Source organism: Hyperolius riggenbachi, chromosome 9 (assembly GCF_040937935.1).
Source record: "Hyperolius riggenbachi isolate aHypRig1 chromosome 9, aHypRig1.pri, whole genome shotgun sequence".
In the NCBI taxonomy this organism is placed as follows: Eukaryota; Metazoa; Chordata; class Amphibia; order Anura; family Hyperoliidae; genus Hyperolius; species Hyperolius riggenbachi.
In genome coordinates this window covers 274,591,747-274,880,104 of record NC_090654.1, presented here as the reverse complement: position 1 = coordinate 274,880,104, position 288,358 = coordinate 274,591,747, and the positions used below count along the sequence as shown (strand labels likewise).

At 47.4% G+C, this 288,358-nt stretch overlaps 2 protein-coding genes across 3 annotated transcripts; both read right to left on the bottom strand.

Moving 5' to 3' along the window:
• Positions 1–13,392: 13,392 nt before the first annotated feature.
• GOLGA5 (golgin A5) lies at positions 13,393–51,433 on the bottom strand. Of its 2 annotated transcripts, none has more exons than XM_068252266.1 (13): positions 51,341–51,433; positions 41,839–42,416; positions 34,073–34,294; positions 31,828–32,047; positions 30,687–30,810; positions 27,740–27,943; positions 27,450–27,620; positions 26,639–26,767; positions 25,822–25,920; positions 19,058–19,283; positions 16,188–16,293; positions 15,903–15,966; positions 13,393–14,830 (listed from the first exon to the last, which is right to left on the bottom strand). In XM_068252266.1, exons 2-13 carry the CDS (start codon positions 42,365–42,367, stop codon positions 14,750–14,752), a joined length of 2,175 nt encoding a protein of 724 aa, XP_068108367.1. In that variant the 5' UTR covers positions 42,368–42,416; positions 51,341–51,433; the 3' UTR covers positions 13,393–14,749. The 2 variants fall into 2 exon arrangements, with proteins under 2 accessions (XP_068108367.1, XP_068108368.1); XM_068252267.1 differs by having other exon boundaries at positions 41,839–42,413; positions 51,341–51,422.
• Positions 51,434–80,779: 29,346 nt separating this feature from the next.
• On the bottom strand, positions 80,780–250,110 carry LOC137533623 (interferon-induced very large GTPase 1-like). Its single transcript, XM_068254966.1, has 2 exons — positions 248,485–250,110; positions 80,780–86,824 (listed from the first exon to the last, which is right to left on the bottom strand). Exons 1-2 carry the CDS (start codon positions 250,108–250,110, stop codon positions 81,239–81,241), a joined length of 7,212 nt encoding a protein of 2,403 aa, XP_068111067.1. The 3' UTR covers positions 80,780–81,238.
• Between the last annotated feature and the right edge of the window lie 38,248 nt (positions 250,111–288,358).

The following is a 288,358-nucleotide window of genomic DNA, read 5'->3' as shown; positions in this document are numbered from 1 at the left end:
ATGAACACAGTGACTGAGTGTCCTAGACTCCTAGTACAGTAAGAGTAAGTAGTAACAGTAAGTAGAACTAACTAATTACAATAATCAATCAGCGATCAGAAGGAAATGGAGTGTGGGTGGTGTGTGTACACTCAGACAGTGAGTGACCGCACGCAGGAGCTAGTAGCCTATGAACACACAGTGACTGAGTGTCCTAGACTCCTAGTACAGTAAGAGTAAGTAGTAACAGTAAGTAGAACTAACTAATAATCAATCAGCGATCAGAAGGAAATGGAGTGTGGGTGGTGTGTGTACACTCAGACAGTGAGTGCCCGCACGCAGGAGCTAGTAGCCTATGAACACAGTGACTGAGTGTCCTAGACTCCTAGTACAGTAAGAGTAAGTAGTAACAGTAAGTAGAACTAACTAATTACAATAATCAATCAGCGATCAGAAGGAAATGGAGTGTGGGTGGTGTGTGTACACTCAGACAGTGAGTGACCGCACGCAGGAGCTAGTAGCCTATGGACACACAGTGACTGAGTGTCCTAGACTCCTAGTACAGTAAGAGTAAGTAGTAACAGTAAGTAGAACTAACTAATAATCAATCAGCGATCAGAAGGAAATGGAGTGTGGGTGGTGTGTGTACACTCAGACAGTGAGTGCCCGCACGCAGGAGCTAGTAGCCTATGAACACAGTGACTGAGTGTCCTAGACTCCTAGTACAGTAAGAGTAAGTAGTAACAGTAAGTAGAACTAACTAATTACAATAATCAATCAGCGATCAGAAGGAAATGGAGTGTGGGTGGTGTGTGTACACTCAGACAGTGAGTGACCGCACGCAGGAGCTAGTAGCCTATGAACACACAGTGACTGAGTGTCCTAGACTCCTAGTACAGTAAGAGTAAGTAGTAACAGTAAGTAGAACTAACTAATTACAATAATCAATCAGCGATCAGAAGGAAATGGAGTGTGGGTGGTGTGTGTACACTCAGACAGTGAGTGCCCGCACGCAGGAGCTAGTAGCCTATGAACACAGTGACTGAGTGTCCTAGACTCCTAGTACAGTAAGAGTAAGTAGTAACAGTAAGTAGAACTAACTAATTACAATAATCAATCAGCGATCAGAAGGAAATGGAGTGTGGGTGGTGTGTGTACACTCAGACAGTGAGTGACCGCACGCAGGAGCTAGTAGCCTATGAACACACAGTGACTGAGTGTCCTAGACTCCTAGTACAGTAAGAGTAAGTAGTAACAGTAAGTAGAACTAACTAATTACAATAATCAATCAGCGATCAGAAGGAAATGGAGTGTGGGTGGTGTGTGTACACTCAGACAGTGAGTGCCCGCACGCAGGAGCTAGTAGCCTATGAACACAGTGACTGAGTGTCCTAGACTCCTAGTACAGTAAGAGTAAGTAGTAACAGTAAGTAGAACTAACTAATTACAATAATCAATCAGCGATCAGAAGGAAATGGAGTGTGGGTGGTGTGTGTACACTCAGACAGTGAGTGACCGCACGCAGGAGCTAGTAGCCTATGAACACACAGTGACTGAGTGTCCTAGACTCCTAGTACAGTAAGAGTAAGTAGTAACAGTAAGTAGAACTAACTAATTACAATAATCAATCAGCGATCAGAAGGAAATGGAGTGTGGGTGGTGTGTGTACACTCAGACAGTGAGTGACCGCACGCAGGAGCTAGTAGCCTATGAACACAGTGACTGAGTGTCCTAGACTCCTAGTACAGTAAGAGTAAGTAGTAACAGTAAGTAGAACTAACTAATTACAATAATCAATCAGCGATCAGAAGGAAATGGAGTGTGGGTGGTGTGTGTACACTCAGACAGTGAGTGCACGCACGCAGGAGCTAGTAGCCTATGAACACAGTGACTGAGTGTCCTAGACTCCTAGTACAGTAAGAGTAAGTAGTAACAGTAAGTAGAACTAACTAATTACAATAATCAATCAGCGATCAGAAGGAAATGGAGTGTGGGTGGTGTGTGTACACTCAGACAGTGAGTGACCGCACGCAGGAGCTAGTAGCCTATGAACACAGTGACTGTCTGACTGAGTGTCCTAGACTCCTAGTACAGTAAGAGTAAGTAGTAACAGTAAGTACAACTAACTAACAATAATCTATCAGTAATCAGAAGGAAATAGAGTGTGTACACACAGACAGTGAGTGAGTGCACACACGCAGGAGCTAGCTAGTAGCCTATAAACAGTGACAGTCAGTGAGTGTCCTACTCCTAGTACAGTATAACTACAATACTATTAGTAAAGGACAGCAGAAATACTGGTATAGATGAGAGAAATAAACAGAGGACAGCTGCCCACAGAGGCAAGGCCCCCCTGAGGCCTAAACCTGTAAGCTTGCAGCAGCTGCCTGTCTCTAATGTAACACACAAGCTACTAACTAAAATACAATGTCTATCTAACTAACAACAATATAGGTGTATATGGCAGGTGTAGGTGAGCAAAAACGCTAGGTAAATGATCACAATAGAGCACTTGCTAAGCCAAAGCACAAAGGAGCAACTCTCTCTCTGTACAAGTCTCAGGCAAGCATGGAGAAACGGAACATGGCGGCCGCTATTTATAGGGTAGGGGCTGGCCAGGGTCCCCCTCTGTGATTGGCTGCCGTCAGAGGGCCTGGGAGCCCTCTGATTGGCTCTAAGGACATCAATCTGGGCTATGACGCTATTCGAGCTCGGTACCGAGCTCGAATAGCGCCGTTTGCTCGAATAGCTCGAATAGTGAATGGGCTATTCGAGTGTACTCGGATAGCCCATTCGAATAGCTACAGCTATTCGGAGCTCGAATACCGAGCTCGGATAGCTGAGAAAGAGCTCGAATATTCGAGCTACTCGAATATTCGAGCTCTGCTGAGCACCACTGTACAATACTGACATAATTTCTTAGATGAAGGAGCAGATGAGGATATGCGATTATTGCAGATAGCACATCGTCTTTCTTTGGAGGATGATGAGTGTTTACTCAGAGTGGACTGAGATGATTTATCCTTTTCCTTATCTTTGTCAGCTTTTGGAAGTTTAGGCTGAAATATATAGATAAGAAAAAAACTATCAGTCCCCTCAGTGTAACTTAAACAGCATATTCCGCAGAAACACAAACAATGTCTCACCAGAGAGGGTTCAGAGCCAGTCCCTGCAGATTGCAGTGAGGAAAGGCCTGCGGCGTCCTCCATGATCCACCAAACAGCATTGAGTCATGGACAAACAACAGATCTTTTTTAAATCTTACCCTCCTCCTCCTTAATTGCCAACAGCTGCCTCTGTGTCCAGCAGCCAATCGCCGTAATGATCACCGCTGCGGGCCTGCAATCAGGCCTGATCATGTGACCAGTCATGTGGGACGCCTGCACATGACGTCATCGCGCTTCCGCCGGAACTTCCGGTTAGCGCTCTGCCGTCCATAAAACTTCCGCACTCCAAGGAGAAGCCTCCACCACGCTGGGCGCATAGCACACTGAGTCCCCTGCTCAGCCCGTCATTGCCTGCCCCACACGCTGCACCTGCCACCTGACATGGGAGCACAGAGACCCCTCCATCCGCTCCTGTCCGGGACAGGAAAAACAACTGAGGATCATTGTAAGTGGCTTGTATTTATACATGTACTGCTGTCCATTATGCAAATTTGTTTGTTTAATAGCTTCCTGTCCAGAATTGGGAGGGGAGACAAGTCTCAGAGGAGGGGTGCTGTCCCAGGGACGCTCTGGGAAACAATTTTAAACACATCATAGATCAGAAAATCTACTGATGATCTATCTGCTGCTAATCTAACGAGTGTATGGTATGCTTTAGACACGGTCTGTGCTTGCTTGCTGAAGCTTGAAAAATAAAAGAGGACTCCCAGTTATTAAATGAATTAGGATCCAGTACTATAGTATACTTTATGTGCTTGAGGGTCCTTTTACACTTAGTTGCTCTCAGTTAAAACGGAAAGAAAACTGATTTTCAAAGTAATGCCCATGTTTTCCTATGGCACCTTTCACACTTAACGCGTTTTAACTGAAATCTTTGTTACAATGCACTGCAGTGGAAAAAACGCGTACCAACGCACACCAACTGATTAATTGTAAAAGGGCCCTGTGTATGACCATTTCTGATATAGTAATCTGCTTTGCCTAGTTATGTGGAGTGAACTATAAAAGGAATTCCACTGAACTACTAACAAGAATAATGTTTTCACAGATTCGCATTACCTGAAATCAGCTCTCATCAAGGGAACCTTTGCCTGCTACTTAGCACCCCCTAGTGGTTAAAAAAAACGCTATTATGCAGCAGAAAGCTGTCTCTAATGCTGTGAATACACTGTACGTTTCTGGCTCGATTACGGCGCGTCCCCACACAGATTGATTCCCGCTCATCCCCGTGGGTGGCTTCTTATCTTCCGCTTCGTTTATTCTATTGTCCTGCCCGCCGGTATCGAGCGCGGAATCGATCCGGCAGGGTATCGGACACGTTGGAAATTATCAATCGAGCCATCAGCGGCTCGATTGATTAAAAAAAACGTACCGTGTATGCCAAGCATTACAGCGGGATTGTCACCATAAAAAAAATCACATTTCAACAGCTACTGGTCTGAGTGTATTAAGTGGTAAAGATGCTAATCCTGCTTTCAAAACTTTTTTTGCTGTTATCACATACTTACAGGGGTTTCAAACTCACGGCCCTCGATACAATATTTTGTGGCCCTCGGCTCCCAAGTAATCCGCCGCATCCCCGTCGCTAAACGAGGGCTACAGAGCCCCCAAATCGCCCGGGGGGCAATCCGCCGGCATTTCCTGGAAGGGGCAGAGCTTTCAGCTTCAGCTCTGCCCCTCCTGACGTCAATCGCCACACGAATCGCCGCCTCTCCCCGCCCCTCTCTGTGAAGGAAGAGTGAGAGGGGCGGGCAGAGGCGGCGATGCGCCGTGATTGTGAAATTCCTTATGCGGAATTACTGGTTCAATGCATACATTTTTACGCATTGAACCAGTACCGCGTAAAAATGTATGTGTTAATGTTCCTGCACTAGCGGGAATGCGTAAAAATGTACGCAATGCGTCCCGACAACCTCCGAGGTCAGCAAGCTGCCAACGGGGGACTGGAGCAGCAGTGAGTGACTACGAGGGCACAGGATGGCTGCATGGGGCTGGGAGAAGCCCCAGGTAAGTGAAACTCATTTTTTTATTTTGCTTGGACATTCCATTTAAGGGAAGAAATGACATCAGTATTTAGCCTCAAACTGTGGGCAAGACATGGTTCCCACCAGGAACAGAATTCTCGTCATTTACTATATAAAATTCACTGAAATCAAAACGTGGACAGTACAATACATGTTATGCAAGTAGATCAAGTATTTATCTTACATATGCGTTTTTTTTTCTCCTGGCATAGTATGGCTAATCCTGCTTTAAGGCTCATACACACGTCCAACAAAACTGCCCGATTGTCGTCCAACCTTAGTCCGTCTTAGACTGTTGGACAACAATCAGGCATGTGGACATGTAAAAACGACTCGACGAGCAACTGATAAGAGGCGTTGCGTACCGATCCAACTGTCGGATCTACGTTGGCCTACGGTCGTCTGATATAGTGCAGATGGTCCGTGTGTACAAGACGTTCGAACGACTGTTCAATGACATACTTATTTTTAATGTGTAGTCTGTCGTTAAGCTATCGTGCGCAGTATGTAAATCAGTTGGTCCAATCCGGACGTGTGGACATACAGGTCGTGCGGTACGTCAGGTCGTGTGCATGTTGTGCACAAGTTGGACATGTGTACTTAGCGTTACCTGCAATATGCCAGATACAGGTGTTTTTTGTTTACACAGAAAATCTGCTCTACTCAGACTTCGCTCCAGAACTTCTGAGAAAATGTGAAAAAGAATTCGCAACCGAAGGCAGAGAAATCCGATTGATGTTTTATTCATATTTCAAAAGATTGCACTAGTCATCTGACAGCCCCGGAGTTATATGTTATACAGATTAAAGAAAAAAAATAACTATTTACACTTAAAATCTTACAAGTGCAAAGAAATCTGGAAAAAAGAACTACAGAAACATATTAATAATTATTTATTTCATTTACATAGAGTGTCTCTGATAAAATACAGTATATGCATCAAACACCCTCAGCTTCTGATTCGTTCTGAATCCATTTCGTGATTTTTTTTATAGCAGATATTCCAAAGCAGGATAATAGCAGCAGGGAAATGGCTTAAAGGACAACTAAAGAGAGAGGGATATGGAGGCTGCCATAGTTTTTCCCTTTTAAGCAATACTAGTTGCCTGTCCTGCTGATTCCCTGCCTCTAATACTTTGACCTGAACGGGCATGCAGTAGATCAGGCGTTTGTGACATTATTGTCAGATCTGACAAGATTAGCTGCATGCTTGTTTCAGGTGTGTGATTCTGCCACTACTGCAGTAAAATAGATCAACAGGGCTGCCAGGCAACTGGTATTGTTTAAAAGGGAATAAACATGGCAGCCTCCATGTTCTCACTGCAGTTGTCCTTTACACTGTGAAACTACTGGGAGACGTTCTGCTCTGAGGACTCACTGTCGGCCAGGAAGAGGGACAGGAAGACTGAAGTCCTGGCAAGTGGGAAAATGTTCCATAACAGGTCTCCAATTTATCACAACATGAACCAGCAATGTACCTATTCTGCTTGTTTACTGATCTGGTCACATGACCAGAGCTCCCCTGCCTATCACTAGAATAGTGCCATCTAGTCAGAGGGACTCTGTGTGCAGCCAACAGGCAGGCCCTGCATCTGCTCCAGGCTGCTGCACATTGTCAGTCATAACATTGTCCTCCAGGTGGAGATGCTGAGCTCTGCCCTCATGAGCAATGACAGCCAATAAGGTGCTAATAATTCTGGTTTGCAGGCAGATTTAATGCAAATAGTATGCAGCCTGGGCCAATCAAATGTACCATATTTCCTGCCATTTTTGATTGTCCCACATCCAAGCTGCAGAAATTTGAAGCAAAGCATTTGAATGAAAAATTTAAATAGTCAAAATAAAACATACACGTCATACTTACCTCCTGTGTACCCTGCTCCTCAATCTCTTTCTCATCTACCGCGTTCTGTTTGTCCACTGTGATCAGTTGAATTCTCAAACCTCCATTTTAAAAATGGCCTTTACCCCATAGCAGCTTCCTGGTCAGCACTGTAATATTGCCCATGCGAGTCAAAGGGAAACATGGACATTACCTTGCACCTCAGTTGTCCTTTCAGTTATATAACAATTGCTGTCAGTTAAATGTCAGTTGCTGTCTGTTATTTCAGTTCTGACATTTGGCCTCAATTCACTAAGATCATGCAGGAGATAAGGCAAGGAAAAAAAAAAAACTTAACACCACACATCGATCTTGCCTTATTAAGGTGTAGAGATATGTTTTCACAGTGGGAGAGTTATCTTATCATTTCAGTCCTTAAGTTACCTCCTCTGCAGTTAATTAACAGCCTGTCTTTAACTTTAGAATTATGTCCATATTTTAAGGATTGAAACCTTAAAGGAATACTATCGATGTATGCATTTATTTTTAAATGCTGTATGTTGTAGCACACATTAGGGCAAGTACTAGGAGCAATTTGATTCCTCACACAGCTGTTCCTCTCAGCTGTAAAATCCTCCGTCAGTTTTGGCGTCAGTGTTGGATACAAAATGTATCTAATACTGACGGCTCCCAGAGGGCTAGACCATGTCTCTGCAAAGGGGAGATGCTATCAACTCCTCAGTTTATAGTTTAATTATCACCTTGCTGAAAGAATCTTGTTGATATGGTGGTAAGGGGTTAAAGATTCTAGCAATGTGTGTTTATTATCTTTGCTTCTCTTTACTGATAAAGATACTAATAATGCTAATTGTAGACAGTGGTCTGCCCCTCTCAGCAGCTTGTAAAGTGGATGCAGCCTGGAGTGAATCTCCTCAAGCAGGCAGCCAGTCTGAGTGTAAACACAGATTCCTAGTATAGCTAGTTATATTCCAGCTCATTTAGTTACCTGTTACCACCTCAGATCAGCCTATTTCTCCTCATGTCTGCTGCATGCTGTGAGTGACACAGTAAAATCTATTTGTGAGCTGTGTGACAGAGTAACCAAGCAGCTCAGGGTGACCCAAACTACTATGAGCTGTGTGAGAAATGAATTTTTAAGCAGGGATAGTGAGAGAGAGACCTGGGTGAATAAATAAAGTGCCCCTAGCACCAGTGGTAATGTGTACACTAATATAGAGTATTATAAAAAAAAAAGTCGTTTCAATCGATAGTACTCCTTTAACTTTAGAGATCTCACCTTAACTAAAAGACAGAAGAGTTAACTTTAGGTTTGCCTGAGGTAAAATGATTCCTGAATACTACATGCCTCATCACCATGGTGATAACTCTAGAAACGTTATTAAAGACAGGAGATAAGCTTAGTGAATTGAGGCCAAAATCTTAAGTTGCTTGCGAGTCAGAATTATTAGCTCCTCATTGGCCTTTAGTCTCCACATGCTCAGCTCCCATCATGCTTTGCAAAACTCACGCCTGACACCAGTATAGTAAATTCAGGAGCTGCTCAGTACTGGTGTCAGGCGTGTGTAGGTCAGACAGCAGGAGAGGCACATTTCATATCTACCTGTGCTGCTGACTGGACTAACCCTCGCAGCAAAGCTACAACTAGCATTTGGATTCTGAGGCTTTAAACTGTGAACCAGGTCTTAAAGGGAGCCTGTATTGTATTAACCTCCTTGCCGGTTATCCCGAGCTCAGCTCGGGGTAACCTGCGCAGGAGGATTTCTCAGGCCCCGCTGGGTCGATTTGCATAATTTTTTTTTTTGTTACAAGCAGCTAGCACTTTGCTAGCTGCTTGTAACTTCCGATCGCCGCCGCTCGCCGCCTCAGCCCCTGCAGACCCCTGCGCAGCCTGGCCAATCAGGGCCAGGCAGCGCTGAGGGGTGGATCAGGATTCCCTATGACGTCCCAACGCCGATGACATCATCCCGCCCCGTCTCCATGGCGACCGGGGAAGCCCAGCAGGAAATCCCGTTCTGGACGGGATTTCCTGCTTACTCCGATCGCTGGAAGCGATCGGAGTAGCTGAAGAGCTGCCGCTGCTCAGCGGCTATCATGTAGCGAGCCCTGGGCTCGCTACATGATTTAAAATTAAAAAAAAAAAAATAAAAAAAAAACCATTAAAAAAAAGTGCTGCACTGCCTCTTTGCTGGGGGAATTAGACTGGCAAGGAGGTTAAAAAAAATAGAAAAAAAAATGCATATTAGTCAGTAACATGCTTATACTGTATTTTTCCCTCCACAAGATGCACTTTTACCCCCTAAAAGTGGGAAGAAGAGGTCTACGCGTCTTATGGAGCGAATAATACATTACAGTAGGGCAATGCCAGGTCCACAACTGTCTGACCAATGCGCAGCTTCCAGTCTCTGCCCTCACCATCGCTGGCGCCCCCTCTCTGCGGCCTGGCTGCGTGTGCTCACTAGAGATTATCAATGAGATGAAAAAATTTCCGCGTTTATGCAGATTTATGTACATTTTTATGCAAATATATGTAGCTTGAAAATGGACCAATCAAGTCCAACACAGGTTTAAAATTGATTGGTCCATTTTCTTTTTTTGCTGCTCGTTTGACTTTATTCAGTTGCTCCGCAGTGATGGCCCTGTAGCATGATCATCAAGTAAAATACAGGAGTATGTGATTCTTACCTCCTTAAGTGAACCTCCAGACTAAAAATCTACTCAGCAGCACTGAAAAGGCTTGATGTTTCTTTAACAGTTTCACAGCATCAGAACTTTGTTTCTCTTATACAAGCCTCAATTTTAGCTGCACAGAAGAAAACTGCACAGCATCAGGGGAAAAATGCCCGGGCAAAGCATGATGGGATTTCTGAGGTGGTTGTTCTCCTTCTGCCGTTTTGGTGCAATTTTTTTTTTTTTAAATTTTGCATTTGAGATTTGAAGCCTAGCGCGTGCAGCTGGGAGGGGTGATCAGGACACAGGACAGTTGGAACTGTGTCTCATGCTCCCTGTCACCTCCTTTCAACCAAAAAGATGGCTGCCCCCATTAAATCACAAACATTTGCCTGTTCTTTTAAAACAGTGTGGGTAAGAGATATTACCTATCATAATTAACATAACTAATGTAACTTAATGACAGTATGTTTGTTTAGGCTGAAGTTCCCCTTTAAGGATAAAACACAAAGGTAAATAAATGTTTTATTCATGCAGCAAAGACAACATGTTTCGGGGTGCTGGCCCGCTTCCTCAGGTCAATACAACAGTGCCCTCCCCCGGGATGGGTAACTACCTCCCTGCAGAATCCCATATCTCCTTGCAGAGACGTAGCTACTACGTCCCTCCCCGCTGCGCGCTCCCGCGATCGTTACTGCTGCCGATCATTAGCCGGAAGATCAATGAATGGGAACACAGTTTCCATTCATTGATCTAAGCCCCAGTGTGACTGACTGCCGCCATCCATGAGACAGCACCGCCATTCACAAAATCCAATCTTTACACGTCCGTGCACAACTTCCTGATTGCGCAGTAATACTATGCATAGAGACGTTATGTGCGAGGACATCTTGTGGCCAAATAGTAAAACTACATCTAATTTTTTTTTTTGTGGAAAAAAAAAAAAAAAAAAAAATCACAATAAAAAAAAAAAATGAAAAAACAAAAAAACAAAACACATAGTTACCCTCTGAGACTGAACGTTTTTTAATATGTATGTCAAGAGGGTATATTACTGTTACTTTATAAATTATGGGCTTGTAATTAGTGATGGACGCAAAACTGAAAAAAATGCACCTTTATGTCCAAATAAAATATTGGCACCATACATTGTAGTAGGGAAAAAAATGTAAACGTTGCAATAAGCGGGACAAATAGGCAAATAAAATGTCTGGCTTTTAATTATGGTAGCATTTATTTTAAAACTAAAATGGCCCAAAACTAATAAATGATTTTTTCCCCCCAATTTTTTTCTTATTTTTCCTGTTAAAACATATTTAAAATAAAATAGTTCCTAGCGAAAAGTACCCCCAAAGAAAGCCTAATTGGTGCTGAAAAAAAAAAAGTAGATTGTTTTGTTGTGATAAGTAGTAATAAAGTTATAGGCGAATAAATGGAAAGAGAGCTGACAGGTGAAAATTGCTCTGTTTTTTTAAGGGGAAAAAAACCTTGGAAGTGAAGTGGTTAAAGCAGTAAATCACAGGCGTGATTAGAGAGGAGCTCACGAACGCGATTTACTGCTTTAAAGGCACTGTTGTATTGACCTGAGGAAGCAGGCATAAAACCTTTATTTACCTTTGTGGTTTGTCCTTAAGGAGGTAAGAATCACATACTCCTATATATTACTTGATGATCAGATACTTGGGGCGCCTCCAACAGTATATATAGATTAGCTTTACCCCTCTAGGGGGTCATATATTGAGAACACTAGGTTCCCAATTAAACCATGGCGTGCAACCGACCATAGCCTGCCAAGTGGACCTGGAATACCGAGTGGGGGCGGTTACTTTCCTGCAAGTCTGAATGGTGGTTGCAGTATAGTGCAACCCATCCTTGTGAGTAGAATACTTCCATATTAACATATCTGCACCACTGCACCACTGGACTCCTGGTCTCTCCCATCCAGATCCGGGGGGGTGATTACAACCACTAAGAATCAACAGCAGTCCTTTACCTAAAGCCTGAGGCCTTGCCATCTTAAGCTGCAGCACTGATGATCCAGTAAGGAGGAGGCCTCGGGCATTAGCTTACACTTAGGTCCTCGCTCTCAGGAAAGTTTGGTCCATTTTCAAACTGCATATATTTGCATTAAAAAAAATACATAAATCTACATATACTGAAAAATATTTGCATCTCATTGATCATCCCTAGTGCACATAGAGATCAGTGAGGATGAAGCTTGAAGGACACAGCCAGGAAGGCGAGCGCCGGCAGGATAGGCAAGTGCGCTCCACTGTCACTACTTTGTAGGGGCCCAGGGGATGACCGTTAGCTTAGGAGGGAGACACCCCCCCAAAGACGCACCAGGCTTATGGTCAGGTGCATATCTTGAAATGAAACAGAGTGGTGGTAAATGGATCATACTCAAAGTGGGAAACTGTTAGCAGTGAGGTCCCACAAGGGTCAGTACTAGGCCCAATCCCTTTCAATTCATTAATGAATGGGTAAGTAGATGGAAATCAGCGTTATATTGAGAGGCATTCACAGCTATGACTGCAAAAAGTAGGAAGATGATAGTTTGGTCCAGTCAGGGAGAGGATTTGTGAGGTTACACTTGGACACAAGTCTTTTTTGCAACCTAAATAACTATGCATCTAAGCCATCTTACTGACCATCCCTATCCATGACTATGTACAACTCTGTAGGGAGTGATCTCAATTATGTTTGCAGAGGCCGATGACAGTGACTGGATGATCTTTCTACTGGCAGACCAGCTGTTTCTGCACACAGTACACCGTGAAGGAAAATCTGCAGTGACATGGAAACCATCAACGGTTGTTGGGTCTCCAAACGGTGTCCCCTTGACGGTATCCGTAAATTCTGCAGTCTCCATTAAAGTGGACCTGAACTCAGAACTTCCTCTCTGGTCTAAAAGATAAGCAACATGTCTGCTTCCATGAAAGCAGGAAGTAGAAACGGTGCAGATTTATTGCAGGATTTGTATCAGCCATAACAAAGAAATGTTTTTCTTTAAAGGTTTTTATGCTGTGGCTTATCTTTTAGAGCAGAGAGGAAGTTCGGAGTTCAGGTCCCCTTTAAAGTCCTGTGATGATGACATACACTTCCTGCCAGGGTACTGGGGTCCTCTGGAGAATAGACTGTCTCATTACTGCATCCTGACCTTGCTATGGGTGGGGAGGTGCAGTTATAGCTATCACTTCCCCTTTCCTGTTACCAACATGAGGTGGGTAACAGGAAGGGAAGACACTCGCTCCTCAAACACAGACGACCTCAGAATGCAGTGTGGGGGGACTGTGGGACCTATTAAAGTGAACCAGAGACGAAGCACCCTCATGTATTTTACCATATATATCAGTGGGAACATTAGAGAAAATGCCTACCCTGCTCTCTGTTTCATTATTTACTGCTCAGCCTGCTTCTTACCAGCCCTGATAAAATCCCAGACTGAGCATTCAGTCTGGCTTTGCTCAGGAATTTTTTATAGCTGAGTCTGTCTTCTGTGCTGTCTTTTCAAGCCCAAGCCTGCTCCCTTGTGGCTCTGCTCAGGAATCATTATAGCTGAGCCATTATAGCAAAGCCAGACTGAATGCTCAGTGGGGGATTTTATCTGGGCTGATGAGAAGCAATCTGAACAGTAAATAATGAAACAGAAAGCAGGGAGGTGTTTTCTCTAATGTTCCCACTGATCTATATGGTAAAATACATGAGGATGCTTCGTCTCTGGTTCACTTTAAGACCCCCCTCCACTGGTTCTGAAGGAGAATCGTGGCCCAAGCTGACAGGTGTGCCATTGGGAGAGCCAGTTCGGATGCAGGTGGATGGGTCATTGCCCAATCAGACGCAAAGCAGAGGACCCCCAGGTAAGAATGAGAGGTTTGGGCAGGGCTGCCCTGGGAAACTGTTAGGAAGTGGAGCAGAAGAGATAAGAAAAACACTAAGTAGGGCAAATCTATTTGAAACGCTGCTGGTAGTATAAATTCATGTAATTTGTCACTATGTGGTCTTCCCAGAATCCTCTGCAAACCACAAACCGGACTCACGGTTGAAGAATGTGAATCAATCAGGCTGTACCGAATTGCACAATTCTGTCCTCTAAACGTAACATGTTTCAGGCACTGGGAGCTGGAGGGAAAGAGGTTTGAGTGAGCGTCTAGAAGGGTTGATGGTCACGTATAGTCCAATGAGCAGACAGGAATTGGAGAGATGAGGCAACAAGCTGCAGTGAGTAGATAAGCGTGTCACCCTCTGGCTGTGCAGTGCAGCAGAGGTGTGCAAATCACAAAAGCTTCTTTTTGTTTTGGCAGGTAACAGTTTTCATTCATGTTATTAAATCGTAGATTTAGGCTATCATTCATGAACAGGCTGTCGGTAAGGGGAACCCGTGCGGGAGAATACCGCCGTCGGTAGTTGTGCCTTCTGGGTGGTCATTCATAAACTTTGTGCCTGGGGCGGTAGCAGTGCGGAGGTTTTCTGGAGAATGGTGTCGGCAGGCGGGCGGTAGGCATGCGGAAACAGAAAAGCTGGCCGAGTCCCTCCATGCGGTGTTCTCTCTGCTGCTGTGTGGGAGGTCCGTCCCATTCACTTACAAGGACTCCGCAAGCTTCCCGCTACAGCCAGGGGATCGGTAATCCCCTTCCGCATACCGCTATGCGGAAATGTTTATGAATGAGCATTTTGCAACTTTTTCTGGATACCTGCGTATCCACACTGCACAAGGCGGTACGTTGTCACTCTGCACGGGAATGTCAGCTCCGCATACGGAAAGAGGCTTTATGAATACACAACTTGCTCGGTGGTCGGTAAAGTCAGCGGTATTACGCATTTCCGCATGCGGGAATGCTTTATGAATGATAGCCTTAGTCGTTTGGCTTTTTGCTGTACATGGTTTGCATATTGTGAGTAATGCATTGTTCTGCCCTTTCTATAATGGTTTCTACAGAAAAGATCTATAGATTGGTAGAGGAGGAGCCTATGGAAGGTGATCCGTTACCAGAGACGGGATCTCTCCTGCTACAGTATAAAGATCGGCACAGTCAGTGATCTGCAGCAATCCACGTCCGGAACCAGAGCTACTTCCCCGGAGAGTAGTCGTGGTGCATCTCGGGTGTGTATGTCAGAAGGACGATCATCACCCAGAGGTGGAGGAGCGCCTGCAAGACAAAATGCAATTTAATAAAACACAACTACCATATTTTTCATAACATGAAGTGAAAATAACATCATGAATAAGATTGGTTATTTATTACAATGTTTCCAAGGTGAACAATTTTTAAAAAAAATGTTTTACAAGGCAAGCAAGTCTCAGCAAAAAATTGGCAGCACTCCTAATCAGGCTTCAACTGAAATTAAACCAACAGAGGTGTGCAGCGCTCCTCATGGACTTTAATACACACCTTGAATACAAATCAGATGCAAACTGTGCACTAATCCTTTATCTAAATAAATTGAATGCAAATTGATACACATGAATGCAGCTAGCCATAAGTAGACTAAGCCCAGAAACCCACAAGGAGCGATTTTCTGAGCGGTTTGCGATTTTAAAACTCTTGCTAATGTAATGCTATGGGTGTGATCCCACTTGAGCGATTTGATTTGATAAAAATCCCCCATAGCATTGCATTAGCAATACCTTTTTCAAATCGTGATTAGAAATCGCTCCTAGTGGGTTTCTGGCATAAATGTACATACACACGTCGGATTTGTGCAAACGACCGGTCATTCAGACGTCAAATCGGGCGTGTGTACAGTCTGTCATTCAGCTGTTAAGACCGGACTTGAGCGATCCGCCAAGCGGATCGCTCAAGTCCGCTCTTATCAGCTGAACGACAGACTACACACGCCCGATTTGACGTCCGAACGACCGGTCGTTTGCACAAAGCCGACGTGTGTATGTACATTTAGGGGTCGGGGGTGTAAGTCTGTGATCCTGAAGTGGTTAAAGCTTCGAACACATGTCAAAAAGTCCTCAGTCAAGTCTGCTGAGATTGTAGCATGTGTATAGTGCCCCCCACCCCACCAAAGCGATTAGCCTGGCGTATCGATCAGAGGCCAAAGGCATTACTCTTCTACCCCCCCTGCCCACTACGCACAACATATTGCAAGCGTCTGTACAGCCTCAGTCCCGCAATGTCGCCCAAGGGATCGAGTCCCGCAGGGTGATAGCCCTCAAAAAGAGTCTACAAGGCTTTAGTCTACGCACAAAATATAGCAACATCTACTTACCATATAAATAATGATAAACAATCGAGCAATGGGATATCTTCTGAGGAATATACCTAATCGGATACTGAAAGAGAAGGGAAAATGCAGTTATTAAAGTTCAGCATTTTATTGAGCAGATCTCTATGAAAAGCAACTAACCAGTTACAAGAGCAGGGAGAACGGATTGAGGAAAATCATGTGTAAAGTTGGATATTGTTGTTACTAGAGCGGCAAGGAACAGAAGCAGGATTCCTCTATAATAGACAGTGTCTATCTGAGGAGAATATGGAAGAGTGAGATCAGTACCTGAACTGGTCTATGGTGGTGGCAGCTTTCCGGACCCTCCCGTACATCCCAGCCACATTTGGGTCGGAGTCACTGAACAGCACCGGAACGTTCCTCATCCGGGCACCTGAGAAGCGGAAGAATATCAATTATTAGCTCACTGACCATCCCTTGCCTTGGCTGAAAGAAATCTAGTTTGCGGTTAGTGGAGCTCAGCAGTCAGGCCCGCGCACGAGAGGTTAGTGGAGCTCAGCAGTCAGGCCCGCGCACGAGAGGTTAGTGGAGCTCAGCAGTCAGGCCCGCGCACGAGAGGTTAGTGGAGCTCAGCAGTCAGGCCCGCGCACGAGAGGTTAGTGGAGCTCAGCAGTCAGGCCCGCGCACGAGAGGTTAGTGGAGCTCAGCAGTCAGGCCCGCGCACGAGAGGTTAGTGGAGCTCAGCAGTCAGGCCCGCGCACGAGAGGTTAGTGGAGCTCAGCAGTCAGGCCCGCGCAGGAGAGGTTAGTGGAGCTCAGCAGTCAGGCCCGCGCAGGAGAGGTTAGTGGAGCTCGGCAGTCAGGCCCACGCAGGAGAGGTTAGTGGAGCTCGGCAGTCAGGCCCACGCAGGAGAGGTTAGTGGAGCTCGGCAGTCAGGACCACGCAGGAGAGGTCAGTGGACCTCGGCAGTCAGGCCCACGCAAGTGAGGTCAATGGACCTCGGCAGTCAGGCCCACGCAAGTGAGGTCAATGGACCTCGGCAGTCAGGCCCACGCAAGTGAGGTCAATGGACCTCGGCAGTCAGGCCCACGCAAGTGAGGTCAATGGACCTCGGCAGTCAGGCCCACGCAAGTGAGGTCAATGGACCTCGGCAGTCAGGCCCACGCAAGTGAGGTCAATGGACCTCGGCAGTCAGGCCCACGCAAGTGAGGTCAATGGACCTCGGCAGTCAGGCCCACGCAAGTGAGGTCAATGGACCTCGGCAGTCAGGCCCACGCAAGTGAGGTCAATGGACCTCGGCAGTCAGGCCCACGCAAGTGAGGTCAATGGACCTCGGCAGTCAGGCCCACGCAAGTGAGGTCAATGGACCTCGGCAGTCAGGCCCACGCAAGTGAGGTCAATGGACCTCGGCAGTCAGGCCCACGCAAGTGAGGTCAATGGACCTCGGCAGTCAGGCCCACGCAAGTGAGGTCAATGGACCTCGGCAGTCAGGCCCACGCAAGTGAGGTCAATGGACCTCGGCAGTCAGGCCCACGCAAGTGAGGTCAATGGACCTCGGCAGTCAGGCCCACGCAAGTGAGGTCAATGGACCTCGGCAGTCAGGCCCACGCAAGTGAGGTCAATGGACCTCGGCAGTCAGGCCCACGCAAGTGAGGTCAATGGACCTCGGCAGTCAGGCCCACGCAAGTGAGGTCAATGGACCTCGGCAGTCAGGCCCACGCAAGTGAGGTCAATGGACCTCGGCAGTCAGGCCCACGCAAGTGAGGTCAATGGACCTCGGCAGTCAGGCCCACGCAAGTGAGGTCAATGGACCTCGGCAGTCAGGCCCACGCAAGTGAGGTCAATGGACCTCAGCAGTCAGGCCCACGCAAGTGAGGTCAATGGACCTCAGCAGTCAGGCCCACGCAAGTGAGGTCAATGGACCTCAGCAGTCAGGCCCACGCAAGTGAGGTCAATGGACCTCAGCAGTCAGGCCCACGCAAGTGAGGTCAATGGACCTCAGCAGTCAGGCCCACGCAAGTGAGGTCAATGGACCTCAGCAGTCAGGCCCACGCAAGTGAGGTCAATGGACCTCAGCAGTCAGGCCCACGCAAGTGAGGTCAATGGACCTCAGCAGTCAGGCCCACGCAAGTGAGGTCAATGGACCTCAGCAGTCAGGCCCACGCAAGTGAGGTCAATGGACCTCAGCAGTCAGGCCCACGCAAGTGAGGTCAATGGACCTCAGCAGTCAGGCCCACGCAAGTGAGGTCAATGGACCTCAGCAGTCAGGCCCACGCAAGTGAGGTCAATGGACCTCAGCAGTCAGGCCCACGCAAGTGAGGTCAATGGACCTCAGCAGTCAGGCCCACGCAAGTGAGGTCAATGGACCTCAGCAGTCAGGCCCACGCAAGTGAGGTCAATGGACCTCAGCAGTCAGGCCCACGCAAGTGAGGTCAATGGACCTCAGCAGTCAGGCCCACGCAAGTGAGGTCAATGGACCTCAGCAGTCAGGCCCACGCAAGTGAGGTCAATGGACCTCAGCAGTCAGGCCCACGCAAGTGAGGTCAATGGACCTCAGCAGTCAGGCCCACGCAAGTGAGGTCAATGGACCTCAGCAGTCAGGCCCACGCAAGTGAGGTCAATGGACCTCAGCAGTCAGGCCCACGCAAGTGAGGTCAATGGACCTCAGCAGTCAGGCCTGCACAGGAGAGGATAGACTACTTCAACAGTCAGACCCACGCAGTAGAGGGTAGGTTACCTCAGCAATCAGGCCTGCACAGGAAAGAATTGAGGACGTCAGCAGTCAGGCCTGCGCAGGAGATGGTAGGGAATCTCAGCAGTCTCGCTCAAGAGAGGAGAGCTCAGTGGACCTCAGCAGTCAGGACTGCACAAGAAAGGTTAGTGGACCTCAGCGGTCAGGCCCACGCACAAGTCAGTGTACCTCAGCAGGCAAGAACGCGTAGAAGAGGTTAGTGGACCTCAGCAGTCAGGCCCTTGCAGGAGAGGAGAGCTCAGCAGTCAGGACTGCGCAAGAAAGGTTAGTGGATCTCAGCGGTCAGGCCCACGCACAAGTCAGTGTACCTCAGCAGGCAAGAACGCGTAGAAGAGGTTAGTGGACCTCAGCAGTCAGATCTGCGCAGGAGAGGTCAGGAGACCTCAGCAGTCAGGCCTGCAGCAGGAGAGGTCAGCGGGTTGGAGGAAGCCAGTCATACACCTACCATCTCCGTTGTCCATGGCGGACATATTGATGGCAGACCCGCCCCCTGTGCTTCCCTGCACGCTCTTCAGCTGTGTCTCCAGCCTCTCCAGCTGATAGACCAGCGAGTTCTTCTCAGTGCTCAGGCTCTCCAGCATGGTCTGCTTCTGGATGAGGGTCTCAGTCAGCTGGTGCAGCCGGTCCTCCAGCTCTGTCTGGCTGCTGCTGCTCAGGGCTTTGTTGGTGATCTGAGAAAGAAATCCAGACAAATAAATCACACAAACCGCACTGGATGCAGCAGCCTCCAATCCTCGGGAAGCCTCAAACAAGCAATACAACATAGAACGTCTTTGCATGTAATCCTTGCTGCGGGAATGTAATTCAAATCAGACAGACTGAAGTCTGCAATAAAGTACCCCTGAACCTGTCCTCAGAGCTCCCGCACCACCCAGAAGTTTGTTTGAGTGGCACAGAGCTATACTAAACTGCTCAGGAGCGAGTACTGAACTGCCCCTGCGCTGTGACAGAAAGTGCTCATGAATGATTGTGTGCGCCTGCACAGTTCTGAGTTCCGTGCTAGTGCTACCGCTATGCAGTGATCTGCAAACTTGGCTCTCCAGCTGTTAAGGAACTACAAGTCCCACAATGCATTTTCCTATATGAATCAGGACTGTGGCTGTCAGACTCCTGCAACAAATTGCGCAAAAGGTGGATCAGCGCAACACCAGGCCGCCTCCGAATGGCCTCCAATCAGAGATGCGCTGAGCCCCCCCAGAAACTACAAACGCACCTTGATCCCAAACAGAAGCTCTGCATATACACCAAAAGCATGGCTGTTAAGTGGGAGCAGCTGACCAAAAACGAATTAAATTAGTACATAGCAAGGTTAGGATTTAGTTAGTATTAGGCCCCTCCCATGGAGGATCGACTTCTTCGCAGTGGGAGGGACGAGTACTTAATAGGTTGCATGCAAGCTGTTACAGGAAACTAACATCCTCCTCCAGTGGTAGACAGGTCATGTGTATGCTCGGTGTGTATTATATCCCACAAGTGGGGCTTGCACTCTTTTGCAGGTAGGCACTTGCCTGTTTTTAAGTAGCGCTGTTCATTTCCTTGCTATAGACTCCTGCAACAAGCACTGTAATCACAGCGTAGGCGATTTGGGCGCACACTGAGTAACTTTGGCACCATCAGAAGAGGGAGCAGAAGTTACATTTTAAAAACACGGCCTCCAGCAATAGCTGGGAGCTGGATTATATATTTCCCCCCTATCCATGTGGACCTAGAGGGGAATAGTAATTAACGCCGCCAGGACTTGTGCAGCAGCAAGATAAGCCATATATATCGGCTGTATACAGCGGCCAAGTCTCCCAGCAGCGATTACATGTGTACGCCTCCTGCAATGCCTTGTAGGACTTGTAGTTCCTTAACAGCTGGAGAGCGAAGTTTGCAGATCACTGCACTAGGTGGACCTGACTGGTTTTCATATACACTGGAGGATTCCAAAGGAAATGGGGTCCCCGAGGACAACTAGCAGCACCAGGACACGTCCCTGGGGGTACTTTAAAGGACAACTGAAGTGAGAGGTATATGGAGGCCGCCATGTTTATTTCCTCTTAAGCAATACCAGTTGCCTGGCTGTCCTGCTGATCCTCTGCCTCTAATACTTTTAGCCATAGCCCCTGAACAAGCATGCAGCATTTCAGGTGTGTTACATTATTGTCAGATCTGACAAGAGTAGCTGCATGCTTGTTTCTGGTGTTACTCAGACACTACTGCAGCTAAATAGACCAGCAGGGCTGCCAGGCAACTGGTATTGTTTGAACACCTGAGGAAGGATGTAAATCCGAAACTGGGTGTACTTGTACTGAATACAAGCAAAGTGATTGCAGCCAATAGTGTGCCGTCTCTTCATTTGTTTGGATGTATCCTAAGCCGTTAGAGTAATCTGGCTAAGACTAGGCACCGGCAACTCACACAGGTCTCATACACCTGTTCACCTGCTATCCAGGCATCCACTGTTTGAACTGGTATTAACAGAAAATAAATATGGCAGCCTCCATGTACCTCATGCTTTAGGTTCCCTTTAAAGAGACTCTGTAACAAAATGTTCATCCTTATTTCTTCTATTCTATAAGTTCCTATGCCTGTTCTAATGTGGTCTGTGTTACTGCAGCCTTTCCTAATTGCACAGTGGCTGTGTTATCTATGTTATATGATCTAATCTTCTCTCCTCTGTCGGGTCTGTCGGCTGAGGCTGGAATGTGTGGAATGTGCAGGGCTGCTTGTCATTGGCAGAAGCTATACACACCCACTCCACACTCTGTGTGAGAGTCACAGTCTGAGCCTATCACAAGCTGGTTAGTTTGTTTGTAAACACTGCCTAAAACTCTCAATTACAAGCCAGGATTGCAGCAGGGAGTGGCAGAAACAGCTCAGAGGGTCCCAGGAGAACATAATGAAGAGAGTGGTATGCTTTCTATTGTAAGAATTTTAGAGTACAGATTCTCTTTAAAGTGTACTTGAGACCTGAAATAGTGCAGCATTTATACTCACCTGGTGCTTCCTCCAGCCCCATGTGGGTTGTGGGTTCACTCGCTTTCTTCCCAGACTGCTCCGTTGTCCAGTGCTCAGCTCCTGCACATTGGCCAGTTGTGCTGCACTGAGCATGTGCGGCACGTCTGCATGTGCGCACCGGTCGTACACCCATGGAGGGAGCTCTCTGTGCCTGCGCAATAGTACTGTGCAGACCCACAATGATCCCAGCAACCGAAGCGCAAAAGGGGGTATGTGCGCGGCTAAATCGCACATGCTCAGTGAAGCACGACTACCGTATGTACTGGAGCTGAGCACTGGACAACTGAGCAGCCTGGGACAACAGGGAGGGAGCTCTCTGTGCCTGCGCAGTAGTACTGTGCAGACCCACAATGCTCCCAGCAACGGAAGCACGAAAGGGGGCACGTGCACGGCCGAACTGTACATGCTCAGTGAAGCACGACTGGCCAATGTACTGGAGCTGAGCACTGGACAACGGAACAGCCTGGGACGACAGCGAGGGAGTCCGCAACCTACATGGAGCTGGAGAAAACCCCAGGTAAGTATAAATGCTGCACTCAGGTTTCCTTTAACATTAATCGAGGTACTGTGAGGAACTGAATGCTCAGGATTCATGGTCACTTCATGTTTATGCGTCATCTTTGCAGGGTGCACCAAAGTCTCCTTTATACAAATAAGGAAGAGAGAAAAAACTGCTTCTGTGTTGCCGTTAATGCTTTGAAATGGCAGGCTAAGGTGCACAGCAAGTTAAAAACTAGAGATGGACAATGAGGTGCTAATAACTCCCTCTTGCATGCAGATTTCATGCCAATGTATGCAGCTTGGAAATGGAAAAATCAAAAGTGAAAGAAAGTGAACCTCCCCACATGAGTCAGTGTGGGAGGCTCACATACCCCACAGGTGTGCTCGGGTTCTCACTAATCCCCCACCTCCCTAATATGTGAATTGTAGGGAGGGGTGTAGCTATCTCACACACATGTAAGGCTGAGCAGTGAAAGATGCAGGTCAGTGTAACCACTGGGTAAAGAATAACTGCCCCAATTGGACACAACAAGGCCCTGTACAAAGTCTACTGCTCATTTAGGAAAAGATAGTGTACAGTGCAACAATCCACATATACGCTCCCATGTATACACTGGCAACCACATGGGGCGCATTTATGCAAATTCCAGATGGAGCCAGCGATGGACACGTACAGGTAAAGTATACTGCACCGGGCACATTTTACATTAGGGGGGACAGCGCCGGCGGTCGGCGAGGCGGTGGATATGACATCACAAGACCGATTCGAGAGATTTCATTCTGAAATTGATCGGGAATTGGCCTGTGGTGTATGGGCAGGGCTGTGGAGTCGGAGTCGTGGAGTCGGGCAATTTTGGGTGCCTGGAGTCGGAGTCGGGAAAAAATGCACTGACTCCGACTCCTAATGAATTTGTAACTGTAATCAAAATAGAAAATATGATAAAATGTTCTATTTCTCAGATAATAGTCATTAAAAATAATGTATATATACAATATATATATATATATATATATATATATATATATATATATATATATATATATATATATATATTTATTAATAGCTGTGCTTAGTCCACAAAAATGAAATAAACCAATCAAAATTAGTTACTTGTGCTGCTTCAATAAAGCAGTCACCGTATTTTTAAGGTACATATCAGATTGTGACTGTATATATGATGTGTACACAGGAATCTCTTATATATACTAAATAACATCTATGCTGTAAGAATAAAGCCTGATGTGTAGCTGTGTCACTAATAGATATGGTCAATGAGATGGAAATAATTCTGCATTGATGCTGATTTATGCAAATGTATGCACTCCCTTTGCTGATGAAATCAAATCATTTGATATGTTGTTAAAATTTGGTTTGGTGACTACAAATTAAAGGGTACCTGAGACGGATGAAAAGTAAAGTTTTATACATACCTGGGGCTTCCTCCAGCCCCCTTCAGGCTAATCAGTCCCTCGCTGTCCTCCACCACCCGGATCTTCTGCTATGAGTCCTGGTAATTCAGCCAGTCAGCGCTGTCCGGCCGCATGCCGCTCCCACAGCCAGGAACATTCTGCACCTGCGCAATAGTGCTGCACAGGTGTAGTATGCTCCTGGCGGCGGAGTGTGTGCATGCGCACTACGCCCGACTGGCTCAAGTACCTGGACTCATAGCAGAAGATCCAGGTGGTGGAGGAGGACAACGAGGGACTGATTATCCTGAAGGCGGCTGGAGGAATCCCCAGGTATGTATAAAACTTTAATTTCATCTGTCTCAGGTTTACTTTGTTACACAGTAGTACTATACTCTACATATGCACTCCCCACAGAGCTGCAGGGAATCCACTGAGAATGCTGTGCACATTGAACACAGAGGTGTTGTCTGTTTACAATCTCCTCATTCCCCTGCAGAGTACCTGCACATCATTCTTACATGTACCCACACTTACACTGCCTAGGGCCTGATAGATGTTCTTTGTTCCGGTTTGTACCTTTTACAAGTACTCTTACCAAGGACTAGTTTTAGTCTAAAGGGAATAAATATAGTAGTCTACATATCCTTCTCACTTCAGTTGTCTTGTAAAATTCCTAAGCGTTGGCAGTTATGAGACGAATTTCATGTTACATACTTTTAATAAAAAAAATTGTAATATGCAAATTAGAGGAGTCGGAGTCGAGGAGTCGGAGGAATCCTAAACTGAGGAGTCGGAGGATTTTTGGACCGACTCCACAGCCCTGTGTATGGGCAGGCAACAGGTAGGAGTAGGAGGACAGATCCAATTGTTTATCTCATCACGGGTTAACTTTAAGACAGACATCTTATCTGCATGCTTGTTCAGGGGCTATGGCTTAAAGTATTAAAGGCATACGATCAGCAGGACTGCTGGGCAATGTTCATATCCCTCTCACTTCAGTTGTCCTTCAATGTGAAGAATGTATTTTTTGAACAAAAGGGAAGCTCGGCTCACTTTACTCACAGCTCCACTAACATCTGCCCCAATCTCTAGAATGGCTGAAAAACAAATGTGCAGATTTCCCTAGAGGAAATCCTCGATTACGTAGTTTATTACCACACACTCAGTTTTTAGCACACAAGTTTACTTTGGAGTAGGTTTCTGCCTGAGCAGCATTGTCACAGTTGTGAAGAATAAAAGCATGTACAGTATATCTACATTAGTATTAAAGGGAATCATGCGTAATTCCCTACGTCACATGCGCAGAATGCTCCCGGCGCCGGAAGCGTGGCCAGGGTGTGCGTGGCTCAGGGCCCCATGTGCACAGTAGCCGCTGACAGCCCAGCTTTGTGGGGGTCGCCACTGCTGCCCGAAGGGAACCAGGAGGACGTTGTGGGCACAGCAGGAATCCAGAGGGCTGGAAGAAGCCCCAGGTAAGTTAAAATCTTTTTTTTTCATTTGACTTGAAGTGTAACTGTCGAGCATAAAATCAAAAATCAATTCTTTAATTTTATCTGGTAAACAAGTAATAAGGATGCTAATCAGGCAATCCAAAAGTTAAAATCACTATTACTTTTCTTTTTGATAAATTATCAATCCCCAGTTTACCTGACTCCTATTTGGTACACACAACATTTGGTACACAAAAAGGAAGTTGCAGGGCATGCTGGGTTGTCCTTTTTTGCTTCTCTACTTCCCCTCAGACTTAACTAATGCAGCCTGATTGGCTGAAGCCTCTTTCCCTCCTGTTTTCCTCTCCCACACCTCTGTTCCACTGATTGGCCAATATTTCTCATGCTGAGACAGTGCACTTTCTATAGTGAAGGGCGGGCAATGCATACACAATCAGACAGATGAGAGTAAGGGAGGAAATTAAATCAGGATTGGCTTCAAAATAGACACAGTTAAAATGGAGAATCCCAAGAAGGATTTTCTCTTTTTTTACTACAGAAAAATCACTAAAAGTGCAATACATATGTTACGCAAGTAGAATGAGAGAGTGTGTTTTCCTTTAATGCTTCAGGGGGTCACAGCCTCACCTAAGCCACATACTGGCCCACCAAAATCCCACAAAGCCACACCTCAGAATCAGCTGCTGAACTTATCAGGCTTTCATTAGCCTCTATTACTGCAGGCAATATGTATATTCCCCCACATGGTGGCGCTGAGCCTCGCCCAGTACTGCTCAGCAGGAAGAAGTGACCCAAGCCCAACTTTGGAAAACATGGAAGTGGAGTTTTCCTTTAAGAGTGCAGGTACCTGATTCCTGAGTTTCTGGATCTCGTCCTCTCGGTCTCGGATCCGCCCTTGCAAGGTATTTTTGGTTCTGTGGAAATCCTCCTGTGTGTACTGGAGTTCCTGGATAAAAGAAAAAAAATGGGAAAACTCAGAGGGTGGGGAATACGGAGCTCCTCCTGCAGTGAAATGAGTGAAGACATCGAGAGGCGGGGCATATACAGCTCCTCATGCAGTGAAATGAGTGAAGACAGCGAGAGGCGGGGGCATATACAGCTCCTCCTGCAGTGAAATGAGTGAAGACAGCGAGAGGCGGGGCATATACAGCTCCTCCTGCAGTGAAATGAGTGAAGACAGTGAGAGGCGGGGGCATATACAGCTCCTCCTGCAGTGAAATGAGTGAAGACAGCAAGAGGCGGGGCATACGCAGCTCCTCCTGCAGTGAAATGAGTGAAGACAGCGAGAGGCGGGGCATATGCAGCTTCTTCTGCAGTGAAATGAGTGAAGACCACAAGAGGCGGGGCATATGAAGCTCCCCCTGCAGTGAAATGAATGAAGATAGCAAGAGGCGGGGCATATGCAGCTCCCCCTGCAGTGAAATGAGCGAAGACAGCGAGAGGCGGGGAATACGCAGCTCCTCCTGCAGTGAAATGAGTGAAGACAGCAAGAGGATTTGACTATCAAGTTTAAACTCAAAACTGCATTTTCAATCGTCCATGGCTGACGGGGAAAGAGAGGGGCAGGGCTGGGACTTGGGGGCATGTCTTGTGGGTTTTTTATCTTACTTTGGAGCTTGGTGGTCACCACACAGCTCTGTGCCCTGAGAGTTGCAGGGCGTTACCTGTTTCTGGCGCTCTAGTTCAGCGTCCAGCTCCTGCTTGGATCTTCTCTGCTCCGCAATCTGTTCCTGCAGGTCATTCATCTGCTCTCTGCTCGTTTCCGCTTCACTCACCTGCTGAGCCTCCACATCCTGGAAAGGGAAAACCGGAAAAATGTGTCTGATGGTAGAGAGCGGATAATCTGCAACGTCAATGGTCTCCACTGTAGCATCACTGGTCTCTAGTGATCAGATAGGCTGCATTATCAGTGATGTCACTGGTCTGTAGTGAATGGATAGGCTGCCTTCTCAGTGGTGTCACTGGTCTCTAGTGAATGGATAGGCTGCATTCTCAGTGATGTCACTGGTCTCTAGTGAATGGATAGGCTGCATTCTCAGTGATGTCACTGGTCTCTAGTGAATGGATAGGCTGCCTTCTCAGTGATGTCACTGGTCTCTAGTGAATGGATAGGCTGCCTTCTCAGTGGTGTCACTGGTCTCTAGTGAATGGATAGGCTGCATTATCAGTGATGTCACTGGTCTGTAGTGAATGGATAGGCTGCATTATCAGTGATGTCACTGGTCTGTAGTGAATGGATAGGCTGCATTCTCAGTGATGTCACTGGTCTCTAGTGAATGGATAGACTGCTTTCTCAGTGATGTCACTGGTCTCTAGTGAATGGATAGGCTGCATTCTCAGTGATGTCACTGGTCTCTAGTGAATAAATAAGCTGTATTCTCAGTGGTGTCACTGGTGACCAGTGACTGGTCTCCAGTGAATGTTTTAAAGTGAAGGTCTCATTCTGTTATAGAAGCAGAGGAGATATTCCTGTACCTGTAGCTCAGCCTTCAGCTGCTGCATCTGTGCCAGCAGTCTCTGGGTCTCTTCCCTCTGCATGTCTCGCTCATGTCGCATCTCCTCCAGCTCCATACTGCTGGCCATGTGACCATCCAGCCCCTCCATGCCAGACCCCTCCTTCAGGCTGCTAATCAGCTTCTCTTTGGACTGCAAAACAAAATTGATAGGAAAAGTGCCAACTGCACGTAAAACAACATACAGTAGACTTTTCTCGCTACACTATGCTTCCACCAGCAGAGGGCGATGCACTGCACTGTGTCTCTAACCTGCAGTATTCGAGTGGCCTTCTGCTTGTAATCCATCATTTCCTGCTTCACAGACTCGGTTGTCGACTTGGCAAGCTTCAGCTGATGCTGCAGGTCATCGCTCCGCCTCTTCTCCTCCATGTGCTTCCTCTCTGCAGCGACCACAGACTCTGCCAGGTTCTGACGCTCCGCCTCCAGCTTGCTGAGCCGCGTGGCAAACTCATTCTGCAAATAAGCCCAGCAGAATGCACACACGCATTTTAGCTTTTGTCTTTTTTAAGTTGCTGTAAAATACTTAAAAGATGCCTTTTTAAGGGGGGGGGGGGGGGGGGGCATGGTTGCTTTGTTCATTTTCCTCATATTTTAGAGTGAAAAATTATAAAACTGACTGGCTGAGCATCTGATCTTTTGATAACTTTCATCACTGTATGGGCATCTTTAGTTATAAGTACACTATCACTTTAAAGAGAAACTCCGACCAAGAATTGAACTTTATCCCAATCAGTAGCTGATACCCACTTTTACATGAGAAAAATAATGATTTTCACAAACAGACCATCAGGGGGCGCTGTATGACTGATTTTGTGCTGAAACCCCTCCCACAAGAGGCTCTGGTACCGTACAGTACTCTGGGCAAACTGCCACAATGTAACAATGTTCACAGACAGGAAATAGCTGCTTACAGCTGTCTGTTAAAGCCAGACCAGCTAGAAACAGCTACATAATCTGCCCACAGTAACAATGTCACCATGTAATACATGTCAGAATGTGAATCTGGGAGAGGAAAGATTTTACAATGAGCAAACACTGACTAAATCATGTATACATAATTATTGTAAAAATGAAGCACTTTTTTTATTACATTATTTTCACTGGAGTTCCTCTTTAAGGAACATATATTCTCACATTCATGTACTCATTTCTCCTGTGGGAATGGATTTGAATGCTTCCACCTGCTCATCTAAGGCCTCGTTCACACCACACGTGCTGCCCTTTTGCCGCTCCCATCATATGCGCTGCGCAGCAGTACGATGCACTATACTGCTGCATGCATTTTTTCAGGAATCGCAGCGCTGACCCATTCACAGTAGTTCACTGTAGTGAATGGGATCAGCAGCACAGCGCATACGGCATGCGATGGTACGACTTGTGTTCCGATCGCACAGCCATCTGTGCTAAATGATGTGAATGAGCCCTAACAGTATACTGGTCTCTTCAGCAGAGTTATAGGCTGGCTTGCAGATAGACGGGCAGAGGCGTGGCTTTCAGGGCAAGTCTTAGCTGACTTTAAAATTATGCGTTTTCCGGCCTCTAAAGAAAACCTGTAATTAAAATAAAAACACTAGTCACGTCCCTGCAGTTTGGGGGGTCTGCGGGCGATCCTGCGGGCAAATGCCTGCAATCGTGCTGTTGCCGCTAGCAGAGGGGATTGGCTGCAGGGGACAAAAGTCCCCTGTGCCAATCCGTACATGTCCGCCGAGAATAAACACTGTTTTTGTTCAAAAACAGTGTTTATTCTGTAAATCTGTAGTGTAAATTCCGCAGGTTTCCGTACGCCCGATCGTTAAGTTGAACCTCCCCGCCGCCACTGTGATCGGAGGCTTCCTTATGTCACTTCCCTAGTTACAATGTAACAGCACATTGTATCCTATTTAGCAAACATTGTACGCTAATAGGATTTTTGCTCAGCAGGGACATCTTGTGGCCAAATAGTAAAATACACCTACTGACATTGGGGAATAAAAATAAATTATTATCTATGTCAAGAGGGCATACAATTAATAAATAATGGGCTAAAAATTAGTGATGGGTGTAAAACTGAAAAAAATTCACCTTTTTCCAAATAAAATATTGTCACCATACATTACACTAGGGGCATAATTTTAACGTTGCAATAACGGGACAAATGGCCAAATAAAATGTGTGGATTTTAAATTATGGTAGCATGATTTTAAAACTGTAATGGCTGAAAAATGATTTTCTTTTCCATTTTTTTCTTATTCCCATTATAATGCATTTAGAATAAAATAATTCTTAGCATAATGTACCACCTAAAGAAAGCCTAATTGGTGGCGGAAAAAACAAGGTATAGATCATTTTGTTGTGATAAGTAATGATAAAGTTATTGGTGAATGAAAGGGAGAAGCACTGACAGGTGAAAATTCCTCTAGTCCATAAGGTGAAAAATACCCGCGGGCTGAAATGGTTAAAGAATACTTGTTGTTTACAACAGTGATGTCATTTCCTGTCTACCTAAAGAACCTGGCAAGAAGAGGAGGCAGACAGGAGGCAGAGCAACTGATGGTAAGTGACACAATGCGATTGTGAATAGGTCAGAGCACACATCTGTTTGTTTGTTTTCTCTCCATGTGCAGTCGATTGTGAATAGGGAAGGTCAATGAGATGATAATTCTGAGTTGATCCAAAATTGATCTATTTTCAAACTGAATATTTGCACATAATTAGCATACAATGTGAATCAGCTTGGAATTCATAGCATCTCATTAACCATGCGTAGCCCAAACATGTCTGAGATGTTGGTGCCGATAGGTCTATGAGATGTTGGTGCCGATAGGTCTATGAGATGTTGGTGCCGATAGGTCTATGAGATGTTGGTGCCGATAGGTCTATGAGATGTTGGTGCCGATAGGTCTATGAGATGTTGGTGCCGATAGGTCTATGAGATGTTGGTGCCGATAGGTCTATGAGATGTTGGTGCCGATAGGTCTATGAGATGTTGGTGCCGATAGGTCTATGAGATGTTGGTGCCGATAGGTCTATGAGATGTTGGTGCCGATAGGTCTATGAGATGTTGGTGCCGATAGGTCTATGAGATGTTGGTGCCGATAGGTCTATGAGATGTTGGTGCCGATAGGTCTATGAGATGTTGGTGCCGATAGGTCTATGAGATGTTGAAGATCTCTGATGAGAAGAGAAGGTGGTATAAAATAGTAAGAAGGATCCACACCTGCATCTGTTTATAACCGTCTTGTTCCCGTTTCAGAGAAGCCTCAGTTTCTCTCAGCCTCTCCTGCACAGTATGTAAGGCCTGGCTGTGGAGGCTGCTTCCTTCACTGTGATCCTGGAGAATCCTGAGAACAAAAACACACCATGAGGAGCTGCTATCACTGGAACACCAATGACAACGCAACACAGGACGAGGAGCACCAAAACACCAACCCCGGCACAGGCTGCCAAAACACCATAAGGAGCTACCATCACTAGAACACCAACCCTGCCACAGGCTGCCAACACACCATAAGGAGCTACTATCCCTGGAACACCAACCCCGACACAGGCTGCCAACACACCATAAGGAGCTACTATCACTGGAACACCAACCCCGACACGGGCTGACAACACACCATGAGGAGCTACTATCCCTGGAACACCAACCCCGACACAGGCTGCCAACACACCATAAGGAGCTACTATCACTGGAACACCAACCCCGGCACAGGCTGCAAATACACCATAAGAAACTACTATCCCTGTAACACCAATGACAACACAACACAGCGCGATGAGCACCGGAACACTAACCCTGACATAGGCTTACAACAATCCATGAGAAGCTACTATCACCGGAACACCAACGCCGACACAGGCTGCCAACATACCATGAGGAGCTACTATCACCCCAGACTATGCCCCCACCTGGGCCACGACCTTTGACCCACATTAAGCATTTCCGTTGCATGTGCACTACGGGCCCTTTTCTCCTCACACATGCGCAGTACAAAGCAGCCAGACCTGCGCCTACACATCCTCCCCGGGCACTGGGAGGTGTGACCTCGCATTCACTGCCGCGAGAGCTGTGAGCATGCACTACACTCAAGAGGCAGCCAGGAGCGCGGCTGCAGCATCCACCTGGTTCATACTATGCATGGGGTTGGGGCTCCACTAGAATGACACGCTGACACTTGGGGGTCCAGGAACAATAACAGCCTGGCACTTGGGGGCTCCAGTACAATTACATGCTGACACAAGGGGGGGGGCTCCAGTACAATGACACGCTGACACAAGAGGGGGTGGGGGGCTCCAGTACAATGACACGCTGACACAAGGGGGGGGCTCCAATACAATGACATAAGGGGGCTACAACGCACCTGGATTTCTCATTCTGTAGCTTCTCCAGAGCCTCAGTGCGGGTGCTCAGTAATTGGTCAGCTTCCTGTAACCGAACCTTCAGCACGGCCAGCTGGGAGTCCTTGGCAGCCATGGCCTCGGTCAGATCATCCACACGGGATCGCAGCTCTCTCACCGTCCTGTCAGTCTTGGAATTGTCTCCATTCCACTTCTCTATCCGCAGCCGTGCTTCATTCAGCTCTGTAATAAGGAGAGGTCACCAAGTCAATGCTGTAAACGAGTCCCACCATACAGTTATCAGCCTTTGTTAAAGTTTATCCCAGCGAATGAGCAGCACTGCAGGTATGGTAGAAGCAGCCTCACAATCTCAGTCCCAGGTATGAATTCTACCAGAGGCAGCATCTACAAGGAATCTGCACACCAGATCTGTGTTCACATCTAGCAATGTATAGGGCAGATTGACCAAGAGACAGATCTCACTCTGATCAAGTCTGATCAGAGAGAGATCTATTGGCTCCCCATACACAGCAGGCTGATCCCCAATAGATTTCAACATGGGAACTGGCCTTGTGACGTTGCATCTGCTTACTCTGAGGCTGTTCCCCCAAAAGTTAATGAGGAGGACCCCCCCCCCATTGCCCGTGCATTAAAATCTTACCTGTCCTGCCGCTGAATGTCCAGTTGCTTCTTCCGCATTCTTGTTCCACATGGCTGCAGGCTATAGCACATGCGCCTGTGTGGCATCCTTTGGTAAATATCTGTTTTTTGTTTTATTAACGCTTCAGATGTACTTTAAAACCGCTTCCAGTACACTAAGTGTAAACACTGTGCCATCTCTGTCCCCTGTAACTCTTCTGTGCCTTCAGATTCCCCCCTGTGCCACCTCTGCCTTCACTTTGTCTCTATGTACCACCTCTGCCGCCCTTCTGTCCTAGTGATGCTTGTATCGCAAAGCTCGGAGCTCGCTAAATAGTATAGTACAGTGTATCGCAGCAAAATGTTATTGGAGCAAGTTTAAAGTGAACCTCCAGACTAAAAATCTACTCAGCAGAACTGAAAAGGCTTGGTGTTTCTTTAACAGTTTCACAGCATCAGAACTTTGTTTCTCTTATACAAGCCTCATTTTTAGCTGCACAGAAGAAAATTGCCCGGGCATTTTCCCCTGATGCTGTGCAAAGCATGATGGGGATTTCTGATGTTGTTGCTCTCATTTTGCTGTTTTGGTGCAATTTTTTATTTTATTTTGAATTTGAGATTTGAAGCCTAGCGCACACTGCTGGGAGGGGTGATCAGGACACAGGACAGTTGGAACTGTGTCTCATGCTCCCTGTCACCTCCTTTTAATCAAAAAGATGGCTGCCCCATGAAATCACAAACATTTGTCTGCTCTTTTAAAACAGGGTGGGTAAGAGATTATATTATCTATTTTAACTTTGTACCCCATGCACTTCATGGGGCTGCAGGAAGCCCCAGGTAATTATAAATGCAGCATATGCATTTAACCCAGGAAAGCACTGCAAAGCACCCATTTCTGTTATACGCTGAGCCAAGTGGTGTGTAGTGTAACCTTGTGGAATGTCTGTCACACGAAGTGCATTCCAGTGTCAAGAGTACATTGCAAATGTGTGTGTGTACGGGTCATCCTGCACCACTTGTCACATGACTGCAGAACACCGGTAGTTGTTTGTTCAGCAGCATTAACATGAACCCCCTCATCTCTAATCCCTCTGACCTATAGGTGAGGAGTATGATGCTACTACAACAAACAAATTAAAAACCTTGGCAAGGATTGATGGCCATGTGCAGTACAACTTATGTATGTAGAACATGATAGAGGTCGGCATCTACTGCGCCTGCTCGAGCGTCTCTCGTAGTCGCGCTGTCATCTGGATTGTACTGCGCAGGTGCAGTAGTTCTGCGCCTGTGCAGTACAGTCCAGATGACATCCACAAGAGCCGCTTACGCAGACTCTGTAGATGCCGACCTGGCGAGGTCTGCATCTGCACCAGAGGGGACCTCCGGGCCACCAACTGGGACCGGAGCTGCGGTGAGGGCACAGGACAGCTGGCAGTGGCTGCAGGAAGCCCCGGGTAAGTCGCTTTTTTTTTTTTAAGTCCTCGGACATTCCCTTTAAGTTGAGTGAATGGCCACAAAGGCATGTGTATTGCAGATAATGCAGAGAGGCTGGCAGTATCCACCCCCCCCCCCCCACTCCCCCCCATCAGGACCCTACGAGCCACACGTGACTCCGTATCACACCGTTACCTTCCTGCGTCTCCTTGGACCTCTGAATGAGAGTGGCCATCTCCTGGTTCAGAGACTGGACCTCGTTCCTCAGCAGCTGGTTCTCCAGGCGCAGGTTGGACAGTTCCTGAGATTTCTGGTCTCCATTACTATGGCTGGACGTGGAGGACGTGTTCGAGGCTCTCCCATCATGGATGTCATCCTCCAGGGTAATGTCTGCTGGCTGAGGATCTGTCGGGTTACCTGTAAGATTCCATAACGTTATCCCAGCAATGGATACAACACAGCGAAAAGACAGCAAAGTCCCAGCATTGCAATGGTGGCCCAGTATAAAGTCTGCTTAAATGACAGTCACAGCCAAATCCTGCACACTTCCTGACATCGCCACTGACTGCATAAACCACTTAAGGACCAGGGCTTAAACTCCCCCTTGTGACCAGGCCATTTTTACCAATTAGGCCACTGCAGCTTTAAAGGACAACTGAAGCAAGAGGGATATGGAGGCAGCCATATTTGTTTCCATTTAAGAAATTCCAGTTGCCTGGCAGCCCTGCTGATCCTCTGCCTCTAATACTTTTAGTCATAGCCCCTGAACAAGCAAACATATGAGGCGTTTCTGACATTAATGTCCAATCTGAGAAAATGAGCTGCATGCTTGTTACTGGTGTTACTCAGACATACTGCAGCCAAATAGACCAGCAGGGCTGCCAGGCAACCAGTAATGTTTAAAAGGAAATAAATATGGCAGCCTCCAGATTCTTCTCACTTCAGTTGTCCTTTAACCTCCTTGCCGGTAACCTGCGCAGAAGGATTTCTCAGGCCCCGCTGGGCCGATTTTCAAAACATTTTTTCCATACACGCAGCTAGCACTTTGCTAGCTGCATGTGGTACGCGATCGCTACCCGCCGCGCTGAGAGGCCCCCCCCCCCAGAGACCTCTGCGCAGCCTGGCCAATTAAGGCCAGGCAGCGCTGAGGGGTGGATCGGGATTCCCTCTGACGTCCATGAAGTCGGTGACGTCATCCCGCCCAGTCGCCATGACGACCGGGGAAGCCCAGCAGGAAATCCCGTTCTGAACGGGATTTCCTGCTTACTCTGATCGCCGGAGGCGATCGGAGTGGGTGGGGGGGATGCCGCTGCTTAGCAGCTATCATGTAGCGAGCCCTGGGCTCGCTACAGGATTTAAAAAAATAAATAAATAAAGTGCTGCGCTGCCCCCTTGCCACGGGAATTGGACCGGCAAGGGGGTTAAGGCCTCGCTGCAAAACCGCACAACTCCGTGAACAAGCGATCCCCCCCCTCTCCCCCTTTTCTTCCCACCAACAGAGCTTTCTGTTGGTGCGCTATGATCGCTCCCAGGATGTTTATTTATTTATTTTTTTTATAAAAATGCCTATTTTTTTTCGCCCACCCTCCCTCCCCCGGCCAGCCAGTCAGTGAGATCGGCTGTCATAGACTTCAGCCTAAGACAGCGGATCGCTGTCTTGCCGCCCAGGGAGACACTGCTGTCCCCAGTACAGCGCTGCTGTAGATCGCAGCGCTGTACAGACTAAACAGACGGCGGTCTAACGGTCTCCTAGCGGCGATCCCCACTGGGGGACTGATGGTGGAGCGGAGCTCCGTCATTTAAGCGGATGCGCGCGCGCACACACACACAAAATCTCCTGCAAAACACGCTGATTGGCGTTAGGCGCTCCTGGGGCTGCTGCCGGTCACGCCCCTCAGCGTGACGCGGTTGGCAAGTTGTTAAAGGACACCTGAACTGAGTGAAATATGGAGACAGACATTTATTTCCTTTTAAAGAGAATTTGTACTCTAACATTGTTACAGCAAAAAGCATACCATTCTATTCATTATGCTCTCCTGGGCCCCTCTGTGCTGTTTCTGCCACTCTCTGCTGCAATCCTGGCTTGTAATTAACAGTTTTAGGCAGTGTTTACAAATAAACTAACCAGCTTCTGATAGGCTCACATAAGCAGTGTGTGTGAGTCATACAGAGCCTGAAGGGGGCCTGGAGGGGGTGTGTATAGCTTCACCCAATCACAAGCAGCCCTGCACATTCCACACATTCCAGTTTTAGCCCGACTGTCCTGACAGAAGGAAACAGATTAGATCATATAACAGAGATAACACAGCCACTGTGCAATTAGGAAAAGCTGCAGTAAGCCAGAGCACATTAGAACAGGCAAAGGAACTTATAGGATAGAAGAACTAAGGCTGAAAAGTTTGTTACAGTGTCTCTTTAAACAATACCAGTTGCCTGGCTGTCCTGCTGATCTCTTTGGCTGCACTAGTGGCTGAATCACACACCTGAAACAAGCATGCAGCTAATCCAGTGTGACTTCAGTCAGAGCACCTGATCTTCATGCTTGTTCAGGGTCTACAGCTAAAAGGAGAGGATTAGAAGGGCAGCCAGGCAATGAGCATTGTTTAAAGTGAGATTGTCAGACAGAAAATCAAATTCCATTACCCACTGCTCTGCATTTATTATGCAGTCTACAGCCTGACCCTGCATTGCGAGCATTCCAATGTAATTATACAGGTTTCTGCTGTACGGAATCTTCTCTCAGCCAGCCTGGCTCTATTCTGGTACATTGCCGAGGAGAGGGAAGCTTGTTATCTCCCCTCCCACATTCCTGCTTCTCACTGATTGGCTAAGGGCAGTTCAGTGTGACACAAGGCTGAGAAGGGACAAGCTGCTGAAATCTGATCTATGCAGTGCTCACATGTGTTTCCAAAGCAAGCTAGATATGACAGTGCAGAAATTACATCAGGATTGGCTTCAGTAAGGGCAGCAAAGATGGAAAATGTCTGAAACAGTTTTTACTGGGATAGTATGGCTGTCTCTGCTGCTTTAAACCAAAATAAATATGTCAGTCTACATATTGCTCTCAATTCAGGTGTGCTTTGATGCAGTATTCCGGTCTTCCCCCATGAATACCTCTGTGAAGACAGATGGTAATACTCACCATACAGTGGTTTGCAAAAGTATTCGGCCCCCTTGAAGTTTTCCACATTTTGTCATATTACTGCCACAAACATGAATCAATTTTATTGGAATTCCAAGTGAAAGACCAACACAAAGTGGTGTACCGTGAGAAGTGGAACAAAAAACATACGATTCCAAACAAAAAAAAAAAAAAAAAAAAAAAATAACTGCAAAGTGGGGTGTGCGTAATTATTCGGCCCCCTGAGTCAATACTTTGTAGAACCACCTTTTGCTGCAATTACAGCTGCCAGTCTTTTAGGGTATGTCTCTACCAGCTTTGCACATCTAGAGACTGAAATCCTTGCCCATTCTTCTTTGCAAAACAGCTCCAGCTCAGTCAGATTAGATGGACAGCGTTTGTGAACAGCAGTTTTCAGATCTTGCCACAGATTCTCGATTGGATTTAGATCTGGACTTTGACTGGGCCATTCTAACACATGGATATGTTTTGTTTTAAACCATTCCATTGTGGCCCTGGCTTTATGTTTAGGGTCGTTGTCCTGCTGGAAGGTGAACCTCCCCCCCAGACTCCAAGAGGTTTTCTTCCAAGATTGTCCTGTATTTGGCTCCATCCATCTTCCCATCAACTCTGCCCAGCTTCCATGTCCCTGCTGAAGAGAAGCACCCCCAGAGCATGATGCTGCCACCACCATATTTGACAGCGGGGATGGTGTTTTCAGAGTGATGTGCAGTGTTAGTTTTCCGCCACACATTTTGCATTTTGGCCAAAAAGTTCCATTTTGGTCTCAACAGACCAGAGCACCTTCTTCCACATGGTTGATGTGTCCCCCACATGGCTTGTGGCAAACTGAAAACGGGACTTCTTATGCTTTCTGTTAACAATGGCTTTCTTCTTGCCACTCTTCCATAAAGGCCAACTTTGTGCAGTGCATGACTAATAGTTGTCCTATCGACAGATTCCCCCATCTGAGTTGTAGATCTCTGCAGCTCGTCCTGAGTCACCATGGGCCTCTTGACTGCATTTCTGATCAGCGCTCTCCTTGTTCGGCCTGTGAGTTTAGGTGGATGGCCTTGTCTTGGTAGGTGTACAGTTGTGCCATACTCCTTCCATTTCTGAATGATCGCTTGAACAGTGCTCTGTGGGATGTTCAAGGCTTTGGAAATCTTTTTTGTAGCCTAAGCCTGCTTTAAATTTCTCAATAACTTTATCCCTGACCTGTATGGTGTGTTCTTTGGACTTCACGGTGTTGTTGCTCCCAATATTCTCTTAGACAACCTCTGAGGCCCTCACAGAGCAGCTGTATTTGTACTGACATTAGATTACACACAGGTGCACTCTATTTAGTCATTAGCACTCATCAGGCAATGTCTATGGGCAACTGACTGCACTCACACCAAAGGGGGCTGAATAATTACGCACACCCCACTTTGCAGTTATCTATTTGTAAAAAATGTTTGGAATCATGTATGATTTTCGTTCCACTTCTCACCTGTACACCACTTTGTATTGGTCTTTCATGTGGAATTCCAATAAAATTGATTCATGTTTGTGGCAGTAATATGACAAAATGTGGAAAACTTCAAGGGGGCCGAATACTTTTGCAAACCACTGTATGAAGGCTGACTCCAGTCCTCCTTACTGCTTTTCTTGTTTAGCCAGTTCTCTTATCACCTTGCAGTGAGGATGCCACATTGCCCATATCTAGGATAGCAATCACTCCCAACCCTTTTTTGTAAGTATTTATATAGCGCCAACATCAATAAGTCGGAAAACCACTGCGCCTGCGCGGCCGTGCACTCGCTCCCGCTGACGTCACCAGGAGTGTATTGCGCAGGCCTAGTACGGTCTGCACAGTATACTCCTGGGGACATCAGCGGGAGCGAGGGCTCCGCGCAGGCGGAGTAGTTTTCCGACTTTAAAGTCGCAAATTCTGGAAGCGAACTGGAGGCGAAAACCGGAGCATCGGTGAGCGCCTGCGTAGACAAAAGAGGTTTGCAGGGGACCATTAGAAGCATCGGATAAGTTCAACTCTTTTTCCTTCTACCCACTACAGTACTCCTTTAATTTCTATGGCTGGAGATACACTGATGACCTGTCCAGACAGGCAGCGGGGCGAGCAGTGCACAGTGCCATTATTGACATTTCAGGATCGAGACAATGGGAAATAACCAGCTCTATTTTACATATGTTAACTCTTATCTTTACTACACACAACAGTACCTCAAGCAGACTTAAAGAGAACCAGAGACGAAGCACCCGCATGTATTTTACCTTATAAATCAGTGGGAACATGACAGTAAACATCTACTCAGCTCTTTGTTTCATTGTTCTCTGTTTAATCTGACTGTTATCACCTCTGATAAGAAACCCAGACTGAGCATTCAGTCTGGCTTTGCTACGGAATGATTATAGATGAGTCTGTCCTCTCGGGTGTCTTTTCAAGCCCAAGCCTGACCCCTTGTGGCTCTGCTATAATGACTCAGCTATAATTATTCCCTGCAAAGCCAGACTGAATGCTCAGTTGGGGATTCTTATCACAGCTGCTAACAGGCACTTTTAGCAGGGAGGATGAAACGGAGAGCGGGGTAGGTGTTTTCTCTAATGCTGGGGATACACGGTACATTTCTGTACCGTGTATCGACCAGCTGATCCGGCTAGCTGATAATATTCAGCTGGCCCGATCATGCCGCTCGACCCCCGCCCGCTCAATTCCCGCCGGCGGACAATGGCAGGGAATCGAGCGTTTATAAGGAAGCGCCGGCGGGGACGAGCAGCAATCGATCCGCGCACACGAGCGGAGACGCGCCGGCATCGAGCCGCTGGCTCGATCCGGCGCATAAAACGAACCGTGTATGCACGGCATAATGTTCCCACTGATATATATGGTAAAATACATGAGGGTGCTTCGTCTCTGGTTCACTTTAAAGAGACTAACAAAAAACCATCCCCTGGGGGGTACTCACCTCGGGAGGGGGAAGGCTCAGGGTCCCAATGAGGGTTCCCCCTCCCCAGTAGCTGCAGGCAGTCCAGCGCTGGCTCCCCCGAAGCGACCCGGAATCCTCCCCCGAAAAGGCTGACAAGCGCTGATTTATTTACCTTCCCTGGCTCCAGCGGAGGCGCTGCTGCAGCTTTCCTGACGGAGATAGGCGAAAATAGCCAATCTCCGTCGAGTCCGCTCTACTACGCAGGCGCAGGAGACTTGCGCCTGCGCAGTAGAGCGGACCTTTAACGATCGGCTGTTTCCGCCTTTCTCCAAGCGGAGAGCGGATACTGCGCCTGCGCTGGGGAGGTAAATATTTACATCCCCGCTGTTCGGAGGGCTGCAGCGAGACCGCCGTGGGACACAGGACGACGGGGGAAGCCTCAATAGGAGCTGGAGGCTTCCCTGTACCGAGGAGAGTACCCCTCCAGGGGAGGTTTTCTTCATTACAGGTTTTCTTTAAGGTGGTCATACACTAAAGGCCCATACACATGCCTGACTTATGCTGGGTCATTTAGACAGCTCGATAGATAATTTCCGCTCGATTTTTGATAGCAGTGAATGGAAAAAGATAATAAAAACGACTGGAAGATAAGAGGATCGACTGCAGAATCAAGCGGCGAAACTATCAAACGGGAGAATCGAGTGGCAAAAACGAGCCGTGTATGCCCAGCATAAAAGGACAGATCCCAGAGAAATTTAAATAAATAAATCTACTCATCCGGGGCTTCCTCCAGCCCCTGGCAGCTGATACGTCCCACGCCACAGCTCTGGTGTCCAATCCGTTCCCAACATCGCCAGGTCGGCATCTTCTGCGCCTGTGCAAGCGTGCGGTTGCTCTCCAGGGGCCAGGAGCGTTCTGCGCAGGTGCAGCAGTTTTAGGCCTGAGCAGAACTCTCCAGGCCAAGTAAGCACAATCGCAAGCGCTCGCGCAGGTGCAGAAAGCACCGCCCTGCTGAGGTCGGCACCTGCAACGGAGGGGATTCCAGGACAGCAGAGCTGCGGCGAGGGGCATATCAGCTGCCAGGGGCTGGAGGAATCTTGTTTATTTTTCCTCTGACCTGTCCTTTAAGTCGGTTGAGCCAATACTAGGGATGCAGATCGTAGATCATGGTAAAATAAGTAACCCCCTGTGAATAAGCCAGAATGCATCTTTTGGAGCAAAAATTAACCACTTTACCCCCAGCCGTACGGATTTCTCCGTCCCTTTTTCCATCCTTTTATCAGCAGGGAAGGAGAAATCCGTACTTCCCGTGCTCCCGCTCGCATGCACGCCACCGCCCGCTCGGAGATCAATGAACGGGAAAATCCATTCCTGTTCGTTGATCTTAGCCCCGCAATGATCTGCTGCTTCTACGAGAAGCAGCACAATCATTGTGAGAAAAAAAAAAAAAAATCATCTTTCCCAGCCTCATTGCACTTCCTGCAAGCGTCCTTCCGGACGCTTGCAGGTCGCATAAACAAAATGTTACTGTGGCCATCTTGTGGCCAAATAGTAAAACTACACCCTAAAGCATTTTTCACATACAAATACATTACTTTTACACAAAAAATTAACTCATTAATGATTTTTTTTTTTGTAATTAACATAAAATAGGGACTGAACTTTTAAAATATTTAGGTCAGGAGGTTTTCTTTTTTTTTTGGGGGGGGGGGGGGGGGGGGTGGTTGACCAGGCAGGCAGAGTCTCTCGGCCAATTACAAATAGATTTCACGCTGAAATCTGTCTGGAATCGGCCTGCGTTGTATGGGCAGCCAAAACATCAGTCGATCAGAGAAAGATCTGTCTCGTGGATCACTAGATGTATGGGCACCTTAAATTTCCCTCCTGTAGTAGCATGAAATCCTCTCCCTTACCTTGCACTGTGTCAGGTGTGCTCTCTGTAATCTTCACACTTTGTAAGCTGCTGGCTCCAGGCGGACTGATAGCTTGCCTAGTAGTCTCCTTTTTGGGGTCTAGAACTCCATTGTGCACCTTGTCTGAGCTATTGAGAAAGTTGAACAACTGTTCATCATCAGGTTCAGACTTCTTCCGTCGTACAAATTGGCTGGTGGTCCGGTGGGCTGAGGTGCTGGAGGTGTTCTGAGATGTCTCTGTATGTGTTGTCCTGCTGCTGCTCTTTACATTAGCTGTGCCAGCGAGCAGCGTGGCCTTCTGGTTCTTGATGTTGTCGGCAGCGGAGGAGATGAAGGCGGACTTTGCATAGGTCTGAGGGACCTCGTTCTGTTTCTCATTCTGCTTCTCCGGAAAAGGGATGCTATAGTCAGGAGCGCTGTTCAGGATGTCCTCTCCCTCTTTATTCTTGCTCAGCGCCGTCGCCGCTCCCTGATCCACTAGGTTTAGCAGGTCTTCGGCCCTACCAGCCAGATCCGCAAACCAAGACATGGCGGGGGATTTTTATCAGTCACCAGTCACCGCTGCTCGACATGACCTGCTAAAAAATAAAACTTCAATTTGCTGAAGCAATGCACTATGGACTTGACATAACTCTAAACTAACCTTTCCTCTACTTGTGTCTCTGGCTATGGTACAGCGTCCTCTCACCTGCTATGTGTGCTGATTGTTTGAGATGGTTTGTGTTAGTTGGGAGTTGTCCTTATCTTACTGGAACCATTCTTTTGTCTGTTGATTGACTTTGATAATAAAACAATACCCCTTGGATGTGTCTATAAAATGACTACAACACACACACACACACACACACACACACACACTAAGCTCTTCATCTCATTGGAGGATGCCCACCAAGATAGGAGTGTCCAGGAAAAGGTGCCTATACGCGCAGAACGCCCAAGTGACAGATCTCTCTCTGATCGGAGAGAGATCTGTCGCCTGCCTATACACTGCAGGCCAGTTCCCGATCGATTCCAGCATTAAATCTCCCAGGAATCGGCCTTGTGACAACCCTCCCAATGTAAGATGTACACCCACTGATGCAGTATACTGTACTTGTCCATCACTGGCTCCACCCACATACACGCGCCCCATGTGGTTGCCAGAATGTGGCGCATGTGTTGCATCACACACGTGCCCACGTTACGCCAGACACCACATGGGGTGCGTGTATGTGGACTGTGGACAAAGCCAGAGGCCAGCAGTGGACACACACAGGTAAAGTATAAAGCACCGGCGGGGGCACGTTTTACATTAGGGTGGACAGCACAATGGTTCTGTTGATTTCGTTGCTCATCCTGATATCACACGCCGTTACCACCACGCACCAGATGAAGCATGTCGGCCATACGTCTTGCAGCATGTCCAATCAAAACTTGTCGATGAGGTATGCTCTTGGCAGCACAGATTTTAATCCGATCAGATTATAATAATCGAATCAGATCATTGATCGGCCAAGTTGCCCGATGTATGGCCACCGCCGCTCTGGAATCCTCTGGTCCCCCGCTGTCACTTAGTTTCGTTTTTGACGACTCACCAGTCGCCGGCCGCCATGCGTATTATTGGACGCATTCACCAATGCAATTAGCGCTATTGCGGACCGCAACGCGTACAAAAAGCCCAAAATTACTTACGGTAATTTCTTTTCCAGAAGTCGGAAGGACAGCAACCCTGAGATATGTCTCCCTCCACATTCACTGGACAGGAACTAGATTAAACAATTTGCATAATTAGATAGGCAGGGCATACACACACATTATAATATATATATATATATATATATATATATATATATATATATATATATATATATATATATATATATATATATATATATATATATATATATATATATATATAGTCATGTCCTTACCCCCTCAGTTAATAAAAAAGACTCCGCACATAATGATGCTTCCAATAACTTTTAATAGAAATAGCGGTGGGTAGTAAGGGTGCTGTCCTTCCGACTTCTGGAAAAGAAATTACCGTAAGTAATTTTGGGCTTTCCCAGAACGTCTCAGGACAGCAACCCTGAGATGATAAACAAGAATAATATTTAGGGAGGGATTACAGCCTGCAACACTTTCCTGCCGAACGTTAAGTCGGCACTAGACAATACATCTAGCCTATGTCTCACAAAGGTGTTCTGACTTGACCAGGTGGCTGCCTTGCAAATTTGCTCAACTGATGCTCCTGCCCTCTCTGCCCAGGAAGTTGATACTGCTCTGGTAGAATGAGCTCTGACAGTCGAAGCCAGCTGTTTGCCTTGTTGAGCATAAAACAGAGATATAGCCTGTTTGATCCATCTGGCTATGGTTGATTTTGAGGCCCGTTTACCCCTGAATTTTCCGGCGAATAACACTAGTAATGTATTGGAAATCCTCCAGGACTTAGTACGAAGAAGATACTCCAGAACACATCTCCTGACATCTAGGCAATGTAACTTCTGTTCTTTCTGATTGGAAGGGTTATTACAAAAGGAAGGCAGGAAAATTTCTTGAGACCTGTGGAATTTCGAAACCACCTTGGGTAGGAAAGAGGTATCTAGACGAAGTGTAATTCTGTCGTCACTTATAACACAATATGGTTCCAGAATTGACAGTGCCTGTAATTCCCCCACTCTTCTGGCTGATGTTATTGCTTGAAGAAAGGCCTCTTGATAGTTAAAAGTTTATCAGAACTATCCGCCAGTGGTTCAAAAGGTGGCTCACATAACCCTTGCAGAACAGTGTTCAGATCCCAAGACGGTACTCTGTTATGAATCGTTGGTCGAATTCTCTTGAGTGCCTTGAAGAATCTGATGACATCTTCTTCTTCTGCCAACTTTCTGTCAAGAAAGACTGTCAATGCTGAAACTTGTACTTTCAATGTACTACTACTTAGACCTTTTTGGAAACCCTGTTGAAGAAATTCTAAAACTGAATTGGAATGACCAGTGTCTCTAGAATTCACCTCACACCAATTGCTGTATACCCTCCAGGCTTTAGAGTATATTTGGCGCGTCACCTTCTTCCTACTTTGTAACAGTGTTTCCGATAATTTATTCGAAAAACCCTTACTTTTCAGTATTTGCCATTCAGGCTCCATGCTGAAAGATGAAGAAGGCTCAGATTGGGATGCACCGCCGGTCCCTGAGTTAACAGGTCTTCTTGATCTGGAAGGATCAGATGATCCGAAGCTAATCGTTGTAGCAGAGCAAACCACGGTCTTTTTGGCCAATACGGGACAATCAAGATTGCTTCCGCCTGGTCTCGATAGATTTTGTTCAGTACTCTGGAAATCAAATGTAGAGGCGGAAAAATGTACATTCTGTGATGGCTCCAGCTGATCGAGAAGGCATCTACTATCCACGGCTCGTCTTGGGGACAAAGGGAGCAAAACCTCCGGCATTTTCGCATTGTTCCTTCTGGCGAATAAGTCCACCTGAGGAATCTTCCAGTATTCTGTTAACTGGTGAAACACCTGGTCGTTGAGACTCCACTCGTCTTGGGACAGATTGAATCTGCTCAGGTAATCTGCTAGGCAATTTAGTGTTCCCTTTAGGTGAACTGCTCTTATAGATTTGAGATTGCGTTCTGCCCAATGCAGAATCCTTGACGCCTGCTGTTGCAGCGACCTGCTTCTTGTACCTCCCTGGTGATTTATGTACGCCACCACTGTACTGTTGTCTGTACGTATCGTCACATGGGTTTCTGATATATGTACTTTGAATGCCAGTATGGCCTCCCAAACTGCTTGCAGCTCTCTGCTGTTTGAAGACCTGCTGCTGATATGGCTTGACCATTTTCCCTGAGCTGTCAGAGAGTTCAGGTGTGCTCGCGTCTGTCGTTATGATGCACTGGGTTGGAAACTCCCAAAGATTCCCTGTTATCAGATGTTGTGGCTCCATCCACCACATTAGTGACTGCTTGACACTCCAAGGAATTATAAATCTCTTGTCCAGAGAGGAGAGATGCTTGTCCCATTTCGACAGGATCCAACTCTGAAGACTTCTGGAGTGTAATTGACCCCACTGTATTGCAGGGAAAGATGGGGTTATTGTGCCCAACAAGGCCATCGCTTTCCTCAGGGATATTGTTTTCAGATTCTCTCCTTGTAACACCACTGCAAATCTCAGGAACTGCTGTGAGCGCAGATGAATCGGCACATGCAGATACGCATCTTTCAGATCCAATGATGTCAGATAGCAGCTCTCCTGTAGTAGATTTAATACTGAGCGGATGTTGTCCATCCGAAACTTTCTGTACCTTACTGCGGTGTTTAGCTTTTTTAGGTTTAAGATGAACCTGTAACTCCCTTGAGGTTTCCTTATTAGAAAGACTGGGGAATAAAACCCCAGTTTTTCCTGGCATCTTGGGACTCTCCGTATGACTCTTTTCTCCAATAGCAAGTTTATCTCTGACTGGAGGGCATGAGCCTGAACTGGAGCTCTTGGGGAAGGGGTCACCCAGAATTGAGATGGAGGTGGGGCTATGAACTCTATTCTGTATCCCTGGAGAATAATGTCCAGTAGCCACTTGCTTTTGAATTTTAACTGCCAATGTTCGAAAAAATGAGCTAGTCTGCCCCCCACTGGAATCCTGGCGTCATTGTTTTGTTGGTTGACCTGCCGAAGTATATGGAGCATTAGGTTTGGAACGTTGGGACTTGTTGGGAATCCATCTTCTTCTCTGGTTCCCTTTGTTTTCCTGTTCGCTTTTCCCTGAAACACGAAAGGAACGGTTAGGGCGGAAAATCTTTTCTTTTGTATGGGAAATTCTTCTTTTTATCAGCAGACCTCTCAAGTGTTTCCTCTAATTTGGTTCCAAATAACAAGCCTCCTTCACATGGAATACTACACAATTTTGACTTAGAGGAAGTATCTCCCTGCCATGTTTTCACCCAGATTCCTCTTCTGGCAGAATTAACCAGGGCTGTGGTTCTTGCTGTGAGCCTAACTGAATCATCAGCAGCATCTGATAGGTAATTTGTTGCATGCAAAATTTTTGGGAAAAAAAAATTCAAAATTTCCTCCCTAGATACCCATGAGGCTATCTGAGACTGGACCTCTACTAACCACATTTTTAACGATCTTGCTACCGCTGTGGATGCAATAGAGGGTTTGAAATTTAAAGATGCTGCTTCCCATGCTCTTCGCAAAATATTGTCTATCTTTTTATCGATTGGGTCCTTTAAACAACCAAAATCTTCGAATTGAAGATCTGATTTTCTGGATACTTTAGAGAGAGATGGGTCTAGCTTGGGTGCAGAGCCCCAAAACTTCTGGTCTTCAGGACTATAAGGATATCTTTTGGTTAGTGATTTAGGCCAGAAAGCCCTCCTATCCGGGTTATCCCACTCACTCCTAATAATTCCCTTAAAGGGAACCTTAACTGAACGGGGGGTAAAGAGTTTTACTTACCTGGGGCTATTACCAGCCCCCTGCAGCAGTCCTGTGCCCTCGGTGCCGCTCTGGAATCCTCTGGTCCCCCGCTGTCACTTAGTTTCGTTTTTGACGACTCACCAGTCGCCGGCCGCCATGCGTATTATTGGACACATTCACCAATGCAATTAGCGCTATTGCGGACCGCAACGCGTACAAAAATACGCGTTGCCGCATATCTACGCGTGCGGAATGCGGCAACGCGTATTTTTGTACGCGTTGCGGTCCGCAATAGCGCTAATTGCATTGGTGAATGCGTCCAATAATACGCATGGCGGCCGGCGACTGGTGAGTCGTCAAAAACGAAACTAAGTGACAGCGGGGGACCAGAGGATTCCAGAGCGGCGCCGAGGGCACAGGACTGCTGCAGGGGGCTGGTAATAGCCCCAGGTAAGTGAAACTCTTTACCCCCCGTTCAGTTAAGGTTCCCTTTAAGGCTACTATGTACTGGAATGAAAGTCACTTGGGGTTCTGACAAAGTTTCATACATCTGGTCTAATTGAGATAGGGTCTTTGGCTCTATAGTAATACCTATGGCTTCATGCATGGCTGCTAATAATTCCTTCATAAAGTCTGTGGAAAAAGCAAACTTTTGATTCTTTATAGTTTTATCAGCAGATTTTTCAGTCTCTGAGGGTATCTCTTCCAGAGATGAAATATCCAATTCCCCCTCTGACATTTCTGAATCTTCAGAATCTGCATCTCTCCTCTTCCTTTTTAAAGGAACTGAACCTGAAGGCCCTGGGATCTCTGACTCTGCTGGGACCGCAGAGACTGCTACCGGCACTGAAGACATTTGTACATTCGATACTGCCGCTTCTGGGGCCCTGATAGTCTGTACAGCGGAAGAAATTTCAGATCTAATCCATCCTTTCAATTCCTTTAACATAGTGGGGGTTTCCTCATTAACCACCTTTTTAGTACAATCTTGGCATAATACTTTTGAGGTAGATGACATATAATTTCCACATATAGCACATCTTTTCCCTGTTTTATGCGTTGTTCTAGAACCAGCATGTGATGCAGTCTTGTCCGCTTTATCAGGTTTATCAAGTTTATCAGGTTTGTCAGGCTTATCAGCTTTATCAGTTTTGTCTTGATCCGGATTTGGATTCAGACTTAGAAACTGGTCTTTCCATTTTAGGCTGAAATAAAAACAAATACCAGCCATTAGCTCAGCCAAGCCTAATAACTCTCCTAAGGATATGTAAACAATCACCTCCAATGTTACATACCAGAGAGGGTACGGAACTCGTCTCCACAGAGCCCTGGGAGGAAGATCCATCGGCAGCCTCCATAGTCAAACGCATAGTGAGACTAGGACATCAGCTTAAATAGCCGTTTAACATAATTGCTTAAGCCCACCCATTGTGCATTAACCTAATGCTGATTCCTACCTCTTGTGCTAATCCCCTTAGCGTTCCTCCCGGCAATCCCCTGCAGCTGAGACTGGTGTGTCAGCCGACGCTGATTTCCATGCTGCAATGGCCGCTGGAACGCACGCCGGGCCAGGAACTTCCTGCTTCCGGATTTCCGACTTCCGGTCACGTGAGGCGCCTGTCACGTGACCCTAGGGCGGGTAGTTTCCGGATTCAGACGCCGCTTGTCCTCCGAACATAGCACAAGGGGAGAGGCCAGTGCGCACAGCATGATCCCGCGCTGAGCAACTAGCCAGCGCCGACAAAGGGGAATCACACAAGCCGCGGCTCCTGTGGACTCACATGGGTGGCCAGCCTTACCCCCTACATCTAGCATCCTGCTGGACAGGAAAACCCCCTGAGGGGGTAAGGACATGACGAGATAGATATATATATATATATATATATATATATATATATATATATATATATATATATATATATATATATATATATATATATATATATATATATATATATATATATATATATATATATATATATATGTGTGTGTATGCCCTGCCTATCTAATTATGCAAATTGTTTAATCTAGTTCCTGTCCAGTGAATGTGGAGGGAGACATATCTCAGGGTTGCTGTCCTGAGACGTTCTGGGAAATACGCGTTGCCGCATTCCGCACGGTCCGCAATAGCGCTAATTGCATTGGTGAATGCGTCCAATAATACGCATGGCGGCCGGCGACTGGTGAGTCGTCAAAAACGAAACCAAGTGAAAGCGGGGGACCAGAGGATTCCAGAGCGGCGCCGAGGGCACAGGACTGCTGCAGGGTGCTGGTAATAGCCCCAGGTAAGTGAAACTCTTTACCCCCCGTTCAGTTAAGGTTCCCTTTAAAGGGGTACGGAAATAAGAGGTATATGGAGGCTGCCATATTTATTTCCTTTTAAATCAATACCAGTTGCCTGGCAGCCCTGCTGGTCTATTTCTCTGCAGTAGTATCTGAATAACACCAGAAACAAGCATGCAGCTAGTCTTGTCAGATCTGACTTTAAAGTCTGAAACACCTGATCTGCTGCATGCTTGTTCAGGGGCTATGGCTAATAGTATTAAAGGTAGAGGAGCAGCACGGCTGCCAGGCAACTGGTGTTGCTTAAAAGGAAATAAACATGGCAGCCTCCATATACCTCTCTCTTCAGTTCCCCTTTAAGATGCCCTCAAGACAGGTAACTAAGGTAAGTGCCACCTAGCACAGGGACCAAAAGGTAGGTGTCTACCAACACAAACATAAACCGGTAAGGGCACTAGTATGGCTTAGGTGACCCAGAGGGAAACTGCAAAGGGAAATTCCGCTAACATGATAGGGTGGGCACAACCAAATGTAGGGAGTTTGTCGCAAACAGAAAACGGCTTTTTGTCTTTGGTGATACCCGTTGGGTTCCCTAATGTAGACTTGCATCCGAAAATCTGCAGGTAGGTTCTAAACTAGACAGGAAACTCCAAATAAGTCATCACCTGGAGAGGAGGACCATCATGTAGGTAGCTGTCTCCAGGGATAGGATCTCCAGGCAGGTGAGCCCAATACAGGGACCTCCTATTCCATTCTAGAGCAGAACAACCAGCCCCTGGCAATGCCATGGTAATGGTAAGACCTCCTGATATGCCTCCCCCCCCCCCCCATGTCAGGGAGCTCCAGGCTGGTGTGCAGCCCCTGGAAATGCCATGGTAATAGTGAGACCCCCTGATATGCCTCCCCCCCCCCCCCATGTCAGGGAGCTCCAGGCTGATGTGCAGCTCCTGGCAATGGCATGGTAAGACCCCCTGATGTCTCCTCCCATGTCAGGGAGCTCCAGGCCGGTGTGCAGCCCCTGGCAATGTCATGGTAATGCTAAGACCCCCTAATATGCGCCCCCCCCCCCCCCCCCATGTCAGGGAGCTCCAGGCTCGCGTGCAGCCCCGGCAATGCCATGGTAATGGTGAGACCCCCTGATATGTCTCCCCCCCCCATGTCAGGGAGCTCCAGGCTCGTGTGCAGCCCCGGCAATGCCATGGTAATGGTGAGACGCCCTGATATGTCTCCCCCTCATGTCAGGGAGCTCCAGGCTGGTGTGCAGTCCCTGGCAATGCCAAGGTAATGGTGAGACCCCCTGATAAGTCTCCTCCCATGTCAGGGAGCTCCAGACTGGTGTGCAGCCCCTGGCAATGCCATGGTAATGGTGAGACCCCTGATATGTCTCCCCCCCATGTCAGGGAGCTCCAGGCTGTTGTGCAGCCCCTGGCAATGCCATGGTAATGGTGAGACCCCCTGATATGTCTCCTCCCATGTCAGGGAGCTCCAGGCTGGTGTGCAGCCCCTGGCAATGCCATGGTAATGGTGAGACCCCCTGATATGTCTCCTCCCATGTCAGGGAGCTCCAGGCTGGTGTGCAGCCCCTGGCAATGCCATGGTAATGGTGAGACGCCCTGATATGTCTCCCCCTCATGTCAGGGAGCTCCAGGCTGGTGTGCAGTCCCTGGAAATGCCATGGTAACGGTGAGACCCCCTAATATGCCCCCCCTCCCCATGTCAGGGAGCTCCAGGCTGGTGTGCAGCCCCTGCAGGGGGCCAATCTCCCGGGAGAGACTCCCTCCCATATAAGTGGAGCTAGAATACAGGGGAGCTCCTCTCACCTCTGTGCTCACAGCAGCCGCTACGTCCTCCGCTCCATCCCCCACCGGAGACGTGGACCCGGAACTGCCGACACAGCAAGGACCCAAAACAGGCTGCCCACAGCGCTGCCTGACTGCGCCACGTGACCATGGCAACCGCAGCCACCATAGAGAGGGACAGAGGGGCAACCATAGAGACCAAGTCTACTAAAGAGCATTACCAGAGCGGCTGCCTTTTATCAGCATGGCAACCAGGGCCACCGAAGAGGAAAAGAATAGAGCGCCACTCAGTGGAGAGTGTGTTGCAACCAGAGTAGTGGATATGTTTTTCTGTAGGATAAAGGGCTCTATTCATAAAAAACTTGTGGCGTAAATACTCGTAGAGGTAAAATACCGCAGCGGTATTTTACACTTCTGGGTGGTCATTCAAAAAAATCTTGCCAGCTGCGATGCAAGAGCGGAGATCTCCCGCTGAAAGCTGGCGGTAAGCTGTCGGAAGGCATGCGGAAACACTTCAGCCGGTGTAGTGTCTGATTACGCTGCCTGCTGATTTGCGCTGCCTCGCATGCGCAGTAGGAGACTGTCCTACCACATTTCCTATAGAATGATGCTGCTGGAGGTAAAATACTAAATATCTCCGCTCCCACACCTCTTACACTCCCCAAATTTCCAGGGTAGGGAGGGGACCCCCCGAAAGACCTCTATGCCAAATTGCAGCCCGCGAGACCCGTTGGTTCAGGAGATAGATTAGAGAAATCTATCTCGAGAACCAGTGGGTCTCGGGGGCTGCAATTTGGTACAGAGGTCGTTTAGGGGGGTCCCCTCCCTACCCTGAAAATTTGGGGAGTGTAAGAGGTGTGGGAGCGGAGATATTTAGTATTTTACCTCCAGCAGCATCATTAACTTCACACTGAGCATGCGTGCTACTCAGTGTGGAAGGGAGCTTCCGGGCAGCGCAATCAGACACAACACCGGCAGAGTCCCTCCGTGCGCTGCTCTCTCTGGGAGGTCTGTCCCATTCACTTGTATGTAATCCGCAAAATCAGAGGAAGCGGTATTTCCCGTCCACATACCGCTTCCTCTAAAGTTTATGAATGGCCATTTTGTTACTTTTTTCTAGATAAATCTAGAAAAACACTGGAGAAGGCGGAAATTTCTCGCTCTGCTGGGGGATTGTAGATTTTCATGCGGGAACAGCTTTTATGAATGCCCACTTTGCTAAATGGACGGGAAAATCCGCTGTTTTGAGCGTAAAAACTTGCGGTAACCTTTTATGAATAGAGCCCAAAGTGGGATGAAACTCCATTTTAACTGGAAACGCTTAAAACATATCGGGCTGTATTCATAAAACATTTGTGGCGAAAAAAACTCCTGGAGGGAAAATACCGCAGCAGTATTTTAGACTTCTGGGTGGTAATTCATAAAAATCTTGCCAGCTGAGATGCAAGTGCGGAGATCTCCCGCTGAAGGCTGGCGGTAAGCTGTCGGAAGGCATGCGGAAACACTTCAGCCGGCAGAGTCCCTCCGTGCGCTGCTCTCTCTTGGAGGTCTGTCCCATTCACTTGTATGTAATCCGCAAAATCAGAGGAAGCGGTATTTCCCGTCCACATACCGCTTCCTCTAAAGTTTATGAATGGCCATTTTGTAACTTTTTTCTAGATAAATCTAGAAAAAAACTGGAGAAGGCGGAAATTTCTCGCTCTGCTGGGGGATTGTAGATTTTCATGCGGGAACAGCTTTTATGAATGCCCACTTTGCTAAATGGACGGGAAAATCCGCTGTTTTGAGCGGAAAACTTGCGGTAACCTTTTATGAATAGAGCCCATCATCTAATAACAGATGATTTATTTAGCTTACCTATCCTGTTGTTTTTAGTGTTTACTGTCAGATGGGGCTTGAGCCATTTGACAAGGACCTCAAATCCTGCCTCAAGCCAGTACATGAAACAGTAAGGAGTTTTTGGGCAATGCTCCCCAATGATCCTGGTTGCCCATGGAGCGTGCGTAAGGGCTTGTTCACACTGTAGGCGTTTTCTGCTTTTTTTCGCCAGCGTGCAGTTTTTAAAAATGCCCCAAGCCCCCCCCCCCCGACCGCATGGACAATAAATGTCTATGAGAAGATTCTTATCAGCGCGGGCGGTGCGCTGCGCGGCTAGCAAAGCGGTGCATGGATCATATTTGAGGCGATTCCGCCTCAATGGAAAGTATAAGAGAAACGCAAAACCCTACAAAATCGTTTTGGTTATCGATTCCATTCGCGTTCTTAAGAATAAATACATTGTATTTATTCTTTTCTGGGTCAAAGAGTTCACTTCCTTGCGTCAGGGAGTGAATTACAAAACCGCTCGGAAAAAACGTTTGAATACCGCTAAGCACAAAAACGAATCACCCACCCGAGTGCCGGGTATCGGAAAAAAAGACGCCTCAAAAAGAGCCCAACACGGACGGACATGCGAACGGAACACAATGTGAACAACGCCTTAAAGAGGAACTGTAACAAAAAACATCCCCTGGGGGGGTACTCACCTTGGTAGGGGTAAGCCTCCGGATCCTATCGAGGCTTCCCCCGTCCTCCTGTGTCCCACGGCGGCGGAGAAAATCCTCCCTGAACGGCGGGGATGTAAATATTTACCTCCTGGGCTCCAGTGCAGGGAGATAGGCAAAAATAGCCGATCTCTGTCGGGCCGCTCTACTGCGCAGGGGTAAGTCGCCTGCGCAGTAGAGCGGACCCGACAGAGATTGGCTATTTCCGCCTATCTCTGTCAGGAAGCGCCGCAACAGCGCCCCCACTGGAGCCAGAAAAGGTAAATATTGCACAGCCCAACAATTGTCGCCTGTGCGTTCCGTAGGCTGCAGCGAGACCACCGTGGGACACAGGAGGACGGGGGAAGCCTCATTAGTAGATGAGTACCCCCCCAGGGGATGTTTTTTTTTGTTACAGAGTCTCTTTAAAGGGACTCAGAGATCAAATAAATAAAAAAAATTATACATACCTATACTTTAAAGGAGTCATCAATAAACTTATGCTACCCCAGTACTACTTACCCGGGGCTTCCTCCAGCCCCCGGCAGCCGATATATGTCCCGCAGCACCGCTGGACCCCGTTCTCCAGTGCGCAGGATGACTTCCAGGTTGTCCTCTACTGTGCCTGCGCGAGTGCCGCTGTCTATCACCTCCACATGGAGGGGATTGACAGTGGCACTAGGCGCAGTAGAGGACGACCTGGGCACCGTTTGGGAACGGGAAGCTGCGGCGGGGACATATCAGCTGCCAGGGGCTGGAGGAAGCCCCAGGTAAGTAGTACTGGGGGTAGCATAAGTTAATTGATGACTCCTTTAAAGGATACCTTAGTGCTTATTACTTAGAATCTAAAAATGATGCTGTGTGTGTGTGTGGGGGGGGGAGGGTGGGGGGGGGAGGTGCGCATAGACTTACTGCACCTCTTGTGGCCCGGCGTCTGTGTCCTTTTGCCTGCTATGCCTCTCGTTGTTGTCAGAGTGGTTGGCAAGCGGAGGAGACCTTTGCCCCAGACATACTGTGCTGCACATGCCTGCAGTATGTCTATTTGGGGAAGCTTGTGCACGCTGGGTATGCAACCGCGCAGGCATGCACATGTACAGCACACCGCACACACGGTCACAAGCCACACCAAGAGGACATACTGCGCATGGGCAGCACAGTATGTCCGGGGCAAAGGTCGCAACCACTGCGACCAGGACGAGGACAATTGGAGGCATAGCGGGTAAATGGAGGCATACGATGGGCCAACGGCAGGTGTGGTAAGCCTATGTGCACCTCCCCACACACACATAGGGAGTCATTTTTAGATTTTTATAAGGACTCAGATATCCTTTAATGGCTGCAGCTCTGGCTCTGTGAGTCGACTAGGAGAAAAGCGCAATATAGTCATGTGTCTATCTATGTATCGTGTAGTGTATTTATCGTAGTCTAGGGCCGGTTTAGGGGGAAGCCGATTAACTTATCTGTATGTAAAACCCACATAGACATGGGGAACATACAAACTCCATGCAGATAGTGCCCTGGCTGGGATTTGGACCAGGGACCCAGTGTTGCAAGGCGAGACTGCTAACCACTACGTCACCATGCTGCACTATGGCTCAAGAGGTTAATAATTCACTTGTCCCTCTTTTCACACATTACAATACAAAAACAGGGCTGGCCAGTCATTGCACTTTGGGGCCGTTGTGTCTATATAATAAAAGATGCAGCCGTCTGCCCACCAAGCCATGTGACCTGTGACAATGATTAGGGATATGTATAGATACACACGCTTTTTTGCAGTTCATTTCAGTGAAGTTGTATGTTGTCCCTACAGCACATCGAAACTCTTCACCTGACGTGTTACTTGCCGATGATGACAAGAAGCAGCTTCATAAATCAGGCCCTTAGTGCAGCTATACTTGAAGAAAACCTGTAATTAAGAAAAAGTCCCCTGGGGGTTACTTACCTCGTGAGGCGGAAGCCACTGGATCCTAATGAGGCTTCCCCCATTTTTCTCATTCCCTCTGTTGTCCAGCTGCAGCTCCTCGAAGTGCGGCGATGTCAATATTTACCTTCTGGGATCCAGCGCAGGCGTACAAGCGGATCTCCCTCGGATCTCCCTTTGGATTAAGGCGGAAATAGCCGAACCCGATCAATCCGCTCTACTGCGCATGCGCGAGTCCTCTTGCGCTTGCGCAGTAGACGGGATACAATCAGGTTCGGCTATTTCCGAAGGAAGAGCCGCTATTGCACCTGCGCTGGATCCCGGCAAGGTAAATAAATCAAATCAAAATAAAGCATTGGCACATTCTTACCAATGATACGAATTTAAGTAAATATGTTCCGGAAAGACTCCGTTTTTCCTTTCGACGAGCACCTTCCCTCAGAGATAGGTTGGTTAGTAGCCACTTTGTGAATCTTTCAATCACATCCAAACATTGCAAAATTTTGGGCACGTATACATGTGGTGGCTGCACTATGTGCAGGTACATGCAGGTTTGCCGGAATGTCAGGCTGCCGGAAGGGAGAGACTGGACATTAGCACATTATGTGAATTGTAACACCACTTTAGTTGTATATATGTTGCTGTGCCCATGTGGTGCATTTTATATCGGGAAAACTAAACGGGAGCTACGCTCCAGAATTTCTGATCATGTGACTAATATAAAAGTATGTCCAGTCTCACCACGGTGGCCAGGCATTTCAAGACCATGCATGCCGGTAACCCCTACATAATGCGGGTGATTGGTCTGGACCGTATTCATGCCTCTCCTCGAGGCGGCGATATGGACAGACTTACTACAAAGAGAATCTAGGTGGATTTTCAACCTGGAGGCAACCTCGCCCCCAGGTCTAAATGAGAATACAAGCTATGTTTCTTTTCTGCCAGTTCAATGCCCTTTTCTCGCTGTTATTTTCAGGGACAATTAGTTCTGACTCACTTCCGCTCCTACCTTCTTGTTCTGTGATGGTGTTCTTCTCCACTGTTTACATTGCTGGATGAGTAATATGATCATTTCCCCGGAGCTCCGATTGGTTAGGCTTCGTAATTCTAAGGGGGCATATGTGTTTACCTGTTTGTATTAGTGACTTTGTCACTGATTCTATACAGCCCCCTTGGTCCATAACTGAGTTTATCTTATATTGTTCACCATCAATTTTATGTGGATTAACCAATTCTATCGTACTATTATTCTTTGTTTAGTTTAAAGTATACTGTGGTGGGGAAGCTCTATTTTGAATTACCTCTGGGTGGGGTTTCTTTTTTCTCTCTTGCTGCCTTGGCTTGTCTGGTGTCCTGTCTCGCTCGCCCCCTCCGGCGGCGCCGTGTGGTGTGGGCGGGGCCGGCGGATGCCGGGTTGGTGGGCGTGGGGCTCTGTGCTCTTTGTCCCGTCGATCGCTTTCCGGTGTCCGCCTGCCCTCCCCGCCCCGTGCGCGGCTGTCGAACGAGTGGGCGGGGCCTGGCGGACGCGCCGGCAGTTTGCTATGGCGGCCTGGCGTCGTGTCTGCCCACCCCACCCACCCGCCCGGCATTGGCCGCTGGTGGGGGCGTGCGTGGCCGGCCTCTTGATGACGTCGGGCGGGTGGAGGGATAAGACCCTCCCGGGGGGTAGTATGGGTAGTTACGCAAACCTCCAGTTGAAGCCGGAAGTCCGGCGAAACCGGTCGAGGACGCATGTGCTGCGTCCCGACCTCCACCCGCCTCCCGTTGGGGATCTGTTCTGCCTTCCAACCTTGGCCTGGACATCAGCAATCTTGCTACAGGCAGCAGGAACCAGCCAGCCACGTTGCAGCAGGACACTTATGGCGCACGTAAGCAAGCCCTATGGGCATGGGTTTTTTCAATTCTTCTGCTCCTACCAGCATTTGTGTGTTTTGCCTGCTTGCCATCCTTCACCAGCTTAACTATTCCTCTCTGCATGAAGCATACTAACATGGAACTTTTCAATACTGTGAACTCTTGCTGACTACTAAGTCTTGCTTATGCAGAAGCTGGATATTACTTTGTCTGCTGGACTGTATACATTGGAACTGCTTCCCTCTGATGTGCTTTGCTGGGAGCCACTATTGCTTTGCCTGGAAGTTGGAACTGCTTGTGAACACACTGTTTTTCCAACTTATTTTGCTATGTCCATCACATTCATTCACATTGCATCAACAACAAGAATGCTACCTTGCTGGTTGTTATCTCAGGCTACACCATTTTGTATGAACTTTTAGTGAATACACTGCCTCGCTAGCCCATTTTGCTGTGTTTATTGGGCCTGCTTGCAATACAATAATAACGAGGACTCTGACTGGCTGATTGCAGCCCCCAGTTTCTTTTCAAGCATCTATTGTGTTAGTGGGCGGTCACAATTTAATTCTTTGCTCTGTTTACTGGATCACCAGCACTTTTATGGTCATTGTCTTGTTGAAGATTACTATTACTGTTTATGCAGATTTGGCAGAGGCTGTAGAGGGTTCAGAGGTCCCCTGGGAGGGTGTGGTAGGGGGTGCGGGGTGGGTACATTTTTATTGGCCATTTTTTAAGAATGTTTGATACAATTTGATTAATAAAGTAAACTTTTTTGGAATAATTATCCTGTGTGATTTGTGCTCAATCGAGTGATACCTACTTTTAATTTCATCTCGTTGTTTTTGGAAGGTAAATAAATCAGCGCTTGTCAGGGGAGGATTGCGGGATGGTTCAGGGGAGCTAGCGCTGGACTGCCTGCAGCTATAGGGATGGGGGAAGCCTCATTGGGACCATGAGGCTTCCCCCTCCTGAGGTGAGTACACCCCAGGGAATGTTTTTTTTCGTACAGGTTTTCTTTAAAGGGGTTCTTTCGTGAATGAGGAAAAAAATTAAAAGTGGTTTATGCATAAACTATTAAACATCCTTCTAAAATAGTGTAAAAAGTTTTTTTTAAAAATGAATGGTTTCATCAATACAACATGTAATGTAAATAGTGACGGATGATGGACTGGGAGGCTAATCCATTTGTTTGGGGTGTTTTGTTTTTTTTTTACTTTAATTTTACAGCCATAACTTATTCAATCTGACATGTAACTTATAAGTTATTCAATCTGACATGTCCGATTCATGATTCAAATTGATTCAAATTGAATCGAATCATGAATCGGACATGTAAGATTGAATCAAATTGAATCAATGAATCGAATCATATTGAATCGAATCTGACAAAGAATCATATGGTGTATATGGGACTGACTCTGGCTCATTCTCCCAGCAGCTTATGACTCTTTGCACAAACACTCCCTGCACCAGGGTCTGTGTGGTTGCCTGGCAACAATGTAAACACATATTGAGGAGCTCAGCAGAGCTCAGCTGTTATAGCTATAACGGCGATTCCTGCTAGAAGTGGGTTATACCACTGAAAACTGCATAGGCAGCAGTTATGGTTGTGAAATGAAAATAGTCCATCATCCTCCCAGTCCGTCATCCGTCACCATTTACATTATATGTTGTATTGATGAAACCATTCATTTTTTTAAAAAAAAAAAAACCTTTTGCACTATTTTAGAAGGATGTTTAATAGTTTATGCATAAACCACTTTTTTTTTTTTTCCTCATTCGCGAGTACCCCTTTAAGTGCCCGTTTCAGTAGCGTGGAAACCAGCCCCAATCCGCAGAGTATCCCCGCAGGCAAATCACGTGGGGAAACTCTGCCATAGGGAATAATGGCGCCGCTGGCCGAATCGCTTGCCCTAATGATTCGGCCAACATTGCCATCAGTTTTCGTGCGGGAGGCAGCAAATCCCATAGCCATGCATGGCACGGCTTCTGGGATTCATCTGCATACATGCAGACCAGGAAGTGCCACCGCGCGTCTTGCAGTGGAAATGGGGCCTAAGTGTGTTTAAATTATCTTAAAGGGAACCTGAAGCAAGAGGGATATGGAGGCTGCCATATGTTTTTCCTTTTAGGCTATACCAGTTGCCTGGCAGCCCTGCTGATCCTCTGCCTCTAATACTTCCAGCCATAAACCCTGAACAAGCATGCAGCAGATCAGGTGTTTCTGACATTATTGTCAGATCTGACAAGATTAGCTGAATGCTTGTTTCTGTTGTTATTCAGACACTACTGCAGCCAAATAGATCAGTAGGGCAGCCAGGCAACTTATTTTGTTTAAAGGAAATAAATATGGCAGCCTCCATATATTCTCGGTTAGGTTCCCTTTAAAATAGGACCCTGATCAATAATGCAATATACATGGATTTTTAATGGACCACTATCTCAAAAAAATGTAAAGAGGAACTGTAACCAAGTATTGAACTTTCCCATGAGAAATCTTTCCCTTATGGTTGTGGTGAAACCCCTCCCACAGTGTGAGGTCAAGCAATATCTCCCTCTGTAAATAGAACATTCCATACAGATCACCTGGCAGAACTAAAGATGTCACCACCAGTGATACATTTCTAAATCAGGGAGAGGAAAGAGTTTACAATGGGCAAACACTGACTAATCTTTAAATGGATATTGTAAAAAATAAGCAATTTTATTAATTGTGTCATTATCACTACAGGTCCTCTTTAAAATGCTTGTGCACACATACCTATGAGATGCACATTTTTCCCAGAGTGAAATGAACTATACACGACTTTTCTCCTTCATCGCCGTCACTTACATTAGGTAGTAAATACTGACTGGTTTTGGACTAGTGAGTCCATCTCCTCTCGGGAGATTCTCGGAATTTTATTCTTTACAAAAAGCACGCCCTGGAAAAGATCTACTGTAGACAAAGATAGGAGCCAGCCTCCCTACTTGTCTGCACAGTATTTTGGGAGTTGGATTAGGCAACTGCCGTTCAGTAAGTGCTTTTGAAATACATTTAAATATATTATTCATAAGCATACATCTGTTTTTTAAATTTTAGAATTTATTTGTGCCAGTGGTCCTAGCATATTACCACCTGTATGTACAGTACATGGCCATACATCAGGTGACTTGGCGGCCGATCAACCATCTGATTCAATAATTACGGTAGAATCAGATGAAAATCGGTGCCGCCAAGAGCACGCCCAGTTGAAGATGCAACCAATTTCAGGCCAAAATCGTTTGCATGTATCGATTGGACATGATGCAAGATGTTGGGCCGACAACAGGGCCGTTTCTTGGGCAGTGCGAGCAGGGCAACCGCCCTGGGCGCAGGCCGGCAAGTAGAAGAAGGGGTGGACGCAGGCAGAAGGACATAACCGCTAGGGAGCTGGTGACGTACAGTGCAGCCAAATGGAAGAAGAAAGAAGATTACCAGGGCAATCACCTTCCTTGTCTCCTCCTGGGCTGCCTGCGTCGGAAGTCAAGTCATCATCACGTCACCACCGTGTGATGACACCTGATGACACCTGTTGTCCTGTAGCGGTACTGCAGGCTGTCAGTGCGCGGCGCCCACGGAAGAGTTGGCTTTCCAGGCTCTCTTCGCCTGTGTGTTTTCCTGGTCCTTGCTTCCTCCTGGATGAGCCGCTGGTCACTAGTAAGTAGGCAGATCTACTTGTGACCTGTGGCTGTGTGACTGTCCCTAAAGAATAAGGGTTCGCGAGTCCACGGGGGTGGGGGGAAGGGGGCGCAATTTTTACACACTCACCGTGGGTGCAATTTAGCCTAGAAACTGCCCTGGCTAACAAGGTCGACTGGACATGATGCAAGATGGTAGGCCAACGAGGTTGATTGGGTGCAATGTTGGGCCGAGCGACGATTGCTTCGAAAACCCCTGGCCACTGCCAGCTGTGTACACGTGCCCCTGCATTAATACTATACCTCTACCTCTCTGCTGTCGTGTCAGGACTCCTCTTCGGGGTTCGCGCCTCACGTGGTTGTTACAGGGGCTGCCGGCGCCCCACATGGTTGTTGCCTCATTGCAGGCTCCGGCAGCCACATGAGGCGGTAACAACCACGTGCAGATCGCTGCAGGAGCCGTGTGGTGATGTAGGCAGTGAAGCACGTTAGATAGGGCACTTCCAGCGCAGTGCACCGCAATGTGGGGAGTGTGAACTCCCCCATAGATTAGCATTAGGCTGCGGTGTGGTGCGGTAAATTTACGGCACTGCCTCAGTGTGAAAGGGCCCTTAGTTGTATGTAAAGGTTACTATCCCACTGCTACGGTAGGTGTTGTTAAAGAATCCCCAGACAACTTGACCACGAGGCAGGAAGTTTGGCGTTTGCCCAGGAGTAGAGCGTGACTCCTCCCATCCATGGCCAGCCAGTGATTTGGCTCCCTGATGCAGTGCTGAGGAGGATTGGCATGTGGTGCTGGGTACAAGTCACTGGCTGGATGCAGAATGGAGAGTAAACCCCCATACACACGCTCAACAGCGGTCTTTTATGCAGCACAATTATCAAACAACTTTTGAAACAAGTTGAAACAACCAAAAAAAGTTGTTTTGTACAGTTGTACAGAGGCGAAGTGTAAAAAGGAGATAAACACTTTTTAAAAAATGGGGGGTTAGCGGTGGACTTACCTCCCCAAGGTAGACAAGATGCTGTTGATTTTTTTCAACAAAAAAACAATTTACATACTCCAGACAAGTGCAATGCATTTCGTGGGCAAATACCACTTCATCAGTCTATAAATAGGAGTATAACAACTCATGCGTTCTAGTAGCAAGCTTAGCGCCTCTGTCTATTTTTCAAACAACTGATAAGACCTCAATCCAACAGTTGGATTGACGTCTTATCAGCAGGGATGCTCATTATGGATTAATCACGAGTAACCATGGTGATTACTCGTGATTCAAATGAGCTTTAATTGCCGCAGCTGAGCGGTATGGTTAATTACCCCTAATGCAGCTCTCCGCTCAGTGTTTCAACAAGCTTGCAAGTGTCTTAATGGATGCGTAGCAAGCCTCGCTATGGAGCACTTGCAGGAGGCAATAGACGTGTAACGATTGTGGAATCGTCTCCGTGGTCAGCGCACCAGACGTGCGCTGACGCGGCGGATTTCCTCCACAAGCGTATTATTGCAGACACCCAGGCTAGGTGCTATGCACCCGCAGAGGGCAATTCCCACCGGCAGATGGTGCTGTGGAGTCCAGGCGAACACAGCCGCTGCACAGCCACAGATGCCAAATGGGAATTGTACAGATCCGGGACACGGTACAATCAGGCAGGGCTGGATAGCCCACAGGGAATAGAGCAAAGGGACAGAACCAATGTGTGCCCACCAAAATAATCGCCACCCAGCGACGGCGAACACACAATGGCGGAAACTAAGTAGGAAACGCAATTGCAAGAATGGCGATTGCCAATAGCGACACAAGACTGAGCAGGACAGAGCACAAGGGTAGCAAAGGCACAGCAAATCATACAAAGAGAAAGATAAAGAAAATAATAAACGCTAGCTGAACGCGAACACCGCACTCATTCGCAACAGTGCACGCGTTCGTGCGCGGTCTCCGCGTGTTACGCACAACAGAGACAAGCACGCCTAACTAACCAAAGACAGACAAACACGAAACAGAGAACGCGAGCGCTTGCTTAACGGTTACCTCACCGAGCCTACAGCAAGCGCTCGAATCAGACAAGTCAGACACACGTGAAACAGGAACTGGGCAGAAAGGATCCACCGCTCTTCCGTCAGAGCAAGTGTGATCCAAGCAGAAACACAGAACAGAAGGATCCACAGCGCTAGCGAAAAGTGGCTAGCGCGATCCCAGGAGACAGAACAGAAGAATCCACAGCGCTAGCGAAAAGTGGCTAGCGCGATCCCAGGAGACAGAACAGAAGGATCCACAGCGCTAGCGAAAAGTGGCTAGCGCGATCCCAGGAGACAGAACAGAAGGGCCTACCAGTAGCAACCGCTGCTCTGGTTAGCACCCCACAGACAGACAGAACAAGCAATACAAATAATACAATCCTAACTAAACTAGGGAATCTGCCTAGCGCAGTCCCACAAATTACTCTAAACTAATCTTCAATCTTAGAAGTAGCATGGCTGACACTCACAAGGAGTGTAAACTACAAACCCTGAAGGAATGACCAGCAAAGGACTATGGGTAATCCCAACCTTTATATTGCCAGTCATAACAGGAGGCAGGTAGGGGATTTGCATAACGAATGTATGCAAATTCCTCAGGAGCAAGCTGCAGAACTGACAAAATGTCTCTCTTAAAGAGACCCGCAGAATGCAGACGTGAACAGTGATCAAAACGCTGCCTGTCTGCACAGGCAGCTGAGCAGATTCTCACAGTAACCCCCCTTCTAGGGTCGGATTCCAGACGACCCTCAAAACTGATATCTCCAAACCACTCTAACAGAAGACTCATGAAGGTCGGGGTAGCCCGACAAGGTCCAATTCCAGAGTCAGTCCACCCGAAACCGACCTCATCGGAAACAGAAGCCACCGAAACATGCCCGTCAGTACTACCAGTCTCGGAATAACACCCATCAGGACTGTGGACACCAGAGAAAAAGCCATCGACACCCTCCAGACAATACCCACCACCTTCCAAGGAGCGTCCAAGAATACCAAACCTGCCACAATACCTGTTCGAAGTGTCCCTTACAACACAAAAGCCACCGTTGATCTTATCCAGGGTACCAAGCAAAATTTCTCCCGGAATCTCCCAGAACCTTTTGAAGCTCCACAGAGATCCCAAGAGGGCAGAACAATCACCAGGCTCACATGGAGAATTACCAAGAACCCCCATGGAACCAATGACAATTCCGGGTTCAGAATTACGAGGACACCCACCAAGATCAAGACTTTCAGGGACCACTTCTGGGCATGCAAGCAGGCAGGCCATATCAGAGCATGTCTCCACCAAGGAAGCATCTGAGTACGCTGGTAACCGAGGCACACTTGAGCTTTCTGGGTCACAGAGCACACTGGGGTACACCAGGACAGGAGAAACCTCAGGACATGTTGGGGAACTGCCAACCTCAGAGTCCGGCATGACAAGACCAAAACCAGTACCGGGCAGAGAATCATCATGAGTGGAGGTCACAGGCACTGGACTTTCAAAAGAAGACTCGGATACAAATTCAGAAATTTCTGTGACAATAATATCATCATTGACTACATATGAGTGAAGCTCCATCAGAGCTAATAAGGTAGCCAGCAAGGCAACAATGCCTACGGAAGAGGGTAACACCTCAGAAGGACTTGGGGGGCAGGAGACATCTCCTACAAGTTCTGCACCCTTTGGGAGGAACTCAGAGACCTCCAGAACATCGAACAAAACTTCAGGAACATCATTTTTCAAGTTTTCTAGGAAGGATTCTGAACTATCCATGTTACAGGGCAAAACTGGAACTTTATCTTGTGGACCGGGCAGATGTCCCAAGGAAGGTTCCACCATAAACTGAGATTGAATTTCATAATCATGAGGGGAATGTACAGGCATATTCACTGGACCACACACTGACTCCCTAACTTTAATCTCACTGCACCCAGAATTCTGCGTAGCAGTCAAACTAGCTTGCAATTCCAAAACTGCAGAAAAACAGGTGAAAATAGCAGCAATACCTAGACGAGCCTCTAGGGACACTGCAGGAGATATTGTACAAGGCAATATTGACTCATCCAGAGTACAGGGTGGAGAGTCAATACTTTCTTCAGAATCAGACTCGCAAATGTCAATGCGAGTGGACATAATGTCTTCATTCATGATGCAGGGCAGGCTCAGAGACATCTTCTCTGGACAGAGCAAAGGTGCTTCAGTATCAGGTTCGCAAACCCAAGGCGCTGTCTCACTCTTGGACTCGGCTAACAATGTCGAATTCGAGGAGTCAGAACGCGAAATTTGCGAATCCAAGATCGCAGTCGATTGCGAAAGTGGACATTTCGAAGACCGGGATTCAGAGATCTCCAGGCTGAATTGCTGGATCTCAGAAACGCCAGCTGACAATGTGCTTTTACAAACATCAACTGAATGAAGAACACGTTGTTCATTCAGAATCATTTTCCACATACAAATCAGCGGACTCACAAAGTCAAATTCACACCCCTTTCCTTTTCTTAAGGCAGAAGCAGAACTTATACATGCTCTCAAGACAGGCTCACTTCTGGCAATGTAGTACTCACAAAACAACTTTGAATTTTTCTTCAATTCGTACACCAGCGATTCGAGCTGCTTTTTCTGGAACGGGGGCTCCCATTCACACCTGACTAGGTCTGAGCATACATACTGAACAATATTAGAAGAAGGAGTTGTGACAACAACATGAGAAACTTTATTAATCACATTACCCTTACTCTTGAAACTGCATAGTTTGGGAATTTTCCCCATAGCAAGATCATAGATGGAGGATCTTAAAGTAGTACTGGGAGAAAAAAATCTGTTTTTACAAGACAAGGGATCCCACATATCATTGGCAAAACTGACACACTCACGCCGATCACAATCGGCAGGAACATCTGAGAAACAGGCATCAGATCGCACAGATTCAACCTCCAAACAAACAGAAGAAACTTCATCAGAATTCACACAGGTGTCCACAAACGAGGCACACCCATTCATTTCAGGTCGCACAGTGTCCAAACTCACTTGCTTTACCCCAGAAAGACAGGAAAAATCATGTGACAATGGTGTCTCTTTATTGGAAATAATTGGTTGGTGTGTGTGCAATTCGTCCAAAATAGTCTGCCACACATAAATCACCAGATCCACATCACACTCATCACATTCATCAGAATCGATCAAAAGGTACATAGAGTCGAGACAATCATTCAGGTCATCCGCGCTCTTTGCGATATAAAAATCACAAAAGGCTTTCCAATCGAAATCAAACTCTTCCAACAAGGCCCCAATCTCCCATGAGGCAAATGGCGGTTCAAACAACCCAGTATCTAGATAATCCCCATATGGGTGGGGATCAGGGACGAGCACCGATTTTTTAACTGCTTTTATATAGTGTGCGATCCTACCTATAGTAGGATCCACATACGCTTTTGTCTCAGGCAATGATGTCTGAAGCAAATCAAAGGTTCCCTCTGCCCTGGGAATTTTGGTTGGGCTGGTCATTCTGTAACGATTGTGGAATCGTCTCCGTGGTCAGCGCACCAGACGTGCGCTGACGCGGCGGATTTCCTCCACAAGCGTATTATTGCAGACACCCAGGCTAGGTGCTATGCACCCGCAGAGGGCAATTCCCACCGGCAGATGGTGCTGTGGAGTGCAGGCGAACACAGCCGCTGCACAGCCACAGATGCCAAATGGGAATTGTACAGATCCGGGACACGGTACAATCAGGCAGGGCTGGATAGCCCACAGGGAATAGAGCAAAGGGACAGAACCAATGTGTGCCCACCAAAATAATCGCCACCCAGCGACGGCGAACACACAATGGCGGAAACTAAGTAGGAAACGCAATTGCAAGAATGGCGATTGCCAATAGCGACACAAGACTGAGCAGGACAGAGCACAAGGGTAGCAAAGGCACAGCAAATCATACAAAGAGAAAGATAAAGAAAATAATAAACGCTAGCTGAACGCAAACACCGCACTCATTCGCAACAGTGCACGCGTTCGTGCGCGGTCTCCGCGTGTTACGCACAACAGAGACAAGCACGCCTAACTAACCAAAGACAGACAAACACGAAACAGAGAACGCGAGCGCTTGCTTAACGGTTACCTCACCGAGCCTACAGCAAGCGCTCGAATCAGACAAGACAGACACACGTGAAACAGGAACTGGGCAGAAAGGATCCACCGCTCTTCCGTCAGAGCAAGTGTGATCCAAGCAGAAACACAGATCAGAAAGATCCACAGCCGCTACCGCTAGCGGTTAGTGCGATTCAGGAAGACAAAGTAGCAGAACAGAAGGATCCACAGCGCTAGCGAAAAGTGGCTAGCGCGATCCCAGGAGACAGAACAGAAGGATCCACAGCGCTAGCGAAAAGTGGCTAGCGCGATCCCAGGAGACAGAACAGAAGGATCCACAGCGCTAGCGAAAAGTGGCTAGCGCGATCCCAGGAGACAGAACAGAAGGATCCACAGCGCTAGCGAAAAGTGGCTAGCGCGATCCCAGGAGACAGAACAGAAGGATCCACAGCGCTAGCGAAAAGTGGCTAGCGCGATCCCAGGAGACAGAACAGAAGGATCCACAGCGCTAGCGAAAAGTGGCTAGCGCGATCCCAGGAGACAGAACAGAAGGGCCTACCAGTAGCAACCGCTGCTCTGGTTAGCACCCCACAGACAGACAGAACAAGCAATACAAATAATACAATCCTAACTAAACTAGGGAATCTGCCTAGCGCAGTCCCACAAATTACTCTAAACTAATCTTCAACGAGAAGTAGCATGGCTGACACTCACAAGGAGTGTAAACTACAAACCCTGAAGGAATGACCAGCAAAGGACTATGGGTAATCCCAACCTTTATATTGCCAGTCATAACAGGAGGCAGGTAGGGGATTTGCATAACGAATGTATGCAAATTCCTCAGGAGCAAGCTGCAGAACTGACAAAATGTCTCTCTTAAAGAGACCCGCAGAATGCAGACGTGAACAGTGATCAAAACGCTGCCTGTCTGCACAGGCAGCTGAGCAGATTCTCACAAGACGCTTGCAAGCTTGTTGAAATGCTGGGCGGAGAGCGACATTATGGGTAATTAACCCTGCTGCATACAGCCGCTCAGCTGCGGCAATTAAAGCTTATTTGATTCATGAGTAACCACTGTGGTTACTCGTGATTATTCCATGGAGAGCATCCCGTCTTATCAGTTGTTTGAACAATAGCCAACAACTGTTTTGGGTTGTTTAACCTTTTGGGGACTGTCAACATTAGATTCTACACCGCACTTGTGGCTGTTCTAGCCTGATCCAGTGTACAATCTATGCCGGCCCGCCGTTTCCGCTCCCGACGCGATCGTGCGCACCTGGAGGGGGAGATTAAGCTGTCATATGACAGCTGACATCTCCCCTGAGCTACGCAGAAAAGCTGGAACAGAACCTCTCCTCAAACGACCCACGAGCCGTGTGGAAAGGACTGAAGGCTGCCACCAACTACAAGCCCCCCCCTCAGCATGCCACACCGAGCACTGAGCTTGCCGAGAGTCTCAGCGACTTCTACTGCAGATTCGAGAACCAGCCAGCACCTGCAGGACTCCCACAGCCACCTGCACAATCTGCCACTGTAGCCCTGAGCCTTCACTCACCCCCACCGTCAGTGAGGGAGGCGGATGTACTGAAACACTTGCTAAGGTTAAATGCTAGGAAAGCCTCAGGTCCGGACGGAGTGTCACCAGCCTGCCTGAAAACCTGTGCTCGCCAGCTCGCTACCACCCTCTCTTCCATCTTCACAAGGTCCCTCCAGGAAGGCAAAGTTCCCGCGTGCTTCAAGAGGTCTGCCATTATCCCTGTCCCCAAAAAGCAGGGCATCCTCGACCTCAACAACTTCAGGCCCGTGGCACTTACATCCGTGATCATGAAAGCTTTTGAAAGCATGGTGCTACCCCTCCTTAAGCACTCTACTGAGGGACTGCTGGACCCGCACCAATTCGCGTACAGAGCGAACAGGTCCACAGATGACGCCATCAACATCTGCTTGGAGCACGTCTATGATCACCTGGATGGGCCGGACTCCTACGCCAGGATCCTCCTACTGGACTTCAGCTCAGCATTCAATACCATCAGCTCTAAAATACTTCAAGACAATCTCGCTGCGCTAGGAGTCCACCCCATCCTTCGCCTGTGGATCACGGACTTCCTCACCAACAGGTCCCAGGTCGTCAGGTTAGGCACCATCTCCTCACAACCTAGGATCACCAACACAGGGGCCCCACAAGGCTGCGTCCTGTCGCCGTTTCTGTTCTCTCTGTATACGAACAACTGCAAATCCACGTCAGACTCGGTAAAAGTAATCAAATTTGCCGATGACACGACCATTGTAGGTCTCATCACCAAAAACGATGAGAAGGCGTACCGCCACCAGGTCGAAAGCATATGCCGCTGGTGCAGAGAGAACGGTTTGGTCCTAAACACAGCAAAAACGGTGGAGATGATTGTTGATTTCAGGAGGCGCGCCTCTACCCCACCTCCAATCCACATTGATGGCATGGAAGTGGAAAGAGTCCCCAGTGTCCGCCTCCTGGGCACAACTATCTCCAATGACCTGGGGTGGAACACCAACACTGCCTCAACACAGAGGAAAGCCCAGCAGAGACTTTTCTTTCTCCGCCAACTGAAAAAGTTCGGTATGGCCCAAAAACTCCTGACAAATTTTTACTCCGCCACGATCGAATCCGTCCTATGCTCGTCCATCCCGGTCTGGAACGCCAGCTCCTCCGCCAGCGACAAGCTCAAACTGCAGAGGGTCATCAAATCTGCAGAGAGGATCATCGGGAGATCCCTTCCAACTCTGGACCTCCTCTACCACTCCAGGCTGAACACCAGAGCATTAAAGATCGCCAACGACCCCTCGCATCCAGGCTACCGCTTCTTTAATCGGCTCCCCTCGTGCCGGAAGCTCCGGTTCCGATCCATCTACACCAGGACCTCTAGACATAAGAACAGTTTCTTTCCCTCGGCTGTCAACCTCCTGAACTCTCTCCGTGGAAATGCCCATCCCCACCCCACAATACCATGACGCACTGAAGCACCCTGCACATAGACGCCGCTCCAGCTCAAGCATACCTTTCAGTTGTTTTTTTGTATTGTAATTATGCCACATTGTCTCCCTCTGCATAAAAGTTATATAATGTTCTGTATTCTGTATAATGTTCTGTTCCTACTGCATGTCCTGTCCTGTATCTGTAAACACTGTATATCGTGTATCAGTACCCTGTACGTGCCAAGCCCAATTCCGGGCACGACCCAGTCGTGCTTGGCGAAATAAAGTTTCTGATTCTGATTCTGATCAGGAGCCATCGCGTATGGCTGCTGATCATGTGATGACTACGATCGCCGGCGGATTGTAGTGATCACGGTGACAGCGGCAGGGGGGAAAGAAGAGGATCCACTCACCTTCCTGCCGTTCCCACGCCGATCGGCGCCCCCCTCTGCTCTGACCGGCATCTCTGCTCCTAATGCTGCTCAGTTCCAGGTCCCGGCTTGATGACGTCATCAAGCCGCGACCCGGAACTGAGCGGATTTAGGAGCAGAGATGCCGGCCGGAGAAGAGGGGGCTACTGCGGTTCATCGCTGGGGCCTGGAAGGTGAGTGATGGCTGCTGGCGAAAGGGGGGACACCTGCCACCATGGGGGGACACTGCGCAGCGAGCCACAGAGGGGATCCGGCCGCCTGACCCCCCCCCCCCCCAAATGTGCGCCCCCCCATTCAAATTCACCTGGTCCTTAAGGGGGGGTTAGGCGGCCAGTCCCAAAATGGTTAAACTTGTTTCACAACAAAATTTGTTTGATAATTGTGCTACATGGCGCTTAATGCTCTGCTTCTCGGAGCGCCTGAGAATGTTTAATGATAAAACTAAGGCAGTTTGGGGGACCCATTAATAAGCTCCTTGAAAGCCTGGTTACCTTAACACTTAACCACTTTACTCCCAGCCGTACGGATATCTCCGTCCCTTTTTCCATCCTTTCACCCCCAGGGACGGAGACATCCGCACCTCCCGCCGCTGCTCGCACTCCCGCTCACTCCTGTGCGCACTCCCGCTCTCGTGCACGCCGCCGCCCGCTTGCCCAGACATCAATAAACGGGAAAAACCTTTCCCAATCGTTGATCTAAGCCCTGCAATGATCTGCTGCTTCTATGAGAAGCAGCGTGATCATTGTGAAAAAAAAAAGTTTCCCAGCCTCCTTGAACTACAGGTCACATAAATAAAAAGTTACTGTGGCCACCTTGTGGCCAAATAGTAAAACTACACCCTAAAGCATTTTTCATATTCAAATACCTAGTTTTACACAAAAAAATTAACTCATTACCTCCCACACTCCCCAATTTTATTTTATTTTTTTGCAATTAAAAAAAAAAATTACAATTAAAAAAAAAATACATACATTTTATTTTTGTGCAATTAGGGACTGAACTTTAATATTTATGTCAAGAGGGTATAACACTGTTACTTTATAAACTATGGGCTTGTAATTAGGGATGGACGCAAAACTGAAAAAAAAAAAGCACCTTTATTTCCAAGTAAAATATTGGTGCCAAACATTGTGATAGGGACATAATTTAAATGGTTTTATAACCGGGACAAACAGGCAAATACATTTCATGGGTTTTAATTATAGTAGCATGCATTATTTAAAAACTATAATGGCCGAAAACTGAAAAATAATGCATTTTTCCCACATTTTCCCATTAAAACACATTTAGAATAAAATAATTCTTGGCATAATGTCCCACCTAAAGAAAGCCTACTTGGTGGCGAAAAAAACAAGATATAGTTCATTTCATTGTAATAAGTAGTGATAAAGTTATAGACGAATGAATGGAAGGAGCGCTGAAAGGTGAAAATTGCTCTGGTGTTCAAGGGGTAAAACCCCTTAGTTGTGAAGTGGTTAAAGACTACTTCAGGTGCAGTAGAAGAACCGTATACTAAAGAGGAACTGTAGTAAAAATATTATAATAAATTAAATTCCTTTTTTTTGCAGTATTTATTTATAAATTTAGCCGGTGTTTGCCAACTGTAAAATCTTTCCTTTCCTTCTAAACATTTATCACAGGTGGCGATATCTTTAGTTTTGGCAGGTGATCTCTGCGGAATGTTTGTTTACTGTGAGTTCTAAAGCCAGTAGGAATAGTACCTGGTCTCCCAGAATGCTCTGGGAGGAGAATTCCGCATAGCTAATCATCCTAGGCTTATCACTGGGAGGGCGGGGCAACATACCAATATACAGCAATGCATCACTGTAGGAAGTGTTTGTGATGCTGAAACCAGGATAATTACCATAAAAGTGGGTAGCCTGAATAATTGACTGCATTCAATTATATGTCACTACATGGCCTCTTTAAGGCAGGGGTCACACTTGTCTTTCATTCTTCTGCACATGTTTTTCTGCATGCCTTTTCTGCGCACCATCTGTGTTTGTATGCAGAAAAACGCACGTTTTTTTCAAACAGCTAAAGTAGTTCATAGAGATAACTGACAAAATGTGCAGATTTATCCTGCTGGATGCTGAAACGCATGAACTGTGAACTAGCCCATTGGTTAACATGAGTCCTCAGTTTAAAGGGAATCTGCGATGGGCGTATATGGACAAAACATACCTGGGGCTTTCTCCAGTCCCCTCCGGCCTGGTCGCTCCCTTCGTCGTCCTCTTCCGTTCTTCTGCAATTGGCCCTGGAAGGTTCTCCAGTCCGGGGCCAACTGCGCATGCATGGCCTGGCCGTGCGCGCTCCCGCTGCCTTCACGTTGCCTGGAGCATTCTGCACCTGCACAGTACTACTGCACAGGTGCAGAACCCTCCCGACGAAGGGAGCAAGACGAAGGAGAGCCCCTGGCTGGACTGTGTCTGCACCGACTGGTCCCGACTGGGGGATTTTTTGGGGCTAGTTGTGGGTGAAGGAAAAGGCAACTGAGAACAACGAGGAAGCGATCAGGCCAAAGGGGGCTGGAGGAAGCCACGAGGTATGTATACATTTTTAAAAGGGGCCTCATCTTAGGTACACTTTAAATCAGTTTTTGTGTGCAGAAAATACGCACGGAAACAGTCAAGTGTGTTTTCTTTAACTGTAACCATAATAAAAATTAATACATACACAGCAGTTTCATTTGCAGTGTAGTTTTATTTGTATTCATCACAAATCACAAACAGATACAGGAATTTTCATCACAAATCACAAACAGATACAGGAATTTTCATCACAAATCACAAACAGATACAGGAATTTTCATCACAAATCACAAACAGATACAGGAATTTTCAAAGAAAAATACAAAGTAGAGTATAAGTTTAATTTCTATATAATGCAAAAAAAGAAGTTGTCACTAACAGAAATGTAGCTGTTGGTGTGGCTAAGGGTAAAAGGGTGCAAGACTCCAGTGAGGGCGGGGTAAGACTAAAGTGAGGGCGGGGTAAGACTAAAGTGAGGGCGGGGTAGGTGCCCACTAAAGAATTATACACACGCTAGATTTTTGTTTCCTGAAACAATTGTTTGCGATTGCCTTGGGTGAACATGTAGTGTGAGGGCCCGTTTCCACTATCGCGAATCTGCATGCGTTTCCTGCACGCAGATTCGCATAGCCAATACAAGTGAATGGGCCTGTTTCCTGTGCGGTGTCCTGTGCAGGATTTTTCTGCACTGCAGAGCCCTCAGATTTCGCTTGCGTGTGGAATGCAGGCGAATCGCCGCTAATGTATTTAATAGGGAATTTGCAGGCTGTTTTGGTATGCGAATTTTCATGCGAATTTGCATGAAATCAATGGAAAAGCACACCGGCATTGCCATGATTAAATTCGCATACATCGTCATCCATGCGAATTCGCATGAAAATTCGCATGCACACATGCGAAATTTGCATCCGCATGCGAATTTTGCCGCAGCGATTTCGCAACGCAATAGTGGAAACGGGCCCTGAATGTAGGTGTCCAAAGACTTCACTGGCCTCCCCTGCAGACACCTTCCACATCAGAACCCCCCTTACCCAATCAGCATTGGCCTCAATTCACTAAGCAGTTTAGACTAGTCTACAGAGGGTTTTTAGTCTACTGATGGTTTGGTGTCATGTTTTAGACCTGTTTTTAGACCTGGTCTAACATTCAGTATTTACACAATTCACAAAGGCAAACAAGGAGTAACCACGCCCACTTTTTCCGACAGTGATTAGACCAGCTGATTTCTTGTTGGTATAGTCATTCTGTGAGATATTTTAGATGTGAGGATGGAACCTTTTGAATTAATTATGCAGGAGTGTAATTGTATGCAGAGGAGAGCTCATCAGAGGAGAAGGATGTCAGTCATGGCTACTCGTTTGTGAATTGCATCTTTTGATAATTTCCAAATGGTTTAGACCAGGTCTAAAAACAGGTCTAAAACATTTGGCAATACGGTAGTGAATTCCCCTTTGGTGCAACTGACCAAACCATCAGTAGACTAAAAACCATCAGTAGACTAGTCTAAACAGCTTAGTGAATTTAGGCCATTGTCATTCTTCTTTGCCCTTCTTCCCATGAAGGAACACCTCCAACTTATCCTCCCAGTTAGAATAAATGAAACATTATTCATGCATAAACTGTGTGTGCGCTAAAAAGCGCACAAGGTGGCACTGTGCATTTTGTTAAGTTTTAAAGAGAGTTTTAAACCGCCCCATCCCCAAAACGAAGGCTTTTGACCCCCCAAATTCCCGGGGGCAATCTGGTCAGCGCTTCCTGAAAGAGGCAGAGCTTTCAGCTGCAGCTCTGCCTCTACTGATGTCAATCGCGGCGGATCGCCGCCTCTCTCACGCTTCCTTCATAGAGAGGGGCGGGGAGAGGCGGAGATCCATGAGGCAAGTGACATCAGTAGAGGCAGAGCTGCAGCTGAAAGCACTGCCTCTCAGGGCAGCACAATCCACGACCAAGTTGGGGGAGGTCTAGCCCTCGTTTTGCGTCGGGGATGCGGCGGTTTACTTCTGCTGAGACTCCTGAAGGTAAAAATGGCAAAATGTATTCGCTTCAGAGTCTCTTTAAGGTCTGTAATATTATTCCCCTCTGGTTTTTTTTTCATGATGTGGGCTGGCTGAGTTTGTTATCCTTTTGTGACACGCAAGAAAAGTTTTTTTTTTTTTTTACTAGGGCTGAGCTGAGTGTTCCCTTTGTGATCACCGTAAAAACCACGTCTGCCTACAATCCCCTCTCCAGACAACAGAACATGGTGTCTGGTAAGCCTGGATTTCTGGAAAGGTTACAAAGGCCCGGGTCTTGGGTGACTGCTGCCCAAGGGCTGGGCATAATAAAAAAAAAAAAAAAAAAAAAAAAAAAGGTTAATGCACATGGAAAAGGGAGGCTAAAAATAGTGAGCAACACACAGAGGCTGGGTGTACACATAGTAGAAACAATAGCGTTGCGGAAATAGCTGCGTTTTTGCAGCTAATGGAAGTCTACGGGCCACAGGAAAAAAAACGCATATGCGTTTTTGATGCGTGCGTTTTGAAAAGCGCTGTTTTTATTGCATGATTTTCAAAAATGCATGAAAAACACACAAAATGAAAGTCAATGGAAACGCAATAGTATGCGTTTTTCATGCATTTCCCATGCGTTTTTGATTTTAGAAAATTGTTGTGATGTATTTCAGCTTCCTGTTGTCTTCCTAGTTTGCATACAATGCAAAATGAAAACGCATGAAAAACGCATACGCGTTTTTTATATGCGAACCACAAGCGCATCTGCGCTAAAAAAAAAAACTAGCGCAAATGCAGCAAAAACGCACACAACATTAAAGGATACCCGAAGTGACATGTGACATGATGAGACAGACATGTGTATGTACAGTGCCTAGCACACAAATAACTATGCGGTGTTCCTTTTTTTCTTTCTCTGCCTGAAAGAGTTAAATATCAGGTATGTAAGTGGCTGACTCAGTCCTGACTCAGACAGGAAGTGACTACAGTGTGACCTTCACTGCTAAGAAATTCCCCTTTTTACCTCCTTTCTTGCTCTCAGAAGCCATTTTCTGCTAGGAAACTGTTTATATAGTTGGAGTTTCTTATCAGTGAGGGTCACACTGTAGTCACTTCCTGTCTGAGTCAGGGCTGAGTCAGCCACTTACATACCTGATATTTAACTCTTTCAGGCAGAGAAAGAAAAAAAGGAACACTGCATAGTTATTTGTGTGCTAGGCACTGTACATACACAGGTCTATCTCATTATGTCACATGTCACTTCGGGTATCCTTTAACATAAAACATGACATAAAATGCAGCTTTTCATGTTATGTTATGTGTGCACCTAGCTGGGGGAGGGAAGCTGCTGCCCAAGACAGCTGCAGAGGCGTCACTAGGGTTGGTGTCACTCGGTGTAGAAACTCATGGTGTCACCCCCTCTTACCCCATGAACCACCAACCTCACCAGGCAGTAACATTGCTTGTAGTGTAAATATGACCACCATGTGGCCCTGGTGGCCTCTGAACTCTGTTATCAGCTCAATACTGAGCAGCCAGCAGGGAGAAGAGCAGGAGTGAGAAGTACATCAAGCACTTGCCTGATCTGTATTTATGTAGCCTACTCCACTCCCCCTTAGCCTGGAGCTTGGTATCACCCCCTTTGCTGGTGACACCTAATGCGGTCCGCACCCACCGTACCCCCCTAGTGACGGCACTGGACAGCTGCACATGAAATTGAGGGCTTGCTGCACATGGATGTTATACGTGGAAGTGGGGGCTGGGAGGTGAGCTACAAGAACAGTTTACAGTCAGAAATATAGATTACACCAACCTTGTAGATAAAAAGCATGTCTGACTACTATCACTCCTAAACTTTCCTTCCTAAACGATCATTTCAGGTAATGCAACATTAGTCTAGCATTTGTACATAGTTTTCAGTATGGAGGGTACAATTACATATTAAAAAAGGGGGATGGGTGATTAGATGCAATAGTAGAAGTTAACCGTAAATGCAACACATAGAGACTATAAGTTGTATGACGTTAATACAGCAAATTGTGCTGAGCAAATTTAACTGAATACACTTTATACACTGAATACACAAAAACAAACATTTTAGTTAAAAATTTGCAACAATCATTGTCAGAAAAGGGTGAAAGTAAAACTGTCATGAGGGGAGTAAAATGATTAAGGCTGGGTGCACGCATGGCTGCGCGTGAAAGGTTGAGTTTTAGGTCGTGTGCGTTTTTGGTGCGTTAGCGTTTTTATGCATTTGTGGTTTGCATATACAAAACGCATATGCGTTTCTACATTGCGTTTTATACAAATCACTAGGAAGACCACAAGAAGCGGAAATACATTACAAAAACCAGGAACGCATACAAAACGCTATACATTGCGTTCTCATTGACTGTCATTATGTGCATTTTTTGATGCATTTTTGATTATGCTACAAAACCAGCGTTTTTAAAAACGCATGATTGCAAACGCATTAAAAACGCATAGGCGTTATTTTTTATTTGCGTTTTTTCATGTGACCCACAGACTTCCATTAGCAGCAAAAACTCTGCGTTTTCCGCAACGCTAGTGTTTTTGCCAAGTGTGTTCTCAGCCTTATACTTACCTTCTAATCCTCTGCAGTCCGTCAGCTCCCTCTGTGTCTGTCTGGTCCCTCTGGTGTCTGAGCATTTGTGACCCCGGCCGTGCGCCTCTTCAACTGTGATCCCGTGGCAGGGAGTGTTTTGCACTTGGGCAGCTAGTTAGGGCTTGTAACTGCGCAGGTGCAAGACACTCCTGGGACTCCTTGCCATGGGAGCATGGGCCAGCTGGGAAGTTTGGGGCCAGAGAACGGAGGGGACCGAGAAGCTGACAGACTACAGGAGGCTAAAAGAAGCCTGGGGTAAGTTACAATCCTTTATCCCCACTTGTCTCAGGTAAAACTTTAAGATTACATTGTTAGGTTTAACAACATTGTTACCTTAAATTGACACTGAAGCTAAAAAAAAACCTTATGATATAATGAATTGTATGTGTAGTACGGATAATAAAACATTAGTAGCAAAGAAAATAGTCTCATTTTTATTTTCAGTTATATAGCTTTTTTTTTTTTTTTTTTAATAACGTTGCATCATTCTCTAATATGTGCAGTTTACACATGACACTCACAGAGCAGGCTAATGACCCTTTGAACTTTCCTCTGCAGGAAAACCATAAACTAGAAACAATGAGAGACAGTTGAGATAAGAGCTTCAAAATACAGTGCTGTCCACAACATTTTGGGTCTGGGTCGCAGAGCTCAGTGAAGTTCTTTAGCATAGATAGCAACTGAAGTTTCTTAAATCTTCCTGGTACTGGAAACAATTTCAGACTCATACCTATCTATTTCCTAGTGGTACTTCACATACAATTCATTATATCATACGTTTATTTTCAATTCAGATTCCCTTTAAAGCAGGGGTGTCAAACTCAATTACAAAGTGGGCCGAAATTGAGCTCTAGGACCATGTCGCGGGTCAACTTCAATGTCTAGTGGCCACCTCCCTCCCCTATAAAGTTCCCTGGTGTCTAATAGCCCCCCCTCCAACCCCTATACAGTTCCTCAATGTTTAGTGGTCCTCCCTTCCCTATACAATTCCCTGATGTTTAGTGGTCCTCCCTCCCCATACAGTTTACTGGTGTTTAGTGGTCCCCTCCTTTCCCTATACAGTTCAACTAGTGTCTAGTGCCCCCCCCCCCCCTTCCTCTCAACTACAGCTTCCTGGTATCTAGTGCTTTTCTCGTCTCATATGGCTTCCCTGGTGATCTATAGCTTCTCTGGTGGTATAGAGTGGGCCAAACAATGTAAAGTGTGGAGACCACCACCCGAGGGTCAAGTCTAATGGCCCTGAGGGCCAGATTCAGCCCACGGGACGGAGTTTGACATGTATGCTTTAAAGGGAATATCCGAGCTGAAAAAAAAAATGACATCTGTTTACCCAGGGCTTCCTCCAGCCCCTAGCAGCTGATCTTTTCCTCGCCGCAGCTCCGCTTCTTGCCGATGGCCCGGGGTCCCCGCTGGTGCAGAGATTGACCTCGCCAGGTCGGGATCTTCTGTGCCTGCTTGAGAGCTGCTGTCAATCACGACCACGTGGTCCGGAGTGTACTACGCAGGTGCAGAACCACTGTGCCTGCGCCGGACACTCCAGACCACGTGGACATGATTGACAGCAGCTCTCAAGCAGGCACAGAAGATCCCGACCTGCACCACCACCATCTGCACTGGTGGGGACCCCGGTCCATCGGTGGGAAGCGGAGCTGTGGCGAGGGCACAGGACAGCTGCTAGGGGCTGGAGGAAGCCCCGGGTAAATAGAGGTCTTTTTTTCAGCTCAGATATTCCCTTTAAGTGCAGTATAGTGAAACAACCACAAGATGTCAGTGTGTGTGTGTAATACCTGGAGGTGATCTGAATGGGATTGTAATTTCCTGTATTCTCTCTGTTCTAAGCAAGCTGCATTTCCTGATGGTGAGGCAAGCGAAAATGCCAATATTGTTTTTTGCATTCATTGTTGCGAAAATAATGTTACATTCGATTTTTCGAGCGAAAATGACATTGAAAATAAGTTTGCATTTTTTTAAAATTTATCATAGTAAAAATATAGTTTTTCAGCGTCTGCGATAAAAATAAAAAAATTGTTACGGTAAAAATATTGGTTTCCCGCATTTTTTGCACTTTTCGTTTTTCGTGCTATAAAATAATGATTTCTCACATTATCGCAAAAAAATGTGAAACTGAAAATACAAGCTATTTTTGCAAAAATGTTCTCAAAAACAGCATTTTTTATGTGAAAACTACTTTGGCAAAAATTGGCAAGCAGCACTGATGGTGGTGTAGGATTTCATCTCTGCATAGTTTCTTTAGTAAAGACTTATAACTTGTTATACTGGGTGCCTCTCCGTGTGCACAGAACACCAAGATCCAACATATATTATGTAATAGATTTGACTTTCGCGGAATGTGGTGACTTCTTGTGGATAAAAATATCTGCTGCCATTGTGCCGTGTAGCACCATACTGGGAATGTAAAACAATATTCATTAACCTCCTTGGTGGTTATCACGAGTCAGGCTCGGGGTGGAAAAAAACAAGCCGGAGCGGTAACCCGTGCCTGACTTGTGGTAGCTGTTGGCAAGACTGTGCAGAGGATAGTGCGTAGCAGGAGTTTTCACTCACCTTCCTGGGGATCCAGATCCCGGCCACCATTCTCCTTCCTGTCCTCTGAGTCTCTGCATCCCTCAGGTGAGATTGCCGTCTGTTGTCATGACGACACATGGCAATCTCCCTATAGGGTTACAGCGCCACCCATAGGATAAAGGGAGAACTGCAGCACTGGATCCCAGGGAGGTAAGTGCTGGGCTGCTGCAGATCTCTCTGCGGTGTGTTTTTTTTCCTGGTTTTAGGGTCTAGAAGCCTGCAGAAAAAAAAAATTGCACCACTTTTAGACCCTAAAATCCGGAAATAACCAGACAACCAGGGGGGGTAATAATCCTTATGGGCAATTGGGATGTGGGCTCTCTATTCACTCTCTTCCGGTACATATGCAGTGATCCCAGCTAAGCTGTAGAGCAGCAAAGGGAAGCCATAAATGTTATTTCCTGCATCATGCAGCAGATGTAGGAAGCAATAAATCAAAAAGTTCCAAGAAGTTTTCAAAAAAAATAAAAATAAAGTATAGCTGCAGAGTGAAGCTGAAAAACAATCTGTAATACTCTGTAATTCAGTTACATAATGGCTGGTGTATGGAACAACTGGAGTCACCCTTTAATTAATCACACCCTCACAGTTTTTTAGGGAGTGAAAGGCTGAGCCTGATACAGACTTGGATCAGTTATACAACTAGTTGTAACTAGAAATTACCCTATTTTTATATAAGAATAAAATGAATGGGCCCTTTTTTTTCCTTTAGGTAATCGATTGTTCAAACAATATGATATGTTTGGAGATATTTTCAGCTACATTTTACAGCTGTTTCTTCAAGTCGGCAATCACTTTCTCTTTAGTGACGGCTTCCCAATCGGCTGGAATCTTTCCTTTGCCTTGAAACTTCAAGCCGTATTCCTCTTCCAGGTTTCCTCTAAAGTGACACACAAACCACTTCCAGTATGGCTGAAAGGAAGTGTCTGGTGTGATGCTCCAGTTAGCGTACTTCGGCCCTGCTGTTCTGTACTGCCTATAGGGAATCTTCTTTGTTTCACTAACAAAGCTACAGTTAGAACCTACATCCGATGAACATATCTCTAAAACAAATTCTTGTGTCTTGTGCCAGTGTACACCTTTGATTGCCTGGGGGCGGTGGAAAGGCACAGAGTGGTCACCACCATGATTAGGGATTGTATTTGTACAAATCGCTTTACAGAATGGACACTGCTCCCAGCAACCACATAGTTGTTCAATCAGTATTTCAATAGGCTTCCTCTCAAAATTACTAAAATTGGTAGGTTCAAAGTTCTTTCCCTTTTGGAAATTTCCAGCAGCAGTCTCCCAACTTGCACACATTGCTTCCTGAATGAACGCAATGTCCATCTCCTTATGCTCAATACTCTTCAGATCCGCTCTCGAAAAGGTCACAAGGTCCTCAATTCTTCTGTAGAAATCATCCAGCCACTCAGAGACATTACCATTTCTGTTCTTAACAAATCCTGTTGTCTCACTGATGCTCTGAAGAACTTTTCTGTTAAAAGAATCAAAATTGATCTGTAAGAAATCTTTCAGTTTCTGTGAATTCTCGCCTAGGCAGTATTTATGGACATGCTTCTTTATAAAGCTTTTAAAAAAACTCCCTGGAAAGCGAATATATTCCCTATATGGTTCGAAGTCTTCCTGCTCAGCTAGCTCTATCAAAATGTGGTTTTCCAGTTTGGAACGATTGCCATTAAAAGCTGGATAGTTGGCCGTCATCTCATGAGCGATTTCTACAGCGGTCTTATCATATAATGCTGGGAAAATTGCTTCTAGAATCTTCAAACACAGGAAGTCAGAAAATGTTTTGATTGAGGCTGCATCTTGGCAAGAAATTGTGAAGTAATTGAAGAACCATCCACGTTTGCTTTCAAGAGTCACTATGGCGTTGTTGGCTGTTTGAAAAGCTTTGTGCATGGAATCAAAGAAGGGCACTGCCAGTCCAAAGAGGTACAAGGTCACGTCGTACTTAAATAACTCCGTTAGTGTGAATTTGTTTGACATGTCTGATGAATTTAAGCTTGAAATGGCCTGAGAAACTGTTTCCATTATTTCATAAAAGAATGTTTGATTGTAATCTACCTTTTCCTTTTCTTTTCGCTCTAGATATTCCTTTACATCTCTGACCAAGTTATTGAATTCTTGCATAATCCATTTCATATCAGCTTTATTAGGTTTGTAGGATTTGTACTGGTACCATTTTTTTTTACCAACAACATGCTTTGACAAGTCAATGGAGAATGACGTCCATCTATTGAAGTTGCTTAGTTTATCATTCATACTCCACTCCTGTTGGAAATTTTGTAACAATACATCTTCTGCTTCAGCAGTTATATCAGGATGTTCTGTATCAGGGATCGTGGCATTTATTTCTAAAACCCATTTTTGCCATAAAATGTTGAAATGGTCGCTCAACTCAGATTCTTCTAGACCTTTATTTTTTAGTTTCAGTGCCAGCTCTTTACTCTTCCTAAACAGTTCTTCCTCATAACCCATTTTCCTTTCATCCACTTTGCTCTGACTCTTCTTCAGTCTGATAAGTTCCATGGCTTGCCTTCTGGTTTCTTCCACAAGCTCTGTATGCAGACTGATCACCCTGTTTTCAATGTTGGCTTTCCACTGGATGAGGATCTCTCGGTCCTTGTCTTCACTGAAAAAAATGTCAAATTCTGCTTTGATGGAGTCATATGTTTCCTTCACCTTCTCCTTCACAGCTTTCTGGCTGACTGAAGTAATCTCACCTTTCTTAATTTTGTTGTTCAGATTTGTTTGGAGCTCAAGGAACCTGCGCCTCAGTTGCCACGTTAGCTTTTTATATTTGTTTTCCACTTTACTATAGGCTGAAATTTCCAGGGTATTTTTAAAGCTAAACACAAAGTTTTCATTTCTCAAAGCTGACCAGAGGTCTTCTATGCGAACGGTGAGCTTTGAGATGTTCAGAATGTTGTGACGCTCATTTGCCATGCATTGCAGAATTATATCTTTAACCTTCTGAGTATCCTCGCTATAATGAGGGTTAGGAGGAGCCATGGGTGGGTTTCCTTCCCACAAGTGGGCAAAATAATAAATGTGACTATTTGCGTCAAATCTGATGACCTCACTGAAATGTTGGACATTGCACTGTTCCTGTTCTGCAGCGAGAGCAGTCATATTGTCTAGTTCAATCTGAAGGTTGCGGCGTCCTTCCATGTTTTTATCTTTAGCAGCTAAGTCCCCAACATTTTGGTGAACAAAAAGGCAGCTCGAGGAGAGTTTCACTTTCTTCATCCGTAGAAATGCCTGCACAGCAATTTGGAGAACATCTTTGATTTCAGAAGGGTTTTCACCAAAGACATTGATCAATGTCATGTTGCCCACACCAATGACAAATGTTGCTAGCTCATTATCATGATTTAATGTTGCTTTGTTGGATAGCTCCATGGCTCTCAGACCTTCAGTATCAATAACTAGGATATAATCAAAGTCCAGGTCTTTCTTTAGTTCATCTGCAATTTCAACAAGCTGCATAAAAGCTCCTCGGGTGCATCTCCCAGCACTGACGGCAAACTGTAGCCCAAACATTGTGTTGAGCAGTGTGGACTTTCCTGAACTCTGAACCCCAAGTACAGAGAGGACAAATATATTTTTATCCCCTATACTTTTACATAATTCTCCTAGTACAGCTTTTATCCATTTCAATGGAACATAGCAAGCATCTCCGTCCATTAGCTCAATAGGGTATCCAGAAACCATCATGTCTGCAGCAATTTTGGGCAGCTCATAGAAACAGTCATCTTCATTTTGCAATTCACACAGAGCTTCATAAGTCTGGCCAATCTCTCGTAGGACATGTTCAAGACCAAACATACAGTCATTCATCTGATCTGAGAGAGACTCCAGGGATTTCTGTATCTTTGTCACATCCTTGTTCTGAATTTCTTCTGAATTAAGAGTACCCCACAATCTATTGTACTCATCTTGCATATCGATTACACGGTCATAGGAAAGGCCATCAATCTCGAGTTTTAACCACTGTAAAAAAAACAATTTGGTTGTTCGTGAAAGAGATTTCAGCTGGGTGATGACAGCTTTGATGAATTCATTTTGACTTGCTTTCTCTAACTGTTCTTTCCTGATGGAGGTCTTGGACATCTCAATTTCACTACAGTGCTGTTCAATGCTTTGATTCACCTTGTCCTTCAGCTGAGTAAGTTCTTTATCTTTTTTGCACCATGAATGCCACAGTTGACCTGACAGAGGTAACAGTTCCTCCTTAGCCTTCAAAAGATTGTTTTGTTTTAAAAGTGACATAATTTTCTGAGCATGCATTTTGCCCTCTGTACATTCCTTACCATCTTCATCCACTAGGAAGCCATGCTGTCGACCTATTTCTGCACAGTGTTCGAGATTGGTGAGTTTAGGCGACAGAGCCAACAATCGTCGAAGGGTTGTATTTAGTTCCTCCAAGACTTTTGCTTCATTCTGGTTTTTAAGACCAATCATTACTTGCTTGCTCTCTGTGTTTACATTTTTTGAGGCCTCTCTATCTGGGGAGAGGATTATCAAAGGTTGTTGTTTAAATTTTTTGAATAAAATTTCATTACCAGACTCCCTGTGGTCAGATTTGGTGAACATTATCACATTTACTGTAGATATTTCCTGTAAAAAGGCAGCTTGCTTGCTATACTTTCTGGCATCACCTCGGAGATTTACAAAGGCAGTGCAGTTTTCAAACTGATCCGTGTCTTTTCCACTTGGGCAAAACCAGAAAATCTCAGCAAGTCCATCAAACAACACACGATTCTTAACGCTGCCCTCACAGTTCCTGTGGAAAAATATATCATGTCTGTGCTTACTCAGTAGGTTGTTCAAGAGCTGTGATTTTGAAATTGGAGATTCCCCAAGCCTGGAGAAGCACACAACTGGAAAATTAATTTGATAAATAGGCTTTTCTTTATGTTTCCCTGCTTCTAATGTATTTTTTGGGACTTGTCTGAAAGCCCATAGAGGTATCTCTATCATTGCATCATAAAGTCTTGGCACTACAAGTGGTAGGGCAAACTGGCACATGGACAATTTGGTAAAAATATAAGGTCTCATCAGGTCATCTGCACAGTGGTAGATGGCCATCATCAGGTCCATGGGGTGCTTCCCTTTTATATCTGGTTGGAATACTTCTGTTTCTTCTTCGTGACATAATTCAAACAAGTCCTCATCTATGTCAGATATTCTATTGTCATCAGTGTCCTGTACATTTTCAGTGTTAGTAAGATTACTGTTTTTGCAGGCCAGGTACCGGAACCTATAGTCTAATCTCATCAGCATCTGCATAAACCGCAAAGGAAGTTCAGTCTCCTTCTCTAAAAGGTTCTGAAAAGATTTGTGAACTACACAAAAATTTCTCCGAGTTAAGACTTTCGGGAAATACCGGTCTAGTCCTAAACTTTGCATAAGATTGCGGCTATCCTGTCTGTATGAAAGGTTTTCCTCTTCATTGGTAATGTTCATTTGGGTTTGAGTTGCAGCTGTAGATACTGTATCTTCCATGTTCGCCTCACACACTGACCTTATTTCATTGACCAAGCTTTGAGCATTGACAGGTTTATAATTTCCCAAGCAGAACTGGTTTAAGTCAGTAATTAAAGACTGTAAGTCACCAACTTTATTATATTCATTCAAAATGTTGTGAACTTCTGATTCCAAAGTACTTTTCATTTTCTCTTCCATTAAATGTAAAAATTCCTTTTTTTGTTCAGTGGACCTGGGCCTTTCCTTATCCCCTAAAGTGAGTCCGGATAGCAAGATAAAAGCCTGAGCTTTGGAGCCTTTGACGGCCTTGTATTCTTTAAACAAATACTGCATTTTTTCCAGCAAAAAGTTGATCTCTTGCCATTCAAGACACCATGTGAAATAATTATTCTGCACTGAATATCCAACACAGCTTGCAGCGCAAAGAATCAGAAGCTCCTCCTCTTTTTGCTGCATGTGTTTCAGTGTTTTTAGAAAAGACTGAAGATAGGAACTAATAACAACAGTAACCTTGACTCGTGCTTCTTGATTGTCCTCATCAGCTGGGCTAATATGTGGTAGATTTTTTTTTGTCTCTGACAACAAATTCATGAACACAGAGAAATCAGTGATGTTGAGAAGGGGTTCTTGTTTCTTAGACTGATAAAGCCATTTTGTCACAGTTGCATAGGAGTCTATATTCTCATTGGAACATGCAATGTGTTGAAGAAGACATTTTAGCATAGAACGGATGACAGGTTCATCTGATCTGGGCATTTCACTGTAAGACACCACCACGTTTTCTAAATACCTTTTTAACTCTTTATGAGGAAGACAAACATTTAACCAAATGTTGTAGTTCCCTGTCTTTTCATTAATCTTTTGCATGAAATCAGTCAACTTATTTAATCCCTGGTGTGCTGGTTCAATCTGCCAAGTGTTCAAGTGAGAAAGAAAGGTGTTGGCTTCAGACAAAGCAGTAGAAACATTATTGCCAATTGGCAAGCTGTAGTGTAGACCAGTGACTGATCCATAGACGTTTTTCAGATCATTTTCCACCTCACAAACATTTTTAAAGTCTTCCTTATGATGAGATAATATTATATCCCAAACTGGAATGAGATGGGTGCCTCGATCAATCACCCTCCAAGTCTTAGTGTTGGCTTGAAGTCCTGACCTCCATTTATCGAGAGAATCTGCAGTAATTGGTCCTCCTATTTTTTTTACAGACACTTCACAACTTCCTTTAATTTTCATCATCCTTTTTGTGTCAGATGTTTCTCTTGACTCAGTTTTTGAAGTCTCAATGCTAGTCGAAAATAAACCAGAATAACTTACACTTGCAGAAGCATTCACAGCTTTCCTAGTTTCCTGTCTCATTTCTTCCAGCAGCTCCTGTTTAAATCCCTCAGAAGAAGCCGTGCAGCAGTATATTCCTCCAAAATGAAGAGGACCCTGGCTAGCATGAGAGCCAAATCGACTGAAGAACTTTTTGTATCTGTCTTTAATAATGGAAGGTTTATCCATTTTATCATAGTACATCAGAAAGTTTTCAATATCCTTCAGTTCCTCCAGGGCTGCAGAAGACAGGCGAAGCTGTTCGTGGTTGATGTAGCAGGATGCCAATGGAATGTAGTTGTACTTAATTGTAGAGATATAGGTTTGTTCAGTGTGAGACTCTTTTTTTCGTTCTGACATGCTGTTTGAGCTATAATCGAAGCTGCCCTCTGCTTGGAATCCCCAGAAGCCTCCTTTGGCTGAAGTAGCAATGCTGAAACCCAGCTTCTCCACAGATTGGTAAAATGCTGCTTCTGCTTCTGAGGAGGAGAACTCTTTCTGTTGAAGGTCAGTCTTCTGCACAGGGCCATTTAGTACAAAGCCCTCAGGGACAGCGAGAATCCTCTCCCGCTTCATCAGAACATCGTCCATCTGTTTGGTCAGGTATACCCCTTCCAAAGCAAGGCCTCCTGACGCCCAGTACATTAGATCTTCATCTGACATGTTGCCAGCATTTGGAAGGTCTCCATCTGTTACACCCAAATTTGTGTATGACTTCTTTTTTGCAAGTGATTGGGAGCATTCTGCAGACGTAATTCTGGCTTTCTTCGTGGTTTCAGCTGGTGGGTTAGCTATTTCAGCAGTTCTTTTTTTGACTTCGTTTGTCTTTTTCTTTGTTTCTTCTAGTCCTGGTTTGGCTTGGTTGAGTTTTTTTCTTTTTGAGCTTGCTTGAGCTTCATCATATTTTGCTCTTTTCTGTGGTTTCTTAGGCATGGCTGGAAATAAAAACAACAATATATTTTAACTCCTTGTGAAATTTAAAGCAGTAGTTCAGAGACAACATTTTCCTAATGTATTTATTCGCAAAGTATTTTATATTTTTAATGCTTATAAAATGTTTTTGTTAAATAAAGAAAAAATGTGAAATATCTGGTGCACCAGTTCATGGTTACTGATCTCCTCACTAAAGGTTCTCACCTCACTTGTTGCTCTTTTTCTTCTTGTCCCTCTATAGTCACAAGTGAACCCGGCCCCCTGGAGTGACGCAAGTATCAGGCGTGAGTAGCATAGGCTGTCAGTAAGCAGGGGCACATAGCTTGAAAGCCTCCTCCCCCTTTCAACTGCTACTCAAATCACTGCAGGGGGTGGGATTCTGACTGTGGGTGGGGCAAGGAAGATGTGTGAAACAGATGGACATTCCTAAGAGTGGAGAGCATTAACAATGAATTGATGCACCAGATTTTTATAGTAAAAACGTACTGTATTTTTTGGCATATAAGATGCACTTTCTCCCCCCAAAATGGGGAGAAAAAGTAATTGCATCTTATATTCCAAATACAGAGAGTTCCCGAGTTACAAATGCCCCATTCTGGAAATTCCTGTTAAGATTCAGCTGAACTTATGGTGTTTCTAATAGTGTTAATGCCAAAACTTAGAAAGAGAATTACAGTATCTCACAAACAGGGATGGACCTTGTATGACTTAGCCTGAACCAAGTTCGTCAGGTGGGGTTTTTTTTTTTCGTTTTCTGTGTGTTGGCCATTTTTGTGGAAGAGCTTTTCTACGCACTTCAGTCAGGCAGTGAACTCTTTGATCCGGAAAATAATAAATACAATGTATTTATTCTTAAAAACTCTCATGCAATCGCTGCAGAAAGCGATTTTGTGAGCGTTTGCGATTTTCTATACCTTCCATTGAGGCGGTATCGCCTTAAAAATGGCCCAGGCACCGCTTTTCTGAGCAGATCGGAAATGAACCGCTCAGATGTGAACTTTCTCATAGAGAATCATTGCACAAGCGCTTTCAGGGCGATTTTGAAAATCGCCAGAGCTTAAAACATGTAAAAAACGCCCCTAGTGTGAATGAGCCCTTACACTGTTAATGGCAAAGGCTTCAAACTTGCTACAGTCAGTCATTGAGTGACTGGGGTCCAAATTTACTAAAGGGTCGGAGCCACAAACAGCCAGATTTCCTTGGTGGATAAACTGCTTCCATTCACACATTTTTGATGCCAGGAACCTGAAAGCTTTCAAACCTGGTCATTGAGTGACTGTGTGTCCAGGTTACAAAAAGTGGGTGGAACCAAAAACAAATTTCACTGGGAAAATATAAACTGCAGCCATTCTTCTTCTTCTTATTTTTTATTTATATAGCGCCAACATCTTCCATAGCGCAGTAGAAATAAATAGTGGGGAACAAATATAGATAAGAAATACAAGACACTGTACAGTCATGACATTGAATAGAACAAATAAAAATACATACATAGTTGATGTGTAGTTGGTACATGTGCATATGTTAAAATTACAGCAGTATGAGAAACACTAGGAGGAGGTCCCTGCCCTTGCAAGCTTACACTGTTAATGGCAGGGTTCTCAAACATTGCACAGTTGGATACTGGGTGACTGAGATTAATATTCAGAAAAATGGGTGGAGCCTACAACAGCCAATCAAAATTCACCTGTTGATTTTCAAGTGGAATACCTACATCAAATTCAGAAAGGGGGTGGAGCCACAAACAGGCAATCAGATTTGTTTAATTTCAATGGGAATATACAAGTTATTGATACCAAGGACCCCAGAGCTCATATACTTGGTAACTAAGTGACTGTATGTCAGGGTTAGAAAACGTGGGCGGTGCCAACAGCTACATTTTTTACATGGGAAAATATAAACTGCAACCATTCTTACACTGTTAATGGCAGGGTTCCCAAACTTGACAAAGTGGGCCACTGGGGGACTAGGATTAATATCTAGAAAGTGAGTGGAGCCTACAACAGCCAATTAAAATTCACCTATTGATTTTTCAAGGGGAACATGTATATTGCTACCATTCTTATTCAAATTCACTGAAGGGGCAGAGCCACAAACAGCCAGTGAGATTTCTTCACTGGATAAACTTCTTACATTAACACAATTTTGATTCCAGGTACCCGAAAGCTCACAAACTTGGTCATTGAGTGACTATGTGTCAAGGTTACAAAAACTGGGTGGAGTCAAAAACAAATTTCCCTGGGAAAATGTAAACTGCAGCCCTTCTTCACTGCTGTTAATGGCAGGGCTCTCAAACTTTGCACAGTTGGTTACTGGGTGACTGGGATTAATATTTAGAAAAGTGGGTAGAGCCTAAAAAAGCCAATCAATATTCACCTGTTGATTGCTGCTATTCTTGCACTGTTAATGCCTCAAACCTGGTACAGTTGGTCATTGGGGTTCAAATTTAGAAAAGAGGCGGAGCCACAAACAGCCAATCAGATTTGTTTTTATTGATGCCAAGGACCCAAAAGCTCACAAACTTGGTCATTGACTATGTGTCCAGGTAGCAAAAAGTGGGCAGAACCAAAAGCAAATTTCACTGGGAAAATATAAACTGCAGGCCTTCTTACACTGTTAATGGCACGGTTCTCAAACTTTGCCCAGATGGTAACTGAGTGACTGAGATTAATATTCAGGGAAGTGGGTGGAGCCTATAATAGCCAATCAAAATTCACTTGTTGATTTTCAAGGGGAATATTTGAATTGCTGCAATTTTTACACTGTTAATAGCAGATGCCTCAAACCTGCTACAGTTGGTCATTGGGTGACTGGGGTTCAAATGCTGGAGAGGGGCGCAGCCACAAACAGCCAATCTGATTTGTTTACTTTCTATTGGAATATACAAATTATTGATGCCAAAGCTCACAAACTTGGTCATTGAGTGTTTGGGCCCTTTTCCACTAGCAATCGCAATCACAAATGCCAGCGCTTGCAATTTTTTATTAATTCTGTTATGTGATTGCGATTTTTCATTTGCATTGCATTATCGCTCTTAAAATCGCTCCAGAAAGTGATTGCAGTTTTCAAATCGAATCACAATAGTGGAAAATACTTCTCATGATTTCTATGATAAAATAGCAGCCTTGCGATTAAAAAAAATCACTAGCGATTTGCGATTTTGTGATTCAGCTGTGTAGTGGAATAAGGCCCTTTGTGTGTTATAGTGCCCATACATGGTACAATTTTTTCATTTTTTTTTGATTACATAATTTTTTTGATCATTCTGTTAGATCGAATATAAAGATTTTTCCAACATGTCCGATGGATTTTTATTGAAAAAACAAGATAATCTATTCTTTTTTTCTTGATCGAAAAAAATATTTTTTTAAACTTTCATTCGATTCAATCGTTTTGGTCGAATAAACGGGAAAATTAAAAAAATTTTTATTGTACTGTGTATGAACACCTTTAGGGTTAGAAAAAGTGGGCAGAGCCAACACCAGCCAAATACATACCCGGGCAACGCTGGGTCATCAGCTAGTGTATCATATAAAGAGACACACACAGTGATATTTGAGAAGTGAAATTAAGTTAATTGGATTTACAGAAAGTGTGCAATAATGGTTTAAACAAAATTAGGCAGGTGCATACATTTGGGCACCACAAAAACAGAAATGAAATCAATATTTAGTAGATCCTCCTTTTGCAGAAATTGCAGCCTCTAAACGCTTCCTGTAGGTTCCAATGAGAGTCTGGATTCTAGTTGAAGGTATTTTGAACCAGTCCTCTTTACTAAACATCTCTAGTTAATTCATTTGTGATGGCTTCCGAGCATGGATAGCTCTCTTTAACTCACACCACAGATTTTCAATTATATTCAGGTTTGGGGACTGAGATGGCCATTCTAGAACGTTGTACTTGTTCCTTTGCATGAATGCCTTAGTGAATTTTGAGCAGTGTTTAGGGTCATTGTCTTGTTGAATGATCCAGGCTCGGCGCAGCTTCAGCTTTGTCACGGATTCCTGGACATTGGTCTCTAGAATCTGCGGATACTGAGTGGAATCCATGCGTCCTTCAACTTTGACAAGATTCCCAGTCCTTGCACTGGCCGCACAACCCCACAGCATGATCGAACCACCACATTTTACTGTAGGTAGCAGGTGTTTTTATTGGAATGCTGTGTTCTTTTTTTCTTTTTCCTCCATGCATAATGCCCCTTGTTATGCCCAAATATCTCAATTTCAGTTTCATTAGTCCACAGCACCTTATTCCAAAATTAATCTGGCTTGTCCAAATGTGCTTTAGTATACCTCAAGCAGCTCTGTTTGTGCTGTAAGTGGATAAAAGGCTTCCTCTGCATCACTCTCGCATACAGCATCTCCTTGTGTAAATTGCGTTGAATGGTTTAATGATGCACAGTGACTCCATCTGTAGCAAGATGATGTTGTAGGTCTTTGGTGCAAGTCTGTGGGTTGACTCTGACTGTTCTCACCATTCGTCACTTCTGTCTATCCGAGATTTTTCTTGATCTGCCACTTCGAGCCTAAACTTGAACTGAGCCTGTGGTCTTTCATTTCCTCAATATGTTCCTAACTGTGGAAACAGACAGCTAAAATCTCTGAGACAGCTTTCTGTATACTTCCCCTAAACCATGATGGTAAACAATCTTTCTCTTCAGGTCATTTGAAAGTTATTTGAGACCCCCATGTTGCTACTCTTCAGAGAAAATTAAAAGACGAGGGAAACTTACAATTGACCCCCTTAAATACTCTTTCTCATGACTGGATTCACCTGTGTATGTAGGTCAAGGGTCACTAAGCTTACCAAGCCAATTTGAGTTCCAATAATTAGTTCTAAAGGTTTTGGAATCAATAAAATGACCACAGTGATCAAATTTATACACCTGCCTAATTTTAGTTAAACAATTATTGCGCACTTTCTGTAAATCCAATAAACTTCATTTCACTTATCAAATATAACTGTGCGTGTCTCTTATATGATATATTTAACTGACATTTTTTATCGTAACAACCAACAATTTATACAGGAAAATCATTACAATTAAAGGGACTCCGAGCTCAAAATAATAATGAAAATGGTACTCACCTGGGGCTTTCTGCAGTCCACCGTAGGTAGGGAGGTCCCACGACGTCCAGTATGCGCATGCGCTGTACTGTCACGCCAACCACCGTGATGACGCGAGGCGGCCGGCGTGTGACGACAGCGGTTGCGTATGTGGAAGAAGGAGCCGACACTCGGGCCCAGTGTCGGCGGAAAGCCGCCGGGGAGCCGAATCTGGCGAACGCCTGGGAGAAGAGCCAGATGGACGTCGTGGGACCTCCCTACCTACGGTGGGCTGCAGAAAGCCCCAGGTGAGTACCATTTTCATTATTATTTTGAGCTCGGAGTCCCTTTAACAAGGTTGCCCAAACTTTCACATCCCACTGTACATATGACTAGTGTTGGGCGAACACCTGGATGTTCGGGTTCGGGAACGAACCCCGAACTCCCCGAACATCCCGCTTTTGGGGGCCCTATGGGGTCGCAGGCATAAGGGGGGAGCATGCCCCGATCGCGGGGGGGGGTCGGAAATTCCCCCCACCCCCTCCGCTAGCGCTCCCCCCTCTGCCCGCTTCCCCATACAAAAGTTTAACTAAAGTAAAACAGTACCGGTGGTGGTGGCTGGCTGCTGCAGTGGCTGGCAGTGGCACTGTGAAGTGAGTGAGGAGGAGGAGTCCGGAGAGTGACGCGTTGAGGGAGGCCGGGCAGCGGGCGGTTCAGCGGTAGTACCCTTGTGGTACTTCCGCCCTTTCTCTGACCTCACGTCCTCTGCATACGAGGGTACGCGTCACGCGTACCCTCGTATGCGTCATCACGCAGAGGACGTGAGGTCAGAGAAAGGGCGGAAGTACCACAAGGGTACTACCGCTGAACTGCCCGCTGCCCGGCCTCCCTCAACGCGTCACTCTCCGGACTCCTCCTCCTCACTCACTTCACAGTGTCACTGCCAGCCACTGCAGCAGCCAGCCACCACCACCGGTACTATTTTACTTTCGTTAAACTTTTGTATGGGGAAGCGGGCAGAGGGTGGAGCGCTAGCGGAGGGGGTGGGGGGAATTTCCGACCCCCCCCCCCCGCGATCGGGGCATGCTCCCCCCTTATGCCTGCGACCCCATAGGGGGGCCGTATTCGGCCGAACAGGGCCCTGTTCGGCCAGGCATTGAGCAGTTCGGGCGAACCCGAACAGTTTGGCCGAACACCACCAGGTGTTCGGCCGAACTCGAACATCACCCGAACAGGGTGATGTTCTGCAGAACCCGAACAGTGGCGAACACTGTTCGCCCAACACTACATATGACTATGGTAGGGAGTAGATTGTGCGCTCCTCCGAGGGACAGTTAGTGACAAGACAATATACTCTGTACAGCGATGTGTAAGATGTCAGAGCTATATAAAAAAATAATAATAAATTGGAGAGAGTTCTGGAATCATTCTGGTCCTTATGTAATCACCTGAAAGCTCTGGGACCACTTCTCACTCAGTGCGCTATTCCAGTGCGGTCTGTTCTTCCTCTGGAGATGTTCTTTAGTAATCTGCAGAGGAAAAGAATATTGAATTTCTCTGGAGTAATCTTGAGCAATATAACCTGAGCTTGTTACTATTATGCCTTTATTACACAGCACTTTAAAGACTACATAACACAACTCATGTCACTAAAGGTGGCCATACACCTGTCAATCTGTCACCAGACCGACTATCAGAGAGGTCCCTCTCTGATCAAATTGAACGCTATTGGTTAGCTCTCTCGCCTTGCAGCGCTGGGTCCCTGGTTTGAATCCCAGCCAGGGCACTATCTGCAAAGAGTCTGTATGTTCTCTCCGTGTCTGCGTGGGTTTCCTCCGGGCACTCCGGTTTCCTCACACATTCCAAAAACATATACGGATAAGTTCATTGGCTCCCCCTAAAAATTGACCCTAGACTACAGTACTTACACTTCATAATATAGACATATGGCAATGGTAGGGATTAGACTGTGAGCTCCTTTGAGGGACAGTTAGTGACAAGATATATATATACACTGTACAGCACTGCATAATATGTCGGCGCTATATAAATACTAAATAATAATAATAACGCTATTACTCCCAAGCAAAAGAGCCTTTGGGACCGAGATTTTCCAGCATGCCAATTTCAGCCAGAAATCGATTGAAAGGATTGATCAGGTGGCCATGTTGCAAATAGTGAGCGCTTGTGCTATTTCACACAATTGCTGATATCATAGCTCCCAACTGTCCTTCTTTTGGAGGGACAGTCCCTCTTTGGGAACCCAGTGCCTCTGTCCCTCTGTCCTCCTCATTTGTCCCTCTTTCAGGACTTTGCCCCTCTTTCTATGCAAATATATGTATTTTTTTAACTGAAAAATGTGTTTTCTTGACTCACATTGCATTCCTAAATTGGAGGCATAAAGTGCTTGAAAACATCTTGTGTTTTCAAAAAAAAAAATTAAACAAAGTCAGCAGGTGTCAGGCTGGCAGCAGCAGGCCTGCTTGCCATTTGTGGTGGGGATGGTGTCGCCCAACTCCAATTCAGAGCCACGCAGTGGAGGCTTGCCGCCAGTTGCCATTGGTGATCAGTGAGTGGCAGGCAAGCAGCAGGCCTGCCTGCCATTCGTGGTGGGGGTGGTGTCACCCAACTCCAATGCAGGGCCATGCAGTGGAGGCTTGCCGCCAGTTGCCATTGGTGATCAGTGAGTGGCAGGCAAGCAGCAGGCCTGCCTGCCATTCGTGGTGGGGGTGGTGTCACCCAACTCCAATGCAGGGCCATGCAGTGGAGGCTTGCCGCCAGTTGCCATTGGTGATCAGTGAGTGGCAGGCAAGCAGCAGGCCTGCCTGCCATTCGTGGTGGGGGTGGTGTCACCCAACTCCAATGCAGGGCCATGCAGTGGAGGCTTGCCGCCAGTTGCCATTGGTGATCAGTGGGTGGCAGGCGGGCAGCAGGCCTGCTTGCCATTCGTGGTGGGGGTGGTGTCACTCAACTCCAATGCAGAGCCATTTAGTGGAGACTTGCAAGCAATGGAACGCTTCTCTGATTTTTTGGCTGAGATCAAGTGTAGTATTGGTTTTGATAAGTTTCAGGGAAAGGTAGGTTATTGAAAAAATATATATATATTTATAGTTATTTATGGTTATGGATAGATTTGTTATTTGTTATTTATAACAAAGTAAGATACAAATTTAATTATAAAAAAATAAATAAAAGTAGTTAAAGAATAATTCTAGTTTCAATGATAATTTTTCTGCTCTCCCACCATCTCAGGCAAGGATGTGGCTTTCCCACTCACTACATATATGTAATGAACACAGCACACCTCACCTCAGCCCTGACCATCTACAAAGGTTGACTGTTAAACTTCTACAATCTTTTTATTTATAACTTATAAGTACTAAGAAAGAAATACATATACATATATATATATAAAATTGTTAAAGCTTAAGTCTATTTTTTTTTATATTAATATTTCTGCTCTGTCTGGGCAGTTCCTTCACCATGAGCAGTGCTCTCCCCAGGCTCTTTTAGCCGGGTGCTTCACCCGGCTCATTTTGGTGAGCTGTTTTCTCACCATCTCAAGCAGGGATGTGGCAAGTGGCATTCCCACTCACTACATATGTGTAATGAACACAGCAGCAAACCTTACCTCAGCCCTGACCATCTACAGAGGCGCCGAGCTCGCTGATATAATACAGATGCTGTGACTCCTACTGTATTTTGCCTGAGGAAGCGGGATGTATGGCCCGTGAAACGCGTTGCATTGTTTTTTGGAGTTCCGAATAAATTGTTGACTGTCTGAATCGCAGTCCTTGCCTGTGTCTGTTTGGAGGGGGTAAGACCACCGCTGCCTCCTCTGTTTAACCAGTTGGTTTTTTAAGTTCATTTAATTACCTTTTATTCTTTTGGCGCCTCTGTATCTTGTACACTACATTGAGTCCACCCTGGGTGGAGGGTTGTTGCCCTATTTTCCTGTCTACAGAGAGCGACTTTTTATTCCTGAGTGGGGTCAGGATTGTTCTCCCCACCTGCCTATACAGTGGTTGCCTATTGGTAACCCTGGTTTGTAAGTATAATTTTAACTTCTCATTTATTTTGTTGTCCCCAAGACGAATTACACTATTGGGGCTCTTGGTGTCCCTCTGCTTTATTTTCTGACCATCTACAAAGGTTGACTGTTAAATTGCTACAATTTTTTATTTATAAAAAAAATAAGAAATACACAATTTGTTAAAAAAAAAAAAAAATTGTTAAAGCTGAATTCTATTTTTTTAAATGATGATTTTTCTGCTCTGTCTGGGCAGTTCCTTCACCATGAGCCTTCCATTCAGCTGTGTGATAAGCTCATCTTTCTTTAACCTCCTGGGCGTTTTGATTCCGTGCGCACAGCCGCGGGAGGGTTTTTTTTGACCAATTTTTTTTTTCATGTAGCTAGCCTATCGCTAGCTACAAGATTCCCCCCTCCCTGCTCTCTCCCTCCCACCCTTCCGATTGCCGCCGGCGTGAATACCTATCAGGAAATCCCGTTCTGAACGGGATTTCCTGCAGGGCTTCCCCCGTCGCCATGACGACGAACGAAATGACGTTATTGACGTCGTGAGGTCACAGGGAGTCCCAATCCACCCCATAGCACAGCCTGGCGGTGAGTGGCAAGGCTGCACAAGGGGTCTGCGGGGGGGCCCTCTTTCGCAGCGGGTAGCGGCAGGTAGCGGCGATCGGGTAAGTCACGCAGCTAGCAAAGTGTTAGCTGCGTGTATAAAACAAAAAATATACAAATCGGCCCACCAGGGCCTGAGCAATCCACCGCGACGGTGGTTAAGTGCTGGCAACAACGGGCATCATTTTTTGACCATCGCCCATAAAATAACCTTGCTACGAATAGTTTATTATATTTGTGTGATGCTTTTATTAATGTGTGCATACCATTGGTGTTTGTGTTTTGCAATCAGGTGCCTTCAGAAAGCAGTTGTCCCTAGTTGGGTGTTGGGCATCCCACAACTCAGTTTCTTTTGGCAGAGGTTGCAGATGGCATTGCTGGTGTCAGAGGCACACAAACAAAAAAAATGCCACACTGGTGATCTTTGGAATGTCGGCATTCAGGTGGTGGGAAAGCAGGCCTTGAAGGGCGTGTTGGCTGGATGACCCCAAGTGTATCACTAAATGCATCATGTGTGAATACTCCTCTGACACATCAGGTGGAGCAGCTGGGTTGCTAGTGGTAGTAGTGTTAAGTTTTTGTGTGAAACCAGAAACTGAGCAGGAGGAGGACGGTACGTCACGGAGGTTCTGAGCGGAAGCTGTAGAAGATGTGGTGCGCTGTTTAAGCCAGTCAACCACGTCCTCAGAATTTTGGGGGTTGAGGGTACGTGCTTTCTGAACACTGTACTCTGGTCGAGGACAGCACGAAATCACGCCAGCACGACCTCGAAAATACCTGCGGGGTGGCCTGCCTCTGTCTGTTATTTTCCCATATTGGGGGTATGCAGTACCACTAACGATATTCAATAGTGGTAGAAAATGTGTGTAATCACAAAGAGGCACACAATCCGTGTCAAATACACAGCAGCTCTGTGTGTGTGTGTGTGTGTGTGTGTGTGTGTGTGTGTGTGTGTGTGTGTGTGTGTGTATCACTGGGCTGTGTACTTTAACATACACAGAGAGATATCCTATATAGTACTTTCAATCACAAATACAGTTGCAAGCTGAGCACTGCTTATGATAGACAGTGTGCTGGCTTGCTTGCAATAGTTAGAAGAAGTGTAGTAGAACTACAAGGGCCAGCAACTGACAGTGGCCTGTATGCAGTGTGTAACCACACAGATATCAATAAAGGATACAGTTGGAAGCTAAGCACAGCTTATGATGATGATAGAGAGTGTGCTGGCTTGTAATAGATAGAAAAGGGTAGAACTGCAAGGCCCAGTAATGATTGTGGCCTGCCCTGTATGCAGTGACACGTGCACACACACACACACACACACACACACACACACACACACACACACACACACACACACACACACACACACTGTGTACACACACACACACACACACACACACACTGTGTATACACACACACACACACACACACACACAGTGTACACACACACACTGTGTACACACACACACACTCACACTGTGTACACACACACACACACACACACACACACACACACACACACACACACACGAATATGAGCCCTCAAAAGGGTTTTTGTTTTGTGGTGGCTTCAGCAATAAAGAATAGCCTATCTAACTGTGCCTGTCTCTCTGTGGGCTGTATGCAGTGTCACCCACAAAAGGAGCTACGGTATAGTACGTTCAGTCACAGATACAGAGGAAAGGTATGCATTGGTATAATAGAGTGTGCTTTCACACAGGTACAATGGGAAGGTATGCATTGGTATAATAGAGTGTGCTTTCACACAGGTACAAAGGAAAGGTATGCACTGGTATAATACAGTGTGCTGTCACACAGGTGCAGAGGAAAGGTATGCACTGGTATAATACAGTGTGCTGTCACACAGGTACAAAGGAAAGGTATGCACTGGTATAATACAGTGTGCTGTCACACAAGTACAGAGGAAAGGTATGCACTGGTATAATAGTGTGCTGTCACACAGGTACAGAGGAAAGGTATGCACTGGTATAATAGTGTGCTGTCACACAGGTACAGAGGAAAGGTATGCATTGGTATAACAGAGTGTGCTGTCACACAGGTACAAAGGAAAGGTATGCACTGGTATAATACAGTGTGCTGTCACACAGGTACAGAGGAAAGGTATGCATTGGTATAATAGAGTGTGCTGTCACACAGGTACAATGGGAAGGTATGCACTGGTATAATAGAGTGTGCTGTCACACAGGTACAATGGGAAGGTATGCACTGGTATAATACAGTGTGCTGTCACACAGGTGCAGAGGAAAGGTATGCACTGGTATAATACAGTGTGCTGTCACACAGGTACAAAGGAAAGGTATGCACTGGTATAATACAGTGTGCTGTCACACAAGTACAGAGGAAAGGTATGCACTGGTATAATAGTGTGCTGTCACACAGGTACAGAGGAAAGGTATGCACTGGTATAATAGTGTGCTGTCACACAGGTACAGAGGAAAGGTATGCATTGGTATAACAGAGTGTGCTGTCACACAGGTACAAAGGAAAGGTATGCACTGGTATAATACAGTGTGCTGTCACACAGGTACAGAGGAAAGGTATGCATTGGTATAATAGAGTGTGCTGTCACACAGGTACAATGGGAAGGTATGCACTGGTATAATAGAGTGTGCTGTCACACAGGTACAATGGGAAGGTATGCACTGGTATAATACAGTGTGCTGTCACACAGGTACAGAGGAAAGGTATGCATTGGTATAATAGAGTGTGCTGTCACACAGGTACAATGGGAAGGTATGCACTGGTATAATAGAGTGTGCTGTCACACAGGTACAATGGGAAGGTATGCACTGGTATAATACAGTGTGGTGTCACACAGGTGCGGAGGAAAGGTATGCACTGGTATAATAGTGTGCTCAGCTGTCACACAGGTACAGAGGAAAGGTATGCACTGGTATAATACAGTATGCTCTCACACAGGTACAATGGGAAGGTATGCACTGGTATAATACAGTGTGGTGTCACACAGGTGCAGAGGAAAGGTATGCACTGGTATAATAGTGTGCTCAGCTGTCACACAGGTGCAGAGGAAAGGTATGCACTGGTATAATAGTGTGCTCAGCTGTCACACAGGTACAGAGGAAAGGTATGCACTGGTATAATACAGTATGCTCTCACACTGGTACAATGGGAAGGTATGCACTGGTATAATAGTGTGCTCAGCTGTCACACAGGTACAGAGGAAAGGTATGCACTGGTATAATACAGTATGCTCTCACACTGGTACAATGGGAAGGTATGCACTGGTATAATAGTGTGCTGCCAGTGGTGGGACTACAAATCCAAGCTGGCCTCGCAACTGTCTGTGGGCTGTATCTATATGTATTGTCACCCACAAAGACAGCTATGCTTTAGTAAAGTAAATCACATATACAGTACAGTGGAAAATATGCAATGGTATGGTAATACAGTGTGCTGCCAGTGGTGGGACTACAAATCCAAGCTGGCCTGGCAACTGTCTATGGGCTCTATCTATGCAGTGTGTAACCCACAAAGACAGCTATGCTTTAGTAAGTTAAATCACAAATGCAGTAAAAAGATATGATATGCACTGGTAATATAGAGTGTGAGCCTGGCACAGTACAGCAACTAGGCCCAGCTGCGACAGCGCTGTATCTATGCCTGTCTGTGGTCACACACACACAAAAAAACAGATCAGAAGAATATTAGCTCTCAAAAGAGCTGTTTTGGGGTGCTTTCAGCAACAAAATTCAGCGAGGAGCAAGCTAACAGCCTAACTAATGCTTTCCCTAGCTCTAGCAAGCTCTTTCCCTTCCTCTCACTATTGCAAGATCAGCAGAGTGAGATCATGGCCGACCCTGTGGTGTTTTTATAGTGGGGGGTGGGGGTCCAGGAGGGAGTGCAGCCTGATTGGCTGCCATGTGTCTGCTGGCTGTGATGTAGAGGGTCAAAGTTTAGCCCAATGACGAGGTATAGGAGGCGGATCGAACGCGCTGTGTCCGCTACCTGATGCGGGTAGCTGATATCAGCGCGAACTACCCGCCGGGCGAACAGTTCGGGCATCTTTAATAATTGTACGATATTCTGACCCAATTGTGGATTGATACCTTTTCATTATATGGGTGTACATTTCTCAATCTCCTGATTTGCACTGTTCCGTAGTGATTTTTTTTTTTGTGGAGGTGGAAGTTGCAGCACTTTGTGAGGTTTTGAATGTGGGGGGTGAAGGAGACTGCGGAGTCCAGGGTGACACCCAGACAGCAGGCTTGAGAGGTAGGGAAAATGGTAGTGTGGTTAACAGTGACATTCACATCTGGGATGGTCAGGGGTGGCCGGGGTGGGAAGATCATAAATTCTGTTTTGTCCAGATTTAGTTTCAGTAACATAGCAGACATCCAAGAGGAGGTGGCTGATAGGCAGGAGGAGACCTTGTCCATGGTAGTAGTAGATAGTTCAGGGGTGTGGAGGTAGATCTGGGTGTCATCTGCATACAGATGATAGTTAAAACCCATGGAGGAGATAACCTTGACAATGGAGGATGTGCATAGGGAGAACAGTAAGGGGCCAAGGACTGGGAAGTGGTTGGGGATGGATGAGGACTCATTGTAGGAGGTCGTGAAGGTGCGGTTGGAGAGGTAGGATAAGAGCCAGCCAGGGCGAGGTCATGAATGCCCATGGACTGGAGGAGTAGGGGGTAGCTTTAGCTAAGGAGAGGTCATTGACCATGACCACTTTGTTGATAGCGGTTTCTAGTGAGTGGGCAGGCCGATTGCAACGGGTCTAGCAGGGATTTGGCATTGAGGTACTGGGTCAGGTGTTTGTGAACCAGATGCTCAAGGAGTTTTGAGGCAAAGGGGAGGAGGGAGATAGGGCAGTAGTTGAGTTGGGTAATGAGGGTTCAAGGGAGGATTTCTTGAGCAGGGGTAGTACAGTGACTTGCTTGAAGTCTAAGGGGAAGGTGCCTGTGGATAGGATGAGGTTAAACAGGGATGTGAGGACTAGAGCCAAATTGGGGTAGTGAGGACGGAGTAAGTCAGAAGGGATGGGGTCAAGGGGGGAGGTAATGACATGGGAAGTCTGCAGGAGGTGGTTGACTTTATCAATGGTAGTTGGATTGAAGGAGGTGAGGGGAGGATAGGATGGAGGAGGAGCTGGTTGAGAGGGGGTTGGAGGTGAGGATTAAAGGTTGGATATTTCCTGCCGAATGGAGACAATTTTGTTGGTGAAGTGGGTGGCTAAATCCGTGGCAGAAAGAGAGAGGAAATGGAAGGGAGGGGGGTTAAGCAGGGAGTTGAAATTGGCAAAGAGATGTCGGGGGTTGGAAGCTTGAGCTCCGATGAGCTTGGTAAAGTATTCCTGCTTTGCATCAGCAAGGGCAGTGTGGAAATGTAGTTAGCCTTATACTCTAGGAAATCCTGATTAAGTCGAGTTTTCTTCAATTTCCGTTTAGTGGCAAGTGTTTCCCTCTGGAGATTGCGAGTATGGGTGGTGGCTAGGGCTGGGGGTTAGGGGAGTGGTTGAGGCGAAATATTGGGGGAGCAGCTTCCTCTAGGGCCGAACAGAGGGTTTGACGATACTGAGCTGCAGCAAGATTAGGACAGGTTTGGGTGGGGAGAGAGGAGGAGAGGGCATGGAGAGGGTCGGCTAGGACACTAGGGTTGAGCTGACGTAACTCTTGCTGCCATCGACCAGGTGGGTGGGCGGGTGGTTGGGAGGTGCCTTCTGTGTGAAGGTTGAAGGTTAGAAGGTGATGTTCTAAGGGTGGGAAGGGTGTGATGTCCAGGTCTGTAATGGTGATGGATTTGGTGAGTATAAGGTCAAGAGTGTGACCTGCTGTGTGGGTGGGGATGTTGGTATGTTGTACTAGGCCAAGGGAGCTGATCATAATGAGTAGCTGGGTCACAATGGAGTTGTTGGGCTCATGGATGGGAATGTTGAAATCCCCAAGGATGATGGTGGGGTTGTCAGATGAGAGGATATGTGGGAGCCAGGAGGCAAGGTTGTCTGGAAAGTGAATAATGGAGCTCGATGGAGGGCGATATAAGACCGCAACAATGGCTGGGAGGGGATGGTAGAGGCAGATAGTGTGGGCCTCGAATTATGTAAATTGTAGGGAGGGAGGTGAGGTGAGGACACGGAAGGTGCAGGATGGGGAGAGGAGCAGACCCACCCCTCCCCCAGTCCTGTTGTCTGGTCTGGGGGTGTGACTAAGGTAAAGCAACCTCTGCGGCAGAGTCAGAGGGGTGAGCCATGTCTCACGGTGAGTGTGAGGATGGTGAGGGTTTTGGAGAGGAAGAGGTTGTGGACCGCTGTAAGTTTATTGTGGACAGATCTGGCATAGTTAACATGGGAATAAAGTACCAGGAAGGATAAATAACAGACCATAAATAAGATTTTAGTAATGTATTTAGGGTAAGGCAATAGGGATGATACCACAGAGGTGAAGGTAGATGAAAAATGAAATAATTTGTAATAACCGTTACCCAGATCAACCCAGACCCAGATCAATAGCGAGTCCATGAACCATTGTGTTGAGTACAAAGCATTTTCTTCCCAGCACATTGATGAAATTATAAAATATATTATAAAAGCCACCCGAACTAGCAGGAGGAGGAAGCAACACAAAAGAAGGGACAGCGGCAGGGAGGGGGGCCAGACCCCCCCCCCCCCACCTCCCTCACCTGGGTCCCCTCCTTCTGGCAATTCCCCACTCCAAATTAGCAGCGAGAAACAGAAGCGGGCATCAGCGGGTGGAGAGGAATTCAGGGCTGTGGAGTCGGAGTTGGAGTCGTTGATTTCATAAACTGAGGAGTAGGAGTCAGGAGTCGGAGTCGGATAATTTTTGTACAAAATCCACAGCCCTGATAAGTATTAGACTAAGGAGTCAGAGTCGAGGAGTCTGAGCCATTTTGGGTACCCGGAGTCAAGGTCGTGGTTTCATAAACTGAGGAGTCGGAGTTGGAGTCGGAAGATTTTTTTACCGACTCACAGCCCTGGAGGAATTAAATACCTTTTATTTTGCATTCCTGGCGATTGTACGCAGCGCCATCGTCACGTGACACTGGTCACCGCCTTCTTCACCGCTCTGTGCTTCCTGATTAGCGGAAGCACAGTGAGTGGCAGTGAAGTCAGAGACCAGTGTCACGTGATGATGACGCTGCGCGCCATCGCCTGGAATGCAGGAAGAAGGTGGGCAGTTCCTCTCCGCCCACTAATGCTCGATTCTGTTTGGCGCTGCTAATTTGGAGGGGGGAAGCGCCAGAAGGAGGGGACCCAGGGGAGGGAGGTGAGGGGGTCTGGCCCCCCTCCCTGCCGCTGTCCCTCCTTCCAAGCTTCCCCCATATTGGGGGCAACTATGCTATACTGGGGGCGACTATACTAGTTATATTGGGGGCAACTATACTAATTATACTGGGGGCAACTATACTAGTTATGCTGGGGGCAACTATACTAATACTGGGGCAACTTCACTACCTACACTGGGGGCAACTATACTAGCTATACTGGGGGCAACTATACTAACTATACTGGGGGCAACTATACTAGCTATACTGGGGGCAACTATACTCTCTCTTCCCTTGCTGATGTCCTGATGTCCTGATGTCCTTTTCTGCTGTCAGTCTCTCTCTCTGCCTTTCTGTTGTCTCTTTCTTTCTGCTGTCTCGTCTCTTTCTCTCTGCCTTTCTGCTGTCTCTCTTTCTCTGCCTCTCAACTCTCTCTCTCTGCTGTCTCTCTCTCTCTGCCTTTCTGCTCTCTCTCTCTCTCTGCCTTTGTGCGCTCTCTCTGCTTTTCTGCTCTCTCTCTCTCTCTCTCTCTCTCTCTGTGTGTCTATGCTGTCTCTCTCTCTCTCTCTCTTTGCCTTTCTGCTCTCTCTCTGCCTTTCTGCTGTCTCTCTCTCCCTTTCTGTGCCCTCTCTCCTCTCTCTCTCTCTGCCTCTCTGCTGTATCTATCTGCCTTTCTGCTGTCTCTCTCTATATATATCTGCCTTTCTGATCGCTCTCTCTCTCTCTCTCTCTATCTCTGCCTTTCTGCTGTCTCTGTCTCCCTTTCTGTGCCCTCTCTCCTCTCTCTCTCTGCCTCTCTGCTGTCTATCTGCATTTCTGCTGTCTCTCGGCCTTTCTGCTCTCTCTCTCTGCCTTTCTGCTCTCTCTCTCTCTCTCTCTGCATTTCTGCTGTCTCTCTCTTCATTTCTGTGCTCACTCTCTCTCCCTCTCTCTCTCTGCTGTCTCTCTCTCTCTCTGCCTTTCTGCTCTCTCTCTTTCTGCCTTTCTGCTCACTCTCTCTGACTTTCTGCTGTCTGTCTCTCTCTCTATCTCTCTCTCTCTCTGCCTTTCTGCTGTATCTCTCTGTCTTTCTGCTGTCTCTCTCTCTCTCTCTGCCTTTCTGCTGTCTTTCGCTCTCCCTTTCTGTGCTCTCTCTCTGCTTCTATGCCGTCTCTCTCTCTCTCTGTGCCTTTCTGCTGTCTCTCTCTCCCTTTCTGTGCCCTCTCTCCTCTCTCTCTCTGCCTCTCTGCTGTCTCTATCTGCCTTTCTGCTGTCTCTCTCTCTCTGCCTTTCTGTTGTCTCTCTCTCTCTATCTATCTGCCTTTCTGATCGCTCTCTCTCTCTCTCTATCTCTGCCTTTCTGCTGTCTCTGTCTCCCTTTCTGTGCCCTCTCTCCTCTCTCTCTGCTGTCTATCTGCATTTCTGCTGTCTCTCGGCCTTTCTGCTCTCTCTCTCTGCCTTTCTGCTCTCTCTCTCTCTCTCTCTCTGCATTTCTGCTGTCTCTCTCTTCATTTCTGTGCTCTCTCTCTCTCTCTCTCTCTGCTTCCAGTGCTGGCTTCCATGGGGATGGGTGGTGCCAGCACTGCTACTCTATATAAGGACCACCAATATTTAAAGATGTAGCTGACCGCATCTATAAGTAATACATTTTGTGTGTGGGGGCCAGTAACAAAGCCTCAAGGGGCCACATTCGGCCCGCGGGCCTCAGTTTGAGGACCACTGTTATAAAGTGATGTGCACACTAGATAATCCCAGCCAAGAATGTAGCATATGTGCAGCGGTGGATCAAAAAACAAGAGGGAATAAAGAAACGCAATATTCTGTTTTGATCCAGCACTGTAGGACGCTTCTTGCTCATCAGCAGATGTTGTCTTTCCTCCCTTGTCTATAGAACAACAAATGCTGATCACCTATAGCCTAGCTGCATGCATGCACAGCTCTTGTTCCCAAATTTTTCACCCTATAAATTGATCAACAATCTTTGCAGGTGACAGTCATCTTGCTTGCATGCACAGCTGTAATGCCAGGCACAACACTGTTTGGGCACATTCACACTGGGGCGATTTGCGGGCGTTTTCCGCAGAATTTGGAATTGCCGGCGATTGCTTACACTTTCAAAGGTGCTAGGGTAATTATTAGTGATTTGCAAAAAACGATAACATGGTGCATGCATCGCATTTTCACGATTTTAGAGCGATTGAGATTGAAAAAAGTGAATCGCAATTGCTCTAAAGCCGTAAAATTTCCAGTAAAAAAAATATGCAAAAAATTTGAAAAAAAATCCCTGTTGCAAGACGCCAGCAATTTTGCAAGCATTTGGCGATCCTCAGTGTGAACGATAACTTCAAGTTGCGATAGATCAGGTAAATAATCACTGCCTACCTGATATTGGTTGTTATAAGGAAGATAAAAACCACTGCAGGCATATCTCCCAACTTTTTGCAATCAGAAAGAGGGACACTTAAGCCACGCCCCTGCCACGCCCCTGATCATGTCCCCGTCACACCCCTAGTCAAACATACCATAAAGCTTTTGAACAAAAAATGTGTTCTTTTATAAGTCAAACCACATTGGTCCTTTCTATCTTAGTTCAATTTCCTTCATATTAACCTTTGCAGGGCCGGTGTAATTTAAAGATTTTGCAACCCATTATATCAGTGGTCCTCAAACTAAGGCCCACAGGCCGATTGTGGCCCCCTGTGGCTTTTTTACCGCACCCCCCACACACAAAATGTATTGCTTATAGATGCGGTCAGCTACATCTTTAAATATTGGTGGTCCTTATATAGAGTAGCAGTGCTGGCACCACCCATCCACTTGGAATCCAGAAAGCAGTAATTTCGCTGGTTTCCAATCAAATTCCACATCAGGTGACACTGCTGTCTAATTGGCCTGCAGGTTGTCACCTGGGTATGCTTCACTGTCTGGCCCGCAAAGACTTCTACATTGTCTTTTGTATACTCCGGCCCCCCAGCAGTCTGAAGTATGTTGACCCGGCCCTCGACCCAAAACGTTTGGGGACCCCTGCATTATATTTTGCAACTTGCCAAAGAGGACAGTGTATAACTGCGTAGGCGTGGCTTCTCTCTGTTAACAAGCCTGTAATTTTCTGCAACCACGGATCCCATTGAGCTAAAAGGGGTAGGATTGATCCCTCCAGGGGGGGTTATTAGTTGAGCTAGAAGGGGGGATTGTTTCCTCCAGGGGGGGTTATTATATGAGCAAGAAGGGGGGATTATTCCCTCCAGGGGGTTATTATTTGAGCAAGAAGGTGGGATTGTTCCCTCCAGGGGGGTTATTAGTTGAGCAAGAAGGGTGAATTGTTCCCTCCAGGGGGGGTTTATTAGTTGAGCAAGAAGGGGGGATTGTTCCCTCCAGGGGGGGTTATTATTTGAGCAAGAAGGGTGAATTGTTCCCTCCAGGGGGGGTTTATTAGTTGAGCAAGAAGGCCGGATTGTTCCCACCAGGGGGTTTATTAGTTGAGCAAGAAGGGTGAATAGTTCCCTCCAGGGGGGGTTATTAGTTGAGCAAGAGGGGGGATTGTTCCCTCCAGGGGGGGTTATTAGTTGAGCAAGAAGGGTGAATTGTTCCCTCCAGGGGGGGTTAATTAGTTGAGCAAGAAGAGGGGATTGTTCCCACCAGGGGGTTTATTAGTTGAGCAAGAAGGGGGGATTGATCCCTCCAGGGGGGGTTTATTAGTTGAGCAAGAAGGGCGGATTGTTCCCACCAGGGGGTTTATTAGTTGAGCAAGAAGGGTGAATTGTTCCCTCCAGGGGGGGTTATTAGTTGAGCAAGAGGGGGGATTGTTCCCTCCAGGGGGGTTATTAGTTGAGCAAGAAGGGTGAATTGTTCCCTCCAGGGGGGGTTTATTAGTTGAGCAAGAAGAGGGGATTGTTCCCACCAGGGGGTTTATTAGTTGAGCAAGAAGGGGGGATTGATCCCTCCAGGGGGGGTTATTAGTTGAGCAAGAAGGGCGGATTGTTCCCACCAGGGGGTTTATTAGTTGAGCAAGAAGGGGGGATTGATCCCTCCAGCGGGGGTTATTAGTTGAGCAAGAAGGGCGGATTGTTCCCTCCAGGGGGGGGGGTTATTAGTTGAGCAAGAACGGGGGATTGTTCCCTCCAGAGGGGGGTTATTAGTTGAGCAAAAAAGTGGGATTCTTCCCTCAGGTGGGGGGGGGGGGGGTTATTAGTTGAGCAAGAGGGGGGATTATTCCCTCCACAGGGGGTTATTAGCTGAGCAAGAAGGGGGGGGGGTTATTAGTTGAACAAGAGGGGAGAGTTCTGTGTGAGAATATGGTTTGGTTGGGTTGCATTTTCTGATATAGATAGGTTGAAGTCAATGCTTAGGTAGGTTGCACTTTCTGATAGCTATACCTATAAATAAGTGCAACCGGTTGCAAAATCTGATAAAGTTGCAAAAAAATTTCACTACACCCACCGGTTCTCTCATGAAGCAAGGTTAAACATTTGCATCAGGCACAGAGATTAGGTGGGCAGCATTTTTGTACTGTGTTTACACTAACAGCATGCAGTCAGAGTAGGCTGGCTGAGGGTGAGCAGTTTGTTTGTCACAGACTCACAGCCAGCCAGTGTCCTATTGTGCTAAGATGCAGCATCTCCTGTGAGAATATTAAATGAAGCAGAGTAAATTGTTGTGTGCTGTGCAATCATTCTAAATCTGGTGGGATGGAGGGGGGGGGGGGGGGGGGCTGGGGGGGGTCTACAACCAGCCCCGAACATCTGAAAATAAGGAACATCAATTTAAAGGATGGGGATACAGTTTAGAGTTTAGAGCCAGTTAAAAACACATTTTTCAGTAAAAAAAATACATATTTACATAGATTTCACAAGAGTCCTGAAAGAGGGATACATGAGAGGGAAAGAAAGAGGGACAGGGGCACAGGGTTCCCAAAGTGGGACTGTCCCTCCAAAAGAGGGACAGTTGGGAGGCTATGAATAATGGAATGCATATGGACAATTCATTTCCCTATAACTGACTCTGATTTATATCGATAGATATTATTCCAGCAGCTGCCCCAAAACCAAAAAAGCTTATTTTGTGTGTGATAAAAATAATAATCGTCTTCCTGATATTCGTCATATAAGGATGATAAGAACAGCCCCGGGGAAGCACCTACCTTTGTCATGGACGTCTGAACAATGTCCCTCTGCTGCAGCTCTGCCTCTATTTATTACATCCAGCAGACAGTTTCACTTTCACTCTTGCAATAAAACTGTGAAATAAACCAGGCTGTTTCCAGGAAATCGGGAAGTGACCAGGGAAGTGTACTGAGTCTGCCATGAAGTGAGGCAGTAGCAAAGTTAAACTTACATTATTGTATACAGTAGGGAGAAATAAAAGTGCATCCAAAACCAGGATGCATCTAAATGACTTAAAAAGACTCTGTACTTTCTGAAAATTCAGCTTTTTATTGCAAAACGCTGTTCAACGTTATTGCTGTGATGATTTGCTCAGCTGCCTGTGCAGGCAGGCAGCTTTTTGGCATCCATCTGAAAATGGCGCCTGTGAATAATGGTGCACAGTGTTGCCGCTAATTCGTTTGCCGCTTATCGCTATTTACCGTTAAAGCCTTATTGTTATTTAGCGTTAAAGCCTTATCGTTATTTAGCGTTAACACACAGAACCCTTTCTGTACCTATCCCTGACCCCTAAACCCCCTCGGTGGTGCCTAACCCTAACCACCCCCCTGATGGTGCCTAACCCTAAGACCACCACCCCCCCCCCCGGTGGTTCCTAACCCTAAGACCCCCTGGTGGTGTATATTGTACTGTAACTATACCTAACCCTACTCTCACACAGAATCCTCCCTGTACCTAACCCTAACCACCCCCTTGGTAGTGCCTAACCCTAAGACCCCCCTGGTGGTGCCTAACCCTAAGACCCCCCCAGTGGTGCCTAACCCTAACCTTGACAGTGTTACATTAAATCCATTCACCGTTTTGCAGTTAAATAACGTCTGCAGTTTGGCTTATGTAGGGCGCTATTGATAAATAACGTTAGTGTGTGCCACTATTGATAAATAACGTTAGTGTGTGCCACTATTGATAAATAACGTTAGTGTGTGCCGTTTTTCTTATTTTTTCCCTGCACGCCATTATCATGCAGTACTAACGATAAATAGCGATAAGCGTATCTTTTTAATGCGGCGCCATTCTTATGCATAGGCGCTGTGCGCCATTATTCACTGATCCCAGCTTTTTGACCATTGTGTAGGATTGCATGCTGCAGGACTCTGGAAAGAAGAGCTTCTGTCAGTTTTGCAGCTTGTGCTTGCAGAGGAATTTGCATACGTTGTCATGCAAATTGCCTGGCCACATTCATTGGAGGCGTGTACTATAAGTACTATGTCTTTCCCACAATGATTCACTGTTCATAAAGATTTCGTCCTATGTAACACTCCTGGTGGGGTGTCAGCCTTGCTCTCTGTTTGAACATCAGCTTAGAGTAATTCCTGAATCTGCGCTAGGCAGATTTCCCTAGTGCAGTTAGGATTGTATTATCTGTATTGCCCATTCTGTCTTGTCTTGCCTGTTGCCATTGTCCTGTCCCTATGGTGGTCGACAGGAAATGGTTCTGATCTCTGTTCTTGGAGTATAGCTGGTGCAGCGGTTGCTACCAGCTATCTCTTCTGTTCTGTCTCCTGGGATCGCGCTAGCTACTTTTCGCTAGCGCTGGGGATCCTTCTGTTCTGTCTCCTGGGATCGCACTAGCTACTTTTCGCTAGCGCTGGGGATCCTTCTGTTCTGTCTTCTGGGATCGCGCTAGCCACTTTTCGCTAGCGCTGGGGATCCTTCTGTTCTGCTACTCTGTACCTGGATCGCGCTAGCCACTTTTTGCTAGTGCTGTGGATCCTATCTCTCGCTTGTCCCTGTTTTCGTGTGTCTGTCTTGTCTGCTACGACCGCTTGCTGGAGGCTCGGTGAGGTAACCGTTAAGCAAGCGTCCGCGTCCCCTGTTTCATGTTTGTCTGTCAATGGTTAGTTAGGCGTGCTTGTCTCTATTGTGCTTATCACGTGGAGCCCGCGCATAACCGCGTGCACTGTTGCGAATGAGTGCGGTGTTCGCGGTTAGCTAGCGTTTGTTATTTTCCGTATCTCCTCATTGTATTATTTGCTGTGCCTTTGCTACTCTCGTGCTCCGCCTTGCTGTAGCCTTGTGTCACGTCTGGCGATCGCACCTCTCGCGATCGCGTTCCTATTTCATATCTGCTGTTTGTGCGCGGTCGCGGGGTGGCGACTGGATTGGCGCACACACATACAACCTGTCCCTTTGCTCATTCTCATTCGCAATCGCCTCTCTTGCGATTGCGTTCTGCGCTTCGTACAATTCCTGTCTGGCATTTGTGGAGGTACAGAGGATTGGTTCCTCTGCACTCCCCAGCGCCATCTGCCGACAGGAATTTCCCTCTACAGGTGCGTAGCACCTTTTGCTGGGTGCCCGCAATTACACGCTTGTGGAGGATTTCCGCCGTGTCAGCGCACGCGTTGTGCGCTGATCACGGAGAAAGTTCCACAATCGTTACAGTATGAACAGCCCAACCCAAAACCCCAGTGTAGACGGAATTTCCGATTTGTACGATTTTGTCGAATACGGCTCTTGTACCTTTAAGAGATTTAAAAAACTTGAACCTGAATCAGCAGACGAATTTTTGTCTGAGTGTACGAAACTGTTAGCGAACCCTGAAGTCCAATGCACCCCAGTGTCTACCTGGGCCCCCCAAATGGTCTACATTCTGTTGGGGGGCGAAATGTCAATGTGGGCTTATGATGTGTTAGATCATACCACCCTGAGTCAAAGACCCCTGGAATTCTTGGCCTTTTTAATTCACAATTGGCTGAGATTACCTCAATTACCATACCCCCTTAATGAGTTGTTGTCAGCAGCTCAATCAGCTGTTCCATCTACTCTCTCATCCATAAAGCAGCCATCCAAAGCCTTATGCCTAGTACACACTAGCAATTTTGATGGATCAATCATTGGTCAATTTTACCACCTCCATGTAGTATGACCATTTACCTATATAATCTGCATAGAATTGAAAATCTGTTTGGCCCTCATACTACATGGAGGTGGTAAAATTGACCAATGATTGATCCATCAAAATTGCTAGTGTGTACTAGGCATTAGTCTAAACGTAAAAGATCTAGGAAGGCTTCCCAGTGGAAGGATCCGTTGCCCGTGGCAACCACAGGTGGGGAGGTTGTTTCTGTCGGGTCTGAGGTGGGCAAAACCATGCAGTATGATAATGATGTTTATAATGCATCTGCTGATCAGGGGTTGGATTGGGGTTTTTTGCCCCAATCCAAGGCTTATGTGGATCCTGCTATAGGTAGGATCGCACACTACATTAAAGCAGTTAAAAAATCTGTTCTTGTTCCTGAACTCCACCCATATGGAGATTATCTAGATACTGGCCTGTTTGACCCCCCATTTGCTTCCTGGGATGTTGGGGCCTTGCTGGAGGAATTCGATTTTGATTGGAAAGCCTTTTGCAATTTTTACATCGCAAAAAGCGAAGATGTCTTGAATGCTTGTCTTGATTCTATGTACCTTCTGATTGATTCCGATGAATGTGACAAGGATGATGTGGATCTGGTGATCTATGTATGGCAAACGATTTTGGATGAGTTGCACACACACCAACCAATTGATTCCAATAAAGAGACATCGTTGTCGGATGATTGTTCCTACCTTTCTGGGGTAAAGCATGAGAGTCTTGACTTTGTGCAATCTGAAATGAATGAGTGTGCCGCTGTGGTTGATTCCTGTGCGAATCCTGAAGGATTCTCTTCTGACAGTGTGCAGTTTGAATCTGTGCGATCTGATGCCTGTTTCTCGGATGTTCCTGCAGATTGTGATCGGCATGAGTCTGCCGGGTTCCTCAAGGATGTGTGGGATCCTTTTTCATTTAAAAACAGATCTTTGAAATCTTCCATCTGTGACCCTGCTATGGGGAAAGTTTCTCGACTGTGCAGCGTCAAAAGTAAAATTAATATGCCTAATAAAGTTTATCCTGTTGATGTCGCCATTTCTTCTGCAAATGAGTCTCTGTCTCACCCTGTTCTCACCTGTAAGGGCCCGTTGCCTGGGGACAGTTGCTCCAGCGTTTCGGTCCTAGATGCCTTGCAGTCTGCTCCGCAGATCGTGGAGGTTTGCGCTATGGAAGCGTCAGTTTCACAACCTAAAGTGATTTTTGATTTGCAGGTTTTGCGTCCTGGCTACTCGGATTTGACATTGTTGGCCGAATCTAAGAGTGAGACAGTGCTTCGGTTTTGTGAATCTGACTCTGAAACATTTTTGCTGGGTCCAGAGAGAGTTTCTCTAAACCTGCCCTGTACCATGAATAACAATATGATGTCCAATCACACTGACATTTGTGAGTCCCTTTCTTGCTCTGAGGGAAGTGCTGATTCTGCACCCTGTACTCTGGATGAGTCAATGTAGCCTTGCTTAAAATCCCATGCAGTGTCCCTAGAGGCTCGTCTGGGTATTGCCACTATACTCACCTGTTTTTCTGCAGTTTTGGAGTTGCAAGCTAGTTTGACTGCTACGCAGAATTCGGGGTGCAGTGAGATTAAAGTTGGGGAGTCAGTGTGTGTTCTAGTAGATATTCCTGTACATTCCGCTCATGATGATGAGATCCAGTCTCAGTTTATAGTGGAACCTTCCCTGGGACATCTGCCCTGTTCACAAAATAAAGTTCCAGTTTTGCCCTGTAACATGGATAGTACAGAATCCTTCTTAGAAAACTTGAAAAATGATGTTCCTGAGGTCTTGTTTGATGTTCTGGAGGTCTCCGAGTTCTTCCCAAAGGGTGCAGAACTTGTAGGAGATGTCTCCTGCCCCCCAAGTCCTTCTTCCGTAGGCATTGCTGCCTTGCTGGCTACCTTTTCAGCTCTGATGGAGCTTCACTCATATGTAGTCAATGATGATATTATTGTCACAGAAATTTCTGAATTTGTATCCGAGCCTTCTTTTGAAAGTCCAGTGCCTGTGACCTCCACTCATGATGATTCTCTGTCCGGTACTGGTTTTGGTCTTGTCATGCCGGACTCTGAGGTTGGCAGTTCCCCGACATGTCCTGAGGTTTCTCCTGTGCTGGTGTACCCCAGTGTGCTCTGTGACCCAGAAAGCCCAAGTGTGCCTCGGTTACTAGCGTACTCAGATGCTTCCTCGGTGGAGACATGCTCTGATATGGCCTGCCTGCTTGCATGCCCAGAAGTGGTCCCTGAAAGTCTTGATCTTGATGGGTGTCCTCGTAATTCTGAATCCGGAATTGTCATTGGTTCCATGGGGGTTCTTGGTAATTCTCCATGTGAGCCTGGTGATTGTTCTGCCCTCTTGGGATCTCTGTGGAGCTTCAAAAGGTTCTGGGAGATTCCGGGAGAAATTTTGCTTGGTACACTGGATAAGATCAACGGTGGCTTTTGTGTTGTAAGGGACACTTCGAACAGGTATTGTGGCAGGTTTGGTATTTTCGGACGCTCCTTGGAAGGTGGTGGGTATTGTCTGGAGGGTGTCGATGGCTTCTTCTCTGGCGTTCACAGTCCTGATGGGTGTTATACTGAGACTGGTAGTACTGATGGGCATGTTTCGGTGGCTTCTGTTTCCGATGAGGTCGGTTTCGGGTGGACTGACTCTGGAATTGGACCTTGTCGGGCTGCCCCGACCTTCATGAGTCTTCTGTTAGAGTGGTTTGGAGATATCAGTTTTGAGGGTCGTCTGGAATTTGACCCTGGAGGGGGGGGGGTACTGTGATGATTTGCTCAGCTGCCTGTGCAGGCAGGCAGCCCTTTGACCATTGTGTAGGTTTGCATGCTGCAGGACTCTGGAAAGAAGAGCTTCTGTCAGTTTTGCAGCTTGTGCATGCAGAGGAATTTGCATACGTTGTCATGCAAATTGCCTGGCCACATTCATTGGAGGCGTGTACTATAAGTACTATGTCTTTCCCACAATGCTTCGCTGTTCATAAAGATTTCGTCCTATGTAACACTCCTGGTGGGGTGTCAGCCTTGCTCTCTGTTTGAACATCAGCTTAGAGTAATTCCTGAATCTGCGCTAGGCAGATTTCCCTAGTGCAGTTAGGATTGTATTATCTGTATTGCCCGTTCTGTCTTGTCTTGCCTGTTGCCATTGTCCTGTCCCTATGGTGGTCGACAGGAAATGGTTCTGATCCCTGTTCTTGGAGTATAGCTGGTGCAGCGGTTGCTACCAGCTATCTCTTCTGTTCTGTCTCCTGGGATCGCGCTAGCTACTTTTCGCTAGCACTGGGGATCCTTCTGTTCTGTCTCCTGGGATCGCACTAGCTACTTTTCGCTAGCGCTGGGGATCCTTCTGTTCTGTCTTCTGGGATCGCGCTAGCCACTTTTCGCTAGCGCTGGGGATCCTTCTGTTCTGCTACTCTGTACCTGGATCGCGCTAGCCACTTTTCGCTAGTGCTGTGGATCCTATCTCTCGCTTGTCCCTGTTTTCGTGTGTCTGTCTTGTCTGCTACGACCGCTTGCTGGAGGCTCGGTGAGGTAACCGTTAAGCAAGCGTCCGCGTCCCCTGTTTCATGTTTGTCTGTCAATGGTTAGTTAGGCGTGCTTGTCTCTATTGTGCTTATCACGTGGAGCCCGCGCATAACCGCGTGCACTGTTGCGAATGAGTGCGGTGTTCGCGGTTAGCTAGCGTTTGTTATTTTCCGTATCTCCTCATTGTATTATTTGCTGTGCCTTTGCTACTCTCGTGCTCCGCCTTGCTGTAGCCTTGTGTCACGTCTGGCGATCGCACCTCTCGCGATCGCGTTCCTATTTCATATCTGCTGTTTGTGCGCGGTCGCGGGGTGGCGACTGGATTGGCGCACACACATACAACCTGTCCCTTTGCTCATTCTCATTCGCAATCGCCTCTCTTGCGATTGCGTTCTGCGCTTCGTACAATTCCTGTCTGGCATTTGTGGAGGTACAGAGGATTGGTTCCTCTGCACTCCCCAGCGCCATCTGCCGACAGGAATTTCCCTCTACAGGTGCGTAGCACCTTTTGCTGGGTGCCCGCAATTACACGCTTGTGGAGGATTTCCGCCGTGTCAGCGCACGCGTTGTGCGCTGATCACGGAGAAAGTTCCACAATCGTTACAGTATGAACAGCCCAACCCAAAACCCCAGTGTAGACGGAATTTCCGATTTGTACGATTTTGTCGAATACGGCTCTTGTACCTTTAAGAGATTTAAAAAACTTGAACCTGAATCAGCAGACGAATTTTTGTCTGAGTGTACGAAACTGTTAGCGAACCCTGAAGTCCAATGCACCCCAGTGTCTACCTGGGCCCCCCAAATGGTCTACATTCTGTTGGGGGGCGAAATGTCAATGTGGGCTTATGATGTGTTAGATCATACCACCCTGAGTCAAAGACCCCTGGAATTCTTGGCCTTTTTAATTCACAATTGGCTGAGATTACCTCAATTACCATACCCCCTTAATGAGTTGTTGTCAGCAGCTCAATCAGCTGTTCCATCTACTCTCTCATCCATAAAGCAGCCATCCAAAGCCTTATGCCTAGTACACACTAGCAATTTTGATGGATCAATCATTGGTCAATTTTACCACCTCCATGTAGTATGACCATTTACCTATATAATCTGCATAGAATTGAAAATCTGTTTGGCCCTCATACTACATGGAGGTGGTAAAATTGACCAATGATTGATCCATCAAAATTGCTAGTGTGTACTAGGCATTAGTCTAAACGTAAAAGATCTAGGAAGGCTTCCCAGTGGAAGGATCCGTTGCCCGTGGCAACCACAGGTGGGGAGGTTGTTTCTGTCGGGTCTGAGGTGGGCAAAACCATGCAGTATGATAATGATGTTTATAATGCATCTGCTGATCAGGGGTTGGATTGGGGTTTTTTGCCCCAATCCAAGGCTTATGTGGATCCTGCTATAGGTAGGATCGCACACTACATTAAAGCAGTTAAAAAATCTGTTCTTGTTCCTGAACTCCACCCATATGGAGATTATCTAGATACTGGCCTGTTTGACCCCCCATTTGCTTCCTGGGATGTTGGGGCCTTGCTGGAGGAATTCGATTTTGATTGGAAAGCCTTTTGCAATTTTTACATCGCAAAAAGCGAAGATGTCTTGAATGCTTGTCTTGATTCTATGTACCTTCTGATTGATTCCGATGAATGTGACAAGGATGATGTGGATCTGGTGATCTATGTATGGCAAACGATTTTGGATGAGTTGCACACACACCAACCAATTGATTCCAATAAAGAGACATCGTTGTCGGATGATTGTTCCTACCTTTCTGGGGTAAAGCATGAGAGTCTTGACTTTGTGCAATCTGAAATGAATGAGTGTGCCGCTGTGGTTGATTCCTGTGCGAATCCTGAAGGATTCTCTTCTGACAGTGTGCAGTTTGAATCTGTGCGATCTGATGCCTGTTTCTCGGATGTTCCTGCAGATTGTGATCGGCATGAGTCTGCCGGGTTCCTCAAGGATGTGTGGGATCCTTTTTCATTTAAAAACAGATCTTTGAAATCTTCCATCTGTGACCCTGCTATGGGGAAAGTTTCTCGACTGTGCAGCGTCAAAAGTAAAATTAATATGCCTAATAAAGTTTATCCTGTTGATGTCGCCATTTCTTCTGCAAATGAGTCTCTGTCTCACCCTGTTCTCACCTGTAAGGGCCCGTTGCCTGGGGACAGTTGCTCCAGCGTTTCGGTCCTAGATGCCTTGCAGTCTGCTCCGCAGATCGTGGAGGTTTGCGCTATGGAAGCGTCAGTTTCACAACCTAAAGTGATTTTTGATTTGCAGGTTTTGCGTCCTGGCTACTCGGATTTGACATTGTTGGCCGAATCTAAGAGTGAGACAGTGCTTCGGTTTTGTGAATCTGACTCTGAAACATTTTTGCTGGGTCCAGAGAGAGTTTCTCTAAACCTGCCCTGTACCATGAATAACAATATGATGTCCAATCACACTGACATTTGTGAGTCCCTTTCTTGCTCTGAGGGAAGTGCTGATTCTGCACCCTGTACTCTGGATGAGTCAATGTAGCCTTGCTTAAAATCCCATGCAGTGTCCCTAGAGGCTCGTCTGGGTATTGCCACTATACTCACCTGTTTTTCTGCAGTTTTGGAGTTGCAAGCTAGTTTGACTGCTACGCAGAATTCGGGGTGCAGTGAGATTAAAGTTGGGGAGTCAGTGTGTGTTCTAGTAGATATTCCTGTACATTCCGCTCATGATGATGAGATCCAGTCTCAGTTTATAGTGGAACCTTCCCTGGGACATCTGCCCTGTTCACAAAATAAAGTTCCAGTTTTGCCCTGTAACATGGATAGTACAGAATCCTTCTTAGAAAACTTGAAAAATGATGTTCCTGAGGTCTTGTTTGATGTTCTGGAGGTCTCCGAGTTCTTCCCAAAGGGTGCAGAACTTGTAGGAGATGTCTCCTGCCCCCCAAGTCCTTCTTCCGTAGGCATTGCTGCCTTGCTGGCTACCTTTTCAGCTCTGATGGAGCTTCACTCATATGTAGTCAATGATGATATTATTGTCACAGACATTTCTGAATTTGTATCCGAGCCTTCTTTTGAAAGTCCAGTGCCTGTGACCTCCACTCATGATGATTCTCTGTCCGGTACTGGTTTTGGTCTTGTCATGCCGGACTCTGAGGTTGGCAGTTCCCCGACATGTCCTGAGGTTTCTCCTGTGCTGGTGTACCCCAGTGTGCTCTGTGACCCAGAAAGCCCAAGTGTGCCTCGGTTACTAGCGTACTCAGATGCTTCCTCGGTGGAGACATGCTCTGATATGGCCTGCCTGCTTGCATGCCCAGAAGTGGTCCCTGAAAGTCTTGATCTTGATGGGTGTCCTCGTAATTCTGAATCCGGAATTGTCATTGGTTCCATGGGGGTTCTTGGTAATTCTCCATGTGAGCCTGGTGATTGTTCTGCCCTCTTGGGATCTCTGTGGAGCTTCAAAAGGTTCTGGGAGATTCCGGGAGAAATTTTGCTTGGTACACTGGATAAGATCAACGGTGGCTTTTGTGTTGTAAGGGACACTTCGAACAGGTATTGTGGCAGGTTTGGTATTTTCGGACGCTCCTTGGAAGGTGGTGGGTATTGTCTGGAGGGTGTCGATGGCTTCTTCTCTGGCGTTCACAGTCCTGATGGGTGTTATACTGAGACTGGTAGTACTGATGGGCATGTTTCGGTGGCTTCTGTTTCCGATGAGGTCGGTTTCGGGTGGACTGACTCTGGAATTGGACCTTGTCGGGCTGCCCCGACCTTCATGAGTCTTCTGTTAGAGTGGTTTGGAGATATCAGTTTTGAGGGTCGTCTGGAATTTGACCCTGGAGGGGGGGGGGGTACTGTGATGATTTGCTCAGCTGCCTGTGCAGGCAGGCAGCCCTTTGACCATTGTGTAGGTTTGCATGCTGCAGGACTCTGGAAAGAAGAGCTTCTGTCAGTTTTGCAGCTTGTGCATGCAGAGGAATTTGCATACGTTGTCATGCAAATTGCCTGGCCACATTCATTGGAGGCGTGTACTATAAGTACTATGTCTTTCCCACAATGCTTCGCTGTTCATAAAGATTTCGTCCTATGTAACACTCCTGGTGGGGTGTCAGCCTTGCTCTCTGTTTGAACATCAGCTTAGAGTAATTCCTGAATCTGCGCTAGGCAGATTTCCCTAGTGCAGTTAGGATTGTATTATCTGTATTGCCCGTTCTGTCTTGTCTTGCCTGTTGCCATTGTCCTGTCCCTATGGTGGTCGACAGGAAATGGTTCTGATCCCTGTTCTTGGAGTATAGCTGGTGCAGCGGTTGCTACCAGCTATCTCTTCTGTTCTGTCTCCTGGGATCGCGCTAGCTACTTTTCGCTAGCACTGGGGATCCTTCTGTTCTGTCTCCTGGGATCGCACTAGCTACTTTTCGCTAGCGCTGGGGATCCTTCTGTTCTGTCTTCTGGGATCGCGCTAGCCACTTTTCGCTAGCGCTGGGGATCCTTCTGTTCTGCTACTCTGTACCTGGATCGCGCTAGCCACTTTTCGCTAGTGCTGTGGATCCTATCTCTCGCTTGTCCCTGTTTTCGTGTGTCTGTCTTGTCTGCTACGACCGCTTGCTGGAGGTTCGGTGAGGTAACCGTTAAGCAAGCGTCCGCGTCCCCTGTTTCATGTTTGTCTGTCAATGGTTAGTTAGGCGTGCTTGTCTCTATTGTGCTTATCACGTGGAGCCCGCGCATAACCGCGTGCACTGTTGCGAATGAGTGCGGTGTTCGCGGTTAGCTAGCGTTTGTTATTTTCCGTATCTCCTCATTGTATTATTTGCTGTGCCTTTGCTACTCTCGTGCTCCGCCTTGCTGTAGCCTTGTGTCACGTCTGGCGATCGCACCTCTCGCGATCGCGTTCCTATTTCATATCTGCTGTTTGTGCGCGGTCGCGGGGTGACGACTGGATTGGCGCACACACATACAACCTGTCCCTTTGCTCGTTCTCACTCGCAATCGCCTCTCTTGCAATTGCGTTCTGCGCTTCGTACAATTCCTGTCTGGCATTTGTGGAGGTACAGAGGATTGGTTCCTCTGCACTCCCCAGCGCCATCTGCCGACAGGAATTTCCCTCTACAGGTGCGTAGCACCTTTTGCTGGGTGCCCGCAATTACACGCTTGTGGAGGATTTCCGCCGTGTCAGCGCACGCGTTGTGCGCTGATCACGGAGAAAGTTCCACAATCGTTACAGTATGAACAGCCCAACCCAAAACCCCAGTGTAGACGGAATTTCCGATTTGTACGATTTTGTCGAATACGGCTCTTGTACCTTTAAGAGATTTAAAAAACTTGAACCTGAATCAGCAGACGAATTTTTGTCTGAGTGTACGAAACTGTTAGCGAACCCTGAAGTCCAATGCACCTCCACGCTTGTGGAGGATTTCCGCCGTGTCAGCGCACGCATTGTGCACTGATCACGGAGAAAGTTCCACAATCGTTACAATTGCCCTAACTAAAATGCTGCATCCCCGCGGCTGAAATCTAACTAAATCCCCCCAAACTCCCCGGGGCACGCTGCGGGGAGTGCTTCCGTGAGAGGCAGAGCTTTCAGCTGCAGCTCTGCCTCTACACATGTCTAGCACGTATTTCTGCCTCCGCTTGCCCCTCTCAGTCTTCCTTCACTGAGAGGGACGGGGGAGAGGCGGAGATACCCACTGATAGAGGCGTGTAGAGGCAGATGTGCTGCTGAAAGCTCTGCCTCCCACGGAAGCGCACAGGGGAAGCAAAATGCACAAAGTTGTGGATTTTGTGAGGAGAGTTTGGGTGGGATTTAGTTAGATTTCAGCCGTGGGGATGCAGCGTTTTAGTTAGGGCAATAATATTAATAAATTTTGCAATAAAAAGCTGTATTTTCTGAGACTTCAGAGTTTCTTTTAAAAATAATCGGAATATTGCTTAAAAATTATATAGATGGATAGCTCTTGAATTGCAGATTATTTAAAGAGAAGCAGAGACGAAGCACCCTCATGTATTTTACCTTATAAATCAGTGGGAACATGACAGTAAACACCTACTCTGCTCTTTGTTTCATTGTTCTCTGTTTAATCTGACTGTTATCACCTCTGATAAGAATCCCTGACTGAGCACTCAGTCTGGCTTTGCTATGGAAAGATTATAGCTAAGTCTGTCTTCTCTGGTGTCTTTTCAAGCCCAAGTCTGCCCCCTTGTGGCTCTGCTATAATGACTCAGCTATAATTATTCCCTGCAAAGCCAGACTGAATGCTCAGTCCGGGATTCTTATCACAGCTGATAACAGACACTGAGGATGAAACGGAGAGCAGGGTAGGAGTTTTCTCTAATGTTCCCACTGATATATATGGTAAAATACATGAGGGTGCTTTGTCTCTGGTTCCCTTTAAATCATTTTACCACCGCTCTGCCTCCTCTCCTTCTCTGTTTTTTTTTTAGATTATAAAAATCCAGGACTGCCTGGATAAAATGGGCGCGACCCCTGTGACAGCTTGTGTTGCGGCTCAAGTTGGGACGCGAGTGCGCAAATGGATGAGTGCCTGGACATGTACGCTCGTGCGCGCCACCCTGCTCTAAGTACAATACTAGGCAGCATACATTTGAAATCGGTGCCGGTAGACTTGGGCGCAGGATACAGCCAGTATATGGATGATCCTGCTTCTGCACAAGTCCGGGCCGTGTTAATTACTATTCCCCCTCCAGGCCGCCATGGATAGTGGGGAAGGGTATAATTTGGGTTCCAGCTATTGCTGGAGGTTGAATTATTGTGTTTTAAAAGCAACTACGGCGCAGACGTTACTCACTGAGCGCCGCTATAGATGTAATTCCTATTACAGTCTATGGTGGCGCCAGCTGCACCCAAATCTACCTGCACTGAAAAGCACTGCTCCGCCCCCAGGCATGGTGCAGGGTGATCTGGTTCACTACCTGGCATGAGCCAATTGCATCTGAAACAGGTGCTACATCGTAAGGCAAGTAGGTACTTCATTATCTTATTCGGAGGTATAATTACTTTTCTGGATGCTTCTGACCACTTAATATTTTTTATGGGGGGGGGGGGCATGTGACCACTTGGTTCTTTCATCTGGAGGTATGGAGAAACGATTTGATTATTTTATCTGGATGCATGTGACTTTATTTGTTTATATGTTACTTCTTTAATTTTGAGCTACTTTAATTCTGAAGTAATTAAAGCGGAATATAACCCTGCATTTCAACTTTGCTCTAAAACATTATTTACAGTATATTATATGCAAGCAGCATTATTTTTTTTACTAGACCAGCATGGGAAGGGTTACACACAGAGGTTTAAAGTTCCGTGGTTTCTTTTCCTTCATATTAACATTTTAAAATAAGAAATATATCAATTTAAAAGGAATAAAATTTAGAGTCAAACACATTTTTCAGTGGAAAAATACATATATTTACATAGATCTGTACATCATCAGTCCTAAAAGCGGGACAAATGAGGGACAGAGGGACTGGATCAGGGGCGGACTGACCATTAGGGCACTCGGGCACGGACCGAGGGCCTGTGGTCAGGGGGGGCCCCGCCAGACAACCCTGGGCAGGAGGGCAAGCAGCCAGTGAAAGGGAGCTATGGGAACAGCGGGGAAGGGGGGAAGTTCCCCCCCCCCCTCCCTCACCTTGGGGCCCCCCTTCCTGGCTGTCCCCTCCGGAATACTGAAGTGTCGCACTGTTGTACAGCGGCTGACAGCGGGCGGAGACCGCTGTTACAGCCGGCTGAGGGAGCTGTGATCTGTGCGCTGCAAGTCTGGTCTTGAGTAGACCAGACTTGCGGCGCACAGATCACAGCTCCCTCCGGTGGCTGGACAGCGGTAAGTCTCCGCCCGCTGTCAGCCGCTGTAGGACAGTGCGACATTTCAGTATTCTGCAGGGGACAGCCACGAAGGGGGGCCCCAAGGTGAGGGAGGGGGGGGAACTTCCCCCCTTCCCCACGCTCTGCACACCGCTCCCTTTCACTGGCTGCTTACCCTCCTAGGGACACCTGGCTGGCTACATATACTGGGGGCACCTATACACCTAACTACATATACTGGGGACACCTATACACCTGGCTATACTGGGGGCAGCTATACACCTGGCTACATATACTGGGGACCCCTATACACCTGGCTATACTGGGGGCAGCTATACACCTGGCTACATATACTGGGGACACCTATACACCTGGCTATACTGGGGGCAGCTATACACCTGGCTACATATACTGGGGACACCTATACACCTGGCTATACTGGGGGCAGCTATACACCTGGCTACATATACTGGGGACCCCTATACACCTGGCTATACTGGGGGCAGCTATACACCTGGCTACATATACTGGGGACCCCTATACACCTGGCTATACTGGGGGCAGCTATACACCTGGCTACATACACTGGGGACCCCTATACACCTGGCAAAATTGGGGGCAGCTATACACCTGGCTACATATACTGGGGACACCTATACACCTGGCTATACTGGGGGCAGCTATACACCTGGCTACATATACTGGGGACACCTATACACCTGGCTATACTGGGGGCAGCTATACACCTGGCTACATATACTGGGGACCCCTATACACCTGGCTATACTGGGGGCAGCTATACACCTGGCTACATATACTGGGGACCCCTAGACACCTAGCTATACTGGGGGCAGCTATACACCTGGCTACATATACTGGGGACCCCTATACACCCGGCTATACTGGGGGCAGCTATACACCTGGCTACATATACTGGGGACACCTATACACCCGGCTATACTGGGGGCAGCTATACACTTGGCTACATATACTGGGGCACCTATACACCCGGCTATACTGGGGGCAGCTATACACCTGGCTACATATACTGGGGACACCTATACACCCGGCTATACTGGGGGCAGCTATACACCTGGCTACATATACTGGGGACACCTATACACCCGGCTATACTGGGGGCAGCTATACACCTAGCTACATATACTGGGAACACCTATAGACCTGGCTATCTATACTGAAGACACCTATAGGCCTGGCTACCTATTCTGGAGACACCTGTAGAACTGGCTACCTATACTGGGGGCACCCATAGACCTGGCTACCTATTCTGGGGACACCTATAATCCTGGCTACCTATTCTGGGGAAACCTATAATCCTGGCTACCTATTCTGGGGACACCTATATTCTGGGGACATCTATAGACCTGGCTACTTATACTGGGGACACCTATAGACCTGGATACCTGCACTGGGAAAACCTATAGACCTGGTTACTTCCACTGGGGATACCTTCTGACCTGATTACCTATACTGGGGGCACCTATTTTCTGGGAACTGTTGCCAGATTAACCATTTTTGGGGAACTGCTGCCAGATTAAGTGTATTTTGCGAAACAGCTGCCAGATGATGTGTATTTTTGGGGAACCGCTGCCAGATTGTGTATAATGGGGGAACCGCTGCTTCCAGATTGTGTATAATGGGGGAACCGCTGCTTCCAGATTGTGTATTTTGGGGAACCACTGCTGCCAGATTACATGTATTTTGGGTGATCCGCTGCCAGATCACGCATATTTTGGGGAGCCGCTGCTAAATTATGTGTATTTGGGGTACCACTGCTGCCAGATTACGTCTAATTTGGGGGAACGACTGCCATATTATCTGTATTTTGGAGGAACCTCTGTCAAGTTGCATGGATTTTTGGTGAAATGCTGTCAGATTACATGTATTTTGGGGGGAAACACTATGGCAGAGTTCAAACTTCCCCGGCAGACCTTTTACACCACTGCTAAGGTCATGTATATTTTGCCCTACCCATGACCACGCCCACATTATGTTGCGTGACCACACCCATTTTTCAGCGCGCCGCGGTTTTTATCGTTATAAAATATCTGTTGTCAATAAATTATTATATCTTAGCCTGTAAAAAAAGAAAGTGAAAGGTGGGAAACACTGCTATGGGGGGCCCCATAATCTCCTATTGCCCGGGGGCCCCATGAGTTGTCAGTCCGCCCCTGGACTGGATTCCTCAAGATGGACTGTCCCTCCAAAAAGAGGGGCAGTCGGGAGCTATGCATGGCTCCATTTATGCATCCAGGAACATATTCAGTTCTGGTATTTGGGTAACCCAGCTGCTTAATTCTGGTAAGTTCTGGTAAGACAATACAAGTAAGTTCTGCAATATCCTGTGCAAAAAACACAGACAATGAATTTATGTGAGAAAGTAAGCTGTTATTGTGGGGAAAGTGGTTCTTAACCTCCTTGCCGGTTCAATTCCCCGGCAAGGAGGCAGCGCAGGAGGGTTTTTTTTGTTTTTTTTTAAATCATGTAGCGAGCCTAGGGCTCGCTACATGATAGCCGCTGAGCGGCGGCATCCCCCCACCCACTCCGATCGCCTTCGGCGATCAGAGTAAGCAGGAAATCCCGTTCAGAACGGGATTTCCTGCAGGGCTTCCCCGGTCGCCATGGCGACCGGGCGGGATGACGTCACCGACGTCGGGACGTCATAGGGAATCCCGATCTGCCCCTCAACGCTGCCTGGCACTGATTGGCCAGGCAGCGCAGGGGTCTGGAGCGGGGGGGAGCGGCTCGGCGTATTGCGGCGGATCGGCGGTGAGCGGCGGCGATCGGGAGTTACAAGCAGCTAGCAAAGTGCTAGCTGCTTGTAACAAAAAAAAAATTATGCAAATCGGCCCAGCGGGGCCTGAGCAATCCTCCTGCGCAGGTTACCCCGAACTGAGTTCGGGATAACCGGCAAGGAGGTTAATGGGGGGGGGGCACATGGAGGAGGGGGCGGCACATGGAATTGGGAGGACCTGCAAGACATTGCTGATACACATGGAAGAGGGGGCTGCACATGGAATGGGAGGGGCGCTACTACACTTGAAGGGAAGCTCGGCCTAGGGGCGATAAAAGTAAAAATCCGGCCTTGGGTGTGACTCGCGGTTATCCGGTCAGTCGTCGCCAGTCGAGGGCTTCTGCGCATGCGCAGCCACGTGCACTCCCCTGCCGCGCTCCTGTCCCCTGAAGCCTTCTGCACAGGACGCTGTAGGGGACGGGAGCAGGATGAGTGGTGCGCGTGCGGCCGAGCAGAAGGCCGCAACTGCCCGTATTATCAGGAGTTATGGCGGCAGAACGGAGGAACTGAAGAGAACGGGGATGGAAGCCACAGTATTCATGGGGCTGGAGGAAGCCCCAGGTAAGTATAAATAAGGGCTAGAAAACCATCTCTAGTTTCCGTTAAGCCAGGCACACACCGTTCAAGTAGTGATAATTCAGGTAGATAAGCACTTACCGGCATTTCCTGATATCAGTTGTTATAAAGGTACCCAGGGCCGGATTTGTACTTTTTACCGCCCAAGGCCCACTGTCACCAGCCGCCCCCCCTGACCAATAGGAGGTCCACGCCCCCCCCCCCCTCCTTTCCCCCAACTTACATACACTTTTTCTCCAAACATACAATCTTAGGGTCCTGACACACCAAAAAGGGTTTTGCTGTTTTTTTTTTTTCTTCAAAAAATGCTTCTATTGACTTACATTAAAACTGCAGCAAAATAGCCGAGATTGCGATTTTTTTAAAAAAATCCTGATCGCTGCAATTTAGCCACGATTTTACTGTATTTTCAATGCAAATTTTATGGAAGCATTTTTAAAAAAACTACCTGCAAAAATGTTTTTTTGGTGTGTCAGGGCCCCTAAAGTGAAGAACCTGAAGCAAAAATAAAAATTAGCTTAGATACTTACTATAGTAGATCCTCCTGGTGCCCACTGTTCCAGTTTTGGGACCCTCTGAGCATGTTCAGACCTCACCACTGCTGCTCGGGACCCTCTTCTTCTTTGAGGCTGTACTTCCATCTGTGTTCAAGCACAATTGTACTGGGCATGCGCAAGTATGAGCCGCAAATTTCCAGTAGCACAAAGCCACTTGTGTATGGCGTTTTCCTTTGTGCACGAGCAGCTTCGTGTTATTGGACTAGGCAAGCGCAGACTGTACTTGCCCATGCCCAGTACGGTTGTGCTTGTACACAGATAAGAGCACAGCCACAAGGAACAAGTGGGTCCCAGGCAGCAGTATGGGTACCCAGAAGACCACTTTCCCCAGTATAGGTAACCATTCCCCCCCTTAGCAGTATAAGTAGCCAGAAGAACCCCCTCTCACCCCTTATGTAGGAGGACAGAGGCACCAGTACTGGAAGCCACAGTATGGGTTAAATGGCCAGGATGGAGAGGGGGTATACTAGAGAAGAACACATGGATGGGACCGTGCATACGCAGTAGGTGCGCCTGCAGTCCCAGTCGCCAAACTTATGGAGCTACCAGTGGGAAAACGGAGGGGGCCCAGAGAATGCCTTGGGACCTCTCAGGGACTATGGGGGGCTGGAAGGGGATAAGTAAAAGTACAGTTTTGTTTGTTTTTAAAATTAAGTAAAACCACCACACAATTCTAGAAAATGTAAAGTAAACAAAACATGATTTACACATACCTGAGGCTTCCTTTAGCCCTCTCCTCTCCCCCTATAGTGTTTCTGGCCCCTCAGTTCCTTTAGACTCATCTCCATCTGCTGTTGCTCCACTTAAAAAGCTGTGATTGGCCACAGTCGCAGCTATGGTGCATGTAATGTACTTGATCATGCTTCCGAGAAGCTAGGCAAGGCAGTCGTGGCCCAGAGCGTTCTTCATGTGTGGTTTGGAAAGAATCAGAACCGCGCATGCACAGCATGTTACTGGCTGGGGATGCTGGGCACAGCCGCTGAGGAGCATGATTGAGGAGGCATTGCTCAATCTGCATTACTGCAATGCTCTCTACACTGGCCTTCCAAAAAAGGTCTTGTACCGCCTACAGCTGATACAGAATACTGCTGCCAGACTGCTAACCAACCAACCCCGTCACTGCCACATAACGCCAGTCCTGCATTCCCTTCACTGGCTACCTATAGAATGGAGGGTCCTATTCAAGATCGGCCTACTGACATTTAAATCCCTGAATAATCTAGGCCCTGGATACATGAAAGATATGTTACAGCTGCGTAGCAATCCCCGCATTCTCAGATCCACAGGTTCTAATAATCTAGTCATACCCAGAGTCCACTTGGAAACTTTTGGTCCCAGAGCCTTCTGTCATGCTGCCCCTACGTTTTGGAACTCCTTACCTCAACAGATCAGGACAGCCCCATCCCTGGACGTGTTTAAATCCAGACTGAAAACCCACCTGTTCAGTCTGGCATTTGCAGAAATATAACTTTTGTTGTGTGAATACTTCATCCTACTAATTACTGAATCTGAGAGAGCCTAAGCGCTTTGAGTCCTATGGGAGAAAAGCGCTATAGAAATGTTATTGTATTATTGTATTGTATTGTGCACACAGGACATTACATGCACCAAGCCGCGACTCAGGCCAATTGCAACTTTTTAAGAGGGGTACCAGTTATATGATACAGTCCAAAGGAACTGAGGGGCAAGAACACTGATAAACCTGATGAGTTCAGCACAAGCACAGAGAGAGTTAATCTTTATCAACTTACACTGCCTGGGTCCCCTCCTCCACTGAATCATAAATGTCCTCTCACAGCTGGATGCGAAGCCAGGACCTTTTCACTTTTCACTATCACATCGTGGCTGAACGCTGAGCTGAACTCCTCTCCTCTCGCTGTGCTTCAGCTGGCCAGTAGAGATGGGAAGTTCGGATCTTTTCAATGATCCGGATGATTCGAATCGGATCATTGAAGAGATCCGGATCTTTGATCCGAATCTCGGATCATTTTACTACCGGAAGCATTCGGGGGTGAAATGAACAGCAGGACAGGTCTGTGGACAGGAGAAGGGGAGGGGGGTGGACACACAGAGAAGGGGAGAAGATGGACAGAGGGCAGGGAGTGGACAGAGAAGGGAGGAGGGACGAGCAGAGAGCAGAAATGTCTGCACGTAATACCCACATGCTGAAGTCATATGCTTTACATATATTTCACCTATATGTTCATCTGTACACTTTGAAAGAAAAGGTCGCACAGTGAAAGAAAGCATACCCAGAAGATAAGTGCAGCTGTTTAGTGCCGAGTGCAGGAGGATTATATTGCCTTTCAATCACAGTGTCTGCAAAGTTACTGAGCTGTGCTGAGCCAAAAGTTTCCAATGTGATCACTGTGCACAACTACGGAACAGACAGCCTATAATGGGCAGCACATTTCAGCCAGTATGTGTGCTCTACACATATCTGGCAGTGGCACCCATGTCCCCCCTCTCTCTCATCTACCTGTCTCCCTGCAAGGCTCAGGCTGCCTCCCATCCAACAGAGCGATCCCTGCTTCCAGGCCCCCGCTGCCCGCTGAAAGGGGGCGTGTCGCTCCTGGCCCCGCCCCTTTTGCGATCCGAATCGTTCATTTTGATGATTCGGATGATCGACTCATAAAATAGATTCGGATCAAAGATCCGAATCGTTCATGATCCGGACAACACTACTGGCCAGGACACAGACACAAGCACGGGAGAGGCAGCGGGGGTGGGGCAGCTCAACACTGACTCGTCTATAGAGAATGGCAGCGAGCAGGGATTCAGTTATACAGCCACTGCTCCTCTCCTGTCATATTAGCAAAGCTGCCCGCTCTTTGCCCTGTCTGTAGCCGCCGCTGCTGTACACAGACATGCTTCTGTGTGTGCAGAGCAGTAGAGATGGGAAGTTCGGATCTTTTCAATGATCCGGATGATTCGAATCGGATCATTGAAGAGATCCGGATCTTTGATTCGAATCTCGGATCATTTTACTACCGGAAGCATTCGGGGTGAAATGACTAGCAGGACAGGTCTGTGGACAGGAGAAGGGGAGGGGAGTGGACACACAGAGAAGGGGAGAAGATGGACAGAGGGCAGGGAGTGGACAGGGAAGGGAGGAGGGACGAGCAGAGACCAGAAATGTTTGCACGTAATACCCACATGCTGAAGTCATATGCTTTACATATATTTCACCTATATGTTCATCTGTACACTTTGAAAGAAAAGGTCGCACAGTGAAAGAAAGCATTCCCAGAAGATAAGTGCAGCTGTTTAGTGGCGAGTGTAGGAGGATTATATTGCCTTTCAATCACACTGTCTGCAAAGTTACTGAGCTGTGCTGAGCCAAAAGCTTCCAATGTGTTCACTGTGCAGCACTACGGAACAGCCAGCCTATAATGGGCAGCACGTTACAGCCAGTATGTGTGCTCTACACATATCTGGCAGTGGCACCCATGTCCCCTCTCTCTCATCTACCTGTCTCCCTGCAAGGCTGCCTCCCATACAACAGAGCGATCCATCTCAGCTCTGCTTCCAGGACCCCGCTGCCCGCTGAGAGGGGGCGTTTCGCTCCTGTCCCCGCCCCTTTTGCGATCCGAATCACTCATTTTGATGATTCAGATGATCGACTCATAAAATAGATTCGGATCAAAGATCCGAATCGTTCATGATCCGGACAACACTACAGAGCAGAGCAGGGGAGGGGGCGGGAGCGGCTGCTACTGACCAGCAATGTTATCCCTCATCTCCGTGGAACAGTGTGGTCGGCTTTGGGGACACACACACACGAGTTTGACTGCCTGGTTGGAACCCGCCCCTTCCTTGGCTCTGCCCTAGTCACGGGCCTCCCAGGCCTTTCCACAAATCCGGCCCTGAAGGTACCCACACACTGATAGATTTGCAGCAGATTCAAACATCAGATTTCTGTCAGATGCCTGCCAGGTCAAATCTGACAGGAATCTATCTGATGTGTGCCACACACTAGGAACAGATTTCCAATAGATTTCAGAATGACCCGGTATCAGTCGAGAGCAGTACCGCATCTTTACAGTCGGCAGGACTGAAGCAGCAGCAACAGACTACAGACTGTAAAGGTACCGGGGACATAGAGGGCCGGGACAGACTATTACTTGAGCAGCTTGAGATCATATTACAGCGCAAGCTAGACAAGGCCTCAGCCTGCATTACCCGCCAGCTTAAAGGAACACCGAGCACAAAATAAATACGAAAATAGTACTCACCTGGGCTTTCTGCAGCCCAGTGTAGGTTGGGACGTCCCACCAGAAATGGCTGGCCGCCGGCTGCCCGGTGACACTGGGCCCGAGTGTCGGGCTCCTTCTTCCTTATTCGTCATTGCTGTCGTCACACGCCAGTAGAGATGTCGCGAACCTCCGATTTTCGGTTCGCGAACCGGGTTCGCGAACTTCCGCAGAAGGTTCGGTTCGCGGAAAAGTTCGCGAACCGCAATAGACTTCAATGGGGAGGCGAACTTTGAAAAATAGAAAAAATTATGCTGGCCACAAAAGTGATGGAAAAGATGTTTCAATTGGTCTAACACCTGGAGGGGGGCATGGCGGAGTGGGATACATGCCAAAAGTCCCGGTGAAAAATCTGGATGTGACGCAAAGCAGCGTTTTAAGGGCAGAAATCACATTGAATGCTAAATTGTAGGCCTAACGTGCTTTCAAACATCTTGCATGTGTATACATCAATCAGGGAGTGTAATTAGAGTACTGCTTCACACTGACACACCAAACTCACTGTGTAACGCACCGCAAACAGCTGTTTGTGTAGTGACGGCCATGCTGGACTACTGCGCAACATGGCGAGATTGCTCTTCCTCACTCAGTGATGTCAGGCAATGTGTGACTTCCTTCTCAACTTTCCATGGCATTGTTAAAAAGTTTACGTTTTGTTTTTAAATTACATTTTCTACTTGCTGTGTACTTGTTCAGTACCGCTACAATGAGAATCCTGTGGAGGCAGGCAAGTCTGCCATTGTGACCCCGGGTAATGGCCGGGGAATGAGGGGTTTGAATCCGGTGTGGAGCTTGAGCAACGGCTACCACTACACATCCAAAGAGGGCAGCGGGCAGGCATGCACGCCCGCCCGCCCCGAGGTAGTGACCAAAAATAACAATACAGGAGGACTTTCAAGGCCCTGCTGTGTATTTGAAATGAATGTACTTTAAATCCTTTAACGAGAACCAGTTATGGCGGGCAAAGATGACACAACATTCCTTTCACGAGAATCATATGGAGGCGGGCAAGTCTGCCATTTGTGACCCCGGGTAATGGCCGGGGAATCAGGGATGGAATCCGGTGTGGAGCCTGAGAAACGGCTACCACTACACATCCAAGGAGGGCAGCAGGCAGGCATGCACGCCCGCCCCGAGGTAGTGACCAAAAATAACAATACAGGAGGCGGACTTTCGAGGCCCTGCTGTGTATTTGAAATGAATTAACTTTTAAATCCTTTAACGGGAATCCGTTATGGAGAGCAAGTCTGCCATTGTCACCACGGGGAATGAAGGTTGGATTCTGGCCCGAAGTGGGAGCCTGCTGAGACCCACGCTGTAGCTGCCCTGACCGTGCTTTGCAGACCAGGCATCTGTGGTCAGATGGACCCTTGAGCCAGCGGAAGACAAACCAAGTCGAAAGCATTTGCCAAGAATGTTGTATGGAGGGCAAGTTTTTTTGCCCTTTTTTTTAAATTTTTTGAAAATGATAGATGGTTGTATTTTAAATTGTTTGAAAGTTTAGATGGTTGTATTTTTAAATTGTTTGAAAGTTTAGATGGTTGTATTTTTAAATTGTTTGAAAGTTTAGATGGTTGTATTTTTAAATTGTTTAAAAGTGTATCCATTCTTCCTCCCCCCAGCCACGAACAATACCATGGGAACGTGGAGCAGCAGAAGCCCCCTGTGACGGCTGCCGCGGTTGTTCTCCGCGGCTTGTCTTTTGAGGGGTGCTGCTTTTCCTCAGGTGTTCTTGCCATAGCTGTTTGTGCCTTCTCTCCAGGTGCCTTCGTAAAGCACTTGTCCCTACGTGACAGTTGGCCTTTCCTCAGCTCAATTTTTGCTGGCAGAGACAACAGATGGCTTTGCTCCGATCTGAGACACACACGTTAAAAAATTTCCAAACCGCTGAGCCCCCCTGGGCTGATGGCGCTACGGTGGCATCAGCAGCTGAGGTTGAAGGGCATGTTGGCTGTCTGGCCATAGCGGGCGATACATGGCGCCGGACACTGCCCCCAGCTGTTTCTGAGGATGAGCTCCCTCTGCTTCTATCATGGAGTCGTCTCCTCCTACTCCTCTCTGACTCCTCCTCTGAACTGTCCCCCTGGTCATCTCCTCTACCGGGAACATATGTGGTATCCGTATAATCGTCATCATAATCCTCCTGGCCAGCTGCGCTTTCCTCAGACACCTCCTCAAGTGCACCAACTTCAGGTGGTCCACCATCATCCCCATCCACACACGTTACGTCCATACTATCGCCACCTAACTCAGACGTATGAGGTGGTGTACCTGCGCCTTGTTGTTGTTGTTGCAGTAGTGGCTGGGAATCAGTGATTTCACCACCACCACCAAATAACTCCTGCGAAGTGTCAAATGCAGCGGATGTGGTGCTTGTTGTAGCGCTGGTGGCTGCGGGAAATGAGGTGTTCTGTGTTAAATACTCAATCACCTCCTCACGATTTTGGGAAATGATGGCATGTGCCTTCTTCTGAGCACTGTATTTTGGGGCAGGTACGCACGAAATCACAGCAACACCACCTTGCACAGCCACAGACCTGCCGGTGCCTGGTGGCCTTCCTCTGGGTCTGCCTCTACCTCTTCCTCTACCTGGTTTGTCCATTTTGTCCATCTCGGGGGTATGCTAGCTATATGCAGTGATGTGGGTTCTCACTCAACACAACAGGTAGTTAGATGCAGTGAGGTGGCCAGGTGGGTTCACACTCAACACAACAGGTAGTTAGATGCAGTGAGTTGGGTTCACTCAACACAACGCTAGATATATGCAGTGATGAGGTGGGTTAAGTAAACACAACAGGTACTGGGTAGTTAGATGCAGTGAGCTGGGTTCACTGAACAGTAAAGGTACTTAAGATGCAGTGAGGTGGGTTCTCACTCAACACAACAGGTAGTTAGATGCAGTGAGGTGGCCAGGTGGGTTCTCACTCAACACAACAGGTAGTTAGATGCAGTGAGCTGGGTTCACTCAACACAACGCTAGGTATATGCAGTGATGAGGTGGGTTAAGTAAACACAACAGGTACTGGGTAGTTAGATGCAGTGAGCTGGGTTCACTGAACAGTAAACGTACTTAAGATGCAGTGAGGTGGGTTCTCACTCAACACAACAGGTAGTTAGATGCAGTGAGCTGGGTTCACTCAACACAAAGCTAGGTATATGCAGTGATGAGGTGGGTTAAGTAAACACAACAGGTACTGGGGTATATGCAGTACTGGGTAGTACAATGTGCAGCTCCCTGTCACACACACACACAGGTAGTCACTGAATGTGCTGGGCTGCTGGCAGTGGCACACACAATATCAATGAGCAAGGCTGTGCATGCAACAAAAGTGTCAGTTTGACACACAGAAGAAAGAAATCTACAGGTTGAGCTCTGAAAAGAGCTGTTGCTGGGTGCTTTAAAAGCAATAATAATCAGTCAGGAGCAAGCAAAGCAGCCTAGAACCTAACTAATCTGTCCCTAGGAGAAAAAGTCTGCAGCAGCTGTCCCTTTCCTCTCTCTAGCAGGCACACGAGTGAGGCTAATGTCCGCCGGACCCTGCCTTATATAAGGGGGGTGGGGCTCCAGGGCTTAGTGTAGCCTGAATGGCTACAATGTGCCTGCTGACTGTGATGCAGAGGGTCAAAGTTGACCCTCATAGTGCATTATGGGGCAAATCGAACTTCCGCAAAAGTTCGCCTGGTGCAGGCGAACGCGAACCCCCTAAGTTCGCCGCGAACCGTTCGCTACATCTCTACACGCCAGCCGCCTTGCGTCATCACGGCGGCCGGCGTGTCAGTACGGCGCATGCGCGATTAAACCGCGTGTGCAGTCGGCCCAACTTCAATTGGAAGACTTTAAAAACGGGCCGGCGTGGTAACCTCCGGTTTCGCGGGGTTCCAGAATCAGTGACTGATCTCACCTCAACAATCACTGCGCTTTTTCAGGAACTGCACCCGGCTATTCCGAAAGATTAGAGTTTGACCGGATCCACAGGGCCCTCACACCGCTAAAACCAAATGGCCCTCCCCGAGATGTGCTTGTAAAGCCTACCTACTACAATGCCAAGGAAGCTGTGTTACGAGCTGCAAGGGATAAACACAATCTAACGTTTCAGGCTTACTCTTATCAGACCTTTACGGACCTAGCCCGCGCTACAATACAAAGACAACGGGCTAGGAAACCATTTTTGCAGATCTTACTGGCACATAAAGTTAAATACAAATAGGGGTTCCCCTTTAAGCTAATATTCACCTACCAGAACAAGCAAGTGGCTGTTTCCACACCCGAGGAAGCCCAACAACAACTTGAAGCTTTGCGTTTAAGTTTACCTGCCGGATCCCCTGCCCGTAGCCCACTTTCTACACCCTCTGCTCCTCTGTGGGAGACGGTTAAACCATGTTGCACTACCTCTAGGCGGCGAAAGTCTCCACGCTCTCCCTCAAGAATGTCTGATCCTGGGTGACGGTGTGATAATGTTAGAGAGTGGTTCAGCCAACCGATCTGGACTGAATCTCCAGATCACTGATATCTAATTTTTCACCCTTGAACACTGTCTACGATCAGTTACATTTCAGTTAATCTGTTATCTGTTTTAGGATGATAAGTTTAGTGAATGCTTAGTTCTGTTTTTCACTAGTTGTCCTTTGCTCCTGGAACAAGAAGTTTCTTAACGCATGTTTGAAATTTTCACCTATGCAAGTTAATGCATTGACTGTGTTCGAGTCAGCTGTTTCACTATAGATATGTTATTTACTCTTATCTGTTCGAAATGTGACAGGCACTTAATTCTTATTAGTTTATGTTTTAAGTTAAGCTATGCAATTGGAGGGCGTCACCAGTTCTCCCGCCAAATATTTTTCTTGTCTCCTAGCAATGCTAGGCATGACCTTGGCTGAACGCAGAGACAGCCATTCCTGGAGAATGTTAAGCCTCCCTCTGTTTGGCCTGCTTCCAGAGGGATGCACCACTCTACTGTTTTTCATTATTTCTTTTTTAACTTTTCCTTCCTGCTTTTTTCCTTCTATTCTTTTACCTATCCCTTCAAGGTCACCTGCCCCTTCCTCAAGTGAGGTGTATATGAAAAATAGACACCATGGCTACAGTTAGCAATGTTAGAGGCCTCACTATAGTATCACATAATGTGCAAGGCTTTAATGCTCCACAAAAATGGACTAAGGCATTTATTATTATAAATCCTGCAAAGCGGACATTGTCTGCTTGCAGGAGACAAGGTTCTCGGTCTCCTCCCATCGCTCCTTCCTCAGCTACCATTTTCTGCTGACATTTAGTTCCTGGGCTCATGAGAAAGTGAGGGGAGTGATAATAGCATTTCGAAGAGGCTTGCCTTTCAAACGTACAACATCCATATCCGACCCAACTAGGAGATACATGCTTTTGGTGGGGACATTGGGAGATGAGACCCTCACCTTGGTCTCGTACTATGCTCCAAATACTTTTCAGGAGTGCTTCCTTTCCCATCTAGTACAGGTAATCAATAGTCCTCATCCTCTGTGGCGATTCCAAATCTGTATTAGATAAGGCCCTCGACAGATCTCGATCTTCCAACCAATCCACTCTGTGCAAAACCACTGGAACCCCCGTGCCCCTCGGCAATCAGCGCTCTATTTCGCTCTCAAAACCATTTTGATGCCTGTAGAGAATTTAACCCAACAACCAGAGACTATACATTCTATTCTAACCCTCACAACAGCCTTTGTCAAATAGATCATTTCTTCCTACAACAGCAAATACTACCTAACATAAATAGAGCTAAAATACTTACAGTTACCTGGTCATATCATAGCCCACTGATAATTCAGTTAACCTCCCTGGCCCCTAGGAAGACTAGCTTCAGATGACGCATAAACGACTCCCTACTCTCGAATCCAGAGTCCTTAGGCAAAATTCGAACTTTCGTAGAAGATTATATGGAGAAAAATGGGGAGTCAGTTGTATCCAGAGGCGTATCTAGAGGGGTGCAGGCATGGCTTGTGCCATGGGCGCCACAGCACCATGGGCGTGATGGCTGCCTCCTCCTCCCTCATGCTTCACCACCATACTGAAGGATGCCTCTCAGGCATTTGAACCTGCTTTTATACTGGAGGACATCTCTCACTACCTATACTGGGGGAGTCTACTTATACTGGAGGACACCTGCCAAATCTATACTGGGGGGGGGTTACTTATACTGAGGGGAACCTCTTATTACCTATACTGAGGGACTACTTATACTGGGGGGATACCTCTTACCACTTATGCTAAAGAAGGCTACTTATACTCGGGAGCCATCTCTAACTACATATACTGGGAGGGCAACGTAAACATGGGTCTACTTATACTGGGTGAACTACCTCTGGCTACCTATACTAGGGTACTACCTCTGTTTACTTTTACTTGGGGGTTAACTCTAGCAACCTATACTGGGAGACTTGTATCATTGCAAGAAAAGAAGCTGCTATTATGGGAAAAGGTGGTCTGATGGGGAGGGAGGGGGGGTGCGGGCGCAATTTCAGTGTTTGCCATAGGCGCTATGTCACCCAGATACACCCCTGGTTGTATCACCCATTATCTTATAAGTAACAGTGAGGGGACGCATTATCGGTCTAGCCTCTTATAAGAAAAACAAATTTCTGGCAGAAATAATTCACAAAGATCAAGTAGGCTTTGTCCCAGGTCATCAGGCCTCGGATGCTACCCTATGTGCAGTCCAAATCTTTGAATTACTGAGATCACGGAAAATACCGGGCCTATGCCTTTCTCTTGATATATATAAGGCTTTTGATCAAGTTACTTGAGAGTATCTATATGCTGTACTGGACAAATGGGGGTTAGAAGGCTCATTAACTACATGGATCAAGACCTTTTACTCTAATCCTACAGCCAGTGTACATTATGCGGACTTTTCTTCCCCCTTCTTCCAAATCCACAGGGGTACCAGACAAGGATGCCCCATGTCACCCATCCTCTTTATTATGGCTATGGAGCCTCTAGCTGCTGCTATTCGACAACATAGGGGAATTAAGGGGGTGGAACTTACAGGGATTCAGCATAAATTAAACCTATTTGCGGACGATGTTCTGCTTTTCATTACCCAGCCGTGAAGTTCTATCTCAGAGCTCATGTCTCTTCTGACTAAATTTTCCCTAATATCTGGACTCCAGATTAATGTCAGCAAATCCAAAATACTCAACGTCACCTTGACTCCTGAAATCTGTCACTCCCTAAAACCCCAATATCATTTTTCAGGGGCAGACCCTTCTCTAGAATACTTAGGGTCAATCTAAACGCCTCATACGAAACATTGTTTTATCACAACTTCTACCCTTTAGCCAGCTCAATAACTCACTCTCTCTCCCAATGGTCTACCTTTGGCCTATCCTGGTTGGGTTGGATAAACTCAGTTAAAATGAATCTCCTCCCCAAGCTTCTGTACTATTTTAGGATGTTGCCTGTCCAGGTTCCTCCACATTTTCTTAGGATGTTACAGAACAAACTGAATACATTTATCTGGAATAATTCCCACCCAAGGGTTTGTAGGAAAACATTATATGCACATAAGAAGGATGGAGGTTTAGGGGTATACTGTCGTGGGAAGTGTTAATGACCTGGGAAGAGATAAATATCATATACCGATTAAAGAAAAATTCCGGTATATTCAGTAACGACATTGGCTGAAATCCCTTTTCTCACCACAGACTCAATCTCCAAGTGTTTTAACCAGAGAGGTTTTGTGCCCTGGAGCCTTACGCCAGGGGAGTCATCCCGGAACTGTATGCTTTATTGAATGACCTGCCACAGTCCTTTTGCCAAACATATGTTACCAAATGGGAGTCTGATCTCGGAGGGACCAGGACGAAGGAGGAATGGGAGGTGATTTGGAGCACTGTTTCTAAACTGTCCCTGAATCTAGCCTTAGTAGAAAGTACCACTTATAAAGTGAAGCTCAGGTGGTACTGGGTTCCCGCTAGGCTTCGCCATGTTCCTGGAGCAAATTTGGACCATTGTTTCGGAGGCTGTCAGACTAAAGGAGATATGTTACACATCTTCTGGGCATGTCCAATGATTTCCAGGTTTTGGTCCCGAGTATACAGAATGCTGCAAGCTCTGGTTGGCAAGCAGATTACTAAAGACCCATAGTCTGTTCTTCTACATTATAAAATTGATTCACTCTCTAAATCTCAAAATACTCTAGCCCATTCTTCGCAGAAAGTGGCACAAGCTTGGAGAACTCAATTTGTATCTTTTGAAGAGTTAAAAAATAGAGTAACATCTTATATGGTCCAGGACCACATGGTGGGAGTTCTGGAAGATAGGGTTGCTTCTTACCATAAAATGTGGGATACTTGGTGCCAATATATAGGTGCTACCTCTAACTAGCTAATAGCAAAATGCCTCCAACCAACTTTGTCTATCCTCCTGGAGGCTGGAGTCCTGACTTTGAACCCTTCCAACTACCTTTTCCTCCCCCTCTCCCTGCTCTTTCCTTATACTGTCATCTCATTTCATTTCTTTCCTTTCTTCTTTTTCTTTTGTTTTGGTTTTATTTTTATTTTGGGGCTACGGCCCGAATAGTGTGAATATAGTCAGACTTGCACTATTGGTATTAAAGTCTCGTAAGATGACATTACAGAAGTGCATATATGCAACCTATGGTAGGAATACCGTGACTGTTCAAGAACCTCAGCTATGTAATAACGCAATCTGACTTGTCTGTTGTGATCTGCAATTATTTTGCTAAAGTTCATATGTTATGTTAAACACAAAAAAAAATAATAAAAATTTTGAAACAGAAATCTGATCAGGCCTGTCGGAAATTATCAGTTTGAACTGTTGATCTGACCCTGTCGATCTGGCGGGAGATTGCATGGTGTGTACCAGGCATAAGGTAATCTAGCACTGACCATTGTCATAGACAGCTGAACAATTTCCCTTTGCTGCAGCTCTGCCTGTTTATTACATTCAGCAGACAGTTTCACTTTCCAATAAACAAGAAAGAAACCAGGCCCTTTCTAGGAAATGATCAGGGAAGCGTGCCCAGTCTGCCATGGAGTAAGGCAGAAAAAAAATCCTTGAAAGCGAGTGAGTAAAGCCTGTCCTGTTTCTTTATCACGTATGACATGGAAGCCATATTAGCAGGCTAGCAGCTCACTAATATCTATTCTTGTATAATAGGGGAGGTGACAATACACCCTCACCATTTCTTGTGCTTTTCTGTTATTTTTATGCTTTATTTTGTTTTGTTTAGCTGTGAGCTTCGAATACTGGTTGCTTAGATGTAAGGCTTCTATGTAACTACAGTATCGGGGCATTTCTAGCCTTTTTGTTTTTAAATCTTTTTATTGTGGCACAAAGAAATATATGCATACATCATATATTTGACAAAGTGTGAGAGAACGCGGAAAAGCTGCCTCGTGTGCTGTTGAGGAGGCGGCTGTTTCCGCGTCCAATGCGGCGGTTTGCACGCGGAGGCGTGCGGCTGGTAACAGGGCAGAACGCGGAAAAGCCGCCACATGTAACAACAGTAGGGCGGCTACTTCCACGTCCAGCGCCGCGGTTTGCAGCGTGTGTCTGGTGTGGCTGGGCCTGTTAGTGCACACAGGCTTAGGAATACGCGAGCGCGTGCTGAGGCAGAACTCTTATACTGGGCAAGGAGAGGTCAGCTGATCACGCCGATCAGCTGACTCTAGAGCAGGTTACTATTGGTTGATCAATTAGGGGTGGTGCCGGTGAGCACTACTCCATATATAGTTACTGCTGGCCAGTCTCAAGTTGTCTGCCGTTGCGATCACTACGTGGAAGCAATCAGACCTTAGTCAGATCCTACAGTGTGTTTGAACCAGGAGGACCTGGGAATTCACACTGAGCCAGTTCACTTGTATTGTTATCATCTGTGTTATACTCCAGACTAGTTCCAGGGTGCTGAGACCACGGACCTCGCACCCAAGACTAGGGAACTGTATTATCATCTGTGTTATACTCCAGACTAGTTCCAGGGTGCTGAGACCACGGACCTCGTACCCAAGACTAGGGAACTGTATTATCATCTGTGTTATACTCCAGACTAGTTCCAGGGTGCTGAGACCACGGACCTCACACCCAAGACTAGGGAACTTGTGCGATCATTCTGTTATACATCAGATTAGTTCCAGGGTGTAGAGACCAAGGACCTCACACCCAGACTAGGCATTGTTTGATATCTGTTATGACTTTCTGCTTTCCTGACTATCCCTCTGATCTCTGATTCGGTACCTCGCATATCTGATACTCTGTTGCCCAACCCTACCAGCCTTGGATACCGAATCAGCCTTCTGTCTATGTACTTGATCTGACCGTGTGTTGCCGACCTGGCTTGCCCGACCTCGAGAGCTATCTCTCCCATTAAGAGATAGTCTCCAGATCAGACAGTGACATCCACCTTCAGGTGTCACTCACCTTCTGGTCCTTCCTACCTCCAGCCTGACTCCACCCCTGGTAGAGTCTCTGCTGGAAGGTTTCTGTGTCCTCAAGTGCAGTATTGCTACACTGCCTTTGATCACCTGCTCAGCAGGTGCATTACTCAAAGTATTACTGTTACACCAAACACTCACATACCATAGGTGTCCAGAGGTTAGCAATATATCTGTATTATTGGTGATTCTGCAGATCATCAATAATCGGGTATATATCTGCATTCTTGGTGATACTGCAGATCACCAATAATCAGATTCTCTCTGCGTGCTGACACCGATCGTTACACAAAGGTTGGAGATAGTTAGGGTTTAGACTGGGGATAAGGTGGAAGCGGGTATAATCCTCCTTTCAGAGGGAAGAAACCTACCCTTGTGGCACGGGAGAAACCTGAAGTTTACTTTTTGAGTTGGTTATCTACTGTTTTAGCTCACTTTTTTTTTCAACCCCCCCCCAACAAAACACACTCCCACACACTAGAAAATATAAACCATGTGTCGTATAGGGTGAATACATAATACAGGAAATTCCTGAGATACAAACAACCAGCTGATCCTGCACACCCGCTTCCTGCACTCCCCCAGCTTACTGTGTAAATGCAGAGTGTAGTGCAGCAGAAGCTGTGCTCTCACCTCTCCGCTGGAGTCCAGTGCTGTGCTTCCACCTGTCCGCTCACCACTCGCCCTAGTGCCCAGCATCTCCTGCCACATGTAGTGGGATTACACTCTACATGAAGAGAGCTTGCTCTAGAGGGAGCAGAAAACAGACAGGATGGTCACACAGGCACAGCACTGGACTCCAGAGGGGAGGTTAGAGCACAGATTCTGCTGCACTATTGTGAGGATCCGCTCGGCTGCCTGCGCAGGCAGGCAGCTTTTTGACCACTGTTCAGGTCTGCATTCTACAGGTCTCTGGAAGAGAGACCTTTTGTCAGTTTTGCAGCTTGCTGCTGAGGAATTTGCATACGTTTGTCATGCAGATTGCCTAGCCACATCCTTTGTAGGCTTGCTCTATATATACCATGTGATATCACAGACCTTGGCTGGTCATAAGGGTTAGTCCTGTGAAACACTCCTGGAGTGTCAGCCTTACTCATTGTTTGAAGATTAGCTTAGAGTAATTCCAGGGACAGGACCTAACTGCACTAGGGAACCTGCCTAGTGCAGTTAGGATTGCATATCTGTTTTGTTTGTCTGTTGCGATTGTCCTGTCCCAGCGGTGGTCGACAGGAGATCGTTCTGATCTTTGTTCTTGGAGTATAGCTGGAGCAGCGGTTGCTACCAGCTATCTCATCTCCCCGTCTAGCTTGGATCGCACTCGCCTTGCGCTAGTGCTGTGGATCCTTCTGTTCTGTCTTGCCTGGATCGCACTTGCCTTGCGCTAGTGCTGTGGATCCTATCTCTCACTTATTCCTGTTTTCGTGTATCTGTCTTGTCTGCTACGAACGCTTGCTGGAGGCTCGGTGAGGTAACAGTTAAGCAAGCGCTCGCATCCTCTGTTTCATGTTTGTCTGTCGGTGGTTAGTTAGGCGTGCTTGTCTCTGTTGTGCTTAACACGCGGAGACCGCGCATAAACGCGTGCACTGTTGCGAATGAGTGCGGTGTTCGCGTTTAGTTGGCGTTTGTTATTTTCCTTATCTTCTCATTGTATGATTTGCTGTGCCTTTGCTACTCTCGTGCTCCGCCTTGCTGTAGCCTTGTGTCACCTTTGGCAATCGCCTCTCTCGCGATTGCGTTCTTACTTCATATCTGCTGTTGTATGTGTACCGTTGCGGGTTGGCGACTAGATTGGGGCACATAAATACATTCTGTCCCTGTGCTCATTCTCTTCCGCAATCGCTTCTCTTGCAATTGCGTTCTCACTTGGTTTCTTCTGTTGTGTGTCCACCGTCGCAGGGTGGCGACTAGATTGGTGGACACACATACCCTCTGTCGCTTTGATCTCTCTCTTTCAGGGATATCTTGCCTTGCATTTCTTCCCTTCGTACAATTCCTGTCTGGCGTCTGTGGCAGGGCAGAGGAGTTGTTCCTCTGCACTCCACAGCTCCACCTGTCGACAGGAATTTCCCTCTACAGGTGCGTTGCACCTCTTGCTGGGTTCCCGCAAATTATATGCTTGTGGAGGATTTCTGCCGTGTCAGCGCACGCCTTGTGCGCTGGTCACAGAGAGAATTCCACAAACGTTACAGTATGACCAGCCAAACCGAAATTCCCAGTGTAGAGGGAATTTCCGATTTGTACGATTTGGTCAAATATGGGTCCTGTATCTTTAAGAGGTTTAAGATACTGGACTCTGAAACCAGAGATGAGTTCATATCAGAATGTTCCAGATTCTTGGCAAATCCTGAATTTCAGGCCACCAATATTTCCACTTGGAGTGGTCAAATTGCTTACAATCTTTTCCAAGGGGATCTGTTCGTGTGGGCTGATGAGTATGCCAGACACGAGAATCTGAGACATAACCCTCGCAGATTTCTGGCTCACGTGTTTTCTCGTAAGCTTGGAACTTGCATGCCAGGTTATTTCTATGAGTTTTTTCCTGCAGTGCATGATGCTGATTAGATTAGGTTATGCAACATTTCTCTGCCATTTCCATATGTTAATGAATTGGTGCTTGCAGGCCAATCTGCTGATTTGGCTTGTCAGCCAAAAGATTCGTTGCCCATAGCAACCACAAATAAAGAGGTTATTTCTGTCAAGTCTGAAATGTGCAAAACCATTCAGTATGATAATGATGTTTACAATGATGTTGCTCAGTCTCCGGGTTCTTTGCCCCAATCCAAAGCTTATGTGGATCCTATTATAGGTAGGATTGAACACTATATTAAAGCAGTTAAAAAATCTGTTCTTGTTCCTGAACTCCACCCATATGGAGATTATCTGTATACTGGCTTGTTTGAACCTCCATTTGCCTCATGGGACATTGGGGCCTTGATGGAGGAATTTGATTTTGATTGGAAAGCCTTTTGCGATTTTTACATCGCAAAAAGCGAAGATGTCTTGAATGATTGTCTCGATTCTATGTACCTTTTGATTGATTCCGACGAATGTGACGAGGGTGATGTGGATCTGGTGATTTATGTATGGCAAACGATATTGGATGAGTTGCACACACACCAATCAATTGATTCCAATAAAGAGACGTCGTTGTCGGATGATTGTTCCTGCCTTTCTGGGGTAAAGCATGTGAGTCTTGACATTGTGCGATCTGAAACGAGTGGGTGTGCCACTGTGGTTGATTCCTGTGCGAATCCTGGAGGATTCTCTCCTGACTGCGTGCAGTTTGAATCTGTGCGATCTGATGCCTGTTTCTCGGATGTTCCTGCAGATTGTGATCAGCTTGAATGTGCCAGCTTTCTCAAGGATGTGTGGGACCCCTTGTCATTTAGAGACAGATCTTTAAGATCTTCCATCTGTGATCCTGCTATGGGGAAAATTCCTAAATTATGCAGCATCAAAAGTAAAATTAATATGTCTAATAAAGTTTTTCCTGATGTTGTCGCTATTTCTACTGCAAATGCGTCTTTGTCTCACCCTGTTCACACCTGTAAGGGGCGGGCCCGTTGCCTGGTGACAGTTGCTCCAGTGTTTCTGTCCTGAACGCCTTACAGTCTGCCCCGCAGATCGCGGAGGTTTGCCCTATGGAAGCGTCAGTTTCACAACCTAAAGCGATTTTTGATTCGCAAGTTTTGCGTTCTGACTCCTCGGATTTGACATTGTTAGCCGAATCTAAGAGTGAGACAGCTCTTCGGTTTTGCGAATCTGATGCTGAAGCTTCTTTGCTTTGCCCAGAGAAGCTTTCTCTGAAGCTGCCCTGTACCATGACTGAAAAAATGTTCTCCACTCGCACTGACATTTGTGAGTCCTTTTCTTGTTCTGAGGAAAACGCTGATTCTGCACCCTGTACTCAGGATGAGTTAATATGGCCTTGTTTAGAGTCTCCTGCAGTGTCCCTAGAGGCTCGTCTAGGTATTGCTACTATACTCACCTGTTTTTCTGCAGTTTTGGAGTTGCAAGCTAGTTTGACTGCTACGCTGAATTCTGGGCGCAGTGAGATTAAATTAACCAGTTCGGCCTATCTGGACGAGCTTCCTCGTCCAGATAGGCACTGGTGCTGCCGCCGGCTCGTGCGCGCGATCGGGCGCGCCCCCGCGCGCGCTCCCGCTGCCCGCCGCTAGCCCCCCGATCAGTGAATGGGAATATAATTCCCATTCACCGATCTAACTTCCCCGCAGAAATACCGACGCTTTCTCTCCAGAGAGCGCGGTATTTCTGCCCCCAGGAAACAACTCCTCAGCATTTTAGTTCCTAGATGCGAGCTGGTTCGCATCTAGGACTTTTTTCACTGTGGCCATCTTGTGGCCAAATAGTAAACTGCACCCACATACATTTTTGATAAAAAAAAAACATTATTTTACATTTAAAATTAGCAGTTTCCCTCCCACACCAAAAATTACCCACATACACTTTTTTTATTTAAAAAAAAAAAAAACAACAATTAAAAAAAAAAAAAACCAACATAAATAGTTACCCAAGGGTCTGAACTTTTTAAATATGCATGTCAAGAGAATATGTTATTATATTATTTAAAATTATAAGCTTATAAATAGTGATGGACGCAAATTGAAAAAATGCACCTTTATTTCTAAATGAAATATCGGCACCATAAATTGTGATAGGGACATCGTTTAAATGGTATAATAAGCGGGACAGATGGGCAAATAAAATACATGCGTTTTAATTACGGTAGCGTATATTAATTTCAAACTATAATGGCCAAAAACTGAGAAATAATGAATTTCTTCCGTTTTTTTCTTATTCTTCCTGTTAAAATGCATTTACAGTAAAGTGGCTCTTAGCAAAATGTATCACCCACAGAAAGCCTAATTGGTGGCGGAAAAAACGAGCTATAGATCAATTCATTGTGATAAGTAGCAATAAAGTTATAGGCGAATGAATGGGAGGTGAACGTTGCTCGGATGCATGAGATTTTCGGACCGCGGCGCTGAACCGGTTAAGGGAGTCAGTGTGTGTTCCAGTAAATATTCCTGTACATTCCGCTCATGATGATGAAATTCAGTCTCAGTTTATGGTGGAACCTTCCCTGGGACATATGCCCTGTCCACAAAATAAAGTTCCAGTTTTGCCCTGTAACATGGATAGTTCAGAATCCTTCTTAGAAAACTTGGAAAATGATGTTCCAGAGGTCTTGTCTGATGTCCTGTAGACCTTCGAGTTCCTCCCAAAGGGTGCAGAACTTGTAGGAGATGTCTCCTGCCCCCCAAGTCCTTCTGAGGTGTTGCCCACTTCAGTAGACATTGCTGTTGTGCTGACTACCTTTGCAGCTCTGGTGGAGCTTCACTCATATGTAGTCAATGATGATGATATTGTCACAAAGATTTTTAGGTTTGAGTCCAAGCCTTCTTTTGAAAGTCCAGAGCTTGAGACCACTGCTCGTGATGATTCTCTGCCCGGTTCTGGTATTGGTCCTGTCGTGACGGACTCTGAGGTTGGCAGTTCCTCGACGTGTCCTGAGGTTCCCCTTGGGCTAGTGTACCCCGATGTGTTCTGTGACCCAGAAAGCCAAAGTGTGTCTCGGTTGCCAGCCTGCTCAGATGCTTCCTCGGTGGAAACCTGTTCTGATGTTGCCGGCCTGCCTGCATGCCCAGAGGTGGTCCCTGAAGGCCCTGGGCTTGATGCTTGTACTGGTAATTCTGAATCCGGAATTGTCATTGGTTCCATAGGGGTTCTTGATAGTTCTCCGTGTGAGCCTGGTGATCGCTCTGCCCTCCTGGGATCTCTGCGGAGCTTCAAAGTGTTCTGGGAGATCCTGGGAGAAATATTTCCTGGTACCTTGGATGAGATCCGCAGTGGGTGCTTTGTGGAAAGGGACACTTCGAATGGGTATTGTGGCAGGTTTGGTAGTTTTGGACGGTCCTTGGAAGGTGGTGGGCATGGCTCGATGGGTGTCAATGGCTTCTTCTCTGGCATTCACAGTCCTGATGGGTGCTACACTGAGACTTGTGGTACTGATGGGCATGTTTCGGTGGCTTCTCCTTCCGATGAGGTCGGTTTCGGGTGGGCTGACTCTGGAATTGGGCCTTGTCGGGCTGTCCCGACCTTCATGAGTCTTCAGTTAGAGTCTTTTGCAAATATCAGGTTAGAGGCTCGTCTGGAATCCGACCCTAGAGGGGGGGGGGGGGGGTACTGTGAGGATCCGCTCAGTCCTGTGAAACACTCCTGGAGTGTCAGCCTTACTCATTGTTTGAAGATTAGCTTAGAGTAATTCCTGGGACTGCACTAGGCAGGTTCCCTAGTGCAGTTAGGATTGCATATCTGTTTTGTTTGTCTGTTGCGATTGTCCTGTCCCAGCGGTGGTCGACAGGAGATCGTTCTGATCTTTGTTCTTGGAGTATAGCTGGAGCAGCGGTTGCTACCAGCTATCTCATCTGCCTGTCTAGCTTGGATAGCACTCGCCTTGCGCTAGTGCTGTGGATCCTTCTGTTCTGTCTTGCCTGGATCGCACTTGCCTTGCGCTAGTGCTGTGGATCCTATCTCTCACTTATTCCTGTTTTCGTGTATCTGTCTTGTCTGCTACGAACGCTTGCTGGAGGCTCGGTGAGGTAACCGTTAAGCAAGCGCTCGCCTCCTCTGTTTCATGTTTGTCTGTCGGTGGTTAGTTAGGCGTGCTTGTCTCTGTTGTGCTTAACACGTGGAGACCACGCATAAACGCGTGCACTGTTGCGAATGAGTGCGGTGTTCGCGTTTAGTTAGCGTTTGTTATTTTCCTTATCTTCTCATTGTATGATTTGCTGTGCCTTTGCTACTCTCGTGCTCCGCCTTGCTGTAGCCTTGTGTCACCTTTGGCAATCGCCTCTCTCGCGATTGCGTTCTTACTTCATATCTGCTGTTGTATGTGTACCGTCGCGGGTTGGCGACTAGATTGGGGCACATACATACATTCTGTCCCTGGGCTCATTCTCTTCCGCAATCGCTTCTCTTGCGATTGCGTTCTCACTTGGTTTCTTCTGTTATGTGTCCACCGTCGCAGGGTGGCGACTAGATTGGTGGACACACATACCCTCTGTCGCTTTGATCTCTCTCTTTCAGGGATATCTTGCCCTGCATTTCTTCCCTTCGTACAATTCCTGTCTGGCGTATGTGGCAGGGCAGAGGAGTTGTTCCTCTGCACTCCACAGCTCCACCTGTCGACAGGATTTTTCCTCTACAGGTGCGTTGCACCTTTTGCTGGGTTCCCGCAAATTATACGCTTGTGGAGGATTTCCGCCGTGTCAGCGCACGCCTTGTGCGCTGATCACGTAGAGAATTCCACAAACGTTACAGTATGACCAGCCAAACCGAAATTCCCAGTGTAGAGGGAATTTCCGATTTGTACGATTTGGTCAAATATGGGTCCTGTATCTTTAAGAGGTTTAAGATACTGAACTCTGAAACCAGAGATGAGTTCATATCAGAATGTTCCAGATTCTTGGCAAATCCTGAATTTTATTTCCACTTGGAGTGGTCAAATTGCTTACAATCTTTTCCAAGGGGATCTGTTCGTGTGGGCTGATGAGTATGCCAGACACGAGAATCTGAGACATAACCCTCTCAGATTTCTGGCTCACGTGTTTTCTCGTAAGCTTGGAACTTGCATGCCAAGTTATTTCTATGAGTTTTTTCCTGCAGTGCATGATGCTGATTAGATTAGGTTATGCAACATTTCTCTGCCATTTCCATATGTTAATGAATTGGTGCTTGCAGGCCAATCTGCTGATTTGGCTTGTCAGCCAAAAGATTCGTTGCCCATAGCAACCACAAATAAAGAGGTTATTTCTGTCAAGTCTGAAATGTGCAAAATAGTGTTGGGCGAACAGTGTTCGCCACTGTTCGGGTTCTGCAGAACATCACCCTGTTCGGGTGATGTTCGAGTTCGGCCGAACACCTGATGGTGCTCGGCCAAACCGTTCGGCCACATGGCCGAACTAAGAGCGCATGGCCGAACGTTCCCCGAACGTTCGGCAAGCGCTGTGATTGGCCGAACGGGTCACGTGGTTCGGGTAAATAAATACCCGAACCACGTCATATCTCCGCCATTTCTCTTTGGGTTTAGCTTTGGGTAGGCAGGCAGGGTAGTTCGCTCTCCAGCCACGCTAGCCAGGGTCCCCCCCAGTCATTGTGTGTCGCTGCTGGGAACAGTAGTACACCGCTCGCTCAGCCACACTATATATAGCATTGTTTACTGCCACTGTGTACCTCGCTCAGCCACACTATATATAGCATTGTTTACTGCCACTCTGTGTACACGGCTCAGCCAGACTATATAGCATTGTGTGTACTGCCACTGTGTACCTCGCTCAGCCAGACTATATAGCATTGTTTACTGCCACTCTGTGTACACCGCTCAGCCAGACTATATAGCATTGTGTGTACTGCCACTGTGTACCTCGCTCAGCCAGACTATATAGCATTGTTTACTGCCACTCTGTGTACACCGCTCAGCCAGACTATATAGCATTGTGTGTACTGCCACTCTGTGTACACCGCTCAGCCAGACTATATAGCATTGTTTACTGCCACTCTGTGTACACGGCTCAGCCAGACTATATAGCATTGTGTGTACTGCCACTCTGTGTACACCGCTCAGCCAGACTATATAGCATTGTTTACTGCCACTCTGTGTACACCGCTCAGCCAGACTATATAGCATTGTGTGTACTGCCACTCTGTGTACACCGCTCAGCCAGACTATATAGCATTGTGTGTACTGCCACTCTGTGTACACCGCTCAGCCAGACTATATAGCATTGTTTACTGCCACTCTGTGTACACCGCTCAGCCAGACTATATAGCATTGTGTGTACTGCCACTCTGTGTACACCGCTCAGCCAGACTATATAGCATTGTTTACTGCCACTCTGTGTACACGGCTCAGCCACACTATATAGCATTGTTTACTGCCACTCTGTGTACACCGCTCAGCCAGACTATATAGCATTGTGTGTACTGCCACTCTGTGTACACGGCTCAGCCACACTATATAGCATTGTGTGTACTGCCACTCTGTGTACACGGCTCAGCCACACTATATAGCATTGTGTGTACTGCCACTCTGTGTACACCGCTCAGCCAGACTATATAGCATTGTGTGTACTGCCACTCTGTGTACACCGCTCAGCCAGACTATATAGCATTGTTTACTGCCACTTTGTGTACACGGCTCAGCCACACTATATAGCATTGTTTACTGCCACTCTGTGTACACGGCTCAGCCACACTATATAGCATTGTGTGTACTGCCACTCTGTGTACACCGCTCAGCCAGACTATATAGCATTGTGTGTACTGCCACTCTGTGTACACGGCTCAGCCAGACTATATAGCATTGTTTACTGCCACTCTGTGTACACGGCTCAGCCACACTATATAGCATTGTTTACTGCCACTCTGTGTACACGGCTCAGCCACACTATATAGCATTGTGTGTACTGCCACTCTTCGTACACCGCTCAGCCAGACTAAATAGCATTGTGTGTACTGCCACTCTGTGTACACCGCTCAGCCAGACTATATAGCATAGTTTACTGCCACTCTGTGTCTGCTGGGAACAGTAGTACACCGATCACCCGCCACTGTATAGCATTGTGCTCTGTGTCGCTGCTGGCAATAGTGGTACACCGCTCACCCACCACTGTATAGCATTTCTGTACTGCCACTGTACTGCTGCCAGTCAGCGTGTACTTTAAGGATAAGTGAAATGAGGAAGAAATCCGGTGAAAGAGGGAGGGGCAAGGGAAGAGGTGTTTCCCCTGACGGTTCACGTACAGGCCACAGGGGAGCACCCAAGAAAACCCACTCAATACCGCCCATGTTGTCCAGGACAACAACCCTCACAGATCCAAAAGAACAGGACCAGATAATTACTTGGATGACCTCTCAAGCGTCCAGCAGTGGGTTAAGCAGCACCAGCACATCACGCACGAGGTCCGAGTCCTCAGCCAGTTACAAGGAGCCAGTGGGCACAAAGCTGACACAACCGGCAGCGACACCACGCACACAACTGCCAGATAACCAGTCCGATGAATTACCTCAGGACACAATGGGGTATTCGCAGGAGCTATTCCCAGGCCAACAAACTTCCACCTTTGAAAGGTCAATGGAGGAACAGCCAGAAATGTTGTGCCCGGATTCACAACCATTAACTGTGGGAAATGCACCGGGCAATGAAATACAAGGCGAGTCCGAGGACTTTGAAACCCAAATCCCAGAGCAAGTTGGGCAGGGGGGGTTGCAATTGCAGGAGGTCGGCCGAGAAGCTCTGGAAGACGACGTTGGAGTGAGCTGCGCAGAGGTTGTTCTGGGGAGCTCTACTCCACGGGCGGCGGCCCCCCACAATGACATATGACGAGTTTGAGGAGATGGAAGAGGAGGGTATGGACAATGTGGACAGAGACCCAGATTTTGTTTGTGAACGAGAACATCGCCGTCGTAGCAGCAGCACAGATGAGTCTGTTGAAGAACCCACTGCTGCACGAGTTCGCCTTGTGCCACAAGGTAGGCGGCGCGCAATTTCAGGCACCACAAGCGTGGAAGTTCAAGTGAGAGGCAAAAGAGGAGCAAACAGAAATCGCCAGCAAGGCAGGTGCTCCAAAGTCTGGGCTTTCTTTGAAGACTGCACTGAGGATGTTACCATGGCGATTTGCAAGGTGTGCAAGACCCGCCTGAGCAGGGGGAAAAGTATTAACAACCTCTCCACCACCAGCATGAGCCGCCACATGCTATCCAAACATCCCACTCTTTGGGCAAACGCGGCAGGACAGGGTACCAGCAACACTGCCTCCCTTGGGTTCACCAGACTCACCACCAGACCCGCCTCAGCAGCAGCAGTAGCCCAGCCATTGCATGCTTCACAACACTCACAAACATCAGACGACGCTGACACTGTCACTTTCCGGAGTAGTGCTCTTGAGGTCTCCCAGTGTTCATCAAACACAACAACCAACAGCCCTTCCGTGTGCAGCGCTACGGTTCAGTTGTCTGTCTCGGAGATGTTTGAGCGCAAGAGGAAATTGCCAGCAAATGACCCCTGGGCCGTGGCAGTAACAGCCAGCATAGCCAAGCTTCTGGCCTGCGAAATGCTGCCATATCGAGTGGTGGAGACAAACAGCTTCAAGGGCATGATGTCAGTGGCCATCCCACGTTACGTGGTTCCCAGCCGCTACCACTTTGCGCGCTCTGCAGTGCCTGAGTTGCATGAGCACGTGGTCAGCAAAATAACCCGAAGCTTGAAGAATGCCGTTGCCTGCAAGGTTCACCTCACCACTGACACCTGGACGAGTGCGTTCGGCCAGGGTCGATACATCTCCCTTACCGCGCACTGGGTGAACCTTGTGGAGCCTGGCTGCGATTCCTCACCTGCTACGGCGCGGGTATTGCCCACGCCGCAAACAGCTGCACCGCCGTCCCTCCCACTGGATAACAACAGCAGCACCTACCTCTCTGACGCCTTCTCCTCCAACGCATCTCAAAGCTGTACCTCATCCGGAAACGCTAACCCAGCACCAGCAGCAGTAGGATTGTGGAAGCAGTGCAGCACAGCTGTTGGCATGCGTCAGCAAGCGTTGCTGAAGCTGGTCTGCCTTGGGGATAAGCAGCACACAGGGGAGGAAATTTGGAGGGGAATAAAGGAACAGACGGATTTGTGGCTGGCACCGCTGGACCTGAAACCGGGCATGGTTGTGTGTGATAATGGGAGTAATCTCATTCGCGCTTTAAGGTTGGCTAAGCTGACACACATCCCTTGCCTGGCGCACGTGATGAACCTAGTAGTTCAGCGGTTCCTGAGGACATACCCAGGCGTGGCCGATCTTCTGTTGAAGGTGCGTCGAGTGGCCAAACATTGTAGAAATTCCAGTACTGCTTCGGGGGCACTCGCCAAGATGCAGGAGCGCTTCAATATCCCCCACCATCGCTTGCTGTGTGATGTCCCTACGCGCTGGAATTCTACGCTGCACATGCTAGCCCGCTTTTGCGAGCAGAAGAGTGCAGTGGTCCAGTACATGACGGCGCAGTACCGAGGCGCATCCGGACAGCTGCCAAGCTTCTGTGGATCCGATTGGGCCAACATGTTGGACCTCTGTCAAGTCCTCCAAAATTTTGAGCAATCCACGTTGCTTGTGAGCAGTGACAACTCTTCAGTCAGCATTACCATACCACTTCTGTGTTTACTGAAGAGGTCAATGTTGAAAATCAAGGAAACAGCTGTCATGATGCAACTGGGGGAATCTGAAGGAGAAAACGATCAGCGTGATGGTACCAACATCAGGCCATCCGCCTCAGGAAACGCTGGCCCCAGCAGCTATGACGAAGAAGAGGAGGAGGAACAGCTGGAGTTGGAGCAGGAATTTCATGCCACCACTGACAAGGGCCAGAGCGGTGCACGTTGGACTTCCACAATTCAGCGCGAATGGTCAGCAGAAGCAGACCAGGAGGAAGGTGACGACTATGATGCATCACAACAACTATCACAACGCTCACAAGAGGATGATGAGGATTCTGGTAGGACTCTGGCACACATGGCTCAATTCATGCTAGACTGCATTGAATGCGACCCACGCATTGTGCGCATTCTGGACAACACCAATTACTGGGTTTATACCCTTCTGGATCCACGGTACAAACACAATGTTCCAAAACTGCTTGAAGAAAGAGTCAGACAGGTCAAAATGGAAGAATACCAGCAGGCCCTTGTGGAGACTTTAGAGAGGAGATTGACATCCTCCCCCTCCTCTAGCCAGTTGTACGCCGACAGACTGACTTCCGCAAACCCAGGACGACCAGGAGGGCAGCAAACAATGCAAGCCACAGCTAGTGCCCAAAAGGGAATGGTATCGGCAGTGTCCTTGGAGTGGGAAAATTTTCTGACACCCATGCAGCAGCAGCCCACTGAACAGCAAGCGTGCAGATCCACCTCCAACACCGATCGCCTGGAGAAGATGGTCAAGGACTACATGTCAGATGACGTAGCTGTGTCGAACAATCCATCTGCACCCTTCAACTATTGGGTATCGAAGCTAGACACCTGGCACGAACTGGCAATGTACGCAATAGAGGTGCTGGCTTGCCCGGCAGCCAGCGTTATGTCGGAACGCTGTTTCAGTGCTGCCGGAGGCATCGTCACAGATCGGCGTATCCGCCTCTCCACAGAAAATGCAGACCGTCTGACTCAAATTAAAATGAATCAATCCTGGATTGGAAATGACTACGCAACACTCCAGGACCCCAACCAAGTAACATGACCAATGAACATCTGGGATGGTTTAGCGTTTCCGGTCCCTGTTTATTGAACCTCTCATCTGTATTACATTTATGACTGCATGGCGGCAAAAAGCATTGCTGCTATATCCGCACGCTTTTTGTCCTCATGCAAGCCTGGGTTGTTGTGTCTCAAAAAACATGGCCTTCTCCTCCTGCGCCTGCTCCTGTTCCATCACGTGTGCTGCTGCTGCTGCTGGGTTAGCGTTGCCGGTCCCTGTTTATTGAACCTCTTATCTTTATTACATTTATGACTGCATGGCGGTACAAAGCATGCTATCCGCACGCTTTTTGTCCTCATGCAAGGCCTGGGTAGTGTTGGGCGAACAGTGTTCGCCACTGTTCGGGCTCTGCAGAACATCACCCTGTTCGGGTGATGTTCGAGTTCGGCCGAACACCTGATGGTGTTCGGCCAAACCGTTCGGCCACATGGCCGAACTAAGAGCGCATGGCCGAACGTTCCACGAACGTTCGGCTAGCGCTGTGATTGGCCGAACGGGTCACGTGGTTCGGACCCGAACGCGCTCTGATTGGCCGAACGGTCACGTGGTTCGGGTAAATAAATACCCGAACCACGTCATATCTCCGCCATTTGTCTGTGGGTTTAGCTTTGGGTAGGCAGGCAGGGTAGTTCGCTCTCCAGCCACGCTAGCCAGGGTCCCCCCCAGTCATTGTGTGTCGCTGCTGGGAACAGTAGTACACCGCTCGCTCAGCCACACTATATATAGCATTGGTTACTGCCACTGTGTACCTCGCTCAGCCACACTATATATAGCATTGTGTTTACTGCCACTCTGTGTACACAGCTCAGCCAGACTATATAGCATTGTGTGTACTGCCACTGTGTACCTCGCTCAGCCACGCTATATATAGCATTGTGTTTACTGCCACTCTGTGTACACCGCTCAGCCAGACTATATAGCATTGTGTGTACTGCCACTGTGTACCTCGCTCAGCCACGCTATATATAGCATTGTGTTTACTGCCACTCTGTGTACACCGCTCAGCCAGACTATATAGCATTGTGTGTACTGCCACTCTGTGTACACGGCTCAGCCAGACTATATAGCATTGTGTGTACTGCCACTCTGTGTACACGGCTCAGCCAGACTATATAGCATTGTGTGTACTGCCACTCTGTGTACACCGCTCAGCCAGACTATATAGCATTGTTTACTGCCACTCTGTGTACACCGCTCAGCCAGACTATATAGCATTGTTTACTGCCACTCTGTGTACACCGCTCAGCCAGACTATATAGCATTGTGTGTACTGCCACTCTGTGTACACCGCTCAGCCAGACTATATAGCATTGTTTACTGCCACTCTGTGTACAACGCTCAGCCACACTATATAGCATTGTTTACTGCCACTCTGTGTACAACGCTCAGCCAGACTATATAGCATTGTTTACTGCCACTCTGTGTACACCGCTCAGCCAGACTATATAGCATTGTTTACTGCCACTCTGTGTACACCGCTCAGCCAGACTATATAGCATTGTGTGTACTGCCACTCTGTGTACACCGCTCAGCCAGACTATATAGCATTGCGTACTCTGCCAGTCAGTGTGTATATTGCTGGGATCAGTAATACTCCACTCACCGCCAACCACTATATGAGCTCACCATGAGTTCCTCAGAGACCTCCGCTGTGAGCAGCACTCCCAACAACAGCAACAGGCAACGCCCCACGCAAGCTATAACATCCACCCCAGCAGCCAGTGGTGAGCAGCAGCCCTCCCCGGAGGAGAACGTTGTGTCCATCGGTCCGTCGCCAGAGCGATTAATGAGGGCTGCCATTGAGGAGATGATGGGGCCTGATGTGGAGGAGGAGGTCTGGCTCAGGCCAGCATCCCAAGTTAATGTTGAGGACGATGAGGGGTCTGTGTCTGGGGATGTTGGGGTGGCAGAGGTGGTGGGTGGGTCAGAGTTGTATGATGAGGATGATGATCGGGACCATCTGTATGTGCCTCAGAGTCCGACCCCGGAAAACATGTTGTATTGTGTGTTTAGGTACTAAAATCTGCGTTCCCACTTCCCAGTACTGCCCGCAGTGCCCGGGTCCACGGATCCATATAATTTTTTGGGAATGCACTATCAAACTGTGGTACTATGAGTGAGTTGCCATGGTCCTTCTGTGCTGCCTGTCACACTCACCGTCTGTCTGCAGATGGATTGTTCAACACAGCTACGCCATCTGACATGTAGTCCTGGACCTTGACCATCTTCTCCAGGCGATTGGTGTTGGAGGACGTGGAACTGCCCGATTGCTGTTCTGTGGGCTGCTGCATGGGTGTCAGAAAATGTTCCCACTCCAAGGACACTGCCAATACCATTCCCTTTTCGGCACTAGCAGCAGCTTGTGTTCTTTGCTGCCCTCCTGGTCCTCCTGGGTTTGCTGAAGTCAGTCTGTCGGCATACAACTGGCTAGAGAAGGAGGAGGATGTCAATCTCCTCTCTAAAGTCTCCATCCTCAAGGGCCTGCTGGAATTGTTCCATTTTTGACCTGTCTGACACTTTCTTCAATCAGTTTTTTAACATTGTGTTTGTATAAACTGGGTATAAACCCAGTAATTGGTGTTGTCCAGATTCCAGAATAATGAATAATAATGAATAGTGAATAATGCGCGGGCCGCGTTCAATGCAGTCTAGCATGAATTGAGCCATGTGTGCCAGAGAGTCCTGCCAGACTCCTCTGTCTTCATGTTCTTGTGAGCGTTGTGATTGTTGTGATGCACCATATTCGTCACCAGCATCACTTTCTTCCTCTTCTGCTGTCCATTCCCGCTAAATTGTGGAAGTCCAACGTGCACCGCTCTGTCCCTCGGCAGTGGGGGCATCCAATTCCTGCTCCAACTCCAGCTGTTCCTCGTCCTGTTCTTTGTCATAGCTGGGACCAGCGTTTCCTGAGGCAGGTTGCCTGATGTTGGTATCATCACGCTGATCGTTTTCATCTTCAGAATCCCCCACTTGCATCATGCCAGCGGTTTTCCATCTTCAACATTGATTTCTTCAGTAAACACAGCAGTGGTATTGTAATGCTGACTGTAGAGTTGTCACTGCTCAGTCACGCAACGTGGATTGCTCAAAATTTTGGAGGACTTGGCAGAGATCCAACATGGTGGCCCAATCAGATCCACAGAAGCTTGGTAGCTAGCTGCTGGAATGCGCCTCGGCACTGCGCAAAAGCGTGCTAGCATGTGCAGCGTAGAATTCCAGCGCGTAGGGAGGGACATCACCCAGCGAGCGATGGTGCGCTAGATTGAAGCGCTCCTGCATCTCTTGGTGAGTCCTTCAGAAGCGGTACTGGACTTTTAACAATGTTTTTTTTTTTTCCTTCAACAGAAGATCTGCCACGTTGGAGTGAGGAGGACGCCGCCGACCCCGACACCAAGCTGAACCCCGTTGAACTCCAAGCAGAGGATCTTCAGGAACCCTCAAGGCGTTGAGCAAGCTGAGGAGGATCAGCAGTCCTGACGAGACCTCTCCTCATATGCGACTGAGTGCAGTGGAGCTCCCCAGAACAACCTCTCAGTTGTCACTGTGTCACTGGTCACTTTGTCACTTTGTCACTTTGTCATTTTGTCACTTTGTCACTTTGTCACTTGTCACTTGTCACTTTGTCACTTTGTCATTTTGTCACTTGTCACTTTGTCACTTGTCACTTATCACTTTGTCACTTGTCACTTGTCACTTTGTCATTTTGTCACTTTGTCATTTTGTCACTTTGTCACTGGTCACTTTGTCACTTTTCACTTTGTCACTTGTCACTTGGTCACTTGTCACTTGGTCACTTGGTCACTTGTCCAGATGATCTCCGTACACCTCCTGCGATTCACATTCCTGCACACATTGCTCTGGGATTTGGGTGTGATGAATCATGCATCTAACTGGCCACCGGAGGCAATTAAGGCCTTCAAAACATTGAAAGCAGCTTTCTGTTCCGCCCCCATTTTGCGTCATGTTGAGTTGTTGATGTCATGTTCATCCTCGGCCTCGCCTTGCATTTCAGTGCGAGGTGCATTTTCCACAGAAAAAGGTTGTGAATCCGGGCACAACATTTTTGGCTGTTCCATTGACCTTTCACAGGTAGAAGATTGTGGGGGTGGGAATAGCTCCTCCGAATAGCCCATTGTGTCCTGAAAACTACTCATTGCATTGCTTTGCGCACACATTTTTTTGTCCTCATGCAAGGCCTGAGTTGCACCTGAAAGCGTGGCCTTCTCCTCCTGCGCCTCCTCCTGTTCCATCACGTCTGCTGCTGCTGGGTTAGCGTTGACGCCCGGTCCCTGTTTATTGAACCTCTTATCTTTATTACATTTATGACAGCATGGCGGTAAAAAGCATGCTATCCGCACGCTTCTTGTCCTCATGCAAGGCCTGGGTTGTTGTGTCTCAAAAAGCATGGCCTTCTCCTCCTGCGCCTGCTCCTGTTCCATCACGTGTGCTGCTGCTGCTGGGTTAGCGTTACCGGTACCTTTTCCTGGAACCTCTTCTCTGTATTACATTTATGACTGCATGGCGACAAAAAGCATGTTACCTGTGCAAAGAAACATGACATTTTCCACATTTAAAAGACAGTTTTTCCTTTGAAACTTTACAATCAATTTTCTCAAAAACTATAAGCTCTTTTTCAAATATTTTTTTTCTCTTGTACCCACTCCCAAGGTGCACATGCCCTGCTAATTTGGGGTATGTAGCATGTAAGGAAGCTTTACAAAGCACGAAAGTTCGGGTCCCCATTACCTTCCATTGTGTTCGGAGTTCGGTGCGAACACCCGAACATCGCGGCGATGTTCGGCGAACGTTCGCGAACCCGAACATCTAGGTGTTCGCCCAACACTAGGCCTGGGTTGTTGTGTCTCAAAAAGCATGGCCTTCTCCTCCAGCGCCTGCTCCTGTTCCATCACATCTGCTGCTGCTGGGTTAGCGTTGCCGCGTGGTCCCTGTTTATTGAACCACTTATCTTTATTACATTTATGACTGCACGGCGGTACAAAGCATGCTATCCGCACGCTTCTTGTCCTCATTCAAGGCCTGGGTTGTTGTGTCTCAAAAAGCGTGGCCTTCTCCTCCTGCGCCTTCTCCTCCTGTTCCATCACGTGTGCTGCTGCTGGTGCTGGGTTAGTGTTACCGGTCCCTTTTCCTGGAACCTCTCCTCTGTATTACATTTATGACTGCATGGCGACAAAAAGCATGTTACCTGTGCAAAGAAACATGACATTTTCCACATTTAAAAGACAGTTTTTCCTTTGAAACTTTACAATCAATTTTCTCAAAAACTATAAGCTCTTTTTCAAATATTTTTTTTCCTCTTGTACCCACTCCCAAGGTGCACATACCCTGCTAATTTGGGGTATGTAGCATGTAAGGAAGCTTTACAAAGCACGAAAGTTCGGGTCCCCATTGACTTCCACTATGTTCGGAGTTCGGCGCGAACACCCGAACATCGCGGCGATGTTCGGCGAACGTTCGCGAACCCAAACATCTAGGTGTTCGCCCAACACTAGTGCAAAACCATTCAGTATGATAATGATGTTTACAATGATGTTGCTCAGTCTCTGGGTTCTTTGCCCCAATCCAAAGCTTATGTGGATCCTATTATAGGTAGGATTGCACACTATATTAAAGCAGTTAAAAAATCTGTTCTTGTTCCTGAACTCCACCCATATGGAGATTATCTGGATACTGGCTTGTTTGAACCTCCATTTGCCTCATGGGACATTGGGGCCTTGATGGAGGAATTTGATTTTGATTGGAAAGCCTTTTGCGATTTTTACATCGCAAAAAGCGAAGATGTCTTGAATGATTGTCTCGATTCTATGTACCTTTTGATTGATTCCGACGAATGTGACGAGGGTGATGTGGATCTGGTGATTTATGTATGGCAGACGATATTGGATTAGTTGCACACACACCAATCAATTGATTCCAATAAAGAGACGTCGTTGTCGGATGATTTTTCCTGCCTTTCTGGGGTAAAGCATGTGAGTCTTGACATTGTGCGATCTGAAACGAGTGGGTGTGCCACTGTGGTTGATTCCTGTGCGAATCCTGGAGGATTCTCTCCTGACTGCGTGCAGTTTGAATCTGTGCGATCTGATGCCTGTTTCTCGGATGTTCCTGCAGATTGTGATCAGCTTGAATGTGCCAGCTTTCTCAAGGATGTGTGGGACCCCTTGTCATTTAGAGACAGATCTTTAAGATCTTCCATCTGTGATCCTGCTATGGGGAAAATTCCTAAATTATGCAGCATCAAAAGTAAAATTAATATGTCTAATAAAGTTTTTCCTGATGTTGTCGCTATTTCTACTGCAAATGCGTCTTTGTCTCACCCTGTTCACACCTGTAAGGGGCGGGCCCGTTGCCTGGTGACAGTTGCTCCAGTGTTTCTGTCCTGAACGCCTTACAGTCTGCCCCGCAGATCGCGGAGGTTTGCCCTATGGAAGCGTCAGTTTCACAACCTAAAGCGATTTTTGATTCGCAAGTTTTGCGTTCTGACTCCTCGGATTTGACATTGTTAGCCGAATCTAAGAGTGAGACAGCGCTTCGGTTTTGCGAATCTGATGCTGAAGCTTCTTTGCTTTGCCCAGAGAAGCTTTCTCTGAAGCTGCCCTGTACCATGAATGAAAACATGATCTCCACTCGCACTGACATTTGTGAGTCCTTTTCTTGTTCTGAGGAACATGCTGATTCTGCACCCTGTACTCTGGATGAGTTAATATGGCCTTGTTTAGAGTCTCCTGCAGTGTCCCTAGAGGCTCGTCTAGGTATTGCTACTATACTCACCTGTTTTTCTGCAGTTTTGGAGTTGCAAGCTAGTTTGACTGCTACGCAGAATTCTGGGCGCAGTGAGATTAAATTAAGGGAGTCAGTGTGTGTTCCAGTAAATATTCCTGTACATTCCGCTCATGATGATGAAATTCAGTCTCAGTTTATGGTGGAACCTTCCCTGGGACATATGCCCTGTCCACAAAATAAAGTTCCAGTTTTGCCCTGTAACATGGATAGTTCAGAATCCTTCTTAGAAAACTTGGAAAATGATGTTCCTGAGGTCTTGTCTGATGTCCTGGAGACCTTCGAGTTCCTCCCAAAGGGTGCAGAACTTGTAGGAGATGTCTCCTGCCCCCCAAGTCCTTCTGAGGTGTTGCCCACTTCAGTAGACATTGCTGTTGTGCTGACTACCTTTGCAGCTCTGGTGGAGCTTCACTCATATGTAGTCAATGATGATGATATTGTCACAAAGATTTTTAGGTTTGAGTCCAAGCCTTCTTTTGAAAGTCCAGTGCTTGAGACCACTGCTCGTGATGATTCTCTGCCCGGTTCTGGTATTGGTCCTGTCGTGACGGACTCTGAGGTTGGCAGTTCCTCGACGTGTCCTGAGGTTCCCCTTGGGCTAGTGTACCCCGATGTGTTCTGTGACCCAGAAAGCCCAAGTGTGTCTCGGTTGCCAGCCTGCTCAGATGCTTCCTCGGTGGAAACCTGTTCTGATGTTGCCGGCCTGCCTGCATGCCCAGAGGTGGTCCCTGAAGGCCCTGGGCTTGATGCTTGTCCTGGTAATTCTGAATCCGGAATTGTCATTGGTTCCATAGGGGTTCTTGATAGTTCTCCGTGTGAGCCTGGTGATCATTCTGCCCTCCTGGGATCTCTGCGGAGCTTCAAAGTGTTCTGGGAGATCCTGGGAGAAATATTTCCTGGTACCTTGGATGAGATCCGCAGTGGGTGCTTTGTGGAAAGGGACACTTCGAATGGGTATTGTGGCAGGTTTGGTATTTTTGGACGGTCCTTGGAAGGTGGTGGGCATGGCTCGATGGGTGTCGATGACTTCTTCTCTGGCATTCACAGTCCTGATGGGTGCTACACTGAGACTTGTGGTACTGATGGGCATGTTTCGATGGCTTCTCCTTCCGATGAGGTCGGTTTCGGGTGGGCTGACTCTGGAATTGGGCCTTGTCGGGCTGTCCCGACCTTCATGAGTCTTCAGTTAGAGTCTTTTGCAAATATCAGGTTAGAGGCTCGTCTGGAATCCGACCCTAGAGGGAGGGGGGGGGGGGGTACTGTAAGGATCCGCTCAGCTGCCTGCGCAGGCAGGCAGCTTTTTGACCACTGTTCAGGTCTGCATTCTGCAGGTCTCTGGAAGAGAGACCTTTTGTCAGATTTGCAGCTTGCTGCTGAGGAATTTGCATACGTTTGTCATGCAGATTGCCTAGCCACATCCTTTGTAGGCTTGCTCTATTTATACCATGTGATATCACAGACCTTGGCTGGTCATAAGGGTTAGTCCTGTGAAACACTCCTGGAGTGTCAGCCTTACTCATTGTTTGAAGATTAGCTTAGAGTAATTCCTGGGACTGCACTAGGCAGGTTCCCTAGTGCAGTTAGGATTGCATATCTGTTTTGTTTGTCTGTTGCGATTGTCCTGTCCCAGCGGTGGTCGACAGGAGATCGTTCTGATCTTTGTTCTTGGAGTATAGCTGGAGCAGCGGTTGCTACCAGCTATCTCATCTGCCTGTCTAGCTTGGATAGCACTCGCCTTGCGCTAGTGCTGTGGATCCTTCTGTTCTGTCTTGCCTGGATCGCACTTGCCTTGCGCTAGTGCTGTGGATCCTATCTCTCACTTATTCCTGTTTTCGTGTATCTGTCTTGTCTGCTACGAACGCTTGCTGGAGGCTCGGTGAGGTAACCGTTAAGCAAGCGCTCGCATCCTCTGTTTCATGTTTGTCTGTCGGTGGTTAGTTAGGCGTGCTTGTCTCTGTTGTGCTTAACACACGGAGACCGCGCATAAACGCGTGCACTGTTGCGAATGAGTGCGGTGTTCGCGTTTAGTTAGCGTTTGTTATTTTCCTTATCTTCTCATTGTATGATTTGCTGTGCCTTTGCTACTCTCGTGCTCTGCCTTGCTGTAGCCTTGTGTCACCTTTGGCAATCGCCTCTCTCGCGATTGCGTTCTTACTTCATATCTGCTGTTGTATGTGCACCGTCGCGGGTTGGCGACTAGATTGGGGCACATACATACATTCTGTCCCTGTGCTTATTCTCTTCCGCAATCGCTTCTCTTGCGATTGCGTTCTCACTTGGTTTCTTCTGTTGTGTGTCCACCGTCGCAGGGTGGCGACTAGATTGGTGGACACACATACCCTCTGTCGCTTTGATCTCTCTCTTTCAGGGATATCTTGCCCTGCGTTTCTTCCCTTCGTACAATTCCTGTCTGGCGTCTGTGGCAGGGCAGAGGAGTTGTTCCTCTGCACTCCACAGCTCCACCTGTCGACAGGAATTTCCCTCTACAGGTGCATTGCACCTTTTGCTGGGTTCCTGCAAATTATACGCTTGTGGAGGATTTCCGCCGTGCCAGCGCACGCCTTGTGCGCTGATCATGGAGAGAATTCCACAAACGTTACAGTATGACCAGCCAAACCGAAATTCCCAGTGTAGAGGGAATTTCTGATTTGTACGATTTGGTCAAATATGGGTCCTGTATCTTTAAGAGGTTTAAGATACTGGACTCTGAAACCAGAGATGAGTTCATATCAGAATGTTCCAGATTCTTGGCAAATCCTGAATTTCAGGCCACCAATATTTCCACTTGGAGTGGTCAAATTGCTTACAATCTTTTCCAAGTGGATCTGTTCGTGTGGGCTGATGAGTATGCCAGACACGAGAATCTGAGACATAACCCTCACAGATTTCTGGCTCACGTGTTTTCTCATAAGCTTGGAACTTGCATGTCAAGTTATTTCTATGATTTTTTTCCTGCAGTGCATGATGCTGATCAGATTAGGTTATGCAACATTTCTCTGCCATTTCCATTTGTTAATGAATTGGTGCTTGCAGGCCAATCTGCTGATTTGGCTTGTCAGCCAAAAGATTCATTGCCCATAGCAACCACAAATAAAGAGGTTATTTCTGTCAAGTCTGAAATGTGCAAAAGCATTCAGTATGATAATGATGTTTGCAATGATTTCGCTCAGTCTCCGGGTTCTTTGCCCCAATCCAAAGCTTATGTGGATCCTATTATAGGTAGGATTGCACACTATATTAAAGCAGTTAAAAAATCTGTTCTTGTTCCTGAACTCCACCCATATGGAGATTATCTGGATACTGGCTTGTTTGAACCTCCATTTGCCTCATGGGACATTGGGGCCTTGATGGAGGAATTTGATTTTGATTGGAAAGCCTTTTGCGATTTTTACATCGCAAAAAGCGAAGATGTCTTGAATGATTGTCTTGATTCTATGTACCTTTTGATTGATTCCGACGAATGTGACGAGGGTGATGTGGATCTGGTGATTTATGTATGGCAGACGATTTTGGATGAGTTGCACACACACCAATCAATTGATTCCAATAAAGAGACATCGTTGTCGGATGATTGTTCCTGCCTTTCTGGGGTAAAGCTTGTGAGTCTTGACATTGTGCGATCTGAAACGAGTGGGTGTGCCACTGTGGTTGATTCCTGTGCGAATCCTGGAGGATTCTCTCCTGACTGCGTGCAGTTTGAATCTGTGCGATCTGATGCCTGTTTCTCGGATGTTCCTGCAGATTGTGATCAGCTTGAATGTGCCAGCTTTCTCAAGGATGTGTGGGACCCCTTGTCATTTAGAGACAGATCTTTAAGATCTTCCATCTGTGATCCTGCTATGGGGAAAATTCCTAAATTATGCAGCATCAAAAGTAAAATTAATATGTCTAATAAAGTTTTTCCTGATGTTGTCGCTATTTCTACTGCAAATGCGTCTTTGTCTCACCCTGTTCACACCTGTAAGGGCCCGTTGCCTGGTGACAGTTGCTCCAGTGTTTCTGTCCTGAACGCCTTACAGTCTGCCCCGCAGATTGCGGAGGTTTGCGCTATGGAAGCGTCAGTTTCACAACCTAAAGCGATTTTTGATTCGCAAGTTTTGCGTTCTGACTCCTCAGGTTTTGACATTGTTAGCCGAATCTAAGAGTGAGACAGCGCTTCGGTTTTGCGAATCTGATGCTGAAGCTTCTTTGCTTTGCCCAGAGAAGCTTTCTCTGAAGCTGCCCTGTACCATGAATGAAAACATGATCTCCACTCGCACTGACATTTGTGAGTCCTTTTCTTGTTCTGAGGAAAATGCTGATTCTGCACCCTGTACTCTGGATGAGTTAATATGGCCTTGTTTAGAGTCTCCTGCAGTGTCCCTAGAGGCTCGTCTAGGTATTGCTACTATACTCACCTGTTTTTCTGCAGTTTTGGAGTTGCAAGCTAGTTTGACTGCTACGCAGAATTCTGGGTGCAGTGAGATTAAAGTTAGGGAGTCAGTGTGTGTTCCAGTAAATATTCCTGTACATTCTGCTCATGATGATGAAATTCAGTCTCCGTTTATGGTGGAACCTTCCCTGGGACATATGCCCTGTCCACAAAATAAAGTTCCAGTTTTGCCCTGTAACATGGATAGTTCAGAATCCTTCTTAGAAAACTTGGAAAATGATGTTCCTGAGGTCTTGTCTGATGTCCAGGAGACCTTTCGAGTTCCTCCCAAAGGGTGCAGAACTTGTAGGAGATGTCTCCTGCCCCCCAAGTCCTTCTGAGGTGTTGCCCACTTCAGTAGACATTGCTGTTGTGCTGACTACCTTTGCAGCTCTGGTGGAGCTTCACTCATATGTAGTCATTGATGATGATATTGTCACAAAGATTTTTAGGTTTGAGTCCAAGCCTTCTTTTGAAAGACCAGTGCTTGAGACCACTGCTCGTGATGATTCTCTGCCCGGTTCTGGTTTTGGTCCTGTCGTGACGGACTCTGAGGTTGGCAGTTCCTCGACGTGTCCTGAGGTTCCTCTTGGGCTAGTGTACCCCGATGTGTTCTGTGACCCAGAAAGCCCAAGTGTGTCTCGGTTGCCAGCCTGCTCAGATGCTTCCTCGGTGGAAACCTGTTCTGATGTTGCCGGCCTGCCTGCATGCCCAGAGGTGGTCCCTGAAGGCCCTGGGCTTGATGCTTGTCCTGGTAATTCTGAATCCGGAATTGTCATTGGTTCCATAGGGGTTCTTGATAGTTCTCCGTGTGAGCCTGGTGATCGTTCTGCCCTCCTGGGATCTCTGGGGAGCTTCAAAGTGTTCTGGGAGATCCTGGGAGAAATATTTCCTGGTACCTTGAATGAGATTAGCAGTGGGTGCTTTGTGGAAAGGGACACTTCGAATGGGTATTGTGGCAGGTTTGGTATTTTTGGACGGTCCTTGGAAGGTGGTGGGCATGGCTCGATGGGTGTCGATGGCTTCTTCTCTGGCATTCACAGTCCTGATGGGTGCTACACTGAGACTTGTGGTACTGATGGGCATGTTTCGGTGGCTTCTCCTTCCGATGAGGTCGGTTTCGGGTGGGCTGACTCTGGAATTGGGCCTTGTCGGGCTGTCCCGACCTTCATGAGTCTTCAGTTAGAGTCTTTTGCAAATATCAGGTTAGAGGCTCGTCTGGAATCCGACCCTAGAGGGGGGGGGGGTACTGTGAGGATCCGCTCAGCTGCCTGCGCAGGCAGGCAGCTTTTTGACCACTGTTCAGGTCTGCATTCTGCAGGTCTCTGGAAGAGAGACCTTTTGTCAGATTTGCAGCTTGCTGCTGAGGAATTTGCATACTTTTGTCATGCAGATTGCCTAGCCACATCCTTTGTAGGCTTTCTCTATATATACCATGCGATATCACAGACCTTGGCTGGTCATAAGGGTTAGTCCTGTGAAACACTCCTGGAGTGCCAGCCTTACTCATTGTTTGAAGATTAGCTTAGAGTAATTCCTGGGACTGCACTAGGCAGGTTCCCTAGTGCAGTTAGGATTGCATATCTGTTTTGTTTGTCTGTTGCGATTGTCCTGTCCCAGCGGTGGTCGACAGGAGATCGTTCTGATCTTTGTTCTTGGAGTATAGCTGGAGCAGCGGTTGCTACCAGCTATCTCATCTGCCTGTCTAGCTTGGATAGCACTCGCCTTGTGCCAGTGCTGTGGATCCTTCTGTTCTGTCTTGCCTGGATCGCACTTGCCTTGCGCTAGTGCTGTGGATCCTATCTCTCACTTATTCCTGTTTTCATGTATCTGTCTTGTCTGCTACGAACGCTTGCTGGAGGCTCGGTGAGGTAACCGTTAAGCAAGCGCTCGCATCCTCTGTTTCATGTTTGTCTGTCGGTGGTTAGTTAGGCGTGCTTGTCTCTGTTGTGCTTAACACGCGGAGACCACGCATAAATGCGTGCACTGTTGCGAATGAGTGCGGTGTTCGCGTTTAGTTAGCGTTTGTTATTTTCCTTATCTTCTCATTGTATGATTTGCTGTGCCTTTGCTACTCTCGTGCTCTGCCTTGCTGTAGCCTTGTGTCACCTTTGGCAATCGCCTCTCTTGCGATTGCGTTCTTACTTCATATCTGCTGTTGTATGTGCACCGTCGCGGGTTGGCGACTAGATTGGGGCACATACATACATTCTGTCCCTGTGCTCATTCTCTTCCGCAATCGCTTCTCTTGCGATTACGTTCTCACTTGGTTTCTTCTGTTATGTGTCCACCGTCGCAGGGTGGCGACTAGATTGGTGGACACACATACCCTCTGTCGCTTTGATCTCTCTCTTTCAGGGATATCTTGCCCTGCGTTTCTTCCCTTCGTACAATTCCTGTCTGGCGTCTGTGGCAGGGCAGAGGAGTTGTTCCTCTGCACTCCACAGCTCCACCTGTCGACAGGAATTTCCCTCTACAGGTGCGTTGCACCTTTTGCTGGGTTCCCGCAAATTATACGCTTGTGGAGGATTTCCGCCGTGTCAGCGCACGCCTTGTGCGCTGATCACGGAGAGAATTCCACAAACGTTACAGCTATACTCTGCCTTTACACACTGGACTGGGGGGACGTGAACAGAAAGTGGGACAAGGGAACAGAAGGAGGCCCAAAGGGGGGGCAGAAGAAGGCACAAAGGGAGACAGAAGGAGGCACAGTGGGACAGAGGACGGCACAGAGGGATGCACACAGAGCCAGATCATCCACAAGGCAAGTTAGGTAGATGCCTAGGGCCTGGAGATGGTCTAGGGCAGAGGTCCCCAAACTTTTACGGTCAAGGGCCGGGTCATCATACTTCAGGCATTGCATTGAATCTAGGTATTGATTACCTCCAATCATGCCTGGAGGAGAACTCCCAGCAGCAGCCATTCAGTCATGCGGCGCCCAAAGAACGCCTTTGTGCAACAGACAGTGAAGGATACCCAGGTGATAACCTGACGACCATTTGGACAGCAGTGTCACCTGATGCAGAATTGGATTTGAATCCAGCAAATGACTGCTCACTGGTTTCTACAGTATGTGGATAGGTGATGCCAGCACTGCTAATCTATATGTGGGCAGCTGCATTTATAAGTTATAGATTTTGTGTTTGGGGGGCCAGTGCAAAATCCTTGGTGGGCCGCATTCAGCCCGCAGGCCTTAGTTTGAGGACCACTGGTCTAGGGGCCCGGTTTATGCTAGCCCCCAATAAATCTTGTCAAAAAAGCTAGGTAGCCAGCAAGAGCGGGTCCAAAGTTGCTGCTTGCCTGTGGCACCATTTTACCTTAATTCGTCTCTGGACACACAGGAGGACTGAAGGTGGCACAAGGAGACAGAAGTAGGCACAAAGGGAGTCAGAAAGAGGGACAGGGAGGCACGTGAGACAGAGAGACCCACAGGGGGGCAGAGGTGGCACCGGTAACTGAACGAGGCACAATGGGACAGAAGGAGGCACAAAAACCCGCAGGGTGTGTTTTTATTAGGGGGCATGGCTTAATTCCGGGGCTGGGCTTAGTAAAGAGCATGGCGCCCCCAGGACCAATGGCACTCCAGGCAGTGGCCTGGAAAGCCTATGCCTAAAAATGCCCCTGGCAGCTATAATGCAATCATTACCATTTATAACATCAATATGTTGTAAAATATCTTTGTCATACGTTTTTCACTTAAAAAAACCTGTAATGACAAAAAGTTTTCTTGGGGTGTACTCACCTCGGTAGGGGGAAGCCTCCAGATCATAATGAGGCTTCCTCATCCTCTTGTGTCCTACGGCAGTCCCGCTCTGGCCCTCCGAATGGCGGGGATGTAAATATTTACCTTCCCGGCTCCAGCGCAGGCTCAGTATCGGCTCTCTGCTCGGAGATAGACTGAAATAGCTGATCTCTGTAGGTCCGCTCTACTGTGCAGGCGCAAGTCTCCTGCACCTGTGTAGTAGAGCGGACCCGACAGAGAACGGCTATTTTTGCCTATCTCCGTGCTGAGAGCCACAACCAGGCCCGGCCCGCTCATGAGGCGGGGTGAAACTTTTGCCTCAGGCGGCAAAATTCCAGGGGCGGCACCCGCCCGTCCGTGGGTGCGGGGAGCCGGCCGCCGAGCTGGAGGGGTAGCTGGCAGGACGGGGGTATTGGGCCTAGCGGCGGGGAGGGGGGGTCAGACCCCCCCTCCCTCGCCTGGGTCCCCCGTGCTCCGCTCCCCTCCAGCCTTAAATACAAGCAGCCGCTATGTGTAAGAGGCACGGGCGGGTAGGACTCACCTCTTCCTCGTTCCAAGCGTGCGCTCCACTGACGTCACTTCCTGCAACGCTGCAGGAAGTGACGTCAGTGGAGCGCACGCTTGGAACGAGGAAGAGGTGAGTCCTACCCGCCCGTGCCTCTTACACATAGCGGCTGCTTGTATTTAAGGCTGGAGGGGAGCGGAGCACGGGGGACCCAGGCGAGGGAGGGGGGGGTCCGACCCCCTCCCCGCCGCTAGGCCCAATACCCCCGTCCTGCCAGCTACCCCTCCAGCTCGGCGGCCCCCCAGAGCGCGCCCCCCACCGGGAGGGAGAGGGGGGGGCGGCGGAAATTTTTTTTTTGCCTCAGGCGGCAAATAGTCTAGGGCCGGCCCTGGCCACAACAGTGCCCCTTCTGGAGCCAGGGAAGGTAAATAAATTGAGCTTGTCAGGCTTGTCGAGCCAGGATTACCGGAGACTTCGGGGGAGCCAGCGCTGGACTGCCTGCAGCTACAGGGGAGGGGGAAGCCTCATTAGGACCCTGAGGCTTCCCCCTACCGAGGTAAGTACCCCCCAGGGGAACTTTTTTTTGTTACAGGTTCTCTTTAAAGGAGAACTGTAGTGAGAGGTATATGGAGGCTGCCATATTGATTTCCTTTTAAGCATTACAAGTTGCCTGGCAGCCCTGCTGAGCTATTTGCCTGTAGTAGTGTGAATCACACCAGAAACAAGCATGCAGCTAATTGTCTGATCTGACAAAAATGTCAGAACCACCTGACCTGCTGCATGCTTGTTCAGGGTCTAGGACTGAAAGTATTAGAGGCAGAGGATCTGCAGGTTAGCTAGGCAACTGGTATTGTTTAAAAGGAAATCAATATGGCAGCCTCCATATCCCTCTCACTACAGTTCTCCTTTAACTAAGTCATACAACAGACCATAGGAATACATACAATCATGTCTATTGTTTTAAGGTGACCTGTAATACTCTATTCCAGTCAGTATCCTATTGACATAACTTCACAGTTATGAAATTTTATTTTCACCTAGTGAAAACCAGAAGTATTATTTTTTTAAAGGGAAGGTCCGAGGTGAATAAAAAAAAAAATCTACTTACTGTAACGATCGGTGGGCGCAGAGAGTATCTGATTACCGGTGATCTGCAGTATCGCCGGAAATACAGATATATACCAGATTATAAGTGATCTGCAGTCTCACCGATAATCCGATATACAAACTAACCTCTGTTCGCCTGAGTAGAGTGTAGTGTTTTGGTGTAACAGTAACACTAGGAGGCCTAGGCCTCAGTGCAGCAAGGAGAACTGCACGGATTCCTTCCGCAGACCTGAGCTCTCCAAGACGGGAGGAGTCAGACTGACAGTAGGAAGGAAAGTCCGAGAGTGACACTCAGGAAGAAGTGTCACTAACAGGACTGGGAACCGCCTCCAATCGTGAGGTCGGTTCTCGAGGTCAGACAAGCCAGGTCGTACACACACGGACAGATAAAGTACAAATACAGTAGGCAAAGGCGGAGTCAAAGTACAGGCAGGGTTCGGCAACGGGGTATCAGATATATCGGGGTACAAAATCAGGAGGCAGAAACAGAGTCTAGGAACGAGCCGAGGTTCGGCAACAGAGAATCAGAAATATCGAGGTACAAGGTCAGAGTTCAGGAGGATAGTCGAGGCAGGCAAAAGTCATAACATATAATCACAATCAAACTAGTACTTTAGCTATCAAATATCTAGCTAAGTGTAGGATTACAGCTCCAGCTGGTCCCGGCACACTTCAGGATCTGACTACGGATCTGGGTGCTCCCACGTATGTGATCGCACGCCAGACAAAGAGCAAGTGAACAACCAGCAGTATATATACTCTAGGACCTTTCCAGGACCTCCCTAATTGCTGGTCCAATGAGAGCAGTGGAATTTGTCAGCTGACCCAGCTGGTCAGCCGACACCCTTCTAACTGCTATTTAAACTCTGCCTCTCTGCTCGCGCGCGTGTAAGTCTGAATCTTGGTGGACTATCAGTCCCAGCCACACCAGTACTGTCATGCAATGTATCTAGTGCGGGAGCCGCCTCTGATGCGGATTCCGCCGCACTGCCTATGCGGCATGCGGCGTTTTTTCCGCGTTGTGACGCCATGCTGGACGCGGAAACAGCCGCCTCACCTCGAGAGATGGCGGCTTTTCCGCGTTTCCTTACAGTACCCCCCCCCCCGAGGAGTGGACTCCGGACAACTCCCACCAGGTTTCTCGGGGTGTAAGGCATGAAACTCCCTTTTTAATTCGTCTGCATGCATGCGCGTCCCCGGTACCCATTGCCTCTCCTCAATGCCATACCCTTTCCAGTGCACGAGGTATTGTACCGAGTTTTGTACAGAGCGTGAATCTAGAATCTTCTCCACCTCATATTCGTGTTGGGCATCTACCAGGACAGGAGGAGGAGGAGTGGGACCCACCTGGACTGCTGGCTTAAGAAGGGACACGTGGAAAGACCTCACCCCCCGCATGTTAGAGGGAAGATCAACGGTGTAAGTAACATCATTGACTTTCCTGACAACCGGGAATGGACCCACAAACCTGGGACCAAGCTTATTCGAAGGTTGTCTTAGGGTCAAGTGACGTGTGGACACCCAGACCAAGTCTCCTGGTCGGAACTTCCACTCCAGCGACCGTCTTTTGTCAGCTTGACCCTTCTGACTCAAAAAGGCCTTCTCCAGGTTACTTCTAACCGTCCCCCAAAGGTCCTTCAATGACTTTTGCCAGGCCTCCAGGGCTGGGAAAGGAGTGGAGGCTATAGGTAATGGGGAAAATTTGGGTGATCTCCCCGTCACCACCTGAAAGGGAGAGAATCCGGAGGACGAGTTTTTTAAATTATTCTGGGCAAATTCTGCGAAGGGCAGAAATCTGACCCAATCGTCCTGCGCCTCTGCCACATAACACCTTAAAAATTGCTCTAAAGACTGATTTATTCTCTCAGTCTGGCCGTTGGTCTGTGGGTGATAGCCCGATGAAAAAGATAGCTTTATGCCCATGAGGTGGCAAAAAGCTTTCCAAAACCGTGAGACGAATTGGACTCCCCTGTCTGAAACTATGTCTTCGGGAATGCCATGTAAACGGAAGACATGAGTGATAAACAACTCGGCCAATTCCTGAGCCGAGGGGAGTCCTTTCAAAGGCACAAAGTGGGCCATCTTACTAAAACGGTTGACTATCACGCAAATGACCGCCATACCTTCAGACCTGGGAAGCTCGCCCACAAAATCCATGGACAGGTGGGTCCACGGCTCATTCGGGGTGGGCAAAGGCTGCAACGTACCGACAGGTGCCAGCCGGGAGGGTTTACTCTTGGCACATATCAAACACTCTTTTACGTATTCCTTACAATCCGCTGCCACGGAAGGCCACCAGGCGCATCTGGCTATCAAATCCTGTGTCCTGGATGCCCCAGGATGCCCTGCGTTCTTATGTGCATGAAACAACTCAAGAACCTGCAGGCGAAAAGGCAGAGGAACAAACAGGACCCCTGCGGGCTTCCCTTCCGGAATGTCTTGCTGAAAGGGAGCCAATGTCTCCCTCCAATCCTCCCAAGTTTCAGTGGCTGCCAGTATTAATTTCTGGGGAATAATGGTCTCTGGAATGGAGGGCTGTGCTGTCTCTGACTCAAAACATCTGGATAGAGCATCCGCCTTAACATTCTTGCTCCCTGGGGTGTACGTAATAATGAAAGTAAACCTGGAGAAGAACAACGACCATCGAGCCTGGCGAGGGCTCAACCTCTTAGCCCCCTCGATGTACTCTAGGTTTTTGTGATCGGTGTAAACCGTGATGGTATGTTCAGCTCCTTCTAACCAGTGTCGCCATTCCTCGAAAGCCAATTTGATGGCCAAGAGCTCCCTGTTTCCAATATCGTAATTCCTCTCTGCAGGGGAGAACCTGCGAGAGAAATACGCACACGGGTGCATTCTACCCTGCAAGCCTGACCGCTGTGACAGCACAGCCCCCACCCCAACCTCCGAGGCATCTACCTCCACAATGAATGGGAAAGAGGCATCCACATGTCTGAGGATGGGTGCTGAACAGAATAGGCCCTTCAGGGTGGCAAAAGCATGTAAAGCCTCAGGAGACCAGTGAGTGGTATCTGCCCCCTTCTTAGTGAGGCAGGTAAGGGGAGCAATGACAGTGGAGTACCCCTTTATAAACCGTCTATAGTAGTTGGCGAAGCCAAGAAAGCGCTGAAGGGATTTCAACCCAACCGGCTGTGGCCACTCCAGAACAGCGGAGACCTTGGCAGGATCCATAGACAGGCCTGTGGTGGAAATTATGTACCCCAAGAACGCAACAGATGTTACTTCGAAGATGCACTTCTCAAGCTTTGCGTATAACGAGTTCTGCCTTAACTGATTTAACACAAACCTCACATGGTTTCTATGTTCAGTGAGGTTGTTGGAGAAGATAAGAATATCATCAAGATAAACTAGTACAAATTTCCCCAACACCTCCCGGAATACCTCGTTAATGAGTTCCTGAAAAACGGCCGGAGCATTACATAACCCGAAGGGCATCACCAGGTACTCATAATGCCCGTCTGGTGTATTAAAGGCCGTCTTCCACTCATCGCCCCTTCTTATACGTATCAGATTGCACGCGCCCCGCAAATCTAGCTTAGAAAAAATCTTAGCGTCAGTAACCTGAGTGAACAAATCATCTATCAGTGGCAACGGATAGCGATTCTTTATAGTAATCTTGTTGAGACCGCGATAATCGATGCAGGGTCGCAAGCCTCCGTCTTTCTTTTTGACAAAAAAGAACCCTGCTCCAGCAGGTGACCGGGACGGGCGAATGAAACCCTTGGCCAAATTTTCACGGATGTACTCCTGCATGGCCAATTTTTCGGGCCCTGACAGATTGTACAAGTGACCCCGGGGGGGAACACAACCTGAACGGAGATCAATGGGACAATCGAAAGGACGATGTGGGGGCAATTTATCAGCTGCCTTGGGACAGAACACATCGGAAAATTCAGAATACTGATCTGGTACCCCTTCCACCTGAAATCTGGTTTGCCCCAAGGTCAACTTCCCCAAACACCGCTGAAAACAACGAGGTGACCAAGTGGTTAACTGACCCGTGGCCCAGTCTATTTGAGGTGAATGAAGTTGCAACCACGGCATGCCTAGGATAATAGTTGAGGTAGACATGTGCAATACAAAAAACGATAATTGTTCCCCATGCAGTGCCCCTATGGTGACCTTCACCTCCGGGGTCTGTGACAGAGCACGATTTCGTTGTAGAGGGGAATCGTCTACTGCCGTGACCTGAATGGGGGGTGTCACAGGAGTGAGCGGAATACCCAACTCCTGAGCAAACTTAAAGTTCATAAAATTGGCTGCTGAGCCTGAGTCAATAAAAGCCTCAGTGGCCACAGATTTCTTCTCCCATGTAACTGTACAAGGGAGAAGCAATTTCTTTTCTTTAAGGGGTGCAAGTGGCGTGCCTAGGGTGTCACCCCCCACTACTCCTAGGCAAATTCGTTCCCCGACTTGTTCGGGCAGTTGATCCATCATTCTCCGCCTTCGCTCCACCTGGGTCAATTTCAAACAACCAATCTGCATTGGTTCGGGTGGAGACAAGGCCGGAGGAGATGAGACAGACGGAGGTGGCGTTACTAAGGGTGCAGCGGAGGGTGCCACATATGATGTTACCCTGGCACGGTGACTGCCCCGAATCTGCCTCTGATGGCGTAATCGACGGTCGACTCGAATGGCCGATGTGATGGCCTCATCGACTGTCCTGGGCTCGGGCAAGGTTAGCATTAAATCGGAGACCTCCTCCGACAACCCAGACAAGAAGTAATCCATGAGGGCAAAATTATCAAATCTGGCCGTGACTGACCATCTGCGAAATTCAGCCGCGTAATCCTCGACTGAACCCCTGTCTTGCCGCAAAAGTTTGAGCTTCCGCTCAGAGGTTGCCGCAAGATCAGGGTCGTCGTAAATTACGGCCATGGCCTTAAAGAATTCCTCTACCGAGCTCAGAGCAGTATCGGTAAGAGACAGGTTGTATGCCCATGACTGGGAGTCACCAGTCAGTAAAGTTTTAATAAAGGTGACCCGTTGGGTCTCAGTCCCCGAGGATCGGGGTCTCAACTCGAAGTACGATAACACTCTACTCTGAAAATTCCGTAAGTCAGACTTGTGGCCGGAAAATTTATCTGGTACGGGCATACGTATGTCAGCACTAGGAGGGGATCGCACTGAATCAACTGACGTCTGGAGGGTTCGCACAGAGCCTGATAGGACATCAATCAAAGTCTTGTGGCTACCCAGCACTTGGTTGATGTTTTCCACCAAAGTGGCAAGTGCGCCCAGACGGTCAGTGTGTGCGTCCATTTGCATTTTTTGGTCTGGCGTTCTGTAACGATCGGTGGGCGCAGAAACAGAGTCTAGGAACGAGCCGAGGTTCGGCAACAGAGAATCAGAAATATCGAGGTACAAGGTCAGAGTTCAGGAGGATAGTCGAGGCAGGCAAAAGTCATAACATATAATCACAATCAAACTAGTACTTTAGCTATCAAATATCTAGCTAAGTGTAGGATTACAGCTCCAGCTGGTCCCGGCACACTTCAGGATCTGACTACGGATCTGGGTGCTCCCACGTATGTGATCGCACGCCAGACAAAGAGCAAGTGAACAACCAGCAGTATATATACTCTAGGACCTTTCCAGGACCTCCCTAATTGCTGGTCCAATGAGAGCAGTGGAATTTGTCAGCTGACCCAGCTGGTCAGCCGACACCCTTCTAACTGCTATTTAAACTCTGCCTCTCTGCTCGCGCGCGTGTAAGTCTGAATCTTGGTGGACTATCAGTCCCAGCCACACCAGTACTGTCATGCAATGTATCTAGTGCGGGAGCCGCCTCTGATGCGGATTCCGCCGCACTGCCTATGCGGCATGCGGCGTTTTTTCCGCGTTGTGACGCCATGCTGGACGCGGAAACAGCCGCCTCACCTCGAGAGATGGCGGCTTTTCCGCGTTTCCTTACACTTACCTGGGGCTTTCTCCAGCCCACTTTTTCTAACCCTAACACACAAACACTCAATGACCAAGTTTGTAAGCTTTGGGGTCTTTGGCATCAATAATTTGTACAGTAGGATGCGAAAGTTTGGGCAGCCTTGTTAATCGTCATGATTTTCCTGTATAAATCGTTGGTCGTTACGATAAAAAAGGTCAGTTAAATATATGATATAGGAGACACACACAGTGATATTTGAGAAGTGAAATGAAGTTTATTGGATTTACAGAAAGTGTGCAATAATTGTTTAAACAAAATTAGCCAGGTGCATAAATTTGGGCACCACAAAAAAGAAATAAAATCAATATTTAGTAGATCCTCCTTTTGCAGAAATTACAGCCACTACACGCCTACCGTAGGTTCCAGTGAGAGTCTGGATTCTGGTTGAAGGTATTTTGGACCATTCCTCTTTATAAAACATCTCTAGTTCATTCAGGTTTGATGGCTTCCAAGCATGGACAGCTCACACCACAGATTTTCAATTATATTCAGGTCTGGGGACTGAGATGGTCATTCCAGAATGCTGTACTTGTTCCTCTGCATGAATGCCTTAGTGGATTTTGAGCAGTGTTTAGGGTCGTTGTCTTGTTGAAAGGTCCAGCCCCGACGCAGCTTCAGCTTTGTCACTGATTCCTGGTCTCCAGAATCTGCTGATACTGAGTGGAATCTATGCGTCCTTCAACTTTGTCAAGATTCCCAGTCCTTGCACTGGCCACACAGCCCCACAGCATGATGGAACCACCACCATATTTTACTATAGGTAGAAGGTGTTTTTCTTGGAATGTTGTGTTGTTTTTCCTCCATGCATAATGCCCCTTGTTATGCCCAAATAACTCAATTTTAGTAACATCAGTCCACAGCACCTTATCCCAAAATGAAGCTGGCTTGTCCAAATGTGCTTTAGCATACCCCAAGCGGCTCTGTTTGTGCTGTGGGTGGAGAAAAGGCTTCCTCTGCATCACTCTCGCATACAGCATTTCCTTGTGTAAAGTGCGCCGAATGGTTGAACGATGCACAGTGACTCCATCTGCAGCTAGATGATGTTGTAGGTCTTTGGTGCTGGTCTGTGGGTTGACTCTGACTGTTCTCACCATTCATCGCTTCGGTCTATCCGAGATTTTTCTTGGTCTGCCACTTTGAGCCTTAACTTGAACTGAGCCTGTGATCTTCCATTTCCTCACTATGTTCCTAACTGTGGAAACAGACAGCTGAAATCTCTGAGACAGCTTTCTGCATCCTTCCCCTAAACCATGATGGTGAACAACCTTTGTCTTCAGGTCATTTGAGAGTTGTTTTGAGACCCCCCATGTTGCTACTCTTCAGAGAAAATTAAAAGAGGAGGGAAACTTACAATTGACCCGCTTAAATACTCTTTCTCATAATTGCATTCACCTGTGTATGTAGGTCAGGGGTCACTGAATTTGCCAAGCCAATTTGAGTTCCAATAATTAGTTCTAAAGGTTTTGGAATCAATAAAAATGCCCAAATTTATGCACCTGCCTAATTTTATTTAAGCAATTATTGCGCACTTTCTGTAAATCCAATAATTTTTATTTCACTTCTCAAATATCACTGTGTGTGTCTCTTATATGGTACATTTAACTGACATTTTTTATTGTAGTAGCCAATGATTTATACAGGAAAATCATGACGATTAACAAGGTTGCCCAAACTTTCGCATCCCACTGTGTATTCTCATAGAAATTAAACAAATCAGATTGGCTGTTTGTGGCTCCACACTAGTGTTGGGCGAACAGTGTTCGCCACTGTTCGGGTTCTGCAGAACATCACCCTGTTCGGGTGATGTTCGAGTTCGGCCGAACACCTGATGGTGTTCGGCCTTTTAGTTCGGGTTCGCCCGAACTGCTCAATGCCCGGCCGAACAGGGCCCCTGTTCGGCCGAATACGGCCCCCCTATGGGGTCGCAGGCATAAGGGGGAAGCATGCCCCGATCACGGGGGGGGGGGGGGGCGGAAATTCCCCCCACCCCCTCCGCTAGCGCTCCCCCCTCTGCCCGCTTCCCCATAAAAAAGTTTGCGTAAAGTTAAATAGTACCGGTGGTGGCTGCTGCTGAGGTCAGAGAGAGGGCGGAAGTACCTCAAGGGTACTACCGCTGAACCGCCCGCTGCCCGGCCTCAACGCGTCCTACTCGGACTCCTCCTCCTCACTCACACCACTGTCAGGCCAGCCAGCCACTGCAGCAGCCACCACCGGTACTATTTAACTTTACGCAAACTTTTTTATGGGGAAGCGGGCAGAGGGGGGAGAGGGGGGAGCGCTAGCGGAGGGGGTGGGGGGAATTTCCGACCCCCCCCCCGCGATCGGGGCATGCTCCCCCCTTATGCCTGCGACCCCATAGGGGGGCCGTATTGTGGCATGTTCGGGTCCCCATTGACTTGCATTGAGTTCGGGGTTCGGGCCGAACATGCCGAACATCTGGCCCATGTTCGGCCTGTTCAGCCCGAACCCGAACATCCAGGTGTTCGCCCAACACTACTCCACACCTCTCCAGCATTTGAACCCCAGTCACCCAATGACCAACTGTAGCAGGTTTGAGGCATCTGCTACACAGTCACTCAATGACCAAGTTTTGAGCTGTTGGGTTCATGGCATCAAAATTGTGTGAATGGAAGCAGTTTGTCCAGCAAAGAAATCTGATTGGCTGTTTGTCGCTATGCTCCTTTAGTGAGTTTGAACCCCGGTCACTTAACCACCCTGGCGTTCTATTAAGATCGCCAGGGTGGCTGCGGGAGGGTTTTTTTTTTAATAAAAAAAAAACTATTCCATGCAGCCAACTGAAAGTTGGCTGCATGAAAGCCCACTAGAGGGCGCTCCGGACGCGTCATTCTGATTGCCTCCGGCGATGAGCGGCCTTCCTTGTTTTGCTTACCTCGTCACCATGGCGACGAGCGGAGTGACGTCATGGACGTCAGCCGACGTCCTGACGTCAGCTGCCTCCGATCCAGCCCTTAGCGCTGGCCGGAACTGTTTGGGGGGACCCTCTTTTGCCGCTGCACGTGGCGGATCGCCGCGCTGCGGCGGCGATCAGGTAGCACACGCGGCTGGCAAAGTGCCGGCTGCATGTGCTCCTTTTTATTTCGTCAAAATCGGCCCAGCAGGGCCTGAGCGGCAGCCTCCGGCGGTAATGGACGAGCTGAGCTCGTCCATACCGCCCAGCAGGTTAATGACCGACTGTAGCAAGTTTAAAATCTCTGACATTAACGGTGTAAGAATGACCGCAGTTTCAATATTCCCCTTGAAAATCAATATGTGAATTTTGATTGGCTGTTGTAGTCTTTACCCACTTTTCTAAATATTAATCCCAGTCACCCAGTGACCAACTGTGTCATGTTTGAGAACCCTGCCATTAACAGTGTAAGAATGGTTGCAGTTTATATTTTTTCATGTAAAAAGTTAGTTGTTTTTGGCTCCGCCCACTATTTTTAACCTTGACATACAGTCACTCAATGACTAAGTTTATGAGCTTTGGGGTCGTTGGCATCGATAAGTTGCATTTTCCCATTGAAATTAAATCTGATTGGTGGTTTGTGGCTCGTCCCCTTTTCAGAATTTAAACCCCAGTCTCACAGTAACTGGCTGTACCAGAGGTCTCTGCCATTAATAGTGTAAGAAGGGAAGCAATGTAAATATTCCCCTTGAAAATCAATATGTGAATTTTGATTGGCTGTTATAGGCTCCACCCACTTTCCTGAATATGAATCCCAGTCATCCAGTGACCAACTGTGTCAAGTTTGAGAACCCTGCCAATAACAGAAGGGCTGAAATCAATCTAACAAGTCTGATTGGCTGTTTGTGGCTCCACCCTCTTACTGAATTTGAGCCCCAGTCACCCAGTGACCAAACTGTAGCAGGTTTGAGGCATCTGCTATTAACAGTGTAAGAATGACAGCAATTTAAATTTTCCCCTTAAAAAATCAGCAGGTGAATTTTGATTGCCTGTTGTAGGCTCCACCCATCTCCTGAATATTAATTCCATTCACTTAGTGAACAACTGTGCAAAGTTTGATAACCCTTGCCATTTACAGTGTAATACTGGCTGCAATTTATATTTTCCTAGTGAAATTTGTTTCCGCCCACTTTTTGTAACCTTGACACACAGTCACTCAATGACCAAGTTTGTGAGCTTTCAGGTTCCACTTCCTGGCATCAAACATAAGTGAATGGAAGCAGTTTATCCACCAAAGAAATCTGATTAGCAGTCTGTGTCCCCTTTAGTGAATTTGGACCCCAGTCACCCAATGGCCGACTGTAAATAGTTTGAAGCCTCTGCCATTAACAGTGTATGAATGGCAGCAGTTTAAATATTCCACTTGAGAATCAATAGGTGAATTTTGATTGGCTGTTGTAGGCTCCACCCATTTTCCTGAAACGTAATCTCATTCATCCAGTGAACAAGTGTGCCAAGTTTGAAAACCTTGCGATTAACAGTGTAAGAATGGCTGCAGTTTACATTTCCCCATTTAAAATGAATGGCTGAAATTTGATAGGCTGTTTTATGCTTTGCCCTTTTTCCTGGATTTGTAACCTTGGTCACCAAGTGACCAATTGTGCCAAGTTTGGAGACTCTGGCTTGATTACTGTGAGAATGGCAGCCTTTTACATTTTTTCCATTGACAGGAATGGATGAAATCTAATCTGCTGTGTGTAGCTCTGCCCAAGGTCAGGCTGGGACATTAAGGGCCCATCAAGAAAGTTTAAGCCTGCCCCCCCCCCTCCGATCCACTCTCCTCCCCCCCCCCCCCCCCCCCATTGTGGGCTTACATACACATGTAACCTAGAAAGTCTCCAATAGGGATATGTCCACATGCGGCACGCGCAGCACTGGAACATGGGCGTGGTCATGATAGGCCATGGGCAGACTTAAAAAAAAAAAAAAAAACAACACACAAAATAAGTAGTCATGTTATTCACAGAGATTAGGTCCGACCAGATACATTTTAGATAAAATAATCAAGTAGTTACATGCCTCATGATAATTCATCAAGTCAAATGGCAGCAGATTTACCGACAAAATGCAATCAGATTGGCAGCAGATATCCCCACAAAATGCAATCAGATTGGCGGCAGGTTTCCCCACAAAATGCATTCAGATTGGCAGTAGATTTCTCCACAAAATGCAATCAGATTTCCCCACAAAATGCAATCAGATAGGCGGTGGATTTCCCCACAAAATACATTCAGATTGGCGGCAGATTTCTCCACAAAATGCAATCAGATTTCCCCACAAAATGCAATCAGATTGGCAGCAGATTTTCCCACAAAATGCAATCAAATTGGCGGCAGATTTCTCCACAAAATGCAATCAGATTTCCCCACAAAATGCAATCAGATTGGCAGCAGATTTCCCCACAAAATGCATTCAGATTGGCGGCAGATTTCCCCACAAAATGCATTCAGAATGGCGGCAGATTTCTCCACAAAATGCAATCAGATTGGCGGCAGATTTCCCCACAAAATGCAATCAGATTGGCGGCAGATTTCCCCACAAAATGCAATCAGATTGGCGGCAGATTTCCCCACAAAATGCATTCAGATTGGCAGCAGATATCCCCACAAAATGCAATCAGATTCGCGGCAGCCGGCAGATTTCCCAGTTTAGGTAGGCAGGTATATAGGTGTCCCCAGTATAGATATAATACCCAGGTCTATAGGTGTCCCCAGTTTAGGTAGGCAGGTCCCCAGTTAGTGGGGGGCCCCATGCTGAAAGGAGGGCAGTGGGCATGGAGCGGTGTGGAGGGGAGGGGGGGTCGGGGGAAGCCTCCACCCCCCTCCCTCACCGAGGGGCCCCCCTTCCACGCTCCCCCCCTCCAAAATAGCAGCCATCAGCAGCAGCAGGAATCACTTACCGAGAAAAGAGCTCTGCGTGCCACTGCTGGTCTCGTCTCCTGCACTGCACTGTCCAATCACGCTCTCACAGGAAGTACTGCGAGAGCGTGATTGGACAGTCAGTGTAGAAGACCAGACCACTGGCACGCAGAGCTATTGCTCTCGGTACGCCGTACCGCTGGCTGGCTGCAATTCTGGAGGGGGGGAGCGTGGAAGGGGGGCCCTAGGTGAGGGAGAGGGGGAGGCTTCCCCCCCCCCCCTCCCCGCCGCTCTGTGTCCACTTTCCCCCCTTACTGCGCTTTGCCCCCCTCCTTATCAGCACTAGGGCCCCCAGGAGGCCGGGCAGCTGGTGCCCCCTGATGGAAAAATCAGTGGTTCGGTGGCTCAGTCCGAGCCTGGCTCTTCCCAGGTGTGCAGGGGGACCCAAGACCACCAGAACATATCATCCTAGGTAGTAAGAGATCTGCATACCAAGTTTCATTGAAATCGGTCTAGAGATGGCTCGAACAGTTTGCCGGGCGGGTAGTTCACACGGATATCAGCCACCTGTGCGCGCGGTGGGTAGCGAGTACATAGTGCATGCGACCCACCTCCTATAACTCGTCATTGGGCTAAACTTTAACCCTCTACATCACAGCCAGCAGACACATGGCAGTCAATCAGGCTGCACTCACCCACGGATCCCCGCCCCCTCCTATAGAAACGCTGCAGCGTCGGACATGTTCTTAGTTTAGTGAGTGGAAGGGAGCTAGGGAAAGCATCAGTTAGGCTGTTGTTAGCTTGCTTCTCACTGAAAGTTGTTGCTGAAAGCACCCCAAAAAAGCTCTTTTGAGAGCTAATATTATTCTGATGTGTGTGTGTGTGTGTGTGTGTGTGTGTGTGTGTGTGTGTGTGTGTGACACAGATGCAAAGATACAGCCCTGGCACAGCTGGGCCTTGCTGTGTACTGTACCAGGCCCAGCACACAGTATTGCCAGTGCATATGTAAGATCCTTTTGCCGCTCATGGTGGCGCATGTAGCTCAGCTCCCATTGGATAAGCGGCGGATGAGTTCTCAGTACACTCTTGATCTTTTCCTCTTCCTTGTCTGAACATCGTGACCATGTTAGAAAAGTGTTAACTAAGTTGAGAGAAAATCATTATATGCTAAGTTGGAGAAATGCATATTTGAGGTGAATCAAGTTTGGGGTATGTAATAGATATAGGTATGTATGTGATAGCATTTAGCTTTTGGCTTGTTGCTGGGTATGTGCTCACAAACCATTGATTCTTGTTGCCGACTCTGCCCTGTATCTCTGACCACGTTTACTTCTAGATTGATTCCTTGTTGCCGACTCTGCATTGTATCCTGACCACGCTTATTGGATTAACCATTGCCAACTCTGCTTTGTACCTGGACTTTGCCTATCTGCTGCTTGGATCGACCTCTGCTTGGATAAGGACTTTGAATGAACTCTGCCTGTACTGACACCGGCTAGCACTGACCACATATCCTCTAAAGTATCTCCTAAAGGAGTCTGAACTGCCTTGCCACTCTGCTTAAGTCACCCGCTCCTGTCGTCTGGACTGCCTCCCCTTCTAGGCCTCAGGTGACTATATATATGTGTATAATGTGCCCATTGCTTTCCTAACGTTATTAGGTTTTGCTTGGTGGATTACTATCTGTCAGTCTGTATGCTACATCTACCTGCAGGGTAGACAAGCCTGACAGCATATCATTCAAAAAAGCTCTTTTGAGAGTCAATATTCTTCTGATGTTGTAAGGATTCCTCCCATGGCGTGTTCTGTCCATTGCGGTGGAGCCGCAAATGGACAGTTCTGGCTTGTCTGCCTGCATTCGGTTGTGCATTCGCAATGAGTCACATTGTCATTCGCAATTGCTATGCAGTTCTGGGCAGCTCAGGATGCTGTCATCATTCCACCAATGGCTTACTACAGCTGAACTGAAGCCAGATAGCCCTGGATTTCCTGAATGCATGTTGTTGCATAGGACTGCATGCATTGGTACAGATAGTCTTTCAGCTGGCAAATGGTAACCAAGCTAGCCCAGGATTCAATGATTACCATTCAGCTGTGTGGAGATTTGCATGCTTGCATCCATTGGCTAATGCCAGCATAAAAGTCTGCCTCCTCTTTTAGACCTGGCCCGTCATAGTTTCAGCTCTGTCTAAGCTGCAGTTGCTCTGGGCAGCCTGTGTAGCCTCTTCCATGATCCAGCTCTTATGCTGGGCATAGACGGTTAGATCCGGCGGCTCAATTAGCCACCGGATCAACTCCCGCCGCATCCCCGCGGCCGCCCGGATTGATTCCCGCTCCTCCCCGCGGGCACTTCCTTATCTTCTGCTCGATTTCCGCTATTGTCCGCCCACGGGTATCGAGCGGGGAATCAAGCCATGCGGTGATCGGACCTGTCGGAAATTATCAGTTGAGCCATCAGCGGCTCGATTAATAAGAAGAAACGCACTATCTATGCCCAGCATTAGCCTTGTTGTGCTGGGTGGTCAGAAAATATGACCCGCCAGCATTACAGATGTGTTTTGTGTTTGTGTGTGTGTCTGTGACACAGACGCATAGATACAACCCTGTCTCAGCTGGGCCTTGCTGTGTACTGTGCCTAACCCAGCACACAGTATTACCAGTGCATACCTTTCCACTGTATTTGTGTGACAGCACACTGTATTATACCAGTGCATACCTTTACACTGAGGAAGCTGAAAGGCTACTATGTAGCAGCGGGTACCTTGTGGAACCAGTGGAGAGAAATGCCACATGGTACAGCTTCCATCCATCCATCCATCCATACTATCCTGATGAGGAAGCTGAAGGCTACTAAGTAGCAGCGGGTACCTTGTGGAACTATTGAAGAGAGATGCCACAAGGTACAGCTTCCATCCATCCTTCCATCCTAACCTGATATGGGAAGCTAAAATGCTACTAAGTAGCAGCGGCTACCTTGTAGAACTAGTGGTACAGCTTCCATCCATCCATCCATACTATCCTGATGCAGGGCCGGATTTCTAGGAAGGCCACAAAGGCCATGGTCTAGGGAGATAAAATCAGATAAGATAAGAAGGGCGGCATGACTTGGAGAGACAAGAGGTCATATGTCATATAAGTTAATCACCTCTTCTTGTCCCGCAGAGCAGCCAGCCAGCGCCCTGCTCTGCACTAATAGCTGAATTCCAGAGTTCCCCAATTCCAGCAAGTCTCTCTCTCACAATTCCTGGTGTGTTATGACAATCAACATCTGCTGTCACCTCACCTGATGATCCATACCTCTGTATCATGGACATACAAGTTGATGTGAGAAATACCAGGGATTTACATTACAAAGCAGATAGAACTAAGTTCCGCTGAGTTTTAATGCAGGCATTCACAGACATCAGTGAGTGTCACGGAACAGCCGTGAGAAACGAGAACGCAATTGGTTTATTGCGCCGATTGCCATTGATTGTAGTCGGGCAAGCAAGCAGAGACTGACATTCCTGGTTTTTAAAAAGGCAGTTTTCCCCCCCCTTTACCAGCTGGCAGGGAACCTGGCCCTGTGACTTGCTAATTAAGCCAGAGGTGTAACACTCAGATGTTAATTAACAAACCAGGAGTCTTTTCAGTAGAGATGGGCCGAACGTGTTCGCCGGCGAACGGTTCCAGGCGAACCCAGGGTGGTTCGCCTTCGCCGGCGAAGGCGAACTTTCCCGGAAGTTCGATTCGCTCCACAATGCTCTTTGAGGGTCAACTTTGACCCTCTGCATCACAGTCAGCAGGCGCATTGTAGCCAATCCGGCTATACTAAGCCCTGGAGCCCCCCCCCCCTTATATTAGGCAGGCTCCGGCGGCCATTAGCCTCACTCGTGTGCCTGCTAGAGACAGACTAGGGACAGCTGCTGCAGACTTGTTCTCCTAGGGACAGATTAGTCAGGCTCTTGCCTTCTTAGCTTGCTCCTAGCTGAATCTTATTGTTATAATAGCGCCCCAGAACAGCTCTTTTCAAAGCTCATCCTGCTCGTGTGATCAATTTTTTTTTCTGTGTTTGAAACTGACACTTTTGTTGCTTAGACAGCATTGCTAATTCATACTGTGTGTCCCACTGCCAGCAGCAGCAGCAGCACATTCAGTGACTACCTGTGTGTGTGAGACACTTGTGTTGCTTTAGACAGCATTGCTAGTTCATACTGTGTGTGTCCCACTGCAAGCAGCCCACCAGCAGCAGCACATTCAGTGCTACCTGTGTGTGTGACAGGGAGCTGCACATTGTACTACCCAGTACCCACCCAGTACTGCATTTACCTACTACTAGTACCTGTTGTGTTTAGTTAACCCACCTCGCTGCACATAACTACCTTTTGTGTTGAGTGAACTTGCCTCACTGCATATAACTACCTTTAAGTTGAGTGAACTCACCTCACTGCATATCTACCTTTTCTGTTGAGTGAACTCACCTCACTGCATATAACTACCTTTGTGTTGAGTGAACTCAGCTGACTGCATATATAACTACCTTTGGGTTGAGTGAACTCACCTCACTGCATATAACTACCTTTTGTGTTCAGTGAACTCACCTCATGTGGTGATATATTGGGGTGCTGATGCTGTTAGGGATAATACAGTAATATATTTTCATTTTCCCATTTTTATGTCTGCTGTGTACTACTGTATCATATGGGATTGTATGTCAGCCAGTCTGGCTTTTGGAAGGTGTCACCTGGATAATGTCTGTATGTAGATTAAATTTGCATTGTGTGAGGAAACGCGGAAAAGCCGCCACAAGGGCTCAGAGTGAGGCGGCTGTTTCCGTGTCCAACATGGCGGCACAACGCGGAGAAACCGCCGCATGCCTCATGGGCAGAGTGGTGGAGTCCGCGTTGGAGGTGGCAGATTGCACGGATGGCAGAGCTGCTGACAGTGCAGCCAGACGCGGGGAAACCGCCGCTCCCTAAGAGAGCGGGGCGGCGGTCCCCGCGCTTGAATCAAGAGTCACATTGCAAGACATGTCTGGTGTGGCTGGGACTGCTAGTCCACACAGATTCAGAAGGACGCGTGCGCGCGCTCAGAGGCAGAGCTTATATGACAGCCAGAAAAGGGTCAGCTGACCAGGCCGGTCAGCTGACATTTTCACCACTTGCCATTGGTCCAGCACTTAGGGAGGCGCTGGAGAGTACCTTACTATATATACTGGGTGCTGGGCATTCTCTGGTTGTCTGCCGTTGTGATCACAACATGGCAGCACTCAGACCTTGTCTGTATCTGTGTTCTAGCATAGTTTCCAAAGGTGTTGACATCAAGGCGTTCACACCTTAGCATTAGGAACATTGCATTGTATTATTTGTTATGACCTTCCGCCTGTCTGACTATCCCTCTGAACTCTGATCTTGTACCTTGCTATTTTTGATATCCTGTTGCCAAACTCTGCTCGTTCCTGGACTTTGTATTTGCATCCTGATTCTGTACTTTATCTATCTGTGTGTTAACGACCTGGCTAGCCGACCTCGAGAACTGGCCTTACTGTTAGAGGCAGTTCCTAGATCTGTTAGTGACACCTTCCCTCTTGGGTGTCACTCACGCTCTGACCTTCCTACCCTTAAGCCTAGCTCCTCCCTCCTGGAGAGCCTAGGCAATAGGAAGGAACATACTTCTGAAGTAATACTCAAAGTATACTGTTGCATAAACACTCACTTGTTCTCCCTGGTGTCCAGAGGTTAGTAGATATATCTGATTATCAGTAATACTGCAGATCACCAATAATCGGGTATATTCTGTATTCCTGGTGAGACTGCAGTTCACCGGTAATCAGACCCTCTCTGTGTTACACCGATCGTTACACATTGAGGGCAGAGATCAAGGGAACTGCCATTGACTTCATTAAATAGACCAGTCACCTTCAATAGGCAAAGGAACCTGGACAGTAATTAGGAACTGTCTACCTAGCCACTAGGAAGGAAACACTTACTTAGACATTTACCCGACCAGGTTGAAGCCCACACAGGCGTTCGGCTACCTCTTAGTCTGAATAGTGGGCTGGAAGTGGAATTGCTTTGAAATCTGTAAGTGTAAACAGGATACTTGTTGTTCTCAGGATACAATCTTACCTGTGAAATTGGCAACCTTCAAAAAGCTGAAACAGGAACCCTTTGAAGTTCGCATATCATAGGAAGATTATGACAAGCGTTCGGTGATGTCACAAACGGGGAAATTGCATTAGTTCCTGGGGGCTGGACATTAAATGCCCCAGGGGACACTTCAGACTATTTAAGGTGGTCCAGAACAGTCACAGGTATCTTCTCCCGAGAGTAGCTCATCGCTAGAGATGATCCCGAGGAAATCGGTAAATCCGCGTCTCTCCACGGTTGGACATTTGCAATGGTAAAAGTTCACTTTTCGTTTATCCCATTTTTATTTTTGCAACTTGTCTCGTGTGTATCTTTGTAAACTCTTCATTTTGTAACTTTTTATTTAGTTTTTTGTAATCTTTTGTATATACTCTGTTCTGCATTGTTCCACTTTTTTCCTGGAATATTAAATTATTATTTAATAAGCTTGACTTCTGCTGTACTAAACTAACCCTCATAGCCTAGAGGAGACTGCAGTGTAGCTGTGTATAAGTCCATGCCTAATTGTATGCTTGAGCAACACTACCATATGAAATCGTATTTGCATTGTGTGTATGGGGCACTTCTGCGCTCGACAGCAGAGTGGGAGTGGCTAACAGTATCGTTCGGAACGACTGTTAGTGGTTTTGCTGCACGACAGTGTAACTTGCATTACAAGTCATTGTCTAATTGTGCTGTGTTACTGCTGTGTTACTGTACAACTGTACTGTGTGTGTGGGTGCGTGGCATTCTCTTATTCGGCCTAAGCGCAAAGCTGACCCAAATACGAAAACGTAGATTGCGCGTTGAGCCCTCGACAGCTGAGTGGACGGGTCTAGCAACCGCTAGTGGTGGCAGTAAGAAGCTTTTTAGGGGTCACAGCCTGGTTTGTAGCTTGAATAAGGCTGTCCCCCGCTTGATCTGGTCAAACCCGCAGTCGGGAACCGTATATGCAGGCGTGCCACGGGCCGGTTCCTGACACCTCACTGCATATATAACTACCTTTGGGTTGAGTGAACTCACCTCACTGCATATATAACTACCTTTGGGTTGAGTAAACTCACCTCCCTGCATATATAACTACCTTTGGGTTGAGTGAACTCACCTCACTGCATATAACTACCTTTGTGTTGAGTGAACGCAGCTGACTGCATCTAAGTACCTGTTGTGTTCAGTGAACTCACCTCACTGCATATATCTTTGTGTTGAGTGAACTTAGCTGACTGCATCTAACTACCTTTTGTGTTGAGTGAACTCACCTCACTGCATATATAACTACCTTTGGGTTGAGTGAACTCACCTCACTGCATATAGCTACTTTTTGTGTTGAGTGAACTCACCTCTCTGCATATATAACGACCTTTGGGTTGAGTGAACTCACTTCACTGCATATATAACTACCTTTGGGTTGAGTGAACTCACCTCACTGCATATAACTACCTTTGTGTTGAGTGAACTCAGCTGACTGCATCTAACTACCTGTTGTGTTCAGTGAGCTCACCTCACTGCATATATAACTACCTTTGGGTTGAGTGAACTCACCTCACTGCATATATAACTACCTTTGGGTTGAGTGAACTCACCTCACTGCATATATAACTACCTTTGGGTTGAGTGAACTCACCTCACTGCATATATAACCAGGGCTGTGGAGTCGGTACAAAAATCCACCGACTCCGACTCCTCAGTTTAGGATTCCACCGACTCCGACTCCGACTCCACGACTCCGACTCCTCTAATTTGCATATTACAATTTTGTTGATTAAAAGTATGTAACATGAAATTCGTCTCTTAACTGCCAACGCTTAGGAATTTTACAAGACAACTGAAGTGAGAAGGATATGTAGACTACTATATTTATTCCCTTTAGACTAAAACTAGTCCTTGGTAAGAGTACTTGTAAAAGGTACAAACCGGAACAAAGAACATCTATCAGGCCCTAGGCAATGTAACTGGGGGTACATGTAAGAATGATGTGCAGGTACTCTGCAGGGGAATGAGGAGACTGTAAACAGACAACACCTCTGTGTTCAATGTGCACAGCATTCTCAGTGGATTCCCTGCAGCTCTGTGGGGAGTGCATATGTAGAGTATAGTACTACTGTGTAACAAAGTAAACCTGAGACAGATGAAATTAAAGTTTTATACATACCTGGGGCTTTTTCCAGCCCCCCTCAGGCTAATCAGTCCCTCGTTGTCCTCCTCCACCACCTGGATCTTCTGCTATGAGTCCAGGTACTTGAGCCAGTCAGGCGTAATGCGCATGCACACACTCCACCGCCAGGAGCATACTACACCTGTGCAGCACTATTGCGCAGGTGCAGAATGTTCCTGGCTGTGGGAGCGGCATGCGGCCGGACAGCGCTGACTGGCTGAATTACCAGGACTCATAGCAGAAGATCCGGGTGGTGGAGAACAGCGAGGGACTGATTAGCCTGAAGGGGGCTGGAGGAAGCCCCAGGTATGTATAAAACTTTACTTTTCATCACTTTTACTTTACTTTTACTTTTCAGTTAGCCTTTAATTTGTAGTCACCAAACCAAATTTTAATAACATATCACATTATTTGATTTCATCAGCAAAGGGAGTGCATACATTTGCATAAATCAGCATCAATGCAGAATTATTTCCATCTCATTGACCATCTCTATTAGTGACACAGCTACACATCAGGCTTTATTCTTACAGCATAGATGTTATTTAGTGTATATAAGAGATTCCTGTGTACACATCATATATACAGTCACAATCAGATATGTATATCTGACCTTAAAAATACGGGGACTGCTTTATTGAAGCAGCACAAGTAACTAATTTTGATTGGTTTATTTCATTTTTGTGGACTAAGCACAGCTATTACTGTATATATACTGTATATATACATTATTTTTAATGACTATTATCTGAGAAATAGAACATTTTATCATATTTTCTATTTTAATTACAGTTACAAATTCATTAGGAGTCGGAGTCGGAGTCGGTGCATTTTTTCCCGACTCCGACTCCAGGCACCCAAAATTGCCCGACTCCACGACTCCGACTCCACGACTCCGACTCCGACTCCACAGCCCTGGATATAACTACCTTTGGGTTGAGTGAACTCACCTCACTGCATATATAACTACCTTTGGGTTGAGTGAACTCACCTCACTGCATATAACTACCTTTGTGTTGAGTGAACTCAGCTGACTGCATCTAACTACCTGTTGTGTTCAGTGAACTCACCTCACTGCATATATAACTACCTTTGTGTTGAGTGAACTCAGCTGACTGCATCTAACTACCTTTTGTGTTCAGTGAACTCACCTCTCTGCATATAACTACCTTTTTTGTGTTGAGTGAACTCACCTCTCTGCATATACCTAGCTTCCCCCCGAGATGGACAAAATGGACAAACCAGGTAGAGGAAGAGGTAGAGGCAGACCCAGAGGAAGGCCACCTGGCACTGGCAGGTCTGTGCGAGGTGGTGTTGCTGTGATTTCGTGTGGACCTGGCCCAAAGTACAGTGCTCAGAAGAAGGCACGTGCCATGACTTCCCAAAATTGTGAGGATGTGCTTGAGTATTTAACACAGAACACCTCATCTCCCGCAGCCACCAGCACTACAACAAGCACCACATCCGCTGCATTTGACACTTTGCAGGAGGTATTTGGTGGTGGTGGTGAAATCACTGATTCACAGCCACTACTGCAACAACAAGAAGAAGGCGCAGGTACACCACCTCATACGTCTGAGTTAGGTGGCGATAGTATGGACGTAACGTGTGAGGAGGGGGCATGATGAACCACCTGAAGTTGGTGCAGTTGTGGAGTTGTCTGAGGAAAGCGAAGCTGGGCAGGAGGATTATGATGACGATTATACGGATGCCACGTATTTTCCCAATAGAGGAGATGACCAGGGGGACAGTTCAGAGGGGGAGCCAGAGAGGAGTAGGAGGAAACAACTCCATGATAGAAGCGGAGGGAGCTCGTCCTCAGAAACAGCTGGGGGCAGTGTCCGGCGCCATGTATCGCCAGCTATGGCCAGCCAGCCCACATGCCCTTCAAGGTCAGCTGTTGATGCCACCGTAGTGCCATCACCCCAGGGGGGCTCAGCGGTTTGGAAATATTTTAACGTGTGTGCCTCAGATAGGAGCAAAGCCATCTGTTCTCTCTGCCTCCGAAAATTGAGCCGTGGAAAGGCCAACACTCACATAGGGACAAGTGCCTTACGAAGGCACCTGGAGAAAAAGCACAAACAGCTATGGGAAGAACACCTGAGGAAAAGCAGCACCCCTCAAAAGACAAGCCACCCTCCTTCTCCTCTTCCTCCTTCAGGTGCATCGTCTTCATCCGCTTTCTCCCATGAACCTTCACAGCCACCCTCCTTCACACCGCCTCTGCCCTTGAGCGGTTCCTGCTCCTCTGCCCACAGCAGTAGCCAGGTGTCTGTGAAGGAAGTCTTTGAGCGGAAGAAGCCAATTTCGGCCAGTCACCCTCTTGCCCGGCGTCTGACAGCTGGTGTTGCGGAACTATTAGCTCGCCAGCTATTACCATACAAGCTGGTGGAGTCAGAGGCTTTCCGTAAATTTGTGGCCATTGGGACACCCCAGTGGAAGATACCAGGCCGCACTTATTTTTCACGAAAGGCCATACCCAAACTGTACCGTGCAGTTCAGAGGCAAGTGGTGTCATCTATTGCGAAGAGCGTTGGGTCAAGGGTCCACCTGATCACGGATGCCTGGTCTGCCAAGCATGGGCAGGGCCACTACATTACGTACACAGCCCATTGGGTCAACCTGGTGACCGATGGCAGCAAGCAGGTAGTACGTGGCTGCGCAGCGGACGGACTTGTCACACCTCCACGGCTTGCAGGCAGGCCTCCTGCCACCTCCTCTCCTTCTCCTCCAGCTACATCCTCTTCGCTGTCAACCTCCCTCCTCCTCCTTGGCTGAGTGGCAGTTGAACTCTAGCGGTGCTGCCATCTTCTCTTCCTCTCCAGCTACACAGCCCCATCTCCCCAGAGCCTACGCTGCATGCCAGGTACGACGGTGTCACGCAATTTTAGACATGTCTTGCCTTAAAGCGAGAGTCACACTGGAGCAGCTCTCCTGGCTGCTCTTAACAAACAGGTGGAGCAATGGCTGACCCCGCACCAGCTGGAGATCGTCAACGTGGTGTGTGACAACGTCAGCAATCTCCTTTCCGCTTTGAATTTGGGAAAGCTGACACATGTACCCTGCATGGCACATGTGCTGAATCTGGTCGTGCAAAGATTTGTCTCAAAGTACCCAGGCTTAGAGGACGTCCTGAAGCAGACCAGGAAGTTGTGTGGGAATTTCAAGCGGTCTTATACGGCCATGGCACGCTTTGTGGACATTCAGTGGAAAAACAACTTGCTGGTGAGACGCTTGATATGCGATAGCCCAACTCGCTGGAATTCCACCCTGCTCATGTTCTCTCACCTGCTAGACCAGGAGAAAGCCGTCACCCAGTACCTGTACAACTACAGTAGAAGGACACAATCTGGGAAGATGGGGATGTTGTGGCCCAACAGCTGGACACTAATGCGAAATGCATGCAGGACCATGCGGCCGTTTGAGGAGGTGACCAACCTGGTGAGTCGCGCTGAAGGCACCATCAGCGACTTGATCCCCTACGCTTACTTCCTGGAGCGTGCCGTGCGTAGAGTGGTGGATGAAGCTGTGGAGGAGTGGGAACAGGAACTGCTACGGCAGGAGGAGTCGAGGGAGCGATTTTCATCCAAACCACATGTTTCCTCGACACCTGCGGCACCACAGAGGGGGGAGGAGGAGGAAGAAGAGGAGTCGTGTGGGGAAGGAGAGGAGTTAGACTCGGATGACGATTATGAGGAAGGTGTTTCTGTGGAGGAGGAAGAGGCGGCGGCGGCAGAAGAACAACCGCAGCAGCCGTCACAGGGGGCTTCTGATGCTCCACATTCCCGTGGTATTGTTCGTGGCTGGGGGGAGGAAGAGGAGTTGCGTGACGTCACTGTGGAAGAGCAAGAGGAGATGGAGAGTACGTCTGGATCCGACTTTGTGCAGATGGCCTCTTTCATGTTGTCCAGCCTGTTGAGGGACCCCCGTATCAAAAAACTCAAGGCGAATGACCTGTACTGGGTGGCCACGCTACTAGACCCTCGGTACAGGCACAAAGTGGCAGACCTGTTACCAACACAACATAAGGCGGAAAGGATGCAGCACTTGCAGAACAAGCTGTCAATGATGCTTTACAATGCATTTAAGGGTGATGTGACAGTACAACGCAATAAAGGTACCACTGGCAGTAATCCTCCTTCTCCTCCCCAGTCCACGCAGGCTAGGACAGGACGCTCCAGCGATCTCGGGGTGATGTCGGACATGCGGACATTCTTTAGTCCAACGCCTCGCAGTAGCCCTTCGGGATCCACCCTCCACCAATGCCTGAACCGGCAGGTAGCAGACTACCTGGCCTTAAGTGTGGATGTACACACTGCGACTGCAAGCAGCGACGATGAACCCTTGCTCTACTGGTTGCGCATGCTTGACCTGTGGCCAGAGCTGTCCCAATTTGCCATACAACTTCTCTCTTGCCCTGCCGCAAGCGTCCTGTCAGAAAGGACCTTCAGTGCAGCTGGAGGCATTGTCACTGAGAAGAGAAGTCGCCTAAGTCATGACAGTGTTCAGTACCTGACCTTTATCAAAATGAATGAGGCATGGATCCCTGAGGGCTATTGCACGACCGAAGACTAAGTCAGTCCCCACACACAGCATCTCTGCCTGCAGGCCGCCACCACCAACAGGGTCCATGATTCTAGGCAGATTCCTAAATTATTAAGGCCGCTGCTAGCAGCGGCCGCTATGCTAATTTTTCTGGGGCGTGCACATGCCTGCCTAATTTTTCTGGCTACACTGCAAGCGGCTGCAACAAAAAACAAAAGGCATGTACATGTGCCCATCCCCCTTCGTGATCATTACCTTGACGCAGTGAAGGGGCTTGCGTATCACAATGAAGCAATGACCGCCGGCTATATGAGTGTCTCGGGTGGGGGTGGCACAGCAAAGATAATAAGGTCGTTGTTTCATTGTGGTCAGACCAAATTTGATCAGCTGGACAGTCACTGTTCTGTCATTCAGCTACATCAGCCGGGCGACCATATGGGCTGAAAAGCCACCATCACCTGCACTCTCGTCATGGTGCGCACCAGTCCAGCACGGCCGTCACTACACAAACGGCTGTTTGCAGTCACTGCATACCTTTCACTGCATCTGTGACTGCACATTGTAATATACCTGGCAGTCAGTGCAGAACTTGCACTTGAATGGATGGCAGACTTGCCCTCCATAACGGATTCCCGTTAAAGCATTTAAAGTTGATTCATTACAATTAGGGCCTCAAAAGTCCTCCTGAGTCCTGTATTGTTATTTTTGGTCACTACCTCGGGGCGGGCGTGCATGCCTGCCTGCTGCCCTCCTTGCCTGGATGTGTGGTGGTAGCCGTTTCTTAGATTCCAACTCCGGAACGAAATACAACCATCTACAGTTTCAAACAATGGAAAAATACAACCATCTACAGTTTCAAACAATTGAAAAATACAACCATCTACAGTTTCAAACAATTGAAAAAATGGCAAACTTGCCCTCCATAAAACATTCTTGCCAAATGCTTTCGATTTGGTTTGTCTTCCGCTGGGTCAAGGGTCTATCTGACCACAGATGCCTGGTCTGCAAAGCACGGTCAGGGCAGGTACAGCATGGGTCTCAGCAGGCTCCCACTTTGGGCCTGAATCCAACCTTCATTCCACGCCCATTACCCGTGGTGACAATGGCAGACTTGCCCTCCATAACGGATTCCCGTTAAAGGATTTAAAGTTGATTAATTACAATTAGGGCCTCAAAAGTCCTCCTGAGTCCTGTATAGTTATTTTTGGTCACTACTTTGGGGTGGGCGTGCATGCCTGCCTGCTGCCCTCCTAGCCTGGATGTGTGGTGGTAGCCGTTTCTTAGGCTCCAACTCCGGAACGCAATACAACCATCTACAGTTTCAAACAATTGAAAAATACAACCATCTACAGTTTCAAACAATTGAAAAATACAACCATCTACAGTTTCAAACAACTGAAAAAAATGGCAAACTTGCCCTCCATAAAACATTCTTGCCAATTGCTTTCGACTTGGTTTGTCTTCCGCTGGGTCAAGGGTCCATCTGACCACAGATGCCTGGTCTGCAAAGCACGGTCAGGGCAGGTACAGCATGGGTCTCAGCAGGCTCCCACTTTGGGCCTGAATCCAACCTTCATTCCACGCCCATTACCCGTGGTGACAATGGCAGACTTGCCCTCCATAACGGATTCCCGTTAAAGGATTTAAAGTTGATTCATTACAATTAGGGCCTCAAAAGTCCTCCTGAGTCCTGTATTGTTATTTTTGGTCACTACCTAGGGGCGGGCGTGCATGCCTGCCTGCTGCCCTCCTTGGATGTGTAGTGGTAGCCGTTGCTCAGGCTCCACACTGGATTCCATCCCTCATTCCCCGGTCATTACCCGGGGTCACAAATGGCAGACTTGCCCGCCTCCATATGATTCTCATGAAAGGAATGTGGTGTCATCTTTGCCTGCCATAACTGGTTCTCGTTAAAGGATTTAAAGTACATTCATTCAAATACACAGCAGGGCCTCGAAAGTCCTCCTCCTGTATTGTTATTTTTGGTCACTACCTCGGGGCGGGCGTGCATGTCTGCCTGCTGCCCTCCTTGATGTGTAGTGGTAGCCGTTGCTCAGGCTTCACACCGGATTCAAACCCTCATTCCCCGGCCATTACCTGGGGTCACAATGCCAGACTTGCCCGCCTCCATAGGATTCTCATTGTAGCGGTACTGAACAAGTACACAGCAAGTAGAAAATGTAATTTAAAAACAAAACGTAAGCTTTTTAACAATGCCATGGAAAGTTGATAAGGCAGTCACACATTACCTGACATCACTGAGTGAGGAAGAGCAATCTCGCCATGTTGCGGAGTAGTCCAGCATGGCCGTCACTACACAAACAGCTGGTAACTTGTGGTGCGTTACACAGTTAGTTTGGTGTGTCAGTGTGAAGCAGTACGCTAATTACACTACCTGATTGATGTATACACATGCAAGATGTTTTAAAGCACGTTAGGCCTGCAATTTAGCATTCAATGTGATTTCTGCCCTTAAAACGCTGTTTTGCATTCAATTTTGGCGTGTATCCCACTCCGCCATGCCCCCCTCCAGGTGTTAGATTCCTTGAAACATTTTTTCCATCACTTTTGTGGACAACATAATTTTTTTCTATTTTTCAAAGTTCGCCTCCCCATTGAATTCTATTGCGGTTCGCAAACTTGTTCGCTAACCGAACCTTCCGCGGAAGTTCGCGAACCTAAAATCGGAGGTTCGGCCCATCACTACTTTTCAGAGCCAAGGAAGCTAATCCCAGCAGGGGGCTATTCAAAACCTGCTTTCACTTCAGACTATCCGGCACCGACCACGGGCCATCTGAATGCACATGAGGTATGGTTTCTTGTCGATTATATGGCAACCATACATCGCACAGCTATGAAATTCATATAGTCTTATTCGGTAAAATCTGGCCACCGTGCTGAAATGAAATTCATTGTGATAGCCCGTCCGGTTATTGAGGTATGAGCCTTCTCAAGAAATGGGTCCGCTGCACTAGCCATGTCTGATGTCATATTAATCTGTATTTTCCGACAAGTATGAATCTGTTATCCCCCTAAATATGACGTGTATCGTTTGTGAGTTACGTCAGTTTGTAAGTTTAAAACCTAAAATCTCTCAGAGGAAATGAACTGTCTGTGATGATCCTCTCAGCTGGCTGCACAGGCAGACAGCTGTTTGTCCATTCCTCTAGTCTGTGGGCTGCAGGTCTCTGGAACAGAGACCTGTCTTTCCATTGCAAGTTTCTGGTCTGTTCTCTTGCTGGGGAATTTGCATACATTCGTTATGCAAATCCCCTACCTGCCTTCTTTGATGACTGGCACTATAAGAGCTTTATGTTTCCCAGAAGGCTTTGCTGGTCATTTCCCTTCCATGGTCTGTTCCTGATGGACACTGCTGGAGTGTCAGCCATTGCTATCTAGTATAGTTAATTCCTGGGGGTTGCTTTAAGCTCCCCTTCTAGCCCAGTCAGGTTGTATTATCTGTATTGCCTGTTCTGTCTTGTCTTGCCTGTTGCCATTGTCCTGTCCCAACGGTGGTCGACAGGAAATGGTTCTGATCTCTGTTCTTGGAGTATAGCTGGTGCAGCGGTTGCTACCAGCTATCTCTTCTGTTCTGTCTCCTGGGATCGCGCTAGCTACTTTTCGCTAGCGCAGGGGATCCTTCTGTTCTGCTACTCTGTACCTGGATCGCGCTAGCCACTTTTCGCTAGTGCTGTGGATCCTATCTCTCGCTTGTCCCTGTTTTCGTGTGTCTTTCTTGTCTGCTACGCTTGCTGGAGGCTCGGTGAGGTAACCGTTAAGCAAGCGCTCGCGTCCTCTGTTTCATGTTTGTCTGTCGATGGTTAGTTAGGCGTGCTTGTCTCTATTGTGCTTATCACGTGGAGACCGCGCATAACCGCGTGCACTGTTGCGAATGAGTGCGGTGTTCGCGGTTAGCTAGCGTTTATTATTTTCCGCATCTTCTCATTGTATTATTTGCTGTGCCTTTGCTACCCTCATATTCTATTCTGATCTGCCTTGTGTCACGTCTGGCGATCGCACCTCTCGCGATCGCGTTCCTATTTCATATCTGCTGTTGTGTGTGCGCGGTCACGGGGTGGCGACTGGATTGGCGCACACACATACAACCTGTCCCTTTGCTCGCTCTCATTCGCAATCGCCTCTCTTGCGATTGCGTTCTGCGCTTCGTACAATTCCTGTCTGGCACTTGTGGAGGTACAGAGGATTGGTTCCTCTGCACTCCCCAGCGCCATCTGCCGACAGGAATTTCCCTCTACAGGTGCGTAGCACCTTTTGCTGGGTGCCTGCAAATATACGCTTGTGGAGGATTTCCGCCGTGTCAGCGCACGCGTTGTGCGCTGATCACGGAGAAAGTTCCACAAGCGTTACACTGTCATTGGTTGGTAATTCAGAGGGGGCCGGCATTGCCACACCCCCAAACCAGCTTCATCAAAAGTATCTGCGAGGGGCCCTTCCCTCAGTCCTCCACATTCCATCTGTATGAGAACGGTCTACTGCCAGCCAGAGGACACATGGTTGGCGGCCATCTTGCTGAACTTTGAATTTTGCTCTGAAACAAAGAACTTTGCGGAACTTGAAACCATTTTGCTTGGATTTTAAATTGAGCTGAAACAAAGGATTTTACCAAGGACTTTATGATTCTTCCCACAAAAGGACATTTTTCCATGAAACTAAGTATTTTTTCTCCCTTTCTTTTATTTTTCATGCTGGCTATTACTGTTTCAATAATTGTTGATTTTAATAATTGCCTGTATATATTAATTATTTATATTGCCCGTGAATAAAATACTTTATCAAAGTCATTCACTGTTCCGCTACCCTGCTTCTCAGCCGCACAAACTGAACTCAGACTTCTGAAGAGACGCTACCGTTGTTACTAGCTAGACAGAATAAAGTGTGTTTAACCGTTTTTATTTGCAGGACTAGTCAGTCAGTTGGGTCCACTGGCCCATACCAGTGGTGGTGGCAGATACCCTGAAATAGTGTGTAAGTTGTAATTACCGTACCTCACAGGCTCCCTTCTGGTCGGGCTGCTGCCCAAATTTCTGTCTGTTTCTGCGCAAAGATCGCGACCAAAGCTTGCATGGTCTGTGTGCTGAAACCGATTGGAAGGCAATTTGCGGTCTGACCACTAGGGCTCCTGTGACAGTGAGCTCTGCCAGTTTCTTCCTTTCTCCTTTACAGCTGTGACACTGACCCCAGCAGCTGTAAATTACACTTTCTTATCTCTAGTCTACCTAAATTTATGGCTTTAGGTTTTTTTTCTTCCTAGCCAGCAGTGGTCTCAGTTAACTCTTTCCTGACTCATTTTCTGTCCTTCAGTTCCTACCATCTGTGAGAACTGCAGGAATAAAAATGCTGTTTGCTTTCTTTTCATTGCTATACTGTCACTGCCACCTGAGCTATTACTACCTCTATGCTAGTCAGGGCCGGCCCTAAACTTTTTGCCAAGAATTATCTGCTATATGGATTTTGGCGGCCACATCCAATATTTGTTGCACTACCCGCTATGGGGAGCCACTTGGGTACCTGTGTACAACTCCTATCTCAAAAATTAATAACCCGAGTGTCTGCTTGTGCTTAAATAATGTTTTATTAATTATCTGCAAAATAGCAACACTTAATATTTGGTTCACACATCATTAAAATCTGTTTTAAAAACCAAAGATGGACACAAGAGCTTGCTCATACTTAATTCCCATCATCCCCATGAAGGTATGTCGCCGCTTTGATCGCCCAGCCGAGGCCTATGCAGATCAAACGGTTACCCATTCATGTATGGATTCCTGTGGGACCACCACCAGGCGCACACCATGAGGCCTCCACATGCATGCAAACACTACACAGTGCACTGTGTCATAGGGTTGCTTCTAAAGGTATCAATTGGATCAGGCTGTTCCCTGTTAATCATAGATGTATAGTCCACCAGATGGAGGATATGTGGATTATTGATGGCCCTAATGCCTCCCTACAGAGACTCTCAGTCTTTAGCCAATCAGCACAATCCTCACAATGACAGCAGATTCGCCCAGAGTGACACCCTATGCTGCTGCTGCAGCTCAACTTCTTTCCTCACACATCATGTCTTCAACAAGTCAGCTCACTGCGGAATGCCCACTGCAGATGCCGGTTTTTAATGGCCACTCGACCATCCAGCGTGCGCTCTGTGCTTCAGAGGGAGCTCTGCTCAGGGCTCATGCGTTCTCCACTGCCCGACGCTGTGTCCGCATCACCTCTTTCCACCTTCCACACTCCGTTCAGTATACTTCCAGCTTGCGGGGGATTAACAGTGCCGCCCGGCGTGCCGGGTATGTGAGCGCTCACACGTGTACATCTATCCCCGTCCACTGACGCGGGGGCGGGGATAGATGGACACGTGTGAGCGCTGGATGGTCGAGTGGCCATGAGTAAAAGCTTAAAAACCGGCATCTGCAGTGGGCATTCCGCAGTGAGCTGACTTGTTGAAGACATGATGTGTGAGGAAAGAAGTTGAGCTGCAGCAGCAGCATAGGGTGTCACTCTGGGCGAATCTGCTGTCATTGTGAGGATTGTGCTGATTGGCTAAAGACTGAGAGTCTCTGTAGGGAGGCATTAGGGCCATCAATAATCCACATATCCTCCATCTGGTGGACTATACATCTATGATCAACAGGGAACAGCCTGATCCAATTGATACCTTTAGAAGCAACCCTATGACACAGTGCACTGTGTAGTGTTTGCATGCATGTGGAGGCCTCATGGTGTGCGCCTGGTGGTGGTCCCACAGGAATCCATACATGAATGGGTAACCGTTTGATCTGCATAGGCCTCGGCTGGGCGATCAAAGCGGCGACATACCTTCATGGGGATGATGGGAATTAAGTATGAGCAAGCTCTTGTGTCCATCTTTGGTTTTTAAAACAGATTTTAATGATGTGTGAACCAAATATTAAGTGTTGCTATTTTGCAGATAATTAATAAAACATTATTTAAGCACAAGCAGACACTCGGGTTATTAATTTTTGAGATAGACTTTTTGCCGCCTGAGGCATAATAAGAAAAAAATCGCCCCTCCCCAGCCGTGGGGGGGGGGGGGGGCGCTGAGCTGGAGGGGTAGCTGACAGAAAGGGGATATTGGGCCTAGCGGTGGGGAGGGGGGTCGGACCCCCGCTCCCTCGCCTGGGTCCCCCGATCTGCGATCCTCCTCCAGCGTTAAGTAACCAGCTGCGTGCATAAAGATGAAGAAGCAACGGGCGGGGAAATCACTCACCTCTTCCGCGTTCCATCGTGCGCTCCACCGACGTCACTTCCTGCAAGGCCGTCCACTTACAATACAGTGGGTGGCGTTGCCGGAAGTGACGTCAGTGGAGCACACAATGGAACGCGGAAGAGGTGAGTGATTCCCCCGCCCGTTGCCTCTTCATCTTTATGCACGCAGCTGCAGGGCCGGCCCGCTCATGAGGCGGGGTGAAACATTTGCCTCAGGCGGCAGATCTGGGGGGCGGCACCCGCCCGTCCATGGACGCTGGGGCCGCCCGCCGAGCTGGAGGGGTAGCGGGCAGAAAGGGGGTATTGGGCCTAGCGGCGGGGAGGGGGGTCGGACCCCCCCCCTCCCTCGCCTGGGTCCCCCGATCTGCGCTCCTCCTCCAGCGTAAAGTACCAGCCAGCGTGCATATGAGAAGAGGCAACGGGCGGGGGAATCACTCACCTTCCGCGTTCCATCGCGTGCTCCACTGACGTCACTTCCGGCAACGCCGCCCACTGTATTGTAAGTGGACGGCCTTGCAGGAAGTGACGTCGGTGGAGCGCACGATGGAACGCGGAAGGTGAGTGATTCCCCCGCCCGTTGCCTCTTCTCATATGCAGGTTGGCTGGTACTTTACGCTGGAGAAGGAGCGCAGATCGGGGGACCCAGGCGAGGGAGGGGGGGGTCCGACCCCCCTCCCCGCCGCTAGGCCCAATACCCCCTTTCTGCTAGCTACCCCTCCAGCTCGGCGGCACCACCACCCCCCCCCCCCCCACCCACCCACGGGGGGGGGAAGGGAGCGATTTTTTTTCTAATTTTGCCTCAGGCGGCAAAAAGTCTAGGGCCGGCCCTGCGCAGCTGGTTACTTACACTGGAAGAGGAGTGCAGATCGGGGGACCCAGGCGAGGGACTGCTAGGCCCAATACCCCCTTTCTGCCAGCTACCCCTCCAGCTCAGCGGGCGGCACCCAGCATCCACAGACAGGCGGGTGCCGCCCCCCCCAGATCTGCCGCCTGAGGCAAATGTTTCACCCCGCCTCATGAGCGGGCCGGGCCTGATGCTAGTGTGTACGGTTTGGCATCCTTCTCCTTTCCTGTAGCAGTAAAGCATTGTTCCATCTTAGCCATCAGCGAAAGCAGAGAGTTTTGAATGAGGATGATACTATTTATTGGCTTAAAAGAAAAAAAGTAATCTTTCTGCGAATGCGAATAAGCCTTCTTCAGACTTTGCTCCTGTATACTGTCAATATGTTAGAGCAAACCATCATATGTACTTTCAGCATTCAAAAGAGATACATTGATTTTTCAGCAAATATAAATAAATATCATTCAGATGCTTTAAAGTGGAGCTGAACTCTTGCACAGGACAGAAGGAAAACAGAAAAATCCACCTTGTATGTTTTTAGAGAGTCTGTGTATTTCCCCCTCATCTGTGTCTAATCTGAAGTTGTAATTTGATCTCTCCCCTGTGTCCCATGACTGCCACAACATCTAAGCTCATTTGAAAGCACAGAATGTTAACAATATGTCTGCTTCCATGAAAGCAGGAAGTAGACACTGCCGATTTATTGCAGGATTTGTATCAACTGTAACAAAGAAATGTTTTTTTTTAAAGGTTATGTTGTTGTGTATCTTTAGAAGCGGAGAGGAAGTTCTGAGTTCAGGTCCGCTCTAATTACAACGAAACATCCAAAGTGGGTATTGAGAGGATGTTTGCTACATACCTGTTCTCTGTTTTGGATGGGCTTCTCTCCATTGAGCTGTCCTGTCACCTGTTTGTGGCTCTGATTGCAGCGAGTCGCACAGAGGACAAAGAAGCAGCGCATGCTCTGGCCACTTGCGACTTGCGCAAGTTTTCTGCTCCTGCCCAGATGTGCACAGCAACCAATGCCAGTATAGTGTTATGCATTATTGACAAGTACATACATCAGCGTCATTTCTCAAGTATGCATGCCCAGAACACTATTGGCTGCTGTGCACATTCGGGCAGGAGCGCAAATTACAGGAATTATTGAGCAGACAGAGCATCCTCTGATTCTTGGCTGAATGGGAGGCAGAGCAGCACAACTGAAATGAGCCCATACAAACCAATGATCGCTAGTCAGAGTGTTGGACGGAATATTTTCGGTGGTGGCAGCGGTGGGGGATGGGGGGGGGGGGGGGGGGCGGTAGGTGAAAGCAGACCTAGGGCACTGGAAAGTACAAATCCGGCCCTGATTATAAAAGCAGTAATTTAGTCAAAACAAAGCTGACAGAAATGGTAGTCAGATAAAATCAAAGCAGACAGAACTGTAATGTAAGGAGAGAGAGAAACTACAAGCACCACTTTTACACACAGACAGGGTCGGACTGGGACACTGGGGGCCCACCACAAAAATTTCAACCTGGGGCCCACACATCCCATGATTGCAGTGAAAAAAGAGTGTGCCCATGCACCGGAAGGTGGGCGTGGTCATGATGTATTATGGACAGGGCCAAATGTACATGATCTTAGCAGCATTGTAATTCAGAGACACTGCTGCCCAGCAAAACTTTGCATAGAGTCCCCTCCTTCAATATAAAGTAATGTCCTAGTTACCATACATATGACATTAATTAGACTGTTAGCTCCTTTGAGGACAGTCAGTGACATGACTATGTACTCTGTAATGTGCTGCAGAAGATGTCAGTGCTATGTAAATACATAATAATAATAATAATATGGCAGGACATTAGACGATGGGTATGGTAGGATCAGAGTGTGAGCTCCTCTTAGGACAGTCAGTGACATGACTATGTAATGTACTCTGTAATGTGCTGCAGGAGCTGTCAGTGCTATGTAAATACATAATAATAATAATATGGTAGGATCAGAGTGTGAGCTCCTCTTAGGACAGTCAGTGACATGACTATGTACTCTGTAAAGTGCTGCAGAAGATGTCAGTGCTATATAAATACATAATAATAATAATATGTGAGGACATTAGACTATGACTATGGCAGGATTAGATTGTGAGCTCCTCTGAGGACAGTTAGTGACATGACTATGTACTCTGTAAAGTGCTGCAGAAGATGTCAGTGCTATATAAATAAATACTACAAATATAGCACACTAGGCTAGATATGGTGGGAATCATTTGATTGTGAGCAATGACAAGTAATGTCAAGTGCCAGCAATTGTGAGGCCCACCGAGGGAAAAACTGTACTACTGTGGCCCAGTCCGACCCTGCACACAGACACATAACATTCATTACAATGCCAGCACCATGAGGTGGCTTAATTATTCATTACGGACCCTTAGCATTCATTTCTCACATTGGCCACCAGGAAGCAATTATTTCTCACATTGGCCACAGTGAGACTGCCACTTCGCATTTTGACCAGCAAGAACCTGAAGTAGCCAGACTTTGGGTTCTGGCTGTAACATATATATAGTTACATAGTTACATAGTTATTTTGGTTGAAAAAAGACATACGTCCATCGAGTTCAACCAGTATAAAGTACAACACCAGCCTGCTCCCTCACATATCCCTGTTGATCCAGAGGAAGGCGAAAAAACCCTTATAAGGCATGGTCCAATTAGCCCCTAAAGGGAAAAATTCCTTCCCGACTCCAGATGGCAATCAGATAAAATCCCTGGATCAACATCATTAGGCATTACCTAGTAATTGTAGCCATGGATGTCTTTCAACGCAAGGAAAGCATCTAAGCCCCCTTTAAATGCAGGTATAGAGTTTGCCATAACGACTTCCTGTGGCAATGCATTCCACATCTTAATCACTAACTGTAAAGAACCCTTTCCTAAATTAATGGCTAAAACGTTTTTCCTCCATGCGCAGATCATGTCCTCTAGTCCTTTGAGAAGGCCTAGGGACAAAAAGCTCATCCGCCAAGCTATTATATTGCCCTCCGATATATTTATACATGTTAACCACCTGAGCGGTCTGGACGAGCTCAGCTCGTCCAACACCGCCGGAGGCTGCCGCTCAGGCCCTGCTGGGCCGATTTACATCAAATAAAAAGCAGCACACGCAGCCGGCACTTTGCCAGCCGCGTGTGCTGCCTGATCGCCGCCGCTCTGCGGCGATCCGCCGCGAGCAGCGGCGAAAGAGGGTCCCCCCAGCCGCCTGAGCCCAGCGTAGCCGGAACAAAAAGTTCCGGCCAGCGCTAAGGGCTGGATCGGAGGCGGCTGACGTCAGGACGTCGGCTGACGTCGATGACGTCACTCCGCTCGTCGCTATGGCGACGATATAAGCAAAACAAGGAAGGCCGCTCATTGCGGCCTTCCTTGTTTATTCTGGGCGCCGGAGGCGATCGGAAGATCGCCTCCGGAGCGCCCTCTAGTGGGCTTTCATGCAGCCAACTTTCAGTTGGCTGCATGAAATAGTTTTTTTTTTATTTAAAAAAAACCCTCCCGCAGCCACCCTGGCGATTTAATCAGAACGCCAGGGTGGTTAATTAGATCCCCTCTAAGGCGTCTTTTCTCTAGACTAAATAAACCCAGTTTATCTAACCTTTCTTGATAAGTGAGACCTTCCATCCCACGTATCAATTTTGTTGCTCGTCTCTGCACCTGCTCTAAAACTGCAATATCTTTTTTGTAATGTGGTGCCCAGAACTGAATTCCATATTCCAGATGTGGCCTTACTAGAGAGTTAAACAGGGGCAATATTATGCTCGCATCTCGAGTTTTTATTTCCCTTTTAATGCATCCGAAAATTTTGTTCGCTTTAGCTGCAGCTGCTTGGCATTGAGTACGATTATTTAACTTGTTGTCAAGGGGCTCGATTCACAAAGCGGTGCTAACCCAGTTAGAGACTTTAGGCGTGATAACCATTTTTATCATGCCTAAACTCAGTTTAGGCATGATAAGTTTAGGCATGATAAGTTTAGGCATGCTAAGTTTAGATAAGTTTAGATCGCATTCAAAGTCCCGCACGCGAAGCAGCGCCATTAAACTCTATGCAAAGTGCACCAGACTTTGCTAGCGCAAAACTTTTGATCAGCTGTGCACTGCGGTGCTAGCCCAGTTGGCGCTTAAACTTATCACGCCTAAAAACTTATCACACCTAAACTTATCACACCTAAACTTATCATGCCTAAACAGAGTTTAGGCATGATAAAGGGCTTTTCACCAGGGTGCTAACTGTTAGCACCGCTTTGTGAATCAGGCCCAATGGGCTCGATTCACAAAGCGGTGCTAACCCAGTTAGCATGCCTAAAAGACTTTAGGGGCTCGATTCACAAAGCGGTGCTAACCCAGTTAGCATGCCTAAAAGACTTTAGGCATGATAACCATTGCACCATGCTGGTGAAAAGCCAGTTTAGGCGTGAAAAGTTTAGGCATGATAAGTTTAGGTGTGATAAGTTTAGGCATGCTAAGTTTAGATAAGTTTAGATCGCTTGCAAAGTCCCGCACGCAAAGCAGCGCCATTAAACTTTATACGAAGTGCACCAGTCTTTGCTAGCGTAAAACTTTTGATCAGCTGTGCCCTGCGGTGCTAACGCAGTTGGCGCTTAAACTTATCACACCTAAACTTATCACACCTAAACTTATCATGCCTAAACTTATCACACCTAAACTTATCACACCTAAACTTATCATGCCTAAACTGAGTTTAGGCATGATAAAGGGCTTTTCACCAGGGTGCTAACTGTTAGCACCGCTTTGTGAATCAGGCCCAAAGGGCTCGATTCACAAAGCGGTGCTAACCCAGTTAGAGACTTTAGGCATGATAACCATTGCACCACTCTGGTGAAAAGCCAGTTTAGGTGTGATAAGTTTAGGCATGATAAGTTTAGGTGTGATAAGTTTAGGCATGCTAAGTTTAGATAAGTTTAGATCGCTTGCAAAGTCCCGCACGCAAAGCAGCGCCATTAAACTTTATACGAAGTGCACCAGACTTTGCTAGCGTAAAACTTTTGATCAGCTGTGCACTGCGGTTCTAACGCAGTTGGCGCTTAAACTTATCATGCCTAAACTTATCACACCTAAACTTATCATGCCTAAACTTATCACACCTAAACTTATCACACCTAAACTTATCATGCCTAAACTGAGTTTAGGCATGATAAAGGGCTTTTCACCAGGGTGCTAACTGTTAGCACCGCTTTGTGAATCAGGCCCAAAGTCTCTAACTGGGTTAGCACCGCTTTGTGAATCGAGCCCCTAAAGTCTCTAACAGGGTTAGCACCGCTTTGTGAATCGAGCCCCTAAAGTTATCATGCCTAAACTTATCACACCTAAACTTATCACACCTAAACTTATCGGGCTCGATTCACCAAGCGGTGCAAAGTGTTAGCACCGTGGTGAAAAGGCCCTTATCACGCCTAAAGTCACTTTAGGCATGATAAGTAGAAACTCGCGCGAAGTTGCCGCGCGCAAAGTTTTGCGCGCGCAACCGCGCGCGTGCGCGCGCAGCGTCCCCGCTTCGCGCGAAGCTCCCATTAAGCCCTATGGGACTTTGCGCGCGCTCTCACGCGCGAACGCGCGAACGCGCGTTCGCGCGGTAACTTCGCGCGAAGAGCAGGAAAAAGCGGTGATAACTCAGTGGTGAAAAGGTCATCACGCCTAAAGTCTTTTAGGCGTGATAACTGGGTTATCACCGCTTGGTGAATCGAGCCCATCATGCCTAAACTGAGTTTAGGCATGATAAAGGGCTTTTCACCAGCGTGCTAACTGTTAGCACCGCTTTGTGAATCAGGCCCAATGAGTACTCCTAAGTCCTTCTCCAAGTTTGATGTCCCCAACTGTATCCCATTTATTTTGTATGGTGCTAGACCATTGGTACGTCCAAAATGCATGACTTTACATTTGTCACATCGGATGTACAGTATGTATGTGTGTATGTACAGTATGTATGTGTGTGTGTGTGTGTGTATGTATGTATGTATGTGCCACGATCACTCGAAAATGCCTTGACCGATTTAGAGATGGCTTGAACCTCAGATTATGAGTCAGCAGACCGCGGATGCGAACTTCCGTAAAAGCTTGCAAACAAGTGAACATGGACGGACCACCATAGACTTCAATGGGCAGGCGAATTTTAAAACCTACAGGGACTATTTCTGGCCACAAAAGTGATGGAAAAGTTTTTTCAAGGGGTCTAACACCTGGGGCTCGATTCACAAAGCGGTGCTAACCCAGTTAGAGACTTTAGGCATGATAACCATTGCACCACTCTGGTGAAAAGCCAGTTTAGGGGCTCGATTCACAAAGCGGTGCTAACCCACTTAGCATGCCTAAAAGACTTTAGGCATGATAACCATTGCACCATGCTGGTGAAAAGCCAGTTTAGGCGTGATAAGTTTAGGTGTGATAAGTTTAGGTGTGATAAGTTTAGGCATGATAAGTTTAGATAAGTTTAGATCGCTTGCAAAGTCCCGCACGCAAAGCAGCGCCATTAAACTTTATACAAAGTGCACCAGTCTTTGCTAGCGTAAAACTTTTGATCAGCTGTGCACTGCGGTGCTAACGCAGTTGGCGCTTAAACTTAGCATGCCTAAACTTATCACACCTAAACTTATCATGCCTAAACTTATCACACCTAAACTTATCACACCTAAACTTATCATGCCTAAACTGAGTTTAGGCATGATAAAGGGCTTTTCACCAGGGTGCTAACTGTTAGCACCGCTTTGTGAATCAAGCCCTAGGTGTGATAAGTTTAGGCATGATAAGTTTAGGTGTGATAAGTTTAGGCATGCTAAGTTTAGATAAGTTTAGATCGCTTGCAAAGTCCCGCACGCAAAGCAGCGCCATTAAACTTTATACGAAGTGCACCAGTCTTTGCTAGCGCAAAACTTTTGATCAGCTGTGCACTGCGGTGCTAACCCAGTTGGTGTTTAAACTTATCACGCCTAAACTTATCATGCCTAAACTGAGTTTAGGCATGATAAAGGGCTTTTCACCAGGGTGCTAACTGTTAGCACCGCTTTGTAAATCAGGCCCCTAAAGTGCTTTCAAACATCTTGCTTGTGTAGACTTGGATTAGGTAGTGTAAGTAGTGTACTGCTTGACACTGACACACCAAACTCACTGTTTAATGCACCGCTGCAAAGGGTTGTCATCAGGGTTGCTCGAATGTACCAAAATTCGATTCGGGTACATTCGAATTCGGGCCCGCAGAAAATTCGGATTCGGATGCGATCGCCGAATTCGGTTCGGATTCGAATTTGGTTCGGGTTGCAATTCGGGAAAATTTTTGTTCGCAAATTCGTATGGGTTTTCTTTTTTTTAAAGGGAAATCACATGTAAATATTAAAAAAAAATGTGATGGAAAACTTTTTTTTCAGCATTTCTTGTTTATTCATTGTCACCGTCTTCTTTTTTTTCTCTCCATCTTTTTCTTCACCATCTTCTTTTTCGGTTTTACCCTCTTTTTGTTTCTCATCATCAATCATTCATTACTATCATCTTCATCATCTTCTTCTTCGCTGGCATCTGGTTCTTTAAGTTCTTCTTCTTCACCTGGCTCATCTTCAATTGTTTTTTCATCTTCTTCTTCACCTGGTTCTTCTTCGTCTTCTTATTCTCCTTCTTCATCATCATCATCTGGTTCTTCTTCTTCATCTGGTTCTTCTCTTCTTCTTCTTCACCTGGTTCTTCTCTTGTTCTTCTTCACCTGGTTCTTCTCTTCTTCATCTTCACCTGGTTCTTCTCTTCTTCTTCTTCACCTGGTTCTTCTCTTCTTCATCTTCACCTGGTTCTTCTCTTCTTCTTCTTCACCTGGTTCTTCTTCATCTTCTTATTCTTCGTCAACATCATCTGGTTCTTCTTCACCTGGTTCTTTTCTTCTTCACCTTGTTCTTTTCCTTCGTCACCTGGTTCTTCTTCTTCACCTGGTTCTTCTTCTTCTTCACATGGTTATTCTTCTTCTTCACATGGTTATTCTTCTTCTTCTTCACCGTCCACCACCAACATTCTTTGTTTTTTCCCTTACAGAACTGTACTGTTGTAAAATGTTATCTTCAACACCAGCATAGCTATTGTAGTGGCATAATAGCTAGTTTTGCATGGCAGCAGCGCATAATTCTGTGGACCCTCGCGGTGGGAACACAGACAGGCAGGAGGATAAACTCAGCAGGAAGAGGAGGAGTGGCGAATGGCAGGAGTCAATGTGTGGACCCTGGCGGTGGGAACACAGACAGGCAGGAGGATAACTATAACAGCAGCAGCAGGAGGAGAAGTAGTGACGTATGGCAGCAGGCAATGTCACAGGCCAATGGTACCATGGCTGAAAATAAACAGCAAAGAGCAAGAGGAGGTTCCGGACAGCAGTCATGCAGCCCAAATTGTGCCCAATGCACAACTGGGACAGCACAGTTTTCAACCCAGACACCTCAGAATTTTTTTTTTATACAGCAGTATAGCTATTGTAGTGGCGTAATAGCTAGTGGCGCATGGCAGCAGCGCATAATTCTGTGGACCGTGGCGGTGGGAACACAGACAGACAGGAGGATAAACTCAGCAGGAGGAGGAGGAGTGGCGAATGGCAGAAGGCAATGTATTCTGTGGACCCTGGCGGTGGGAGCACAGACAGTAGGATAACTACAGCAGCAGGAAGAGGAGTGACGTGTGGCAGCAGCAGGCATGCATTGTGTGGTGAACAGCAGGAGGAGGAAAATCAGCACTTCGTAATATGTTGGCACTGTATAAATACAATAAATAAATAAATACACAAATAAATAAATTCATAAATAAATCAGTAAATTCATAAATATATAAATACATCAGCAACAGCAGCAGGAAGAGGAGTGACGTGTGGCAGCAGCAGGCATGTCACAGGCCATGGTAGCTAGCGTTACTACCACAGCAAGTGAAGAAACACCAGGCCAAATTCTCAGGACCCCGGGAATGAAGGTTTATGTTGTCAAAGAATGATTCCCAGGCACCTCATGTCCTCCTCTCGCCAACAGTAGGTGCCAGGAACGTGTCTTCAATCCAGGCCTGGTTGATCTTCAAAAATGTCAGTCTGTCCACTCCCTCTGCTGCTGCTGCACGCACCTCCTCTCTCGGCTGCTCTACCGTCATGTAGAGCACCTGCGTCAATGACAGAAGGTCTCCTGGGCGCCTGACGCTGCTGCTGGCCGCAGGCACCGGCTGCTGTGCTGGTTGGACAGGGACAGAGGGGGTGGAAGCCTGGGGGAAGGCTTCCTCCAGTCGCCGAACAAGGAGCTGCTGCAACTCGCTTGTGCGCTGCTCACGTCCTGTAGCAGGCAGAAACTGAGCCCACTTCCCCCTCAGCCGTGGATCCAGGATCATGCTGATGCAGGCGTCCTCCCTCGCTTGCATCTGCTTCACCCTGGGGTCTGTGCGCAGGCAACGCAGCATGTGCACTGCCATGGGGAACAGGGTGGTCCGTGACACAGAGACATCAGGGTCAGCATCCTCCTCTGGCTCCTGAGCCTCTTCCTCCTCTCTCCACCCTCGCACCACTGCTGCTGTGCTCCGCTGTTTCCCCTCAGCAGCGACGTCCAGCACCTCCAACTCCTCCTCATCCTCCTCCAGGGATTCAAATTCTTGCACAGCAGTGGACTGCGCAGGCGGCTGCTGTTCCAGCTGCTTTAGGGCCTCCTCCCCCAAATCCAACAAATCGCCAAGTGCCCTGTCCAGCAGACAAACAAAGGGCACCCACTGGCATAGGGATGCCCGCTCCTGGCTCACCAGGTTGGTTCCCTGCAGGAAGGGAGCCAACACCAAGCAGACCTGCTGCATCTGCCCCCACTGTGCGTTGGTGAGGAGCTGGAGTTTGGTGTTGCCTTCCAGAGTGGCCTCCACGATGTATTGGTTGACAGCCCTCCTCTGCTCAACCAGCCGCTCCAACATCGCCAGGGTGGAGTTCCAGCAAGTCGGCACATCGATGACAAGGCAGTGTGGTGGCAGGCCCTCGCGCTGCTGGATCTCTGCCAGCTTTGATGCAGCAGCAGCTGAGCGGCGGAAAGTGCGCACAATTTTCCGCCCCGCTTCCAACAGCTCCTCCATCCCCTGGTAGGTGTGCAGGAACTTCTGCACCACCAGGTTCAGGACGTGGGCCAAGCAGGGGATGTGGCATAAGTGTCCCCTGCTGATGGCAGCCAGCAGGTTGGTGGCATTGTCGGACACCACTAATCCGACTCGGAGGCCTCTGGGGGTCAGCCACGTCTTCTCCTGCTCCCTTGGGTAGCGGAGCACGTTGGCTGCTGTCAGACTGTTCTTCCCCAGGCTCACCATCTCCAGCAGCACTTGGCAGTGGCGGGCCTTCACGCTGCTGTGGCGTTGTCGCTTGGCGGCGGAAGATGCTGCTTCTCCCCTGACCCCGCGTGGTGGCACCACAGCCCAGTGGGCGACTGGTGCCGCTGCTGCTGCTGATGCGCCCGAGGGTGGACCTGCTGCTTCCTCGCTCAGGCTTTCCACCAGGCTGACCCAGTGTGCCGTAAAGGACAGATAGCGTTCTGTCCCAAAACGGCTGCTACATGAATCCATGGTTATGGCGATCCGCGCACTCACAGCGTGATCGAGTGCGCGGCCCACGTTCGCCATGGCAAACCGGTGCAGTGCTGGGATCGCCGTGCGGGAGAAGTAGTGGCGGCTGGGGACTTGCCACTCCGGGATCCCAAAATGCAGCAGCGCTCTCATGTCACTCCCCTCCTGCACGAAGGAATATGGCAGGAGCTGGGAGCACATGACCCGGGCAAGCAACCCGTTCAGCACCCGGATGTGAGCGGGAGGCAACACCTTGGTCACACCGGGAAAGGACTCGCTGAGCAGGGTCTGGCGGCGTTTGCCTGCGCGGGAGGATGAGGAGGCCACTGTGGAGGGAGCTGATGAGGCAACTGAGGACTGGCTGCCCGGGGGGGTGGGGGGGGGGGAGGAGTGAGTTGCTGCTTCTGTGCTCCTGCTGCTGCTGCTGGGTGGGATGCTGCTGCTGCTGCTGAAATCTGTGCAGTGGCTCTCTGGCTCTGACCACTGCCTGCGCCACTTTGCATCAGCTTCTCATACTCACAAAAATCCTCAAAATACCTGGTCTCTAAGTGGGTCGACAGGCACGAGGTACTCAGCTTGAGGAGATCGCAACCTCTGCTGAGACTGACCTTGCAACTGTTGCAAATTGCAGGGGTCGGGTCCTCTGTGGACTTAGTTAAGAACCGCCAGACTGGGGACTTCAACCTGCCCTTTGAGCTTGAGGGCTGGGGTTTTTTGGTGGCCTTTGAGGCTTGTGCCTTTTTTGGTTTGGTTGGAGGTTTGCTGCGGGTGGTGGTAGCGACTGAAGCAGCAGGCTGTGGCTCCTGCCTTCCACGCCCTGTGCTTGCCGCCTTGCTGCTGCCATGCCTCTGTGCCAGAGACACCTCCTCCTCCGATGACGAGCTGCCTTCAAGCAAGTGTGCTGGTGGTACTGGTGGTGGCACATAGGGAGGATCCAGCACGTCATCATCATCCCCAAACATGTCCTCTGAGCCCGCCTCAACCACATCCAGTGGCCCAAAATCCCCTGCATCACACCCCTCCTCATCAGCGCCAACAACAAACTGCTCCACCTCCAACTCCTCCTCCTTGCATGATGATGTCCCCATTATCTCCTGCTCAAACTTCTCCACAACATCCCTGTACACAGCTGCAGTCACTGGGGTGAAGACCGAGCTCATTGAGGGCAGGCTGGTCAATGGGGTCACTGTGACCTCAAGCGGTGGTGGAGGCCTTCTGCGGACCGGAGTGCTGGTGGTGGTGGCACTGGTCTCGCTGCTGCTGGAGGCCTGGCTGGAAACGGTGGCTTCCTGCTCCACCATCAGTTTCACCACAGCCTGCGCCTGACTCTCCTTAATGGGCCGGGGGCGACCGACGACCCATCTCAAAGATGGGTGCAACGCGCTGCTGTTGCGCCTCTGCTCCCTCCTCCCCAACTCTTCGGTCAGTGGCTGGCGGCAGACCAGTCACAGACCTGCTGCTGCTGCTGCTGCTGCTGCTGGCAGTGGCTGCTGCAATGGCGCTGCCTCTCCTGGTGGTGCCTCGTCCTCTACCTCTTCCAGTCATTTTGCACTTATATACGAATAAACAAATGTGTAGAAAACGGCGGGAAAGGGTGTAAACTTTAATAAAGTCTGGGTTGGTGGTGGTGGTGAGTGACTGACTGGTGGTAAGTGTCAACAAAAAATGAATTTATTTTTTTTAAGTAGTAGTAGTAGTAGTAGTAGTAGTAGTAGTAGTAGTAGTAGTAGTAGTAGTAGTAGTAGTAGTAGTAGTAGTAGTACTACTACTAACAGTGAGTCTCTACAGTACTAACTCGTGTGACAGTGGGTGACAATTACGGTCGGTCACACATGGTCAGACGCAATCAATAGGGTGCACCGGCAAATGACAGTCACAGCAGGTGACAACAAGGGATGCTGGCCTGCGAATGTAACAATGTACTACAGAAAGGTAATAAATCACACAGTAATAAATGAAAAAAATTAAATGAAGTGGTGGGTGGTGGTAGTAGTAGTGGAAGAGAGACTACCACCTAGCTAGTAGTAGTACGGTTGTACGCGCAGGTAGTAACTATTAAACGCCTGCTGTACTAAACAGTAAACAATATAACTAACTGCCAGACAGTGGGTGACAAATTACAGTCGGTCACACGGTCAGACGCAATCAACAGGGTGGGCCAGCAAATGTCAGTCACACAGCAGGTGACAACAAGGGATGTTGGCCTGCAAAAGTAACAATTTACTACAGAAAGGTAATAAATCACACAGTAACAAATGAAAAAAATTAAATGAAGGGGTGGGTGGGTGGTAGTAGTAGTGGAAGAGAGACTACCACCTACCTAGTAGTAGTACGGTTGTACGCGCAGGTAGTAACTATTAAACGCCTGCTGTACTAAACAGTAAACAATATAACTAACTGCCAGACAGTGGGTGACAAATTACAGTTGGTCGGTCACACACGGTCAGACGCAATCAACAGAGTGCGCTGGCAAATGACAGTCACAGCAGGTGATAACAAGGGATGCTGGCCTGTACACAGTCAATCAGTAACTAACTAGTATTAACTAACAGTACTAAAGCTATAAACTAACAGACTACAGCAAACAGCAGCAGTACAATTTAACTAAACTACTATAACTATAGTACACAACTAACTAGAATCCCTAACCTACCTAAGCTAGTAGTACTAGTAGGCTAAGGCTGCCCTAGGCTGGCAGGCCTAGCCTGCACACAGACTAACACTAGCCTAGCACAGTATACAGTACACACTAGCTGACTACAAACAATCAAATTACTATCTATCTATATAACAGTACAATTAATGTGTTTAGGAGGTGTTTAGGAAGCAAAACAGCACTGGAGATGCTCTCAGTACCAGCTCAGTCACACAAGTGCGTAGCTCCACAAAATGGCCGCCGCCTTATATAGAGGAGGGGAGGGCCAGGCTCCCCTCCTCTGATTGGTTGCTAGCGTTGCCAGGGATTCGGCTGGAGGAATTCTGATTGGCCCGCGTCACTCCCAAAGCCGAACCCAACGCGTCATCCGGCCGAATTCAAATGCGCACATTCGGCCGCCTTCGGCTTCGGGTCCGGCAAATTCGGCCTCGACTTCGGGAGCGCTAACATTTACCCAAATAATTCGGGTAAATTCGCATTCGGAAGTCCTGGAGAGCAAGCCTGTAACTGCCTACCCGGCTACCTAACTGCCCACCCGGCTACCTAACTGCCTACCCTCCCACCCGGCTACCTAGCTGCCCACCCTGGTTACCTATCTGCCTACCCTCCGACCCCGGCTAAATCTGTGGCAGAGAGGGAGGAAACGGTGGGTGGGGGAGTGGCTTTAAGCAGGGAGTTGAAAGTGGCAAAAAAGACGCTGGAGATTGGAACCTTGTGTCTCGATTACACCATGAATATGGTAGGATTAGATGATGTGAGCTCCTCTGAGGACAGTCTGTGACATTACTATGTACTCTGTAAAGTGCTGCAGAAGATGTCAGTGCTATATAAATACATAATAATAATAATGTGGGACATTACACTATGACTATGGTAGGTATTAAATTGTGAGCTCCAGTGAGCACAGTCAGTGGCATGACTATATACTCTGTAAAGTGCTGAAGATGTCAGTCAGGGCCATGCAGAGGGTCCTTAAGTGGGGGGGTGCTCAAATTTAACCACCACCACCACACACACACACTTTGTTTATGTCTGCTGAATGCAGATGCTGGGTGTGGGTACAGAGTGTCATGTGGGTTCTGGTTATGGGTGGGTATCGAGTGACATGCCAGTGCTGATTGCAAGTACTAAGTGCCATGTGACATCTGGGTGCATGTACTGGATGTCATAGCCGGCCTTTGACCTGAGCAGTCGCTCAGGGCGCCGTCTTCCAAGGGGGCACCTAGAGCTGGCTATCTAACTGAGGGAGGCCATCTACTCCTGGCTACCTATACTGAGGGCACCAACACCTGGCTACCTATACTGGAGGCACTGACGCCTGGCTACCTATGGAGGTAGACCTACACCTGACTTCCTGTAAAGCCTATGCTTGGCTACCTATATTGAGGGCACCTACACATAAGATCCTATACTGGGAGCACCTATACCTGGCTACCTACCTATACTGAGTCTAAGGGTTTTGGTTTTTTTTTGGGGGGGGGGGGGGGGGGAGCGCACTGTGGCTATAATGCATGGTGAAAATTGGCAGTACTGTGCTATTATTCCAAATTTGGGGGAGGGGGGCGCCTAACTGTTGCACTGATTGTTTTTATTGATATTCCTGAAAGTTTCTAGCCTTCATTTTTAAGTGTATTAAGGATAATGCACTCTGTCCACCCATTTTGTGCTTATTAGTATTTTTCTGGAATACATATGTAAAGTGTCACAGAGATCTAAGTGTTTGGTGTGATGTGTCACATCTTCAAAAAGGTTGGGATCCACGGTACTAGGAAGTAACTCAGGAGAAAAGGTGCATTGCATACGGGCAGGGCCGGCCTTAGGTTTCACAGCGCCCTGAGCGAACCAGATTTTGGTGCCCCCCCCCCCCATTCATCCTCTTCGCGTGTGAGCGCACCACACACATACACTAATGGGGGGGGGCTTAGTAGTGTGTAGGTAGATAGGTAGGTGCCCCCAGTACAGGTTAGATAGGTAGGTACCTGCAACATATGTTAGATAGGTAGCTGCCCCAGTATAGATTAGATAGGTAGATGCCCCCAGTATAGATTAGATAGGTAGCTGCCCCCAGTATAGGTTAGATAGGTAGGTGCCCCCAGTATAGATTAGATAAGTAGCTGCCCCCCAGTATAGATTAGATAGGTAGGTGCCCCCCGTATAGATTAGATAGGTAACTGCCCCCAGTGTAGATTAGATAGGTAGCTGCCCCCCAGTATAGGTTAGATAGGTAGCTGCCCCCCAGTATAGGTAGGTGCCCCCAGTATTGGCTATATAGGTAGCCGCCCCCAGTATAGGTTAGATAGGTAGCTGCCCCCAGTATAGGTTAGATAGGTAGCTGCCCCCAGTATAAGGTAGGTAGGTAGGTGCCCCCCCCGCATAGTGGAGGGGGGAGCCGCGGGGAGGGCAGCCCGACCTCTCCCTCCCTTCCTCTCCGGGCCATCCTCTGTGCTCCCCCCTCCGATGCACAGACTGCAGCAGAAAGAACTCACCTCCCTGGTTCCGATCGCCGGCGCCTCTCACTTGCCGCTGGTATCTTCTACATAGTTTACCGATACACACTAAACTTCCTGCAGGAAGTTTAGTGTGTATCGGTAAACTATGTAGAAGATACCAGCGGCAAGTGAGAGGCGCCGGCGATCGGAACCATGGAGGTGAGTTCTTTCTGCTGCAATCTGTGCATCGGAGGGGGGAGAACAGAGGATGGCCCGGAGAGGGAGGGAGAGGTCGGGCTGCCCTCCCCGCGGCTCCCCCCTCCATCACGGCGCACGCACATCACCCCCAGCAGCGGCACCAGGGGGCGGGGCGGGAGTACCCAGCCGGGGCCGCAAAAACACGCAGCCAGGGGAGAGGAGCGCCCCCTGGAAGCCGGCGCCCTGAGCGATCGCACCGGTCGCTCAGGTCAAAGGCCGGCCCTGCATACGGGCCTCTGTATGTGTGTGTGTGTGTGCATATGCAAAGAGGATGAGGGGGGGCACCAAAAATAGTTTTCGCTCAGGGCGCTGTGAAACCTACGGCCGGCCCTGCTGGATGTCATGTCGGTGCTGGGTGCAGGTACTGAGAGTGACATTGGTGCGAATGCTTGGTGCCGTGCCTGTACTGGGTGCTGGCTATGGGTGGGCTTTGGGTGTCACATGGGTTTTGAATGCAGATACTTTGGGTGCGGATATTGGTTAAGTGGGTGCTTGGTGCAGATAGTGGGTGCCATGTGGAGGCTGTATGCAAGTGTGAGTACTGGGTGCAATGGTCAGGCCTGGGTGCAGGTACTTGAGGTCATGTGAGCATAAGTACTGGGTGGGTGTCAGCTTTGGGGGAAGGGGTGGATGTCAGGAGAAGTAGAGGTCAGTGTGGGCGAACACTTTCATTCCAGCGCAGGAGACTTGTGCGCAGCAGTGAGTAACTTCAGCACCGTCAGAAGAAGCGATGTTTACATGATTGTGCACCTGTACCCATGTCGCGACGTCACGTAAATGGCCACTCGCCGCTCAGAGTAAAAAAAATCGATGGACGTCAGGAAAATTGATGGAAAAATCGTGAGGTGGGTACATAGCATCAGAGAGAGGGCAAACAGACAGCATTACTGGAAATACATTATTACGGCAGCCTCAAGTATAAGTAGTGAAGGATGTAATTGCACACATTACCTACATGTCCACTAGCATTGTCTGAGCTTTAAGGCTACCCATACACTGGTCGATTGCCACCAGATCGACCAGTGTATGATAGATCCCTCTCTGATCAAATCTGATCAGAGAGGGATCTATTGGCTGCCCATAGATTTTGAATCGATTTTAGCATGAAATCGATTCACAACCTGTGGAACTGCCTCTGCCTGCCTCGCCGCCTCTGCCAGCAGTAGTACATTACCTGTCTGCTGGCGCGAATCCCCGGGTTCCCAAAATCTCTCACTTCTTTCAGCGACCTCCTCCATCTTCTCTAGAGCGTCCTCTACTGTTTGAACTTCACCTTCTCACAGAACGGGACAGGAAGTGAGGATGCGAAAAAAATGTGCCAGCACACCGTTTTTCCTTAAGATCACGCTCTTTTATTGAGCCATGCGTTGCCAAAGGTAAAAAACCGACAATTGTTTCGGGGGCCTCACAGGGTCCTCCTTCTTCAAGGCGTATAGTTACAAGTGCATGCATTTCAAATCACCATATAAACTAACATAATCCCCAATCACCCCACCCATAATGATGCAAAACAGTGATGTAATCTCCGTTGTTTACAATATGAACATGCCACATAATTGATTGTAACCTGTGATCAACGCCCTTGATTAGGAAATAATGTTTATAAGTGCGCTCAGCGCTACTGTACATTGTCATTCATACCTTTTGGGGGTTTCTCCAGTCACACCCCGTTGTAAAACCGTAGGTAATTGCTGCAGCGTTTTAATGTGTGCAGTGTAACGAAACCGTTGCTGACCAGGCTGATAGGCTGGTTGTCCTCGCGCGCTGCGTCTCTGAGCTCCGCCCCTCGCTTGTCATAGGTAGAGGGATCTCAAGCAATAGAGTACGCCGATCTCCCCGTTCACTTCCGCCCAGTCATGACGGAGCTGCATGCTCCGCCCCTGGTGGGCACGTTCGCCGACAATGTGTCACGGGGCTGGACGCGTTCTGTTGCTATGCAACAGTCGCTATGCCCACATGATGCACAGCCATCAGCTCCGCACCCAATGGGCGTGTTGTCCCGCGGGGTGTCACATGATTGGCCAATATCTCTCGCAATGAGACAATGGCCATTTTCGTAAGGTCTCATGGCAAAAAGTGGGTTGCAACAAGGCTCCCCATTGGTATATTCACTTCCACATGTTTGAACAATACCAAACAAGCCACGCTATGCGAAGCATAAGCGTATGCATACATTGTTGACCCTGTGAGGCCCCCGAAACAATTGTCGGTTTTTTACCTTTGGCAACGCATGGCTCAATAAAAGAGCGTGATCTTAAGGAAAAACGGTGTGCTGGCACATTTTTTTCGCAGTTTCACTTGAGACATTGCCTATGTCTCAGTGTCATGCACCCGACAACAATTTTGATGGTGTGCCCTCCAAAACCTTTTTCTTTTTTAGGAAGTGAGGATGGAGAAGATGCCGAAACATCGCTAACGACGTGCTCCCGACCCGCCGGCGATCTAGCTAAATTTTCCACCTGAACAGATCGACTGAATCAATCAATTTCAGGTGAAAATGGGCCGATCAGTCAACATTTGCGTAACGATTTAACAGCAGATTCAATCACAGTGATCGAATCTGCTGTATTTCAACAGGAAATCGTTTTAGTGTATGGGTACCTTTAGATGCTTGCCCTCCTATTCACTCACTCACAATGAAAGACAAAACCTGCGTCCCCACTGTGCCCATTTTGCTTTTCAAACACTGTCCGTGTGAATTCAGGTAGAAATGCAACCTGTGTGCCCCAGAGAGGGGAGAGGATCAGATGATCCTACTGCTCGGTAGCTTGTCATGGCAATAATCCTGACACCTAGACATGCTTGACATTCTAGCAGAGCATAGGGTTGTCTGCAAAGTTTACTGTTTGTTTGTCTCCCTCTGCAGACTCTGCAGCATTTGGGGGTAGGGCGCTATACACTGAATAGTGAGGGACTGTCTTAAATCTTTCTATGACTCTTTATCAGGGGCTGAGCAGATGCATTCATTAGAACAGAAAACCTTTTCTCTACATACCCTTAGTTTTCAGTGACTCAGGCTCCTAATGGAGGGGCAGAGAACAGCTATAAACCAGACACCTCAAATCAAATTCAAAGATAGGTTTATTGGCATGACCAAGCTTCAATACAGGCATTGCCAAAGCAGGGGGAATAGGGGACATGGGATGTTTTTTTTTTTTTTACATAGTGTGCAGCGATTGTCACTGTGGATTTCTCCTAGTAGAATGTAGTGTTTTGTCGCATTCTCTAATGTGTGGAAGTCTGGAAATCGTTCCGTCACTTTCTTAAAGTCAATGGGATCCGATTAAGAAAAAAAAGCCATATACTTACCTAAGGAGAGGGAAGTCTCTGGGTCCTAATGAGCCTACCCTCTCCTCTCCCGGTGCACATTCCAGTGCAGGATCCCCCGTAGCAGCATTCGACCAAATGTTGCTATCTCCGCCGTCAAAGGGAGGCTTTGGAAGTCTTCAGGAGCCCGAGTGCTCCCGAAGACAGGCCGCTCCAGATTGCGCACACGCGCGCGCCCTCTATCACGTAATTGCGCGTGTGCAGTATGGAGCCACCTGTCTTTGGGAGGACTCGGCCCCTGAAGACTTCTGAAGCCCCCCGCGGCGGAGGATTTGAACGGAGGAGCTGCCGCTTCGACTAGGGCACCGGGAAAGGAGTGGGAAGGCTCATTAGGACACAGAGCCTTCTCACTCCTTAGGTAAATATCTTGCTTTTTTATTTTTTTTTGTGTTAATGATTTTTATTAAATTTTAAACAGTTGACAAACATATGAAGCATAGTCATACATCTTAATAATTGTATATAACAACTCAAAAAAGCTGACATCTAAGGTCCGAGAATTCTAATGTCTTTATACTAAGCATATATATGTATGGCCCGAGGGCATACTAAACCTTAAATGAGCTTGGAGAGTACACATCTCGAATACGAAACAAATAAACTGGTAAGAGTAGGCATAAACATAGAATAATTAGTAACATTGAACTAAAACTCTAGTGAACTTATTCAAGCGTTGGTTTGCTGTTGGCCTTATAATTGAGGCCGAAGATCTGTAAGGTATCACCTGGGGGCAGTTGCAGGGGCCCTGATCTACTACATTCAAATGGTCAGGGCTTACAACTAAGTAAAGGTGGTCAGCCAGCAGGGGGAGATGGGTTATGGGGAGGAAGTTGGGGGCCTGGATAGATCTGGAGTTAGTCTGGTTAACTTTGTGCTGTGCATTTATTCAACGGGCATTCTGTGTCTGGGAAGAGTTAATGCAGAAAGGAGGCCCAATCGAACTCCCATCTATATTTTAATAAGTTTTGGTTGTTTTTGGCTCTGAGGAGGTGTTCCATCTTGAGGTTGTGGTCAACTAAATTTAGTATCAGGGAGAGTGAAGGAATCACGGTTTGGTTCCAATTAGAGAGGAGCAGCTGTCTAGTTGCGCAGATGATGTGTGAAACTACCAATTGGTATTCTACAGGGAAGCTCGTTATCCCCATGTGGAATAGTGCCAGTTCCGGAGAGAGCTGGAATTTTGTGTTTGTCACGTTTGAAATCAGTCTCCCTATTGTGTTCCATAGAGGTTTCACTGTAGGGCATGTCCATAAAATGTGGTGGAGAGTGCCTACTTGTGCATAGTTCCTCCAACATTTAGCTGAATGATTAGGCGCCATTTTAGATAGAATACCGTATATACTCGCATATAAGCCGACCCGCATATAAGCCGACCCCCCAACTTTTCCCTGAAAAACCAGGGAAAAATGATTGACCCCCATATAAGCCGGGGGTAGGAAATGCTGGCCGCCTTATTCCCCGAGTGTGTCCCAGTATAGCTAGTAAAGTGTCCAGTATGGGTAGGTAGTGCCCCAGTATAGCTAGTATAGTGCCCAGTATAGCTAGTAAAGTGTCCCAGTTTAGCTAGTATAGTGCTCAGTATAGTGCTCAGTATAGCTAGTATTGTGCCCAGTATAGCTAGTATAGTGCCCCAGTTTAGCTAGTATAGTGCTCAGTATAGCTAGTAAAGTGTCCCAGTTTAGCTAGTATAGTGCTCAGTATAGCTAGTAAAGTGTCCCAGTTTAGCTAGTATAGTGCTCAGTATAGCTAGTATAGTGCCCCAGTTTAGCTAGTATAGTGCTCAGTATAGCTAGTATAGTGCCCCAGTTTAGCGCTCAGTATAGCTAGTAAAGTGCCCCAGTTCAGCCAGTACAGTCCTCGCTCCCCCCATGGCCGCCGCCGCCGCTATTACCTGGCGCATCTTCTATTTCCCTCTCCGTGCTTGTAAACATGCACAGCAGCGCGCCCGGCGCTGCTACTGTGACGAGCGGCGAGCCAGGAAAGAGCGGTTGCCATAGTAACAGGAAGCCGTGCTCTTTCCTGCCTCCTGCCTCTTCACAGTAGCAGCGCCGGGCGCGCTGCTGTGAATGTTTACAAGCACGGAGAGGGAAATAGAAGATGCGCCAGGTAATAGCAGCGGCGGCCATGGGGGGAGCGGGGACCCGCGGAACAGCGGAGGGGGGGGGACCCGCGGACCAACATGACTCGCATACAAGCCGAACCCCCAACTTTTGGCCCCCTTTTTGGGGGTCAAAAATTCGGCTTGTATGCGAGTATATACGGTATTTGGGGTAATATACCATTTGCATATGATTTTCCTGATTGTTTCTGAGTGAGATATGCATTTGGAGTATGTCTTAACTGAGTTAATAGCTGAGAGTATTTGTGGTAATGTTAATGTAGTCTGCAGATCATATTCCCAGATTCTGAGGTATTTAATTAGTGATGACTGGGAGGCTTCCATGAAGGAGTTATATCCTACCGATATTCCTTTCTTCCTATATTTGGCTGTATATATGAGCTCCCAGGCAGCCGAGCTTCCCTCACAACCCTCACAAGAAGATGCAGCCTACAGTGAGAGAATGTTGATTATGGAGTCCTGGACTCTCCACAGCACAGAAGTGTCAGACATGATGAAATTAGAGTGCAGGCAAGCTGGTAAATATGCACAGCATGATGCAGAGCTTGCCTGGACTCAGGGTCTGTGGGCAAACATCTGTCTGGTCTCTCCCCATTGTTATAATGACTGCATGTGTGGATAAGGTGTGGAACTGTGGATAACAAGCTGAAAAGTTTTTGACAGTCCCTAGACTCCAGGAGGGCTTCTTTCTGACTTGTGTGAGAGACTGACAGGGACAGGAGTCCGATTACAGGCAAGTAGCCTGTGTGATGTGGGACTTCAATACAGATAAGTTCTCTGCTCCATCTCCGGGGCTATTCTCAATTTCTCCACTCCTCTCTCTGGGCTAGTGCAACGCCAAAATGACAATAGCAATCGCTAGCAATTTGTGAGTGTGATTTTGTGAAGTGATTTTCAGAGCGATTTTTGAATGAATTGCTCAAAAACATGCTACATGCAGTATACCTGCGATTTTGAAAAAATCACAACGCTGCTGTGGGAACACCCACATAGGGTAACATTAGCCAAGCGCTTTTCAAATCACTGTTGATTTGAAAAACGCTCAGAAGCACTCTTGGTGTGCACCAGCCTCCCTCATTCACCTTTGTTTCCCTCTTCCCCTAGTGCTGGCTGGCTGACTGTGTGTTCTTGTCTTACAGGAAAGCTAAATAAAAGTGCAATCCTAGTGAGGCAAAATAATATTATTTAGTATTTATATAGCGCCGACATCTTCCGCAGATGCATATATCCCTGCATCATATGGGTATCGCTTGCGCTATGTGAAACTATGTAGCATATTCCACTGAATTGTCCAAACTAAGTCTATCTCCTGTTCCTCTCTTGGGGAGTTGTTCCAGCGCTGTCCCCCGTTCACATTTGCTGCTACCAGAATCCCTCAGAAACACTCGTGTCCTTGAGTACTTCCAAAGATAGGCAGCTCCGTAATACGCCAGCGCACTTTTGTGCATGGGCAGTATGGAGCCACCTGTATTCAGAAGCACTCGGGGACATACGTGCTTCTGGATCTTTCAGGAACCCCCCCCTTAAAAATCCTGCGTTTGCCCCTGAATAAGAGGGTTGGCTATTTGCTCAACCGCTGTTATTCCTGCTGCAATCCAACTGGATAATCTAATATCTGGGATAGCTGCTTTTAAAGCTGTAATAGGGGTATTGATATGGTTGTTCTTCCTTATGTCGGGGGAGGAGCTTAGAGCAAAATTCCATGCTGTGAGAGAGGCTGTGATTATAGGATGTTTTATGGTTAGTATTGGGATATTGGCTCTCTGGAGGGTTATTAAGTCCAATAGGGAGGATTTGGTATAGAGTTGCTCCTGTGACACCCAATATTTTGGGGGTGCTTCGGGGTTCCAATATTGGGACATTTCTATTAGTGATGCATAGTAGTAGAATAGTGGGTTTGGAAGGCCAAAGCCACCCATTTTGGCTGGGGTGGTTAGGGTGGAGAAGGAGAGTCTGCGTTTTTTTGTTTTCCAGATGAAGTCAGAGACCAGTTTGTTTAGGTCTTTAAAGAAGCTAGAGGGTAAGCTTATGGAAAGGGGTTCTAAAAAAGTAGAGGATTTTTGGAAATACGGTCATTTTATATGCCGCAATTTTCCCCGAGATTGTGAATTCAAATTTAGCTAAGTGTGATGATCTGTGCCTGTGTCATCCTGCTGGTGGCAGCACTGAGGGACTTGAGGTGGACTTCTGCTGTCTACCAGCACATGGCTCTCATATTGCTGGGAGCGGGGCAATTCCTCGGCTCACCAGCAGATGGAACTGTGGAAGATTCTGGCCAGTCACCTGAGCAATGTGCTGCATATTTAAGGCCGGACTTCCTAGCAGCACATTGCTAGGTCATTCCGTTTGTCTGCTCGCTGCAGTTGTGACTCTGGCCATCCAGTCCTGTGTTCCTGAACTCTGTTCCAGTATTCTGTACTCCTGGTATTTGATCCTTGCTAGTCTGACTATTCTCTGTCTTCTGCCTTTGTACTTTGTATTCCCTGATTATTGATCCTGGCTTGTATGACTATTCTTCCGTGTGCTGATTCTGCTGAGACGTGTCTGTATATATTGTATTATTGTATATATTCTCATATTGTGTGTGTGTGTTGCTGTATATATTTTTATAGATAGATAGATAGATAGATAGTCAGGGTTCTGGTATTTGTGGTGCACCATGCGTTGTTTAATTGTATGTGTATGGTGATCTGCATTTGTACACTTGCATTATTGTAATAAACACATTTATCATTCTACTCTGTTGTGCAGACGTCAGTATTTCCATTCTGATCTTCTGGTTTTGTTAAACCAAAACGATTGCCATGCAGAGATCGTGGATCTGCCAGTCTGGTTCCAGTCACGACCACGATCTGCATGGCCAATCGTTACAGAATGACCTAGCCTACCCATATATTGATCACAGAAATACTGCAGATTCATCTATCGGTACAAAGAGTTGGAAATTTGATGATGTGTACTACTATGTCTTGCTTGCTGAAGAAAGCAAAGATTATTCCTTCCTGTATTTTGCAGCTTATCCCAGAAAGCAGCTTCAGCAGTTATTGGAGTTAGTGCAAAACTATGTTAATCAGAAAATCTTGTCTGCAGAAGAGGTGCAGGACTTGCTGCAGGTCCTTCAATGGTTGCTGAAAAGTAAATTATCCAAGGATAATTTTCTTGATCCTCCATTTAGCCCATCTGATGTTACCGGTTTGACGTCTATTTTGAAAAACGACAGGGAATCTTTCATTAAGTTCTACTCCAAGAAAGACAAAAATATTATGCAAGCTTGTGTCCAATCCCTTCAATCATTGATTGATTTAAGAGTATGCAAATTTGAAAAAACCTCCTTGTTAATGTCTGCCTGGGAAGAGATGTTATTTTCCCAATGCAAACCTTGTTCTGTGACAGCAAAGAATAACCTTCAAATTGGTTCTTTGTCTGTTACAATCCAGTCCAGCCTTGATTCTGTTTCTGATGTAGTTCAGTCAAGTTCTATTAATAGACAAATAAATTCTCTGCCAGTTAGGAACCAATCTCGTTTAGAGCCTGTCTTTTGTGCAGCAGATGTTTAACTATCTATTTGATCATTTAAAGAAGGATAAGAAAAGTTTTTTTTTAAACCACTATTCTAAAATGGAAAGTTCTGCTGAAATATGTGCATGCTGTGAAAAGGATGAGTGGTTACAAATTGTGTCCGCAGAAAGCTGCCTCTGCCCTGATCCAAGTTTGGGAGGAAATCTTGTCATTTGATGCAGATGCATGCATGCATGTGATTGAGGAATCAAATGAGTGGAGAGATTGCAGCAATTGAGTCAGTTTTGATTTCACTGCAGAAGAGATCAATGCTTATTATAGCTATTTGAAGAATGATAGGGAAGAGTTTATGTCATTCTATTTGCAACAAGATGAGGAGTTTATTAGGAATTGTATCTGTGGAGTAAGATCTCTGATGGTTAATGCCTTGTGTGAGAATGAGTCTGCCTCTGCTTTGATTGCCATCTGGCAAGAAATTCTTTCCTCTAAATTTCAATCTCATCCTCTCTCTGATAACCCTTATGTCCAGAGTTCACAACCTGCATGTCAGTTTATCTGTACAAACTCCATTGCAAACTGCAGTTAGAACCACACCTTGGTCCTGGCAAAAATCATTAGAAAAACAAGTCATCATCCACAAAGAAAAAGAAATTCTTTCCTACCAACTCCATTCAGCATGTGCAGCCTCCAGCCGATTCCAGTGGTGTGCAGCCTCCAGCCGATTCCAGTGGTGTGCAGCCTCCAGCCGATTCCAGTGGTGTGCAGCCTCCAGCCGATTCCAGTGGTGTGCAGCCTCCAGCCGATTCCAGTGGTGTGCAGCCTCCAGCCGATTCCAGTCGTGTGCAGCCTCCAGCCGATTCCAGTCGTGTGCAGACTCCTTGCAGTTCCATACAAACTCCATCTAGCTCCATACAGACTTCATCCAGATCCGTGCAGACTTCAACCACGTCCATGCAGACTCCAGGTGATTTGTGTCCTCAGCAATCTCCAGTCTGTCCTGAGCAGTCCTTTGCCTTTCTTTGTGGACTCTTTCATGGACTAGGTCTGCTAACAGTGGGTCAGCCGGCCAGGCCTGCAGAGCTCCCGAATGTTTATCCTGCAGTATCCAGTCCTGCAATCCAGCCCGCAGAGTGTTGCATCCAGCCCGCAGAGTGTTGCATCCAGCCCGCAGAGTGTTGCATCCAGCCCGCAGAGTGTTGCATCCAGCCCGCAGAGTGTTGCATCCAGCCCGCAGAGTGTTGCATCCAGCCCGCAGAGTGTTGCATCCAGCCCGCAGAGTGTTGCATCCAGCCCGCAGAGTGTTGCATCCAGCCCGCAGAGTGTTGCATCCAGCCCGCAGAGTGTTGCATCCAGCCCGCGGAACTTTGCTCCTTGCCTACAGAACTTTGCTCCTTGCCTACAGAACTTTGCTCCTTGCCTACAGAACTTTGCTCCTTGCCTACAGAACTTTGCTCCTTGCCTGCAGAACTTTGCTCCTTGCCTGCAGAACTTTGCTCCCAGTCCACACAGGCTCAGTTCACACAGTTTCAGCCAAGCGCTCAGCCAACGGTCCAGCCAAGCGCTCAGCCAACGGTCCAGCCAAGCGCTCAGCCAACGGTCCAGCCAAGCGCTCAGCCAACGGTCCAGCCAAGCGCTCAGCCAACGGTCCAGCCAAGCGCTCAGCCAACGGTCCAGCCAAGCGCTCAGCCAACGGTCCAGCCAAGCGCTCAGCCAACGGTCCAGCCAAGCGCTCAGCCAACGGTCCAGCCAAGCGCTCAGCCAACGGCCCAGCCAAGCGCTCAGCCAACGGCCCAGCCAAGCGCTCAGCCAACGGCCCAGCCAAGCGCTCAGCCAACGGCCCAGCCAAGCGCTCAGCCAACGGCCCAGCCAAGCGCTCAGCCAACGGCCCAGCCAAGCGCTCAGCCAACGGCCCAGCCAAGCGCTCAGCCATATTCTGTTTTGCCTGAGGTTATGCAAGCTGCTGCCCAGCCTTCACAGACTTTTGTTGCTACTGTTCTTGCTTCTCCTGGTAGTTTCTGGTCTGCTGGACTACTTGAGGGCACCCAGTTTACCATCCAGCCTGTTGCTGCCCTGTCCGAGACAATCCAGCCTGTTGCTGCCCTGCCCAAGACTATTCAGTCTGTTGCTAATCTGCCTGCAGCACTACCTGAAGCTTTCCAGTTAACTGCTCAAATGTCACACGACTCTGCTGTTGCTTGCAAGTCTGGCGACTCTGCTATTGCTTGCAAGTCTGGCGACTCTGCTGTTGCTTGCAAGTCTGGCGACTCTGCTGTTGCTTGCAAGTCTGGCGACTCTGCTGTTGCTTGCAAGTCTGGCGACTCTGCTGTTGCTTGCAAGTCTGGCGACTCTGCTGTTGCTTGCAAGTCTGGCGACTCTGCTGTTGCTTGCAAGTCTGGCGACTCTGCTGTTGCTTGCAAGTCTGGCGACTCTGCTGTTGCTTGCAAGTCTGGCGACTCTGCTGTTGCTTGCAAGTCTGGCGACTCTGCTGTTGCTTGCAAGTCTGGCGACTCTGCTGTTGCTTGCAAGTCTGGCGACTCTGCTGTTGCTTGCAAGTCTGGCGACTCTGCTGTTGCTTGCAAGTCTGGCGACTCTGCTGTTGCTTGCAAGTCTGGCGACTCTGCTGTTGCTTGCAAGTCTGGCGACTCTGCTGTTGCTTGCAAGTCTGGCGACTCTGCTGTTGCTTGCAAGTCTGGCGACTCTGCTGTTGCTTGCAAGTCTGGCGACTCTGCTGTTGCTTCCAAGTCTGGCGACTCTGCTGTTGCTTCCAAGTCTGGCGACTTTGCTGCTGCTTCCAAGGTTGGTGAGTCTGCTGCCGCTTCTGAAGATATCCAGTCTGCTGCCGCTTCTGAGGGTATCCAGTCTGCTGCCGCTTCTGAGGGTATCCAGTCTGCTGCCGCTTCTGAGGGTATCCAGTCTGCTGCCGCTTCTGAGGGTATCCAGTCTGCTGCCGCTTCTGAGGGTATCTTCGGTTCCAGGTGTTGCTTCCAAGTCTGCAGTTCCAGGTGTTGCTTCCAAGTCTGCAGTTCCAGGTGTTGCTTCCAAGTCTGCAGTTCCAGGTGTTGCTTCCAAGTCTGCAGTTCCAGGTGTTGCTTCCAAGTCTGCAGTTCCAGGTGTTGCTTCCAAGTCTGCAGTTCCAGGTGTTGCTTCCAAGTCTGCAGTTCCAGGTGTTGCTTCCAAGTCTGCAGTTCCAGGTGTTGCTTCCAAGTCTGCAGTTCCAGGTGTTGCTTCCAAGTCTGCAGTTCCAGGTGTTGCTTCCAAGTCTGCAGTTCCAGGTGTTGCTTCCAAGTCTGCAGTTCCAGGTGTTGCTTCCAAGTCTGCAGTTCCAGGTGTTGCTTCCAAGTCTGCAGTTCCAGGTGTTGCTTCCAAGTCTGCAGTTCCAGGTGTTGCTTCCAAGTCCGCAGTTCCAGGTGTTGCTTCCAAGTACGATGTTCCTGCGGATCTCAAGTCTGCTCTGGCTCTTCTTGATCCTGATGGGTTCCAGTCTGTTCCTGCTCCTTCGGATCCTGATGGTCTCCACGCTGCTGATACCTCTGCTTCCCAATCTGTGTTTCTGCGTGACTCTTTTCAGTCACATGTTCAGGCTGTCCAGCCTCTAAAGTCTCCAGTGGTCCATTCATATTGTATGTTTGATTTCTCTCCCTCCCTGCCCACCCAGCCTCGGTTTTTCTATTGGGACCCAGGTGGGGCAAACTCTGGAGATCGTGTGGAGCGTTCGGAGCCCGCTCCTAAAGAGGGGGGTACTGTGATGATCTGTGCCTGTGTCATCCTGCTGGTGGCAGCACTGAGGGACTTGAGGTGGACTTCCGCTGTCTACCAGCAGATGGCTCTCATATTGCTGGGAGCGGGGCAATTCCTCGGCTCACCAGCAGATGGAACTGTGGAAGATTCTGGCCAGTCACCTGAGCAATGTGCTGCATATTTAAGGCCGGACTTCCTAGCAGCACATTGCTAGGTCATTCCGTTTGTCTGCTCGCTGCAGTTGTGACTCTGGCCATCCAGTCCTGTGTTCCTGAACTCTGTTCCAGTATTCTGTACTCCTGGTATTTGATCCTTGCTAGTCTGACTATTCTCTGTCTTCTGCCTTTGTACTTTGTATTCCCTGATTATTGATCCTGGCTTGTATGACTATTCTTCCGTGTGCTGATTCTGCTGAGACGTGTCTGTATATATTGTATTATTGTATATATTCTCATATTGTGTGTGTTGCTGTATATATTTAGATAGTCAGGGTTCTGGTATTTGGGGTGCACCACGCGTTGTTTAATTGTATGTGTATGGTGATCTGCATTTGTACACTTGCATTATTGTAATAAACACATTTATCATTCTACTCTGTTGTGCAGACGTCAGTATTTCCATTGTGATCTTCTGGTTTTGTTAAACCAAAACGATTGCCATGCAGAGATCATGGATCTGCCAGTCTGGTTCCAGTCACGACCACTATCTGCATGGCCAATCGTTACACTAAGTGAGTGAGATCTGATTTAACTCTGGATAATAGACCTGGGAAGTTAGTTGGATATACTTCTTTTATTGAGGTTGGGATATCTACCCCAACGTAAGTTATACTTTTGTTGGCCAAAGGGAAAGTGGTAGTAAATTTTTTTTTTATGGCCTCTGGGATGGCAATCCCTAGGCTTGAGGACTTAGCCTCATTTATTTTATAGAAGGAGGCCTGGGAGAATTCTTTCAGGATGAGTGAAACATGGTGTAAAGAGGGGAAGGGATTTGTTATTGATATAAGGACATCGTCCGCAAATAAGCTTATTTTAGGATTCAGGTGACCCATCTGGATTCCTTGTATTCCAGTGTTACTTCTAATTCTTTCTGCCAAGGTCTCCATGACTAGTACGAAGATTAGGGGGGATAGCGGGCAACCCTGCCTCGTCCCATTAGTTATTGCAAAGGGTTTATGTGATGATTTGCTCAGCTGCCTGTGCAGACAGGCAGCCCTTTGACCATTGTGTAAGTTTGCATGCTGCAGGACTCTGGAAAGAAGAGTTTCTGTCAGTTTTGCAGCTTGTGCTTGCAGAGGAATTTGCATACGTTGTCATGCAAATTGCCTGGCCACATTCATTGGAGGCGTGTACTATAAGTACTATGTCTTTCCCACAATGCTGGGCTGGTCATTTCCCTTCCATGCTCAGTTCCTGATGGACACTGCTGGAGTGTCAGCCATTGCTATCTAGTATAGTTAATTCCTGGGGGTTGCTTTAGGCTCTCCTTCTAGCCCAGTCAGGTTGTATTATCTGTATTGCCTGTTCTGTCTTGTCTTGTCTTGCCTGTTTGCCATTGTCCTGTCCCTATGGTGGTTGACAGGAAATGGTTCTGATCTATGTTCTTGGAGTATAGCTGGTGCAGCGGTTGCTACCAGCTATCTCTTCTGTTCTGTCTTCTGGGATCGCGCTAGCTACTTTGTGCTAGCGCCGGGGATCCTTCTGTTCTGTTTCTTGGGATCGCGCTAGCTACTTTGTGCGAGCGCTGGGGATCCTTCTGTTCTGTCTTGTCGGTCGCGATTGCGCTGTCACCAACGGCGGTTGATAGCGAATCGTTCTGTCTTGCTGAGATCGCACTAGCCGCTAGCGTTAGCGGCTGTGGATCTTTCTGATCTGTGTTCCTGCTTGGATCACACTTGCTCTGGCGGAAGAGCGGTGGATCCTTCCTGCCTAGTTCTTGTTTTTCGTGTGTCTGTCTTGTTCGCTGCGCTTGCTACAGGCTCGGTGAGGTAACCGTTAAGCAAGCGCTCGCGTCCCCTGTTTCATGTTTGTCTGTTTATGGTTAGTTAGGCGTGCTTGTCTCTATTGTGCTTATCACGTGGAGATCGCGCATAACCGCGTGCACTGTTGCGAATGAGTGCGGTGTTCGCGGTTAGCTAGCGGTTGTTGTTTTCCGTATCTCCTTATTGTATTTGCTGTGCCTTTGCTACCCTCGTATTCTATTCTGTTCTGCCTTGTGTCACGTCTCGCGATCGCACCTCTCGCGATCGCGTTCCTATTTCGTATCTGCTGTTGTGTGTGCGCGGTCGCGGAGTGGCGACTGGATTGGCGCACACACATACAACCTATCCCTTTTGCTCAATCTCATTCGCAATCGCCTCTCTTGCGATTGCGTTCTGCGCTTCGTACAATTCCTGTCTGGCACTTGTGGAGGTACAGAGGATTGGTTCCTCTGCACTCCCCAGCGCCATCTGCCGACAGGAATTTCCCTCTACAGGTGCGTAGCACCTTTTGCTGGGTTCCTGCAAATTATACGCTTGTGGAGGATCTCCGCCGTGTCAGCGCACGCGTTGTGCGCTGATCACGGGGAAGTTCCACAATCGTTACAGTTTAGACAGAAATCCGCATACATTCACGTTGGCTTCGGGGGATTCATAAAGAGCCATTGTAGCTTGATGGAACCTCCCAGAGAACCCAAATTTGGTTAATACTTCCCTCAGGAAACCCCAATGGACCCTGTCAAAGGCCTTCTCCGCGTCTAAAGTTAGAAGCAGAGAAGGCCTTCGGTCAGAGTCCAACGAGTGAAGCATATTCAAAATTCTTCTTCTCCCATCAGCTGCTTGTCTGCCCTTGGTGAAACCCACCTGATCTAAAGATAGTAAATTAGGTAGTATGTCCAATAATCTGTTAGCTAGTAATTTAGAGTAGAGTTTAATATCACAATTTAACAATGAGATAGGGGCTTGTAGTATCTTTCCCAGATTTAGGGATGACTGTAATTGTGGCTTTTGTGAACTCCGGGGGAATGTATCCCGAGGTGGAAAATGAGTTGAAAAGGGAGGTTAGTTTTGGGGATAATTGAGTGGCATATGTCTTGTAGAATTCATTAGCAAAGCCATCCGGGCCAGGGGCTTTATTAGATTTAGATTTAAGGATGACGTTTAGGACTTCCGGGACCGTAAAGGGGGAATTAATGTCTGTTTGCTGTTTTTGTGTGATGGTTGGCACCTTGATTTCTTTTAAGAAATTTGATATAGCTTCAGTAGAAGGTTGGAACGTATTTTTATCATCTTTTAAGTTGTATAGAGATTGGTAGTAGTCGCTAAATGCGTCGGCAATTTTTTGCGGGTCATGTAGTTGTATCTTGGTGAACTAGCTTAACTATTCTGCTTTTTGCTTGTTTCTGTTGAATAAGTTTGGCCAGAAGGGGACTGGCTTTGTTGCTCTAATGGTAATAAGACATTTTTAATCTTGTTAACCTGAAGTCCTATTCCTTTGCTAGTGTAGTTCTGAGGTCTTGTCTTAGCTTAAATAGTATACGTTCTTTAGCTAGAGTAGGAGAAATTTTGTGTGATGCTTCTAAATCCCTAATTTTGGATAATAGAGAATTTAGATTAAATTCTTTTAGTTTTTTTGCCTGGGCACCTAGTTTGATCAGTAGGCCTCTAATGACAGCCTTAACCACTTGAGGACCTAGGGCTTTCTACCCCTTAAGGACCGGCCACTTTTTTTCCATTCAGACCACTGCAGCTTTCACGGTTTATTGCTCGCTCATACAACCTACCACCTAAATTAATTTTGGCTCCTTTTCTTGTCACTAATAAAGCTTTCTTTTGGTGCTATTTGATTGCTCCTGCGATTTTTAATTTTTATTATATTCATCAAAAAAGACATGAATTTTGGCAAAAAAATGATTTTTTTTTAACTTTCTGTGCTGACATTTTTCAAATAAAGTAAAATTTCTGTATACATGCAGCGCGAAAAATGTGGACAAACATGTTTTTGATAAAAAAACCCATTTAGTGTATATTTATTGGTTTGGGTAAAAGTTATAGCGTTTACAAACTATGGTGCAAAAAGTGAATTTTCCCATTTTCAAGCATCTATGACTTTTCTGACCCCCTGTCATGTTTCATGAGGGGCTAGAATTCCAGGATAGTATAAATACCCCCCAGATGACCCCATTTTGGAAAGAAGACATCCCAAAGTATTCACTGAGAGGCATAGTGAGTTCATAGAAATTATTTTTTGTCACAAGTAAGCGGAAAATGACACTTTGTGAGAAAAAAAAAAAAAAAAAAAAGTTTCCATTTCTTCTAACTTGCGACAAAAAAAAATGAAATCTGCCACGGACTCACCATGCCCCTCTCTGAATACCTTGAAGGGTCTACTTTCCAAAATGGGGTCATTTGTGGGGTGTTTACTGTCCTGACATTTTGGGGGGTGCTAAATTGTAAGCACCCCTGTAAAGCCTAAAGGTGCTCATTGGACTTTGGACCCCTTAGCGCAGTTAGGCTGCAAAAAAGTGCCACACATGTGGTATTGCCGTACTCGGGAGAAGTAGTATAATGTGTTTTGGGGTGTATTTTTACACATACCCATGCTGGGTGGGAGAAATACCTCTGTAAATGACAATCTTTTGATTTTTTTTTTTTACACACAATTGTCCATTTACAGAGGTATTTCTCCCACCCAGCATGGGTATGTGTAAAAATACACCCCAAAACACATTGTACTACTTTTCCCGAGTATGGCAATACCACATGTGTGGCACTTTTTTTCACCCTAACTGCGCTAAAGGGCCCAAAGTCCAATGAGTACCTTTAGGATTTCACAGGTCATTTTGAGAAATTTCGTTTCAAGACTACTCCTCACGGTTTAGGGCCCCTAAAATGCCAGGGCAGTATAGGAACCCCACAAATGACCCCATTTTAGAAAGAAGACACCCCAAGGTATTCCGTTAGAAGTATGGTGAGTTCATAGAATTTATTTTTTGTCAAAAGTTAGCGGAAAATGACACTTTGTGAAAAAACACAATTAAAATCAATTTACGCTAACTTTTGACAAAAAATAAAATCTTCTATGAACTCACCATACTCCTAACGGAATACCTTGGGGTGTCTTCTTTCTAAAATGGGGTCATTTGTGGGGTTCCTATACTGCCCTGGCATTTTAGGGGCCCTAAACCGTGAGGAGTAGTCTTGAAACGAAATTTCTCAAAATGACCTGTGAAATCCTAAAGGTACTCATTGGACTTTGGGCCCTTTAGCGCAGTTAGGGTGCAAAAAAGTGCCACACATGTGGTATCGCCATACTCGGGAGAAGTAGTACAATGTGTTTTGGGGTGTATTTTTACACATACCCATGCTGGGTGGGAGAAATACCTCTGTAAATGGACAATTGTGTGTAAAAAAAAAAATCAAAAGATTGTCATTTACAGAGGTATTTCTCCCACCCAGCATGGGTATGTGTAAAAATACACCCCAAAACACATTATACTACTTCTCCCGAGTACGGCAATACCACATGTGTGGCACTTTTTTGCACCCTAACTGCACTAAGGGGCCCAAAGTCCAATGAGTACCTTTAGGATTTCACAGGTCATTTTTGTTTCAAGACTACTCCTCACGGTTTAGGGCCCCTAAAATGCCAGGGCAGTATAGGAACCCCACTAATGACCCCATTTTAGAAAGAAGACACCCCAAGGTATTCCGTTAGGAGTATGGTGAGTTCATAGAAGTTTTTATTTTTTTGTCACAAGTTAGCGGAAATTGATTTTAATAGTTTTTTTCACAAAGTGTCATTTTCCGCTAACTTGTGACAAAAAATAAAATCTTCTATGAACTCACCATACTCCGTACGGAATACCTTTGGGTGTCTTCTTTCTAGAATGGGGTCATTTGTGGGGTTCCTATACTGCCCTGGCATTTTAGGGGCCCTAAACCGTGAGGAGTAGTCTTGAAACCAAATGTCGCAAAATGACCTGTGAAATCCTAAAGGTACTCATTGGACTTTGGGCCCCTTAGCGTACTTAGGGTGTAAAAAAGTGCCACACGTGTGGTACCGCCGTACTCAGGAGAAGTAGTATAATGCGTTTTGGGGTGTATTTTTACACATACCCATGCTAAGTGGGAGAAATATCTCTGTAAATGACAATTGTTTGATTTTTTTTTACACACAATTGTCCATTTACATAGAAATTTCTCCCACCCAGCATGGGTATGTGTAAAAATACACCCCAAAACACATTATACTACTTTTCCTGAGTACGGCGGTACCACATGTGTGACACTTTTTTGCAGCCTAGGTGCGCTAAGGGGCCCAACGTCCTATTCACAGGTCATTTTGAAGCATTTGTTTTCTAGACTACTCCTCGCGGTTTAGGGCCCCTAAAATGCCAGGGCAGTATAGGAACCCCACAAGTGACCCCATTTTAGAAAGAAGACACCCCAAGGTATTCCGTTAGGTGTATGGCGAGTTCATAGAAGATTTTATTTTTTGTCACAAGTTAGTGAAAAATGACACTTTGTGAAAAAAAAACAATAAAAATTAATTTCCGCTAACTTTTGACAAAAAATAAAATCTTCTATGAACTCTTCATACACCTAACAGAATACCTTGGGGTGTCTTTTTTTTTTTCTAAAATGGGGTCACTTGTGGGGTTCCTATACCGCCCTGGCATTTTACAGGCCCAAAACCGTGAGTAGTCTGGAAACCAAATGTCTCAAAATGACTCTTCAGGGGTATAAGCATCTGCAAATTTTGATGACAGATGGTCTATGAGGGGGCGAATTTTGTGGAACCGGTCATAAGCAGGGTGGCCTTTTAGATGACAGGTTGTATTGGGCCTGATCTGATTGATAGGAGTGCTAGGGGGGTGACAGGAGGTGATTGATGGGTGTCTCAAGGTGTGATTAGAGGGGGGAATAGATGCAAGCAATGCACTGGCGAGGTGATCAGGGCTGGGGTCTGAGGGCATTCTGAGGGTGTGGGCGGGTGATTGAGTGCCCTAGGGGCAGATAGGGGTCTAATCTGATAGGTAGCAGTGACAGGGGGTGATTGATGGGTAATTAGTGGGTGTTTAGGGTAGAGAATAGATGGAAACACTGCGCTTGGGTGGTGATCTGATGTCGGATCTGCGGGCGATCTATTGGTGTGGGTGGGTGATCAGTTTGCCCGCAAGGGGCAGGTTAGGGGCTGATTGATGGGTGGCAGTGACAGCGGGTGATTGATGGGTGGCAGTGACAGGGGGTGATTGATGGGTGATTGATAGGTGATTGACAGGTAATCAGTGGGTTATTACAGGGGAGAACAGATGTAAATATTGCACTGGCGAATTGATAAGGGGGGGTCTGAGGGCAATCTGAGCGTGTAGGCGGGTGATTGGGTGCCCGCAAGGGGCAGATTAGGGTCTGATCTGATAGGTAACAGTGACAGGTTGTGATAGGGGGTGATTGATGGGTGATTGATGGGTAATTAGTGGGTGTTTAGAGGAGAGAATAGATGTAAACGCTGCGCTTGGGTGGTGATCTGATGTCGGATCTGCGGGCGATCTATTGGTGTGGGTGGGTGATCAGATTGCCCGCAAGGGGCAGGTTAGGGGCTGATTGTTGGGTGGCAGTGACAGGGGGTGATTGATGGGTGATAGGTGATTGGCAGGTGATTGACAGGTGATTGACAGGTGATCAGTGGGTTATTACAGGGAAGAACAGATGTAATTAATGCACTGGTGAATTGATAAGGGGGGGTCAGAGGGCAATCTGAGCGTGTGGGCGGGTGATTGGGTGCCCGCAAGGGGCAGATTAGGGTCTGATCTGATAGGTAAAAGTGACAGATGGTGATAGGGGGTGATTGATGGGTAATTAGTGGGTGTTTAGAGGAGAGAATAGATGTTAACAATGGATTTGGGAGGTGATCTGATGTCGGATCTGCGGGCGATCTATTGGTGTGGGGGGGTGATCAGATTGCCCGCAAGGGGCAGGTTAGGGGCTGATTGATGGGTGGCAGTGACAGGGGGTGATTGACGGGTGATTGACGGGTGATCAGGGGGATAGATGCATACAGTAAACAGGGGGGGTGGTCTGGGGGGGGGGGGTCTGGGGAGAATCTGAGGGGTGGGGGGTGATCAGGAGGGGGCAGGGAGCAGGGGGGGGGATAAAAAAAAATAGCGTTGACAGATAGTGACAGGGAGTGATTGATGGGTGATTAGGGGGGTGATTGGGTGCAAACAGGGGTCTGGGGGGTGGGCAGGGGGGGGTCTGATGGGTGCTGTGGGTGATCTGGGGCGGGGGGGGAGAAATCAGTGTGCTTGGGTGCAGACTAGGGTGGCTGCAGCCTGCCCTGGTGGTCCCTCTGACACTGGGACCACCAGGGCAGGAGGCAGCCTGTATAATACACTTTGTAAACATTACAAAGTGTATTATACACTGTGTATGCGGCGATCGCGGGGTTAACATCCCGCCGCCGCTTCCGTATAGCCGGCGGGATGTTGCGGCGGGCGAGCGGTGACAGTAGCCGGCGGAGGATCGCGTCACGGATGACGCGATCGCTCCGCCCATGCCCTTAGAAGGACCGCCGCCTCTGTGGGTGAGCCGGTCCTTCAGGGCTCCACTTCCCGGCCGCCCCTGTGCGTTAGGTGGTCGGGAAGTGGTTAAAGGCTAACCAAGTTGTTGCCTCTCCAATTTCCGTCCCATTATTAAATGCATAATAATCTTGTATTCCTTCTAATATCAGTTTTTTGTTCTTTTCAGAGTGAAGTAGTGAGGTGTTAAGTCTCCAGGGTGGTCTAGAGGATTTGGGAGATGAGAGGTCTATGTTTAAAGTTATAGGTGCGTGGTCTAACCACGTGATGGAATGTATAGATGTTTTAGACACTTGGTAAGGACCACCTGTTGACTAAGAATAGATCGATTCTAGTGTATACATGGTGGACCTGAGAGAAAAAGGTATAATCTTTTTCTGATCCGTGGGTGGTTCTCCAGGTGTCAAAAAGGTCCCATTGAGCTAAAAGAGATGAAAGGTTCGGGGTTGACTTATGGGGGGCTAGTGAGGTAGTGTCCATAGAGGGGTCTATGAGCATATTAAAATCTCCACCAATTATAAGACCAGGGTGGTTGTCCTTCATAACTTTAGAGAGCAGTTTTTTGATAAATTTATATTGGCCTGAATTTGGGGCATAGAGGTTCAGCAATGTACACGGGGTTTGGTTAATGCTGCAGGAAATTAACAAATATCGTCCTTGATTATCTTTCTCTGAGTGGATTGTAACCAGTAAGTCCTTATGAAAGGCGACCAGGACTCCTCTTTGCTTCTTTGAGAAGTTGTTAGAGATTATTAGTGGGAAGTTTGGGTTAGAGCATGGGGGGGAGTTTCCTTCCATGAAGTGAGACTCTTGTATGAAGAGAATGTCTGTTTTAAGTCTGGTTGCTTCTCTCCACATGGAGTGGCGCTTCAAAGGGGTGTTGAGACCCTTAACATTGATGGAAGTAACCATAGTCACTATAGTTGAGATGGGTGTCGAGGTCGGTCTTTTCTCTAATATTGTGCTGATGCTTTCTCCGGATGAGCCGGGGTGACTCCAGGGGAGGGGGAGATGGGGGAGGGAAGGACCATCTTTGCCGCATTATGTTGCTGAAAGCCAGGTGAAAGAGTGTGGTATGAACCAGTAGTATAGAAAACTTAATGCTTATATCTGGAGAGATCCATAGTAGTATTAGGATGAGAGAGGTCTCTCCAAGGTGGGGGAAGGGGCAACGGGTGATGTTCCCAACCAGTAATGTTGCCCTTCTCATAAGAGATAACAGATAGAATTTGAGCCTGTAGTGCCCTTTAAGAAACTTTGTGCCAGTCTTGTCTTACTTTAGATGCTTAACTGGAGCGTTGGGGTTTGGAGTGATCTTCTTTAGGTTTTATGCCCCAGGAGGTCAGGAGTTTGAGGCCATCATCTGTGGCGTGGATAGCAAAAATCTTGCCGCCTTTTTGGATAAGTAACTTTGTGGGGAAGCCCCAGTGGTAAGGGATGTTGTGCTCTCTCAAAGCTTTGGTGATCTGTATCATAGATCTTCTTTTTGTTAGAGTGGCTTGGGAAAGATCAGAGAATAAAGTAATGCTGGTGTAGGGATCTGGTAATGCGCCCTTTTGTTTAACATAATGAAGCAGATTCTCTTTTGTGTGAAAGGACTGAAAGTTGCAGATGACATCTCTTGGTATGTTATCTGGGAGGTGCTGGGGTTTAGGGAGCCTGTGGGATCTTTCTATGCATCTTTCTATTTCTGCAGACTGGGGTAAAGTGATGTGGATCAGTTCCTCAATATATTTTTTCAGCTGCTGCTGTTGGATAGATTCATCTATTCCTCTAAATTTAAGGTTGCACCTTCTGTTCCTATCTTCTTGGTCTGCTAACTTCATTTTTAGCCAGCTTATGTCTTGTTGTTGCTGCTCCCAGCAGTCAACTGCAGTGTTATGTTCTTTAGTGAGCAGAGCAATGCTATTTTCCACTGTTGCTACTCTATCTCCTAGCAGGCTGACGGATTGCTGGAGGTTGTTGGATATCTGTAACATGTCAGCTGAAAGAGACGTTTTGAGGGATACCAGCATTTTTTTTAGATAGGCTTGTGTGATGCTCTGCTCTGAGGCTGAAATGTGCTCCAGTGTTATGAGCTGTTCGTGAGGGGGAGAGGCTAAGATGGCCACTGGGACTGTTTGTTCGTTTGAGGGAGACAGCTTCAACTTGGTTTTGACCGGTCTTCTAGATGAGGGGGAGCAGGATTCGCGAGATGAATCACCCGCTGGGTCAGAGGTGAGCTGGGCTATGTCTGCTGAGGGAAGGATTTCCGTACCTTTTATCGGAGCTCCTGTCTGTGAGGTCGCGCCGGCGCCATCTTTGCTGGAGGCCCGCGCTTGTATTCCAGCGAAGATCTCCGGCAGCTTATTCAGCTGCAAGTTCTTTTTTTTCCTTTTTAAGGACAGCTCCATCTCCATCGGGGATTCCGCCATCCTTCTTCACTGTTCTGGGGAAAAAAATGATGGGTTGGCTCGCTTTTTATGCCGCTTAATGCAGGGTCACTACACGGAGCTCCTGTCTCACACGTCCAGCGTGATAGCGCGGCGGACATGCCCCCCCTTGCTTTTTTATTTTTAATCGGGTACCATTGACTTTAAAGAAGGTTTCCCTGGTTGCAGTATATTTGGACTGGTGCAGCAGGAAGTCATTCTCGTCCTTGAGGGTCTTCTGCTCACAGTGTTGGCATAGTCTCTCCTCCCTGGATTTGTATGTTTGTCTGTGTCTCCCAGACTCAATTTCAAGGTTGTGAGCACTCAGTCTGTGGAGGCTCAGGATTTTTCCTCGCTTGAGAGTTTTAGAGATTTTCCAGGTATGGGGCTATTTTGTATTCTCTCTGTAGGGACTGGTATATGGTTAGCTTTTGTGACCATTTTATTTCATTCCTCCATTTATCTACAAAATCCTCTTTGCTCTTGGCTGTGGTGTGCTTTATGTAGGCTCTTGATAGGACTAGTGCATATGAGTTTGGAGGCAGCAGAGAGTTGACAACTTCTTTCAGGGCACATGGCTTTTCTTGGTCTTCATTGTGCATGCTGCACAATGAAGACCAAGGCTTTGTAGTGGGGTGAGTCGGGCCTGCTGCTCTGTAGGTGGGCCCAGTAGGACAACACTCTCTTCTCTATCTCAAGCAGTAGTGGGAATCTACCCAGCTCAGCTCGGCAGGCATTGTTTGAGATACTCCGATGGACCTGGAGGAGGTGTTTGTAGAATTCCAGGTGGAATATTTCTAAGAGGCTAGATTCCCAATTTGATTGATCAGGGTAGGTGATGGGGCCCCATATATCACTTCCATAGAGCAGGATTGGGGTGATGATACTGTCAAAGACTTTCAGCCAGACCTTCACGGCTGGTTTGAGCTGGTGCAGTTCTTTCCTGATGGCATAGAACATTCGGCGAGCTTTAGCTTTCAGGGCCTCTATGGCTGATTTAAGGCTTCCAGATTGGTTGATTTCCATACCAACGTGGGTATATTTGTCAATTCTGCTGATTTCACAGTCAATGAGTGTAAAGGAAGGGCTCTGGGCTGACTTTGTGTTTTTCCTCTGGAACACCATGGTTCGGCTTAGGGAGTGTCTATAAATCTGAACTCTGAATGATTCTTTATCAGTGACTTAGCAAATGCATTCATTAGTGAATGTGAGGAGAGCAAAAGGCTATTTCTCTCCAGTCCCTTACATCGGTCTTTCAGGACAGGATTTTTTTTTTCGCCTGACCTTCACGGCTGGTTTGAGCTGGTACAGTTCTTTCCTGATGGAATAGAACATTCGGCAAGCTTTAGCTTTCAGCATCTCTATGGCTGATTTAAGGCTTCCAAATTGGTTGATTTCCATATCGAGGTAGGTATGTTTGTCAGTTCTGCTGATTTCACAGTCACTGAGTGTAAAGGACGGCTCTGGGCTGACCTTGTGTTTTTTCTCTGGAATTCCATGGTTCGGCTTAGGGAGTGTCTATAAATCTGAACTCTGAATGATTTTTATCAGTGACTTAGCAAATGCATTCATTAGTGAATGTCAAGAGAGCAAAAGGCTATTTCTCTCCAGTCCCTTATGCTGGGAATACACGGTTCGTTTTTGCCTTCGTTTAAACCTTCGATTCGTTCGGTAAACGAATCGAGTGTTGAAAACGTATGTGAAAATAGTCATAATCTCATTATAGTTTCGATTAATAGACCCCAAAAACGAACGACTAGTGATCGAACATGTTTGATATTATCTCTCTTTATCCATCTAATCGAGCCATTGGTAGGCTTGATGGCTCTTCAGATCGATTATATATTCGTTTATGCTAGTCCGTCCCTGTAAAAAGGGATTTTCGTTTTGTTTCTTTGCAGCCTTCGATCATTGGAAAAACGAAACCATCAGAATCGAAAAAAAACGAAACCGTGGGTGGTGATATTAACCGTATGACTGATTATTTCGGGATCGAAAAGGACAAAAGGCACAATCGAAACGAAGGTTTAAACGAAGGCAAAAACGAACCGTGTATTCCCAGCATTACATCGGTCTTTCAGGACAGGATTTATTTTTCCGCTTGGACTGACAGTAATTTATTTGTCTTTCCCCATCAAATCTCTCCAAGCCACCGCCTAGGTGGTCTATAGGTTAAAGCGCCTCTAATAAGGATTAGGGAAAAACATTTTGAAAAAAGGGTCTCTATTTTTGATCATGTCTAGTCTTTGAGACAATTCTTCATCAGTGATTGCACAGGGGTGGCGGAAAAGCGCAAAGTGCTCACCACCATGATTAGGGATTGTGTTTGTACAAATCGCATTACAGGACTGACACTGCTCCCTGCTACCACATAGCTTTTCCATCAGTAATTCATGAGATTTCCTAACCAAACTGTCAAAAATATTTGTTTCCAAATTATTTTCAACAGCAATATCCCACCTTTCACACATGGCTTCCTGAACATACGCAATATCCTTGATCTCCTGATGTTCAATACTCTTCAGATCTGCTCTCTGAAAGGTCACCAGATCCTCAGTTCTTTTGTAGAAATCATCCAGCCACTGAGAGATATCACCATTTCTGTTCTCAACAAATCTGGTGGAATCACTGATGCTCTGAAGAACTTGTTTGTGGAAATAATCAAAGCTGATCTGTAAGAGAATTTTCAGTCTGGGTAAATTCTTGCCTAGGAAATTTTGATTGACACGCTCCTTAATAAAGCTTTCAAAAAACCTATTTGGAAAATTATTATATTCCTCCTTGTGTTGTTTATAGTCTTCCCTTTTAGCTAGTTCTATCAAAACATACTTTTCCAGATTGGAATGATCACCACTAAAAGCTGGATAGCTGGCTGTCATCACTTCAACAATTGCCAGAGCAGTCTTGTCACATAATTTTCCGTCTAGTGCATTCAGTACCTTCAAAAGCAGGATGTCAATGATGTCAAGTAAGGGTTTTTGTTCCTTGGGCTTAGGCTGATAAATCCATCTTGTTACAGTTGCATATGAATCTATGTTCTCACTGGAACGCATGTGTCCCAGAAGACATTTTAGCAGGCAACGGATGACACATTCATCTGATTTGGGCCTTTCAATGTAAAACTCCACAACTTTTTCTAAGTAAGATCTTAAGTCCTTATGAGGAAGACAAACATTTAACCATATCTTGTAGTTCCCTGTCTTTTCATTAACTTTTTGCCTGAAATCAATCAACTCTTTTAAATGCTGGTATGCTGGTTCAACCTGCCAAGAGGTCAGCTGAGATAGAAAGGTGTTGGCTTCATACAAAGCAGTAGAAACATTTTCACCAACTGATAAGATATAGTGTATACCAGTGACTGATCCATAGATGTTTTTCAGATCTTTTGCCACTTCATAAACCTCTTTAAAGTCTCCCTTGTGATGAGACAGAATTATATCCCAAACTGGAATGAGTTTGATGCCTCGGTCGATCACACTCCAAGTCTTACTGTTGGCTTGAAGTCCTGACTTCCATTTATCAAGAGAATCCACAGTAACCGGTCCTCCGGTTTTTGTAACCAACATTTCATACATTTTTTTCATTTGTTTTTTCTCTCCTGTGGAAGATGCTTCCTGTGATAAAGTTTTTGAACGCTCACCACTAGCTGAAGCCGAGAATAAACCAGAAAAACCTACACCTGCTGAGGCATTCACAGCTGTCCTAGTTTCCTGTCTCATTTCTTCCAGCAGCTCCTGTTTAAATCCCTGAGATAAAGCCGTCCACCAGTATATTCCCCCAAAATGAAGAGGTCCCTGGTTAGCATGAGAGCCAAAGCGACTGAAGAACTCTTCATATCGCTGTTTAGCAATGGAGGATTTCTCCATTTCATCACACTCTGTCAGTAGCTTCTCAATAGATTTCAGCCCCTTCAGGGCTGCTGAAGACAGCCGAAGCTGCTCGTGGCTAATGTAGCAGGATGCCAATGGAATGTAGTTGTACTTAGTTGTAGAGATATAGGTTTGTTCCATGTGAGACTCTTTTTTTTGTTCTGACATGCTATTTGAGCTATAACTAAAACTGCCCTCTACTTGGAATATCCCTGAGCCTTTTTTGGCTAAAGTAGCAATGCTGAAACCCAGCTTCTCCACAGATTGGGAAAATGCAGCTTCTGCTTCTGAGGAGGTGAACTCTTTCTGCTGAAGAACAGGCTTCTGCACAGGGCCAGCTATTACAATGTCCTCTGGCACAGCAAGAATCTTCTCCCGATTCATCAGAACATGGTCCATCTGTTTAGTAATGTATATTCCTTCCAAACCAAGGCCTCCTGAAGCCTGGTATAATAGATCTTCACCTGATAGGTTACCAGGATTTGAAAGTTCTCCATCTGTTACAGCCAAATAATCTTTGTGGGACTTTTCTATAGTTTTCTCAAGTGATTGGGAGCGTTCTGCAGATGTAATTCTGGCTTTCTGCGTGGTTTTAGCTGGTGGGTTAGCCATTTTATCAGTCCTTGTTTTGACTTCCTGTCTCTCTTTTTTAGTTTCCTCTAGTCCTGCTTTGACTTTCTCTTGGTTGTCTTTGCTTTCTTTGTTTTTATTGTCTAGCAGTTCTTTAACAGAAGCTTGTGTATCTTCTATGTTCAACAGTTTCTTCAGTGCCTGTTTCTCCCAAGGATGATCTGCATGTTTTTCAAGCTTAAGGTAATCCTCAATACCTAAGTATTGTAAAGTGAGTGCATCTTTGACTTCGAGAGTATTGTCGAGATGCGGCAGCCATTTATCCGGTTTAAGTCCAACCTCTTCCAGTCTTCTTCCAAGGTCGTTCTTTTCCGAGCTTGCTGGAGCCTCATTAGTCATGGCTGGAAAACAATATATTTAAATTCCTTGTGAGCTTTAAAAATATTTAAACATTTCTAGACATTCAAATATAACCTACATTGCAAATAAATACAAATGAAAATGGTCCCTATTTTTACCTGGACGCTTGGGAACAACTTCTCAGTCCACTATTCAAGTGCGGTCTATACTTCCTCAGAGGAGGAGCTTCTGTAGTCTGCTGTACTTCCTCAGAGGAGGAGCTTCTGCAGTCTGTGGAAGAAGAGAATAATGTACTTCTCCTTAAAGTGGCCCTTAAATATCCCAAAGCAATGTAAATTGAGAATATTATTGTTAAGCCTTTACTATACAGCACATAACAGTACGGTACACAATTCGGGTTATTGACAGAGCACAAAATGTAATATTTTTTATTATTGCCATAATCGTGTAGGATCTTGTAATGAATAGTGGAGATGCCACCGCGCGGTCTGGCGGCAGGGCGGCTGTCTCCGCGTTCAGACCGGCGGTTTCCATACAGCAGCATGCGTCTGGTTTGCCTGGGCCTTCTAGTGCACTCAGGTGAAGAGCTACGCGTGCGCGCGCCAGGCGACAGGACATTTATACCAGCAGAAGGGGAATCAGCTGATCAGGCCGATCAGCTGATCCCAGCTGGACTCTGGATTGGCTGAGTGGCTCGGGCGGAGCTGCACAGCACTGCAGGTATATATAGACCTTGCTTGTCAGTTGCTGGTTGTCTGCCGTTGCGAATACTTACGTGTGAGCACTCAGACCTCAGTCAGATCCTACAGTGTGTTAGAACCAGGTGGACCTGGGAATTCACACTTAGCCAGATTACGCTCTTGTTATTACTGTGTCATTACTGTGTTATACTCTAGAACAGTTCCGGGGTGTTGTGACCAAGGACCTCACACCCAAGTTTAGGATTACTGTGTCATTACTGTGTTATACTTTAGACCAGTTCCGGGGTGTTGAGACCAAGGACCTCACACCCAAGCTTAGGATTACTGTGTCATTACTGTGTTATACTTTAGACCAGTTCCGGGGTGTTGAGACCAAGGACCTCACACCCAAGCTTAGGATTACTGTGTCATTACTGTGTTATACTTTAGACCAGTTCCGGGGTGTTGAGACCAAGGACCTCACACCCAAGCTTAGGATTACTGTGTCATTGCTGTGTTATACTTTAGACCAGTTCCAGAATGTTGACACCAAGGACCTCACACCCAAGCATAGGATACTGTTATCCTTTAGACTAGTTCCTGGGTGTCGAGACCAAGGACCTCACACCCCAGACTAGGATTGTGATTTATATCTGTTATGACCATTTGCTCTGTCTTCCCTTCTGGCTGTCACTCATCCCTTGAGGGTTCAGTCTGTCTGTACTACCCAATACACTATTCCACCAATTGTCAGTTAGCTGCAAGGACCTCTTGCTCATCAGAGTGTCCTTTCTGCAGTGCAGCCAGTGGCCTCTATCCCATTGGAGTCCCCTGGCTGCAGTACAGTCTGATTTCCAGTTTTCCAGGGAATCCCTGGCTGCCAGATTATCTCTATCTCCTCTCTTAAGGAGATAGTCCCTGCACAGCTGAGGGCCACCTGCCCCTCAGGTGGTCTTTGGCCGAAGTTATCTGTGTCTCCCACCCCACGGGAGATAGCCTTCAGTTGCACCAAACTCTTACACTTCATTAGGTGTCCAGAGGTTAGTCATATTTGTATTATTGGTGATTCTGCAGATCATCCATAATCAGGTATACATCTGTATTGTTGATGATTCTGCAGATCATCAATAATCAGATTCTCTCTGTGTGCTGACACCAATCGTTACAGAACGGCAGACCAAAAACACTATGGACGCACTGTATAGTCATGTTGAAGTCCTGACCACCACGGTAAACAATCTTTCCGGGGTAATTATGAACCAACAGACTCAGATCAATCAGTTATTTGGGGCTATTCAGGAAATTCAATTAACTATAAATACAGTGCGATCCCCTCCAGTCATGGACATTCGCATGTCCGTACCTGAAAAGTTTTCTGGCCATAGATCTGACTTTCGGAATTTCAGAAATCGTGTACTGTCTTATTTTGAGTTGAGGCCTACCTTGTCAGGAACTAAGTCCCAAAGGGTAACATTTATAAAGACCCTGCTGTCGGGTGATTCCCAAACATGGGCATATAGCCTACATGCAGAGCATGAGGCGTTATCATCAGTTCAGGAATTTTTTAAGGCCATGGCCATTATATACGATGACCCGGATATTTCTTCCACTGCTGAAAAGAAGCTCAAGATGCTCAGGCAGGGTCGTAAATCGGTTGAGGCTTACGCCGCTGAGTTTAGGAAGTGGGCTGTCTCGGCTAGATGGGGAACATATGCTTTATTAGTATGTTGCCAGAGGGACTGGATACCTCTGATACCTTGAACTGTTGAATAGGCAAGCGCTCCGCCTAACTTTTGCTGGTGTTAATTCAGTCTCCTTTTTGCCTCAAGGGCTTTCATACTGTTGTCTCTAAACATTTTTATTGCCCCTAATATATGTGAGCGCTTTTATACGTTTTTACACATATGCTTTATTAGACTGTTTTTTGGCAGGATTGTCAGATGCAATCCATGATGTGATGATAGGACATCCTGAACCCAAATCTGTAGACGAGGCAATTTCTTTGGCCGTGCAGATAGATCGCCGTTTGCGCTACCAGAAACAGATTCGTGGTAGGAATGCTATTGTAACGATTGTGGGATATCTCCGTGTTCAGCACACGAAGATGTGCGCTGACACTGCGGAGGTCCTCCACAAGCGTGTCAAGATACTAGAACCCAGCGTTTGGTGCAAGCACCAGTAGAGGGGAATTTCCAACGGCAGATGGAGCTGTGGAGTGCAGAGGAATAAACCCTCTGCACTGCACAAATGCCAGATGGAAATTGTACGAAAAGCAGCAATGCAAGGCAAGATAGCCCCCAAAGAGTGAGAGCAAAGAGACAGAATCAATGTGTGTCCAAACTAGTCGCCACCCAGCGACGGTGAACACACAACGGCGGAAACGAAGTGGGAACGCAATCGCAAGAATGGCGATTGCCAGATAGTGACACCAGACTGAGCAGGATAGAGCACGAGAGTAGCAAAGGCACAGCAAAACAACAATAAAAGATAAGGAAAATAACAAACGCTAGCTAAACGCGAACACTGCACTCATTCGCAACAGCGAACGTGTTTACAGCGCGGTCTCCGCACGAAAAGCGCAACAGAGACAAACACGCTACCCTAACTAGCCACAAGTAACACAAATGAGCACAAACAGACAAGACAGACAAATGAGGTAGCCGGTAGCAACCGCTGCTCCAGCTTACACTCCAGGAACTCAGATCAGAAGGATCTACCGCCGCTACCGCTAGAGGCTAGTGCGATCCAAACAAGACAGACAGATGAGGTAGCCGGTAGCAACCGCTGCTCCAGCTTACACTCCAGGAACTCAGATCAGAAGGATCCACCGCCGCTACCGCTAGAGGCTAGTGCGATCCAAACAAGACAGACAGATGAGGTAGCCGGTAGTAACCGCTGCTCCAGCTTACACTCCAGGAACTCAAATCAGAAGGATCCACCACCGCTACCGCTAGAGGCTAGTGCGATCCAAACAAGACAGAGCGATTCGCTATCAACCGCCGCTGGCGACAGCGCAATCGCGACAGACAAGACAGGACAGAATAGGCAGTACAAGTATACACAAACTGACTGCACTAACTAGGAATGCAAGGAGCACTCCCCAAGAATTAACTATACTAAGATAGCAGTGGCTGACTCTCCAGGTGAGTCCAGCAGGAACAGGAACAAACCTCTATGAGCAGCAAAGGACTCTGGGAACATATGGTATTTATACTGCAAGCCTTCACAGGAGGCAGCTAGGCCATTTGCATGACAAGTGTATGCAAACTGCCCAGCAGCAGAGCAGGTCTGAAACTTTCAAAGCACAGGCAGGTCTTTTTTCCAGAGACCTGCAGCCCTCAGACTTAAGGAATGGACAAACAGCCGTCTGCCCGTGCAGACAGCTGAGCAGACCGTTACAGCTATAAGGTCTGTCTCATACAACTCTTCGCTACTTTCGTCACCCCCAGACGAGCCGATGCAAATCGGATATTCAGGGCTGAGACAAGTGAAAAAGAGTCGCAGAAGGCCAAGAAAACGCGATCTATATGGTGCTAAAGGGCCAGGAGAATGCTGCCGCCTGCTCTATTACATGGGAGGGTCGGACTAGTTCCGCAGAAGCCTTTGTAGACTCCGGTTCTGCAGCGAACTTCATAGATTACGATTTCGTAAAAAAATTGTGGATACCCTTGTTCCCACTAGACCGGCAGATTCTGGTCACTGCAGTGGATGACCCTCTGTTGCAGAGTACTCAACCTTCAGGACAGCTACTGAAATGGTCAGCCCATTGTCATCGGCATTGTTTGGGGAGAGTTGCTGTTGGTGCTACCAAGATACAGGTCGGAGGAGTGGCAGTACAGTGTACGGATTTTGATGACGGGTTCTATCCTTCCCGGTCACCTGGTACGCATATACCAGGTAGTAAAAAGATCAAAGCTGACACTCTTTCTAGGTGTTTTGAGCCTAAGACCATTCTACCTCAGAAGGTGGTTTTGGCAGTTACTGAGACCTGGAAGGACTGGGTGGCTACTCTGGGCCCTTACCAACGAGAGGTTCTAGAAGTAAAACCATCCCCTCAGGCGCCAGCGGGTACATTGCAACCCCCACCAGTGCCAAATAAACTTCGGACTCAGAGAAAACAGACAGATAGGAGACAGTCTGTGAAGTGGAAGTTTTCCCCGGGAGACATGGTATGGGTATCCACTCGGCATTTGGCCCTGAAGCAACTGTCACCCAAACTGGGTCCTAGATTCATAGGACCATTCCCAGTGACCAGAAAAATTAATAATGTCACTTATGCGATTGATCTCCCAGCCAGCATGCGAGGTGTGAGATCATTCCATGTGTCTCTGTTGAAGCCGGCAGTGCACGTGGATTCCTCCCCCCCCCCCCCCCTCCTCCTCTGATGGTTGATGACCAACCTGAATATGAGATTGAAAAGGTTCTGGACTCTCGCTTAGTGCAAAATTCTGTGCAGTATCTGGTCCACTGGAAAGGATATGGTGTGGAGGAAAGGAGTTTATATGAAAAGGGCGCCTGTAAAAAGGGCGCCTGGTGGAGCCCATATATACCAATTTCGGCTACAAAAAAGACGCCTGGTGTAGCCCATATAAACTTGGGCTACAAAAAAGGCGCCTGGTGTAGCCCATATAAACTTCGGCTACAAAAAAAGGTGCTTGGTGTAGCCCATATAAACTTGGGCTACAAAAAAGGCACCTGGTGTAGCCCATATAAACTTCGGCTACAAAAAAAAGCACCTGGTGTAGCCCATATAAACTTCTGCTACAAAAAAGGCACCTGGTGTAGCCCATATAAACTTCAGCTACAAAAAAAAAAGGGCGCCTGGTGTAGCCCATATAAACTTCGGCTACAAAAAAGGCGCCTGGTGTAGCCCATATCAAAACTCGGGCGCCCTTTTCTACACCTTGTAGCCCATATTTCCAGAAATAACATTGATGTCTATGGCGGTGCCCTTTTCATACAGGCAGCTCAGGCGCCCTTTTCAACCGATACCGGAGGAAAGAACTTGGGTGCCAGGTTGTCGCATGCATGCGGAGGAATTAAAGAAAGAATTTCATGACTCACATCCTGGGAAGCCGGGTGGGAAGTGTCCGGACTCCACTCCTCAAGGGGGGGGGGGGGGTACTGTAATGAATAGTGGAGATGCCGCCGCGTGGGCTGGCAGCGGGGCGGCTGTCTCCGCATTCAGACTGGCGGTTTCCGTACAGCAACATGCGTCTGGTTTGCCTGGGCCTTCTAGTGCACTCAGGTGGAAAGCTACGCGTGCGTGCGCCAGGCGACAGGACATTTATACCAGCAGAAGGGGAATCAGCTGATCCCAGCTGGACTCTGGATTGACTGAGTGGCTCGGGCGGAGCTGCATAGCACTGCAGGTATATATAGACCTTGCTTGTCAGTTGCTGGTTGCCTGCCATTGCGAATACTTACGTGTGAGCACTCAGACCTCAGTCAGATCCTACAGTGTGTTAGAACCAGGTGGACCTGGGAATTCACACTTAGCCAGATTACGCTCTTGTTATTACTGTGTCATAACTGTGTTATACTTTAGACCAGTTCCGGGGTGTTGAGACCAAGGACCTCACACCCAAGCTTAGGATTACTGTGTCATTACTGTGTTATACTTTAGACCAGTTCCGGGGTGTTGAGACCAAGGACCTCACACCCAAGCTTAGGATTACTGTGTCATTACTGTGCTATACTTTAGACCAGTTCCGGGGTGTTGAGACCAAGGACCTCACACCCAAGCTTAGGATTACTGTGTCATTGCTGTGTTATACTTTAGACCAGATCCAGGGTGTTGAGACCAATGACCTCACACCCAAGCATAGGATACTGTGTTATCCTTTAGACTAGTTCCTGGGTGTCGAGACCAAGGACCTAACACCCCAGACTAGGATTGTGATTTATATCTGTTATGACCATTTGCTCTGTCTTCCCTTCTGGCTGTCACTCATCCCTCGAGGGTTCAGTCTGTCTGTACTACCCGAGACATTATTCCACCAAGTGTAAGTTAGCTGCAAGGACCTCTTGCTCATCAGAGAGTCCTTCCTGCAGTGCAGCCAGTGGCCTCTATCCCATTGGAGTCCCCTGGCTGCAGTACAGTCTGATTTCCAGTTTTCCAGGGAATCACTGGCTGCCAGATTATCTCTATCTCCTCTCTTAAGGAGATAGTCCCTGCACAGCTGAGGGCCACCTGCCCCTCAGGTGGTCTTTGGCCGAAGTTATCTGTGTCTCCCACCCCACGGGAGATAGCCTTCAGTTGCTCCAAACTCTTACACTTCATTAGGTGTCCAGAGGTTAGTCATACTTGTATTGTTGATGATTCTGCAGATCATCAATAATCAGATTCTCTCTGTGTGCTGACACCAATCGTTACAGATCTATTCTAAAGGCTCATACACATGCCTGACTATAGTTGGCCTAGGGGGCTGCCTCAGCTGATAATCAGGTGTGTGTACAATGGCCCCACCCGGCGGATTAGCAAGTGATCCACTTGGTGAATCAACTGGGCCAAGTGACAGTCAAATTCTTTAAAGACACTGCTCCCCCACCCGGCATTTGACGTCACATGCCTGCTGCTCCGTTGTCCCTCCGCCCCCCTGAACAGCAACAGAACATGTTGTCAGCTACACAGCTGACATGAGTCTGTACAGGCTGGGCCAGTGATGTCACCCACAGATCAGTGTGCTCAGGATAAAGCGACCAATTCACTTTAAAGGGAACCCGAGGTAACCGGGATATGCAGATTTCCATATGTATTTTCTTTTAAACAATACCAGTTGCCTGCCAGTCCTCTTGATTAGAGATGGGCCGAACGGTTCGCCGGCGAACGGTTCCCGGCGAACTTCGGTGGTTCGCGTTCGCCTCCCGCAGGCGAACGTTTCCGGAAGTTCGGTTCGCCCCACAATGCACTATGAGGGTCAACTTTGACCCTCTACATCACAGTCAGCAGGCCCAGTGTAGCCAATTAGGCTACACTAGCCCCTGGAGCCCCACCCCCCCTTATATAAGGCAGGCAGCGGCGGCCATTACGGTCACTCGTGTGCTGCCTGCGTTAGTGAGAGTAGGGCGAGCTGCTGCAGACTGTCTCTCAGGGAAAGATTAGTTAGGCTTAACTTGTTCCTGTCTGGCTGCATACCTGTTCTGTGAACCCACCACTGCATACCTGTGCTGTGAACCCACCACTGCATACCTGTGCTGTGAACCCACCACTGTATACCTGTTCAGTGAACCCACCACTGCATACCTGTGCTGTGAACCCACCACTGCATACCTGTTCTTTGAACCCACCACTGCATACCTGTTCAGTGAACCCGCCACTGCATACCTGTTCTGTTCAGTGGACCCGCCACTGTATACCTGTTCAGTGAACCCGCCACTGCATACCTGTTCTGTTCAGTGGACCCGCCACTGTATACCTGTTCAGTGAACCAGCCACTGCATACCTGTTCTGTTAAGTGGACCCGCCACTGTATACCTGTTCAGTGAACCCGCCACTGCATACCTGTTGTGTTCAGTGAACCTGCCACTGCATACCTGTTCTGTGAACCCACCACTGTATACCTGTTCTGTTTAGTGAACCCGCCACTGTATACCTGTTCTGTTTAGTGAACCCGCCACTGCATACCTGTTCTGTTCAGTGGACCCGCCACTGTATACCTGTTCAGTGAACCCACCACTGCATACCTGTTGTGTTCAGTGAACCTGCCACTGCATACCTGTTCTGTGAACCCGCCACTGTATACCTGTTCTGTTTAGTGAACCCACCACTGCATACCTGTGCTGTGAACCCACCACTGCATACCTGTTCTGTGAACCCACCACTGCATACCTGTGCTGTGAACCCACCACTGCATACCTGTTCAGTGAACCCACCACTGCATACCTGTGCTGTGAACCCATGACTGCATACCTGTTCAGTGAACCTGCCACTGCATACCTGTTCTGTTCAGTGGACCCGCCACTGTATACCTGTTCAGTGAACCCGCCACTGCATACCTGTTCTGTTCAGTGGACCCGCCACTGTATACCTGTTCAGTGAACCAGCAACTGCATACCTGTTCTGTTCAGTGGACCCGCCACTGTATACCTGTTCAGTGAACCCGCCACTGCATACCTGTTGTGTTCAGTGAACCTGCCACTGCATACCTGTTCTGTGAACCCACCACTGTATACCTGTTCTGTTTAGTGAACCCGCCACTGTATACCTGTTCTGTTTAGTGAACCCGCCACTGCATACCTGTTCTGTTCAGTGGACCCGCCACTGTATACCTGTTCAGTGAACCCACCACTGCATACCTGTTGTGTTTAGTGAACCTGCCACTGCATACCTGTTCTGTGAACCCGCCACTGTATACCTGTTCTGTTTAGTGAACCCACCACTGCATACCTGTGCTGTGAACCCACCACTGCATACCTGTTCTGTGAACCCACCACTGCATACCTGTGCTGTGAACCCACCACTGCATACCTGTTCAGTGAACCCACCACTGCATACCTGTGCTGTGAACCCACCACTGCATACCTGTTCAGTGAACCCGCCACTGCATACCTGTTCTGTTCAGTGGACCCGCCACTGTATACCTGTTCAGTGAACCCGCCACTGCATACCTGTTCTGTTCAGTGGACCCGCCACTGTATACCTGTTCAGTGAACCCGCCACTGCATACCTGTTGTGTTCAGTGAACCTGCCACTGCATACCTGTTCTGTGAACCCACCACTGTATACCTGTTCTGTTTAGTGAACCCGCCACTGTATACCTGTTCTGTTTAGTGAACCCGCCACTGCATACCTGTTCTGTTCAGTGGACCCGCCACTGTATACCTGTTCAGTGAACCCACCACTGCATACCTGTTGTGTTTAGTGAACCTGCCACTGCATACCTGTTCTGTGAACCCGCCACTGTATACCTGTTCTGTTTAGTGAACCCACCACTGCATACCTGTGCTGTGAACCCACCACTGCATACCTGTTCTGTGAACCCACCACTGCATACCTGTGCTGTGAACCCACCACTGCATACATGTTTAGTGAACCCACCACTGCATACCTGTGCTGTGAACCCACCACTGCATACCTGTTCAGTGAACCCGCCACTGCATACCTGTTCTGTTCAGTGGACCCGCCACTGTATACCTGTTCAGTGAACCCGCCACTGCATACCTGTTCTGTTCAGTGGACCCGCCACTGTATACCTGTTCAGTGAACCAGCCACTGCATACCTGTTCTGTTCAGTGGACCCGCCACTGTATACCTGTTCAGTGAACCCGCCACTGCATACCTGTTGTGTTCAGTGAACCTGCCACTGCATACCTGTTCTGTGAACCCGCCACTGTATACCTGTTCTGTTCAGTGAACCCGCCACTGTATACCTGTTCTGTGAACCCACCACTGCATACCTGTGCTGTGAACCCACCACTGCATACCTGTTCAGTGAACCCACCACTGCATACCTGTGCTGTGAACCCACGACTGCATACCTGTTCAGTGAACCCGCCACTGCATACCTGTTCTGTTCAGTGGACCCGCCACTGTATACCTGTTCAGTGAACCCGCCACTGCATACCTGTTCTGTTCAGTGGACCCGCCACTGTATACCTGTTCAGTGAACCAGCAACTGCATACCTGTTCTGTTCAGTGGACCCGCCACTGTATACCTGTTCAGTGAACCCGCCACTGCATACCTGTTGTGTTCAGTGAACCTGCCACTGCATACCTGTTCTGTGAACCCACCACTGTATACCTGTTCTGTTTAGTGAACCCGCCACTGTATACCTGTTCTGTTTAGTGAACCCACCACTGCATACCTGTGCTGTGAACCCACCACTGCATACCTGTTCTGTGAACCCACCACTGCATACCTGTGCTGTGAACCCACCACTGCATACCTGTTCAGTGAACCCACCACTGCATACCTGTGCTGTGAACCCACCACTGCATACCTGTTCAGTGAACCCGCCACTGCATACCTGTTCTGTTCAGTGGACCCGCCACTGTATACCTGTTTAGTGACCCCGCCACTGCATACCTGTTCTGTTCAGTGAACCCGCCACTGTATACCTGTTCAGTGAACCCGCCACTGCATACCTGTTGTGTTCAGTGAACCTGCCACTGCATACCTGTTCTGTGAACCCGCCACTGTATACCTGTTCTGTTCAGTGATCCCGCCACTGTATACCTGTTCTGTTCAGTGAACCCGCCACTGTATACCTGTTCTGTTCAGTGAACCAGCCACTGCATACCTGTTCTGTTCAGTGGACCCGCCACTGTATACCTGTTCAGTGAACCCGCCACTGCATACCTGTTGTGTTCAGTGAACCTGCCACTGTATACCTGTTCTGTTCAGTGAACCAGCCACTGCATACCTGTTCTGTTCAGTGGACCCGCCACTGTATACCTGTTCAGTGAACCTGCCACTGCATACCTGTTCTGTTCAGTGGACCCGCCACTGTATACCTGTTCAGTGAACCCGCCACTGCATACCTGTTGTGTTCAGTGAACCTGCCACTGCATACCTGTTCTGTGAACCCGCCACTGTATACCTGTTCTGTTTAGTGAACCGGCCACTGTATACCTGTTCTGTTCAGTGAACCAGCCACTGCATACCTGTTCTGTTCAGTGGACCCGCCACTGTATACCTGTTCAGTGAACCCGCCACTGCATACCTGTTGTGTTCAGTGAACCTGCCACTGCATACCTGTTCTGTGAACCCGCCACTGTATACCTGTTCTGTTTAGTGAACCGGCCACTGTATACCTGTTCTGTTCAGTGAACCAGCCACTGCATACCTGTTCTGTTCAGTGGACCTGCCACTGTATACCTGTTCAGTGAACCCGCCACTGCATACCTGTTGTGTTCAGTGAACCTGCCACTGCATACCTGTTCTGTGAACCCGCCACTGTATACCTGTTCTGTTCAGTGAACCCACCGCATCAGTGCGCATACCTGTGCAGTTAAGTGAACCCACCTACCTACGTGAGTGCACGCAGTGTGATATACCACTCCGTGCATACCCGATATGGACAAAACAGGTAGAGGAAGAGGTAGTGCCAGAGCCAGAGGAAGGCCACCCGGCAGGTCTGCGCGAGGTCGTGTAAATGTAATTTCGTGTGGACCTGGCCCACAGTACAGTGCTCTGAAGAAGGCACGTCCCATCACCTCCCAAGATTGTCAGGACGTGGTTGAGTATTTAGCGACACAGAACACCTCATCTTGCTCAGCCACCAGCGCTACTACTAGCACCACTTCCGCTGCATTTGACACTTCGCAAGAATTATTTAGTGGTGAAATCACTGATGCACAGCCATTGTTGTTACAGCCAGATGAATTTTCACCAGCTCATATGTCTGAGTTACGCGGCAACACTATGGATGTAACGTGTCAGGAGGATGAAGGACCTACTGATGGTGCAAGTTTGGATTTGTCTGAGGCAAGCGAAGCTGGGCAGGATGATTACGATGATGACGATGATAGGGATCTTCTGTATGTTCCCAATAGAGGAGATGAAGAGGGGGACAGTTCAGAGGGGGAGTCAGAGAGTAGTAGGAGGAGAGAAGTTGCTGAAAGAAGCTGGGGCAGCTCTTCGTCAGAAACAGCTGGTGGCAGAGTCCGGCACCATGTATCGCCACCTATGTACAGCCAGCCAACTTGCCCTTCAGCATCAGCTGCTGAGGTCCCCATAGTGCCCACATCCCAGGGTGGCTCAGCGGTGTGGAAATTTTTTAATGTGTGTGCCTCAGATCGGAGCAAAGCCATCTGTTCGCTCTGCCAACAAAAATTGAGCCGTGGAAAGGCCAACACTCACGTAGGGACAAGTGCCTTACGAAGGCACCTGGAGAAAAGGCACAAACAGCAATGGGATGGCCACCTGAGCAAAAGCAGCAGCAGCACACAAAAGCAAAGCCACCCTCCTTCTCCTCTTCCTCCTCCATCAGGTGCATTATCTGCTTCTGCCGCTTTCTCCCTTCCACCTTCACAGGCACCCTCCTCCACTCCGCCTCTGCCCTTGAGCGGTTCCTGCTCCTCTGCCCACAGCAGCAGTCAGGTGTCCGTGAAGGAAATGTTTGAGCGGAAGAAGCCAATTTCGGCCAGTCACCCCCTTGCCCGGCGTCTGACAGCTGGCGTGGCGGAACTGTTAGCTCGCCAGCTGTTACCATACCGGCTGGTGGACTCTGAGGCCTTCTGTAAATTTGTGGCCATCGGAACACCGCAGTGGAAGATGCCAGGCCGCACTTATTTTTCGAGAAAGGCCATACCCCAACTGCACCGTGAAGTTGAGAGGCAAGTGGTGTCATCTCTTGCGAAGAGCGTTGGGTCAAGGGTACACCTGACCACGGATGCCTGGTCTGCCAAGCACGGGCAGGGCCGCTACATTACGTACACAGCCCATTGGGTGAACCTGGTGGTGAACGATGGCAAGCAGGGCGCAGCGGACCAAATTGTGACACCTCCACGGCTTGCAGGCAGGCCTCCTGCCACCTCCTCTCCTCCTGCTACATGCTCTTCGCTGTCCTCCTCCTCCTTGGCTGAGTGGCAGTTCTCCTCTCCAGCTACACAGCCCCAGCTCCGCAGGGCCTATGCTGCATGCCAGGTAAGACGGTGTCACGCCATCTTAGACATGTCTTGTCTCAAAGCGGAGAGTCACACTGGAGCAGCTCTCCTGGCTGCTCTTAAGAAACAGGTGGATGAGTGGCTGACCCCGCACCACCTGGAGATAGGCAACGTGGTGTGCGACAACGGCAGCAATCTGCTTGCCGCTTTGCATATGGGGAAGCTGACACACATACCCTGCATGGCACATGTCATGAATCTAGTGGTTCAAAGATTTGTGGCAAAGTACCCTGGCTTAGCGAATGTCCTGAAGCAGGCCAGGAAGTTCTGTGGGCATTTGAGGCGGTCTTACACAGCCATGGCACGCTTTGCGGAAATTCAGCGCAAAAACAACATGCCGGTGAGACGCCTCATTTGCGATAGCCCGACTCGCTGGAACTCGACCCTGCTCATGTTCTCCCGCCTGCTAGAACAGAAGAAAGCCGTGACCCACTACCTCTACAACTACAGTAGAATGAAACAGTCTGGGAAGATGGGGATGTTCTGGCCCGACAACTGGACACTGATGGAAAATGCATGCAGGCTCATGCGGCCGTTTGAGGAGGTGACCAACCTGGTGAGCCGCAGTGAGGGCACCATCAGCGAGTTAATTCCCTACGCTTACTTCTTGGAGCGTGCTGTGCGTAGAGTGGCGGATGAAGCTGTGAATGAGCGTGACCAGGAACCGTTACGGCAGGAACAGGCATGGGACCAATTTTCATCAGACCCAGCTGTTTCCTCAACACCTGCGGCAGCACAGAGGGGGGAGGAGGAGGAAGAAGAGAAGTCGTGTGCAGAAGACGAGTCAGACTCAGAGGATGATGAGCAAGGTGTTTCTTTGGGGGAGGAGGAGGAGGAGGGGACAGCGGCAGGAGAACAACCGCAGCAGGCATCGCAAGGGGCTTGTGCTGCTCAACCTTCCCGTGGTATTGTTCGCGGCTGGGGGGAGGAGGTTGACTTACCTGACGTCACTGAGGAAGAGCAAGAGGAGATGGAGGGTACTGGATCCGACTTTGTGCAGATGTCGTCTTTTATGCTGTCCTGCCTGTTGAGGGACCCCCGTATAAAAAACCTCAAGGGGAATGACCTGTACTGGGTGGCCACACTACTAGACCCTCGGTACAGGCACAAAGTGGCGGACCTGTTACCAACTCACCGGAAGGTGGAAAGGATGCAGCACATGCAGAACCAGCTGTCAACTATGCTTTACAATGCCTTTAAGGGTGATGTGACGGCACAACGCCAGCAAGGTACCACTGCCACTAATCCTCCTCCCGTGTCCACGCAGTCAAAGACAGGACGCTCCAGCGATCTCATGGTGATGTCGGACATGCGGACGTTCTTTAGTCCAACGCCTCGCCGTAGCCCTTCCGGATCCACCCTCCACCAACGCCTGGAACGGCAGGTAGCCGACTACCTGGCCTTAAGTGTGGATGTAGACACTGCTGTGAACAGCGATGAGGAACCCTTGAACTACTGGGTGCGCAGGCTTGACCTGTGGCCAGAGCTGTCCCAATTTGCCATCCAACTTCTCTCCTGCCCTGCCGCAAGCGTCCTGTCAGAAAGGACCTTCAGCGCAGCTGGAGGCATTGTCACAGAGAAGAGAAGTCGCCTAAGTCACAAAAGTGTTAAGTACCTCACCTTTATCAAAATGAATGAGGCATGGATCCCGGAGGGCTGCTGCCCGCCCCAAGACTAAGTCAGTCCCCGCACACACAGCATCTCTGCCTGCACGCCGTGTGACTGGCTGCCTGGCCTGCCCCAAGAAGACTAAGTCGCTCCCAGTCCCTCCACACAGCATGTCTGCCTGCAGGCCGCTTGACTACCTTCTCCGCCACCACCAACAGGGTCCGGGACTCCAGGCGGATTGCTGAATTTTTTAGGCCGCTGCTAGCAGTGGCCGCTGTAATAATTTTTCTGGTGCGTGTACATGACTGCCTAATTTTTCTGGCTGCACTGCGGGCAGCTGCAACAACAAAAGAAAAGGCATGTACATGCGCCCATTCCCCTTCGTGATCATTACCTTGCCGTGGTGAAGGGGCTTGCGTATCACAATGAAGCAATGACCGGCGCCTAGATGAGTGTCTCGGGGGCACACAAAAGATAATAAGGTCGTTGCCTCATTGTGGTCAGACCAAATTTGATCAGCTGGACAGTCACTGTTCTGTCATTCAGCTACATCAGCCAGGCGACCATATGGGCTGTAAAGCCACCTAAACCTGCACTCTCGCCATGGTGCGCACCAGTCCAGCACGGCCGTCACTACACAAACAGCTGTTTGCGGTGCGTTACACGGTGAGTTTGGTGTGTCAGTGTGAAGCAGTACCTTAATTACACTACCTGATTGATGTATACACATGCAAGATGTTTGAAAGCACTTTAGGCCTGTCATTTAGCATTCAATGTGATTTCTGCCCTTAAAACGCTGCTTTGCGTCAAATCCAGATTTTTCCCGGGGACTTTTGGCGTGTATCCCACTCCGCCATGCCCCCCTCCAGGTGTTAGACCCCTTGAAACATCTTTTCCATCACTTTTGTGGCCAGCATAATTATTTTTTTTTTTCAAAGTTCGCATCCCCATTGAAGTCTATTGCGGTTCGCGAACTTTACCGCGAACCGAACCTTCCGCGAAAGTTCGCGAACCCGGTTCGCGAACCTAAAATCGGAGGTTCGGCCCAACTCTACTCTTGATCTTGTGTCCAATAGTTTTAGCCATAGACCCTGAGCAAGCAAGCAGCAGATCCGGGACTCTGACTCAGCTGACTCCAGGGTTTTGACTCAGACACTTCTTAAAGTGGTCTAACACCCAGCATTTCAACTTTGCTTTAAAGAGACTCTGTAACAAAATTTTGAGCCTTATTTCTTCTACCCTATAAGTTCCTATGCCTGTTCTAATGTGGTCTGTCTTACTGCAACATTTTCTAGTTGCACTGTCTCTGTAATAAATCTTATCTTCTTTCCTCTGTCGGGGCTGAGGCTGGAATGTGTGGAATGTGCAGCACTGCTTGTCATTGGCAGAAGCTTTACAAACCCTCTCCAAGCTCTGCATGAGTCACACAGTAAGCTGTTTGTAAACACTGCCTAAAACTGTTAATTACAAGCCAGGATTGCAGCAGGGAGTGGCAGAAACAACACAGAGGGGCCCAGGAGAACATAATGAAGAGAATGGTATGCTTTTTTATTGTAAGAATGTTAAAGTACAGATTCTCTTTAAAAGATTGCTTACAGCTTAGAAACTATTATGCCAGATTTTTTTTTAGCAGAAATTCACTGAATGGGTTTAACATGACATTTTAGTGTTTCATTTAACTAGAAATCCGCATCCGTGCTGAGGTTTAGATATTATTATTATTATTATTATTATTTAGTATTTATATAGGTTTAGATACAAATGTATCTTTGTTTGGAATGCAAATAGACCTCTGAAAAGCCTGTCTGGGAAGCCCTCTGTGCTCTCTCAGAGAGGTGTTTGTTTATTTACATTGTAAATAGATACATTTGTATCTGAACCTCAGAACGGGACGTGGATTTCTAGCTAAATTCAACACCAAAACGTCATGTTAAACCCATTCAGTGAATTTCTGCTAAAAAAAAAAAAAACATCTGGCATAATAGTTTCTAAGCTGTAAGCAATCTTTTAAAGCAAAGTTGAAATGCTGGGTGTTAGACCACTTTAAACCAGAAGCCCAACTAGGCTTTACAAGGAAATAAATATGGCAGCCACCACAACCCTCTCACCTCTGGTTCCCAATAAGTGAAGTGGTCTATACATCTTTAGAAGTAGTCTATATATCTATATAAGCCACAAACTAAAGGGAGCCGCACGGAGAAGGAAGTCTGCAATCCCCGCAGGAATGGCTGTAAGCACGCTGCCACTACACACATGGTGGAGGGGGGGGGGGGGCAAGGAAACACAGCGAGGGAGCGGAGGCATGCAGGGGGAGCTGGGCACTTGCTGGGACAGAAGTGGACACAAAAGGAAACATGGGGTAATAGAGGAGGACATGGGGATACAGAAGGACACATAGGAATACAGGAGGACACTTGGGGGGACAGGAGGACGTATGGGGGACAGGAGGACACATGGGAAGACATGGAGGACCCATGGAGGAGACATGGGGGACACAGGAGGACACATGGGGATACAGGAGGACACATGGGGGGACAGGAGGACATATGGTGGACAGGAGGACACATGGGAAGACATGAAGGACCCATGGAGGAGACATGGGGGACACAGGAGGACACATAGGGGATACAGGAGGACACATGGGGAATACAGGAAGACACATTGGGGGAGAAGATGGCTAAACGGTTGGAGGAGATTTTAAACTAGGATCTGGGGGGAGGCGGGAGGATAAAGTCTCAACATATAGACAAGATAAGGTAAAAAGACAGTGGGAGCCTAACATTATGGGGGGTGGAGAGGGGGGTGGGGACAGTGTAAAGATTAAGGAGGTTGGTAAAACTTCAAGTAGCCCATTTCAGGTAAACAAAATTGGTAAATGTGGTGGTAAAAATATAAAGTGCATGATAACCAATGCTCGGAGCCTTGCAAATAAAATAGATGAACTAGAGTTCATTCTGAATGACAAAGGCTATGACATTGTGGGAATAACCGAGACATGGATGGATGAAAGTCATGACTGGATAGCCAATTTAAAAGGATACAATGTGTTCAGGAGGGATAGAACAGGGAAAAAAGGTGGAGGGGTTTGTCTCTTTGTTAAGAATTCTTTTACAGCTGTCCTCAACGATGAGATGGAGGAAGATTGCGAAGATGTGGAGTCCGTTTGGGTAAATATTCATGGTGGAAATAAAAGTTGCCAATTGCTTATTGGGGTATGCTACAGACCACCCCATATTAATGAAGCTGCAGAACTGCAATTACTACAGCAAATTGAAAAAGCGGCAAGTAAAAATGAGGTCATAGTTATGGGCGACTTCAACTTTCCAGACATTGACTGGGGTATTGAGGCTACCCATTCTGGTAAAAGCAGCAGATTTCTGGCAGCACTACAGGACAATTACTTGACTCAAATGGTAACGGAACCAACTAGGGGGAATGCGTTACTGGATCTGATCATTTCGAATAGACCAGATAATGTATCAAATGTGCAGGTTCAAGAACATTTGGGAAATAGTGATCACAACATGATAACGTTTGATCTGGTGACTGATAGGCCACGGGGCAGCGGGACCACTAAAACTATGAATTTTAGAAAAGCAAAGTTCAATCAAATTAGGCAGGCACTAAGTTTGGTGAACTGGGATAATGTACTACAAGGGGAGGACACTGAAGGGAAATGGCAAGCTTTTAAACGTATTCTCAATCAATATTGTAGTATGTATATCCCATATGGAAACAAAATGTCTAGGAATAAAAAAAGGCCTCTATGGATGAATAGAAAGGTTATAGATAAAATGAAGAGGAAAAAGAATGCCTATAAGGTCCTAAAACAGGAGGGGTCCGAGGCTGCACTCAGCAATTACAAGGAGTGCAATAAAAATTGTAAAAAAGAAATTAGGCTAGCAAAGATCGAAGCTGAAAATCAAATCGCTAGGGATATCAAATCTAACCCAAAAAAGTTTTACAAGTACATCAACTCTAAAAAAAGAAAGGTTGACTGTATAGGACTCCTAAAGGATGAAGGTGGAAACTTAATGGTGGATGACCAAGGTAAGGCAGAGTTATTAAATGCTTTCTTTGCTTCTGTCTTTACAAAGGAAACAGCACTGTTGCAAATTACAGAGGCGGATGAGTCTCAATCTTCTAACTGTAATATTAAATACTTAACGCAGGAAGAAGTAAAGGCAAGACTAAATAAATTAAAAATAGACAAGGCACCTGGCCCGGATGGCATGCATCCTCGGGTCCTAAGGGAATTAAGTTCAGTTATAGATAAACCCCTTTATCTTATCTTTTGTGACTCTCTTGCAACTGGCAGAGTCCCAGTGGATTGGCGTACAGCCCACGTTTTCCCATTATTTAAGAAGGGCAAAAAATCAGATCCAGGAAATTATAGACCTGTAAGCTTAACATCAGTTGTATGCAAACTATTTGAGGGGTTACTAAGAGATACTATACATGACTTCATAGTAGAAAATAATCTTATTTCTCAGCATCAACATGGGTTTACTAAAGACAGGTCCTGTTTGACTAACATGCTCAGCTTTTATGAGGTAGTGAATGCTAATATGGATATTGGGAATGCTGTAGATGTGATATACTTAGACTTTGCTAAGGCATTCGACACTGTTCCCCACAAAAGTCTGGTGCAAAAGATGAGGATGCAAGGACTGGGGAAGAGTCTGTGTGCTTGGATAGGGAACTGGCTAATGGACAGAAAACAAAGAGTTGTGGTCAATGGATCATACTCAAAATGGGAGACTGTTAGCAGTGGGGTCCCACAGGGGTCTGTACTGGGTCCAGTGCTCTTCAATTTATTTATTAATGACCTAGTGGATACAGTAGTGAGCAATGTTGCTATTTTTGCAGATGATACAAAATTGTGCAGAATCATCAACTCTAAGGAAGATAGTGTTATATTGCAACAGGATCTGGATAGGATGGCTATATGGGCACATACATGGCAGATGAAATTCAATGTTGACAAATGTAAAGTCATGCATTTTGGTCGTACCAATGGTCTAACACCATACAAAATAAATGGGATACAGTTGGGGACATCAAACTTGGAGAAGGACTTAGGAGTACTCATCGACAACAAGTTAAATAATCGTACTCAATGCCAAGCCGCTGCAGCTAAAGCTAACAAAATTTTGGGATGCATTAAAAGGGAAATAAAAACTCGAGATGCTAGCATAATATTGCCCCTGTTTAACTTTCTAGTAAGGCCACATCTGGAATATGGAATTCAGTTCTGGGCACCACATTACAAAAAAGATATTGCAGTTTTAGAGCAGGTGCAGAGACGAGCAACAAAATTGATACGTGGGATGGAAGGTCTCACTTACCAAGAAAGGTTAGATAAACTGGGTTTATTTAGTCTAGAGAAAAGACGCCTTAGAGGAGATCTAATTAACATGTATAAATACATCAGAGGGCAATATAATAGCTTGGCGGATGAGCTTTTTGTCCCTAGGCCTTCTCAAAGGACTAGAGGACATGATCTGCGCATGGAGGAAAAACGTTTTAGCCATTTATTTAGGAAAGGGTTCTTTACAGTAAGAGTGATTAAGATGTGGAATGCATTGCCACAGGAAGTCGTTATGGCAAACTCTATACCTGCATTTAAAGGGGGCTTAGATGCTTTCCTTGCGTTGAATGACATCCATGGCTACAATTACTAGGTAATGCCAATGATGTTGATCCAGGGATTTTATCTGATTGCCATCTGGAGTCGGGAAGGAATTTTTACCTTGTAAGGGTTTTTTCGCCTTCCTCTGGATCAACAGGGATATGTGAGGGAGCAGGGTGGAGTTGTACTTTGTACTGGTTGAACTCGATGGACGTATGTCTTTTTTCAACCAAAGTAACTATGTAACTATGTAACATGGGGATACAGGAGGACACATGGGGAGACATGGAGGACACAGAAGGACACCATTTGGGGGAGAACATGCACAAGATGCTCTTGGAACATGGACGCACCAGGTTAAGTGTATTTTTCCCCGCTGTTTTTTTCCCTCTAAACCTGGGTGCTTCTTATATTCCGGAGTGTCTTATACAGCAGAAAATACAGTATGTTGTGCTGTGCAAAAATTGATGATCCCATTTACAGTGGGATGCAAAAGTTTGGGCAACCTTGATATTTGTCATGATTTTCCTGCATAAATCTTTGATTGTTACGATAAAAAATGTCAGTTAAATATATCATATAGGAGACACACATAGTAATATTTGAGAAGTAAAATGAAGTTTATTGGATTTACAGAAAGTGTGCAAGAATTGTTTATTCTAAATTAGGCAGGTGCATACATTTGGGCACCAGAAAAAAGAAATGAAATTATTTAGTATATCCTCCTTTGTCAGAAATTACAGCCTCTAAACACTTCCTGTAGGTTCCAAAGAGCATAAGAAGTATGCCTGAAGGCTTACAATCTAGAGGGTGGGGATACAAAAGGTAGGGGACCAGAGTTCAGCTGCGGTTTTAGAGCACTAGTGAGGGGGGGGGGGGGGGTTAGGCCAGAATGAACAGTTGAGTTTTAAGGGCCTTCTTGAAGATGTTGAAGGAGGGGTAATGTGTTTCCCTCTGGAGATTGCAAATATGGGTGGTGGCTATTACTCGTGGCTAGGGCTGGGGGTTAGGGGGGTGGTTGCAGCGAAATATTGGGGAAGCAGCTTCCTCTAGGGCCAAAGAGAAGGTTTGACGATACTGAGCTGCAGCAAGATTAGGACAAGTTAGGGTGGGGAGAGAGGAGGAGAGGACATGGAGAGGGTCGGCTAGGACACTAGGGTTGAGCTGAAGTAAATCTTGCTGCCATCGACCAGGTGGGTGGGCGGGTGGTTGGGAGGTGCCTTCTGTGAGAAGGTTGAAAGTTAGAAGGTGATGGTCTGAGGGTGGGAAGGGTGCGACGTCAAGGTCTGTAATGGTGGTGGATTTAGTGAATATAAGGTCAAGAGTGTGACCTGCGGTGTGGGTCGGGGTGTTGGTGTGTTGTACTAGGCCAAGGGAGTTGGCCGTAGTGAGTAGATGGGTCACAACAGAGTTATTGGGTTCATCGATGGGAATGTTGAAATCCCCAAGGATGATGGTGGGGAGGTCAGATGAGAGGATATGTGGGAGCCAGGAGGCAAGGTTGTCGAGAAAGTGAGGAATGGAGCTTGACAGAGGGCAATATAAGACCGCAACAATAGCTGGGAGGGGATGGTAGAGGCGGATGGTGTGGGCCTTGAATGATGTAAATTGTAGGGAGGGAGGTGGGGTGAGGACACGGAAGGTACAGGATGGGGAGAGGAGCAGACCCAACCATTCCCCAGTCCTGCTGTTTGGTCTGGGGGTGTGACTAAGGTGAAGCCCACCATAGGAGACGGCAGCCTCTGCAGCAGAGTCAGAGGGGGGAGCCATGTCTCTCGGTGAGTGTGAGGATGGTGAGGGTTTTGGAGAGGAATAAGGCCGTGGACAACTGTAAGTTTATTGTGGACAGATCTGGCATAGTTAACGTGGGAATAAAGTACCAGGAAGGATAAATAACAGACCATAAATAAGATTTTAGTAATGTATTTAGGGTAAGGCAATAGGGATGATACTACAGAGGTGAAGGTAGATGAAAAATGAGAGAATTTGTAATAACCCAGATCAACCCAGACCCAGATCAATAGCGAGTCCATGAACTATTGTGTTGAGTACAAAGCATTTTCTTCCCAGCACATTGATGAAATTATAAAATATATTACAAAAGTCAGGTTTTGAATTTTAATGGGTAAAATGATGAAGCGAGTGTCTCACAATTGTGTTTAGGGCAAGAAAATGACAGTAGCATCCAACATGTTTCATGCCATGAATGCATTAACATGGCCGCAAATATCTCATTTAAAGTGGACCTGAACTCAGAACGTCCTCTTCCCTCTAAGACATATTGTTAATAGAGATGGCCCTGAACAGGTATGGTCGGAATAGCCCATTTCCGTTTCCGGTCTAGAGGGTAAGACAGATACCTACTACACACTAGGTCCTGGGTTCAAATCCCAGCTATGCTATATAAGCATGCTTTTCAAAAAGTACAAATCCTTAATCATGCTACTTTTTCTATCGAATTGATCATAATGGAAGTATGGTTTATGCTACCGCCAGCTTTAGCATGTAGTGTGGGCCATGGTCTAGAGGTTAAGACAGATACCTACTACACACTAGGTCCTGGGTTCAAATCCCAGCTATGCTATATAAGCATGCTTTTCAAAAAGTACAAATCCTTAATCATGCTACTTTTTCTATCGAATTGATCATAATGGAAGTATGGTTTATGCTACCGCCAGCTTTAGCATGTAGTGTGGGCCATGGTCTAGAGGTTAAGACAGATACCTACTACACACTAGGTCCTGGGTTCAAATCCCAGCTATGCTATATAAGCATGCTTTTCAAAAAGTACAAATACTTAATCATGCTACTTTTTCTATCGAATTGATCATAATGGAAGTATGGTTTATGCTACCGCCAGCTTTAGCATGTAGTGTGGGCCATGGTCTAGAGGTTAAGACAGATACCTACTACACACTAGGTCCTGGGTTCAAATCCCAGCTATGCTATATAAGCATGCTTTTCAAAAAGTGCAAATCCTTAATCATGCTACTTTTTCTATCGAATTGATCATAATGGAAGTATGGTTTATGCTACTGCCAGCTTTAGCATGTAGTGTGGGCCATGGTCTAGAGGTTAAGACAGATACCTACTACACACTAGGTCCTGGGTTCAAATCCCAGCTATGGTATATAAGCTGTTTTGAAAATCTGCAATTCCCTACTGCATGATATGGATGGATGGATGGATGGATGGAGAGGAGGGAGAGGGAGAGAGATTTTTGTGCTATTTCGGAAAATTCCGTCGGAATTATAAAATTTCCGCGGAATTCCGTTTGAGAGGTATAGGAATTCCGATTGACTACCGGAATCGGAATTAACCTAATTCCGGCCGGAATCACGGAATTTATAATTCCGCGGAATTTTCCGAGCATCCCTGGCCCTGAACGGTTCCAGGTGAACTTTGCGTGGTTCGCGTTTGCCGGCGAAGGCGAACTTTTGCGGAAGTTTGGTTCGCCCCTAATGCTCTATTATGGTCAACTTTGACCCTCTACATCACACTCAGCAGGCACAGGAGAGCCAATCAGTCTACACTCACCTCTGGAGCCACTCTCCCCCTTATAGAAGGCAAGGTCCTCATGTGCTGGCAGACTCTGCTAGGGTAAGCTTATTAGGCTCTTGTAGGCTTGTTAGCTTGCGCCTGGCTGATTGTTATTCCTTAGATAGCTCCCCTCAACAGCTCTATTGAGAGCTAATCTTGCACTGGTGTTTTTTTTCCTCCCTCCTCTTCCAGGGATCTTGCCTTCCAGGGATTTGTAGGATGTCAAAAGCCAGCTTACATACATTGGCCAGGAATCAAACCCAGGTCAGCTGCTTGGAAGGCAGCTATGCTCACCACTATACCACCAACACTACATGCTGAAACTTCTTGGAGAAGACTTACTTCCTCCCTCCAAAAGACACACGTACATCCCCATAAAATAATTCAACAGCACTGCATGCACAGTCTCTGTGGTACAATCAATTAGCACATTCAGCTGTTAACCGAAAGGTTGGTGGTTCAAGCCCACCCTGGGAGAGCCTTACCTTTTGCATTCAACAGTTGACCAAAGAGAACCCCAGATAGCCATGTAGAATCATCTCATTCTCTCTCTGGGCTTGAACCACCAACCTTTCGGTTAACAACCAAACACGCTAACTGATTGCACCACAGAGACAGTGCATACAGTTGTTGCTAAACAATTTTATGTGCATGCATGTGTGTCTTGTGGAGGGAGGAAAAAAGTCTGCTCCAAGAAGTTTAACGCCACTTTAAACAAAACCTGTATATATCAAATTTCTACATATATTTCTATGATCCTTTCATGATGACAAAGGCCAGAAAGAAGTAGGCAAAGGAGTGCCCATTTTTCCGTACGGCTAAGCGGTCTCACTCACTTTTTCCTACAACGAAGCAGCAGCAGAGTGGCGCAGCAGAAACGTGCTGAGCCCATAACCCAGAGTTTGATGGATCTAAACCCTCCTCTGCTAGGTGTACTTTGGTTTTTACATCTTGCTTTATCACATGGGCCAATCTGTGGCCATAGCCCCATAAGGGAAAGTGTCATTAGGGCCTTGCTGTAACAAAGATAGTAGTGTAACTATTCCAACTAATGTCCCCTTCTTAAACTTGAAGGTTATATACAAACGTAAGCAGAGCGGTGCAGCGGAAGCGTGCTGGGCCCATAACCCAGAGGTTGATGGATCGAAACCATCCTCTGCTAGGCAGGGGCGTCTCTAGCCATTTTGTCACTCCAGGCGAGAAATCCTGTGCCCCCCCCCCCCCCCCCGTGATTGCCCCCCAGCCCCATACCCCCCACCCCCATGGTGAACACCACCCCTGTGGTGATCCCCACCCCCAAGACCCCCGAAAATCATAATGCAGCAGCATTTCACCAGAAAATAAACTTATTGCGGCATGGGTTCACCAGAAAATAGTTGTAATGCAGCAGAACGTTTCACCATAAAATATACTTATTGCGGCATGCACTCACACACAGTACACACACACACGCACACAGTACACACACACTATACACACACACACACACACACACACACACACACACACAGTACACACACACACTATACACGCGCACACACCGAACACAACACACACACTGTACACAGTACACACACACACACACACACACACACACACACACACACACACACACACACACACTATAGACACGCACAGTACACACACACTATACACACACACACACTATACACACACACACACACACACTATACACACACACTATACACACACACACACACTATACACACACACACTACACTATACACACACACACTACACTATACACATGCACACAGTACACACACACTATACATGCACACACACCGCACACAACACACACACTATACACACACACACACACCATAGACACGCACAGTACACATGCACACACACTATACACACACACACACTATACACATGCACACACACTATACACACACTACACTATACACACACACCATACACAGCACACAGTAGACATACACTATATACACACACACACACACACTATGCTGCTACCAGGGGAGGACTGGGACCTTTTGGCCTGGGGGGAAACACAGACTAGAGGCCCGTTATCATGACAGCCTCAGCCCAAATTATGTCACACACTCACCCTATGTCGTATATGCCAGTTATCACGTGGAGTGCCAATGCGGAAATACAGCAAGGACACTCTGTGAACAGTGTGACAGGAAAAGTACAGGCATCAGGGGGGCACAATACATTTTAAGGGACAACGGCCAAGGTATCCGTCTTGTCTATAATTTGTGGTTATCGCACGCCATGATTATCACACCTGACAACCACATTGGCCCAAGATTTCCTAACATCTCAGATTGATACATTCAACCAATTTCCACCCAAAATGTTTTATCCGATTTGCTAATATCAAAACAGTTGGTCGATCGGCTGTCAGGTCAACAGAAGTATGGCCATTGTAATTCCCTCAAGGCCAATCCCCCCCCAACACACACACACAATATACACCTACCTATGTCCTCACCTTCACCACTATCTCTACTAATCCCTGTTTTCGCTACCTTATAGTGTGTCTGAGCCCTTATGCAGAGAAATAATGCAGAGAGAAGAGCTAAAAGAGAGGGAAGAAGATATTTGTTTCACCAGGATTGCACTTTTATTTAGCTTTCCTGTATGACAAGAACACACAAACACCCAGCACTAGGGAAAGAGGGAAACAAAGGTGAATGAAGGAGGCTGGTGCACAACAAGAGTGCTTCTGAGCGCTTTTCAAATTTACAGCGATTTGAAAAGCGCTTGGCTAATGTTACCCTATGAGGGTGTTCCCACAGCAGCGTTGTGATTTTTTAAAATCGCAAACATGCTGCAGGTAGCATTTATTGGAGCGCTTCTTTCAAAAATCGCTTCACAAAGTCGCATTCGCAGATTGCTATTGCGATTTTGTTGTGCACTAGCCCAGAGAGAGGAGGAGTGGAGTGAGACTGAGAATAGCCGGAGATGGAGCAGAGAGCTAATCTGTATTGCAGTCACACATTACACAGAAATCCGAGGAGGAACCGCACACCACTGTGGAGGTGCTGGACCTGAGTAACAGTCAATGATAAATCCAGAAGGTCCGCACACTCATATGTAGACCAAGTCTGCTGTTTTATTCAAAAAACGTGACACAATTCCATTCCATAACCAACAATTCGTTTTGGGGCCCCGAGGGGTCCCCTTTGTCAAGGTAAACACACAGAATGGTAACACGTGTAACTGACAAAACATTCTGATATATAGGCAGTGATGGTGTCAATGACCCCACCCCTCACATTCAAAATTGCCGCCCAGCCATCACATTTGCATATGATGTCAAACATTAGCATAATTGGTCATTTGCATGTATACACAAATCAATATACACAATTGGTCATTTGCAAGGATTACCAAACACACTGTTGTTGTACAACACTACTGCTTAAGTGGTCATACTCCCTTATGTCATACCTTAAGTCCAAGAAAAATCAAAATGAGGATCGCACACCACCATGGAGGTGCTGGACCATTGTAGACTGCAAGTAAAAAATCGAGACGGTCCGCACACTCAATCGATCCAAGATCAAGGTTTATTCAACCAATTGTGACACATGTCCACTCCATAAACCAACGACTCGTTTCGGGGCCCCGTAGGGTCCCCTTTGTCAAGGTAAAGCAATACAGAATGGTACCATTATGGTATCATTCTGTATTGCTCTACCTTGACAAAGGGGACCCTACGGGGCCCCGAAACGAGTCGTTGGTTTATGGAGTGGACATGTGTCACAATTGGTTGAATAAACCTTGATCTTGGATCGATTGAGTGTGCGGACCTTCTCGATTTTTTACTTATGTCATACCTGACACGTTAGCTGGGCCATGCTCCGCTCTGCCGTTCAGCTGGGGACCCTCAATGACCCAGGATGCAACCGTACGGGCGGATATCCCGCCTCAATTTTGCCTGTGCACCGAGTCTGTGTGATAGACTCAAGGTGCTAGGGCTTCACTGCGCACATCGTGCGTCACATCGTGCGCCCTGTGGAGTGCCCACTCTCGTTCGCGCTGTGACCGCATGGCCACAAGGAATGCGCCCATAACGCACCATCGCTAGTGCGCATGTCCACCCAGCATAGACTGCTGCCGGGGATGCGCCATATCGGCGTGGTGTCCTGGCAACCCACCGCCAATGCTGTGCGTGCATAGTCCCGCTCAGCATAGGCTGCTGCAGGGGATGCACAGTGAACACATTGGCTGCCTCGCAACCCTCCGTGCACACAGTGCCCTTAACATGTCCCCAACCCCACAGCGCGATTTCATAGCCCAGCAAAAATCGATTTGATCCCACCGTCTGGATTTACATAATATAAAAATACACGACCATAGCTGCATAAGCAGTGGATAGATACCACTTGCCTAAGCACACCAAACAGTTCTGATTGGCAACTCACATAATCAAAGGACCTGCCCTATACTCCCAGTGCTCAGATGAGCCACCAATGTCCCCAAGGACAGAACCTTATACTGGGCATGCGAAGTGAGATAAGCATGTGAGGAAGGTAGCGAATCATGACAATCCAACTCACCACCAGACCAGAGGAACAGAAGGGACACCAGTGCATACAGAAGAAAACACCAAGACCACCCATGAGAGAATAGGCACCAGGGGTGATATCTGTAGGGAAAAGGGATATAATTAGTACAATGTATTTTATGAGACCATAATCTATATACAAAAAATGTACATATTCAGCAATTGCAGATACATCATCATCTTTTCTTCAGGAAACAGGTCGAACCGTTGTTGCTATTCAACCCTGCTGGAGCTACTGTGTTCAGAGTAAAAATCCAAAACGCCTCCCTCTGTAACAAGAGGCGCTTGCGATCACCCCCTCTCCTGGGCGCTTGTACCCATTCAATAACCATGCCTCTCAGGCTGTGTGCCTGCTGTTTATGTTCAAGGAAGTGCATAGCCACTGGCTTAGTGGCATCGGGCGTTTTTCCTTCCGTCACCGCAGCGTATGTTGTGCGAATATCGCTGCGGTGTCGCTGGAAACGTTTCTTGAAAGGGCCAGTGGTTTTACCCACATAGGCCAGACCACATGGGCATTTCAGCATGTAAACCACGTACTCAGTGTCGCAGTTTACATAACCGCATCCCCGCGACTGAAAACACCCTAAATCACACTGCGAAATCCATGACTTTCTTGGTCTTGGATTTTTCTGCCGCCTCTATGCACGTCAATCAGAGCGTATCTCCGCCTCTCCCCCGCCACTCTCAGTGAAGGAAGACTGAAAGGGGCGGGGGAGAGGCGGCGATCTGCGCTGATTGATGCGCATGGAGGCAGAGCTGCAGCCAAATGCTCTGCCTCTATGCGGAAGGAGCCCGTGATGTACCCTAGAGAGTTTGGGGTGATTTAAGGTGTTTTCAGCCGCGGGGATGCGGCGATTTAAGAGGGGCAATAATGTTAAAGAGAACCCGAGGTGTGTTTAAAGAATGTTATCTGCATACAGAGGCTGGATCTGCCTATAAAGCCCAGCCTCTGTTGCTATCCCAAACCCCACTAAGGTCCCCCTGCACTCTGCAATCCCTCATAAATCACAGCCATGCTGTGAGGCTGTGTTTACATCTGTAGTGTCAGTCTCAGCTGCTCCCCCGCCTCCTGCATAGCTCCGGTCCCTGCCCCCGTCCCTTCCCTCCAATCAGCAGGGAGGGAAGGGATGCAGGCGGGGACTGGAGTTCTGCAGGAGGCGGGGAGAGCAGCAGACTGACACTATAGAGATAAACAGAGCCAGCTCTGACAAGCTGTTTGTCAGCAGCGTGGCTGTGATTTATGAGGGATTGCAGAGTGCAGGGGGACCTTAGGGGGGTTTGGGATAGCAACAGAGGCTGGGCTGTATAGGCAGATCCAGCCTCTGTATGCAGATAATATTCTTCAAACCCACCTCGGGTTCTCTTTAATGAGGTTTTTAAAGTAAAAACCTAATTTTTTGGAGACTTCAGAGTCTCGTTAACATTTGCAGGGCCCGTTCTCTCATGAAGCAAGGTTAAACATTTGGATCAGGCACAGAGATTACATGGGCAGCATTTTTGTACTGTGTTTACACTAACAGCATGCAGTCAGAGTAGGCTGGCTGAGGGTGAGCAGTTTGTTTGTCACAGACTCACAGCCAGCCAGTGTCCTATTGTGCTAAGATGCAGCATCTCCTGTGAGAATATTAAATGAAGCAGAGTAAATTCATGCCTCCCAACTTTTTGAGATGAGAAAGAGGGAAACGTAAGCCACGCCCCTGCCACACCCCTGATCACGCCCCCCATCACAGCCCTTGTCACGCATACCATAAAGATTTCTTAAAGTGAACCTCCGGACTAAAAATCGACTCAGCAGCACTGAAAAGGCTTGGTGTTTCTTTAACAGTTTCACAGCATCAGAACTTTGTTTCTCTTATACAAGCCTCATTTTTAGCTGCACAGAAGAAAACTGCCCGGGCTTTTTTCCCCTGATGCTGTGCAAAGCATGATGGAATTTCTGATGTTGTTGTTCTCGTTCTGCTGTTTTGGTGCAATTGTTTTTCTTTTACATTTTGAATTTGACATTTGAAGCCTAGCGTGTGCAAATGGGAGGGGTATTCAGGACACAGGACAGTTGGAACTGTGTCTCCTGCTCCTTGTCAACTCCTTTCAACCAAAAAGATGGCTGCCCCCATGACAAAGATGGCAGCCCCCATGAATCACAAACATTTACCTGTTCTTTTAAAACAGGGTGGGTAAGAGATTATATTACCTATCTATTCTAATTAACATAACTAATGTAACTTAATAACAGTATGTTTGTTTAGGCTGAAGTTCCCCTATAAGAAAAATATGTTGTTTTATAATTCAAACCACACTGGTCCTTTCTATACTGGTCCATTTTACTTCATATTAACATTTTAAAATATCAATTTAAAGGATGCTTATAAAGTTAATCAAACACATATTTTAGTAGAAAAATATGAATATTTACATAGAAAGAGGGACAAAGTCATGAAAGAGGGACAAATGAGGAGGAAAGAGGGACAGAGGGACAGGGCTCCCAAAGAGGGACAGTTGGGAGCTATGTAAATTGTTGGGTGCTGTGCAATCATTCTAAATCGGGGGGGGGGGGGGGGGGGTGCAGCAAAAAGTCTACAACCAGCCCTGAACATCTGAAAATAAGGAACATCAATTTAAAGGATGGGAATACAGTTTAGAGTCAGTTAAAAGAGAAAAAGAAAAATACATATTTACATGAGTCCTGAAAGAGGGATAAATGAGGGGGAAATAAACAGGGACAGAGGCACAGGGTTCCCAAAGTGGGACTGTCCCTCCAAAAGAGGGACAGTTGGAAGCTATAAATCAGGGGTGCCCACACTTTTTCGGCTCGCGAGCTACTTTAAAATTTGCCGAGGCCAGGAGATCTACCAACGTCCCAAATGCTAAGCACGCCCCCCCCCCCCCCCCCCCCCCCCGACGTAGGTTAGCCAGGTGTATGTGCCTGCAGCATAGGTTACGTGCCCTCAGTATAGGTTAGCCAGGTATATGGGCCCTCAGTATAGGTTAGCCAGGTATATGGGCCCCCAGTCAAGGTTAGCCAGGTATATGGGCCCCCAGTCAAGGTTAGCCAGGCATATGGGCCCCCAGTGTAGGTTAGCCAGGCATATGGGCCCCCAGTGTAGGTTAGCCAGGCATATGGGCCCCCAGTGTAGGTTAGCCAGGCATATGGGCCCCCAGTGTAGGTTAGCCAGGCATATGGGCCCCCAGTGTAGGTTAGCCAGGCATATGGGCCCCCAGTGTAGGTTAGCCAGGCATATGGGCCCCCAGTGTAGGTTAGCCAGGCATATGGGCCCCCAGTGTAGGTTAGCCAGGCATATGGGCCCCCAGTGTAGGTTAGCCAGGCATATGGGCCCCCAGTGTAGCTTATCCAGGTATAGGGGCCCTCAGTGTAGCTTAGCCAAGTATAGGGGCCCTCAGTGTAGCTTAGCCAAGTATAGGGGCCCTCAGTGTAGCTTAGCCAGGTATATGGGCCCTCAGTGTAGCTTAGCCAGGTATAGGGGCCCTCAGTGTAGCTTAGCCAAGTATAGGGGCCCTCAGTGTAGCTTAGCCAAGTATAGGGGCCCTCAGTGTAGCTTAGCCAAGTATAGGGGCCCTCAGTGTAGCTTAGCCAGGTATAGAAGCCCTCAGTGTAGCTTAGCCAGGTATATGGGCCCTCAGTGTAGCTTAGCCAGGTATATGGGCCCTCAGTGTAGCTTAGCCAAGTATAGGAGCCCTCAGTGTAGCTTAGCCAAGTATAGGGGCCTATATTTGGCAGCAGATGCACACAGTATCCCCCCCCCCCCCCCACACACACACACACAGTGTGACATGAAAGCCCCCCTCCCAACCCCCGTATATTTGGCAGCAGATGCACACAGTATCTCCCCCCCACACACACACACAGATACACAGGTACCCACATTTATAAACTTAACCCCACTAACCCCCCCCCCCCCCCAACGATCGTTCTCCCCCCCACACAGCACATGGCTTCTAATATTAAAACACTAAATCCCCTTCCCCCTGCACATACCACTACCCCGCAGTAAGAATCCACTCGACCTCAACAGCGACCGACCCGACCTCAACAGCGACCGACCCGACCCACCACGTAATGTGCCCACCTCAAAGCCTCTCCGGCGCGTCTCACAAGACAAGATGGCGGTCAGGTGTCGGCCTCGGCGCGTGATTGTAAGACCCACGAGACCTGGGGGGGCGTGGCCACAACTCCTGCCCATCAGAGAGGAGGGAGAGGAGAAGCTCGCAATTGGCTCCTCTCCCCTTCAGCCACACCTCTGTGCTGTCAGCCGCGCCTCTCCCCTCCGTGTGCTGGGAGCCTGGGAAGCATTTTCTGACAGCCGCGGCCATTTTCTGACAGCCGCGGCTGATTAGTTCCAATGCGCGGCTGGTGTATCAAACAACACGCGGCCAAAAGGCCGCGATATTTGTCAAGACGCGGCCAAGAGGCCGCGATCTACCAAATAGGCGGTCGCGATCTACCGGTAGATCGCGATCGACCTATTGAGCACCCCCGCTATAAATAATGGAATGCATATGGACAATTAATTTCCCTATAACTGACTCTGATTTATATCGATAGATATTATTCCAGCAGCTGCCCCAAAACCAAAAAAGCTTATTTTGTGTGTGATTGAAATAATCACCGTCTTCCTGATATTCGTCATATAAGGACGATAACAACAGCCCCGGGGAAGCACCTACCTTTGTCATGGGCGTCTGAACAACGTCCCTCTGCTGCAGCTCTGCCTCTATTTATTACTTCCAGCAGACAGTTTCACTTTCACTTTTGCAATAAAACTGAGTCTGCCATGAAGTGAGGCAGTAGAAAAGTTAAACTTACATTTTTGTATACAGTAGGGAGAAATAACAGTGCATCCAAAACCAGGCTGCATCTAAAGGACTTAAAAATAATCGGAATATTGCAAAAAAAATTATATAGATGGATAGCTCTTGAAATGCAGATTATTTCAATCATTTTACCACCGCTCTGCCCCCTCTCCTTCTCTGTTTTTTTTTTAGATTATAAAAATCCAGGACTGCCTGGATAAAATGGGCGCGACCCCTGTGACAGCTTCTGGGTCGCGGCTCAAGTTGGGAGGCGAGTGCATGTATGGATGAGTGCCTGGACATGTACGCTCGTGCGCGCCACCCTGCTCTAAGTACAATACTAGGCAGCATACATTTGAAATCGGCGCCGGTAGACTTGGGCGCAGGATACAGCCGGTATATGGCTGATCCTGCTTCTGCACAAATTGTAAACAAGGTTACAGAGGCGCCAGTAGTGTAAAAATTGATAAAAAGTTAAAAAATAGGGAGGTGGACTTACCTCCCCAATGTAGACACAAGATAATGTCGATTTTTTATCACACAGAAAAAAAGTTTATTTACATACTCCAATTGATTGCAACGCGTTTCGTGGGCTCAGCCCACTTCATCGGGCTATAGACAGGAGTATAACACTATGGGACAGAAGAGACAATGCAACTAAGTATCCTGATACATTATGTTGTCACTATAACATCTTCAAACATTTTAGGATAAATATACCAGTGTCTTTCACATGGATTTATGATGAAGTTTATATTCAGACAATTAAAGACCGGGTAATGATATAAAAAAGGGACATATGGCAATCTATATTTACTGTGCCTAAAGTGACTTTTCATGTGGTCAACAACTGAAAAAAAAAACGGATAAAAAAAGGGCTCTATTATTCTTTATGGTATCGATCCAAGTATGGGCAAAGGTATAAGCGGTGGTGTCCATAATGACATTGATACGCAGTGTGTTATCATGACAGGGTGAAAAGGATCGCAATTTAGTAAACCAATAAGTGCTCTGTGCAATCCGTGCTGGGTGCAGTTTCTCATTTGAGCAGGGGTTATTACCTTGTAATCAGGATCAGTCACCTGCACCCAGCACGCATTGCACAGAGCACTTAATGGTTTACTAAATTGCGATACTTTGCACCCTGTCATGATAACACACTGCATATCAATGTCATTATGGACACCACCGCTTATACCTTTGCCCATACTTGGATCGATACCATCCTATACAATAAAATCCCTGTGTCGCTGCGTCCGTCCGTCCGTCCGTCAGTGCTTTTTAGCACTGCACATGTGCAGGGACAAGACGCAGCAACACCGCCGAGAGCCGGAGGAGGACGGGGCCAGGAGGAGCGGGCGTGTGTGCGCGAGCGCGTGACGGGTGCGTGGCGGGAGCGCGACGGGTGCGGGGCGGGCGCGCGTGGCGGGTAGGAACGGACCTAGCCCATTTTTAAAAAGGCTTAGGCCACTAGTAAAGAATAATAGAGCCCTTTTTTATCAGTTTTTTTTTTCAGTTGTTGACCACATGAAAAGTCACTTTAGGTGCAGTAAATATAGATTGCCATATGTCCCTTTTTTTATATCATTACCCGATCTTTAATTGTCTGAATATAAACTTGATCATATAAACCCATGTGAAAGACACTGGTATATTTATCCTAAAATGTTTGAAGATGTTATAGTGACAACATATTGTATCAGGATACTTAGTTGCATTGTCTCTTCTGTCCCATAGTGTTATACTCCTGTCTATAGCCTGATGAAGTGGGTTGAGGCCACGAAACGCGTTGCAATCAATTGGAGTATTTGTGAATAAACTTTTTTTCTGTGGTGTTGAAAAATCAACATTATTTTGTGTCTACTTTGGGGAGATAAGTCCACCAACTACCTCCCTATTTTTAAACTTTGTATCCATTTTTACACTACTGGCGCCTCTGTAACCTTGCTTACAATTTGTGTCCACCCCTGGTGGAGGGGATTTGGCCCCTTTTTCCGATCTACAGAGAGCGACTTCTTAATCCTGAGTGGGGACAGGTCTAATCTCCCCACTTGCCTACACAGTGGTTGCCTGGAAGGTAACCCAGATTTGTGAGTATAATTCTCACAATTCCCACCATTACTCCAATTCTCCAGTACATACTGCACCATATCGGGCTCTCGGTGTTTCCCTCCCTAACTAACTGCTTCTGCACAGGTCCGGGCCGCGTTAATTACTATTAGAGTTGGGCCGAACGGTTCGCCTGCGAACGGTTCCATGCGAACTTCAGTGGTTCGCGTTCGCGTCCCGCAGGCGAACCTTTGCGGAAGTTCGGTTCGCCCCATAATGCACATGGAGGGTCAACTTTGACCCTCTACATCACAGTCAGCAGGCCCAGTGTAGCCAATTAGGCTACACTAGCCCCTGGAGCCCCACCCCCCCTTATATAAGGCAGGCAGCGGCGGCCATTACGGTCACTCGTGTGCTGCCTGCGTTAGTGAGAGTAGGGCGAGCTGCTGCAGACTGTCTCTCAGGGAAAGATTAGTTAGGCTTAGCTTGTTCCTGTCTGGCTGCATACCTGTTCTGTGAACCCACCACTGCATACCTGTGCTGTGAACCCACCACTGCATACCTGTGCTGTGAACCCACCACTGCATACCTTTTCTGTTCAGTGGACCCGCCACTGTATACCTGTTCATTGAACCCACCACTGCATACCTGTGCTGTGAACCCACCACTGCATACCTGTGCTGTGAACCCACCACTGCATACCTGTTCTGTTCAGTGGACCCGCCACTGCATACCTGTTCTGTTTAGTGAACCTCCACTGTATACCTGTTCTGTTTAGTGAACCCGCCACTGCATACCTGTTCTGTTCAGTGAACCCACCGCATCAGTGCGCATACCTGTTCTGTTCAGTGAACCCGCCACTGCATACCTGTTCTGTTTAGTGAACCGCCACTGTATACCTGTTCTGTTTAGTGAACCGCCACTGTATACCTGTTCTGTTTAGTGAACCCGCCACTGCATACCTGTTCTGTTCAGTGGACCCGCCACTGCATACCTGTTCTGTTTAGTGAACCCGCCACTGCATACCTGTTCTGTTCAGTGGACCCGCCACTGTATACCTGTTCTGTTTAGTGAACCCGCCACTGCATACCTGTTCTGTTCAGTGGACCCACCGCATCAGTGCGCATACCTGTGCAGTTAAGTGAACCCGCCACTGCATACCTGTTCTGTTCAGTGGACCCGCCACTGCTTACCTGTTCTGTTTAGTGAACCGCCACTGTATACCTGTTCTGTTTAGTGAACCCGCCACTGCATACCTGTTCTGTTCAGTGAACCCACCGCATCAGTGCGCATACCTGTGCAGTTAAGTGAACCCGCCACTGCATACCTGTTCTGTTCAGTGAACCCACCGCATCAGTGCGCATACCTGTGCAGTTAAGTGAACCCGCCACTGCATACCTGTTCTGTTCAGTGAACCCACCGCATCAGTGCGCATACCTGTGCAGTTGTTCTGTTTAGTGAACCCGCCACTGCATACCTGTTCTGTTCAGTGAACCCACCGCATCAGTGCGCATACCTGTGCAGTTAAGTGAACCCGCCACTGCATACCTGTTCTGTTCAGTGGACCCGCCACTGCATACCTGTTCTGTTTAGTGAACCGCCACTGTATACCTGTTCTGTTTAGTGAACCCGCCACTGCATACCTGTTCTGTTCAGTGAACCCACCGCATCAGTGCGCATACCTGTGCAGTTAAGTGAACCCGCCACTGCATACCTGTTCTGTTCAGTGAACCCACCGCATCAGTGCGCATACCTGTGCAGTTAAGTGAACCCGCCACTGCATACCTGTTCTGTTCAGTGAACCCACCGCATCAGTGCGCATACCTGTGCAGTTAAGTGAACCCGCCACTGCATACCTGTTCTGTTCAGTGGACCCGCCACTGCATACCTGTTCTGTTTAGTGAACCGCCACTGTATACCTGTTCTGTTTAGTGAACCCGCCACTGCATACCTGTTCTGTTCAGTGGACCCGCCACTGCATACCTGTTCTGTGAACCCGCCACTGTATACCTGTTCTGTTCAGTGAACCCACCGCATCAGTGCGCATACCTGTGCAGTTAAGTGAACCCACCTACCTACGTGAGTGCACGCAGTGTGATATACCACTCCGTGCATACCCGATATGGACAAAACAGGTAGAGGAAGAGGTAGTGGCAGAGCCAGAGGAAGGCCACCCGGCAGGTCTGCGCGAGGTCGTGTAAATGTAATTTCGTGTGGACCTGGCCCACAGTACAGTGCTCGGAAGAAGGCACGTCCCATCACCTCCCAAGATTGTCAGGACGTGGTTGAGTATTTAGCGACACAGAACACCTCATCTTGCTCAGCCACCAGTGCTACTACTAGCACCACTTCCGCTGCATTTGACACTTCGCAAGAATTATTTAGTGGTGAAATCACTGATGCACAGCCATTGTTGTTACAGCCAGATGAATTTTCACCAGCTCATATGTCTGAGTTACGCGGCAACATTATGGATGTAACGTGTAAGGAGGATGAAGGACCTACTGATGTTGGTGCATGTTTGGATTTGTCTGAGGCAAGCGAAGCTGGGCAGGATGATTACGATGATGACGATGATAGGGATCCTCTGTATGTACCCAATAGAGGAGATGAAGAGGGGGACAGTTCAGAGGGGGAGTCAGAGAGTAGGAGGAGGAGAGAAGTTGCTGAAAGAAGCTGGGGCAGCTCTTCGTCAGAAACAGCTGGTGGCAGTGTCCGGCACCATGTATTGCCACCTATGTACAGCCAGCCAACTTGCCCTTCAGCATCAGCTGCTGAGGTCCCCATAGTGC

What these genes read in the sequence shown, in the direction of transcription:
- LOC137533623 (XM_068254966.1), bottom strand. Translation starts at nt 250,110, where the DNA reads ATGACTAATGAGGCTCCAGCAAGCTCGGAAAAGAACGACCTTGGAAGA. An exon ending in TGATTGATTTCAGGCAAAAA is followed by an intron (nt 86,825 to 248,484) that starts GTTAATGAAAAG and finishes TTCATGCAAAAG; the next exon opens with ATTAATGAAAAGACAGGGAA.
- GOLGA5 (XM_068252266.1), bottom strand. Translation starts at nt 42,367, where the DNA reads ATGTCTTGGTTTGCGGATCTGGCTGGTAGGGCCGAAGACCTGCTAAAC. An exon ending in GTCCAAGGAGACGCAGGAAG is followed by an intron (nt 32,048 to 34,072) that starts GTAACGGTGTGA and finishes TCCTTATTACAG; the next exon opens with AGCTGAATGAAGCACGGCTG. An exon ending in CGCCATGGACAACGGAGATG is followed by an intron (nt 16,294 to 19,057) that starts GTAGGTGTATGA and finishes TCCGCTTCTCAG; the next exon opens with GTGCCCGGATGAGGAACGTT.